Genomic DNA, 230,592 nt, shown 5'->3' with positions numbered 1-230,592 from the left:
TCACAACCGGGCGCCACTTGTGATTTAGTCCCTGAAATTAGCATCAGACACCCAGTCTGTAATAATACTATATACTGCAAATGCAAAAGCTTTCATCAGTGGGCCATAGGCTCATCACCATTGTGTTACCTCATTCAGCGATCCAAAGTGACTAAAGAGACATTTGTTTAAATGAAAATCTTCAAGATTATTACTTTTAATTAATTCATATGTGATTTTTTTTCAAACTTTGAATTGATTGATTTCATTTCCATTTATAATTTAAAGCATTAATTAATTCCATGTTGTCATTATGGACACATTACTTACTTCTGTTTACTATTGAAATAAAGAGACAGAATTGGCGGACTGGCTATGAATGTCTTTAATGTTTCCCAGATCAGAATCACAGCATACAGTGTATAATAACTTCTAAAGTAAACAGAAATATCATCACCTCATTTATTTATATAGTTTTACTATACTTTTTTTTAATAATCATCTTTTTTAAAATTCCATTATTTAACATTTTTCTTCATCTCAAGTATTGGGTTTCTGAGTTCAACAAAGAATGTAAAAACAAGACAACAGGTGCAGCTTTTCAATCGAGACCAAGCTGAGGGTTATCAAGAGTGAGAGCGTGTGTTTGCTATTGTGGGGTGTTGCAGCCATTCTGTGCACTGACCCAACACAGGATCTCTGAATAACTGCAGTGATAAGGGTTCATCTTGTTTTACTTTGCAGATTTTGGAAATGTTAAAATAATAATAAACTGAAATTCAGCCACGTCTGTGTGAACCACAGGGCCGCAGTGAGTCACCTTGTAGCAAAGACAAGGCTAAGTGTGTGCTCACATACGTCCAGTCTGATGCTCAGAGACTTTTCAGATTGACTTCACATCTCATCCATCTCGCCACTGTTTAGAACATGAAACAGTTCATTGCTACATCGCATCACTGTAAGGTCAACACAACCTCCATTACCACAATGCAACACAGTGTGTGGAAGGAAAAAAGGTCAAGACCACCAGTGTGATCTCTACAAGGAGTTGAGGCATCTTATGGTATCAAAGCCCTCATGTCTGTCTCACATGTGATCAAGCAGCTACATGTAAACACTGCTACATGTGAGGGGAGCTATTAACATGACTGCACTTAGTCTCTCAGTAAAGACATTCTGACCATTAATCACTCGCCAGGTACCTACATCCATTCAGAGCTGGCTTTTATCAGTGCTCTTACACTCTCCGATGTTTCCATATACACTCTGAAGTCACACAGATCATGCAGCACAGATTTACCAGGAGAATAGTTTGATCAGGATATATTTAAAATTAAAAGTTTGGTTAAAACAACCCCAGAACAAAGAGCAGAGACGCAGAGACGGAAGCTATTGTTTTTTTCAGTTTTGAAACTAGCAAATGCTAACCACAGCATTCCAGACCCTCTGCAGTGAAGATGAATTTCTGCTACAGTCTCTTTCCTGGTTAGAAATAATGATGCTACAGAACGCCCACATATAAATGGGCAACGCCAGAAAAAGATAATAATCATAATAATTTGATATTGGCATGAGAAGTGAGAAGTGACGAGCAGTTTTAACCCACCAATGACTTTAAAAATCTCAAGCTAATGGCCATATTTTTGCCAAGCTGCACCTGTTGTCTTATGTTGTCACAAAAAAAGCATTTCATTCATTCACTCAAAAAAAAAAAAAAAGAAAAAGATAAACAAACAAGAAACATAATATTTACAAATATTTTGTCTGTTTGATTCTTACACTTAAAAATGTACAGTTTTGATCCTCCTCCAGATGTTGTGTGTCTCTTTCCAGCCACCCCGTTTGGTATTTTTCTTCTCATATCCAGTTTCCTCAGTGGCCAGACTGCAGTGAATCTGTCACAATGGCGCCCTCCAGTGTTAGCTTATAAAATAGACAAGGAAAAAGAACAGACCAAACTAAATACCTTGTTTCTGTCTTACCTCCAGTGGTGTCTTTGTAGCTATGTTGTTGTGAAGTTTCTTCACAATCCCTTTCTGCGTCCTAAAGAGTACAAAAGGGTTCACATGGATCCGATCAGATCCTCCGAACAGATTAGCAAGGTATCCTCCTGGCAAACATTGTGGGTAGAAAGATGGCCACGCCTTTCAATGTCCTAAGTTGTCTTCTGTTTTGATTTCAACATTTAAGGCTGTGAGTCTTTTTCCAATCTCCTCCCAGAGTCTGTTTTCCACAGCGTGCCCCTTCCCCTGCGCTACTGTCCATCTCCTGCTCCATCCACCTGCAGCACACCCAAGTCAGTTTTGTGTTTTACATTGTGCACATTTCCCTTTCACTGGGCGTACAAAATCTCTGACAGGAGCAGCCAGGTATATATTTCCCCTTCCAGCCCTCCCCCACCACCCCATTAGGCAGTAATAAAATAGAAAACAAACAAACAGGCTAAAGCTAGAGCACAAGCAAAGACAGCACCGGTGACTAACTTCTCCCATACTGGATTTCGGCTACTATGTGTTCCTGTGGGCTCAAACAACAGCACATCAGTTCAGTTAGCATAAGTATTAAGTTACCCATGATCCACTTTTTTAGCTGAGAATCGGAGGGAGGAACCGCTGAGCTGTAGGCCTGCACATTCCTTACCAAAAGAAAAGAGCTGAATCAGAAAGAGCAGTTGTCAACTGCGTTGCTTTTACCCTGTTTAGGAGATCAGAGCCCCCTTTGCATCTTGCTGCTCTGTGCTGCAGGCCCTGAAGGCCCGCAGGTTACCCTCAGTGTGCTTAGAGTTTAATTTACAACTGATGAGCTCACAAAAAGCCACTAGCTTAGTGAACACTTAAATGTGAGGATAATAGCAGAGCTGAACTGAGGTCAGAAATTGTGTAGAACGGCGCTGACACAGTGAAGTCAGGTGTTTTTGAGTTTTGTAGGGGAGCAGGGGCATTATGGGTGATTCCCAGAATAACGGCGACAGCTTCTAATACAAGGCAAGTGTACTCATGGAGAGAGGAGAAGGTAAGTAAGTGATGTTTCAGTGCAGGGTGTCGGTATGCAGCAGGAATGAGCTTATTTTGGAGTCAAAGTTTTTACCATGAAGGCGATCTTGTCTGTCTGCCTCCGTATCTATTTGCTCTCTAATTAGGGCTCACCTATGCCAATGTGAAGCACAAGCACACACACGAACACACACGCACATTCTCTCGCAGGCACACATCAAACAGAATATGCATGTGCTGGAAATAGGGGTGCAGACAGGAGAAGGAAGGTGTATGTAAAAGAGCAGAGGCTGCCTGTCTCTGCTTTGTACCTCAGCCTCACTGAAATACAAAAATAATTCTGAACAAGCAAGCTACAACAACAGATTCGGTACCGCATGTACCCTAAAAAAAAACATAATCTCCATATAGATAGAAACTTAAGTAGCTACTGTAGGATGATGGGATTCCTGTTGGCGTGCTGCATCACCTGTTGGGAGAAACACACCTAACTAACATGATGAAGGAGAGGATGAATGGAAGAGCTTGTTCACAGTTGTTGCTTTAACCCCAACATCTTTTGAGATTTGTGGCAATGACTTTTTTTTTAATAAGTGAGTATTGAGAAGAGGATTTGTTTCGTTATTACAAGACTTTCTGTGATGTTCTTGTTCTGTGTGACATAAAACAAAAACCAAAATATCCAGACTGGGCCGCTATGATTTGATTAGATTTGGGAAACGTGCATTGACAGATACAGTGTCCTTTCCCCCATCATCACCTTTAAAAATAATTCATGCATAGATCCCCACTGAGAAAACCCATTTATATACTTTCTTCTTTGTACACATTTATATATAACTATATATAATATCATTTCTCTATATCTATATTTTCAGCAAAAAATCTTTCCACAAAAACAACTATTAAACAAATGCCTGAAAAAACAAACAAACGGAAAAGATGGAAGAATGAAAAAAAACAAAACACAATCGAGGGCCAGTTTGGCACTTTGTCATGAGAACACACAGCATCTGTTAATTGAGAGTAAATAGGGATACTCTAGAATTTTCTTTAGTTTTTTTCTCCCTTGATGAGAAAGCCAACACAGAAGTACATACTTGGCACCAAGAATGCTGGTAGAATGAAATGTGATTGATATCTGATGTGTGTTCATCAGATATCAATGTTTTCATAGCTATGTGATCACTGTATGTACCCTATGCCCCCTTCCACAGCTCAGTAGTTTATAAATCCTTAGAGCAAAGGGAGAGAATCGCATGTCGAATGAGAGCAACAAAGCAGAGTTAAGACACAGATGTAGAAAAGAGAACGATATATGCACATAACACACAAGGGAGAGAAAAAATAAGACGCCAAAGTAAAAAGGGGGAAGTGGCGAAAAGCATTCGTCCCTTTGACAAAAGTCGGGGGGGGGGGGGGGGGCTCTAGTCTGGAAACAGCAGACCTTTGAGAAAAGTATCTCTGAAAGATCTAAATAACCCCCGAACTGATCGTCTGCTGTCGTGCAGTTCAGTTCACTTCTCCACATGCTACCAGTGGAGCTCCTAAGTTTGACAGCACATGATGAAGGAAGTGGAGTTCTTTTTGGAGAAACAAGAGAATAAGAGAACAGAGCAAAGGCCCACATCCAGAAGCCTCCATTCTAGATCAGAGCCAGTCTTCCTGGTCCTCTAGTGACGCTGTGTCGGGCCTGTCCCTACTATACCCTGGTGGTGGAGTGGGGATGGGGCAAGGTGTTGTTGTGGCCGGTGGAGGGGAATGTGTTGAAGGCATGAAGAGGTTGCATGCTGGTGATGGTACTGGGAATCATGGTGATGGTGTTAGGTGTCATCAGTGGCACGTCGTCTGGGGCACGGCGCAGCGCCAGTGTGTAGTCAGGTGGGCAGGCGGGTCGAAGAATGTCGTGAGGTCGGAGTGGCTCCATGTCGTGGTGGGCATCGTGCTCCGAATGCTTCATCTGCAGGGACATGATCTCCTCCTCCTGGCTGTGAGCCAGGTCGTTGGCAGGGCCGCCCCGCTGGGGAGACAGCCTGTGACGTCGCATCTCGTGCCTTTTGTCGCGCTTGTAGTAAAGGGCAGCAAAGGCCAGAATGTTGAGGAAGAGGAGCGACGCCCCCACGGCGACCGTCACACTCAGCTCAGTGGAGTAGTCCCGGGTGTCTCCAGGGAACAGGTCCTGGTGTGGACGCTCTGAACCTTCAGGCTCTGGATCAGAGGGGAAGGTAGGGTAAGGGTGACGGGTGGTGCGAGGGCCAGGAGGCCTGGGCCAGGGTCTGTTGGTTCCTGGGCCAGGACCTGATGGCGAGCGGGTAGTGGTGGGGAAAAGCTCCTCATGTAGACTATGGAGGTGGGGAACTAATTCCAGCCAGAAGGCCACCTTGTTGGCCCTGTAGTTGTCTCTAACACGAGGTTTTAAGCCAATGTGGAGGTACTGCTTGTCCTTCGAGTTGAACTTGGTCCAGATGACCTCTTCAAAGCGGTTGGGCTTTGTGTGGATGAACTTGGTGTCCTGAGGGACTGGCAGGTTTGGGTCCCTAGTGGAGGACAGAGGGGGCATCTTAGTTATAGGTCAAGAGTTTGATCAGTGTGATTCAACATTTTTTCAGTTAACATCCAGACAAGAAAAACACCCTTGTGTTAAAAGCTTTACATTTTGAAGTTATGGCAAAGAGAGACAGGGCTCTACTTATTTAACAAGTCTGCCAACATCTGGTTATCCTGCACACACAGCACAGAGAAGAAAGAGTGCTAAAAATCAGAGCCTGTCAGATATATCTGTCGACTGATATTAGGGCTGATATAGGTCTATAGATGGTCTAGATATGCACGATTATGTAAACTACTTTAAAGAACATATATTGCAAATAGAACAGAAGTTGGGGTGATTTAAAAATGTATTATCACCAGCAAAAAGGCTCTCTGACTCCATAGTTTGCACTGTCTGCAGCACATGTAGCAGCATTACAGAGGAGCAGATGGTGCTCAACACTAGACTTGTTTGACAATGTATAATAATGTAAGTTATTTTGTTCAGAAAGGAGCCTTTTGTGAAGCTTTACATAGCTATGTCAATGAAATTGGTGCACAAGAAATTCACCATATTGGCCTCCACATCGTTTATTAAATCTGTATTGTTTCCATTATCGGCCAGGCTCTACCTAAAAGACATTGATATGAAAACAAATCCTTAACAAGGCCTACCCAGTCTTGGCGAAGTTGGTCCAGTAAGTCATGACCACGGCGCTCAACATCACATCGTTCTTGGAGAAGTTGCATGGGAACAGGTCTGTGGCTCCGATCATAGGCACTCCAAACACGTACGGTATCTCATCTCCATGGGCGGCATCGGCCCACTCAGGTCGTGTCTCCGTCTGGCAGTGGTGGTAGAAGGTGTAAAAGTAAACCGGGGACTGAAACTCGGCGTGAAGTTTGGCTGTGGCCACTGCTGGCGCCACCCACTGGTGGTCTGTAAACAGAGCTAAGAGGGTCTTCCTTCGCATGTCTCCATTGTCCCTGTCTGCCCAGTCTGTGTACATGAATTTAATGGTCTCTCTCAGGATGTCTTTGCCTGGAGGATAAGGCAAGAAAGAGAAATTGAGATACATTCCAGATAAGTTAAGTTGTAGAGAATGACAGGAATGCAAAATCAAAGAGGTTCTGTGTAAGTGAGGTATAGAGAAAAAGTAGAAGGATGGACTGAGCAACATGTAGGGCAAAAGAGACAATAAGCAGAGAGAGTGACACGCACTTAGAGGAAGCGTGACTGTGTTATTCAAATGTGTCTGTATTGTGACTTTTGCCTGCTGTGAGGGCTTTGCAGGCTGATCTGATGGGAACAACAGCACTGTGATAGGAAGCTGCCTTCATCTGGGTTGATGAGAGACAGCATTAGTGCCCACAGAGCCTAAAAGGCCAAAGCACAGACCCACCATGGTGAAAGATAATCTCTTTAGTATGTATGTGTTTGATTGATACTTATTGCTGGGATCACATTATGTTCCTTTCTTCATTCTTTGCCCACAAAATGTTTAAAGACTCAGGTACCAGGGAACATATTAATGCATTATATTGTATGTTTAAGTCATTATAATATTTTCAAAATGACTTATGCTGTTTACTTTTAGATTGTTACATTATGTTCTTTTTACTTTGACAATTTTCCTTTAATTTCAGTCTTGTGCATGTTAAAAAAAACGGAAAGATTTCATCTAATGAGTCTTCTAAAAAGCATAAACAACAACGACACTGCAAAGTTCTGTGATTTGAGAGATGGTTGAGGACAAATCAGAGAATATGTCTCCATTCCTCACCCTCAGGGTATCCATACAGGTTGTCCACAAAGTTAGAGATGGTGTAGTCGAATGCTGCAGCCGAGATGCCGTCATTGTCCTCGCTGTCGTCCACAAACTTCAGCCCCTCTCCTTGGTTCACTCCTATTAGGATGTCATAGTTGAGGAACTCCCCCTGGTGGGACAATTGTGGAAGGACATGTTGAGTGGTGAAATTTAATTCAAAGGGCAGGCTTTAAGTCTCTCTACATGTGTTTGTAAACGATCATTAACCATTGTGAAGAAGTAGCTCAGAGATAAGAAAATCTTTCCTCCATTATGAGCTAATAAATCGATCAAAAGTTCTACATAAACAGTGCTGAAAAACATGTTAGCGCTGACCTTGATTTTAAAGTCTACAGTGTCAATTAATGCGCAAAATGAGCTCATTAAAAGCAATGTGACGTGGCAAATTTCTCAGAAACCTTTAGATGCTCACGATTATTGCTGACACCTTTTTTTTCTTACAGAATTGTTTAGAGCAGTGGTTCTCATCTGGTCTTGCCTCAGGACCCACCATCACCTCCTCATAGACAAATTGCGACCCAAATTGCTGAAAACAGCTTAAATGTATTTAATGAAAAAATGGTGCAGACCGTGCGGCGTAACAGAAAATCACAGTATGTCAATTTCACAGAACACAACAGTATAATAGCCAAGCAAAATGAGTAGCAGGTGGCAGTGCATTAGAGGAAAAAAATAACTAAAAAGGTGCAACATAAATAAGTGCAACATAAATGCAAGGACTGTAGCGCTCATCAAGTTTCAAGAATGTAAATGTAACTGTAGCTGGGATTACCCAATCAGTGGAAACATGGGGTGTGAATAAACTACACTACTACTGCTCACATGTAAAAGGAAACCCCTGTCCTTCAAAATAAAAGAGCAGCAAAGACTTTTTACCACAACTTTTTTTTTTCAAGCACACATCCATGACCCACTGAAAACAGCTCCACGACCCAAAAGTTGAGAACCACGGGTTCAGAGGAACTGAAAGAATGGGCTGAACAAAAAAGCTGTAAAAGTCTTACAACAAATTTCCATCTGATACATTGCAGTTCTTATTTTGTTTTATGCAAAATCTGTTTTATCTACAGTTTCCCTTTATTAGTCTTATTAAATTCTAGTCTTTCCAACCACTCAAAGCTACTTTTATACTACATGTCACATTCACACACACATTCATACACTGATGGCAGAGGCTGCTACGTAAAGTGTCAATCAGTTATTACTTGCCCAAGGACACTTTGACATTAAGCCTGAGGGAGCTGGGGATCGAACCTCCGACCTTCCGATTGAAAGACAACCGACTCTACCACTGAGCCACATTACCTTCCTGTTATGAGAGATTTTCATTTTGTCTCAAATTAAACATACAAACTTCAGCTTTCAGCCACAACAGCGGATTGACAGACCCAATATGTGGAAGCAGTATTAAAGGGCCAGTTCACAGATTTTCAACCTCAGTCCTATCATGCTATTACGGGGAGCTAATGCCATTATGGTAGGAAAAAAAATGCAATTCCGCTCTGTGCCTTTGGAGGACGCTATCCGTTTCTCCACTGGGCCCTGGAAAACCTCCGCCAGACTACGCAAAACGCGTCATCTGCTGGGGGCCAGGGAGCTTGCTAAACTACACTTCCTCAATCTAGGACACCCGCCCCTGATGTCATGTCTCATTCAAAAACGTCAGATTTTAAATGTAGACTGCAGACCTGAAGATGTTTTCGATCCACGATTTATACCGCTCTGAGCCCTTGGCTATAGCGATCAATGTCTTTGACTGGAAAACGGTAGTATTTTACTCCAGCGTCTCTCACTGGGCTGTTCCTTTCAGAGGGTGGGACGCAATGCATGCTGGGCGTTGTAGGAATGTAGAATGGGCACACAAGCTGTTTGTACAACTTTCTCCACAGCTATGGCGCACATTTCAAATACTATTGCTTCTATCGATTACAGAGAACACCAGCTCTGACTGGCTTTTTCCAGGGGTGAATTGCTCCTTTAAACCACCTGTTTTCTGAAAAGTAAATACAAATTCTTATTTAAAGGAAACGCATTAATTTAAAGATTAATTTAATATTTTAAGGAAGAGGGCTGAAAAGACTCCCTTGTCTTTGTTAGTAGAGTCAAAAGCAGAGGTAAAAAAGGTAGCCAGCTAAAGCAGCTAAAGCTAAGACAGACTAATTAACACTTGGTCTGAGGGGCAATTATATGCTGTACCTCTGCTCTGGGAAGTCACTGCAAATAGCTGTTGTTCACCAAAAATGTATGTGTTTAAGGATGAATCAAACAAGATATGCATCAATTAGCAAACAACCGTATGCTAAGCTAAGCTAATTATCTAGCAGCTGCAGTTCTATATTTACTGACATAATAGTGGAATGAATCTTGTAATTTTACTCTAAAAAAGTGAAGTGTATTCTCTGAAATGTTACACTTTCAATATGAGTAATTGTAGTTCTTCCAGATGACAACTAGAACTTATGACAGTCATTGTAGTTTAAGGTTATAATCTCTTTTCTCTTTGGTGGCACCTACAGCGATAAACTGTTATTGCGGGAGCACACTTCCCAGATATCCAAACAGTGTTGCATGTGTGTGTTAGCTCCGGTTGTAACTCTTGATTTTTCCAGGGGCAAATTGCTCCTACAAGAAAGTCAGGATAATGTGATTGATGTTCATATAAAATGGAATTTGACTTCTGCCTGCCCTCTTCATGCATATTAAGTTTGCATGTTAACAATGTGTTGTATGCCTGGCATCACAAATTTAAAAAAATTGAGAACAATTGGTTTTAAAGGGCAATGTACACCACCAACTATGCAGCTCTCTTCACTTGGAGTGTGTGAGGGTGTGAGTTCACGCAGGTTGGTAAACGCCACAGCCATTCGCTAACAATAGAGAAAGGTCACACTCACACTTGCAATGCAATAAGTTCTTCATGTTCTCCTCTTTCTGGTGAGTAAACACATCTTAAGCCACTTTACTTGCACCAAATAAATCCAGTATGAACATGTCAGACCCTCACCTGTTGCATGAGGATCTCAGGATCGTCCGGCACCACGTCTCCATCCACCACGGGGCCAAACGCGATGTGATAGCGAGCTGGCTGGATGTCCTGGTCAACAAGCTCCCTGAAGTTCTTGCGCCTCAGGCAGTCAACCAGGTCAGCCGTCTCTGTGTAGGTGCAGCCCACCTTCCGGGCCAGGATCTTGGTGTATTTGAGTGGCTGGTAGTTGACAGACCAGCTGGAGATTGCAGTTCCACTCTGGGCTATAGCCCTGTGGAACAGACCTGAAAGGTAAGATGGAAAGGATTTTTATTTTACTGTACTAGAAGCCAATGTTGCCTTTTAAAAACCTAAAAAATCTGCTCAATTGGTTTAGATTTTTGCATTTTTGGTGGCAGGATGGAGCTCTGTAAAGTAATCTGACTGAAGTTTACGTATCACTTTCTCTTTTTCAACTTTTAGATTTTCCCTTTTTCAGAAAAACAACAAATTCTGCCCTGTTTTCTTTAACCATTCTCACTTTAGCAAAGCTAGTACACAACTCATGTGTCTGAAACTAAAAGCATCTCAAAATGAGCATGTTTTGGTTCTGTAGCCCCAAAAATATACAAAGGCAGAAGAGGGGACTGAGCTTATCTGAGACGTCAAGAGAGCCATTTCCCTCTGTCTTCTGGCAGCTGTTTCTTCTCTCAGACTTTCTCTTGCTGTGTTTCTGCCTTTCTCTCCTCCTCTTTGTCTCTCTCTGTCTCCTTAGCTCCTTAGCTCTGCCTGTCCTGTGCTGTTTGAACCACTCAAGTGGCTCGTTAAGGGGCCGCCTGCCTTACTCGTTTCCTCTCGCGCTCCTTTTTTCTTTCTCTTCCCTCTCCTGGGCTGAAGATTGGTCAGTTAATTATTAAGCAGAGCCGCAGAGCCCCCTTTCCCTGGGAAATCAATTATGGGAAGAAGTAGCTTGGAAACAGCTATACCTACATATCTGCAGCAAGAGAAGCAGAAGGGGGGGAGACAGACAGGGAGAGAGAGAGGTGTTGGAGGTAGGTCGTATTTCATTCGTCTTCAAAATCAGTTTCTTTGTCACTCCCTAAGTGCCTCTTGCCTTCTCCGCTTAGTTCCTTCCTCTTTCTGGCTACTTCTCTCTTCTTATTTGCTACATCAGAGCATCTTCTGGCTAATTTTTCCTCCTCATTTTCCACTCTCAACAATGTTTCTGCCGCTCATCCCTTCTCCAAAAAACTGTTACAAGTATTCCATGGATACTGTCTCCCCACCCTTCATCATATCAGTATCACTTACAACCCCTCCCTCCATCCTGTCTGCCACTTCCATCCCACCATCCATCCTGCAAGTCTCTGCTGTCAGGCTTGATTTGTGACGCTGTGTTGTTGACATGATTGGTGTCCCTGAAGGGTGGGGATGACAGACTCCTTACCTAGCATCCCTGGCGGGGAAGAGGGGGGAGCATGACAGACAGGCGGCGTCTAGAGGGCTGATGTTACACCGTTAGATGCTGATGAAGATGAGGACGATGATGGGGTGATGACAAAGCAGAGGCATGAAAATAGACAGGTGGCAGTGTGAGGGGGTTGGTTTTCAGCAACAGTAAACATGGGGTTAATACAGGCATTCCCAAATGTTAGGGTCCCTCTGCTGCTAAAGTGGGGCTCCCTTGAAAAAGTCCTGATTAAATCATGTCTGTTAAGTCTGTATCTAATGCCGAATGAGGTAACTCAATGGTGGCGACTTTTGAGGAAAAAAACCACAAGCAGCGCCCAGTAAGTGACGCGTTTTCCATCAGCCAGCAGTGGTTGGTCTGCCAGAGAGGGTAGGCGGAGCTAAGCGGAAGCTTTTCTGGTCTCTGCAAGTGTTGCGAGTAAACAGTAATCTACTATGGCTGAACAAACAAAGAAAAGATGGATGACTACAGATACAACTTCAAAAATAAGTTAAAATCCAAAGAAAAAGAAACAAATTCTATTCCACAGATGCTAATAAATTTGATAGATTTGGTTAGCAGTGCTTACTGGGTTGCAGGGCCAATCCTCAGTAAGTTTACTTATGATATTTCCCCCGTTTAATTCCTATTTACAAAACACATAAACAAACAAAAAAAAAACTTTTTTTCAATTTTCCTTTTATACAAGCCCTAAGAAGAAGAATCACTCTGTGAGCATTATCATAATATAAATATATAACATCTGTAAGGTTTGAAATCTAAGTGGGTCGGTACCATAAAGGGAGAAAGGTTGGATGTGCCTGTGTTACATGAAGGGTTAACAGACATCAGTGACAACTGCAGTGGTTGTTTAAAATGGATGCAGTGACATGGCAACAGCACACAGATGCTCACTCGAGCTCGGAAGAAATACATTTGTTCTCAAGGCACATCTACACAGACAGAATGAGTCAAAGTTAGAGACGTGTTAGAGATGTCTGCTTGATTCTTCAGACACACACACAAACACACAAACACAGACACAGAGTGCTGATTGAAACAGATGTGTGGTTGTGTGAACGCGCTCTCTCTCTAATCTCTCTCTTTCTTTTCACCCACTGTTTCTTCCCTGTGTCTGTCCTTTGCAGTTTGTGTGTGTGAGACGGAAAATGAACAGAGGAGAGAGATATTAAGGGAGAGTCCTCGAGCAGCGTCGAGAACAGACGAGTTACGATCGGAGGAGGACAGCTTCAAGAACAGCATGATCAAAGGCAAGTGAGTGTGTGGCCATTTGGCTGCGGGTCGCCAGCCTGACTGATCTCGCTTCAGATCAAAGTCGATTGGTCCGTAGGCCTCTCTCTTTTAGTGGTGCAATGTTAACACTTAGCCCTGAGGGTGCGTTGTTGGTAATGGGGAGCGTGAGGTCACATGGATCTATGTTTCCGACAGAGGGAGAACCTCTCTGCTGCGGAGCGGTGAAGTGTTAAGAGAGCCAGGAGCGCTCGCCAAGTCAGGTAATGTGGGGTAATGTTGGAGCTCTAGAGTCATTTATCCTCCATAGACATGAGCAACATAACCCGGATCAAACGTGGACTCGCTCATTAGCCACACCACTGCTGAAATGTTTCAGTTCAAAGGACAAGAAGTGTTTTCCTTTGAGGATAGAGGTGTCAAATGAACATAACAGGACTTAATGACTCCTGGGCTGAATGCTGCTAGCTTCTTTTACGTCTGAAGTGGGCATAGCAGAACCGGCCGCTATGATTACATTTTAAATATAAAATAAAAGGAGGATCATTTTATAGCCATGGGATGATCAAAAAACTGAAAATACCTTCGGAGTGGTGCGAGAGGATGAGGAGGTTCACACATGACGCCCCAGCTCCCGAGCCGAAGATGGTGATCCTCTCTGGGTCTCCGCCGAAGTGACCGATGTTCTCGTTGAGCCAACGCAGAGCCTGAATCTGGTCCAAGAGGCCGTAGTTCCCCTTAGCGGACTGATCACCGGTGCTGAGGAAGCCTACAAACAAAGATGGATTCAGGAAGAAGGCGGGGAAGAGGGATAAGGAGGGGAGGAGAGTGAAGAGAGAAGAGAGGGACATGGTAATGTTAGTATTAGTACCCCCAGTATTTACAGGCGTCTGACAAATGTTCCCTACTTTAGCCTGTAATGTGTCTGAGTGTGTGTGTGTGTGTGTGTGTGTGTGTGCAACATTATCGCTCATGAAAAGGAGTGACAGACGGTACACAGAGAAAGCAAAGGGAGTGAGACGCAAAATTGCTCTTTCAGCTCCTCTCTTAATGACGTTTACTCTGTCTAATGGCATCGAGCAGGGACTCCACAAAGCCACTTACAGTACAGCAGGCTGCACTCCGAGAAATATAGGTGACCCTAATCTGAATCACACCCATAACTGGATTACATAGATGACACAAAGTGCTTGGAATTCAGGATTGTACAATTTTTCGTCCTTTTTTTTTTTTTTTTTGAACAAAATTTTTTTTGAGAAGAAACGGTAAAAACTTTCACTTTTAGCACAAGATTTTGCCGCCAGGCTTTTACACAGCAGACATTCTGACTTAAAATTGTAGAAGTAACCTGGGTGTTAGTATTAATATTAAGGTTTGCTCTGTTCCATTCAGGAATCCAAGTAAGCCAAGACAGTGTGACAGTGAGTCAGCATGCTGAAAAGCAGGAACCAACGGAATTCAGACATCAATCATTGTTTTATTTACAGGTGTGCTCCTCTTTGCAGTCTTAATTAAAGCTCCTGTGAGGAGATTTTCACTGGTTATGAAACAGACTGAAATGAATTGTGACGACTCTATATGACCTACAAAAGCAAACCAGACTATCAGCGACAAGATTGATTATTTCTACATAGTTATTTTTAATGCCTAAAACTGCTGGCGGGGGGTTGGTGTCAAACGAAGCGATTAACTGCATGCTGCCTTTGTTTACGTTTTCCAGTGCAAAAATTGTAAAACATACGACTGTTAAAGAAAGCAGGATGAGATTTGTTGTTAAAAACCACCAATTAAGCACGTACAGGACAAAATCAGCAAAGAGATAAGAGGTACGGCTTTGTCCACAGGGGGCGCCAAAATCAACACAAACCGGAAGTTCCTCACAGGAGCTTTAAAGATGACTATGCAATCAATTTTCTATTACTCTAATGTGTTTTTGAATCACGTTCATTCAAAGGTCAGACCTCAGCCACGATGGGCTGACAGTATTTGGAGTGACCGCATAGCCCACACTGCACTGTCACTCCATAGTTGTAGAAAACATGGCGGCTCAAGGATCAGTTATTCGGCCTTAGATGTACGAGCCGGAATGGCCAGGAGGTATCGGAATGGTAAGTTAAAATCTTGACAGCGACTTGACTACAAGCTAGCTAGTAAGTGAATGACGATTGTTCGATTTCAGCGAGAGCAAGGTTCTACGTAGAAACCTGCAGCTGTTCTGAACGGCCAATTTCAGAGGCAACCTTTTTAAACGTTTTCACTTTTTCACTGTGAACAATAAACACCCAAAAATGTGAAACACATGCACGATATGTGAATATCCATTCAGAAGATATGGCCCGTTGAAAGAAACCAATATTGTGGGATATACTGTATCTCTTGCCTTAATGTCTCTTTTCTACATAATAAAGGAAAAGAATGAAATATGTTAAGAAACATGATCTGATTGGATGGATGGCCTATTCCCAATTTCTAAATACACTTAATTTGCATATGCAATAAGGACTACCACTACTCTTCACTTATAGTGCCTTCATTTCTTCATTGCTTTGTCACATCTTATCGCCTCTTAATTCCAATAATTTTTTTTGATCACAAGTAACACCAAATGCTGTTTGCAATCAAAACTCCACTGTGACATAACAAAGTACATTCATTAAAGTGTCTCTGTGAGACAATTGTTCATTGTAATAAATGCTCACCCTTTCTGTTGCTTGCTGACATTTTGCCTCTCATGATTACCGCTCAGTATCTTCGATTGTTCCACCAAAGACCTAAATCTTTTCCATTTAAGTACCCATTAAGTGGAAGCCTCTCAGATCCTAATGGGACTCCTAATTAGAGCTTTATTAAAGGCAGGTGCACTGGAAAGGTCATCCATTAAGCCTGATACAGTAGAGGTTAAACACTTGTACACAGCTAGATACTCAGGTCTGTTGTTACACAAACCAACAGCATGTTGTCTGCTTTGGGCTCCAAATTACTGTTCAAGATCTTTTATCAAGAATTCCAATTAGAGCCAAATTACAGTCAGGCACTTAACAGTTGGCTATACATCTATTGCTTTGTCCAGAGCTAATTAAACAGTAAAGTAGGTTTAGGTAGGGAGCTGGGGAAGAAGATGGGTCTGTCTCTGAGGGGTTTCATCAGGACATGATGAGAGGCAGATATTACCTTTAGGAAAGCTATTTAGCATCCAGGCTAGTTGTACAGTCTGGTAACTTGGGTTGTAGGTAATGGATACAAGCCGTGAGTCCATATTTAGTGAGTATGGTTTATAAATTGAGAAAAGATTTTATTTTTTCACACAAAAATCTAAAATATGGCACTTTATGGGCTTGGTGATGTTAACAAGAAGATTTACAGACATCGATACTTGGGCTGTGCACTCTGACAAACGACCCCTGGATGCTACCTGGCGGAAATGAACAACCTCAGGAGACTACGGTAGTCAACGGTGATGAGTGCTGGGTTTGCAAGTGTCATGAGCTCGAGTCCAACTTCACCCATGTATACAAGAATTTTTCGTTGGTGACTGTGATGCACTGCTCACGTATTCAATCGTTTTAGCCACAATGAGACTTGAAAACAGCCGTAAATATGTCTGTGAATGTTTTATGAATCTTGTGACACAAGCAGGTACAATCTGTTCCAAACGTTTTCATTTACATAAATGTCTGTTTAGTCACTATCTATCACCGAATGAGGTAACACAATGGTGATTGAGTTTGTGGCTCACTGATGAAAGCCTTTGCATTTGCAGTAAATAATATTATTATGGACTGGGTGTCTGTGGCGACATTTGTGGACTTAATCACAAGCGGCACCCAGTTAGTGACGCGTTTTCCATCACCCAGCAGTGTTTGGTCTGCCAGAGAGGGTAGGCGGAGCTAAGTGGCCGCAATTCCGGTTTCTGTGAGCATTGCGAGTAAACAGTAATCTACTATGGCTGAACAAAAAAAGAAAAGATCGATGACTACATATACAACTACAAAAATAAGTGAAAATCAGAACTGTAACAAAGGGAGCCAACCGCAGAAGTCTGGTTAAATTGGGAAGTGTGCTTCCATAATTACTGATTATCACCAGTGGTTGGCGCTCAAGAGCACTAAATTAAAATCTTTGAGATTGTATCTTTAAATCATCATCATCATCGTCAGATAGTCGGTAAAAAAACGTTCACTTTTGAACCAGTTTTAAACGTCTTTATAGATAAAAAATACTTTACAGTAAATCTGCAATAACTTGTTAACTACAGCGGGACTACTATAAAAATACTATTAAAATAACAGCAAGCTTATTCACAAAGCAATATCCAACTAAATAACTTATAACACAGCAGGAACTGCACACGTGATAGATGGATAGGGTGCCACCTTGTGGCAACCATACATGGACAATATGTCCCATCTGCTTCAAAACCTTGTGCATTATAATGCATACACATATGACATGTAGGCAGCCTGTAACTGTGGCTGAACATGAATTGTTGCGATAATGCTGCAAAAACATGAATGTTTAAACATGATCCTGTTTTAAGTAGCGATTAAGCTAGCTGCTAGTGAACATGAGAACAGCATAGGAAACGACGCAGATAATGATATTTGCTCACTTAACTGTATGAACCAAGCACAGAAGAAAAAAGAGGAGGTACACCCACACCTTGAAACTGATGTATACAACTATAAAATGTCCTTACATTAACAATGCAGTATGTGTCTGCCAACTGACAGTAAAGGATGATATTTTTAGCCAACTGCCAGATCACCCTTTACTGAAATAAAAACTGTATTTCACCAAAAAAACATATACCTATAATATGCCGCACTCATAATAAGTTCTTATACCTATCAAGCTCACAAAATGACCCTGTTTCGTCTCTCTTCATCCTGCAAGTACAGCTGACATCAATCAATATTTATCTTCTCAGATGATCCGTTAAAACAAAGCGGATCAAAGCAAATATCAGTAAACACAACATGCATTTACTGGCTTTTTGTGGTGCTCTTTAAACACCACTCACACATAAACAGGATGCATGGTTGGGTACATTAATTAAGCCATGCACAAACACAAGGCGAATAAGCTGCCTAATGCCCCGCTGTAATCACCGTGATATATTAAACATAACCAATTATGCTTATGAGGTCATTAATAAAGCTAATTAAAGCCATATACAGCAATACTTCTAAGTCAGCGTAGTTTGTTGCACGTTATAAAAGATCTCTTTGTCGTTATTATTGTGCAAATGTATGAAGGAGGATCAGGGATTGCTGTGCTTCAAAAGATCCAAGCGTCATCTATTACAGTCAGAGCTGTTGTTTTTTCTGCACCTCCACGCTGCGTCCATCTGAGTGTGAGTCGATGCACAACAGCGGGCCACTTCACCCGTCCTCCTCTTCCTCTATAATCTGATAAAAGGCTCGAAAAAACAAAGGAGCTGGTTAAAAACACAGCAATGCAAGATGAAAGCGCGGCTCTGCATGAATAGCCTTTAAAATGGCTGTGGTAAGGAATGGTGGGGAGAGGGGGGAGACGGAGAGAGAGAGAGAGAGTAAAGGAGAAGGAGAGAAGGATAGTGGGTGTTCTGTGAGTCCCGGATAGAGGCACAGTGTTTCATCCTGCCTCCAAGACACCAGGGGCTGGCTCGCACACACATCCACACAGCTATATATACACACACACAGGGACACTGATCAAAGGCTGACACCACAGAAAAGACTCCCTCCTTTTCTCTCTATCGCCCTTCTCTCTCTTCCACATACACAGAAACAGACGCACACAACATGTGAGCACAAAAAGAGAGAGGATAGATGCAAAAACACACTTTCATCCCTTCGCTCGCCCGCCGCACATGTAAACACAGACGCATGCGCGCACACAAACCCTGCACGATCATTCAAACATGCCAGCGCCCACACCAGACCAGGTTCACGCCCTTCTACTGTTTTGTGTATTAGGCCCAAATGACGCAGCAATAAGCCTTTTATGTGCCAACAGAGAGCTGTGACATTATGCTTATGGAACCTTGCACAGGTTTGTTGTGTGTATGCAGCCATACGTGTCATAGTGATTTGTGTGTGTACGCAGAGGTGCATGGATCTGTGACTTTGGGTGCAGCCATACATGTGATTATGATTTGTGTGCGAACAGAGGGGCTGCTGGATGACAAACAGTGCTTCTAACACACAATATCCCATGTGAATTCATTGTTAGAGGTTGATATAGGTGCCAGAGCTCTCCGTGTGAGTGTGTGTGTTCTTGGCAGCATAGTAATTATTGTCTATCAGAGAGTGTGTGCGTCGTCCAGAGAAATGAACAGATGTGGGCGGCTTGAAGTGTGTGAATAATGTATAGGACACACACATTTTCAGCACAACACACACACACCCCAGACTGTGCCCAGTTCTTTTGGAGGTGAGCGAAGCCCCCTGGCTGTTCGATAGGCTGCACATTCTCGAATGGTGTCTAAGTGTGTCATTATAAATACAGCAGCTACCTCACTGTTTATGCCACCGCCGCCAAAGTCGGGCCACGCTATCATCCTGCTGCCACGCTTAACGCGTTGTCATTTCTAAAGGGTCACGCCGAATGACGCACGGGAAGGGGAAGGAGGATTTGGAAGTGAGGAAAAGAGAAATAAGAAACCTTCTCTTTTTTTCCCATCGAGCTTAAGAAGAGGCTTTTTTCCACAAACACCACTCCGGCTTAGACACAGCAATTGGCCTTGGGTGATTCGCTCTGCTCTTCTTCCTCCTTCTTATTGTCCTTTTTCTCTCTCTTAAGTTGTTATTACTATTGCCTGGCTGTGACAACTAAATTATCTGTGAAATTATTCAGATTTTATGCCCTCATATTGGGCAGGACCCTTCTCGTGTGTTTGTGTGGGGATATGTAAACCCTTTCCTGTGCAGAAAAACAATGACATTTTAAGATGTGAACAAGAAACTCTCCCTGATGTCTCTCTCTCTTGCTAGTTCCCTTTTTTCTTTCATTTAAAATCATTGTATTTTTTTAATCATTGGCCTTTAACTTCCCTTATTGTCTTAATCTTACTTTAACCTTCAGCTTTGAGTTACTGCTTTCTCTTTGTCTGTGTTTCAATGTATAATCTTTGAGATGTTTGTGAAGTCAAACTCTAACAATTTATGATCATTGTTTAAGCCACTTCTATTATTTTTTAACATTCTGCAGTAACCTCTTTGTATAGCATTCTTCATTTTTATTGCAAAGCCCGAAATTAACTTAACAGATATATTCAAGAAATATTGCATGCAAGTTATCCCACTTTCTTGTTTGTAAATATTTTCTTATTTGCCTGCTGTCCACTCTCCTAATGCTATATTAGATGTTTAATAAGTTAAAGTGATAAACTTGAAGATCTCAGTTTCGTTCTCCATGGCGGCACCTGCGGCGATAAACGGTAATTGCGAGAGCACACTTCCCAGATATCCAGACAGTGTTGCATGTGTGTCGTACAGAGTTGGCTCCGGTGACTTTCCTCGCTGACGGTCGCTTTCCTTTTCACACTGTTTGCCTTCATCTGAGCGTCAAATTTGTTTCTTTGTCTTTGGATTTTCACTTATTTTTGAAGTTGTATCTGTAGTCATCCATCTTTTCTTTGTTTGTTCTGCTGTAGTAGATTACTGTTTACTCGAAACACTTGCAGAGACTGGAAAAGCAGCCGCTTAGCTCCGCCTACCCTCTCTGGCAGACCAACCACTGCTGGCTGATGGAAAACGCGTCACTAACTGGGCGCCGCTTGTGATAGTCGACACCAGATACCCAGTAATTCTGCAAATGAAAAGGCTTTCATCAGTGGGCTACAGGCTCAATCACCATTGTGTTACCTCATTCAGTGATAGATAGAGACTAAATGAAAATCTTTGCGATTATTACTTTAATGCTAATCCAACATTTCTTACTCCTGCTGCATCACATTAAAAACGTTAAACTGACAAACACAGAGGGGCTTTTATTGTGAAATCACAGAAAATTTAATGTTTTTTCACCTTCACAACTTTAAGTATTAAATACTGTTAGAGTTTTTCTTCACTCATTTTTTTCCTTTTATGGGTGCATCTTCATTCGCCCTTGATTCTTTTATTTCCCTTGCACTTTGCGTTTCAATCCCTCCATCTTTCAGAGGTTAGTCTGGGCGTTAGGCTGCGAGCTTCTGATTTCCTGTCCACTGTGACTGTGGACTCTCTTTCAAGCCTTGTCACTTTCTCGCTCGCCCTTTAATGAAGTCGCAAGGCTATTTGTGCATGTGAGAGCGAGTGTGTGTTTTGGTCATACTGTATGGTTTGGGTTTGGGTGGCACAACAACACGGAGATGCCACAACAGAAAAAGTGTGTGCGCGCGTGCGAACGCTAGTGGAAGAAAAACCGGGACAGCTCCCAGCGGAGTATCACCGTATGCACACAAGTGTTTCTCAGAGTACATGCATGTTTATATATGTGCGTGTGATAGCTCTTATTTAGTCACGGGCCAATCCAATTGTGTCAGAGGGAGGCGGAGGAACACACACACACACACACACACACACACACACACACACACACACACACACACACACACACACACACACACACACACGCACATATACACAGAGGGAGTGTGTCAGAAAGGAAAAAGGATGAGGCGGCTGACAGAGACAGAATGAGTCACAAAGGGACAAACACGGTGAGAGGAAGTGATGGTACATTGTCAGGTGTGTGTGTGTGTGTGTTTGTGTGAAGGACTGGTGTCTATTTCACTCTCAATTCTTTAACCGGAGTCTTTATAGAGTGCCGTTGTGTTTCTATCGATCAGGTTTTGTTGCCCTGTGAACACTTTTACAGCCCCAAGGAACAATAGCTCACTGGCCTCATCAAAAACCCTTATCATGATCCTTTTATGTGTATGTGTGTGTGTGTGTGTGTGTGTGTGTTGAACTGCAAACCATCACCTTTCCTGTCTCCTTTTTTGTATTTCCCTCATCCCTCCCGTAGCCTCCTTCCTCCCGTCCAACCCCGTTGATCCATCATGTGGCTCCCCTGGGTGTTGCTGTCCCTGGGGGCTTCTTTCCAGTCAGAGGGTAATGGCGGGTGAAATAGGGGTGCCATGGGCCAGATCGGACACGATGTATGGCATAATGTGAGTGGGTGTGCCACATGTGCAAAGCCACCGTAATTGTTTTTAGTCATTGCTGGGTTTGACAGCGACTGAGCAGACTGCCGTGATGCTTTCATAAGAGTCATTATGGCTGTATGTGTGTCGCATCATAAGACACTTATAGTGTCACAGGTGAGAGATGTTGACCCATGTAATAGGCTTCCTGTGATTTAGGCCACAAGGTTGTCGCACAGGTGCCATTAAATGTGAGTGCCAGTGAAAATGCAGGAGAACATGACTCATTGTCAAGGTTGTTTGTAATGTTTTTTCGTTCGGCGTTTTACTGTTCCAAGTGGGAGCGGTTGGTTAAAGGTGAGTCACACGCTTTGATTCATCACTCATCGTTCGGCAAAATTTCAATCACACACTGAAGGCTTTTTACAGCGCTGTCAAACAGAACAGTTCATTCTTTAAATACATCCTAAGGATGCTTGTTGATTGTTGCTTATTTTAGTCACTACTATCCAAGACTGTATCTCACTCAAATTCACACTGCATCATTCTCTTAGCCTTAATGAGTCTCCCTGATCGCCAGACAGTAAAACATATCAAGCAAACTATTAGAGTCTTAAGTCCCGCCAGTGTTGCCTGGAAAAAGCCAGTCAGTCAAAGCTGGTGTTCTCTGTAATCGATAGAAGCAAAATATTTGAAATTGGCGCCATAGCTGTGGAGAAAGTTGTACAAACAGCTTGTGGTTTCCCATTCTACAGTCCTGAAACACCCAGCGTGCATTGCGCCCCTCTCTCTGAAAGGAACGGCCCAGCGAGAGACGGTGGAGTGAAATACTACTGTTTTCGCTGCAGGCAATGGCTCACTGCGGGACAGAATCCGAAACATGACAAGAATATACCGGTGGATCGTCTAAAAAATCATCCGGTCTGCAGTCTACACTTCAAACCTGACGATTTTGACATGATATCAGAGGTGGGCGTCCTAGATTGAGGGAGTGTAGTTTAGCAAGCCCCCCAGCCTCCGCCAGATGACACGTTTTACGTAGTCTGGTGGAGGTTTTCCAGGGCCCATTGGAGAAGGCATGGAGCGAAAATGCATTTTTTTCCTATCATAATGGCATTAGCTCCCAATGATAGCATGATAGGACTGAGGTTAAAAATCGGTGAACTGGCCCTTTAATAACTATATCATTTAAACTGATGAAGGATTTAAGTCAGCTGGTGACCTTACGTTAGTGGCAGCACGCCTTTCAGCTCCAAAGCCCTGCTGAAGAGCATCAGAGAGAGAAATTCAACAGACAAAGTGCGAGTTTACTTGGGGTCTTCTTCGATGATTACTTAACTAGTTGACCTTTAGGGGGTCGTCCTATTACTATTAAATCTTATAGAGAACTAAGTCTTTAGGGGTTTTGAGGGTCATTTGCACACCCATACTGTTTGTGTGTGAGACTGATCAATCAAAATTGGGAGGCAGAAGCAGAAACATAAATACTGGATCCTGCATTTATCAGATTTCAACCAAGTGAAATGCCTAGATTTGAAACTCGTCATCAGTTTAAAATAAACAAAAACGTAGTATCAGAACCCGAGCTGGAATCTCCCTTTCAATCAAAATGTGTCAAAGTCAGTTTCACTAAACCAGTCGTTTTGTCCAACTCTACTGTAACCCATTTCTAAAATGTTTCTGAGCAAGGATGGAGTGATGGAGGGAAAAAAAGAGATGGAGGGGGGAAACAGAAGAAAAACAGGAGCTAATGAATCCCAAACTCCCGTCTGTGCCTATTCTGGCAGCAGCAGCAGCAGCTGTGCTGTGGTTAGGATTTACCGAGCAAAACAAACAAACAGCAAAAATAAATGGATAAACACCCATAGTGGGTCTGCAGGGGTGTGTGAATGTGTGTCTCCAAATGAGCATGTCTGCATATGGGTCCTTTATTTGTATATTTATGTGCATATGTTGATGTGTGCCCCGTCATATTCCCCTTTACAGGCGCGAGTGGAATGAACGGCTGTTGTGTCTGTGCAGCTCTGGAGCTGAAAGTAGACCTCTGCTATTCTACTACGCGCTGGCAAAATGCTGCAATACTTCAAACAGAGCCCATGCTGGGGATGGCCTAGATACTGTAACTCCTCCTCGTGCAGCAGTTTGCATGGCACGGTTTACGGCAAGCGAGGTGCAGTTTAGCTGAGCATGAGTTTTAATCAGCTGGAAGTGTTTGAAATGTCTTTAAAACATATGATGGCTTTATTTTGGTTAACTATACTCTGTCATTAATCAATATTTTACAAATGATTGCGAAAAAAGTTTAATCTCAAAATATGTTTAATTAAAGTGATTCGGTTCATTATTCTGCGGGTAACCTCCCTCTCAACTCACAGGGTCGGCCTCAAGCTGGGGGAGCGTTGGCATTGAGATGCTCCTCCCTCTGCTGCAGGACTGATGCACACCTCAGCACCGCTAACACACACCCACACACAGCCGTACACGCATATTTACAAAGGAATCCCGTCCATCAAAAGTAAAATAACAACATAACAGACGTTCATAAAGACGTCTGATGTTTTCCCCTTCCATGGCAGTGTAATTAAAATATGCAAATGATATGATAAAATGCATCTCACTCTGATGGTGACAGCGTCGGTTATGCTGGATGCCTTCAGTATTGGAAGCTTATTGTCAGATAACGACGCTTCACATCAGAAGTGTTTATGACATGGGCCTGTTTGTGTGTGTATGTGTGTGTGTGCGCTTTATCTGCAGTGCACAAAGAAACCAATCTGACTCCTGCTCACTCATATGTGTGTGGAGGACAACTTTTCAATCCCCCTCGATTGCTTATCCTGCACACGAACATCAATACACACAGGCACACACAAACATGCACTTCAGCTACGCTTTGATTATTTTGACCTTCCACTTGCATGTATATTGAGTAAACAATTTAGATAAACAATGCTCTGGAAAATCGTACACCATCTTGTCGGGTGTAGTGTCGCTCAGGATTTCAGTGCAAACTAGTTGTTCATACTGTAGCTGACTAAAATAAAAGACATGGATACATTTGTACAGCACACTAAACTTTTGTATAGATGACACTGTTCAGAGAAAATCACGCACCTCTGCTTGGAACATTTTCTCTACAAATGAGGTGAAGTGTCAATTTTTGGTCTGAGAATTTCTGAGAAATAAACCATTTAAAGTCGTATTGTACAATCTGAATATGTGTTGTTAAAAACAGGTTGGATTCTCTGAGCAAATGAAAAGTTGAGATTTTAAAGATACATTTTTTGTCATAACGCAGCAACACTTTCCACATTTCAATTTCACACCCATCTGGTACATGAACATGGTCTCCACATCTGGACAGTTTAAATAATAGTTTAATCAAAATATGAACTAAATGCCTACACCCAGGCTGCGATTTCTTTCCCACCTCCCACAGCCATACCTACTAATGACTGGTGAAAGCAGCGTTCACATTGTTAACTGCTATTAGCAGTACCAGGATGTTAAATATTTGGCGTATGGTGCATTCACACCTGACAGCTTTTGGCTGGACTTTCAGACTTTACTCAAAAAGTCTGGTTTGTTTGGACAGGTGAGAACACAAATTTCAACTTCAGTACTTGAGTCAAAGTGTACATCAAATATTACTCCAATACAAGTGAAAGTTGCTCAGTCGAATTATTACTTGAGTACTTGCTTTTAAAAATAAGTCAGCATTCAATCCCAATGCATGAGTTCAGTTAAGAATACATGGGTGAACATTCTGCTCCGTTATGTTTATTTAAAAAACATTATTGACATTTTTAAACTTACATGCTGCAGATTTCCAGATTAATAAGAACAACCAAAAATACCTGATAACCCGGGAAAATGTCAGCCATAGCCATCATTACCACCACTAAATTAACTGCCTGACCTGAGCGCGATTGCTCTGAGTTTGCTCTACGTTATACCATGGACACAAACTAGTTACACAACGTAGACAAACCACATGCAGAACTACACAAACACAGATTATCGTCTTTCAGATTTTAGAAAAGAAAAGAAAATTCATCAGCTGACTTCCGAGCAAAAGTAGCGAGTAACGAGAACAATCATAGAAATGTTGAGGAGTCAAAAGCATGATATTTGTCTTTCAAATGTAGTGGAGTAAAAGTAACAAGTTTACCCAAAAAATAATACTCAAGTAAAGTACAGATACTAAAAAAATGTACTTAAGTACAGTACTCAAGTTAATTTATTTCGTTACTGTTCACCCCTGGCAGAGGACAAACGTGGGTGAGCGTCGAGGTAAGAAATATGGGCTGACCAAACAATTTCACAAATGTTTGTCAAAACGCACAAGAAAACGGAGGTAATCAAACTGTTCAGTGAAAAACTAAAGGAGAATGGAATTGATCAAACTGTGGAAACAGTAAAGAAAACTCCAAGAACAAAGTCTGCAATTTTCTGTGGACAAGTGGTAGATCTGCGGAGGAAAAGGATACATTTCTCAGGGTTCCCATTCCTTTTAAGAAATACTTTTCCAGGACATTTTCCAGGAGTTTTTCTTGACAATACAGGACAGCACTTGCTCGCGAACGGTCATATAATTTACCAGTAGGCCAAGTACTGACACATTTAACCCCAGAACTTTTGGTCTGCTGGTAAAAGCTGCCGTGCCGTGTGAACACAAACCAAAGTCGATGTAAAATTGCAACAATTTGGTCTTTGATTCGGATCAGACGACGAACTTGTACCAAAAATTTAAATAGACTGACTACACGTCTCAGTACAAAACTAATAATGCGCAAAGTAACACACAGCTGTAATAAAAATATCCAGAGAAAGTACAAACACAGAAAATATGAACCTATCTAAAGTACTTGATAACATACTGTTACCGACCACCAGTATAAACTAAGAGCGGACTTGGAATATGAAAGGCTCTGTCACTGTGACAGGAGGACACATGGTACGTGACATAGAGTGCTGTAGTGGCCAAAGGCTGCTGGGCTATCTGCTGTTTCAGAATGCAATAAACGACAAACAAACAACCGTGCTGAAGGCTTTTTTAGAGGCGCTGTTTTCTCTCTCCACACCATCACGCACAAATGGAGAACACTGCTCCTGTGTGCGAAGCCAGATAACACTGTTTGTCAACCTTATGATATGTGCCCGGGCCTTTGTCATATCACTCATTGTTCTGAATATATGGAGGTAATGCCCTCAATGAAATCGCTCTGAGAGACAGGAAGGCTACAATATGATCAACTCACAAGACTGGTCCGTCTAGGGAGGTAAAGCCAGTCTGTGAAATCTGTTACATTTGCTGCTTCAAACAGCAGGGCGATGATTTATCAGCAGTCTGTATAAGAAGAAGAACCAAGGTCACTCACAGCAAGACCATTTACAATTTACAGACAGAACAAACTGAGACTTTCCTGTCTGGACAGGCAGTATAATGATGAGGTGTCTGTGCAGCTTTATAAATGTGCTTTCTGTATAATGACTCATCTGCTATGACCTCAAACAGCATCTTGTACCTTCTAATGTTTCAACCAAAACAGGATATAAGAAGTGACCAGCAGGCGGTGACTCTACTAGTTGTAAAAAGAGGTCCTATCTTATAAGAAAAGAAAATGAACGACTCTACCTCTCACTTGATTTAATCCTGTTAATATTTTTGATGATAAGTGTCTGTAGGCAAGACTCCAAACCCCAAATTGCTCCTAAAGTCATGGCCATCGACGCGTGAATGTGACTGAATGAGATTAGCGTAGTTACTGATTAGCAGCCTGGCATTTTGCATAGAAGCTTCTGCCATCCTTGTGTCAATGTGTGGGTGAAAGTGTTCCGTGTGCGCCGCGACCTCCGGAGTCGATAGCGCCCATTCAAGTCAATGATAGTGATTCCACAGCAAGCGCTGCGGTCCGTCTCTGGTGCGTCCCAGAAGCGTGTCTCCGCTCTGCTCCGCTAAAGATACGCGGCGGGTCTATTTTTGACGGAGGTCGCTTCAAACACGCGTCATGCTCAACAGAGCACATCATTCCAAACAGGAAGTCACACACGAAAGCAGCATACAGCATCCGGTCATTTCAAAATAAAACACCATGTTCAGACCGGTACAGACTCCCGTTTTTTCTCATTTATTTTAAGATCAACACTGAAATCTCGCAAAAAAAAGAACACTTTTAATTAAGTAGTGTTCTTCTCCATGGTAGAAGCACAAAAATCACGGAATGATTTCCAAATGAGCAGATCATCAACCTCGGATGTGCAAACTGAACTGTAGTTTGTGTGTTGCTCTGCTAACATTGATGTTATTGCGTAATTTCTAAATTCTCGCGTGATAATGTACTTCTCCCGCGATCTTGTGATCTTGCAAATCCAGCTGCTTGGGCCAGCGCTCCGCTGCGCTGCGGACCAGACACGCTTCCTGTGGGCGAGGGCTCACGCCGTTGACAAATCAGAAATGCGGCAACATTTACATGATTTGACTGCTGACCTGCAAGTTTAATTTAGCTGTAATTGAGCTAAGCGTCACATCGTTAATGTTTAAAATGTGTTTAAGTAAAAACTATGATGAGCCAAAGATTCTGTGGTACAAATGAGTAATAAATAGGCGTAAAATTATAAATCAATCCTTAATTATCCTTACACTTTCAAAGTTTACTTATTTGGTCAATTATTGTTGTGCTAGCATCCTCAGGTCTAAGTGCACAGCGACAAAGACCAAACTTAGCTTTGAAATGATCTTACACAGTGTGTCTGTATATCTTTCCTATAAAGCATGATCCACATGATCATACGTCTTCATGTTCTCACTGGCGGTAGAAGACATTATAAAGATGTGAACAATGAGCAGGGTGAACAGGTACAAGGAGAAAGCACCCGTCAGGCAGCAGCGCATAATGTACCATGATAGGCTGGTGTGCCTATTCCTGCAATTTTCCACCACTCTCTCTATGTTATCTTCTGAATCTCACCCTTGTTGCCTTTCTTCTCTCCAATTCAGCCAGCTGTGCCCGGACAAGCCCATGCAGTAATGGAAGTCAGTGTGCTTGTCCAGTACTGTATACGGCATAGTGGGATTGCAGAGACTGTCTGTGAGTTGCTGACATCACAACTCTGGTAACAAGACTTGATTTCACCCTTTCTTCTCTTTCTTCATCTGACTCACCATCGTCTGCCTCTGGTCTCTGAGCCAGACTTCACTGTCAGACTGTCTGTACATGATAAGCATCTGAGCTGCAACAAGTACGACACCCTGTAAATGTTATGTATAGTGTAAAAAAAATTCAGTTCCTGACACATATTTGACTTGGATGTAGAAGGAGAACTAGATATTGCTTGTCTTACTCAAGGCCAACATAACAGAAAAAAAATGCTGTTTGGACTTTCTTTTTGTTGTTTTGTTTGATATATCGAAACCATGAATTCATTCCCATTAGCTGTGATGGCTTAAAGTGAAGTCAACAAGTCCATTTTCCTGATGGTTTAACAGCTGTTGCTTTAGCAGGAGTGCCTTGAACAGCTTTCTTTTGAATGGCCAGCCAATAAGTTTATGGTCTCAGTCGCTAGCTTCAGAGTTCAGTTTTAAGGTTCAGGTGGCCTCAATTGTTTGGCCCTGTACAACATCAGGAAGATCAGACCCTATCACACATTGGCTACGGCAGCTCCCTCCTGGCAGGCCTTAGTGCATGCACATTCAAACTTCTGCAGATGATCCAGAATGCAGCAGCGTGACTAGTCTTCAATCAACCCAAAGCGGCACATGTCACTCCACTGCTCATATCCCTCCAGTGGCTCCCAGTCGCGCTCACATCAAATTCAAACCCTGTTGCTTGCTTACAAAACAGCAACAAAAAAGGCTCCCGCCTACCTGAACGCCCTCATCCAGCTCGCCCACTACGCTCTGCCAATGAAAGGCGCCTGGTACTCCCATCACAACAGGGCCCTAAGTCGCTAACTAGACTCTTCTCCTCAGTAGTCCCCAGGTGGTGGAACGAGCTACCAAACTCCATTCGGTCCGCAGAGTCCCTTTCACCCTTAAGAAGAGGCTACAGACCTAGCTCTTTATGAACACCTCTGACCTTAATGATACTGAAGCTGTTGATGATGATGACATTGAGGATGTTGATTAGGATATTCATGATGATAATGATGACTATATTGACCATGTTGATGAAGATACATAAATTAATAAATAAAAAATAAAGCACACTATAAATAGCAACCTATAGAATCTACTCAAAAAAATTGAGGTAACAATTTGCACTTTATTTGATTTACCCTAACTTTGGAGCGTAGAATACCTGAATATAACAACTACGACCGACTAAAATAGATTAGGTAAATTCTACTTAACATTCCTCATTAGATGACAAAACAAATTACTTAATATAAACGAGTAATAATATCTCTTGACACATAGAGACAGACAACTTTTTAGAGTCACCACTGAACCTAACAAGCATGTCTTTGGACTGTGGGAGGAAGCTGGAGTACCGGGAGAGAACCCACGCATGCACAGAGAGAACATGCAAACTCCCCACAGAAAGGCCCACTTTGTCCAAACCGGGATTTGAACTAGAACCCTTCTAGCTGTAAGGTGAAAGACCTAACCACTGCACAGCCTTCTGAGAATTCAAGATGCTCAAATAAAAATAAATTATAATCAACAACATTAGCCTGCTCCTGTTGATTTACTTCCTAATATTCAGCCAGTGTAACCGCCAAGAGAGGCTACAAATTAAAATTTCTTGTCATAATCAGACACGACGACTACAAATCGTCTGGAATATCTAAGTAATACATTTATAAACACTTTCTTTTATTCTATGTTACACAGCAAAATGTTAAACAGGAATCTTAACTTCAACCCCAGTGGCACCGACACAGGCGATACTCGCACCAACTAATCCACCTCTGGCCTGCAGCAGCAAACAGGCTCAGACTTTGAAGTCTGCAGGGACAGAGTGGCAAAACCTAAATGGTGGGAATGGGTTAGTTAGTTTATAGACATGTCAGATATAAGATTTAAAGAAGTGTACAAATAGAATGTGTTGTAAAGTATTGTAGTGAAATAAATGTACAGAGAATAGAGTGGGAGAGAAGTCAATGTGTGTATGTGTGCATCAGGCATCTACAGACAGACTGATATGAAAGCTGTCCAAGGCCTTGATGAATAATTCATCCAACAACAAGGCAACCTGGGAACCGTTCGCTGTGTTACATTTTCTTTACAACACATTTTATGGTTCTGTACACCAGAAACGCCCATTATTCAGATGTTAATGCACCACAAAACGTTCATCTAAAACCAAGCTATGAAGTCTTTAAGTGTAGCAGACCATAAAAGAACCAAATTAACAAAACTGCACTTACAGATTCCACTCTGCCGCACTCGAGGTTTTGACAATTATTTACACTTCAGCACCGAGCGCGGGGATTTAATCTTCGGACCCGTCCAAAGCCACAGTTTGGCCAATCAATTTGCTTTTTCGGGCCTGGTGGGAGTTTAGCCAAGAAAGATTGGCAATGACATTACTTCTGCATGAATAAGAATTGTAAATAAGCATCACTTTGTTTTTTGCTGGCAGAGAAACTGCTCCACTTTGAATGTACACTGACAACCAGGCAACGTGCTATTTCTTCCAGGGTGGATACTTCCTGCAAATCCAAATTGTGCCTGAAACACAGCAGGTTGAAGTCTCACCGGATGAACTAGAAAAAGAACCTCACAGTTCTGCTGTGTTCCTCCACTCCCTTCCTCTCAACCTTTGCTTTCTTCTTCTTAACCCACACCCCAAAGCTCCAAAACCATCAGTCTACAAGGCGTGCTGCAGTCTATCACCCTCCCACAGCATGCGACTATTAGACTTATCTTAGCCAGAGTTGCTCCTAATTTGGCAGCCTCAGAGCTGTGGGTGTTGTGTGTTGAAAGTTATCAGAGTGGGGCCAGCTCCCTATTTGGCAGGCAGAGGGGCAGTGCCACCAATGTCTGTCTGCCACGTTGATTAATAAGCAGTGGCAGAGCGGCTACGCTAACAGACTGGCCTGCCTGGGTGCTTCAAGTGCTCTGTTAAATTAATGCCACACAAACACACACACACACACACACACACACACACACACACACACACACACACACACACACACACACACACACACACACACACACACACTCTCTCATCCACACATGTACTTCACAAATGCACACACACTCAAAACCAAATGCAATAATGCAGCACAATACAGGTTTGCTGATAACACAGAACAGACCTACTGAGTTGTAAATTAGCATAAACATGAGCAAACACACACACACACACACACACACACCTGTTTTATCCGTCTTTCACACCTACCAGAGTATATTTATCCACACGCGCACACACACACACACACACAGATGATAAAACTGCCTCTTCCCTGTCGCCTCTTTCTGCAGCGCTTTATTTGAGTGGCAGCTAATCAGAGCAGTTTTATCACATTATTTTAAACGCACCATTTCTCTTAAGCAAAGCGGGCAGCAAAGCATAACAGAGTACTTCCCGCTTCACTTGCCATTAGTTAGCACCGACATGTCAGAGGAGGAGCAGAGCAAGCGCATGTAAAGTGTATAATACAACAGCAGACATGACACAGAGGTATATCACTGAAGGTAAGCCGATGCAAACTGTTTAGGATTTTGTTTGCTCTTTGTGTCCCTTTGAGGAGGATTTAGCTGGACATGTATCTTTATGTTTATCCTTTCATCTCTCACATGAAGCAGCGCAGACTGCATTGCATGAATGACACTTTGGGGGGAAATGAAGCACTTTCTTCCAGCTTCCAAAAAATTCCAGGTGGTAAAAAAGTGACGACTGGAGAGGAGCAGAGGATTCATTTTCCCTCATGCTTTTACCACACTTCTATTTGTATACATATACATGTAGTGTAAGGATACATCGCTTAGGAGTGACGAAGTATCGGGAAAGGAAAATGTCTTCAGTTTGTTTTGACCTTCACTGTTCAGAGAGTTGTATTCAGAGTTTGATGTAACCACTGAAGAAGGAAAGTTGCTCTGTGCTCACAGTTTAGCCAGTGCCAAGCAATTTTTACATTTTCAATGATGCAGAAGAAATAGATGTAAACTTATTTTTGGCTTTTGCCTCTATCTATAGGTCAGCTGAAGAGAGAGCCAGGTAAGCTCTAATTGATGATGTATCTGGGATGCCTTTACATTTTATTTTACATGTATCCATGGATGTACAAGAAGAACTAGGTATTGTGTTTCACACTCAAGGCCAACACAATAAAAAAAATGCTGCTTGGATTTTCTTTTTGTTGTTTAGTAATATATATCGTAACCATAAATTAATTCCCATTGGCTGTGATGGCTTAAAGTGAAGTCAACGAAATCCATTTTCCTGATGGTGTAACAGATGTCGCTTAAGCAGGAGTGCCTTGAACAGCTTTCTTCTGAATGGCCCGTTAATAAGTTTATGCCTCAGTCTCTAGTGTTAAGTGTTCTTCAATACAGCATGACGTTCATTTTGTAAATTATAGTACCATTTAGAGTAAAATGGACAATAAGGCTGGGTATGCTTTCAGGCGTGGCTACCTGTGATTGACCTTTAGACCATGTGAATATATTAAAAATAATCGTGTATAAAAGATATATTCTCCTGGGTCCAAAAAAAGGCTTTAATCTTTTAGTAGTCAACAAACTAGTGGGTGATTTATTTTCTTAACAGAGTTGAGTTTGTAACGGAAAAATGGCAAATGGTAAAATCATAGTTAAACTTTTTAAATAGCAAAACAGTACATAGGCAGAGAATGTCATGTGACATAAAATTTTGACCATGGCTATAATGGCAAAATCACATTTCAGTCTGAATATTGAGGCTTGATTATATGTCAGGAAATTCCTTCATGTTAATGCTTCTTGGTTTGCTGAAATCGTATTGGATATGGCCGAAAGTTCAGGTTCTTTTTTTTTTTTTTTAGATATGTTTTTTGGCTTTTGCCTCCATCTGTAGGTCAGCTGAAGAGAGACAGGAAACGCTGGGAGGAAAAAGTGGGGGACGACATGCACCAAATGATCGGCAGGCCGGGAGTCGAACCCGCGATCAGCGCGCCGACGACTGCAGCTTCTGCAACAGACCGGAATAGATGTAGAATTGTAATCATACAACTGATTTTTCTTTTGTTTAAAAGCCATGTCACACATATCTTACATCTAAGCAAAGTATCTTAAAACATGTCTGCACAAGATATTTAGGAATACTCTATTCATGCTATATATCTGACAGGAAATGTTACAAAATAAGACAAAATTAGGCTTTTATTTTAATGTCAAGAGATCATCTTGAAAGACCAGCACCACTAATTTGAGATTTTCAATTATTCCAGTGTATTCAACCTGCCTGTTGCTCATTTGTTTGTGTGCTGGTAGTCTTAAAAAAACAATTAAAAAACATGATTATCTGTTTAATTTTAAATGGTTAGAAGTTTATCCAAAACAGATGGACACTAGTTTTAGCAAACATTTGTGGAATAGGAGCAGAGAATGCATTTGCTGGGGACTATTTTCTGCTGTGGAATAATACCACTGGTGAGAATGTCCCATAAACAAGACATTTTCATGGCAAAATTAATTAAAATTAATGCATTAATTAACTGTTGTTATAAAAATGAACTAAATTAAAGTTCCTCTGCACTCATGAACTGTCTTTTGGTCTTAAAACAAAACACATTTTATGGGCCGTCGGATGTTTCGTTCTCCTTCTACTCTGTGAACCTGGAGTTCTTTTTTTGTCCACTCCCGCTCTGGGCGTTCACCATGTATGCGTGGGGTCTATGTGTGTGTGTGTATTCATGTGTGTATATCAGTGGTAGTATTACCATAAGCTACAGGTGTAAACAGTGGTGGGTCTCCATCAAGGTGTTTGCTTGGGGACTAAGAGAGAGCAAAACACGGGCAGGTGGGCTCACACACAGTGGGATGCGAAGACACTCACTTATTCATGGACGCAGCATGAGACAGTGAAGAGGAGTACAAACACACATTACTTCAAAAAACCTCACATTCACCAATGCCCACATTTTTTCTTTTTCTTGTGTGTGTGTGCTTGTGTGTGTTGTAGTATTCCAATAGGGTGTGAAGTGTGTAACACTCAGGTGGAGCCCTCGGGACGACTGTAATTCATGACACACACACACCAAAGAACACGCAGCTGTTTTCTCAGTTCTCCCGTTGGTAAAAGATGAGTGTCCTCTTATTGACCTTGTGTGTGTGTTGAGGGGAAGGTTGTTTGACATTGGCTACCTACGATTCCTCACAGTGACAGGAGAGCCACATCAACTTATCCTCGACTGTTGTCAAGCCCACCGTTGCCTGGCAACTGGCCAAAGGTAGCTCATCGCTAGTGATGTGCAAGAGGGACGTCGACCTGTGTGTCCTCTCATTTTTTCTCGTTTGTCTTATTTGTTTCTGTTCCCTATTCTTTCTATTTGTTATTATTTACTCTTCCACCTGTTGAAAATCACCCACGTTAGATGAAAACTGGTCCAATGCTCTTTGTTCCTTTCTCTACCTCTGTCTATTTTCTTTTTACGGGCTTGTAAAGTGTCAGTACATTGCCTTCAACATTTTGTACACTAATTAAATATAATTTAACCTGAATGAAGTATGAATAACTTGTTTTTTTTAAGAGGAGGATTACAGTGATAATCTTGAAGATCTCAGTTTCCTTCTCTTTGGCGACACCTGTGGCGATAAACGGTAATTGCGGGAGCACACTTCCCAGATATCCAGACAGCGTTACATGTGTGACATTGGCTCCGGTGATTTTCCTCGCTGACAGTCGCTTTCCTTTTTAGACTGTTTGCCTTCATCTAAGCGTCAAATTTGTTTCTTGTTCTTTGGATTTTCACTTATTTTTGAAGTTGTATCTGTAGTCATCCATCTTTTCTTTGTTTGTTCAGCCATAGTAGATTACTGTTAACTCGCAACACTTGCAGAGACCGGAAAAGCAGCCGCTTAGCTCCGCCTACCCTCTCTGGCAGACCAACCACTGCTGGGTGATGGAAAACGCGTCAATGACTGGGCGGAACAGGTGATTTTTTTCCCGCGAAAGTGGCACCAGACAAATAGTCCGTAATAGTCCGCCATAGGCTCAATCAACATTGTGCGATCTCATTCGGCGATAGATAGTGACTAAACAGACATTTATTTAAATGAAAATCATCCGTGATGATTACTGTAAGGGCCAAGTGTAAGGGGGAAAAAAATCATTTTCACAATAAAGATGTATTTTCAAGATTTACATTGAAAAGTCAAAAATGAGGCGTGCCAGTTTAGCTAAGCTAATTAGCAGAGGCTATATCCTCAATGAGGCAGCCCGGGTTCAACTTCCACTCTCCTGGCATGTTTCCGACACTATCCACTGTCCTCTCTCTAAATAAAGGCACAAAAGGCCAAAAAAAAAACCTTTAAAAAGAAAGACAAATAAAAATTGCTTCGGACTCTGTTTGGAGTCTGTCTTGAAAACTGTATATTGTCTTTATTGTTGACATTTATTAAAAAAATATTGTTCAGCTTTAATGTTTTTTTTCTCAAATCTTTGCCAATACTCAAATCAAAAGTCAACATAAACTTGCGCCTGAGCCCGAGGAGGGAGAAAGACATCCTGTCTGTGAATTCATACTGCCTGCTGTCATATATATTCACTGCTCTGTTATTATCCCTCCTCCTTTTTGTCATTCATATTTTTTTTTCTCCTTCTCTTTGAAACACAAACACAACCCTCTCCAACCTGCTTCATGCTCTACTTCCTTTCATCTCTCCTTCCAAACACCCTGATACTCATGTGACAGGTCTGCCATGTAGAAAACAGCAGACAGAGAGTGGCTCTACTTTCAACTACTGAGCGTCAGGATGTGAGAAATTAGACATGGTGAATGGAAATGACCTACATTTTGATTATATTACTTTATTGTAAAAATATTTTTCATGCTGCATTTAGCCAGAACTGTCCAACATGAGTTACTCACCAGAGAGATCTTGCCTATAATTATCCCTTGGTAAATATCAAAGAGTAATTGAAAACCTTCCAAAGTTTATTATTTGCTTCATTAGGAAAGCAATGAGTGATTTGTACAATGTTTAAATAAGCTTTAAACTTTTACAAATTTCAACCATCCTCATCAAACCCTTCCCTGTTTCCTCGCCTCCTCCCCACCAGTCCTCTCTCCTTGTTCCTTCATCGTTTCATTTTTCTTCACCGCCCTCTCTCCTCTCCCCGTCTTTCTCGCCACATCACACTGGCTTCACTCTGGATGCCTGGCTGTGTTTGCGCTGAGGGCAGCACTTTGTCACGTTCCTCATACATATGCAACACACACTCCAGGTAAGACAGAGAGAGTAAGAGAGAGAATGGGAAAGAGGACGAAAGCTGAAGTGAAGTAATGAGGAGATGGAAAAGGTAATGGAAGAAACAAATGAAGAAATAGAAAGGAGGGGCAGGGAAGGATGGGGGGATGTATGGATGCGAAGAAGACAGAGAGATTAAGACGGAGAGAGCAAACATTTGACTAGGACAAAGAAATGACAGGGAGAGAGAGGGAGCAGGAGACCGAGAGAGATGGAGTGGACAGGAGTCAAAGCCATTAACCTGCAGGCTTGGTGGTGCTGCCGCTGCGTGTGTTTGGGTGTGTGTGTGTGTGGTTGGTAGGTGGATGGAGACATAGTTGTATCCTGGGGCCAGGCTGTTGTCAACCTAACCCCTCCCGTCGTCTCTACCTAAGATGGATGGCCGGCAGTGCTTGCTAATCATGCGCTCCGCTGGCTGGGACACATGCACCCGAGGCCAGTGGACACATGCAACTGTAACAGGTACTATACCTCCCTGAGGACCATGTGCAACATTGTGTACCATTATAAACCTAACCTATAGCGCTTGTTGGTGCTGTGCAGTAATGTGTTGAGACAGTAATGAATTCATATATGCAGGCCACTGGTAATCATGCAAATACTTGCACTTGAAGCTGTTTGCATGCATGTTTGCAGAAAAAAAATATTTAAGGATTTCAAGTTGTGGAGACGACATTAGAAAGGGGCAGTGGATTATAGCTGTGATTTGGGCGACACATCTGATTGCTTCTCACGGGGGTTCATTACACTTGAGTGAAACAGCAGCTCGGTCAGTGACCCAATGCTTCAGAATGTGATGCAGGTTGCCCTCTCGCGTCAGCTTTGCATGTGCAGAGCTCCCCGGTAAAGTTGCAACACCTGATTACGCTTTCAGAATAAAGTGTTAAAGTTAGAGAAAATAAAAACGTCCAGCTGAGAAAGAGGTCATATTTTATTCACAGTTCAGTTTGGTTTTGTTAAGGCACCAAAACAAGTTGATTAAGTTAATGAAAAAGATAAGTTCGGGTAAGTGTTAAACACTTACTTAGGGGGGATATTCACTAAAGGATTGTAGGGCTTTTGTGCCCGCTAAACCTGTGCAAATTAATTCAAAAGACTCCGCACCCCAAAGTGCACTGCAGAGCAAACAGCGTCTCCGGTACCTTTTGCGCATATTTAAATAAGTCATTATGCAGACACTCGAACAAATTTTGCGGACCTCTTTCTATACAAATTTGCCTTGTGGCAAAAAGCACCTAATTCACAAACACCAGCGCTAACAGCACTGCGCAGTCTGCAGAGAGCCAGTGGTACGCTGGCTGAGTTTACACTGATCATGACAACAATTCCACCTTTTGTGTGAACAAAAATGTCTGTAAATACAGTCTGTAAATAATATTTAACATTATGATTATAATCGGGAGATGTGTGTGGAGACGTTACGCAGGACGGAGATTATTATATGGACGAGCTGCTGTTGCACACTCGTTTAAAAAATAAAGCTGCCTTACAAACTAGCAAACACTTGTCGAGTCTGGACTTTACAATAAACTGTTTAAAGAGCCGCCCCCTCCTCTTCCTGCTCAACATCGATCTAGACATGGAGCTGAGATCCGTCAGTGTGCGCTTAACTGCTGCCTGAGCGCGGAGCACCGTGCAGCATAGAGTGGAGTTGCAGACAGCTTCTTTTCACAATCAGAAAGTTTATGGCCGCGTTTGCGCTTCAATATCATCAGTGCGATTTGCTTTGTGAATCGGACCTTGAGACGGAGCAGATAGCGGGTGCAAATGATGCGCAATTTATGGAGCTATCAGCGGCCGCAACCCCCTTAATTTCACTTAAAGAATATGTCACATAACTAATGCATGCTTCACAACCAAAAAGGAAGTTAACTTCTCAAAAAAGTCACAATGACCATTGGTTTTACAAGACAATCCATCTCCCTTTATTGCCAACTGAGAGGATAATCCTTATACGAAGTCACCTGACTTTAACACCACAGCAAAACAATACGATGTAGAACGTAAATGAAGCTAATAGTGCACCTAAAGCTTCCCTCATTGAAGCTTTGGACCACTGTCAAAGCTGCAGAATTAGACGAGTTGGGAATGAGAATGGGCTTGCTCTGGCCAAACTACTCCATTCAACTCTTGCAAGACAAAGTGTTTATAGCTGTTCCAAACGACAATGGGTCAATGGCTCGTCAAGTATGGATGAGGGCGTACACTTTTAGACGGTCTCTTATCAAGCCATTTATAATGTAGCATTGGGGAGTCCAAATGGAAAGTGATGGAAGTGGCTGCCTTTCTTTCCCACCTCCACATAACTGGCAAAGTGCTTTGTAAAATGGGCATCCTTTTTGGATGATCTATTTTGGAATGCAGTCAGGCAGAACAATGACAAAGCACTTGCGAAATTGCAACAGATGATCTATTAAGTACTACATTTATTGCAATGGCACATCACATTACACGTATATAATTTAGAGTCCATCGTTTCTGATCTTTGTATGTTACACTAGCATGTGTTCCCGGTTGCAGCTGATCTCCACGAGAAGACGGATTGATGCAACTATTCAGACAAAACATGCCTGCTGTTCTACAAATGTAACCACTCACACTTACACATTTGTCCCTTCCTCCTACTACCACAGAATAATATTGAGTTTGCTTCTGATGTATCTGTGCCAAGAGCTTTCAGAAGAGGCTGATTTCTCCCTCTCCTCCTCCTCCTCTCTCATTCGCACGGATGAGAGATTCAAAGTCCCTCCATCCGTCTCTTATTTCAACATGTCAGAACTTGGAGTTATTAGTCTGCTAATTACCTCTCAGAATCCCTCATTTACCCCCAGAATCCAATCACTCTCTGATTATAATGAGAAAATTATGATAGACCGCATTAAAGATAGAATATGGGATTGATTGGTCTGCAACGAGACCGCGGGCGAGAAAAGAGCGGGAAGAAGTGGAGGGGATGGAAACAGAGGATTGGAAAAAGGAAGAGTGACAAAAAGTGCTGAGTGACAAAAGTGGTTGAAATTAGACTGACCAGAGAGGAAGAATTGGGAAAAACAATGGACATGGAGAGCATTAATGAAGCACCTTTTGAAAAATCGCTCCACAATCATCATTATACTTGTTAATAACAAGCCAATGGAGGTGGTGCTAAACGAAGAGACAATACGGAGTATACGTTTATGTGTGAGAGTGTCTGTTCAAGCCTTGGGACTGAATGGGAGCAGATTGGTTGAGGTGATCTAATCGCAGCTTGTAATTATAGAAAGTTTATTCACACACGGCCCTTTATCCTGGCCATTGGCAGGGCTTACACATTTACCATATTCATGAGGGGGGGGGGGGGTACATGTACGCATGCACACACAAAACCTGTCTTTATCTGATGGTCTCGGGCTAATATTTCAGCAGCTGAATAACACTCAGAACCACACACACACACACACCTTTATCCCTAAAGATATAGGTATTTCATATATAATGAGAGTTTGTTATCTCTAAATTCTATAATTCATGCTTTAAATGTGCCATTTATGCGAGGGACGATATTAGCACGTTGTCCCTCTACAATGGGTGCGGGGAGGAAGATTAAGGTTTGTAATAGCCGCTCGGAGGAAATTAATCACGTTTTAATGACAGGGAAGGTGGAAATTGACGAAGGTGATGCTGGTGGTGATGGCGGCGTTAATGGAAAAGGAGGCTTATGAGATGCGTGTGTATGCGTGTTGGGAATCGTATGTTTTCAGTCCTGAATCGGGCGTAATAAGTGTGTCATCAGCGCGAGACAATTCGTACAATCTGCACACTGATCTCCCCCTCGCCGTCCTGCTGATGTCACCAAGTTAACAGCAGCTGATAACGACAGCAGATTGAGCGTCACCCCCCCTCCTTACTTTCTCCCGCACCATACCTCCTTTCCTCCCTCTCACGGCCTCTATCACTCTCCCGCTGCCTCGCCATCGCATGATAAGCGAATCTTGAGCACATCTTGACCAAGATGAGAAAAAAGCAAAAAAAATAAAAAACCTGCTGCCGAGATAACATTTGGGAGGTGTAAATGCGGTGTGGGCTGTTTTTTAGGGGATGGGTGGGCGGCAGAGGTGGAAATGCAGGGTACTCGTCCTAACAAAAGGCTTTGTGCTCTCATTGTTTTCCTGGCAGGGCAAACAGGGTGTCTGTGGAAAGGGCGATAAGAGCAAAAAAAAGCATGATTCCATTAAATAATATCCCTCTCCGACCGGAACCGGAGGTGGTGTGTGTGTGTGTGTGTGTGAGAGAGAGAGAGAGATGAGAGCATTAAGCCATCTTAATACTGTTGTTTTCTTCGGGGAGTTTGCACCGATACAGTGTACATGCACATTTCCATTAGCACATAAGCAGGATTAGGTGTTGTGTGGATGGTATGTCAGTGCTGATAAAATGACTTGACTGGCATGTTTCATAGGATTACACTGGGTGCTAGCCTCAACCTTGTTTGGATAACCACCGCTGCTGTCTTGCATTACAGTGTGCGCAGTTTGTCGTAAATACAAAGAACCAGTGCTCCAAAGCACCAAAAAACATGCCAAATGCAAGACGTGCGACCCAGTATATGTTGTTTATTTCCTGCATGCTAATAATTGACGGTTTTGGAACTGTTGTGCTCAGCCTGACCCTGTTGGAGAAAGGATCAGATGGCTATTCAACTGTTGAAATTGGCCCACATTGTGATAGCTATCAGCGGCAGATAGCCACAACGCTTAAGATGCTAACGGTAGCACAGCCGTCTGTCGGCCTGTGGCAACGCGCGTTAATCTTGGGAACCACCAGATGACCGTCCTTAATCCGCAACAGGTTTGGATGAAACACTTCCTGTGTTGTGTCCCGACACTGTAGCAAAGAGTGATGACCTCACTGTATGGATTGTTTCACCAGGGTGTCTTGTGATGTTGGATGGAGCATGCTAAAAGGAGGGAGAGGGTGCTGAGCCAACGAAAGGAGGCGAGGGCAGTCGATGCGTCATTAGACTTGCTAATTGTTATTGTATCCAGGCTTAGAGTTATACCACCAGAAGAAGAGCATACAGGGTCACACTTTAAAGAATGTCTCTTTGAGTATGTGTGTGTGGTTGTTGTGTTTCAAGTTTGGAGAGTGAAAAAGCATCTGGAAACCAGGGGTGGAAAGTATACTTCCTGTAGAGATGTATTTCCCCCTTTGAAAATTTTCATGATTCGTTCTCTGACAACGCTGAATCGAAGTAGATCTAATGTCAGTAGATCATCCATCCATCCACTATCTATACCGCTTATCCTGTTCAGGGTCACAGGCGGGGGCTGGAGCCTATTCCAGCTGTCATTGGGCAAGAGGCAAGTAAACCCAAGACACATAAGCCCCTTTCCCACTGGTCAAAAAATCTACTAACACCCGCTAATACCCAGCTTTTTTGCTTTGTTGCTTACAATTGGCATTCAAATGACTCTGTAGTAGAGCGGGGTAATTATCGCCTCGGCTCCGATCGGCATTGATGAGAACACAAAACCGTGTCGACACGCTAATCTCCGCCCCCTTTCCGGCACGATGTTATGCTCCGTCGGTAAGCTACACGCCCGCATAATGTTCGCTTACCTGCTTATGGCCCTGAATCAGTCCCCTGATTGTCTTTTTCCAAAATGTCTCCTCAATAAAACACATAATTGATTCAAGGCTAGTCTAACACGGCTTAAACTTTATGTTAGCTTTCTAGCTCACGCTTGACCAGCTGATTAATTTGCTAAACAGACACAATTACGAACCTTTCTTTGTTTGTTTTAAAGTGACGGATGAAGTCCGATGTGGTGGTCGTCGTGTCAATTATTTTTCGAAGCGAGTCAAGTCATGTGACTCAAGTCCCCCACCTCTGACAAAAAGTGACCTTCCAGATCCAGGTGTAAATTTACTACAGTCAAGCGAAACACCTTGATTAAAACCATGTGATATATAACTGCTTAACCAATCATGTGCACCCCTGGTGATTTAGGTATGTTGCTTTAAAGGTGCTAAAAACTGCTGCAACTTTTCATGATTAAAAGTTAATGAGGAACACTCTGTAGACATCCATTCCTAAAAAGCACTGTAACTTACTTAATTTATCTGACCAATAAGAAAGACTTCTTTTCATTCACACTTGGAGGGTAACACACGCACGCTCTTGTGCACACATTTATCCCTCTAAAAAATGAACAACCCCTCGGTCCTGGCAAGACAGACTAGATAATGATAGCGACATGCAACACAGAGCACCTGAATTTGCTAAATGCTTAGCATCATTCTTAGCATCTCATCCGTCAGCTGAGGCCACTGGGGACTACAAGAATTAAGTGTCGTTTTATAAATGACAACAACAGGTAACAGCATTATCGGCCTCAGGAGGAAAAGTGAGAGGGAGAGGGAGAGGGATAAAAGACACACAAAGCGGGGTAATTATCGCCTCGGCTCCGATCGGCATTGATGAGAACACAAAACCTGTGTCGACACGCTAATCTCCGCCCCCTTTCCGGCACGATGTTATGCTCCATCGGTAAGCTACACGCCCGCATAATGTTCGCTTACCTGCTTATGGCCCTGAATCAGTCCCCTGATTGTCTTTTTCCAAAATGTCTCCTCAATAAAACACATAATTGATTCAAGGCTAGTCTAACACGGCTTAAACTTTATGTTAGCTTTCTAGCTCACGCTTGACCAGCTGATTAATTTGCTAAACAGACACAATTACAAACCTTTCTTTGTTGATTTTAAAGTGACGGATGAAGTCCGATGTGGTGGTCGTCGTGTCATTTATTTTTCGAAGCGAGTCAAGTCATGTGACTCAAGTCCCCCACCTCTGACAAAAAGTGACCTTCCAGATCCAGGTGTAAATGTACTACAGTCAAGCGAAACACCTTGATTATAACCATGTGATATATAACTGCTTAACCAATCGTGTTGCTTTAAAGGTGCTAAAAACTGCTGCAACTTTTCATGATTAAAAGTTAATGAGGAACACTCTGTAGACATCCATTCCTAAAAAGCACTGTAACTAACTTAATTTATCTGACCAATAAGAAAGACTTCTTTTCATTCACACTTGGAGGGTAACACACGCACGCTCTTGTGCACACATTTATCCCTCTAAAAAATGAACAACCCCTCGGTCCTGGCAAGACAGACTAGATAATGATAGCGACATGCAACACAGAGCACCTGAATTTGCTAAATGCTTAGCATCATTCTTAGCATCTCATCCGTCAGCTGAGGCCACTGGGGACTACAAGAATTAAGTGTCGTTTTATAAATGACAACAACAGGTAACAGCATTATCGGCCTCAGGAGGAAAAGTGAGAGAGAGAGGGAGAGGGATAAAAGACACACAAAGAAGCAAAGTGAAATAAAGAGAACATGTCGGTTGAGAAGCCATGACGAGGAGAAAAGCTTTCAAAATTAAACAGTTAAGAGGACGACACATAGTTGTGTCTCATTAAGAGAAGCTTCATCGGGTTCACAAAGAAGAGAACGAGACGGGCCCGTGCTGCACACTGTCATCTCCACGCTCACTTGGGAGAACAGAGTTTGGTCGGCAAAACAGAGTGTTTCACACCCGCTACATCAGAGGGAAAAAATCGCAGCTCATTTTCAAGTCGCCTTTTCTGAATCTAACAGGGCATTCTGCTGGATTGGGACTTAATTAGGAAAACATTTTGACCTGAAAAGGCTCTTTTCCAGCCTCAACTTGGGGAAGCATTAACGCTGAAGTTTTTGCAGTTAGTTGTAGAACATTTTCTTTTCAGTGCTCTTAAATTTCCGTCATCTGTAACCTGAGAGGGCAACTTATCTCTCGGCTCAACTTCTCTGTAATAAACATCTCTAAAAGACTCTCTCTATTTGTCAAGTCACGCAGAACTGCTTAGGGTGATTTTGGGTGATCTAGTGTCTGGTCGCGGCGTATAGTGATGAAATTTTGACGGATAGTGCGAGGCGTTTCCTGGCCCGACCTGTCGGCACTCTCTGCCCTGATTATCAGGCAGTCACCTTGTCGAAGAACACACACACACGCACGCACATTCATGGGCGAAATGTCACAACGCACGCTGCTCGTCATTGGTGAATTCAAGTGGACAAAGTGCAGCGCTTTGCCTCAATTTTGTTGATTACACCTCTTTCCTACATTCACTCCCCTGAAAGTGGGTCTCTGTGATGCTGTTTTGTCAGTGAACGGGTGAGCCAGTCACCTGTAGAAAGATCGAGAGAGAGAGAGAGAGAGAGAGAGAGAGCGGGTGCATGAGAGGAAGTTTATGTCACATGCCACTCAACCAGCCCGTCACTGGAAAGTTTTTTATTAATTCATCACTCTACATTCCGAGATGAAGCAGCGGGTGAGGCTGAGGGGCAAACAAATTCCAGTCTCTCAGCAATATTATCATTACTAATAATGTGGGATAATTATAGCTATATACCACTCTCCGTCCCTCCAGCGCCTCCCTCCACCCCTCCATCCCCGCTCATACCAAGCGACCTGAATTAATAAATGGAAAATTAAAATGCGGAGCTTCCGTAGGCGACGACGTCAACAGCTCAGGAGTTTGCCAGGTTTCTCTGCCGCCTAGCTGGCTGGCTGGCTGGATCGACAGTGGCAGCGGCTTCGCCCCGTTCATCCGGGCCCTGATTCATAATTAATGGAGGTTATAATTGCAAAGCAGGAGCGTGTGAGACAGACAGCGAGAGAGGGAGAAAGAGACGGGAGCAATAATGAAAATTAAAAAGCACACACACACATACATGTGCACATTTGACATTTTACACGGCTCTCATTTAGCCAGCCTTCCATTTCTTATATCATTAACATTTACACACACACACACACACACATATAAACATTCTCACACACCATCCACCGAATGGCTAATGAAATCGCTGTCCTCTGCTCCTCTGTTTGAAGGTCTCTTAAGCAGTGGGCGAGGAGGTCAGCCGCCCGGCGTTGAGTTTAAACTTTGAAGTTAAACACAAAATCCACATTTTGAAAGACTTTCATTATGAAAGGAAAATATTTCTCCCCCACAAATTATAATAGTTATGATTATCTAGAAAAAATACTACACGCAATGGTTCCATGAGGAGCTACAGGATGTGATATAAGCCCACTGAGCTGAACCGCATGAACCTTCCCATGACAACAGCTTTCTTTTTCAAGCCATAAGTGGACACAATCCATACAGAGTGAATAAGACTGAAAGGGTTAATTGAGTTTATTACGATCCATTAGTTGTTACCGTGGTAACAGCTATTCTTCTTTGCGTCCACAGGCAGCAAAACAAATCAAATAAACATTCCTAATATACACTCGCTTGCGTGGGACCCGTTCCTGTGAAAACATGTGTTAGCATCACATGCTGAAAGGCCAAAGCAGACGTCACACATTTCACATTCTTTTGTTTACTTTGATATATTAAGCTACACTAGGTTATGTACATTCTTGACGTAAGTCCAATTAGCGTATGACTTTATTGTCTCTTTACAGAAATGAGACTTCTCCAGTGTAGGTGCGCTCATCGTTAATGAGAAGCAGTGATCACAGTTAGCGGACTTTGCTTGATGTGTGTTTTTAAAAGTAGCAGATTGCCGAGCCTTTATTTGCCTTCATTAACTGTTCAAAGTGCCCGCATTTGTGGTGTGCTTATGGTGATGTCATCTCGGGCGGCTGTGGCTCAGAGGTAGAGTCGGTCGTCTCTCGATCAGAAGGTTGGGGGTTCGATCTCTGACTGCTACAGTCACATGTCGAAGTGTCCTTGGGCAAGACACTGAACCCTGAAATGCTCCCGAAGGCATAGCCATCAGGTAGGAATGTGTATAGATATGATTGGGGATTGGCACTTCGGCCTTCAGTGTGAAGGGGTGTGAATGTGACATGTAGTGTAAAAGCCCTTTGAGTAGTTGGAAGACTAGAAAAGCGCTATATATGTACAGTCCATTTAAGTGTTTTGGAAAAAATGCTTCATACCCATAGAATCTGAACAACCTGACATAAAAGGTTATGCCAGTAAATAAACCAAAATAATTATTGAAAGTATTCAGAATAATACTAAATGCAGATGCAAACAAAATAGTTTTTCACAAATCATTTGGTCCATGTACGTCTTTTAAGGAGCTCATTTTCATCTTCCACAGACCCTAAATAACCCGCTGAACGCATTATCATCTTCCTTGCCACCACACGCCAAGTATAGTGAGGACTTCATCACAAACATACAATGTGATTAGCATGGAAATGTGGAAACGTTTGAGTGCGACAAAAATAACCATCAAGCTTATGGTTTTCACTTTCGATCAGTTTTCACAACGATTATGCACACAACCATTTCCCACAGGCAGCCTGCGACCGCCTACTTGTCATCGTGTTTTGCACCCCACTTAATGCTGCTTTTGGTTTGTGTTGATGTTGGCGCCCCCTGTGGACAAAGACGTACCTCTTCTCTCTTTGAAGAGTGGTGGTTTAAAAAAAAAAAAAAGTCTCATCCTGCTTTCTTTCACAGTCATACGTATCACTCACTATATTTTTACCTTGGAAAATGTAAATAAAGGCATCTTGCATTGTCTGACACCTACGCACCACCAGCAGTTTCAGCCATTAAAAATAACTATAAAGAAATAATCAATCTTGTCGCTGATGGTCTGGTTTGCTTTTGTAGCTCATATAGAGTCATCAGAATAATTTCAGTCAACATCAACATCAACAAACTTTTACTACGATCAATCTCTGGCACCATCAGAAACACTTCGGAGAAAACACATGCAACCAATCACTTAAGCTACAACCTAGGCATGCCTTAGAAACCGCATAACCTTGGAAGAGAAGTAAAAATCCAGCATTACACCATCAGGGAAGCATTGGTTGAACATGTTATCAAAGGTCTGTCATGACCAGACATTAAAACCCACACAAACATCATTATCTCAAAAGCAAAAAGTCACTGCCATGAAAACATGTTAGGCCAAGCACAGCGGAGGATTGGTTAATTATCACCACTTGAGGAGGTGTGGAGAAACTGTGAACCACTTGTGAAATTTAACAATGCTCATAAATGTGAGCAACTGCATACTGAGAACCTTGAGTCTTTTCTGAAAGTCAACAAACACAGCTCTTCAACCCTCAGTCACTCTCCTTTTACAAGGCAGACACGGTCCGTTCAGATTCCTCAGAGTCTCACTCTATTATCTGAATCTGTATTTACTAAATGCCAGCAGAGAGAAAACACAACAATAAAGTAACCTTCGTTTTCCTTGACTTCGCCGCCTTCTCGCTCAATGAAAGGGAGCTACTGTGAGCTATTGAAGCTGGAGAGATGTAGGACTTTGCAGAGGATATGAATTAGAGGGATTCATAATTCATTAGCAACCTTGAGAAGGGGAGTTAGAGGTGGTGGGAGGATCGAGAGAAAGGAAGAGGGTGGAGGAGTGGAGGGGGGCTAGAGGACATTGATTTCCGTCATGTTAGGGTCAGCTGAATATGAACGTGACTTAGCCATGGCTGGTTTACTTCACATCACAGCCTTACCTCTGTGATTAGACGCCACAGCAGAACCAGAGCAGGAGCAGGGATGTAGACAGGATGCGTGTGGGAGATACAGTTTGAGTGCTTGACTCGCAACGTAGGATGATTGCCTGTCTGTGATTCCAAGACAAGGTAATCAGCAGGTACACATAATTGGGTCAATCTTCCCTCTTTATTACATCCAGTCTTCGTATGGATGACTGAACTTTGATTAAGAAGCAGTTGGAGGCTCCCTCGTTTGAATGAAATAGGCATAGTCAAACAATTCGATCCTTTTAGATTCCACAGCCAAAAGCTGTATTTCTGCTTGTTTGGAGTTTGCTCTACATGTCAGCAAGTACCGTTATTGATCAGCTTGTTCCTGGTGCTGGTGGACATTGGAGGTTGATAGTGAAGGCCATAAGCCCTGAGAATGTTGAATTTAAAAAGTTTATTCTTGACCCAGGGAATCGAAGTTGAGGAACAATCTGAGCATAGTTTGTACTCAGTGGGTGTGCTGGAGCTTTCGATCATATCTTCCTCATTGGTGTTGCCAAAGGATTCAAAAGTTGTCTGGGCAATTTAATAACTTTTCATCCATGTTGACTTCAAAGTATATTCTCCAACTTGGATAAACTCGTTGTAAAACTCTGTCACACAATTTAGATTCTTTTAGGGAATGGCAAGTAGCCCATCGACAAGTCAATGACAACTGGGCAACTAAAGCCTGTTTCCCACTGGTCAAAAAACCTGCTAACACCCGCTAACTACCTTTTTTTTTTTTGCTTAGTGGGAAAGGTTACAATCGGCATTCAGACCCGGGTCAAATGACTCCGCAGTAGACCCAGGTAATTATCTCCTCGGCTCCAGTTGTCATTGATGGGAACACAAAACCTGTGTCGACACGCTAATCTCCGCGCCCTTTCTGGCGCGATGCTATGCTCCGTCGGTAACTTCTGCGACTCCATGTCATCTCAGCTACAATTTCCACCCACCTCCGTCCAAGCAGCGCTCAAACATCGTGCCAACTTTGTCAGCGCCAAGTTTGATAAACAAACTGAATGAGTAATAGATACAATAAAGACCTAACCACCGTAACATCTTCACTGGTTACTAACCCTATCTCCGGCGCATATGTGACGCCAGACGGTGACGCTGCAGAAAAGAGACTGAAAGGAGTATACTCCACTGGGAATGGAAAAAGAGACAATCAGCATTTATTAGTGGGTCTTCCCACGTCTGAAAAACCCACATCAACATGCTAATTTTGGTGGGAAAGAGGTATAAAAGTGCTATCTGCCTCTGAGGAAGACTGTGTTAAGTCTTGTACTCTTGACCTTGTGGAGGGATTGTTTTATCAACCACATCAAGCAAGTAGGGGAAAGGAACATTTCTGCTGACGGTGAGAATGAAAGCAGTTAAATATAAATGCTTCTGTTATTCTAAATTGCAAGACATGTTTTCAGCTGCTGGATAGACCAGACTCCCCATTGTTCATGTATATCACAAAGTTGAAGAAAGAAAGTACAAATTGAGGATACATAGTTCAAGAATAACTCACCCATCTTCAGATAATGCATGAGGCCTCTGTTTAATGTAATAGCGATGCCAACAACAGCTGAAATACACTGAACTACAGAGATATAAAGCACCCAGAGAGGGAGCTTGAAAACCATCTCTACAAGAAAAACTATGACATCAGTTGTTCCAGAAAATAGTACCGAGTACAAAATAGGCACTCTTGTCTTTCCGGAGTAAAGGAATACATTAGATTTGTCATAGTTTCTTTAACCATGACTAAAAAGATAGTCTTTTTTTATCCCAAAGTCCAATTTCTCAAGTCCTTATCATGCTGGCAGTCTGTGATCATTCTCTTATCCTTCCACTTCACTGCTATTTGGTTTAAATAATGTGTTACATACACAGAGGTTGAGTGATTGATGGATGGACAGATTGGCTGGTACATGCATTTGGGAAAGGAGTGTCTGAGCATTAATTTGCTGTCAACAACAACTGAACCAAGCCGAACACGGAACCCCTGCGCCCATCTCGACTCATTCCCCCGAGTGGCCTGCAGAGAGACAGAGCGACGACGGAAGATATGACACTCCTTTGTACTCTTTGACAAGTGTCTGGAGCGGTTATCGTTCTGTCCTCCTGCCCCTCTTTCCTCCCCTTCCTCACAGATCGATCCCTCCCCTGGGGCACCTGAGGCAATCAAGAGGTGTTGATTGGTGTCCCTTTCGCTTGCCTGATCTGTCCTTTCCATTTCGTCAACTCTGATACTTCGCATACACTCTTGGTCTCCAACACTTCTACCCTCATTGCCATCCCTCATCAACCCTCTTCCCTTCTTTCTTTACAATCATTCACACTGATAACTCACTCCAATGCTCTCTGCTCTCTCTCTTTCGCTCCACAATGGATCTCTACGTTATCCCTGTACTGCTTGGTCTCTCACGTCTTGCTGTCTCGCAATGCTCAAGGACCACTGAGCAACATTGACTCATGACACGAAGAAGAGAGCTCCTTAGAGGTGCTGCTGGTCCTTCACATCTTCGGTCGATGCATTTATAGTTAGTGGAAAATCCAGGGATTACAAGAAACCTGCTTAACAAGGCTGGATTTCTCTTGGGGAACCATGACTTTTTGGCAAGGTATATCTGGGTCTCTGGTAATGGTTAGTGATAAATAAATTGGTGTCCACAGCTCAACAGGGGTCATTTGTAAAATGAAGGAAATTCTGCCTTTCAATGGATACTTAAGCCCTTGAAACACATTTATATTCAGAGCTTCAATGTCCATAGTCACAGGTCCACACAAGAGTGTTTGTCCTTTTTATAATGAGGAAGAAAAAAGTCCCTAATTGCATTTCTTTTGGCAGAATAAATAAAGAATAAATCTGGAATACTAAGCCAGATTTCACATTGGTCTTTGTTCAGTGTCTTACTGTTCAATATTAGCTACAGTGGGAAAGTAGAATCAATACAGTATTGGTTTTCTCTCAAAGCGCTTTAAACACATTTATCATACATTAAATAACAAGAGTTTTCAAGGGTAACAGCAAAGACGTGCTGTGGTAATTAGCGCAAGTCAGGTGTCAGTTCTGTTTTCGCAGCAGTGAAACAGAAATACGAAAACAAACCCGTCAAGAAAATAACAATCAAAATACTTTGAACAAGATGGCAATGAAGTGTAGTCACACTGGCACTGCATCAGCTCATGGAGACCAGAGACATGACCTAGAAACACTTGATAAAAGATACACTCTGCCTCCTGTGGGCTCACACCCAAGCTCCATTGGTGGTTATTGATCCTGCTTGTGCGTCAGTGTGTGCGCTCGTACGTGTCTGCCTGCTTGTAGTAGCTTTCAAGAACACCATGGGACTTACTGGGCAACTGATTTAGTGTGTACTTTATATATCATTAGCCAGATATTTTGGCTATTTCGTCCCCAGTACAGCAAGGCCAGACCTTTCAGTTGCTCATTAAGACTAAGTTTAATTCTCTATAATGATCAGAAAGTCAGTGAATATAGAGAAAATGAATCTAGTATTGGTCTAGTATAAGTGATGCAAGTGTTGCGGGCTTGAATATCACATGATATATCACTACAGTAGCGGCTCATGTGTACTACATCTCCAAGTGTGGCCATTCTGCTTGCTGGGTGTTTGTGTGCGTTGCAGAATGAAATGAGCGCTGGTCTGTTGTCCTCTGAATTCTTGGCTCTCGTCTGCCCGGCTGCACTGTCAGTCACAGTAATGGGAAGGGAAAGCTGGGGCTAAACAGCTGCTAATGGGAGATGACTAGGGAAACCTTAACACTGTCCTCGCTAACCACTAATGCAAACCAATGAAGAGAGAAAACCTAGCGCTGTCAGGGCTGATGCTAACTGCTAATTCAAATTAATGAAGAGGCAAAACTTGGGTGATGCTCACACAAACTAGTAAAGATAGAAAAATTAACACTGTCAGAGCAGATGTAGACTATTAATTTTAACCAGGGGAAATGTCAAACTTGCTAATGCTGGTGTGCCAACTAATGAGGACGGAAAGACAACAGTAGCACTGTCCTTACTAATGGCTGCTGATGACACCAATTAGTATGATAACACTCATAATGTGATGTGTTATTGATTCTTTCAGGAATCTGACTTTGCTATTGGCTTCTCCAACAAGAGGTGAGAGGTCAAGGTCAGGTACAAATGAGTACAATGTCTTCATTTTTATCACTTTACAGGGTGGTTACAGGGAAAGGGTAGACGTGAATTTTGCACATCAAGGTTTCAGGAAATAGAGGTTGTCTTAGTATTCCTAATATAAAAGCACTTCTACAGAAGGGAATAACAAAATCGACCTTCATCTTTTTTGGTCACTTTTGCCTTTATTGATAGGACAGCTGAAGAGAGACAGGAAATATTGGGAGAGGAGAGTGGGGGATGACATGCAGCAAAGGGCCTAGGTCGAACCTACTGCCACTGCGTTGAGGGCAATTAGCCCCTGTTTCCTCCTGCTCTACCCACTGAGCTAAACCAGTACGCCAATAAACCTAATTCTTTGGTAAAAGATTCATGCTGGTGTAGATAAAAATCAAATAAGAAATGTAAACTATGACTTCTGAGGTGTCAGTGAAGGTTCTCAGTCGCCCAGGTCATGGTAATTCTAAGCTTAATCCAAAAGGCAACTGGACTTGGTTGAAGTTCTTGAAGGCTTGTACAGAGGCTTATCTTTCTAGCTCCGTCCACCAGTCTGAACTGAACTGAAGAAGCCTCTCGGATGAGAGGTGAAACGTCTTCAAGAACTTCAACCAAGTCCGGTTGCCTTTTGGATTAAGTTTAGAACGACTTCCAAGGTGTATTTCAGTACAAGAGTACAAACTAGTCTTGGGTTTTGTTGCCAAGGCAACGGTCACCAAAGGAGTTGAGCATGATAAAACACGAACCAGCTCACTTTCATATTCTGGGTCAATTTTGGACTAGGGTACTTGAGTAGCTTCTCATGAATAGAGTCGTATTTAATTTAATCCTCAGTATCAATATCCAAATCTTCAAAACGTGTGTTTTCTCTGTGCAATTTGCTGGCCTGGAGGTTGTAGCCTTTGATGCAGAAACAAGGAACATGCAGATAGTTGAAGGGAAGAGACTTCTGTCTGAAATAGGCAGCCAATGGCAGGCTTATACACACAGTTTACATCCTGAAGATTAGGAGACGGTTAACTTAGCTTAGCATAAATACTGGAGCGGAGGGATAACAGCTGGACCAGATATCCTTCATTAAAACATACGCCTATAAGCACTTGTATAGTTAACATAATTTTGTATTTAGTTTCTTTTAATCCACGCAAAACATACTTAAAAGAACGTCTTCCTGTTCCCCATCTTTAGCCAAAGCTAGCAACTTTCATATTTAACAGACAGACAGGAGACTGATATTGATCTTTTAAGAACAAAAAAGGAAAGTACATTAACCATTCTGTTAAATCATTGACATACAGGTGATGGTCAATACGTAATGTTTCTATGTGGAGGTTTATTGACAATACCATGAAGCTACTGCTGCTGTACAAGTCAATTAAAGACATTGTTCACTAGCGGGGATAATAAAGAATGACTCCATGTGATTGTTAAGGTTAATGATAATCAGTAAGAACTAAAGGAGGACGTTACTACATCGTGTTATCTGTTGATGGTTGCATTAGATGCTCAATGAGAGAGACTGAACATCTCCATAGGGAATATGGTGTAAGGCTATATTGCACAGTGAATTGAATGAGGCTCAACAGTGATTCCATTCCATGTTAAAGCATCCTCTTTATTGGATGTAATTATAAGTGGAGTGCTGCACACCAAAGCAAGGTTTTATCCTTTATTTCATTAATTTGCTTAGGTCGTTCAATAAAAGGAACGCACTTGTAGAAAGAAGTAGTGCTTGGTACCTTCAAACAAACATGAAGTGGATCGATTGGCAATATATTTCCAATGGGAATGGGTTTGATCTGAGACAGTGGTTTGAAGTTTGGAGGAGTTTGATATCGAGACAGATAGATGATAGATAAGAGAGAGAGGGACAGGGCTTGTGCTAAAGATTAATGAACAGACAGACTGCTTGTAACGCAAAAAAAATGAAGATGAACGATTCCTAGCTTCGGAACGACTGGTCTTTTCATTAGGAAAAGTACAAAAACAGGAGAGAAGTGGAGGAAAAAAGATGAAGCCAGTGACGGATGAGGGACATCGGAAGGGTGATGGTGGTGGTGTGTGTGGTGCGGCGCAAAACGAAAGAGGAGGAGACAGATGAACGGATAGAGACGGAGACAGAGGGACAGCTATTAAGGTTTGAGACATATGCATGAGAACGAGAGTGGACAGGGAGAGCCGGTGATGGATGGGAGGGCCAACACGGGGTTACAGGGGAGGAAGAGAAGATGACAACGGCTGGACGGAAGCACGGGATAGAAGAGGAAGAGGATGGCGAAGAGGGCATGAGTGTGATCACGGCTAGGGAGTAAGGGTGGATCAGGAAGGACTAAGAGTTGAGAAGAGCTGCCTCTTAGAGAGACAGGGAGAAGGAAGGGTTGAAGGAGAAGGAGCAGGAGAGGAGAGGAAGGTGTATTCACTTGGACAGGCTGTCATAACGGAGGCTGACTGCTCATCATGACGCCCTGAACTGGCCTGAACCGCAGCGCTGAAGACGCAGGATGTGGTGGAGTGAAAGCAGGGCATGGAGAGTGGGGAGTGGAGATAAAGACGGAGATGAAGGAAAGGTGGGAATGGAGGAGCGAATGCAAACTGTGAGAGAACGGAGGAGGCTTCACTTTGAGCAACTCTGACCCGCTTGGCTCCGGATACCACAGAGAAAGAAGGAAGTATAGTAGGGTGGATGGTTGATGGAGCGGCCTTGTCTGAACTTATCTGCCTACTTTGTTGCAGGGAGGGAGATGAAGTGATATAATGGAGGGATGGATATTGTCCTTCCTTTCTTACTTATTTGCAATGCTGCAACAGTTTTTAAATATTTAATGGGTTTGTATTCTGTACAGACTTGAAAGCTGAAGGTGTATGAGGTGAGAAACATTCATTGGAAGGTAAACATGTGACTTGTTGCACACTTTGGGGATAAAAAAATCCAAACTGACACTAAAGTAGAGACCCAACTGGCCCTAATATGATGAGACATACCAGATATACGTGAGAAAGTATAGGTTGGTAATATATGTGGGAAAATTGCTAATCCCTTACAAGACTGTGAGATCCATTTAAAAGCTATAAAAAGCCAGTAAGTGGAACGTAAAAGTAATAATCTAAAGGATTTTCATTTAAATAAATGTCTGTGTAACACAATGGTGATTGAGCCTATGGCCCATTGATGAAAGCCTTTGCATTTTCAGAATTAGACTGGGTGTCTGGTGCCCAGTTAGTGATGCGTTTTCCATCAGCAGGCAGTGGTTGTTCTGCCAGAGAGGGTAGGCGGAGCTAAGCGGCTGCTTTTCCGGTCTCTGCAAGTGTTGCGAGTAAACAGTAATCTACTATGGCTGAACAAACAAGTAAAAGATGGATGACTACAGATACAACTTGAAAAAGAAGTGAAAATCCAAAGAAAAAGAAACAAATTGGACACTCAGATGAAGGCAAACAGTCTAAAAAGGAAAGCGACTGTCAGTGAGGAAAATCAAGAGTTACAACCGGAACCAACCGTGGACGTCACACATGCAGCACTGTCTGGATATCTGGGAAGTGTGCTCTCGCAATTACCGTTAATCAACATAGGTGCCGCCTATCTCAATCAATTCTGTGTGTTGCAGTGTGTGCTTTTCAACACAGACATCCACCATGTTTTAATGAGAAAAATACAAGTCAGGCTCTGCTCTATCAGTGGACAAAAAGCTGAAACGATTTTCCTTACTTACCACTTATAATGAGACGGGGGTGTAAGTATTTCTGCTCACACAAACTCTGGAGATATAACTGATTACAACTTTTATAGTTTTAGAATGAGTGCTTTGGTCGATCCGAGACCATTTTCTTGCTTTAAAGAATATTTTACACGAATTAGCTTCATTCAGTGTTTAATTCTCAAACCCAATACAGTCTCATTCTTCAGATGATCAAGAACAAGTGAGCCCCATTGTTGTCATATTTTTATTAACTATTTCTATGCCCATTATCAGCCTTGGCAGTGTATCAGTTGGGCTCTACCAAGTGACATCGCTAATTGCCCTTAATTATGTCTAAGAGCTGATAATCACTATGTGTTATATAATATCAGTAATGTTCAAATTTGCTGACAGTGCATTTACTCTGAGGACACAGTCGTGCTGTAAAAGCAGCTGCTTCAGGAGTTTGTACATTGTGCTGGTGGTCTTAGGACATTTTTAAAATCTTCAATTAAATCAAATGAAAAAAAAAAAGGTAACCCAAACTCCTAATAAGTAAAAACCTTTAACAAGACTTGGTCAAACACTAGCTTGTGGCTTTTGTGGGCAATATGTTACAAGGACTGTCCTTATGAGGCCAGTGACAACGTGTTTGAAAGAAGTTGCGTGCTGCGGACGTAGGTGAGGACAGCGGACGAGCAGTGGAGGATCAGCCCCGCCTACTATCAAACAAAGTATCCGGAGCCGTATAGATAGAGAGTCGCGTCAGTGGGGGTCCAATATGCTCCATGATCCGCCATTGCGATGTCGCTGAAAGTCGCCTCAGTCAGTCACTACAGACCCAAGCTACTGAATCAACTGCGGGAATAATTAGTAATTTTAAGGAAAATAAAATTAGAGTTAGATATATGTTAGATATTTTAACTTTTGTCTGGTATTAATGGGCTGAGAACAACAGTAACAGCTTCTAACATCATAACTAAAGACAGGCCGAGCATTAGAAACGCATGTAAGGGAGGTTCCTGTGATCAGCTTGACTTTTCATCGTTGACCATGTGTTTGTCAGTATGACCGGGCCTTTGCTGAGAATTGATTCATAACCATTGAAGAAATATGTCTCATGTGTTCACCACTGTACCCTTGTTTATGTTGTGAGTGAATGATAAATAAGGCCGCTCATTGTAAAGAAGTTTAGCATTGGATGGGGGATTGAAACCCCTTCCAGTGTGTGTGTGTGTGCTACATTATATTCTGTAACAAAAAGATTGAGGGTGATAGGCATGTGGTACACACAGGATGATAGAAGAACAATGTGTGATAAAACAAGTTAAAGCACCGACTAATCACTTCTGCTCAAATGACATCTTGAGAGCGATGATGTGCGTCCTGTTGTTTGGTCAAAAACCTAAAGTCCACTGTCTCAAAGCGCTATAAGAAGGGGAAGAGCTGTTACTCTTCAGTCATTACAGATGGCGCTAGCTTGCAAGCAATAAAAGTCGACTTAGAAAGTGGAATATTGTGCTGGCTGGTATTTGGATACCCGTTCTTCCTGATCCTAGATAAAAACACACATGTCAAAAAGAACAGTTAGTAACAGCGAAGACAGAAGCAGATAGAGTGAGAGTTGGTGAAAAGTAAAAGGTGTATGCACATTGAGGGATAAGAAACAGACGGAGGATGGCCGGGCAAAGACTTGCTGCAGGATGAAAAGGTGGGGTGGTGCTGACTGAAGGTCGGAACTGAAGGAATCCCTGGTGGAGCTCTCTGCAGTCCTGCTTCCCCTCACAGCAGAGGAGAAAAAAAGATGGAGTCTTGTCTATACTTCCTCACACACACACACACACACACACACACACACGTACATCACTTCTGCTAGGAGTCTGTCAAAAGGCAGTATTGTGTTAAGTGTGTGAATATAGAGCAGCACATAATCATAGTCTTAGCAGCACCCCCCACAGCTGTATCCATCGTTTCTGGGAGGTGTCGAGCAAAGAGCTAACAGGGACGATCGAGGACCCCCTGCTTGGAAATCAGTCTGGGAGTCAAGATGTTCTTAAAGCGTGAATAAGAAGGCACACACACACACACACACACACACACACACACACACACACACACACACACACACACACACAGAGTATATGAATACAATTGGGGCTGTAGGGGAATCCTAGGAGTATTTCACATCAGCTATATTCATTTCATGCATTATCCATGGCAAATCTAATGCATAATTGAACAGTGTGTAGTAAGTGTAAGAAGGCACAATGTACTGCGCATGACACCTAACTGGTTTATGTCATGTTAGTTAGTTTAAGTGTGTGACTGTGTTTGTTTGCTTGCTGGTACAGGCCTCCGTGCTAACCTAAAAAAAATTAAGGCAAAAAGAAAATGTCAGCTGTCTCCGATTATCTGTCAGAACTACGTTTCCCAAACTCCAAACGTAGCAGTATTTTGAGGATCTGCTGAAATCTGCAAAGCTGCAAGTAAGCCAAAAAGAAGAAAGAAATAAACAAATCCCCTCATCTTATTCCCATATTGAGCTGCACTCAATTTACCACACTCATATCGAGGTAAGAACACTGCCAAGTTGTCAGATCAGGTGCCAATTGCAATTTGCTTTTTTCCCCACCACTCACATCTGCTCAAAGGCAAACGTAGCCAGCTCATTCTTAGCAAAGTCACCCAGATCTCTCAAGTTTACATGTGTAAGGGAACGCCCACCGTTTGAGCCTATTCTGTTTCCTTAGAAATACAAGTCTCAACACTTCATATACACGGCTCTCTCCTCGTTTCTCCTTGCATGTGCAGAACACAAAATCTTTTATGCATCCACTTTAAGTCATCAGCACAAGTTTTTTTTGCCCTTCCTGTATTCTTTTACTTTACAATCTCCCATTTAATGAGCACATTTGTTTCTTTCTAATTAAAATACAGCACAAGCGAGCAGGGTAGCGCGAGGGAGGTCAGACAGAAGAAGTATCTAAAAGCTTCGAGGAGACGATGCGAGGAGGAATAGTAAGAAGGAGACACGCTTTGTGAGCAAGAACAACAATTAAGAGTTTTTTGGGGGCCAATATGTATTCTGCAAACATAATTATACTCTCACCCCAAACTACAAATCATAGCAATTTATTCTTGTGACTTCTAATAAGACAGAATAAGCTTCTGAGAAAGGGCACAAGACAGCCAGGGACAGATCAAAGAGTGAACATGGTTAAGATCATGTATTAAAACATTCATGGTCATAATATTGCACCATACTGATGTTCTTTCAAACACACTTGACATTATAAAACACCACAGAGCAATTTTATCTCTGCCTTCTTTTGAGAAACTAGTCTTTTAATCAGCGAAATTCCCACAGACAGGAAATCTTGTGCCGTTTCTCTGTCGGATAGCGTGGGAGTCACTGGATCATACATCACACAGTCTTCTTGTGAGTTAGACCCCAGGGTGCCGTAGCACTAATGCTTCAGACAGCGATGTATATGGATGGTCACATAGCCACAGGCTAGAATTCATTACAGACAACTTTCCACTGAGTCTCAGTGGATGGCTGCGAACCGCAAGACGTGCAGAAGTGGTGAAAAACACACATATCCGCTCAAACGTGGCTTTACTTTTTTTTTTACACACACACATGCGGCACAGACAATTCACACCTTCGTGTACACTTCATCAGTGTATTGCCTTGAGAGTCCGTTCACGAGCTCCCTTTAGAAACTACGACTGTCACTGGCAGATTTTCCATGAAAATTCACAGTAGTTGTTTTTGTAACAATGGGTCTTTGATTTCAAATGGAAGGCCGGCTTGCCTTTTCGAGCCATCTGTTTCATATTTAGTATTATTATCAGCCACAGCTAGCAACTGTAAGCTAATACTAACAATTAAACTCAAGTAAGATGAAAAATCAGTCTCTAATGTTTCCACCTGACTCATCTTAAAATTCAGTAAAAGAGGTCATACACATTTGAGCTGTCACTGACGCCTGGAATTCAGTACTGATACCAAATAGTACCTTGTTTGTACTTTACTATCCCTGCAATCTCCCTGCGATCCCATCAGCTATAGTCTGAGACGATACAGCCTCTGGGCACACCGGTCGGTCCGCCGGGCGGTAAGCGATAAACAACGTCCTGTCAACATTTCCTTTTCAGCATGCTGCATTGTTACAGAAAGATAAACCGTTCTCTTGTGATTTACTTGTTATTAATGGGTCGTACCTTTGCCCAAACTTCAAAATCATGATGCAGATTTGTAAGAAGTAAAAATTCAAGCTTTGTCAGGTCCTCAAGAGGAGAAGGACTTTCAAAATGCTCGTTTGTTGAACGGAGGTCGCATTGATCTGACGCATTCGAGGAAGTCGGGAAATCTGAACGCTGAACGGCTTTTGTGACACAGCGTCAGGGGAATTATTCTCAAGTTAAATTTTAGATCTAGAACAGATTGTGAGCGGTTAGCATGCAGATGTCGGTTTATAGAGATTAATAAGAAGCTAAATTGTTGCTGATGGGAGCTGGGATGGCATTACGGCTTTTGCGCTCCTCACAGACTGTTTTTCCTGCATACACCGCAGCCTTCCGTGACGTGATTGGTCAATATTACTCGGACTACAAGCGTAGTTCAAATGGAAACCAGAACAATTGCCTTCCCGGAAATCCATGTCCCTGCCTACAGATTCTACTATGTAGACTATTGTACTATGTAGAATCTGTAAACAGAGATTACTCTCCCTGTAGCAACATAAATGTAATATTAGTAGTAAAAGTAAAATTTTGCTTATGAAATATTTTACAAGAGATTCTTCTTTTTCAGAGTTACTGCTATTTAAAACACATTTGGCTGCAGTTGCTCTAGTGCAAACCTCCCCAAAGCAATTAAAGGCGCTTTTCGACTGCAGGAACTTTCCCCAGGAACTAGGAACCTTTTGAGGAACTCTGTGCATTTTGTTGTCAGGAACCAGGGTCTAAATTTAGTTCGGGGTAATTGATTTACCCACTGAAAAGTCCCTGCTCGGGGGTAGTACTTTTCCACTTTCAGGACGAGTAGTTCTGATTTAGAGAAGCTTAAAAGTCCAACGTACACCCTTTTGGTATATAAAGACAACTAAAGCTTGACCTTGTTGTGCCTTGTTGCTAAGCTAGAGTTTTATTTTAAAGGTATTGGTTGCTTCAGTGTTTTGTATAGTACCGTACCTTACTGTGTGCGACTTCAAGTCAAGCTTTGTGCACAAACACACACTCACTCAACACCCAACAAGGACAGAGGGGCTTCATAACTGTGCCCATTATTAATTCAACAGTCAACTGCAATAGGCAGACCTCTGTATTGACAAAGGCTAGCAGAGGGCAGAAGAGAGGCCATAAGATGCTTTAGATATGAAGGCAACATGTGCAAATGCTACCCACGCATCTAAACACACACTTTATTTCTTTCTTCGTATGTTCAGGCTTACGCAGTCATTCATTCAGTTATTGTTCAGGAAATAGCTCCACGCATTTTGAGCTGAAGCTTGCTGTGGCAATACTTCAGAGGTACCATCTGCCTCATTCAAAGCTCAACAGATTACAGGGCTTTCCATATGAAAACATGAACTACTTTCAACCTGTGTGCGCCCACGCACATCCTTCCAAAAGACGGCACTGTCAGACGCACAAATATATGTTCATTATCATCAGGCTGTCTTTGTTTCAAACCGCCACAGTGCGAGCAGAAAGCAACATGAGGAATGATACGCATCTGGGTGCAGCGTTCCCTTTAGCTTGTTTATGTCTGCTGACTGGCAAAGAGTTGGTTCCCTGGGATAGGCTGGTTAATTAGTTCATTAGCTTAAGCAGCTTACTAATGAGATGCCTACACTGCTTCATACTTGATCAGCAGAGAAGAGCTGGAGGAGCACAGGTGGATACACTCCATCCCACCTACACCCACCTTGTGAATATTCATATCCAATTCCTGCTAACACATATACACAACTTCAACCTAATAGGTTGAGCTTGGGAATATGTGCCGCAGTTTTATACACACCATAGTGAACATATTAAGGTTTTCAATTAATAGACCAGGTGTTCTGCCAGGTCCAAAGTGAAACTGTGTCTATGTGTTCAAGCAGCTCATCAATATTTTTATAAGTTGTTAGATTGAGAATTCAGCTTTGAGTTAATCAGCAGCACTTTATTTGCACATGCATCCTCATGAAGAAAAAGAACCAAAGTACGCATTTACCATCCATCTGCAATGGATGGTCTTTCACTGTGTGCTTGTCTCTCTGTGTGCGTTTGGGGCTAATGACTCTGAAGCTTGGCCTGTGTGTGGAGGAACCCAGGTGGAGAGAAAGAAGGGGGTCATGGCTTCGGAAAAGTGGCCAAGCCGAGAGGTGGCCTGGCTGAGGAAAGGGGGGAGAGGCAGGAACTGAAGGGTCTGGATGCGGGCCTTTGGACAAGAGAAGAGGTGGAGCAGCAGAGGAGAGCAGGTGTAGCCCGGCTCTCACACTGCTCCCGGCATCTGTTATTTGGGCCACTGAGTTACTACGGCCAGCCTGTGTTTGGCATATGTGTGTCTGTGCATGTGTGTGAGTGGAGGAGGGTGAACCTGCACGCATGGCTGAACTCTCTCACTTTTCTCTCCCATGGTCCTCTGCTGTCTCATTTTATTCTGTGTGTGTGCATGCAACTGTGTGTGTGTGCGCGCTCATGCCAAGTGTCCATCGCCTCTGACATTGTCATGCTTTCTCCTCCTGTCAATCACAGGTGCCCTCGCCGACCATGCGGTCGACACATGCAGTCCTGTCCTTGACCTCTCCCTCCCTATCATGCAAATTACTATTATTATCATTCAAACAGCATGAGTGTGTTTTATGTGTGTTAAGGTACGAAAAAGGTGAACATCATAAGCAATGAAGCGCACACACCCCCCCACACACATATTCTCCTGGCCGCAGGTGCTGCGTTAGCCAGGCTTGATGGGTTAATGCTGTGGTGATGGCAGGGTGGAGATGTGGAAGAGTGAGGGTTAGTGAAGATCCAGGGGAAAGGACGGTGGATGAGCCAAGGTGACCAGCTGTGCCCCAGGAGGATCCCATATTTCTGGAAGCAGAGGGATGAGGAGAGCAGCCTAGCATGGAGAGGCACAGGACGGAGTAATGGGCTGTGGACGTAGCAGGCAGTGAGGGGAACCGTGAGGAAATGATGCAAATAGGAGCAGGGATGCTTTGTGTGTTTGTTTAAAGCACGCTGTACGAAACGCTCATGCAAGAAGACGTCCACGCAGTAAATGACAAATATTGCGTGACACTGTCCATGGTGCTGAATTCAGCTTATCCTTTGACATTCACAGCACTGGTATGAAATCCCACTGATGACCAATGGTTTGCTTTGACTGAAAATATTTGCCACAACTGCCAAGACCACTATATACACCTTATTTTGTTCTTGTTAAAGCCAAGCCTCCACCAAAACACCACTGTTAAATCTGTGATAATTCTTTCTCTTGTCTTCGTGGCTCAGGGGCAGTGGTACATGAACAATTAACATCATAACGGCATAATCAAATACGAGAGGAATTATTTTCTGCTTTAGACACCCCAACATTAAGTCAAAAAAAATGCACTGCATTAGCTATAGCCAACATATAAGTAACAACAATTAGTATGACAACTTACAGAATGTTTTTGCAGTACATTTTTGTGATAAAACCTGTAATGTCCAGCTCGTTGTAATCAACAGTAGTCAAATGCAAATGCTTTGCTTGACCATATGCACCCACTCCAAGCAGACTTTATATCCACTACGTCACCTGACTACCCAAAATCTGGACAGCCCAAGCAGTTGCTCTGAGCATCAAAAATGACTGGGAATTGTCTCCCATTTTCTGGGTTTTATTTGAAATAAAGTGCATAACTTTCGGTAGGTATACGGTAAAATCTGGAATATAAGTCACACCGGAATATAAGATTCAGTCTGTTTTTGGAAGTATCCCAGAGGGAAAAAGATTTTCTATAGCAATTTATTAATAAAAACATGTTATTTTAACACTATTTAAATTTAGTTTCATTTAAAACACATTCAAAAACAGCCTACCGTCTGTTTTGCCATGTCGAGTTTGCAATCCTGCTAGCTACCGGCGCTGCAGCTAGAGGTAGCTGGCAGCCTTCAGTAACGTTGATTGTTGTGAGGGTGGCGGCTGCAAGGGCGATCATGACGGTGCATGTCCGTGACGAAGCGTCAGCAACAATCAAGTCTAGTTTTCCTCGCTTAAAACTGTGAGGAAAACACAAAACAGCACTGCGGCATATTGTAAATAGGAGAAGTTGTAGCGGCTTGGACCAACAGGTTAATGCAGAGGTTCGACGTCACTACAAAACAACCGACAACTTTAGCTAGATTATAGCGCCATCGTCTGGGTAAAATACACAAAAACATAACTCTTGCTGCATTTTATACTGGTATATTGGTCACACCGGTAGGCCTATAAAGAAAGCAGCAAACTTTTTAGATTTTATGGTAAGTTCGAGCAGTAAATGAGAACAGCCTGCTGTAGATGCTCCGTAGAGATTTGTATGTCACACAACCTTAACTTATCGGACACACCAGCAGTTTATCTTCCAAATGACTGACATATCAGGCATCAGTGAAAGAAAAGAAAATCACAAGCATCAAACTGGATACACAAAAATATCCATTAGATGCAGCATAACCCAAACAAATCCAAAAAGGGGAGATGATAACAGGCAGTACTTTAGGGTTCCCTCCTCACAGTTCTTCACCAAAAGCTGCGTTTAGGGCTCAGAAACTGTTTGCAACTTTTACCTTCACCAGAGCTTAATCTTAAGTAAAGTAAAAAGTAAATTCTGTCATCACAGTAGGAATATCTGTATAGTTTCACCACTCAGACCAGCTCAAGAACGCTTAATGAACATGGTCCAATGTTCTCGTGTTTCCTATTTATACAGTGTTTAACAGCCGCACAGGTAAAACTGCAGCAGTGGCACAGACGCTGACAGCAGCCTCTGTAGACTTAGATATAATGAGGTAATTTTTGAGGGAGAGGTATGAAAAACCTTTCAATTTACTCAAGTGACAAAACTCTTTTTTTGTCGCCTCTTTCTCCCTCACACATAACCAATTGCTGACAGCATTAACTTCACACTCAGTCTCTCAGGACTGTTAAGGATTGTTTGGGGAAAAGCTGGAAATCACTCAAGAAAGCTGACGTTAAAGAATAACAAGGATGGCTAAGGCCTGAATTGAGAACAAAAAATTAAGTTGAAATGCTTCCATATAATATATGCAGCAAATATTGCCGACATTTCTATGTGAGTGAACATCAAGAGAACCAAACACACAAACAGACTTCAGTGGAGTGCTATTTTCAACACACAGCACTGTAGCACCCTGTTACCATATGTTGTTCATTACGTATGTGTGTAGGCTGCATGCAAAGGGAGCTCAAAGGCTGTGCGAGTTTAAGTCCACACAGACACAAACATCCAACCCATCACAGCAGATTCCTCACAAATGCTGACTGTTTCTCTTCGCTGCACATGTATTTACACTCACTAACAGCCTGTCTTTACGGGTGTCAAACTGAATGTAAAGATGCATGGGATGCAATTTTGGCTCCCCAAACATCTCTGCCATCCCCCGGGGAGAAGTGAGTCTCCCCCGTTAGCCTCGCAACCCGGCGCGATGATTCAAACGGCTGTCAACCCTCAGTAATGATGATCCATCCCCAGCTATTACCAGCCCATGGTTCCTCACTTACAAAGCTGATTGTTTGACATGTGAAACATACATCAGCATAATCTGCCCCATAACTCAGTTTTTAAAGAGTGCCCAAAGCAAAACGTACTTGGAAGTGAAGATCAAATGAAAGAGAGGATGAGCAGGGGGAAGAGACAGCTAGGTACGTGTAAAACAAGGAGAAATCATGAGAGATCGGATAGACAGAGATATGGAAGTGTACTCCTGCAATTACCATTTATCGCCAAATGTGCCGCCATAGAGAACGCAAAGGGAAGTGTCGGGGACCGGAGGAGTGGAAGAAGAGCAGAGCGATCGGTAGCTGTAAACAACAGAACTATTGTTCAGAACCCTGTGCTTTCTGACTACGGTCGGGATGCTAAAGTAGTTAGTTTTCTCCATTGGTGTGTAGCATGCAGTGCATTATCGCCATCTGTTGGAATACAAAGCACAGTGCTTTAAACGTGAGAGCATTCTGGGACTCTGGAAAGTACATTACTTATTACTGTTTGTTGTGCTGTGCTTCAATTTTGAATTTGATCACATCATTAGAGTTCGAACTATTAATATTTCACCAGGTTCGAATGATATATGGAATATCGATTGAAAAGTGACAGCCCTACTAAATATACAGATGGAATATATCTCAGACAATCTGGTGTCACACAAATCAGTCACTTGGTTCGACTTGGATCCTACATTTCCTATCTTGGACTTGGAGCAGTTTACTATTTATTACTGCACTGTAACTATTTAGACTTATTTTATATCACTCATCATTTTATGGTGTGTGTAAATGTACAATGCTTCTCCGTGGCTTGTCTTTGCCTGTAAATAACTCTGCCTCTGTGTTTGATATTTGCTATTGAAATAAAGCTGCCTTGTCTTTGTGGACCATGCTTACTCTGCCCATGCTTTACCTCTGTTACAGAAAATGTAAGACGCAGACAAAACAGGCATACCAAGGAAAGTAGTGTAGAGCAAGCTAACTAAAGCTCCCTGAACTGTTTGGTTGTCTGCCAAGCTGCCTCTGAAGTAGATCCCTATGCAGCAGTTAGCTACAGTAGCTAATCCAGCGGACTCAAAAGACGAGCATTTGCAATGATTTATGTAAAATTGAAAATTCTGTGGAAAGCCTCAGGAGGCTCGTACGGCTTGTCCTAATACACTTGTTCTCGTGTTTCCCATATCTGTACATAAACCCTGGTAGACAATAGCTGAGTTTTACTTTAATATTGTAGAGGGAATATAACCAGGCTGACAACCAGGCAGACAACTAATGCAATAACTGTGTTATACGACTTAGAAAAAACATTAAGGTGATTTCTGGTGATGTGAAGTTTTGAGGATTTATTGCATTTTTGGACTATAAGACTTTTGGGCATTTTACCTGTAGACAGGGTGCGATTCAGAACGGGTTATGTTTCAGAAACATCTTTATATTTTTTAAAATAACAGATATTGGAACTCTGTTCTTTCCTCATGCACAGTTGCGGACACGCAGGGGCTGCGAAACCCTCAAGAATTAAATCCCCCTTTCAGCACCATGGAAAGCAACACTTGATCAGGCGTGACAAAACACTTATTTACAAATTTTTAGGTATCTCCTGGCAGGGTAGGAAGACACCCCTGCTCCATTTACTGACATAAACAGCAGGTCATTCGGCGTGGAGACGTTCATGCTAGTTCTATTGTCTGTGAGGATATGATTCTCTGTCTGTGGCTGAATCCTCTTTTACACTCGGCTGTCGACACTGGGAGCGTGGCGATTCGCAGATTCTCTCCTGATGACGCCATGACACAAGCAAGCATGTTGTCTCCATATAGGATGCGCTCGTCTTCATCAGACGGCCAATTGGACGGACTGGGAGCAGCAGAAATAACACCGTTGTCATCCAGCCTGCTCTCAATGTTGTTGGGCCGTTGCAGCTCTATTTATGTTTAAAATATTTTTCCTGTTATTTTATATGCCCGAATGACGAAGTACCATTTATCACTAAAAGAGGGGCAAATCTTTTTGTTCAAATCCATCCGCAACTACTGGGAATAATTTCCTCATAGGAATGAGGCAACTGTACACTGCATGTTTCTGAAAGTGTGACTCTATAGGAGGAGATAGGAGTGAAAAGAGAGAGAGGTGAGGGAATAAAGAGAGGAATATCATAAAGGCATAAAAGTAGGAGGGAAGTCAGGGGAGAGAGTATCAAGGCCACGGGCAAACAGAGGAGAAGCAATGTCTGGGGAGCGATGAAAGAGAAGCTTGTAGAGCTGTCTGAGTACATGCCTGTGACTGTGTTAATGTGGGTGTCAGTGCAGGAGGGCGTCAGTGTGCATCTCACCTGCCAATGGGAACGTATATCAGTGTGTGTGTGTGTGTGTGTGTGTGTGATGTGGGCCGACTGGGGTGCTAATCCCCGCGCAGAAAATAGTGGACCAGCCTGTCCTCTTTCTCAAAGTCACACTTTATACCGCCCAACACACACACACTTAAGACACCACAGTCCCCCTTTCTCTCCCCTCACAAAGAGTCAAGAGGACTTTGCTCATCAATTCTGCTGCAGGTTGCTATGGAGACTGAGAGTATTGTGTGTGTGTGTGTGTGTTTGGGAGAGGTGTTTTAATATCTTCTCTTGTCGTGTTGGGTCGCCTTTCACACCAGTGTCTGGTCATGGGACAGCAAACACGCGCAAGAAACAAACAAACACACACACACACACACACTTAAGGACCACCTGCAGCAGTGTTGAGCAGGCATTTTTCACGCCGCACTCCCCGAACAACCAATAAGGAGTTTTACAAAGTAACAGTGAGTGATTGTCTGTGTGAGGCCAGGCATTTTAAGGAGGATTCATCTGGAGCGTAAAACATTCAAGTGTGTTTGTGCGCATGTGCATGCACTGAAGATTGCCATACTTTGCAGAAGATGGTATATCTGCTGCAAGCATGTGCACAGACAGCAGTAGTGAGTGCATATAGTTGTGCTCTGGATGAATGTCTGCTCGAGTGCACACTCAAAAAGCCGCTCTGCAGGTTTTATTTTTAGCATCACAGGCAAATGCAGCCTCCACCCCCCCGCCCCCTCCTGCTCTCTGCCATCTCTCTCCCACTGTCACTTCTCTCATCCCTCAAAATCCCTCACCCAATTCTGTGTGTATCTTGGCCACTGAGCATGCACACACACACACACACACACAAATCACGCAGCGTACAGTATGTCGGCGTAAGTGTTACAGCACCAAAAAAATGTTTGAAGCTTTGTAGCGCGCTGTTCCACCTCTCCGCTCTCATCATCGTTGTTAATGTCTGAATGAACGCATTGTCTCTCTTTCAGTTCTCTCTGCTGCTCTTGTCCTCAGTTCCCGACTCTTGCGTTGTCGGCGGGGGGATATAAAAAGCTCATCGGGGTGGAGGTGACGTATGAACTGTAAGCATGTCTGTCGCCAAGGCAGCCAAGGCAAGGTCAAGCACTCAGCGTCCCGGTGAGGCTTTTTATTACATACTGAACTCCGCAGAATTCCCTGTAGAGACCCTTGCTGGAGACTGCTCGCCGCCTCTTTCTCCCCCTCCACTGTCACTCTGCCATGTCTGCTGCTGGAAACACTCTTCTGTCTGCAGACAGGTGAATTTCCATATTAACATATGCATAGAGTGTTCTGCGGTGTGCATGATTCCACAGTGGTTAGCATTTGCGAAGCGCTGGCAGGGCTGAAGAGGCGGCCGTTAAATGAGGGTGTCAGAGGAGACGGAGGGAGAAAAGATCACGTCTCTCAATCAGCTGGACGGGAAGGAAAAAAGACTGAGAAGGTTGCTTTCTCTTCCCTGACCTCTATTAATGCCACTCCTGTCTTTCCTAGCTTGATTCCATCCTGTTTTTCTTGAATGCTGTCATATAAGGACAAGGCAGTGAAACAAATATAGAGATAAAGCCTAGCAGTTTATTTGACTAACATGTGAAAAAAGGCAGAGAGGAATAAGTCGGCCTTCACTCAGCCATGATTCTTTGAGCTGTTCATACCACGGGATACAAAGTAACTGTCTTGGCTGGGGTTGTAACTCACCAAATGGGATGCTGTGAAGGGTTTAGAATGGATGGACTGATGGCCAAGTTACCACAGGGGATAAGGCGATCTAAAGAAGCAGCAGAAGTAGCAAAGCACCGAGCATAAAAAAAGCCGGAGTCTGGGATGAGGGAATGGAGGAGCAGCTGACTTAGTTGTCCTAAAGCCAAAAACAAGGATAGGCTGTGGAGAGTCAGAGCGGTTTGCATACTTGTTTCAAATGTTTGTATAACAGGGTTTTATTTAATCGTCAGCAGCTGTATTTGTTAAGAAAAAATGTTTTCTGCACTCTGGCATCCATCAATGTTGTTTTTGTATCATATATAAATTCCTTTAATACACTCTGCAGTGTGCACATGCTCTTAGCCACTCTGCTTTGTACACGAAGGTCATATCAAATTGAAAATGTCTTCATACAGAAAAAGTGTGCCTTTATTTGCATCAACCTTTTATCCATTATAGAAGTGAGAGTGCATCAAGGATGTTCTGTCTTCTGAAAGAGATTTTCTCTAACCTCAGAAGTCATTGTCGCTTAGACGAGTTCTGTGTCGTGAAAAAAAGCTCAAGCACACTATAGGGTAAAACATGGTCCTCGACCTGCAACCTATGTAACCCTGCTAACAAATATATATAACGTAGAGTGCAGTACATTCTGCAAGTCAAAGGATTCTGAATTTCTACACTAGATTAAAGATGTGTTTTCTACCTTAATTTATTTAACCAATTCCATTATCATCATTATAACACAATTCACGATGTACACAAGATTTAATGTGTAGTGAAATAAAGTCACATTTCTGTTATTCTTGGCGAACTCCTCATGTTTTGGTTTTCATTTTGATTTGTTTGTGAACCAGGCAAACGTTATTGTGAGATTACTTATGGACATGGAATGCTAAATGGACTCTACTTATTTAGCGCTTTAAGTCTTCTGACCACTCAAAGTGCTTTTACTCAACATGTCACATTCACCCTCACATTCACACACTGATGGCAAAGGCCTAAGTGACTATCAGGATCTATTAAAGGAGCAATTTGCCGCTGGAAAAAGTCAAAGCTGGTGTTCTCTGTAATCGATAGAAGCAATAATATATGGAATCGGCGCCATAGCTATGGAGAAAGTTGTACAAACAGCTTGTGGTTTCACCCATTCTACATTCCTACAACACCCAGCGTGCGTTGCACCCCTCTCTCTGGAAGGAACGGCCCAGTGAGAGATGCTGGAGTGAAATACTACTGTTTTGCTGTAGGCAATGGCTCAGAGCGGGACAGAATCCGAAATATGATGAGTCTATAAAATCTTAAGGTCTGCGGTCTACATTTCAAACCTGACGATTTTGAACGAGACATCGGAGGCGGGCGTTCTAGATTAAAAAAGTGTAGTTTAGCGAGCTCCCTGGGCTCTGTCAGATGATGCGTTTTACGTAGTCTGACGGAGGTTTTCCAGGGCCCATTGGAGAAGCAGATAGCGTCCTCCAAAGCCACAGATACATATTGCATTTTCTTTTCTACCATAATGGCATTAGCTCCCATGAAAGGACTGAGGTTGAAAATCAGCATAACCATAGACCACTGGGTATCCCTTGGGGAGCAATCGTGGGGTTCAGTGTGTTGCCCAAGGACGCTTCGACATGTGAATGTAGCAGTCAAGGATTAAACCCTAACCTTCCGATTGAGAGACTACCGACTCTACCACCGGTTGTTTCTGGTTGAGTGCCATTTTTTTCTATGTGTAAATTGAGTTTTGCTGTGATAATGCAGTTGGATGCAGGGGACAAATTTGTGAGTGGTTGTAACTGAATTAACAGGATTATTTTTACTCTGATGCATCGCTTTGATATGTAAAAACAAATTGCTATACTGATTTGTATGGCTTCTGTTACAATGAGGTATTTCTTTAAAAACTTTTCACATCATATTCTTGTTGTACACAGTTCTAACTGTTCTATGTCTGAGAAATTAACCCGCCATGTAAAAATAGTGGAACGTCTGCATCATTGCGCTCAGCTTCTGTGTTCAGTGAAGCAGCCTCTGTTGGTTATAACTGACACGCTCGGCAGGGGCATCTTAGAGCAGACATGCTATGCCACAGCCGTGCCCTATGTTTTTTGGCCTCTACAGAAAAGCAGGTTGACCAGAAAGGGAGCAGTCGAGCAACATGTAGTGCCCCCTGGGTAATGAAGTTTATTTAGTTATGGTATAAATTGCTGAGAAAACTTATGGATGAGGGCGGTAGGTAAGTCATAGGTACCATCCCACATCAAGCACTCACTATATACATGGAGATAACCGTGTGATGTTTAAATTGTGGTTCCTTTTAAAATGAAGAAATTCAGTTCAATTAAAATCAGATATTCTATATGTTTACATCATTATTTATAATACACTGAGCTATTGTGTTTTTTATTTTTGCAGCGAGCTGATTTAAGACTTCTTTCCCTTTCTAGTTTAACAAGTGTTTCCACATGAACAGCGGTTCTTCTTGTGTGGAAAGATTGTGATTGCACTTCTGAAAGACGTTTATTAGTTTTGACAACCAGATTTAGAATCCAGTAGCAGAGAACCAACACTTTCTTTTGCATCTGCTGCTTTCCAGATACAGTATGGGCGAGACGTGTTTAAAAAGACCAGCTTTAAGTCTTAATTAGCAGCAGTGGATTCAAATTAACTCAACTCCAGCTGTAATCATTTATATGATCAGGGTTATTAAATACTCTGCTAAATTGAAAACATACGGCACTGTAGAACTTTGTAAACCTCACAGTAATTTGTTGCAGGCTTAGTAAATCAAGACCACAGAATTTAACTTTAACAGCGCTGGCTGAGGCTGAAAACACAGCTGTAGCATCTGATATGTGCAGGAGGGCTCTGACACTGGAGAGGTTAAATATAATCTCATGCAAAGATAACCACTTCTGCCTGGCACACACGTTATATTGAGTTTGCATTTCCCATGACCACATCTAGCTCCTGTATCAATAATTCCTGCATCGTCCTTCCAAATCAGCATGTCAGATTGCTGAAGCAAGAACACAAACACAGCAGGAACCTTCGCGGTGTTTCCACAGAGCGGTCATTGATATGCATGAATGCATGCAGCTACACGTGCTTGATGCACACCACCTCATCGCAAACAAACGTGCATCTCTAGCCCTCACACTGCCGCTCTGTGTGCCTCTCTCTGTCAGAGGGAGATGCCATCCATCATACAGGATGCAAGGGGTGAAAGATTACTCACATTTCTTCCAATCTGGGCCAAATTGCACTGGATGGCTCTCATATTTAGGAGAGAGCTGCAGTTTTCTCTTTGCATACAAATGACAAAGTCTCCCCCTTAATCTGATTTCTCCTTGACTCAAAGAATGTGATGAGTATCACAGATAGGACGCTGAAAGAAGAAAGTGCAAAAGATACCACCAGACTAGTAAACAGAGGGAAATATCAAGAAACTGGAAAGCTATTTACAAGTTACAAGATGAGATTCAGTCGATACCAATGACTGTATATATAGATGGACAACACGTCTCCATCTGCTCCCATTGTACGTAATTGATGCCCAAATAGCCCCTGCGATAGGCGCTGCCATCTTGCGATGGTGACGTCATACGGAGCCAGAGACTGTGCAGTAGAGATCGGCGAGTGAAGCGGCCGTAGCCACTTCCGCTAACCCAAACACACACTTAACTTACCGAAAAAACAGCAAGGATCCCGCACGCCAGCGTGTTTAACAGCAGAACAGCTTCTCTGTGTTGGTGTGAGGTTAACGTTCACAGGTATGGAAACTTCAATGACTTTAGTGATTGTTTTAGTTACGTTTCTACTCGTGGATCGTCCTCTGCTCTGCTCACCCGGAACTGATTGGCTGCAGGAGCCGAATTTGTCAACAGAGCTGTCAATCATCATTTTGACAGCATCAAATAACTAATTAAAAATAAACTTGTCAGAAAAATTAACACTTGGATGTAAATGAGCATGATAATAACTAGCTATAATGACAGAAACCATGTTTGAGAAAAATGTATCGGGTGTGTTTTTTGATTTTATAGTTTGACCAATGTCCCATCTGTTAACATGGAGGAGGCGGGCTTTATGACCTATACTGCAGCCAATCAGCAGGGGGCAATGTTTTGGCTTCACTTTGAGGGAGCTGTCATGTCGTCCATCTTTTTATACAGTCTATGGTCGATACGAAAACGATATGAAAATGTCTATTGTATGTGTTTTTCTATATCGTCTCTATCGTCATGTTGCAAAAACAGCTGCTTTATGGCAATTTTACGTCATTTTGTCAACGCTTTACGTTCTAAGCCTTTACCGGCAACACAGCCAACTAGTCACTTAATTACAGCCGGCTGCTTTTTTCTATAATTGAAGAAGTTTTGACTAACAAGTTGTTCATTTTAGAAGTACTCGCCTCCGCTTTAAATCAAAAAGTTTGTCCGTGTCAGCCCCGCCCCTGCATGCTCAGAGTGTGTGAGTGTGGAGAGCAGAGAGTGCATTTGGCGGAGAGCAGACTTCAGTGTTTGATAGATATTAGCAAAACATTTGAAGACAAGGAGAACAGTTGCATTTCACTGCACAGAGAGCGGTCATCGTCATTACGTGCTGCTTCAGAAAACACCGGAAAACAACGGTGGCAGCGACGTGATACCTGCACAGTAAGCATTAAAAAGTTTTCCCAATATGCCACGCAGTAATTTATGTCTCTTGCAGATTACCATCTAATTAACATTTGTAGCATTAAGAGTAGAGTATGGAGAAATATGTTATATATAATTTCAGATAGACTAAAATTACCAGAAACAAGACTAGGTCAAAACCTAGTATGTGGCTGACCGCATCAGTTCAATGTGCAATTTTGTGGGCAAAACTGTAAGCGTGGCGTGTGTGTGACGGCTGCGGGAAGTGCTTTTATTTTGAAGTGTTTCCCTGGCCGTTGTTGTTATTTTTTTTTAACTTTATTTGGCTCTGAAAGTACCGTCAGACCCATGTGTAAGGCTGACCCTGGCTGTCAGCTATATCGTGATGTATATCATTAAGGCAATATAAAAATATCTATATCGTGATATAGGATTTTAGCAATATCGCCCAGTCCTACGTCCTATCTAACACACATCTAGTAACAAAGTGAGAATCTTAAAAAAAAAAAGATACTTTCTCTTGTTTCTTAGAAGAAGAATTCAATTCAGTCGAAATGTGGAGTAGCTGCTGATAGTTCTGACTCATTTCATCCTCTTTGAAAACTAACTTCTGTTGGTAATCCACTTATTTGGATTCCTTCTGAACAGGATTATTTTCATCCATCTAAAACTCTACATATAAGGCTCAAGCTGGGATAAAAGACTCCGCTGCAGAGACAAACAGTCCACATTGTAGCCGAGTTGTGCCAAAACAATCTGTCTTGTTATAAATTCCATCTTGTGTCAATTAGCAACTGTTGCGGAAGGATTATACTATCGACAGATCTGATAATAAACACAACAACTTTCTCTATGTGACGTTAACCAGGGACCTGTTTTAATAATGGTTCTTTTCAGAAATGTTGCTGTAATCTGAGCAATCAACTAGGTGAGAACGATGTTATTTTAACTCCTGACTGTTATCCAAGAAGGATAAAGCAACAAACACACTGGTTTCCTGGAAGCTTCATGGATCTCTCGTGTCACATTTTCTTTACTGACTCGCAGAAAAAATGCTGATGAACTCGATAAAGATGCACTGAAAAGCAAACACTTAAGGTAATTACATGCAAATGAAAATCTGTCATCATTGTAAAGGCTGTGTAAGTGCTCAGGAAAACAACACAATAAAGTCCTTAAAAAAAACAAATCAAAGCAAGGCAGCCAGTTCTGAAACAGCTTCCAGCAGCCCACTCTCTCCGAGGGTAATGAAATATCTAATGCACTAAGTTTCCTTTAGTTAGCACCTGCCTCCTTAGAGGCATGTTCCTCCTCTCCGAGCTAAATTACCTGGTCTCGATGGAGCGAGACACGGCGCGCTGAGTAACAAGGAGGAGAAGTCGAGTGTGTTTTCAGAAGAAGGATGACGAGCTCGAGCTGGAGAGCTGAGGTGACAGACGAGACTATTTTTTACTCCTTTTCTCAACCTGGCCGTGATGGGATGTCACAGTGACCTCAGAAGGCAGGTTACATACAGTACAGTCTCTTCTCTCGTGTAAAGCCTCCTTAACTACTTTCCAAATCTCTCACTTTCTCCGTGTTGTGTCTGTTGGTTGCAGCACTACCAACAAAACCCTCTATAAAGGCTTTTTCCCTTTAACAATCCGTGCTCTTTGTGGAATGAATTACACAGCTCAGACATACGCAGCGAGAGGTTTGAGGCACGGTGGGAGGGCATGCAGTTAAAATGAAGGAGTGTGAGGCGCATTTCTGTGTCAGTAAAAATGCCAGATCTGTGTCTGATTTGCGTGCTTGTTGCTGTCTCTGCAGTCTCTCCCATAAATGACTTTCTATGAAAGCTGCTGGTAAAGTAAAACGTGAGATTGAATGCAGGACACAGTAGCTGAAGAAATTAAAGAGGGGTTGTCACATGGTGAGAAGTTCAAAGGTGACCATGAGTCAATTTAATGTAAAAGATGGTGAATGTTTGCCTGCTGACCTGGGATGACTTTTGTGACCATGTCATTAAATGTAATGTATGTGATTATGCATGCAGTTAAAGCGAGGTGAAAGGACATGAGTAAATATTATCAATGCAAACTTGTAAAGCGAATCATTGCAATGAAAAATAAAACTAAAAGCACATCTCTTACCACTGTGTCTTTTCATCGCTCAAGGTCCTATTCACAACACGTATTGCAATAATGACATGTCAGTGCGAACATGGTTATGAAGTGTGTAGCTCGGTGCAACTTGCATCGGATTCTGTAGAGGAGCTGTCAGCACCTTCAGGATCCGCCGCAAGAGCCGCACTATCATGCATTCATTGAGCTGCACACATCGAGCCTGTAAGGGAGTTCAATTCTGTCCACAGATAGATGATGAGCCGGGAGGGGAGCGGGGAAGCTCTTTTAACCGTCTATTGTGAAGCCCAGACTCGACAGATGTGATACCAGTTTCATCATGTGTAAAGCAGTTTCCTTTCTTGCCCACAATAGCCGCTCATCCCAAAAGCCTGCTGTGTATAAATCAGACCTAACGAGCCTCTACCACGAAATGCAGTGTAATGGTCATTTCACTTATTTCTGTGATATCCTGTTAAAAAGTTTCGGGTTTTTGGGCTCAGGAAAGTTGTCTTAATGTCTGTAAGCATTTTTAAATCTCAAGTTACTTGGCCCAAGTCTTTTTTTCTCAGGCAAGTCACTTTTTTTCCCACCCAAGATCCAGCACTCCTACCTGTAGTATCTGGTCTTTATAAAGAGAAAAGACAAGGTGTTAGTAGCCCGTCTGATATTGGCCAATTTATATAACCTGTTTATAAAGTATGACAAGGAATTGTATCTGTATTATCTTGGCACAGACGCAGCCATGATGAGGGTCTGGTCTGAGACAGTAATGAGTAGTAACAAGTACGACTGACGAGGCTTCTCTCAGCGGAAAAACATCAGGTAGCTGGGGGCTTTTATGTTGCCTGTTGCCATAGCGAGGAGTTTGACTGACATCCGATCGTGACAATCACATACCAGGGAGCTTTTTGAGTCGTCCAATCATGATTCCCAGTTTTACGCTGCATACACTGAATTATAACATTTTATATTTAACAGCTAACATTCAAACTTATGGACACACTCTCACATCAAGTCTCAAGTCATTAACTTGCAAGTCCAAGTCGAGTCTCAAGTCACCATGACTCATGAGCCCACATCTCTGACAATGATGCAGTAACAGAAAGAAAAAGAAGCTTCCTATGAACTAAATTCAACATTTGCCATTGTTTTGTTTGTGCAAAGTACTTGTGACAGTGCAAGGCTTCCTTTTATGAAACGCACAAAGAAGGAGAAACAATTACACAATCAGAGTGTTTGAACTGGAATAATCAACAAAGGAAATCCATGAGAAAGTGAGCTCTCATGATGAACGCCTGCACTGCTTGTCATTAGATTGATGAGTTCTATTGATGTCATCCATCACCGACTTAATCAATTCAGATGAGGGAAGAAGAGTCGACTGAGTGAAATCGACTTGCATGTGTGCGCAGGGGACTATTTCTGTATTTGGTGGAAAAATTAGATAATCTTCGGTTGAATATATTAACGTGACGCATTATATCGGCAGTGTGACATCTCAGTGGGAGCATATAAGCCGTTTTGTTAACATAAAAAAAGACATCCGGATTACTTACCGAGCACACCAAGCCGGTAGTTCATGGTCACAACAATTACGTTGCCGTAGGCGGCCAGGACGCTGGCATCAAACATGTTTCCGGTGCCTTCCATGTAGGAGCCTCCGTGTATAAACAGCATCACCGGCTTCTTCCTGCGGTCACGAATATCTACACACAAAGAGGAGGAAAGCAGGGAAAAGAGAACAAAAAGAAAAAGTCAATAACTGTATTTAGGCCCCTCATATTCTCTTTGATCACATATTGTGTTAGACCATAATACACTGAGCAAACAGCAAATTGCTCTGCTGCATGAAAAATACAGTTTCTGTATCAAAGCATGAGAACTAAACTGTTCCCTGCAGCTGGATGTCAGCTCTTAAAAACATGCTTGAGGTAATTTAGATTTCAGGCAATGATTCCGGCAACAGGCAGTAAGAAGAGACACCACTACAAGAACCTAATCAAATGTTTCCTGGTGATTAAAGCAATAATGCTGGAGGAAAATCACCGGGTAGTGTAGGGTATTAGAGCCAACCTGTATGTCACTGCGTGTGACAGCCTTTATGTCACACTGAGGCCCAGATTTAGCAATTCTGATGCAATCTGAAGCACGGCGCATGAGAAACTGCATGTGCAACTGGTCCCACCTGCGCTGAGTTGGTTACTTAATTAAAGCACGCAAATGAGGTCGGACACTCGCAATTAGTTCGAACTGATAATGTACAAATGTGAGGACAAAAAAAAAGAAGCAGAACAGCTCTTCTGCTGCGAGAGCTCGAGGTATCAAAGCTCACCCTGAAGAGCTCTCTGCTGCTAAGAAGAGATGCTTTAACGGCGTGTGAAAAGGCACTCTGGGACTGCACAACAAACACACTGAAAGCGCAATTTGCAGGTAAAACAGCCCCGGTGTGATATGTGGCGCCATATTAAAGCAATGTGTGCAAGGACTAAGGCCACTGTCGAGAAAACATTCTGTATGCAATCAGCAGATAATAAAAGGCCACTGGCTCTTAATACATCATGTCTGCTCGGAATTTCCATAATCCCCTTATTTTATTTTGAACCTTGGAACTCGGAACTCCCATAAATGCAAATTGAAACTGAGCCCGGGCTGTAGCACCGGCTATATCAACCTATTTCTGGGTCAATTCCCGCAGGGGAAATCTCTAGAAAACACTGTTTTCTTGGATGCTATCATTTTTTCACTGGCACAAGTTGTTATAGGATCCTGCCTTGTGGTAAAAAATGGAAAAATGGCTGAAAGGTTCAATGTGAAAAATCGCTGGAAAACAAGACCAAGGAAGGCTGACTATTAATCGCTCTAGCAAATACTTGAATCAAACGAGTAAGTCTTGAATTAGATTAAAAAAATACAAGTAATATAATTCTTCTTTTGGGTAATTTGTTTTTCATTTTCAACTTTAAACTAAAATGTTATTGAATTGAAAGTAAAAACTGATCAAGTATTTGGACAAAATGTAGTACTAGTAGCAATACCACAACATTTAAAGTATCCAAGCCTTTTTAAAGTAATACTTATTTCATTGAATGTTGGAAGTTTTAGGAGGAGTACAGAACTGGTTGTGGTCACTGAGCTTGTACTCAGTCAGCATTTATCTCTGGCTTCTATCTCTGACAGCAGAGAGAGACATTATGCTAATACATAATCTCTTTTTAGAACCCCTGATAATATTCTAATCTACTTTGGCTTCCCAGTTCTTCCAGCTAAAATTAAAATAATTTTATTTAGAAACATACACACAACAAAAGAAGGAAAGAAACAGCAATGTACTAAAAAGGTATAAAGAATTACAGCACAGAAACACAAGTAACCTTCCACCCAATCATTCCAGTATTTTAAATAAGTTTCTTAAAAATGTGTAAGAATGTGGTTTAAAGGGGGGTATTATGCTAATTTCAAGCTTCATATTTCTGTGATACCTGTGGAGTCCTTAGCATAATTTACAGTAAAAAAAACCTAATTTTTCTCACACTGCTGCTCTGTGCAGGTCCTCGTACAGCCTTAGTCAGCTCTGTCTCTTTAAGAAAACCCACCCCTACAAGCCCGCTTTCTTCTGATTGGCCAGCTCTCCGCAGCCTGCCGAGGGGCAGAACTCAGTGTTTGAGGCACGCCTCCTGCCCTGTGGCCGTCTTACAGAGTTGTCAGCAAAGAGTAAACTGCACGTCTTCGGTGTGAAATGAATGTCTGCTGCGCTCGTCCTTTGGAAAAGTAAACACTGATGTCTTCCTTCACAGCCAAAGAAACTTTCTCCAAGACATTCTTAACCAACTTCCCGAGCAGAGCCGTTTGGCAGAGCGGTGGAGTGACAAAAAATTCGGAGGCAGACTGAGCTGCCGGGTGGGCGTGTCCTTGAACTGCGTCAGGGGCAGGAAGTTCTGCTGTGTGAGGGCAGATGCCCAAATATAGTTCCTCCACTTTGTGACATCACAAAGTGAAGCAGCTGGAGAGGTATGTCTGAAAGCAAGCGTTCACAGCAACCTCACAGAGACTTTTGTAGCAGTGGATTGCTCCAACATACTTCAACCACGTTGAGGATTGTAACATTATATATATACAGTATATAGTATATGTGTGTCTTAAAATGTTAAACAGCATAATACCCCCCTCTTTAATCTGATTTGTTTTGGTGTCTTCTTAATGCATTATTTTTCATTCATTATGACTATAATAACATGATGATCAACACTGGCACCATGCTTCCTGAAAATGTATTATAGAGTGCACTTCAGAGAGTCAGTGTCAGTCATGAGACGCTCCAGCATACGCCTGCTCCTATAGCGCTGTGTGTGTGCAGTCGGAATGGTCCCTGATGGATCCTCGTTGGCCTTTGAACCAGTCTCCCTCCTGACTGAGAGCACAGATCCTCCTGCCTGCCAGGAGCCTACGGTAACATATGGCACACAAGACTTAGAACTGTGGCACCCTGACAGCCCCTGTTGGCTTCTCTGTGTGTGTGTGTGTTTGTGTGTATGTGTGCTTGGGGATATGAGAGAGCAGTAGTGCAGAACAGCCACATAAATAACCACCACAGCATCTGTTGGAAGGAGAAGAGAGATGGAGGGTATTTGGCTCCCTTTGAAACCTGCTTATATACATAAATAAATATATGTGAAATACCTGCTGAAACATGCAATAAGTGCTTCACATCGAACACACACTCTGAAACATCAGGGGATCACACACACACACACACACACACACACACACACACACACACACACACACATACACACATACACCCTGTATACTTACTACACAGCTATGACGCTAAAACCGGTGCATCAGTCAAGCAGACACACTCACACAGGGGAGAGATAAATTTACAGGCAGCTGCAATGGCGGGTCGCTATGGCAACTGCATCCCTTCGCCTTGTTTCTCTGAGTCTCTCACGTGGACGAAGTCTCATTGACTGTTGCAGTGGCCAAATATCGCTCTTGTGCATCTCTAACCCTGTGGTGCCCTTCGCCACGTCTTTACCTGCATTTCATTAGCAGCGACCACGTACACACTTCCTTTACACACACAACCTCTGCATCCTGCATCAGGAGATGAAGAGTGACAGCCAGTGGCATCATGGGAGACAGAATGCAGATGCACCCACCCACACCCACATAGGAGACAAACACACAGAGAGCAGGCTGTCACAGTTGACCTGCAGACTCTGTGTCCATGGATCAGTTACAGGGCGAATCGTTCTGGCACAGTGACAGACGGGACGAAGGCCCTCGGGGGCTACAAGCTCTCCCTCTCTCTCTCTTCCTGTCTCAGGCGTTCTGTTTCTCTCTGCCTCAGGCTTTGTTGTGTTTCTACCACCGCAAAAGTTTAGCATGCAGTGCCCACTTACAGGCTGGTGGCTAGGTGACCAGCCTCAGGATTCAGATGTGATCCCCATGTGGGAGCTTGCAAAAACAACAAGTGACCTGCAGGGTTCCATCATTTATCTTTTAAAAGCAATAGAATGTAATGCAGAAAACTAATGAGATCATCATCTCTACTGGGAAAACCAGTGGCATATCATATTGTAGCGACCCTGCGGGGCTAACATGGAAGAGACTCAATGGGAGTGTATTAGGGGAGGATGTTGCCCTAGTTCAGCCGGATAGGCCAGGTTCAGAGAAGGGGATGGAATGGAAGTGTGGGAGGAAAAAGGGAGAGCGGGAGGGAGACAGTGGAACACCAGGTCTGGAGTTAGTTAGCTAGTTCGGCTACCAGCCTTTTGTTGTTTTGGGCACTCTTCCAACCAATTATTAGCCTGTATTTCAGGGCGATAAAACCCAGTCCTCTGGTTAAGCTTCAGCCACCATGTCCTCACCATTCTGTTAGCTAGCTAGCCGTGCAGCGGAGCTGCGAGCGCTACAATATCATACATAACAAAAAGTTGGCACTGCATGACACCATAATGGCATGAATAGCATGCACCATGCAGACAGTTTGGGAAATAGGACAGTGTCCAGAAGACACAGCTTCAACAAATCCTGGACATCCCATGCTAGATTATCAGCAGATGGTGAACACTTCCACACAGAGTTGACATGATGCTGTACAGGGATGGGTTTACTCATAGCAACATAAAAGGATGGGCAACTTTTTTAGTCATTCTACTGTTGAGAGGTCTAATGAAAGCAACAGGTGAACTACAGGAGCAGGTCAACGTCACATGAAGACATAACTGGTACTTTATTCTGTACAGTTCATGGTAGGGATCTTATATTAGGATAAGAATGTGGATACAAATTGTTGAGTAATTTTACTGATGGAGTAGTTTCATTTTATGCCACTAATTTACTTTTTAATTAACTAGAGCATGTAACACCCACTGTTCCACCTACTTTATCTTAGAGATTCCAGGACTGCTGGTGCTTTCTGCAACATGTAGGAAATGTGTTAATTAATGAGACTTCTTCTAGTCATTGTGGTAACTTCCAAAGCAGTGTGTACAGCCAGAATCTTATTTATAGTGTCTCAATATCTCACATGCAGCTTTGACAGTCAAAATGTGCAACAAATTGTTTAAACAGAAAGTCGAAATGCAATATCCACACATACTAGGAAAGGCGACAATACAACAATCACTAAAGAGGATAGTTTGCTTCATAATGACTAGTTTTAATATGACACTTTAAGTATATGCTGCTCAATATACTGGGTATTTTTCAGCAATAATCAAGATAAACAGCAAACGCTGCAAATTCTGTAATTGGGATCCATTAAACTCGGAGAGCCTGATAATATCAGTATGTCATCTGTGTCAGTTAAAGGCTTTAAGTACAATATGGCATCGGTCCAAATTGAACAAGTCTGCTGATACAACAGACCAGTAAGATGAAGGATTACTTTTGCTCATATGATGCAAGAAGTAGTTTTCCAGCCTAGTGAATGTGTTCATTTTGAAAGCATTGTATTTTGCGATGCCAACACTCACAAGACATGCACACATTATAATATGCCACTTCCAAGGTCTATCACTATGTCTGCGCTCACAAGGCCGATTACACAAAATCTGTCTGCATACACAGGCAGCCTCGTCTGTGTGGCTGATTCTGCTGCAGGTACTTTCTCTACACAGTCTGCACTCACTTCCCATAACAAACCTGCCGGACGTCACATGCATACGTCACACATAAGGCTACTGTTCTTAAAGGGGAAGGCTCCCCCGTTAAACCCCTAACTCAATAACAATAACTACAATAATAGTTTTTATGTAAGTTTAAGTGCACTAAAACTTTATTTTTCATTCACATATATTAATTTTACAAAGTTTTGTTTTTTGATTACTAGTGGACATTAATTAAGTAGATTTTTTAATCTAAAATAAGTGCAAAAATAAGCAACAACATGATATCGGCCTCATATATCGGCCATCAGCCACCCTGCTCTCTAACTATCGGCATCAGCCATTGAAAAATCGGTCGGCCATTAATTTCCACTACAGAGACTTGATAATATCTGCAGTTAGGTTGATAAGAAATGTGTCCATATATTGGAATCAGCTTCAGCAATCAGCCAAAAGGAGTTGGGAAATATCCACGTCAGATATTGGCAAAATTCCAATTTTGTGCATCTCTACTTGGAGGACAAAATAGCACAGGAAAAAAGGTTGTGCCAGACAAACAGCACACAGTGGAACAAATAGTGAAGATGGGAGTATGCCATTTCTTATAAATGAATGTTATAATTTTCTTATCAATCCACACAGAACTGGTGCTGTTTGGTGTAAAAGTTATCAGACAGCTGCACTGATGATCCATGATGGCACAGGAGAGTTCTATTTACAGTGTTGTAGTAATAAGTGACGGCTACTGGCCACTGCTGATGCTTCACATTAAAAGCTCCACACATGTGATGGAGCCTTTGTGACAATTTATTTAATTACAGCATCAGAACAATCCTCCCACCAATGCTACTAAACTGTAAACAGTTCAAGACATAAATTACCTCTGACAATAAATACTTCATAATAGACAGGCTGGCAGTCTGCTCTTTTCTTTTCCAGCGCAGAATGAGAACAGCACCTTGACTCCCACAGACACTTGTCTACAAAATTAAAATTGAAAAGGTGAAGAAAATCAAAAAACCCAACAATGCTTATTGAAAACATCGGCTCTGCTCTGCGCACACAGACGACAACAAAGACAAAGCAGGATGGCAGGGAGCAGCTGAGGGCTGGTACCCTGAGGAGCTTAGCATGGCTGTTGATCCTTTCATGCAGAACGGAAACAATGAGACGATTAGGCGTAAACTTGTGTTGAGTGTTCCAGTTTGGCACGCCGCCCACCGGGTGCCCTCAGAGACGCCACCCTCTGGTTTTCTGATGATAGACTGACTGATTAGTCATGAGGATGGAGCGTTTGCTGTTGCTCTGTGTACGTCACTGTCGGCTGTTGATTTTATTGGAAGTGATGTCAGTAAACACTGACGGAGAGGGAGAGGAAGGATTGGCATGCACTTAAATGGTACAGCTGAATATCAGCATACAATTGGAAGATTAACAAAAGTTGAAAGTTTGAAAAGTCTACATTATCAATCAATCAATCATATCAATCAACCATACCGAACACTTATATTATTTCGAGCTGTGGTTCTCAACTGGTCCGCCTCAGGACCCAACACCACCTCCTCATTGACAAATCGCGACCCAAATTTCTGATTCTTTTTCGACCACTCAAATTTATTTTATGAAAAATTAGTGCAGTTTGACCTGAGACCGGATGAAACAACACAGTATGTCAACATCACAAAAGACAACAGCATAATCGGCGACCGCACTTGCTGCTGAGCTACAGGCGCACACAGTGGCACATGCCACGGCATGCCATCGGCCACTTTTCGATCTAGGCGCTGCTGCAAAATTGTGGCAGTGCATAAGGGGAAAATATTCCCTTTACTTAACATAAATGCAACTACTGTAGGGCTCATCAAGTTTCAACAATACAACTGTACCTGAAAACCAATGTCCTTCAAAATAAAAGCGCTGCATCGACTTTTTGCCTCAACTTTTTTTTTTTTTCAAGTACAGCTCCACGACCCACTTTTGGGCTCCGACCCACCAGTTGAAGAACCATGGATTTAGAGCATATGGAACAAGTACAAACTTCCCTTTTACAGGCAGAAACCTCAAACAGAACCAGACTCATTGGTGTACAGCCATCTGCCAGGACCGGATGGGCCGAGAAAGTGGGATAGAGGGAGAGGCAGGAAAAGACAGATGGATGGAGTCAGACAGACAGACAGACAGGAAGACGTACACAAAGCAACAAAAAAAAACAACGGATATTAATATTCTAGTAGATTTTTTCACTCACAGCTGAGAGTGAGCCGATGATTAACCTCACGCACATCTTGTCTAACTTGGCTTTCCTGGGAGTTACAACAGAGGAGAGATCCATGGAGTCTTTGTGTGGAGGACGCGTTAAAAAAGCATATATTACTTCTTAACAGAAGCAGGGGCCTGCTGAGATATCATCTTCCCATACATTTAACTGAGCATAGAGATAAGGAAGCGCAGGGTCCACTTCTTACAGAGAGCCATAATTAAAAAGATATTGAATCATGTCAGGGTGAAGCGACAACTCAAAGGGGAATAACTGCAGCATACAGCGCTTTAAACCATCTCCAAATTAGCATTTTCATTTCTCCCATAAAGCCTCAACTTCTCTTTCCCCTATTTCTATTTTTCATTAGTATGGACAGACAAGAGTCGTGTGTGTGCACAAGCACGTGTGGGTGTGAGGTGCGGGTAAATATTGACCTTTTTACGCGGAGGTTCCAAGCTGTAATAACAGGGAAATTGCTCACAGCAAATGATGAACTGTCATCAGTGTGCAAATACACACAGGCTCTTTGTACTAGTGGTGCAATTAACAGAAAGGTTACAAAGTGGTGAACATATTGTAGCAGTGTAATGGAAGGGAAGCTTTTGTGCATATTCTTTTGTATTTTGGAGACTTGCGATTTAATTCATGATGGATTAAAATTAAAAGCAGCTTATCTTGTAATTGCAAGTCAAGCTGTTAAAGAAATACATGGATATAAATCCCTAATATATACTGTATGTCTAAATATAAACCCAGAATGACGCTTTATTCTAAATATAGAACACATCCTCATTATTGAAAACTGATTCCTAAGACCAAAAACAAGCTGCAGCCGCCTATGTAAATCTGATATGCTGCATATTCAGAAGCAAACACTCATTTGTAAATAAAATAACATTTTGATGTTTGAAGTTTGAAGATATTTTTGACTAAATTTAATCAACATTAAAGCCAGTAGTTTACAAGAATCTCATTGCAAACGGGGACTTGTGCATGGCTGTTTGTCTGAATGAGTGTGTGTATGTGGGTCAGTCGGAGGTCAGTGGCAGGGCTGATGTGATAGAGCGTTGGAGGTGGATACAGACACGGCGTGATGAATGGGATGTGATGAGATGCACAGCAGCAGAGCTGGCCTATAGGCCACCGAGCAGGGCGAAGGCTTAATCGTTAGAGCACAATGGATCAAGGCAAAGGCCATGCTGATTGCATCTGGGACAAGTGTGTGTGTGCGTGTGTGTCTGTGTGTTCGTGTGTCAATGCACTCACTGGTATCATAACATTTGTGAGAACCAGTTGTGGTTAAAGTAATGAGCTTTTGAGGGCTTTTACTTTAAATGTACCGTAAATTCTCAAATAAATAAAACAGGGGAAAAAAGTCAAATCATTTTCAAATATGAGCCAATGATCAGACAATCTTGTTACTTTTAACAATTCAACACTGGATTACTCATTGTAAGTGTTAGTGTACTGTTTGAGTCACTGCAGGTGCAATCTAACCAGAGCGGCAATGAACGATGTCAAGACTTTCTGTTCCGCATGCTGCATTGTTAAAGAAAAAGAAACCTTATTTTTTTGTGATTTACTTTAATTAACGGGTCTTAGCTTTGCTGAAATGTCATTATGATGCAGATTAGTAAAAAGTAGGGCTGTCGATCGATTGAAAAAAATTAACTAATTAATCGCACAATTTGCTGTGAAGTATCGCGATTAATCGCCTTTTTTTCATCTTTCGTCATTTTCGGCGAATGGATATTTAGATGTAAAATTAGGACATTAATGTACAATCAACACAAAAGAAATATATTTGAGTTAAAATACTATTGTTTAATAGCATCTTTTTAACTTTAAACACAATTTCTCTCCGTTGAACCACAGATTTCCAATGAAAAACCTCAAGGCCATCAAAATTGACTGTCAGCATGAAAGGCATATTTCTTATATGTTCTAAAAGAAATAATAACAAAACCCAGGCCTATAAGTGCCTGATGAATTTCAGCATACATGGGAATGAATTACAACATCCACAGGAATTGCCACAGGAAGTAAACACAGCTGTGTTAATTGTGTTATTTTTTTGTAAAGCGTTAAATATTTCAAATTAATCACAAAAATTAACGCGTTAATTTTGACAGAACTTGTAACAAGTACAAATGAAGCTTTGTCAGGTGTGTCCCCAAGAGGAGAAGAAACGGGGTTCATTTGCTGAACGGGGGTCAGATCTATCTGATGCATTCAAGGCAGTCGGGAAATCTGAAACAACGTCAAGGGAATTTATCTCAAGTTGAATTTTAGATCTAGCTTAGAGCTTTAACATTGATCTGAAAAGAATCAGGTACTGGAAAAAAAACACTAACAGAGCAAATCATAGAACAATGAGGGTTCATACTAAAATATCAGCACATGTACAGCGGGAATTGGAAATAACACCCTGTCTCGAACATAAGCCTGCTTCATATAAATGCCTGGTACCCTCTGCAGCTGACTATAGCCTAAACCTAATATTAAGTAGTAGAAGTAAAGAAATGGCTAACACATTTTTTTGTTTGAAACACTAACTGAAGCCGGCCACCAACTAGACACTCTGTCAGAGATTCCCACACACGTAACCTACTGAATTTACCGGCTCCCACTGCTCTGCTGACTGTTGGCTGAGAGCAATGACTGTATATATAGATGGACAACGCGTCTCCATCTGCTCCCATTGTATGAAAGTGTGCCAAAATGGCCCCCGTGATAGGCGTCATTTTGGAGTCTGCGAAGTAGAGATCAGCGGGTGAAGCCGTAGCCACGACCGCTAACCAAAAAACACACTTAACTTTCCTAAAAAACAGTAAGGATCCCACGAACTGGCGTGTTTAACAGCAGAACAGCTTCTCTGTTTTGGTCTGAGGTTAACGTTCACAGGTATGGAAACTTCAGTGACTGTAGTGATTTGTTCTAGTTACGTTTCCTCTCCCGAATCGTCCTCCACTCTGCTAATCCGGAACTGATTGGCTGCAGGAGCCGTATTGGTGTCAGAGCTGTCATCATCATTTTCACAGCATCAAATAACTAATTAAAAATAAACTTGTCAGAAAAATGAACACTTGGATGTAAATCAGCATGATAAGAACTCAAACCATGTTTGAGAGAAATGTATCTTGCGTGTATTTTAATTTTATAGTTTGACTTATGTCCCATCTGTTAACATGGATGAGGTGGGCTTTAGGACCTATACTGCAGCCAGTCAGCAGGGGGCGCTCGAAATGTTTTGGCTTCATTTTTAGGGAGTTGTCATGTCGTCCATCTTTTTATGCAGTCTGTGGCTGTGTCCGAAACCACATACTAAGGTACTGCCTACTACATACTGCCTACTACATACTCAAACCAGTATGTACTGCATACTGCCTACTAACCTACTATTAGGATGCCCTTCGCATCATACTCAGAGCCTTCTTCTCCGTATCACGTGACTTAATTGTTTAGGTATGTCCGGTCTGATCTCCGGTCCATCTCCGCCATAGTAGAAGCTGAATAGCCGCAATGCATTTTGGGGTGGTTGAGTACAACCAGTGAGCTCCCGTCTCATACTCAAACATCCGAGCCGTTCTAGTATACATCCTGGCATTTCTCGCATACACAAAATTGCATACTATGAGATGGGAACGCATGACATACTCAATTTTACGTCACGGTTAGTATGAAAAGTATGATAGTATGCGGTTTTGGACACACCCTATGGCTGAGGGTGGTGGGAGGGAGTGGATCGAACCATTGTGAGGTAAAGGGTGGGGTGTCCAAATGATTTGAAACTTGAAAACGTGCTAGTAAGTGTCTATAATCAACACAAGACCTTTCATTGTGTATCATTAATATTATTGAAATTACATAGTCGACAGTGATATTGGGGGGGACAAATCATGTTTTTCCCCAGGTTGGGGGTCGTGCCCCCTCTCCTGGATTTCCGCCCCTACCTACATCAATACAATGTAAATCAACTAGCAGATATGTGAACTTTTCTTTACATTACAATAGACACCATGCCCCTTCTATGTATTCCTCTCACTTCTTGTTAAACTAAAATCATTGTGGTGTAGAAATCTACAATGTACTGCTATAGAATCTCTTCCCTGATGCTTTCAAGTGCTCACAAAAAGCTCTGGCGTTCAAGACTTAAGTACCAGCCTCTAGTATAGTACGCTTTCATGTTTATGAATTACATTAAAATAAAATTAAAAGCGACAAAATATCTAGACATGAAAGCAGTCCTGAAGAGTGTGAACTTCTTGTATTCAAAGGTTGCTGGTTAGCAGTGGCTCTCAAGTGCCAGTCCCTGTACTGTACACCTCTTAACACCCTGATTAAAGTGTGCATAATCATATGAAGATAATTAACATTTATATAGCCTTGTTAAAGATTATTACATTTTTAAGCTTTTTCGCATCAAAAAGGTGTATTGTAACATTATGAAAACCCATTTTAACACATTATTTGACACTTTGGAGCTTTTGTACGACTGAATGCATTTTAAATGCCTCAATTTAGAGCATGGACATATGGTATGTGCCTGTCGAGGGATAATAGGAAGTTGTAGTCTTATTAAGTGGAGGAGATCAACAAGTCCTCCAATAACCACAATACAACCCACAGGAGCCTTTTAGAAATTAGCAGCCCAGTCAGTGGAAGGCAGCATGTTCCATAGGCTGAGCGACAGGGCTACCTGATAAACACATGAAACACATGGATAACAGTGCTCTGGACTGATGAGTCAAAATGTGAAATATTTGGCTGTAGCAGAAGGCAGTTTGTTCGCAGAAGGGCTGGAGAGCGGTACAATAATGAGTGTCTGCAGGCAACAGTGAAGCATGGTGGAGGGTCCTTGCAAGTTTGGGGCTGCATTTCTGCAAATGGAGTTGGAGATTTGGTCAGGATTAATGGTGTCCTCAATGCTGAGAAATACAGGCAGATACTTATCCATCATGCAATACAATCAGGGAGGCGTATGATTGGCCCCAAGTTTATTCTGCAGCAGGACAACGGCCCCAAACATACAGCCAATGTCATTAAGAACTATCTTCAGCGTAAAGAAGAACAAGAAGTCCTGGAAGTGATAGGATGGCCCCCACAGAGCCCTGATCTCATCATCGAGTCTGTCTGGGATTACATGAAGAGACAGAAGGACTTGAGGAAGCCTACATCCACAGAAGATCTGTGGTTAGTTCTCCAAGATGTTTGGAACAACCTAACATAAACTGTGTGCAAGTGTAACTAGAAGAATTGATGGTGTTTTGAAGGCAAAGGGTGGACACACCAAATATTGATTTGATTTAGATTTTTCTTCTGTTCATTCACTGCTTATTGTTAATTGCTGAAAATAAACTATTAACATTTTTTAAAGCATTCTTAGTTTACAGCATTTTTTCACACCTGCCTAAAACTTTTGCACAGTACTGTACATGGTGTAACTATACCTCAATCTCCCCACAGCATGTACTTTTTCACTCTTTATACTACATCAAATGACTACCCTCTTTGTTAACACCGATGACCTACGTAACACCCAAAGCAGTGTTTCCCACTTACAGGAAAACAGGATAAGTTACTGTCACCGGGCTGATCACGCTAATTAAACATACATCTGAACACCGTCAGGAGTGGTAGATTTTGTAGCCATTAAGCAACACAACTGCAGCTACCACTACATTTTCATTTGGGTGTCAGAGTCGCTCGAGGGAGGTTTTGTTTTGTGGAAGAAAATGGACTTAAAAGTCCCCAAAAATAACAAGTATATTGTTAATTGTTATAAAAACACTGCATTTATCTGGTATAATTTCCTGCCAGTCCTCCGTCTACTAAATTCAGATATCTCGAAGCCAGAAGAGGACAAAACAGGGCCGAGTGAGGATATTAAGAAGTCTTAGATTACTTCCCCATATATTCTTTATTGCTGAGACCCAGGTTGCTCACCAATATTATTCAGTCACAGCTTGAAACAGGGCAGGCTACTCCTCCCAAAACACACTAATACCAGGCATTTACCTTATTTTCCTTCCTACTTTGCACCATTGACCACATGACCACCATCATTTTTCTCTGCTCAAATGTGTTCCCTTACATCAGTGGTTCTCAAACTCTTTCTGTCAGGCCCAACAAAACTGTCACAAATGTGACAAGTTTAACTTTTATTGAAAGAAAGTCAAGATCGTGACCTTTCTTTTCACTTTTCTCTGAGTAATCTGCTGTGCAAAAAAACCACCAACTATTTCAATTGCTCCATCAGACAATCAAATAGAAATACAATAAAATGTGCAATAACTTTTTCAGAACAATAACAATAAAGTTCAATCTGTGCTAAGAAAACCAGTGTTTCCGCTACATACATTTTGCCGTGGCGGCCCTGAAACAGTGACAGGAGTCACAGGACGTCAATCACACGTGAAGTCGTGGCAACCAAATAAACAACAGCGGGACCAGTTTACTCGTCACAGTGGTCTAATGGTAAAAGAGGGTCCGACATCGGACACTATCTGTCCGCACACAATCATATGCAGTTCTGTTAATCTAAACAATCATATTGTGTATCTCCGTACGTTCCTACTGTAAATGCATTGATCATCGCTGTTTATAAAGCTCATAAAAAGGTGCAGATGTCAATGGTAGCGATCAATCGTTTTGATCGCTACGTCATTAATAACGTCCCTCGTGCACACGCGGCTCACGTGCTGTGAGAACTGAATTGCGAGAGAAAATATTCAACTTTTGTAACTTAATTAAACAGACTGCTGATGAAGACAGTCATCACAGCAGACAGAGAGACAGACAGATAGAGGGGGGTGGGGCCAGCAGCTGTGCAGAGGGCAGAGGTGCAGGTGTGTTGGGGGAGTGAAACAAAGCAAAGTGATCAGATTGAAGTAGATTGTGAATTAAAGTTAATACAGTGAAGAAAAGAGGACAGTTAGAGTGTCTACATGTGATGTGCTTCTCACAGAAATCATTGACATATGCGAGAGCATAATACCGGGATATAATACCGTTACTGCAAAAAGCCAAACAAATAATATACATTTTAGGTCATATCACCCACACCTAAAATATGGGTTTTAATAAGCTGCTTGCAAAGACAAGCTTTACAGCCAGATTTGTTGGGGCTAATGCCAGAATGCCAAAAGCTATGTTTATGTGGCGCAATTGTGTTAAAATGCTAAATACTTAATTCGCTATGTATTGCATGAGTCACAAGAAGAAAATCATACCTCCGCAAAAGCAATAAAAGTAAAATTTTATGATCCACGCAGAGAAATAAATAAAAAATCACAGGAAAGGCAAAAGTTCCACCACTTCCACACTGGTCGGTGCACAGACTGAGGAAACACACACATTCAGTGCTCACCAAGTGTTGCCTCTCTCCTCTCTGTCTGCCAAAGCTTATAACACTGGGGCTGTGGGGACCAGTAAGGGGTTCAGACGATTCGAGCTGCTGTTTGTACTCTGTCTACACCAACTTCACCGTCTGTAACTGCAAGCAAACACCCAGCTCACAGCTCAATATGCTTCCAAAGATCGGACCTGCGACCTCTCCAGCCCCAAATATAAGCAAACACATGCTGCATGAAGGTATCAGATGTGTCTACAGTATCCATATTGCACTTTATAACAATTATTTCGGCACATTAATATTGCATTAAGTTAGGGATGCCCCGATCAGGGATTTTAGGGCCGTTGGTTGAGAGTGTGAATATTTAATTAATGTGTTAAACGGACTGCCGTCTTTGGAGCACGTCTGTGTCTGTGATCACCGCGGGTCAGAGAGCGGTGACGCTGCGCCGCTGGAGCAGGAGGAGCACATGTTGCGGGATTTCTTCCTGGTAAAGCGAGGGGGATGGCCGTACCGAACTGTTGAGTGAATCTTGCTAACTTCTACTGATCTACTTTGATGTAGCAAGCTAGTTAATGTCGTGGTTGTTGTGAAATTCCGAGCATCTGCATCTTTATTCGTTTCACATTTGGATCAGAGAACATTGCTTCATGTTTCCCTCAGCAGATTACGCGTGGGCGAGGTGAAAAAGAAGCAAAGCAAGGGAGAGAGAAAAAGAAGAGTAGGACCACTGGGAATAAGAACATAGCCACCTTGGCCTGTGTTACAAAAACACGCTCCTCTTCGCCTCAATTTTCAAAAACACAAGTACTCATCTGTAATTTTTTCTCTCGGTCCATCTATCGCTCCGTCCTTTCTTTCCACCTCTTTGCCTTTCACTTCTTCCAACAAGTGTTTGCTCCTCTCCATATCTCGCTTTTTTGTTCTCACACATTCTTTATCTTTCACTCTTCTCTGACCTCTCTCATCCTCTGCTCTTGTTTGTCCTCTGATCTCCATTTTCTCTGTGATACCCCCCCTCCTTTTCATCTCTCGCTCTGTCTCCCTCTTGTTAATCTACAACTGGCTGGTCTCTTACTGTGAGAGTCTATTTGTAACCTCTCGCACAGAAGCCCAGATTGTTCAGGCCACTTTCTTTATTCCTATGGCACTCACGATCTTCCTTTTTGTGTCATTTGTCTTCCTCTATCTTTTCATCTCTCTGTCAGATGATTTTGTAGCACTTCTACTGTTAAATTATGCCCCTCACCCCCGTCCCTCTCCCATCTGTGTTATAAATAATGGTTGGATTAGGCTGACTTTTTGTTTTGCTCACTATTAGGGAGCGGATCAATTCCACAAATTGAGTGGACGGGGAAGCGAATACACACAGACACATACACATGCAGGCACACAGTCCCTCTGTCCTCCAAAATGCCACAGTGACAAAAACGGCACAATCGCAGGCTTTGTCCTTGTTTTCCCACTGCTGCTTCTCTCTATGCCCCTCATAGCTGTCTTCTTCTCTTCCATTTTCCACATCCCTTTCTTTCAGCCTTAAGCCTTTTGGACTTCAGTTGACCCCTTCCTTTCCTTTTTGCTTTGCTTTATCTCCATATTCTTTATGCTTGACTGCTAACAAGACACCCTGATTTGATGCGGGCGTCTGTGTTTGTTTTACTGGAGTCCTGACAATTACAGAGTCTTGTTTGAAGTACGCCGCAAACACAACAACACTCAACCGTGCGCTTGCTCATAAGAATATCGACACAACAATAAAAACGACACTTTGGTCCACTTCACGTCACATTTCAAAAATATGTATTACAACTGGGGCATTTGTGACTCAGTGTTTGCCTTACAGTTATGCTAACTCCTAGCTTAAAACTTTCCCAAATCCACATTGCGTAAAAAGTTTTATGCCTTCTACATAATCTAAGATAATTCTAGCTATCCTGATACTTTATTGCTTAATACTACTGTAACCAGCCAATTGTCACCCCAAACCAGTCAAATATGGCAGTTTGGTCAGTGGCCCAATGCTTCAAAATATGCAGCTCCGGGTATGCGTCTAGCATCATGGTTGGACACTGTCCTCTACCAAGTTGTTTTGGTGCCTTAACCCATTTTGCTATCATTCTATAATTATTATTGTACATCCAAAACTCATACAATTTGAAACCATTTCACAGACTACATAATAATCAGGCCGATTTTGGGCCCCATTCCCCCTTCCGACAAAAGTAAGCAAGGTCCCAATTTTTTTTATGGTTCTAAAGATTATCTTGCAAGATTTCCCCGTGCTGTGATTTTGCTTCCCCCGATCTACTTTCTGAAGAAAGTCATGGCCGCACTGTTTTTAAATCGTAAATATTAAACATGTTCAATATTTACAATCCGATTCCTGTGTTGTGGGGGGGAACCCCGAGGACACCAGAGCATGCACTCTGTGGACTGTCACATGGAACCAGGCGATAGCCTATTGGTAAGAAAGCCAACTGAAGGATAACTTGTGCTGTAACATGTACAGCCCATGTTCACGCTGTCTCCATGACTTTAACCGTAGTTTTTTCTTTTTCTTCATGAATTTTTCTGTAAAAATAGTCAGAAAAACATTGGCAATCTTCCTGTCAATTTCTGCCATGTTTGTTTACTAAAGTCGTGTTGGGCCATGAGAGATTTAGGGAGATTTCCAGTTTTGGGAGTTGGGAATTAATCTGTTAGTGTGTGGCGTGCTGTTCTGGTCATATCATTGCTCTCCACACACTATAGGAACAAAACTGTTCAATCTATCATTATCTGTCACTTTTCGGCCCATCCAGTGGAGGCAGATGGCTGTTCAACATGAGTCTGGTTCTGCTTGAGGTTTCTGCCTGTTAAAAGGAAGTTTTTCCTCACCAATGTGCCGAATGTTACAAGTGCTACTCACGGTGATTCATTTTGGGTCTCTCTCTAAATAACAAAGGGTACGGTCTCGCCAGGCTTAACCTGATACTGCTTATTCATTATCCCTACATCGTCATATTTTTAAGCGTAAGACATCTGACGGAGATGCTGTGTTTGAGTTGGGAGTGAGTATTTTTGGTAACACTGTATTGACTGATTTCTTTAGGACATTTAAACATTACACCACTTACATCCACAAGACCCCAATAAGGTTAGAGTTTATGTGAAGTTTTACATCTAAAATGAGCGTTAGATTTGAGTAAGACATGTCGTGGTGGGAGTTATATATATTGGCTTAAATAGGTAGAACTAATCATGGACTGGCTCTTGGTTTAACCTTGTAGTGTTGAATTGCTTGTATCACCAATAGAGAGTAGAAAAAATGATTTTTATATAGTGCATATGCTGCAGGTTATTACAAAAGTGTAAGGACTGAATGTCAATGAAAGGCTCCCAGGCAGTCCTGCATGTATATAAATGCATTTCTCTCCTTTGTATCTGCACATTATGTATGTCTATGAATAAAATGTAATCATCCACATTCCAATGCTCCTCCCCATCTCCCTGCTCGTCTGTCCTCACGCAACCTCTCATTATCCCCAATCCACCTCCCCCTCCCTCTGCCCTCGCCACTTCCCTCCCTCCTTTAACGATCTGGCCATTACTGGGGGACTGCCGTTCCAGTCCTGGTTTCACAGAGTGTCTGGGGTCTAATTGGGACTGAATGAGTGAGTGTGTGTTTGTTTGTGGCCTCATTGACACAGGGTGGCTTCCGGAGGCATCCCCACCCCGTAGGGATGTGCTCTGAGCGAGTCTTTACATACAAACTTACATACTCAAGCAGATTGTAGCCACACTGTAACACATTTTGACATGCACACAGCGCTTTCACGAAAGTGCAATATTTATACTGAAACTGTGCTTTAGTGGTTTTCTAAATTAGTTTTAAATTACCCTTCTGTTATTACGTGTTTAGACCAAGAGTAAGGCAAAATTTTTTAAAAGACATTAATAATAACTTTGTAGAAATAATCAATCTTGTCGTTGATGGTCTGGTTTGCTTTTGTAGGTCATATAGAGTCATCAGAATTAATTTCAGTCTGTTCCATAAGCAGTAAAAAACTCCTCACAGGAGCTTTAGTTTCACTTCCTTCTCCATGGACTAGATTAACTTTACTGCCACTTCCTGCTACTTAAGTCTAATCAGTGCCCAGTTTGGTGACCATTATAGGCAATGCTTGCCACCAATTGTCCTAGATTTTACAGACATTCTGATCAGCGGTAGAGCACATGTCAATGTGTCGCCATTACGGTTTGAACCCAAATTAAAGACGTTTTGCTGTGATTAAATTGCAATAATCTGGTCCAAAGCGCCGAAAGACCTCCATCATGATACATAGTTTAATAAAGTAAAACATTGTACCTGGTCAGGTCCAGTGGTGGACAAAGTACACAACTTCATTACTTGAATCAAATTACTCTAGGGTGCTGGTTTAGCTCAGTTGGTTAGAGCAGTCGCCCAATATATAGAGTCCTTGTTGCAGTGATCGCAGGTTTGATTCCCAGTCTGCCGATCATTTGGCGCATTTCATCCCACTCTCTACTCCCCACATTCCATGTCTTCAGCCGTCCTATCTAATAAATCCAAAGCCAAAAAAATATTTGATACTCCTGGTCAAATATTACTCCAATACAGTTGCTCAGTAAAATTGTTACTTGAAGCACTGGAGTCCTTGCTTTTAAAATACTTAAGTATTCAAACAACTTTTTTCGTAGGCTGTGATGAAGCGTGTGTGCGTCAAACAGAGGAAACATTTAAAACGATACGAATCATTCTTCATTTCAAAAACTTCAAACATGGGCTGAAGATACGGCCACGTGTGCTCAGGTGGAGAATCGACATCCTTTTCTGCCGTAGCCATCATAACCACCACTAAATGTACGGCCTGATCTGAGCGACGTTTGCTCTGCGTTTGCTCTGCGTTCAACCATGGAGACGTGTGAACTGGACGGACACAGTTTATTGTCTTTAGGATTTTAGAAAAGAAAAGAAAATTAATCAGCCGACTTCAGCGCAAGTAACGAGAACATTCATAGAAATGTAGTTGAGTCAAAAGTACGATATTTGTCTTCAAATGTAAGGGAATGAAAGTAATAAGTTCCCCCAAAAAATAATACTCAAGTACAGACACACTACCTAAGTACTTAAGTACAGTACGCAAGAAAATCTACTTCGTAACTGTCTTCCTGTGGTCAAGTCTGTCCGACCAAGTTCCATTTTTTCCTGTCAACCTGCAACCATCTTTTAGAATGACATCAGGAAGTCTAAATGCTGAAACGCTTTTGTGACACAGATTTGCATTTTTTACATTGCGTCAGTCGTGTAATCTGTGTCGCCCGGCTTGAATTTGCATCTATGAGCATCTTTGCATTCAATTTTATTGTCATGGTGCCATCTGAAAAATCCACTTTATACTTTGTCTGAACCGACCTCTTCTGCACATTTTGGTGTGTGTCTGTTTTGTCATGACACTTTGATTATGTCACAAAACTGTGTTTACCTGCAATTCATAATTATTTGATTCTGCACCTGGAGGTAGTGCACACTTTGGTATAGAGGACTTAAGATAAAAATACGGCAGTCTTGGTCATTTCTAAACATAAATGTGTAGTACGCATGATAAACAGATGAATACAAACTATATTCAGTGTTCTGCACATATGGAAAGAACCTATTCATGTTAAGTTATTCCTAAAGGCTTTCATAAAACAGTTTGTTTACTTCAATAACATAAGAAGTATGAGAGACAGGTGAGTCAAAGACACTCCATATGCGTTCTGGTAATACAGAGCTGTAGAATATATTACCTTATAGAGGTAATATATTGTTTTTCTATTTGTGAGTGTACAAGTTCCAGAAGTAGGAGCAGAGAAACAATAAATTGGATGTAGAGAGTCTTCGCTGTCGTCTCTATTCAGACACCAGCGTTCCCATTAAGCAGTGCTGGCAGCTCTGCCACTACCCACCGCTCTCCATCTCATATACAACAATAGCACCTTAATTGGAATGCTGCTCCGACGGTTACAATACAATCCAGGTGAAAACAAACACAGCGAGTACAAAGCGAGAAAGAGACAATGCGCCCCGGAAATAAGTAGCACCAGAGCCTGGTGAGAGTGAGTTGAACTTCTGTAACTCAAAAAAAGCAACTTCGCTCAACATGTAACAGCAAAGCGGCGCGCGTGTGTGTGTGCGCACAATCGGAGACAGGATTCATCTTTCCTGCTGCGTGTGTCAGTGCAGCGTGTGAGCGTCGTTTCCGCAGCGGGCCTGCAGTTTGAGCTGTGATCTTCGGGATCTGCCATACAGCGGCACTGCCAAGAGCCTGGCTCTGCTTCACCACAGGGCGTGTGTGTGTGTGTGTGTGTGTGTGTGTGTGTGCGTGATGATGTGAATGTGCAGTCGTTCATCTGTAATCAAACATTTTCACATGCGTGGAGATCTTCCTGTTTGCGCTCCATGTCACACCGGAGGGGGTTATGGATTATCAGCAGCCATTTATCTCGTCTTGTCTGTCCTGACAGTTAATCTGACGCTGGAGCAGCAAATTCTACTTCTGCTATAGAGCTGTCAGACCTTCAACTATGATTGGGTTTTCAAACTCAGATTCACCATTCATTCTGTATCCATGCTACAGAACTAAAATAACTGCTGGAAAACAGCAACATTAAATCCTCCCTGTTGTGATTCAGAGGCCAAATTTAACTTTAGGCTTCTGCAAAGTAGTAAATAAATTAATCTGCCAAGAATATTTCACCAGCTTCTATTTTTACTGTTGATATATGTGAATCACAAAATAAGATCAAACTACCTACATCCTGTTTTTAATGTTTTATGTGTACTTGATTTTTAATACCTGTATGAACTTTTAGATGCTACTGCTCTTTTTGTAGTAGTAGTAGCATAGTAGTTTCATTGCCATACTTTGATAACGCCACATAACATTATTTTACTCTATTTATTTTTTTCATTTCAGCCACCAGATCCTAAAGACAAAATTATTCACACAATTAAGACATCTTCTCGCAGAGTCTTCCAAGTTATATTCACATTCTACTAATTACACTTGCCAAATATGTTTTGAAGAAAATTTAATTGCTGAAAGGATTATATTCACTGTCAATGCCTTTTTGAGTTGATGAAGAGCAAATTTCTCGTGCCACACAGAAATTACAGCAGATGTCTGTGTGGTCTTGTGAAGAATCACAACACTATAGGCTAGGGGTGGGACAAAATATCGATATCGATATATATATTTTTTTAATTAAAAAAAAAATTAATTAAAAAAACAAAAAAACAATTCAGTGCTCGAACCAGATCTGACACCCAGTTGCAGTGGATAATACATTCATTCTGCACTTCACCTTATACAGGCATTTTGTATTCTTCAGTTGGTCAGATATCAGGATGTATCATTATATGATTGTCTTGCATTATAAAAATTATCGCAGAATCGCGATATTGTGATATTATCGTTATCGCGGGCCACGTATTGCGTTACGTATCGTGAGTTACCCTGGGATTGTAAATGTAAGTGCTTAGTTTTTCAATATTAAACCAAGACCATTATCTTTCCCCAACCTTAACCAAGTGCTTTGAGTGCCATGAGGTAACACAATGGTGGTTGAGCCTATGGCCCACTGATGGAAGCCTTTGCATTTGCCGTATATAGCATTATTATGGACTGGGTGTCTGGTGTCGACTTTTGTGGAAAAAATCACAAGCGGCGCCCAGTTAGTGACGCGTTTTCCATCACCCAGCAGCGGTTGGTCTGCCAGAGAGGGTAGGCGGAGCTAAGCGGCTGCTTTTCCGGGCTCTGCAAGTGTTGCGAGTAAACAGTAATCTACTATGGCTGAACAAACACAGAAAAGATGGATGACTACAGATTCAAAAATAAGTGAAAATCCAAAGAAAAAGAAACAAATTTGACGCTCAGATGAAGGCAAACAGCGAGGAAAATCAAGAGTTATAACCGGAGCCAAACGTGGACATCACACGTAACACTGTCTGGATATCTGGGAAGTGTGCTCCCGCAATTAACGTTTATCACCATAGGAGATTTTCGAGATTACCACTTAAAACCAACACCAAGTGCTGTGAGTGCCTAAACCTAACCATTAAAACATGCTTTAGCTTCTATGAACTGATTTTGGTGGAAAACATAAGTCTGATTGTGTGACCAGTGTCCTGATTCGTTAAGTTCTAGCAGTTGAAAACTTACTCTGCAGTAAATCAGAAGTACAGAACCATACTTACTGCAGTTCATACATCACAACCACTAAACACACATCAGACTTTGTGCAGAGCTGAAACAAACATATCTACATGTTGAAGTGACGTGCTTTTATTCACACTGTAATTTGTTTTTTATCTGGAGTAAAATAAAGAATTACGGTAGTCTACTTTCAAATGGAACCTTCAATATCTCCAAACTTTATTATCAACCCTCCACAGAAGTAAGTAAAACAACTCTTATCACCTTAAGTTTTGCTATTGCAGGAGGCGGTGATAATTTAGAAGTGACTGGAGAAGCTGGGCGTGCGTCCATAGCTGCTTCCGCTCTAAAGCCTCCTCCATATAACACCGTACCACCTTTTCATCCATCAGCCAATAAAATGGAGAATATTCTCACAATATTTCAAACAATATCTCCAACACAGGATTATGGGAATTGGAAAAGGTACATATAAACAACCTATTCTCCATTGGTAGTGCAGCAGACCTGGGAAGGACTACATTTGGCAGCGTTCCCAATTCACAATGTGCACAACTCAACGACAGCTACATATTTAAATGCTCCCCTGCTGCTATCATATGCAGCACGCTTGAATGTACATTTTACATTTCAGAGATGTGCCTCACCCAAGCATCAACATGTCACTTACTGATCTCACTGCTCACTGGGAGGTCTCCTCTGTTATACAATTTGACAATTCCAAACTTCATTTGTTTCAGTGAGCACTTTAAAGTCTATTGATTTGGATTAAATAGACCCATAATAGCTTTGGCTAGCTCAAAGCCGGCGTTGGGGGTATTCACTGAGTTCCAGGGAGTGCAAGAGGAGCCGAGCCAGCCTTCACTGTAGCTTTCCCTCAGTCCCTTATAGCCACTACACATGGCAATAAACCCAGCCAAGTGCAAACATTAAAAAAAAAACTGTGTTGAGCTTTTTCCCAAGCGCAAAGCTAGCTGACAGGCGACACAGCGCCAAGCGGCTCTCTTCCTCTTTCTTTCTCCCCGCTGTCCCACTACCTTCCGATTCTTTTCATCTCCATCTTTCCCTCAGCCTCCCTCCTTCCACTCCTCTTCACTTTCTTTGTCTTGTCAAAGGGTTTCAAGCTCAATAAAATACTATCTGTCAGCGTGCGATGGAGTAGGTGTATTCGACACGATATTGACACAACCTTGACACGACGTGGGCCGAGCTTTGAGGTAACGGGGAGGCAGAGAGCTCCAGCAGCAAATAACCGACAGGCCCGCCGAGAGACGGAGTGATAGAAAGAGACAAGAGATTGAGTCTCTGTAGTAATGTTAAAATAAAGTTGGTTTGACAGTACCGTTGATCCTTTCCTGCTGAAGATTCTTTTCTATTCTGTGCTGGGGGCTTTTGTACTGTGCCGAGCCATACTGTGCTTTTTCTTTGTCACTTTGGTGTGGTTTTCTTTACCAGGCTGTCCTGTTTGGTGTTTTATTTAGCACTTTCACAATGTGAGCTGTCCCTTCTTTCTCCGCTCTTCTTCTTCTTCTCCTTACAGTTTGTTCTTTCCATCCCTTTCATTCCTTGATCACCACTTTTCCTGCTCCCATTTGTCATTTTTCGATACACTCCTCAATCTTGTCCTTGTGCCACCTTCTCCCATTAAAATCCCTCTTATACAGTCATTTGTACTCAGCGCAGATGAATGTAAAAATGGTGAAATAAATAATAGAATGGATGCTGGCCTCCATTTTTCTCATTGCTGATTGCTCCTGGCCTCCTTGTCCTTTTGTATTCCAAAATGTAGAGTTGTGGTTGTTAGAATGTGTATTGTAAAGTGCATTGAATATTACGCTGCGTCTATGGTGAAAAGCCTGCAGGAAATGGGGAGATTTAGCAGGAGAGCGCCTCCCTCGATGCTCCTAATTATATGAAAAAGATGAAATGTGCCAAGTCTGCGTCCTCGCATGGCACTCTTTTCCAAAAAATGAGGGATTGTGAGCGAGTACTGTAATCGGGGGAAGTGTTTTTAGAGCGAATGTGAGCGTCTGAGATCAGGGACAGAGAAGCCGATATGGAGAGATGCTGCATTGCCCACAGGCCAGCATCTGTTAGCAGAGTTATAAGCACAGTGGAAACAGCACATAATACAGAGAGACAGAGAGAAGGAGGAGGAGGGGAGAGAGTAACCGGCCAGAAAAGAGGAGCAAATTGAGAGAAATACTTTGAAGCAGACAAAAACTGTGGAGAGGAGTGGAGACAAATATCTCACACAGACAAACTCGTCCCATCTACCATCTTGCCATCTAGGAGAGAGCCTCGTGAATGTTTTACATTGTTTCTTCCTCAAGCCACTCCAGCACTCTGACGTCTTTCATCTAACTCGCCATCGACAAACATAAAGCATCGAGGCTTCCTCTAGTGCTCCCATCACTCTGCCTAATGCCCCTTTACGTCTGTTTGTCTTCCACTCTGTAAAATAATCCCTGGCAGCCAAGAACATACATTATTCTTGGGAATACTGTACACAGTCCAGGCCATTTTCGGCCGCTGTGCGACACATTCAATTAAAAGGCATTAATTAAAAGCTGATTCAGTAAACCGTGCTCACTCATTCAGCCGGTGGAGAACCACTTTTTGCAGCGCCAGTGTCACAGGCAGTTAATCAAAAGCCTGTTTGATACAGAGCCATTGTTTTGCTGTGAGAATACAGTGGTCAGCAGGGACGGCAACTTTTACAGATAAAATTTAACAAGCGTTTGGTGCCTGGTTTATTAATTTTAGAGCCTGCATGCTGTATAGTTAAGCATTCTGTTTCTGAATATGCTGTTTACAATATCCTAGTAGAGATAAGTAATTCCCTTATTAGGAGAAACACAAGTAGGAATGCTGACAGTGCTTTACTGCGCTGTAAACACTGAGCCAGGGTCATTGTTGTATTATTTATCTATACAATTATTAAATGTTTATTTATGAAATATTACCTAAAAAATGTAATATTAATGTTTAGGACAGACAATAATTCCAAAGGCTCTTTCTTCATTATTTTCTGTCACATTTATTATTGCAGCGCTGTGTAACATTAATGCTCCACACATATTCTTAATAGACTAATACTTTATTCTATTTGACAAGACCTTAGATCTTAATAATCTATTCGTAGCAATTCATTTTGGGAGCAAGTTATCTTTGAAATCTAATTTGAGTTTCAATACAGATCGAAGACAAACTCAAAACCCATCAGCTGTCGTCTAACGATGATGCAGCCTCTGGAAGCAGCCGGATTTTTTTTTCTGGATTTCATTTTTTTCCGTGCACCTGAAATGATACTTTGTAACTTATTTTTGGAGTTGTGCGCGCTGCCACTGCTGTATCCGTACTGAGGTATCTGGCACAGCAGATCCTGTAAGTTGTGAGCTGGGGGCCTCCATGGATCGGACCTCTTTATCCAGCACATCCCAAAGATGCTCGAGATCGGGGGAATTTGGAGGCCAAGTCAACACCTTGAACTTGTCGTGTTACTCAAACCATTCCTGAAGCAATTTTGCATTGTGGCAGGGCGCATTATCCTGCTGAAAGAGGCCACTGCCATTAGGGAACACTGTTTCCATGAAGGAGTGTGCTTGGGCTGCAGCAATGTTTAGGTAGGTGGTATGTGTCAAAGTAACATCCACATGAAAGGCAGGTCCCAAGGTTTCCCAGCAGAACATTGCACAAAGCATCACAACGCATCCACCGGCTTGCCTTCTTCCCATAGTGCATCCTGGTGCCACACACCCGGCCATCCACATGATGTAAATGAGAACGTGATCCATCAGACCAGGCCACCTTCTTCCATTGCTCCGTGGTCCAGCTCTGATTGCCCATTGAAGGCACTTTTGGTGGTGTACAGGGGTCAGAATGGGCAACTGACCAGTCTGCTGCTACGCCGCCCAATGTGCAACAAACTGCGATGCACTGTATGTCCTGATGCCTTGCTAGAGCTACAGTAGAATCTTCTGTTGAATGGGACCACACAGTCCAGCCTTCGCTCCCCACACCCATCAATGAGCTCTGGCACCATGACTGTTCGCTGGTTTTCCCTCCTTGGACCGCTTTTGGTGACAACTGCAGATCGGATACAGCCCACAGGAGCTGCAGCTTTGGACATGACGCAGTCGTCTAGCCATCACAATATGGCTCTTGTCAAAGTCGCTCACATCCTTCACTTGCCCATTTTTCCTGCTTTTAACACATCAACACAAGAACAAATCTTTACTTGCTGCCTAACACATCCCACCCACCGACTGGTGCCTTTGTACCTAGATAATCAGTGTGTTCCTCTTCACCTGTCAGTGGTCATAATGTTATGGCTGATTTTAAACAACATTTTAAGCTGCACACATTGATATTTTTTATATAAGCAATAGGTCATCAATATGAAGGTGATATTTAGGTTCCAGTGTATGTTTTGATTTTTGATGGTTTGGGACGTGTTAGCATTAAGGACTGCTCATTTACCAGCATCCTGATAGAAGACTTACATTTTTACAATCCCAGAAATTCCACTATTTTCCTTGTAAATACTTTGTAGTTAATAAGGGTGGAAATCGCAGGTAGACAAAAGATACTATACGTGGTCCGCGATAATATCATGATACAGCGATTCTGCGATAATTTATATACTGCGAGATAATAATATAATGATACATCATGATAAAATGCCCCTAAAAAGGTGAAGTGCAGAATGAATGTATTATTCACTGCCATTGGGTGTCACCTTCCCAGATTTTAACACAAATTGAGATAAACAACAATGCGGTGACTCAAACTGGCAGAGAGATCTGTTCAGAGTGCTGAATTTTTAAAACATTTAAACATAGATATTTGGATCCAGCGATACGATAATTGTATCACACCAGTCGGGACGACGATATATTGCGATATCGATATTTTGTCCCACCCCGAGTAGTTTATATGGAGTTTATCTTGTCATTTTATCTACTTGTGCAAAGGAAATAACAAGACAGCTTTAAATTAATTACAGGTATTAAATACCAATCAATCAAATTGTATTTGTATGGTGCCAAATCATAACCAAAAATATATTTCTGTTTAAAGAAAGTGCAATAATGCACTTGTCCCGCATTAAAAAAGTCACTGTTCTGTTGCCTTCATAGCCTTTCTCATATATTTTTTAGCAACAAAAACAGCCTCCATGTGATTCCTAAACTATACTTATTCATTTCTTATGTAAGCATCAAGCATCAAGAAGTGTGTAATAAAAATATTAACTCCAATGCTTCTATAACCCTTCACTTCAATCTGAGGATGTAACAGCATTAGTAGCTTATTATTAGAACTCCAGTGTTAGCTCCCTGGTTCACTGAAGGTGAATCTAAACCTCTCACTGCTTTGTTTGATTAATGACAGCCAATATTGTACTCTAATTAAATAACCAGTTGGATGGTTCATATTCCTATCGTCACCAGTCATGAAGAAAATTGAGTGCATTATTGGAAAAAGCCTCCTTCGACCCATCACATCATTTATTTCTTGTTTGACACATTTTGACTTGAAAGGCTGATAACCATTATCAGGCATTGAGTGGGGTAATGAAAGAAATTGTTTTGCAATATTAAAAGAAGTTCCTTTAAATCTTTTTTCTTTTATTTGAAATTTTTTATCAAAGTACTTCATCTAGAGGGTCTACCGTAATTCGCTGGTGCCTGATCTCAATGGCATAAAAAAGAGTTCTTAATATTAGGGACCGAGCACATGAAGAGTCTTAAGTAACCCAGTGCAGATTGCAGATCACCAGAATCTAATGAAGTACTGCATAATATTTGCCTCTCAAATACTGCCCTCCTGTCGCTCTCTTCAATATCCTCTTTAGGACAAACATAATAAAGAAGTGTAGAGCAGGAGCAGAAGATCGTCCACTGAAATTGAATCCCCTACCTGGGCTGCTTTTCTGAAATGTATTTGGTGGTCTTAGACATAATGAAAGGTTTTAAGTAGTGTACGGGATTACAATTTGGAATTCAATAATTACATTACAGCAACACATCTCGGGAACTCTGTTAATTTAACACTTAGGTTGGCTTGTTCGTTGTCTTAGTGGGATTGTGGGAGGTATCTTATCTTTGAAGCATTTTTTGATATATTTATCAAAACTTTTATCCACATCCTGAATATAGTCAAAAGTTAAAATGCACTGACGCATTCAGGAAAAAATCTAATATCTGAGGCTGTAGCAGTCCTATAATAAGCCTGTCCAATCGGGCCACGGGATGCTAACTTGGAAGAGACGCTTAAGGTTAGCTTCTAGCAAAAGAGTAGCAATGTGACACAGTATTTCTGATGATGTCTTTTGCTAATTTTCAGATCAGATTGTTCAGAGACAGAGCATGTAAACCGTGAGGCTAAGGTTTTGGACTAAGGCTAAGGCTAAGGCTAAGCAAGCTGCTGTGTGATTGGTAAATCCCCCAAAACTGATTGGCTGCCGGCTTCCAATGTCTTGTTTTCTAAAGTGACTTCAGTAAAGTCACAAGTAATGTAATGCACTACTTTGTATTTTTAATGAGTAGTGTGTTAGTTGATTACAGTTTTCACTGGTAACTGTTGCGCAATGCCCTTGGCACATGCATCTACAAACTGTTACATAACAGCAGCAACAAAAGTATTATTAAGCAAAGAAACACAATCCTGATTGTGCGAGAGAAGAGGTATCTGAGTACCCAGTGTTTTAAAAAGTAGGTTGAATATTTACTTTGTGACTCAGACATAGGGTATCGCTCACAGGGGGGGCATTCACTAAGAATAAATTGCAAGCGCGGATTGCACCATAAATTTGCACCCGCTGTCTGCTCCGTCTCAGGGTCCGATTCATAAAGCAAAGTGGACTAATGATATTCAAGGGCAAACACGCCCATTAAGTTTCACAAATCTGTGCAGTTTGCACCTGTTTTGTGTCTGCAAGTGTTAACTGAACCCCACACTGACGGAGCTCAACTCCGTCCACGTATTGATGATGAGCAGGGAGAGGAGGGGATAGCTCTTTTATTTTATTGTGAAGCCCAGACTCGACAGGTGTTTTACTAGTTTCACTGCCTGCAACGCAGCTGCATTTCTTGAGCGAGCCGGCAACAGCAGCTTGTCCAGATATAGTAACCTCCGTCCTGCGTAGTGGTTCCTTTCTGAAACATCTCTACCGTAAAATTGAGTACTTTCTTTTTACTATATTATGTGTAACTGCATGTTTTACATAGTACGTACTTTGCATGCAGTACACATACAATAAGAACATGACTAACTTTTCACCCTGCAGTGATACGTCTTTTTCATCGTTTTGTCGCAGCCACGGCACAAAATTAAATATTATTGAGAAATTGTTGCCTTTGCCCTACAAAACACCATTCATCAATCTAAATTATTAATTAACAATTAATATTTTATTGTATTTTCTTAAACTTTACATAAATGTCCATGATATTTTTATTTCAAATAATCATTGACATCATTGAATATAATGCTAACCACTGTAATCCATCTGTGTCTGTCACTTTGGTTTAGATGGAACATTTCCTTTTGAGGTTATGTCCATGTTTGTGTTGTGTCGCCCTGCTTATATTACTGTGTGTGTGTGTGTTTGTGTGTGTGTCAGAGAGAGGTGACATTGTTCTTGGCAGAAATATGTTCCAGGTTTGGGGCTCAGGTGGCTCTGGTTTGTCTCTGATCAGAGCTGACACACACGATGGCAGTGGAACACACTCTCGCCGTCTCTTTCTTGATTTAGCTCAATCTCGCTCTGGTTTGTAATCCCCTCCTCCCTCTACACACACACACACACACACATATGCACAGAGCCCTGCTGTAAGCTCTATCAATCTTTCTGAGCGTCGACACTGAGCAGCGCTGCGGCCCAATAGCCTTTGCTCTCTCACACCTGATGCAGAGCGGAGAGCAAGCAGCTGCAGCTGAATGAAGTCATCCAGCCGGGTGGAGGATGCTGCCGTAATTCTTTGTTGCTCTTCTTGAGTGTACAGCATGTACTTTTAAACTTGAATAGAAGAGCTTATGAATAGGTTTCTGCATGGCCTAGAATCCGCTCCTTCAAAGCATGCACAATTTGAAAAGGCTGTTGATACTCAGCCGAAAGAATGAGGACAAAATGGTGGACAAAATGGATGGACTGATTGTGCCGGCCGCCGCTGTTATCAGATAAAAGCCGGCCATGTAATTTCTAGGTTAGTTTATTAAAATTGTCCATCATTCTAAGGATGTTATTTCCTTTAATAGTGAACGAACCAGGGAGCCAGCTGAGGAGAGTTTATGCAAGGATAATGTATCAGTTTCTGCTCTCTGAAAACACATTTCTCACGCTATAACCTTTATTTGTGACAATGCAGGTCTGTGACAGGTAACTGTGCAGTGCCTGAGGTATGAAGATTGCACATGTCGGGCCTAGGGACAGAATTGAATCGGAGTGCCTGCTTTGCAGCCTGGAGTATGTACAGTGTGACTCATTTCCATAAAGCAGGTTGCAACCAAAAGATCATATAACTAACAAATGTCCGATGTGCTGTATAACTGTATACACAATGCAGCTATTATACAGTTGCAGTGTGCTCTATATATATTTGCAGGTGTTGCAAGTAATGTTATGTTGACTATTAGTTGAAACTAGTTGAAATTAGTTGTTTTAATATACCTATCTGCTCTTGCAACACTAAAGTTAAAACACTTACCATTGTATGCATGGCAGGTTTGAAGGCTGGTTCAGATAATCTATCGACTAAATATACTTAATGATCAACTCTAAACATGTTTTAGACACCAAACTAAAAGGTATAATTATGTAATTTAATATTCTTGCTTATTTTCAATCACTTAAAAAATCCATAATCCATTACATAGCTAGTATTAGCTATGCTTGGCATAAGGTGTCTCTGGCTTTACACCTCGACCTTGAACATCACACTTGAGTAAGTTACATACTGGAACATATGATGACATTGTGAAGCTGGAACGTCCAAGTAAAGTAACAACATTTAATACCAACATGAGTGGAGAAAGTTTAAATATACTTCGATTCTCCTCTTGAATTATATTGTGAGAGTGTGGAACAGGCATTGACACAGCATTCAGACCGTATTGTAGGGAGATACATTCAACATTGTTATTGAGCACATTAATTTGTAGAGAAAATAGCAGACAACATTTTACAGAATTCTACCCCCTTTTTTTTTTATTGCTCATCTTATTGTTTCATGAACGAGGCTGTGCTTGGGTATGTGAAGTAATGACATCAGTAATTCTAAAAATCTCTCCACTTCCTTGATACCAATGCTACTAACGGACTCTAAAGAAAGTAATGTCCAGTGGGAACAGGTTAGCTGGATATTTCCAAGTTATGTTCATCTAAACAAAGGGAATTCTACTTCATTTAAAATGCATGTGTTTACCTACTCTCCCAAGCAGGCTATCTGCTTGTGTATTCTGCAGGAATAAGAATGTTTTATTGTTTTTTTTGTATCTCTATTCATAGCGGACTAATTTTTTCCCCTTATATCTTGGAGAATATTCAGTTGAGTTTGTGTTGCTGGGGTTGTAAAATGGAATTCCCAATTAAATAAAGTTAATTGGACATCATGATGATGGATGAAAGACATATTAAGACTTGGGGATGTAGTGTCTTGACCCGGCTTGACTCCTTTCTGACTGTGGCAGCCCAAAAAGTTGCGTCTGTGCTGGTGCGTTTGATCCCCGAGAAAATCCTCTTGTGTCAAACTTCCTCCGACTCCCAACTTCAAAAAAAGTACCCCAAATCAAAGAGCATCTTGGAGTAAGAAAAAGATTCACCCGCACAACCCCCTCAAAATAGCATAAAGAGAAATATGTATCAAAATATCACCAGTCATCTTTCCCTCCAAGAAAAGAACAAGGAGAGAAGGGGGGATGGAAGTGCACATAAAGTCCCCTTCATAGTGTCTGTGCTGCAGGTAAGAGATAAATTAACAGCAGGCTGGGAGTTCTACGTCCCTACTGTTAAACCCAGATCTTCCAAAGCGGGGCACAAGTGTCCTTGGGTGTCCCCAATTTTTTCTGTCCTTGCTTGATTTGATGTTATCATCATTGACTTGGAATAAGACTAGCTTAATATTCTTGTAGGTCCTTACTCAATAGCAATTTCATCCTTGAGCTGGGGATTGAGGCGCAATAATAATGTACCTCATTGTCTGCGCTGTACTCAATAGGTGCTTTGTTGTGCGGTGACAATGCTGTTAGTTGGCCAATGAATTTTCAAGGGCACAGTGTTGATGATGATGTCCAACTCTCTCCTGTATAAGAGCCAGATAAGGACCTTTGGAAAACACACAACCGCCTGTAGATGACTTTATAATGAAGGGTATCTGGGTTCCATTAGCCAGGCGTGATCATCCAAGGTTACATAAGGCTAATGATTAGCATATGAAGACAGCTTTTTAATTGCACTGGTCAGCACATACACTTACACCAACACATCGGTATGCATCTCATATTCAAAAGTCCCACCTAAGAGATGTTTGACCTGTGTGTGCGTGTGTGTTTTTTTTCCACTCTACTGTATGTGTACACATCCCCCAAAAAGACTTCAAAACAAGAAAAAAGGAAAAACATGCAACAAAAATACCTTCGTCTCGAGGCTTGTTCATTGAAGATTCATCATGTTTTTTTGTGAGCGGACCTAGGGTTAAGAAAAAAAGGGGGGAAAAAGAGAAAAGAGAAAATTCAAAAAAGATTACTGGCAAAAACGGAAAAAAAAGAATATCAAAAAAAGAAAAGAAGAAAGAGCAAAAAGGACAAATCAGCAAGAGTTCATGGTTGCTTATTTTGCTTTGTTTTTTCCTTTAAAAAGAGTACAAAAGCAAAAACAAAAGGCATCACAGACACAGATTTATCACAAGAAAAGACACAAGATCAAAGAAAACTGGTTTTTGGATTTCCTTCTTTCCCCCTGCAGAAGAAAATGGCTGCTTTTTGTTTATGGTCCCTCTTTCTCTCTCTCCTTTAAACCCTGTTTGTTGCCTGAGCCTCATTTCTTTGGGAGCTGGACGGGCGGGGTTGGTGATGCGAGGGGGAGGGGGGGGGGAGAAGGGGGGTATGTGGTGTAATAAGGCCTCTGTGGTTTGAAGAACAGGACCCAGCCCTTTTCTCCAAGCATATGACCATAAAAAAGACTGATTTCTTAAAAAAGAACAGGCAAAGAAGAGGGCACCTATAGAGGAAGAATGGCTGGTTTGGGTCCTGATGCTCAAACCCCAAAATTTTGAGCAGTGAAAGCACATAGAACACTTTAAAGGGCTGTTGCACAACATTAGTTAATTAGACCTTTTTAGATAGACACACTGGACACAATGACACCTTTAATTAGACAGCCACTGGTAAACACACAATGACCCTGCAATGGTAAAAGACATGTTAAATATGTTGCAGATAAAAAAAGGGCACAGGTGCTGTTGTGTTGTGGAGTGTGTGTGTGTGTGTGTTTGTCATTATTTATTGGTTAAACCAGAGAGCTTTTCCCCAGGCGGGTAAATAATTACATAGCACAACAGCAGTGTGTCAATTTGAAATGACAAGTAAGCGTGACGCTAATTGCGCAGAGGAGTGCAGGTAAAAGGTGAATGTAATTTGATCCCCATCTGCCCACTGGCTGTTTTTGGTGAATTAAAAGAGTGACGGGAAGAAAAGAGAGGAAGACAGACAGAGAGAGAGAGCGAGAGCAGAAGGGTGCACGCAGACAGAAACAAAGAGAAAAACCTCTTCTTCGCTTCCTCCCATTATCAACACTTAATCAAAAATTTTCATAAATAAATGAGCTGACACTAATCAGGAAGTGAGGCGTTAAAGAAACGAAAGAAATACGATTTGCTTTGATTTTGGCTTTTTATACAATCCCAACACCTGCCATTTTTCCTGTACGCCTTCTTTATGTACAGAAACCACAGAAAAAGAGACACATCACCTTTTTGTGTGCAAAAACTCTACATGTCTGCTGTTAGGGTCATCCCTCAGAGGATGATCGTTAGTAGAAAGAACTCTTCAGCCAAGTATTCAGAAAGTGAGTACAAAAACACTCTCCACCTTTCATCGCTTCCGCTTTCATCTGATAAATCCACTTTGGGAGGTTGAGCTTTGGCAAGGATGCTGGATTTTATTCAGCTGAATTTGTGGAGAAAAAAATGACTTATATAACACCAACGGACTTGAAGAGTCGTCTCCTCATCGGTTTGTTGTACAGAAAAGCACAGAGTTCAAGATGGCGGAACATTTGTCAATTAGACACATGAATGGTTACCCCTGAAAGGTTGCAACGAATCCAGCACACAGTAAAAGTTCACAGAAAAACTCACAGAGGACACACTGTTGACCCATGTGAAAGGGAAGCTAATCGGTGGACTTATTTGGAGTTCTCAGGATGGAATCATAAAGAGCAGGTATCCTCTGTTTCTTGAGCACCTAGTGGATTGGTGTTGGCCCCGTCCCCTTACAATCAATATGTAAGCTACTACATGGCTTTCCCAGATATTTTACGGAAAACATATTGACTAAGTATTTTTAATCCTTACTAGCTAGCTTTTCCAATCCAGGATGTGTTAGATTCTTTTAACACAGAACTCCTAGAGATGAGGTTGGGGTAAATTGTAGTTGCATGAAGTAAAGTAGAGAAATACTATTTCATAGGATAGGTGCGTAGGAGAGGAAAAACTCCATCACACTGTCTAACTTGCAAAAAATGCAGACAACAGACTGTTTGCTTGGTGAAGGTCGAGCACTAAAACGTTGCAAGCAAATAAATGTATTTTAGTGTGCAGGAGTTTACTTGCAAGTTAGAAAGGATTTATTGGAAACAATGGATGTATGTGCCAAATGCTGTGACAATTCGTCAAACACATTAGGATTAAACGCACTGGGTAAGTGATACATATGACCTGGAGACCACTGGGAGAAAAGTCAAAGTCATTACATTTACTGGAAACAATGAACGTCTGAAGTCAGGGGCAAACGATCCAAAAGTAGTTGAGATATTTCACTCTGGACAGAAATGGTGGACCCATGGAGATCGACTTTGCCATCCATACAGCCTGACTCAACGTGACTTGAAATATCAGACAGTCAAAAAATACAAACAGGATAACATTTAAGGCCTATTGAAAACATTTAATAGCAGACTGATGAAGTAGAGTAGATGTCATTTTCAGATATGGACACGTTTGGGACTTTACATCAAACAACCGCTGCATTCAGCTATTGGAAAATTTAACTTAGTTACACAACTAATGGCTAAATAACTCATGATGACTAATAGAGTGAAAACCCTTACAAGTAATGTGTTTTGTCCGAATGGAAGTTCTTGATGTTATCTGCCCACATTCAACGCTACTGTTAAGAAGCATTTACCACCTGACAAATGTGTTACATCGCTGAGCATGTGAGCTCACTCGCGACCTTAAAAAACACTGCTTACCTGAATAATAAGAACATGTTAGCTCAAGGTTCATTTTACTAGGTTTTATTTTGGAGCGTTATGTGAGAAGATGTTGCCATGACGAAGCCACTTGGTGGACCTTGGGTAGAGATTCTTTTCTCAAACAGTTTAACAGAAGAAGGAGTTACATTCACTGTATTTGCTCTATAAATATATAAAGGAATAATATTGTTCTTTGGCTAAAACTTATCAGAGAAATAGTTTATAGTTAGCAGCACCTCGTTAGCTGATTGATTTGAAGGTGTTTTTAATATGAGCAACAAACAGCAAAACAAGCACATTTGGAGATTTGGTATTGACTGGTGCCTCTCGAAACCATTTACGAAGAAGTTTGTAAAGTGATGAAAAAGTTCAAACAGTTGCCTGCCCATCAAAGAAACCAAACCAACTTTTTTGGAGGGGGGAAGGGGGGAAGATGGTGGAGAGGAGAAATCAAGCAACCATTAACAGTCCCGCGACATGCTGAGAAACAGCGTAAAAAAACTGAGCTTGATTGACATCTTTTTGCAATGAGCGGGCGAGGAGCCCGGCAGTGTGAATCAAGTCCCCGAGAGGGGAAAAAAATAGCTGGTTTTTCTTGACATTTTAAGACTCTTTTCCCAATCACAGGAGCTGAGGCGACAGGGGCATGGGCAATTTGATGGAGAACCATTCCCCAACTCCCATCAACCCCCTCCAAACACTCTCTCTAGACATAAACCTTGCTATATCTGCAGATGACAAACAGCAAATGCAATCATAAAACACTCAGAAAAGACGGTAGAAGTGCATTTGCATTAAAAAAAAAGACATCTTAAGACCTTATTAGCTGTATGACGCATGTGCTTTTTCTCATGTTGTAGGCCATTAACCTTGCTACATTTGCCATACGTAAAGAAGCAGCTAAATGATGTTTGGCCCTGACGTTGTTAACCCCCTCTCTCCTCTTTAAAGTCTTTTATCCTCCTCTTAAACTGTTTTCTTCTTTCTCTCCTTGCATTTCGCCTCGTCTGTGTTGCCCGCCGACTGCAGCTCACTTTGAAGCTGGGTTACGTAAGGCTTCACTTCGCCTCCACTTCTCCCAACGGCCAGACACACACACACACACACACAGGCATGAACATCACACTTACAAATCCTCGTACAGCTCATATGCATGCCAAACAGACATAGAACACAGACTGGGAAGCCAGAGGTGTGGAGATGAACATTTTGTACAATAGAATAAAGATACAACAGAGATATGATATCAATACTTATTGTATTTTGTGTTAATGCTTCTATTGAGCTGCATTTGTGCAGCTGTGTTTAAAATCCAGGGAAGACAGAACGAGCTGTCCTGTTTTGCATCTTCTATATGCGTCTTTTTCCTGCACAAAAAAGTGACAACCAACATGACGATCCACTAAAATAGCTTCAGTTCTCCTTGTCATAGATTTTTAACGCATGAGGAACTGTACTGCAGGGATGAACGGCATGTATTAAAAAGTGGAACTGTGAAAACTAGACCCACGATTCCAATCGAGCCTTTCAGTGAGCGCTTGTGTCCTGGCTGGAACACCTTCTTTGATGTTTCTTCACTTATAACTCCAATAGTTCCTATATTTTTGAGCTCTTTTTATACAATATATTCCACATTTTCCAAACTTTTATAACCACATATTTAACTATACCAATATTGTCAAATACGGCAGCTTGGACAGTAGCCTAATGCTTCAAATTATGAAGCTCTGTCATCGTAGTCTACTGGGTGGTGTTCAGGGGGGGTGATCGCTGGGTCAAACAACATTGGATCTTCATCAAGGAGCCCAGAGTTTAAAGTTTAATACAAAAAGTCAGTGTTGACTTAGACATCGGTTGGTTTCCAACACCCACTGGTTTCTGAAGAAGGGTTTTGAAGCCCGAATTAGGCCGGCGATGGCGGTCGGCATGTTGAAAATGTCAGAGGCGGCTAGTCTAAAGGCAGACAAAGAGTGAACGAGCTGAAGCCTATCCCCTTGATCCCACAGGATCCGTCTCCGGCGCGTTCCGTCTGCACCGCGTTTCTGGTCCGTCAACGGCGCAAGCCCTCACCCACAGGAAGCGTGTCTGGTCCGCAGCGCATCAGAGCGCTGGCCCAAGCAGCTGGATTCGCAAGATCACAAGATCGCGGGAGAACTACATTACATGGTTATTGTGCTTCTACCATGGAGGAGTACACTACTTAATTTAAAGTGTTCTTTGTCCGAGATTTCAGTGTGTTGATCTTAAAATAAACGGAAAAAAATGGGAGTCTGTACCGGTCTGAACATGGTGTTTTATTTTGAAATGACCGGATGCTGTATGCTGCTTGCGTGTGTGAGTTCCTGTTTGGAATGATCTGCTCTGTTCAGCTTGACGTGTGTTTGAAGCGGCCTCCGTCAGAAATAGACCCTGGCGCATATCTTTAGCGGAGCAGAGCGGAGACACGCTTTTGGGACGCGCCAGAGACGGGCCGCGGCGCGTGCTGTGGAATCCCTATCATTGACTTGAATAGGCGCGATCGACTCCGGAGGTCGCGGTGTACACAGAACGCGCCAGAGACGGATGGTTATTAGCCATAAACTGTATAAATAATGAATGAGCTTGTTTAACTTCGTGTATCCGCGGGGTGGCTGTGGCTGTGGGAAATCGGAAGGTCGGGGGTTCGATCCCCAGCTCCCTCAGTCAACATGTTGAAATGTCCTGAACTCCAAATTGCTCATGGTGGCATCGCCAACGGGTATGAATGTGAGATGCAACTTGAGAATCAACATTAATATGTGTGTAAGTGCATGATGAATCTTGTGACAGGTGCAGATATCCTGGTTAAATCTGGTCTAAACATAAACGTTTAATCGTCTTCAAATTGTCGGTGAAAAAACTTTCACTTGTGAACTAGTAGAACGTCCTTCAATGGAAAAATGTGCTCTGGAATTCGATGAGTCATATTATAATACATACAAGCCCTTTGTAATTTAATAGGCTCAGATATAGCAGTGCACAATCTGCTGTATGCATATATATATTTTTTACATCCATATCAGTATTTTGATTCATTCCATCGTTTATGTGATTTGAGGCAGATTTGAGAGACGCCCATACACAAAAAGAAGCTTATTTCTCTGTGTTTATGTGTGTGTGTGTGTGTGTGTGTGTGTGTGTGTGTGTGTGTGTGTGTGTGTGTTTGTGTGCAGGCCCAAGAGTAAGTAGGTGTTGAGTAGCTCATTTGGGCAACGTGTGCCAGTCTGGCGTGATCTACAAGGAAATGGAACTGCGTCCGACAGCTTGTGAGTGAGCGTCGAACATGACTGATGGACACTTGTTAGAGGATGCACGAAACACTGTGTATGCATGTGTGTGTGTGTGTGTGTGTGTGTGTGTGTGTGTGTGTGTGTGTGTGTGTGTGAGAGAGCGGTAAGAGACGGGGACATCGTTGTTGTCCAAGAGTAAAAATACTGCAGCAGAAATGCAACAAATAACTCTGTAAGATTTGTGCACAAGTGAGTCTGTGAGAGCAGGTTGTAGATGAGAAGCTAAAGTCATTCATCTACACACACACTCTCTATTTCATGCATTTGTAAGTAGAAGTGTGAGGGGGACACAGTCGTCAGATGTACAGACAATCAGACAGGCAGACAAGTAGGAGGACATACTACAACACCAATCTTCTGCTTCATTATCGCACACCACTGCTCTCTTCGCCGCTAAACTCTGCGAGCGGAGCTGCGTGTGGGCAGGTCACAGATGACTAGCTGCGATGACTAAGCTGTGACTACACTACAAACAAACTGTGAAGTTCTCTTTCAGATGAATGGCAGTTAAAATAGGATCCCGTGTGAGGCAGCGCAGCTCCTGTCCTTTCAGGTGACGTGCAACATTCACCCTTCAGAGACATTCTAAATGGATTTATATAGCCGTCATTAGTCACCCTGTCACAATCAGTTTTCTGCTCCTCTCGTATCATTAAGTCTCAATTCAGTTCCCTCAATTAAATGATGTGATTTGCATGACTGTTTATTAGACAGTATTGTCAAGGCGGAATACAAAATGTGAAGACCATGAGCCACCGAACAAGAGGCGCTCTGAATGGCACGATTACCTTCATCTTTAATTTTAGAGAACTGCAAAAACTAATTAATTTAAAGCTGGAAAATATTTGCCCATGTGCATGGACTTTAAGCGCATGTGCCATAATGACACTGCAGGGTGTGTGATGTCAAATAAGGCGAATGTCTTTTTTTCAGTGGCTACACCTGCAGTGGATGTAACAGCAGTGCAGAACTTTATCTTAATGTGAGACGCTTAAAAACAGTATTCAAATCTATCTATATCGATATATACCAATGTTAATTTTGGCAGCTATTTTAAATTTAGTCTTCGTCTTCAGATGAAAATGCTTTTTGGTTATAGGGCGCATTCACACCTAAAGCTCATTTGTTTGATCCAAATCAAAGACAATGTTGCATTTTGCCTTGTTCACATGGCGGCTTTTACCAACGGACTACAAGTTTTGATGCGCAAGAAAACTGTTCTGTGATTGGTCAGAATTTCCACGTGGGTTAACTCCCTGAAGTAAACAGAGAGGGAGCACACTCCTCAATCACTCTTAACACGATCACTTTTTTTTTAACTTTTAACCGACTTTGTTCCACAGTTCGATCAGTTCCATTCTCCTTTAGTTTTTCACTGAACAGTTTGAACACCTCCGTGAAATTGTTTGGTCAGCCCATATTTCTATTTCCTCGTCGCTCCTCCACGTCTGTCCTCTACTCATCCTGCTGCCTGGCTGCGTGTCTGTCTCTGACAGTGTCAGCCCCTGTTAACGACCCACAATGCACAGTGTTTTTGGGCCTCCTGTATTTGGTCCTACTTTAAGTCCGTTTATGTTCACACCAGAATCGAACCGGTTGTTGGTCCGAACCGGAGTTCGATTCCGACATTCACACCTACCTAAACAAACTGCACCAAGGGATAAACGCTCCACGGTTCAATCGGACTAAACAAGGCTGGTGTGAACCCGCCCTTAACATTCTAGTCATTTTTACCCTTTGTAATTTGAGTCTAGTTTTTAGTGAGTTTTTAGTCATGTAAATAGCACAGCTGCGAAACACACCTTTTTTTAATATTTTAATAAAGGTGTTGTTTTAACCAAATCTCTCTGTTGTCTCTCCACTTGTCCAAGCATGTGTCAGAGTTGCTGGCAGAGATCTGAACAAAGTGTAGTCGAATTACGAGAGGGTTTTGTTCTGTTAGAAGAGGACACACAAGTGCCAAATTAAAACAGAATCATGATTGTTCATTGCGTAACTCCACATGACTAACCATTGCATTTACTCGCTCACATTTCCTGTATTTTGTTACATGCAGCCTTTTCCAATATCATGCAGCCCTTAAGGACTGTATTATATGAGTCCTGTTTTTAATCAAGTGAATCAATGTTCTAGCTTACTTGGTGTCCTGCTGAGTCACAAGACTTTATATGAAGACTGAAGAGGCTTTTCACCCCCTCGTCGGTCCCTCTCAATACACTTGGTTGCCTGTATAAGGTGATCATCAGAATTTTTGGGGAAGACTGTCAGGATGCTGTCACAGACTGTAAAATTACCACAGCTTAGGTTTAGTAGCCTGGCAGGTCTCGCAGAGGGCAACAAAGGCACAATAAGTGCTACATAGCAATGCTGAACCTGCCAGTTTTGCTTTATCACTTTCTCTAGGCTTTTGTCTGGCGTTGCATTAGTGGAGCTTTGGCTCTAATCTGTCAGTCACTTTGCTCAAACATTTATACGTTTTAAAGAAGATTTAAAGAGGAAAAATATCAACAAGAAGTGCAACAGTGGTGAAGAAGAACATATCAAAGAGCTGGTTACATGTGCGTGTTGTAAAAGTAATGATATCTTTGGGGATATGCTGCCAAACATGCACACTCAGTTCTTCTTTCTTTCCATCTCTGTTTTGGCCCCTAGGAACTCCATGTGTGCGTGTTTCAGGGTTTCTTATTCTACATTCAACTCCAAAATATGCACATAAAAAATAGATTATTAAATATGTTTAGAAGGTTCAGCACATGTATCAGATTCATTAATATATGTATATCGCAAGGGTTCTTTTTAAAACAGCATGAACTGAATAAATAACGGCATCAAAAAGAGTTGCCAGCTGCACTGAATGTAATGGATCATTTAAACAGACATATATACATGTTTAAAGTTTTTATAAATCTACAGCAGTATTTGAATAGGTCTTGGTTTGGTCAGGCAATGGTTAAATGCTGCCATTCACACCGATAGTGTTAGTGGAATAACTCTCCTGTCTCACATGTCGCTCTTCCTCTGCTCTGCCTCAGGAACCGTGCTCATATATCTTCTCCCTTTGGAGTTATTTGGATATAAAAGCTTTTTGTTTGTTGTTGTCTGATCTTAAAGCATATTGTTAGTCTGATTTCTTTATATTGGACAGTTTGAAGACGCTTTGCCTGTGAGAGGCTCGGCGACAGAGTTGGAACAGAAATGAGATGCAGCCTTATCCAGTGGACAGCAGAGGACAGTAAGTGTTAGTGTTCTCCAAAAAATTTGTTTTGAATATATATAAAGAATGGGAATGCAAAGTAATTAAAGGTGCCCTGTGGATTTTTTGTGTAAAATATCAAGTTTTTTCCATTCAGTGCTTCTCCCAAAATATATGTGCATCGTTGAAATCTCACTAAAGTGCTGTAACCTTTTTCCTTCCGTAGCCTCCTGAGACCCGAGCTTTTGTTCGGTATGCATTTTTAATTTCTCCTACCTTTTGGGGACTAATAGGACCTAATAAGGATGAAACCTAAGAATTGTCTTTGTGTGACATTGAAAAAGTCCCAATGTCCTCATGTGAATATCTTGTCGTAACGGTGTTGTAGCTTGTTGCTATTGATAAAATTAGTAAAATCTGTCTGCCTTATCCAGCTACAACTGTTAATATGCGTTAAAAAACAAGTTTCAATCATAAAATCTGCAGAGGTTTTGTACCTGGTTGAGTTATCTGTAGAGACCGACTGTAACACATTTTGGTCGGGATCACGGCCATCTTGAATGTACACCGATCAGTGTAATTTGCTTTTGTGACCACAGGTTGGTGGACAAAGTGTCCATGAATGAGACCAATGGGACTAAGTTTCGCAGGTTTAAATATTATGGTGCTGTGAAGCCAAAATGTAATGTCCCCGTATGAGGACGCAGGGTCTCAGGAGGTTAAAAAAATACTCCCTAAACTAATGTCTAAAAATATGTATGTTATTTACATTCTTACATTCTGCTTCCTCCTTGCTTCTGTAGGCTAACTGCCATCTTTGTTGGTATGTCATTGTCAACACTGTAGTTGGAATTACTTGAACTAAAAGCACATGAAAACATATTTAATTTGCCAATGCAATTGCATCCTTGTCTCGGTTGTGCATGGGATCCAACAAAAACACAACTTTACTTACAGTATAAGAAAACGCAAAAGGGACGCTAAAGCTAATTAACTTTTGCTTTGTGTTTTCCTCCTGGTACAAACTTCAATAAATCATGACATACAGATTTTCTTCAACTTCCAGACTGTGTAGTTTCCCTTTTCCCTGACTGAAATGGAGCATCATAAAGACTTTGTACTTAACACAGCTGACAGTAGCTGATGTTTGCACAGACTGAAGGTTCTGACATCAAGTATTTGACAGCTGGTTGCTTCAGACGCATATTAAATCCAGTTTATTTCATTAAAATTCAATCTGAAGCTGGTTTGAGGAACTTCCAAAGCTTCAAACACCACAGATGTGACCAAATTATGTTACAAACCCAGAATGAAAAACTGTTTAACCTACTGACCCTGTGTCCTTTGTTCGGTTGTTTAATAAGGCAAAGTAACGAGACAGTATGTTTTATATATTTTTATCTATCATCTCTACTGGTTGTAAGATTCAGTTGACGTTGGTTGAGATCAAGACCAATCTGTGTCGCGTTAACCCATTTCTCACCATTACTCTGGTTCTTTCTCTCACCCTCTCTCCTCCCTCTCTCTTTTCTGTCTCGCTTCTTTCTACAATCTAGCTTCTCATTTCCCTGCCATTTTTCTTTTTCTCTGCCGACTCTCGCTCTCCCCTTTCATTCTCCTGGTACCTTATTCTCAAGCCTCTGACTGAGAGGCCTGAGAAATATCTCTCCAGCCTGGCTGCTGGAGGATAATTAAGTAGACAGAAAGAGAAGGAAAAAATAAAAGAGAAAGAAAGATGTAGAGGATGCTGACATAGGGCTTTAAAAGAAAGATGTGTGCTTGAGAGAGACGGAGGAAGAGCAAATCAGTGTGTGCTTTAGAAAGGCAAAGTAAGGTGAAGCCAAAAAGAAAATGAGAAAGAGACTGTTATTTGTACAGGTATCAGGATGGAAGAGGAGCAAAGTGAGAGAAGTTTCAAGGGGAAAAGGATGTTTTCAAAAAGAAAGGAGGAGGACAAAAGTTTGGCCAGGGGGTATTCTTGGGATGGGAGGTGAAAAGATGGGCCGGAAGCCGGGAAAGTTAGGAAGCAGGGATGGGAAATAGGAGGTTAGAGGTGTCGCAGTGGAGGATGATTGTGGATAAGAATGGTAGAGAAGAAAAAGGCCTAAAGATGAAGAGATGATTTTGAGGTACAGAGAGAGATAAAGAGATTATGTGGAACAGAGAGAAAGACAAAGAGGTAAACAGAGATGTGGAGGGTTGTGGGGAGGCAGATTTAGTGACATTTACGGAGCGGTGATGGTCGAGTAGGCATGAAGGTCAAAGTCATTTTCTCCCCATGAAGCCAGACACACAGAAACACACACACATGCAGGCTTATCTGAGCATTCATGCTTACACAACGTCAACAAATGTGTGCTTTCGACTTTATATTCCAGTCTGAGTCTGGATAACCATGTTACTTAGACTTATTGTAAGGTTATTATAAACACTGCCATGTTTGAATTCTGCTCTTCTCAACCAAGAATATTGAACTTTATTGGAGCTGCTGCATTAACTTTTCATAAGGTGACCAAATCAAGAAATCCAATCGTTACACAACTTCATAGGTCACACTGAATCCCAAGTGTAACAACTGCATATGGATTGTAATGAAAACCCCCATAACACATTAGTTTACACATGATCTGTAAATCTGTTGTTTCCACTAAACCTGGTAGGAAGTCTGAAAGTTTTTGACCTTTGACCTTTGAGTTGAAATAGTGTATTTTTAAAAGTTTCTTCAAGATGATTTAAAAAATATAAATAGTTTTAATGTGCTGCTCAAATAAAGAAGAATCTAAGGGATGACCTCATGTCAGTTTCAGACAGCAGCTACAGCAGGCAATTGTCAAGTGTAATTAGCAGGCAAACAACAGGCCAGCTTGTACGAATCTCTAAAGCACGATGGATCATCATTTATACACTAACAACTGTAAAAGTTCAGATTTAAGACCTCCAGGATTCAGAGATGAAGCAGCTTTCTGTAAAGCATCAGCTTCACAGCAGAGCTGCCTTTAAGCGTACCGCATGTTCTTATACATATGCATGCGCTTGCAATAGCCTTGACATGCTGATTAACACACATGCGGATATATCAGTGTTGTTGCTTTGAATTTGAATTGTGTGTAAACCTGGCGGTATTTAATGTTGAGACAGTTTAGTGTTTCACAGGTTTTTGTCTGTCCTGAACAAACTGGAACTTTTCGTCGTCGTGAGTCAATGCTGACGTTATCGTTACAAAACATGAAACAGGGTTCTCCGCACATCTTTCAGCAGAACCAAAGCTGAAGAAGATGCTTCTTAGTTGGAAGACAGCAAATTTCTAATGGAAAAAAATGATTGATTTGCAACTTCAGCCAATAAGTGGACAATTACTCAGCTGCGATCAATAATTATCACGTCAAATTTGAATGTCATGATTATATTTGAATGTTGCTGTTTGACGTCAGTCCTGTGATTGACTGATCTGGCCAGGGTGTACGCCGCCTCCCGGCCGATGACAGCTGGGATCGACTCCAGGGATGGATGGATGATTGATGTCAAGTGTAACACAGATGTAGCTGTCCTAATACACGGGAGCTAAATTGGTCTACAATTGGTTTAGACCCTGAGACCTCAACAACAAGCAGTCCTTGATCCAAAGTGTGTTCATGCATGTGAGGCATAGCTTCATCTCAGTTAAACACAATGTCTTTAACACAGTCAGGGTATTGAGTCTCACTTTGACAGCCCCCCCAGCAACATCTATTTAAAGGGGAGAGTTGATCGACTATCATCGTGGTAGAGTGTACGGGGCAGGACTTAGGAATGTTCGATTTAACTGATTCTATTCATGTAATATATGATATATGCTGGATAATTCTTGAGACAACACTTAGTTGTTGCTGTACGGATAGCAAAAACCTCTTTAATACATAGAAAATCTCAAATTCAAAACGCAAAAGCATTAAGCTATTCCCGTTGACTTTCTCTGCCCTAGTGTCAGGATGTGTGTGTCCATGGTGAGCCAGTCAATTGCCAGTCTCAAAAGCCTCATTTCTTCTTCTCCAGAAGTGATAGATAACTGGAGAGGCTCTCACTCCATTTCCCATGATACCCCGCCTCTGTCAGAAAAGTGCCTGCTGTTTGTCTCCCCATTAAAAAGATAAGCGGTAAGTTCAGAAAATCCCACTTTTTAACCATTTTGACATTTGCAGATCCGTCAGCTGAGCGGTGTGTGCTCTTTATTGGCCTAACCTTTGAAGAGCAAAGAGTCTTTATGTTGTCTGACATACGGTGAAGGTGGAGAAGGTAAAGGGAAACAAGAAAAATATGGTGGGAGGTTGTTATGTTGAGCTATCAAAATGCCGACAGGCTCAGCTGCTCTGTTGCCATTTCATGTAGTATTTCATCTCTGGGGTAATCTCTGCGGTATATTGTCTTCCTCGCCTTCGTCCATGAAAAACAGAGAGGAACCAATCTGTGTTTGTGTGTTTGAACAGTCATTGAACCCCTGGGCTATTTCTGCCCTAAACAAAGGCTTGTAGGTGATCTGTGCAATAACCCTCCAGAATGATCCAAGATCACTGTCATGGTTCATCTGTCCGCGCCGGCTTTCAACTCTTACAGCTGCTTTCACACCAAAGCAGTTTCTATCACATGTAAGACTCAGGTCCTCTCCCCGTCCCACCCCTCTCCTCTCTTTTTATAATGTCTCGATATGAAAGCAAAAAAATCTATATAGGCCTACTATTTATATGTATTTGTTCCCCTATTTTTCACATTGCAGGATCACAGAAGCACTAAATATATATATGTGTATATATATATAGATATATATATATATATATAGAGAGTTGAACAGATAATCAAATGACAACCATTGTGATGATTTAATACTTTTATTTACCAAAAATACCAACAATTTTTCCTGATTCTATATCTAGGTATTAAATCCCTACACATTAAAATATATTCATATTATTATATTTATATATTTATATATTTATATTATATATATTTTCTGACATTTCATAGACCAGGGGTCTCCAACAGGTAGCTCGCGAGCCTGGATTTTAGTAACTTGCCAAGAGGTTCACAGGCTTTGTATAAAAAATCTGACGACTATAAATGCACCTTGAAAGCCTCTTCCCATTTCAAATTCAATCAAATACACAGATGTCCCACCCCCTCCAATGCAAAACAACAGGATAGGCCTATCAGCTGTCAATAAAAACAGTGATGCTTCTGGCAAGTTTGTTGACGTCTGAAACCAATCACAGCAGTGTTGCAGCAACCTCCATCGACAGGTCGGGTCAGTTATGCGGTCAGTTAAGTGAGGAGTTCGGTTATTAGCCTGTTTAGCCAGATTGATGATGGATAGTGAAGGTTCCCACGGCAAGGAAAAGCAGAAAAACACACTATTTCCACTGCGAGTGGGAAAGCAAGTTTTTATTCACGAGTGCGTGCGCCTCATCTGCAGTACCAACGTTTCAGTCGGCAAAAGAATCAACATGGTGCCATCAGCAGTTACAGCAATGTAATGCAAGCAGCTCTTGGCCACTTTCATTTTTTTCAAAGTAGCTCTCAGATGAAAAAAGGTTTGAGACCCCTGTCATAGAAAACACCGTTATTCATATATACAGCTCCCGAAAAAATGAAGAGACCACTCCAAATGTTTCTTAAATAAGATACTCTCTCTTCATGTCATGGCCAACGCATGGCCCAGATCTGTACCTCATTGAGAACCTCCTGAATGTGATCAAGAGGAAGATAAATGAACAAAGCCAGACTGCTTGACTTTTTGCACAAAGATTGGCCTAACGTCACCAAACAGCAATGCGAAGGTCTTCCAAGACGCATGGAAGCTGTATTTAAAAACCAGGTTATTCCACCAAATATTGATTTGTGAATTCTTCCTGAGTTAAAACATTCATATTGTATTGTTTAAAAATAAATATGAACTTCTGTTCTTTGCATTATTTGAGGTCTGACAAACATCTTTTTTGCATTTTTTTTACCAGTCGCCATTTTCCTTTTATTAAAGACCTTGATGAGAATACTTTATTTGGAAGTAGGAAAATGAAATGTTGTATAGAATAAAACAAGTGTTTATTTTACAACACAAATCTATAAATAGCATAGGGATAAAGAACCAGAGAAAAACATATTTTTTGCAGTGGTCTCTTAATTTTTTCCGGAGCTGTATATATATTTAAAAAAAATCTAATTACAAAGTAATTGATAATGAAAATAATCATTAGTTGCAGCCCCGTATACAAATGAGAACAAAACAGACTATCATGTGTGTATGGCTTTAAACGCATCATCATTAAGTGACTGGATAAAGTCATATGAGATGGGACTCCATAAAGTAAATAATCAAACTTCAATTAACATAGTTCAGTCAGACGACTCATGTTTGAAATATTTACTGCAGCAGCACAACATTGTTTCAGTTTAGCATCTAAGGCTCCAACCTCATCACACCCCTCAGATTTGTGCAGCTATGTCAGGAGTGATGAGATAATATGTTAAACCCCCCCTAGCCAGAGCCTGCAGGTGGATGCTGGCGGGGGCTGAGAGACTTGAGCGTAGCACTGGTGCACAGTAGCGGTGGCACTGACAGAGCAGAAGGAGAGATGGGAAAAGTTTGCAGCTTAAATAGACCGCCAAATTGGGAGGGTGTGTTTGTCATCATGTGATTGTAGGTAATGAGATATGTCGGGCATAGCTTGAGATCCATTTATATGTTTCACAATTGCCAAGTAAAGAGGCAGAAAATTAGCTTAAAAAAGGCCAGCATTAGCAACTATATCTAGTTATACTATATATATATCAGATACTATAAAATTAACTTAATAAAAAATACAATACTAATATTAATAATAAATGTACACTATGTACACCTTTCACTTATTGTGAAGTTTAAAAACCATCTGAATCAGAAACATCTGAGTGTACTACATTAAAGATGAAGGACTCATCTCTTCCAAAAAATCCCTCTGAAAAAGTGCTTCAACATTTTTACTGTTGCCTTTATTGTAACCTGCAGGCTTCTATCCTGCACCGCTAATACCCTCTAAAAACATCTTTAAACTAATATCGGTCATGGTCCGTAAAAACAGCAGTTCTATAAAAGAACCTGAATGTGTTTTAAGAGCTGCACTGGCAGCGTGGACACAAGAAATGAAGCACAAAGCTTGTTTGGAGCCCTTTGCCATCCTTCCTCCCTGCCTCCGTCTAAATCCTTCCTGCTCTCAGGCCAGCCTTGTAAGAGCTTATTCCTCCGCGGGCTGCAGCACTGGGACATTACTAACCAGTGAGCGGATGAGGCAGAGCTCCTAATGCTGACAGAGTGGAACACTGTGGGAGTTCCAAGACGGAGGACGGGGGTAATTTAGGTCAAAGGCCCAGGAGGGACACCAAGTTGCAGACACATTTTTTTTAAACTTTCTTTGTGTCTTCCTTTGGCTCTTCATCTGTGCTATATCCTTGTGTGTCCCAGCTGTGCGTATTCCATTAAAGGAAAAGCCTAGTCTAAAATATATACCTGCTTACGATGAGTTATGAAACTAGAGAGGAAGACGAGATTCTCAATTTTTACTAAATTGTCCCGCTATGGTCGTCTAAAATAGGATCGAAATCCTGTCAAACTTGAACGCTGAAATAAAAGAGGCTTCTGGGAAATAAGGCAGAGCTGACAACAGTGATATAACAGGATACATGTTATTTTAATGCTTTCAGACAGTTCAATTGCCATCCCTCTCTCAAGCCACCTCATCGCCCCCAAGCAACATCACAGCAAAACACCAACAGAGTAATCTGCTGTGTCACCTAGAGACCAAACCTGCTGCATTTACTGTACAATCGAGACGGAAGCCGCTCTTTTTCCAGTGGATTTTTCTATAAAAATAGCCTTGAATTAGAAGAAACATTTAATCTAGAAATAAATGTGCTCATAGCCTTGGAGAACTGAGTTTGTGTTTAAGTGCACTCAAAATAAAGCTCAGCACACTTTTAACCTTGACAGCTACCTGGACTGGCGGTTGCTAACCTGTGTTAAGTGAATATTCACCATGAGTTTGACTGCTTTCATACACTGGAGTTTTTTGTTTTGTGCGTACATAGAGCACGGGAGGTTGAGGCTGACGTATAGCGATCAGTTGGTCAGGGTTTGTAAGGTAACAGAGTTGACTGTATTTCTAGTTAGAATTATTTGACTACGAGTGTAGCAGTGGTTCCTGTAGCATTGCTTTTTTTCCCTTCTGAACCCTTAAAATGTAATGTCCACTTGCAACCCCTCATCAAAGGATGCAAACTCAACCAGAAATTGCTGTATGTGACTCATGAGAAGGGAAAACCTGTCCAGTTATTCACAAGAAAGATGCAAAAATATATTGGAAAGTAAAAAAAACTAATTTTCGTTTTCTACTTTCCTATTAACAACGACAATCTGCCCAGCTCTTGTGGTGTCACAACCCGCAGATTGGAAATATCTTCCTTATAAACAGTACTACAGACGGAAGAAATATCCATGGAGTAATTTCAACAACAGTGGCCTTTTGGATTAAGCTTTAAAACAAGCTTAGCCATAAACCTACAAACAGAGTGAGGAGTAAATAAAAGATGAGTAAAGCATCTCACACTCAGCCAATGATGGCAGAAACACAGACTACAGCTTTAAATGTAATTTAGTTGTGTGAGCATGTCAGGTCTGGCTCCTCTGACGCTGTCCGTGGTGCTGAAATGTAAGCTGACAAGAGTGTGCAGTGCAGGCTGCCGAACACAAATTCAAAGAAACATTTCAGAAAAAGCAGTGCGTCTGTGGTACTCTCTTGTGGATTATTGAAAAGTTAATGCTTTAATTCACAAAAAAAAAGTCTATTCCTTTTTTTTATAAATGTTAAAAAAATGTGTTGCAGGAAGGGTGGGCGTAATAAGCTGCACCTACTTTCTCTCTTTCTACAATCGCTTTTTGACATTGATTCATTTATTCTGCAGCTGGGTTCATTCTGTTTTTATAGTTGCTTTTATTTTTATCTTTTTAAACTTAAAGACCTAAATAAAGTCCAATTCATCCTCAGCTAACACTATGTAATTTAAAAACAGCACGTTGCTTGTATAGATAATGTGATGTCTTTAGCGTCGTAAGAAGCTTTCACAGGGGACAAAAAAATGAATCTCCATTTGCCTTTGTTTATGCCTCTGTTTGAGAGCTCACTTAACTTTAGAGAACATAGAGAAGTGCCTGACATCATAAGCCCTAACCATTGTATAATCATACGCAATAAAAGGTGGGTCTGATGTGGTGGTGGCAAAAAAGCTTACAGTTGCTTGGATATATCCATCCTGGAGCACAAACTGCTAATGGCTGTAGCTTGGTACCATGAGTGCTTTGACTTTTCCAGCCAGCGTTGCCCTTATTTGAATTGAAAAAAGCACACAGTACCACACTGAGTTGTTGGTCGTAATAGAGAGAGGGCGTTCCTTTTAGGTGTGTTCGACGAAAGATGATGACCTACAAGAAGTTAAAGTGACAGCCTGATTCAGTGGTGGAGATCCTGCTGAAAAAACACTGCAAATAATCTGCGTTTCAGAGGTTTAGATCTGTTTCTCGATCTGTAAGACTGCATACCCAATCCATAACTTGCACTGTACATATAGTCAACGTGTAGTACAGTTGTGTAAAGCTAATGTCAACGTCTTCCTAAGCTGCAAGACATAACTTAACAGATACTTTTTGGGAGGAGAATATGATCTGAGGAAATTATATGGGCTTCCATTTAACATTATAATATGTAACTCTCATATCTACACCTTTCAGATTATTAGTCTGTTGGAACTGTGTATATTTTGCAGTGGCCGAGATGTGCAGATGATGAAACCACGACTCGATTGATTGCTTTGAAGTTCAAGTCATTAATACTAGACGTCAGCTACTGCACCGCGACAACGCATTGACTTCTCTTTGGCGCGAACATATCAGCAGACTTGTTCCACCAGAGGAGGAGGTCTTACCTCTGGATAACCTTCTGCTTCCCCTCTACTCCTTCATCCCTCCTTTCTTTTAATCTCTCCTTTTTCTCTTTCATTCTCTCCTCCCTAACCATTCAGTGCTGTGGGAGGCTCTGTGAGCAGCGGGACCTGGCAGAGGGGCTGTGTGTGTGTGTGTGTTTGCGTGTGTGTTTGCAGGAGGGGTAATTTGCATTCAGTGCCATTGGCCACCTCAGCTTCAGAAGCCTTGAAGAGATGGGCCTTTGAGCTGTATTGAAAGAGATGGAGTGTGTATGTGTGTGGGTTTGTGTGTGTGTGTGTGTGTGCGCCAAAGAGAGAGAGAGGCGGATGGAAGGTGGGTAAAAGGCAACATATCTCATAACGCAGAATGAGCTGTGCATGTGTATGAGCATGTGTCCATGTGCAACTGTGTGTGCATGCATCTGTTTATGCGAGTGACTAAGTGTGCAACAACAAGTGCTTGTGTGTGTGTGTCTTCAGTAACTTAGCCCTAGGGCGAATCAGAGCCATTATTAATCCCCAGACAGCTGAATTCTGTTTCCGCCGCGCGCCTCACAGGTTGCTGGGCTCTTTGATCTTCTTATATCTTCTTTTCTCAAGGTTACTTTAATAACAAGAACACTTCCTGTCTGACAACCTGATCAGGTTCCCTTTTCCATGGACAGGGAGGGACAGAGGTAGACGTGATGCGGCTAAAAAGGTCCAGTCTGTGCTGTAATCCCTTCTAAACAGGCTTAATTTTCTTCCCTCTTTTTCACAGTGGTTCTTCTATTAAAATGGAAACAGTTTATATGCAGTATAAAATAGGAAAAAAATAAAAGATTCCTATTTAATTGTAAAATGTCTTATATCATTTTCACTCCGTTCGATTCTACAATTCAATAAATTCTTGCAACACTGCACTACCCTGTTATATACTCCAGCTTATCTCCATTTCCCAGCACAACAACACGGTAACAGGATAGCTGACCACGCTCGGCTGGAACGGCTGACTCAGCAGTTCAGAATGTGAACTGTATCAATAAACTGGAGGATTAATTATAAAAGGCAAATACACTGAGAGCGGGAGGGAAATTTATGACTGCTATACATTATATGACAAACCGGAATCCTGTTTAGCCTAATTGTTTAAGTGCAGTGTTAAAGTGAGCCGAGGCTGTTCTTAAGAAGCATCACTAGACATATACAACAAAACCAATACATCAATAGAAATACAGTGCTTAGAAGAGAGAGTTAGTAATAACATTTTACAATAAACAACAACAGCTATTTTAAAGGTGCAATGCGTGACTTTCTTCACGATCAAACCATTAAAAAGATAATGAAGATTTTAGCTTGTGTCTCACTAGTAAAATATTTAAAGCCGCTTGTTGGTATGAAGTGAGAGTTGCAGAACAAATAATGTACTGTAAATGAAAATGTGATGTTTCCTAAATTAATTGTCAACCTGAGCAAAGCGAGCGCCTCCACTCTCTACAAACTGCAGTTCTTTTCCACATCCAGATCCGAGTATAGTTAAGTATCATTTGGAAATGTGCTTCTGGTGAATGTTTCTGGTTTAGTTTCAGCCAACTCATACCTGAATTCTGGCCAACAAATCCTCCAACCTACACGACCATGTAGGTTGTTTCTTACTAGCAGTACAACTCACAGAAGCGTTTCCTGAATTAGAACTCCCAACCGATGGCAAGCAACAAATCGTCCTGACACAAGTTTATGCAGCGAACGTGGAACATTTGGTTAGTGTTGTGAAATTTGGCTTAGGCACCACAACTATTTCCTTAAGTTACAGTAGTTGTTTGGGTTAAATACAGCTCTGGAATAATACCAATTCAACTCCACATTTTCCTTAAATCAGCATCTCTCTCTTCATGTCATTGCCAGCCCAATCCAGATCTGAACCCCCTCCTGAATGTGATCAAGAGGATGATGGATGGTCGCAAGCCATCAAACAAACCCAGGCTGCTCGAATTTTGGGCCTAACATCAACGATGTGACTGGTGGAGAGAAAGCACATGAAAGCTGTGATCGAAAACCAGGTTATTCCACCAAATATTGATTTCTGAACTCTTCCTAACTTAAAACATTTGTTTTCTGTTGTTTAAAATGTTTTCTTTGCATTATTCAAGGTCTGAAAAACATCTTTTAGTTCTCGAAACTAGTTGTCCTTTTCTGCAAATCAAAGACCTTAAATGAGAATATTTAGTTTTGAAGTGAAGAAAAGTTGTATACTGCTACTGTTACTTGCATGATGCAAGATAAGATAATCCTTTATTGATCCCCAGTAGGGATATTCGGGAATGTACATAGTGCTGCCGAGCGGTGCACAGGGCCACCAATAGCTGATCTATGTATTAATCATACTTTATTTACTTGTCATGACGAGAAAAAAAAACTTGAGGACAGCACCGCTGAGCTTTGAGGTGCTGTCCAAGGTGCTGAAGCTGTAAACAGGTATATGAAACAGTCGCGAACATTCACATTCTTTCAAATGTATTCAAACTAAATGTTGATGACTGTCAATGACTGACTAGTAGGCAGAACATTATGATGCATTGTGACTGACCGGGCCCACTTTTTGCCTTGCATTTGGGCTGACACATTACGCTACTGGTCACACACATATTTCATGCAAGTAAGATCACTAACATACAGTATGCTACATCATGTAAGCAACTTTACATAGCATACCTCACTGGAATTAATGTAAGTAGAGTACTTATTTCACCCAAACAACACAACTTATGGAAGTACCTAAACAAAGTGCGACCACTTCATAACATTCCACGTTTGTCTCAAATAACTGTGGAGTTCAAGAAGTGACAGAAACCTGCAGAAGGTGCATGTTCCCTAGCACGACTCTGAACCGCTGCCCCACCTGTGAGGAGGGGCTTCTTTTTAATGGAATGTTTAATTGAAAGGACAGGGTACCTCAGACTTAATCAAATCCCATTAGATGTACTTCATCAATCCCCGAGTTAAATCAGATGATATCCCAGATTGTGCTGGAGCGTCGCTACAGAAGCCAAGCCAAAAGAACATGGATAGTCAAAGCCTGAGAGCTTATTATTTAAGTACTGTTGTAAAGTCAATTCATTCTCCTGAGGCTAAAGCGATCATTTAAATGGACTGTCTACAGCTAAATCCTATTTCTGCCTTCATTGCTCATCCACAGCATACGGTGATGACTGGGAAGCTGTGAGAATTTTCAGGCGGGAGGTGGGGGGATGCGCTTAAGAGAAACGGAAGGGAGAAACGCAGAGAGGCAAAATGGTGGGAATATAAAAGGAGGAGAGGTTGGAGGAAGAGGATGGCAATGAATGAAGAAGAGAGATAAAATGGGCTGAATGAGAGGAATAGAGAGAAAGATGAGTCTATGTCCCATATGAATGCAACAAAACGTATAAAAAAATGCAGCAGGGATTATTAGGATCATGTGATGTGCATGCACATGCATACACATTTGCACAGACACCCACTGAATACTAAAACCAACCCACGCATGCATCTGCACACACACTCCCCTCCTTGAATTCCCTCTCTTTCTCTCCATCTCTCTGGCTTACAGGCTATAAATAGCTGGAACTGAGCCCTTGCTAATTCCTTCATTCAGAGTCTAGTGGAAAGGCAAAATGCACGCGGCCTTTGATGCGCGCCCTGACAGGAAGATACAGGAAGTGCTGGATGGTTGCCAAGACAACCCCTCCGCCCCACTTCCCCCCTTTCTTGTGTCTTCAATCTAAATTCTGCAGTCCTTCAACATCCCTCCCTCCTTCCCTCCCTGGTTCTCATCCTCTCTTCATTTCAATGTACCTCACTAAGTATAATGTAGCTTCTCAGCCTCCTTCGTCAGAGGATGAGTGAAGACTTCAAAATGTGATCAATATCATAATCTGGCAGTGTACTCCGTCTCCGTCATGTAATCGCATCATGAAACCGCTGCATTTACTTGGATCCACAACGAGTGAAATATGCAAAATGGTTACAGTCGTTCTCGACATAAGTGGAGACAATTTAAGGAACATTTTGTTTCAAATGTCACCAAAATTTCTGAGACATTTAAGACATTAATGCTGTAAAATCAAAATCTCGGACCAAAAGAGGCGCAAGTATGAATCTCAAACAAAGATCTGCACGAAATTCTCACCCAAAAAAAACTGGAACAAGATGTAATTAACAAATATTCAAGTTTTTCATTGATTGTTATACTTCAGTACACTGGATCAAAGAACTGGCTTATAACGTCACATTATAATGTCAGCCTTGTTAACAAGCTAGAATTGCTGCTGACTTATAATTATTAAGACAAAACAGAGCTAGGGATAGTTAAGTATTTTAAAGATTTTTTATTTTTTTTTAACCTTTGGCTTTATTTATAGGACAGCTGAAGATAGACAGGAAATGTTGGGAGTAGAGAGTGTGGGATGACATGTAACAAATGATCGGCAGACCGGGAATCGAACCTGCGATCAGTGCGACAAGGACTGCAACCTCTGTACATGGGACGCCTGCTCTACCGACTGAGCTAAACAGTGACCCAGTTAAGTATTTCAGATGTCACAAAAAAATGTGTTGAAGGATGACCTTCATTTAAACTCAAACGTTGATTGGTCCACTGTACTCTTCATTTAAATCATAGACTGTATAAAAAGATGGACGACATGGCAGCTCTCAAAAAGTGAAGCCAAAACATCCCAAACGCCCCCCTGCTGATTGGCTGCAGTATAGGTCATAAAGCCCGCCTCCTCCATGTTAACAGATAGGACATGAGTCAAACTATGAAATCAAAATACATGTGAAATTTTTCTCAAACATTGTAGTTTGGGAATTAAAATGTGTATTAGGGTGAAGAAGAGAGTACAATTAAACTGTGGAAGTAAGAATCTAGAAAGAGGATAATCCAGACTGAGTAAGTCTACATGTGATGTGCTTTTCACAGAAATCACTGATATATGCGATGATTGCCATGTTGTGCTTTCAGCAAATTTTTTGAGCATGCAGTACCTTTGAGGTTATTCTGTAGAATATTCCGGACAGTATTTGTCATTGTTTTGGAATGTTGCAATAATACTAAACATACGTTTGCATAAAGGAAGCATATCTGTCCATTCCCATGTTGATAAGAGGATTAAAAACTTTAAAAAATATCTCTTTAAGGTACATGTACAACAGGTAAAAAATGTGTGATTATTTTGCGATTATTCCTGAGTTAACTATGGACAACAATAAAGATTTAAATGTGTAGGATTAAACAAAAGATTAGCATGCTTGGCGCAAAGTAAGCCTAGTAAGATGTGTTGGCACCTCCCTGGTGGTCACCAATTGTCGACCACCTCAAACGAAACACGCTTTGATGAAATTACATTTTAATCATAAAATTGGACTACATCCAAAAAAGGAAGGAGGAGGAAATTAACAGATAATCTGCCCTAGAAACCAAACACACCCTGGAAGATGTGAGAATGAATCCATCACGCACTGCAAAAAATTAAGACGATCTATCCCTGACAGAGCTCCTCCACACCCACAGACACACACACACACACACACACACGCTCCTACTCCCACACCTGGTGCAGGTTTACCTCAGCTCTTTTCTTTTGTCCGTTATGATTTGTCTTGTAAGACACGTCGGCCTCGGTACTTCTGGACACACTTCTAATAACCTCTGCTTCATTTCAACAGTCCGTCAAACCCACAGGCTACACCAGCTTAGCAGTCAGCAATTTGAAAATCCTCTTTCTCGCCCTCTCAGCTCATGGCTCAAAGTGGATATTGTAGGTGTGTGTTGAAAGGAGAGATGTTACAGTCCATATTTTAGAAAATATCAAACAGAGATTTAAAGTTTGTTCTCACTGCAAAACTGTTTTGTGCCGAAGCCCTATGCAGACATGCATCCATACACTTAATTTTCCTTTGACAACGAGTCCTTTCTGGTTGTTTTCTTGAGATCTCAGAACGTATATCTCTTTATCTTGAGGTAACCCCGCTGTGATCATAACTCATATCCCTTAGACTTAGAAATAGGCTTAACTGACCTCATTAGTGTAGGCAATGACAGCAAGATATGTCATGTTCTGTAATATTACAGTGACCAGTCTGTTGTTTTGTTTTCTAAATCGCCAGAAAATTAAGCCGTTATCACAAGAAAAGAAAAGCTTTGTTATCTTGAAATAATGAGATAAAATGAATTGGTGGTATTGGAAAAAAAAAACTTTGTTAGCCCAAAATAATGAAAAAAATTAGCCGAGCTCTTGAGAAAACACCTTAATTAACTCGTTAACCAGCAGTTATCTCGAGTAATTACGAGAAAACTTTGGGCTTCCATAGTTTTAGAAGCTTTATCCTATCTTTATTCCCTGACACAACTAAATAAGATTTGATCTCATTGTACTGGACACACATTTTAATCATGTAAATATCATCCCTCATCTGACATGAATCTATGTACATTGTTTTTTTTACTGTAAATACTATAAGGAACTATCCCTCATGTATATCCCCATGATGTATAACCCATCTTTTACATAATTACTTTTTTTTTTTAGTATATTATTTCAGCATCCTTTGCACTCCTCACCATTGCACTATTGTCTCATGTAGGCTTGTGCTTAGTAGTTTAATATTTCATGTTTATTGTAGGCTTGTACATACAGAGCGAAAACCTAAGGCTAATAACGCTGATTCTGATTCTAATTCTTTGCCTTTAAGTATAAGACCCCAACAAAGGTTTGTTTTTTCAAGGGTCTAAAGCAGGGGTTCCAAACCCCAGGTCTGTGGACCAGTACCGGGCCTTAGGTTGTTCAGTACCAGGCCGCGTAACCCAATAGGTGTCTGTGACATTCCAAACATACGTGGAGTCCGAACCGTCGCATGGGCTGTGTGTAAGTGTGTAACTGCACAGGCCCTTGCGTCTCTAAAGACACTTCAAATGTCACCCAATTCAGCTGGAAAAAGCGCGGACCTGGCAACCCTGGCTTCGCATCCCATGAAATTTTGGTCATGAAGCCTGATGCCCCTCTAAAGCTCTGTGTTTATCAGTGAAATATATGAACTACACAGCATATGAGCAGATGACAGCCTGTGGAGACGAGGTTTAAACTTTAACTGTGTGCAGAAATACGGACGAATCCTCGCGCATGATGAACTACGCGTGGATCACCTCGTCGGCTCGTCCCGTATTAAAAACTTAGATGCAGTCTCCTCACAGAAACAATTTGTCTTTATTTCCATGCGTGTCACCCCGGTGCGTCAAAAATATTATTGCTACTGTCTGGTCTGTGTAGTCAGAAAGGTTGGGAACCCCTTGTCTAAACAGGATATGTGTACATTATATTATATAGTATGTATTTCTGGCTGCCTTCGCTGTTTTAGCCTTGAAGATGTTTTTGCCACTGATCCAAGAAGATGCTTCATCAGTTCCCAGGGGTATGTGTAATATAACTTAATTATGCTGGCTTAAGATCAAGTCAGTCATGTCTTACATTACTGTTCATAACATCCTCTCACTAATCTAACGCACCGATTTAAGTTTCAAATATTGTTAGACTATTTCTTTGTTGCTTATGTGGCATCTTTGTTAGCTGCTGGCAAACAGAATTTAACATCCTGACACAGATCTAAAAAAAAACTTTTATACAAGCTGTCAAATAACCACACACAAGCACTTTCATCCCTGTACAGGGAGCGTTCAATACAAACACTCACAAAAGCTACACTGCTACTTCAAAGAGGGCTGTCTCCAGGTTTCTGAGAGGGGAATGTAATGGCATCTGATGCTAACTGGAACTGGATTCCAGGTTAATTTAATTGTAATTCTCTAGTTCAAGTTTTTTGTTATTAAAGCCTCAATTTAGAACAGAAGACTCACTATGACCTACAAAAGCAATGCAGAACATCAGCAAGAAGACTGACGTTAGTTATTCTTTACACCTGTCACCACTGTCACCAGGTTTGATCTCCAAGTTAAATTCACGGCACGCTGATCAAAGAGCCTTTCTGTACATTTTCCCCGGCAAGCTTGTGCAGCGAGTAGCACGTTAGTCAGTCAAAAACAAGCAGGAGGAGATTTTTCTTTTAGAGGATTCTAAGCATGCATGTTCAGGAAGGGATCAGCGAAGAGATAAAAGAAGAGAAATGACTGAAGGAGCAGAAAGGATAAAAGCTACAGGGAGAGGAGGGATAAAACACGAAACCACGACGTGGCCTTGCTACCGAGCTGTGAATTTGGCTTGTTGTTATGAAGACAGATTGTTAATACATGTAGATTCCATTCTTAACCCCCGCTACAAAAAGAGCCAAACTGTTCCACTCTCATTTAAATGCTTAAGCTAATTCCTATCTTATAATTTGCACTTTAATTAAGAGTCCAGTTCAATGCCTAAAAGAATGGGAAAACAAATTTCGAAGCCCCGAAACTTTCTTAATTTTAGTCCAAGTTTTCAACACCTAGCAGAGACCCAGTGAACTGTGGCTGCCATTGGCCTTTAGGTATGAATAAGAGAATCCTAGATGAATAGAAAAGTTCAAAGTGAGTGACTAGGAGGTGGTGAGAGTGCAGAGAGAATTAAATCAGCCGGGGTCAGAGTAAGACAAAGCCTTAGACCGAGCCAGGCCAGTTGCTGTCTGCTCCACGGTGCCTCAGGATACAGAAGAGAGCAGAGAGGAGCTGACTGAGCAGAGGAGAGGAAGAAGGAGAAGGTGAAAGATAAGAGGAGGCATAAAAGCAAAGATGGACTCTGTCAGATTTGGTTTGTAAGGGTTGGACCGCAGCCTGGATGAGGCCCTCTGTTCTGACCTTCATCTTCTATAAAATGACAAATACCCGGAGAGGCCGAACTTCACACCTGACAATGCTTCTCACTCTTTCCTTGTCTTTTATAATAGGGGCTCTGCTTTTTCTTCTTCAGCTGTGGCGAGCACGCTAAGATCAAAGAAAACTCCTGGGTAAGTGTGTAAGGAAGGAAAAAGGCAGACTTTTCCCTGTCCCTTTGGATCTGCCGGGACTGATGCCGTATGTAACAGCGATTCTTCAATCTGCCTGCAGAAAGATGCTGATCTATTTTCCCCCAATTTGAGTTCTAAAGAGGATATAAACAGAGTTTGGCAGGAAGACGAGACGACATAAAGAAGGAGATGGAGCAAAATAATCAAGGCTTTTTCTGGCATCAGAAGCATATATATCATATTTCCTCTGCAATGTGCTGGCACCTCTCTCTTTTCATTATTTATCTGTTTGTTCTTACCTCCTTTATTTATTTATTCATCTCTTACCCCACAACGATGTCGCAGTACATCGCTCGCCCGGCGCGTGTAATATTGTGTTAGTATTGAACCCTTCTTGATGAATCTCCTCAGAAAATTGAAATATTGCAGAATGGGGAGATGTGGGAGTTTGAGTTTGATGCATGGAGATAGATGAAGTATCGCTTGGAATAATTTATAAGCCCCCCCCCTCCTTGCTCGCACCCCGCAGCTCAGCCAAAAGAAGCATGGCTCTGACAACGCTGAGGTTAGCGGTTCAAATCTCGGAGGATTATCTGGCACAACCGATGTGTGCCCTCCTCCTACAGGACTAATTGAATAGAACTGGAAGCTTAAAAAGCACTTTGTAACAGCTTATGAGGCTAAAATCGAGCCTACCGCCAACAAAGTTCTTCCAAGTGTGGTGAAGTATGACTTAGTTTGTTTTAAGATCAATGCTAGTCTGTTTATGTGCAAGAATTTAACTGTTATTTAACAATTATTGATGTTAAAATGCTGTCTCCACAAGTCACAGGCAGGATTTCAGCGTTTCAAACTCAAGTGAATCAAGTCCCATATTCAGATTTCCCCCCTTGGTTACTGTTGCTACGCCTGTCAGGCTTTCGCATCGGCATGAAAATATTATGTAGTTTTCAACAGTTAGATATGTTCCAAGGGCAATAATAGCAAATTTCTGGAAAAATAGTTCCTAAATATCAGAGAGAAGTAGACAGAAAGGATGACAATAATTTGCAGTTGAAAGCTACATCCAGAATATCATTTGTCAGCGGAGCGTTGAGAACAAAGAGGACATAAAAATCAAGGCAAAAGCTCACCGGCCCCAATGCAAGCGTCAGGCACCACTACAACTCATGACAGGCACAGCAATGTTCTTGCAGGGTAAGTCAATATATTGTTTTATTTTAAGCTAATGTTTAGTTATGATTCCCTATAACTTTCATTATCTAATATGTTTTAGCCCATTGCTAAAAAAACTAAGTTATCACACTTTTTCATTTAGTTTAAAGCATGTCAGGATACTGCTCGCATATTGTGGGCTTGATCCAAACACTGGATTTGGATTAACTTAAAATTCAACAGTCTTTGTTTGCTAACATGCTAACCTAGCCAAGTTAGTTAGCGTATTAACTTGGAGCATAAACAAAGGAGTTTTTGTTGATCTTCGATGGATTAAGCTGCGAGTGCGGTCTTCCACAATTTCTAATCCATATCCGACGTCTCTCCTCTCGAGTTTTTGGCTAAAGAAAGCTAAAAATATGACACCCCCCCTCTTAACTTTGAGGAAGTCTGCTGTCACACCCGTTATGGCATCTGAAAGCTCGACAGGCCTCCCGCGCCTAGTTGTGGTCGCTAACATAGGATTGGACATTGGCCGCTCAAGGGAGGGGCTTAGCGAAGGGTCAATTGTTCATTATAGTGGTTTCTTATGAGGTTCACATATGGAAAAATGTCGTGAAATTTTCTTGGGTTGTGATAGATGCATACAAATACTACATATGGGTTTGGGTTGAGGTTAAGTGAAGGGAAAACGCACTAAGTGAATCAGAATTTGTTGCACAAATTGGAGGGAAGTGCTTTAAAGGGGGAAAAACTAATATTCCCGAAAGGAAACGAGGAATGAGCTGCACTGCTTATCATTCAGGTAAAACTATTAACTATTAAAATGCTCTTGGCATTGAGAAGCTAGAGAGCTGAAGCTTCAGTGTTGCATACTGGAGAGGAAGAAGGATAATAAGCTGTTCAGGGCAGAAAAGAGGTTCTGTTCTGAAAGGGGGACAGATATACATATTATACTAACATACACACCTAATACACTCTTCCTCTTCTGTGTCTGCTGAGTCCTGCTACTCCGACTTATTTACCATGAAAGTCTTGTTGCTTTATGTTAATGGCTGTCGACTGCTTGGAGAAGCATGTGGTTTGTCTAAGAGCCTGAGGCAGTAGCAGCAGCAGCAGCAGCCCCAGCTACCGGTCCTTTCCCTCCCTTTCCCTCCCTTTCCCTCTTCCATCGATCCACCGTGACTCTGCAGGAGCCAGATGAAAACCTCTTGCTATGATTTATGGGATGTCATCTCCAGGGGAACCGGTGGTGGCCCTCCCTCCTTGCATTTGGTGAGGGAGCAGCCTGCCCGAGGGCAAAACCTTCTCCCCTGGGTCCTAAGGCCTGATATTCAATACAGGGACAAGGTAACAAGCTATGTTTATAGCACACACTTTACATTATAGTGGAATTCCAATGACGATGATTTTATTTTTATAGAGTTACTTGTAAAAGAAAGCCAGGACCATCTTTTTTTTTTTTTTTAATTAGGGTGTTAACACAGAAAGCTGTGTAATATTTTCAGAACTTGTTAGATGAAAGGGTCACAATATGTTGTGTATTTGCATGTTAAGGTGCCAAAACGTGTTGCATTTATCAGAACGTATAAATAATGATTCATAAAGTGTGTTGAAAACCATGTTCAGAAAAATAATAAGGATAAAAAAGGATGGAGAAATATCACACCAGACTCTAAAATATTCATAAACCAAGAGTAGTAACATTTAAAAGCACTAAAATCTTAATTTGCATATTAAATTAAGCATCTGTTCATCACACAGTAACAAGTGTAATTTTGTATCATTACTGTACAATGATTATTTTAGTTTAATTCCTGTTTTTTTCCCTGAATTACTCCAAACTCAGAAACATCTATTCATTGAGCTAATGGGAAAATGACAACAAATGGCTAGCTTAGCAATTTACCAAGTAATTGTGTATTATTAAGGAGCCATGTGTAACCACCAAATGTTACCGCATTTGTTTGTCTCCGAACGAACACACACACATCCGATGCCAGTGTCCCACTTTCCTCCATTTTGCACTGATGACAGCATTAAGAAGTAATTCGGAGGCTTAATCCACTTAAAATTAGAGGAGGTTTTTAAGGATTCGGTCTTAAGGGTGCCCTATAAAAAGGATGCAAGTGAAAGGCCTCGGGAGACTCGGGAGAGATGTCGCAGTCGTGTTTTAAAAGTGAGAAGAATAGAATCAACATCACGGCATGAGGATATGGGAGAGGAGGAGTGTGTAAGTTTGTTACTGTGCGAGCGTATTTAACAACACTATGTTGTGTTGTGTGACGGTGAGCTGAGCTGACAGTCCCCACGGACACAGAGTTGTGGCTGATTTTTGATCTAGTGCCCAAAAGCTCTTTCCTCTCCACTCCTCTTCTTACCTCCTGTGTAATCTCCTCGCTTCCCCCCTCCCTTTCTTGTCTCCTCTCCTTCTTTATCCTCATTTCCTCCCATCTTTATTCCCTTTCCTCTCCACGATTTCTCCCTCCACTCCTCTTTCCTCCCAGTTCCTTCTCTTCCTTGATTCTGCTTTTCTTGTTTCCTGTACTCTCCTCGCCCTACTGCCCTTCCCCGGCAGCAAAAGAAATCCCTGAAAATCAATGATGGAGGAGATGCGGGGAAAAGGAGGAGCAAAGAGAAAGATAGCCCTGGGGCTATTCCAGGAGTGCTGAGGCTAGCAATGTCATGCCTGACTTGACCAGCATAAATACACCAGCGATGATGATGATAAGGGAGAAAAAAGTTCATATTTTTGACTACATGTTTCGAACAAAAACTGAAGACATATCCTAATTATACATGTTTGGAATGTTTGCACCACATTATTAATTCATTGAACATCTCACACCCTAACAGATTCAGTGAAGTACTGCGCTGACGTTGTTGGGTGTTACGCTCATGTTTCATGTTGACGAACGAAGGTCAGTGTTAGGAGGTATTTCACACCTGTGTGACATTTCCAAAGAGAGCACTTTACACCACCAGGCCAGTGTGTAAGAGAGAAGGTGGAAGTGTGCGTATATCTCTCTGTGTTATTATGGCCCTGCATTTCCACAAAGTCATACATCTCAGAAAACAGGAGAAGAAAAAAAAAAAAAGGGCTGTGTGACAGTGTGAAATGACTCAAGACCTGATGTATAGTGTTCTATATGTGCCCGAGGAGCTATAAGTGGCAATGACGGGTTGTTGAGGGCTGAGGCTGCAGTGTTGGAGAGGAAGGCGGAAGGAAGGGTGTTGAGCTGTGAAGGGGCTAAAAAAAAAAATCCAAGTGATGGAAGTGCTGAAAAGGAAACCAAAATGTGTTAGAGAAAAAATGGGAATCAGTGCCTCTACACTATACCCACACCAATGTGCACATGTAGACAGTAAGAGAGACATGAATAAAAACATAAAGGCACACACGCATCGATGCTGATATTCCCAAAGCAAACAGGTTGTTCTTTTGTGTGTCTTTCATGTTGCATTTGTGCTCCTTAAAAAACAGATCTTGAGTGTGTTAGTAAGATTCCTCTAAAAGTCACTCTCTGCAGACCTCCGGTTCTTTTAGGTCAAACAAAGTTTTCAAAAAGAAGTATGAACTCGGCGTGTGAAGCGTGATCTCTGCAGTCTTGTCTCAGTGAAAAGTGCCGGCTTTGTGCAGCTTATATTAGAGATATAAAAATGAAAAGACAAATGGGAAACACGTCTTACAGAACCCTAGGCAAGGAGAGAGAGAGAGAGAGGGGGGTGATGGAAGTCTCTACTCTTCATATCAAACCTGCCGACAAAATGGGAAAATTTCTCTTTTATTGCTCGCAGACCTAATAGTGCCCAGGCAGACAAAAACATCTGCGGTAAGATCTGAGTTGAGAGAAGAGGGTTCTTGACAGTAAAAAAAGGAAGAAAAGTCAAATGTCACCTAATCCGTTCTCATAAAGCACCTGGAAACCGCTTCTTTTCTGCCCTTTGTTCTTTTTTTTTTTATAACACCTTGAATGGGATGCACTGTCAAACTAGTGCAGGGTAATTGAAAAAGTTCTTTGACCCACCAGAGTATAATTTGCACATATTTTCCTTTTTATAAAAGCCCCTCCACATTGACACACCCAGTCCTGAAACTGATAAATCTCTATCTACAAGAAGCATGTGCAATATTTGGTGTTTGCATGAACCTGGAGAAAAAATAAAGACATTCACAAGAGTTTACCTCCCTAATGCGTGGTCCTCATTGACTGTTTGCTAAACCCCTCCTATAAACAGTGATTGTCCAGACATAACTTAGCAAGGCAGGCTTTGTATTATACTGTAGGTTGAAGTTGTGAACATAGGGGTGGTAAGAGCGACATACTTACTGTTTGTTTGCTTTAACTTAAAGATATAATCTTGAAGATTTTCAATTTAAATAAATGTCTGTTAAGTCTATCGCCGAACGAGGTAACACAATGGTGACTGAGCCTATGGCCCACTGATGAAAGCCTTTGCATTTGCAGTATACAGTATTATTGCAGACTGGATGTCTGTGGCGACATTCACGGAAAAAATCACAAGCGGCGCCCAGTTAGTGACTCGTTTTCCATCACCCAGCAGTGGTTGGTCTGCCAGAGCGGGTAGGCGGAGCTAAGTGGCTGCACTCCCGGTTTCTGTGAGCATTGCGAGTAAAAAGTAATCTACTATGGCTGAACAAACAAAGAAAAGATTAATGACTACAGATACAACTTCAAAAATAAGTGGAAATCCGAAGAAAAATAAAGAAATTCGACGCTCAGATGAAGGAAAACAGTCTAAAAAGGAAAGCGACCGTCAGCGAGGAAAATCAAGAGTTACAAACGTCACTGAGAACTTCGAGAGTAAAACTTTAAACTGCAATCTTTTGAAAAATTTGGCAGCAAGACTGCTTTACACTACACTCCAACTGATATATCTCATTGGCAATATTAAAGGGCCGATAAAGGCCCATCGCAGTTTTGGTGTTCCAATATGAGCCCATGTCAAACTATTTTTCACAGGAACGAAGGACTTCAGAGCACATTTTTATATATGTGAGAAAAGGTCTGCTTTCAGGAGAGAAAATATCAGTTGCCATATTGGTTATCTTAACTTTTCCCCTCGAAAAATCCATATTTGTATCAGCCTCAGAAATCCCATGTTGCTCGGCATCATCTTAAGGTCATATTTTAAAAGATTCAGTTGGAAACATTTTGTACCTCTGTCTGAATTAGAGCATCCATTGTAAGAGAAATATCTGCCAATTTCCAGAGGTAAATTTCCCCGTTATCATTTACTGCATTTGTAAAATGTGACTACAGGAGGGGGAGCTTAGCAAACAGTCAAGTATTGTTACCCTCTAAATCCTCCATCTGTCGCCCTCCACCAACCCTTGTAATAACGTCCACTCACCATCCTCTGTGGGCACGTAGACATTGAGGTAGAGGCAGTCTTCGCTCTGGTTCTGGATGTAACCCGCCGCCACGTCCAGGTTGTCTGTGAACCACACGGGGAGCATAATCTCCGGTAGCACCCCGTGGACGTTCTGAGGGCACACAGGGGCGAACTGGGTGGCGTTACGAATCTCCTGCCAGGATCCAGGGGCTTCGGGCGGCTGAAAGCGCCGGTCGCCGATGGGTGCTGTGGCGTAGGGAACACCAAGGTACTGCTCTACAGGGCCCAGGATCTCATTGTTCAAGTCCTTCTTGATGCCTCTGAGCTTGCCGTAGTTGGTGGTGACTATGGGGTGTTTGGAAGGGTCCATCTTCTGGCTTGAGGCCAGGCTGAAGAGCAAAATGAGGCCTAGTACGCCCATTAGGCACCAGTCCGTCATGAGGCTAAGGGGGCGTGTCCTGGGCAACAAGCCCCGCCGACTTTGTTTACTTAGAGCAAGTGGATGTGGGTACATGACTGTATTCATACTGTTCAGCCACCTGCTTCCAGTCTGTTTTTAGTGTACTGTCTTTTTATGAGTGTTTGGATTTTAACAGTCTGGAAGGTAAATCATAAAAGGGGTAGTAAAAGAAAAAAAACAGGAGGTTTAATAAAAACAGGAGTGCTGAATAAAGGTGAGGTGGAGGACAAAGCTGTTGCTCAGGGAAGGAGGGGTACTAGGGGTGCTGGACAAGGAGGGCGGACCTCGGCGTGGGTGCCAGGTCAGTGTTGATTCTCAGGTCCGGCGATCCGAAGCGCTTTCCGAGCCATGGTTCTGTTTCGTTCCATCCCTATCGGTCCTCTATAATCCAGATCATTTGATTTGATCAACCACTGAATTCTGCAGAATGAGACAGAGGAGGAGGAGGACAGCGAGAAACACGGAGAGAGAGAGGAGGAGGCAAAGGGGGATGAGAGGGAGAGACAAAGATAAGAGAGATTATATTTTATCTGTAACAGAAATATATTCCATTAAATGCTGTCAGTGCTGCGTTTTCCCTTCAACTGTTGCCAAGTGCTAAATATTTCCTGAAATGAAAGCGGTGGAAATGAAACAAGCCTCAACAGACAGTATTGTAGGGATCAAGTTGCCTCATTTGGAAACATTTCATGTGATAATCAATGTGTTTTGCTTCATGTGATTCCAGGCTGAAAAAGCTGCAGTTCTCCAGCATGTAGAGGAAGTCAAAAATCCCTGTGATCCCGTTTTACTTCCTCTGGAGTTGGAAACATAATCTCACCCGCGGAAATCTCATGTATAGTCCATGTTGAGCGCACATTTCTACATGCCTCTCCTCATCTATAATGGATGAAAAGCTTAAATTGGACATGTTCAGCATGTCCTGCTCTGACCTGAGTGTGAACATGCACCAATTCCCTCCTGGTGAACCGTGCTTATCCTGCTCACTCGCCGCTAACACGCTAACTTCTCTGCAGAAAGCTAATGTTGTGCATCTGATTTAATCACATCTTACTTTAACGTGTCCTAATTATGTCTCAATATTTATGCTTATTAATATCTTAAAGGTTTCAGTGCTGCTTCAGGAGAGTACAGTAGTCTGTGTAGACAAAGAGAAGAGGCTAGAGATTAGGGTGAGCCTTTCACTGCCCAGTTAGGTCAAAAGTCAGTAATGTGCGCCTGTAAGCAGCTTATAACAGCCCAGAACACTTTCGCGCTACATGCAGGGCACAAAGAACCGCACACATGCGCACAGTAAGCTCCAAATGACCCACACATGAATCAGTGCCCACACACTGTACAGTCATTCATGTAATCTACTGCGCAAATGTGCAAATCCTCATGAAACAGACCCAGTCAGAAATGCATGAGGCATGCAGGAGATTAAACCGTCATACCATTGTTGGGTGGTGTTATGTAATGTTAGAGGAAACAAACCCTAGAAGTAATAAAGACTATAGAGGGGAAAACAGAAATCTCTTTTATGTTCACTCAATTTCAGTCTTATCTGATTTTTTAAAATTCACCATTACCTCTTCCTCTCGTTCACGCTCTTCCTTTCTTTATCGCCAAGCTGTAATTGTCCCATTTAAAGTCATCATTAAGCGTATTATTGCGTTGCCTGCACCCACTGAAGCGCCTCTGTGTTTTTGTTGTCTGTCTTCCCTCTCCCGCTTCCAAAAAAAGACGTTTGAATTTAAAAGTATGTGAGTTAAGTATCCCGAGGCAAGACGGCGGATAATTAGAGTCTATAGGCTGATGAGCAGGCGAGCAGTCTTACTCGCACTGATGTAAGACGTACAAATAGAGAGGCTCATTCATGTAATAATAAAGTTTTTTACGTACAACAAGCTCTTTGATATACGCCGACTTCTAGTGGAAGAAGTGTGGTGGAAAAAAGGGTTGTGTTCTTTCATAGAGCGCTAATTGCAACTGAGTATGTAGCGTCTGTAATCGCTCATTATCTTCTTTTGCTATAGTGCGTTCAGCCTAAATATATTGGTGTCTGCCTTTGTTCCTCACAGTGTGGACTTTGTTGTTCTGCCCACGCGCCCATGTGTGCATCTGGGAGTGTACCCTCGCACAGAGAAGCGGACAGCACGATGTGTGCTCTAATTAAACCATGGAGAGTCTGGAGGCCGGCCTGCTTTTCCACTGCAGGCAGGGACGAACCCTCCACCCACACACCCACACACACACACACACACACGCACGCACTGATGCACACGCACCAACATCTCCCATTAAACTTTCATCGTACAAAACACATAAAAGAGACTGGGAGATAGAGAGGCAGGGATGAAATAGAGTGAGGGAGAAGGAGGGAGAGACAAATGCAGATGAAGAGGAAACAGGTCCTGGTGTTAATGAAATGCTTCTCTCTGGTCAGCAAAGATCCTTAAGGGTACTTGAGTTAAAGCAACATGACACGCTGCTTCATTGACCCTGGAGTCTCTCGGAAAAGTGCACATCTAATAGACCAACATTTCAAGGCCCAGGGGGGGGCCAAATGCCTTAAACTTGCACCTCAAGCCGGAGCAGGCGCAGAGGGCAGCAGAGGCCCACTAAAGCCCGCATCCCTGGTAAAAATCCAAGGCCCTGGCAGGCGCTAGTTTGCCTGCAGGGACCTCCAGAATTTCGGGGTGCATCTGAGTGTTTAATTGCTAATTGGCTCAATTAGAGCGTCTAATAGGTCCGGCTTTGCTGTGACCAGTGGGAGAGCTTAAGTGATTGATGAAGCAGAGAGGGAGAGGAGAAGGGGAGGACTGGTGGGAGGAGAGCTGGGCATGGCAACAGAGCTATATCGGCAATATCAAAAAGTAGAAAATCAGGTAGCACACACGATTACACAGATTTAAAGGAACAGGCTCTCGCTGTATCCGCAGCGCTATCACACACATGCACACTCATCCATGATTCATTCCATCAGGAGGATGTTTTCCCAGGAGGAAAAGGAGGAGGACCACACAGGCTGCTCAGTGGCAGACCATCAGAATAGACCTCCCTTTGTTATCTGAATGTGCACCGACAAAAACCTCTAGAGGACAATGCAATCCAAAAAAAATTCCATTTTCCAATCCTTCACCAACATGTTTACTGCAGGCTGTACTGCTGGAGGGCTGCAAGAATCTGTAATACTCAGAACCAGCACAAAAAACGCAAAATTATGTAAAAAGTTATGAGCAAATTTTACTTGAATTTGGCAACGCCTTGAGGTGCTTTTCATTGCACAGCAATCTACAAACTAAAGTGGTGAGGTGCTTCAGGACCCTGACACTGTCACTGCTCTCATAGACTGCTGTGTCCTTCATCAGGCGTGGTTAAACTAGGACCCCAGGCTGTGGGCCAGATGCAGCCTGTCAAACACTTTAATCTGACCCACAAATCTGTAAGTGATACAATTTTGTTGCTTAATCTGTTGACCTGAAACGTCTCTTGCCTGTGAACAAATTCCAATAGACGGCGCCGTAATGCTCTTATTATTAGGCCCACAGCAAGGCTATAACAATGTCACCATTGCTCAGTACAGTCGATATCCCTTCTACTGTGAAAAAAGGGAGTGGTGAAAAGGGGAAAGTCGACAGTGAATGCTGAGCATATAACACAGAACGGACAGCTAAATACTTCTCACTAAGCTGGAGAGGAACGCAGAATGACTGATCTGTCAGGAGTCTGCTGAAGAGAACATCACGCACCATTTTTCCAGCATCTACACCAAAAGGACCGCCTTAAAAGGAAAAGGGAAGAAAAGGCAGCTTAATGTCTCATCAGTTTGCAAGCTCAGGAAGACAACACCGTTTTACAAAGCAATGAAGAATTCATGAGCAGGTAAAGCAAGTCATATTTTTAGTCACAAGAAGGCGAATCACAGTTCTTTATACGGATGTTTGGAAATGATGTTCAGTTGGAGAAACAGCTTTGGGGCCCACTGAGAGTTTCACTTATCATACTGTAAAGACAATTTGTGCAGGGATGACAAACAATGAAGTGACTTCTAAGCTTTTTTAAGGAGTAGTTCAGTCTGGGTTCACTCACTTGCAGAGCTAGAAAAGAAATTGGATGTTGCTGTTTTATCTTTATGCTAAATATGTGCGCGGCCGAGACAGTGTCCAGGACATAACCACTTGAAAAACTACAACTTGTCTTTTTTTCTGCAGTTTAAACACGCAACAAAATGTTATTTAGGCAGCTTAAAGGGGTGCTGATCTGGACAGATCCTGCTTTTACCTCTTTATGGTAAAAATGGTAAATGGACTAGCTTCTTCTGACCACATTCACCCTTTCACACACACATTCACACACTGATGGCAAATGCTACTATGCAAGATGCCAGTCTCCAATCAGGAACTAATTTCATTAATATACCAAAGGTTGAGTGTCTTGCCCATGGACACTCCGACATGTAGACTGTAGCAGCCAGGGATCGAACCGCCAACCCTCAAATTGAGAGACGACCAACTCTACCACTGAGCCACAGCCACTGACATGAAGCGTAGATAATGTCTACTACTTGGAGCTGCATATTTGAATCTGATTATTCGATTTCTCGGCCACTGGGGGCAGCAGAAACAACCAGTTGAAACTGCAAAGTCGTTAACAAATAGTTACTTTAAAACACATCCAGCAGAACACTCACTTTAGGCATCAAGTTTCGGTGGCCACAGCTGAAAATATGGTTACCATTTTGACTTTCAATAATTAAGAAACTATGCCGATATATTGCATGCCAGCTCAAGCTTCAAAATCTGACATTAAATTAACATTTATAAGCTTTATTACAGAAGATACTTTACAAAACTTCATATGTGCAAGCAGTTAACATCCACCCTTAATTCTACCAGCAGTGAGGCTGTTCCTGTTTTTCACATGCTCATCCAAATTTGCATGAATTAATTTAACCCTGACGACAAATACAACTATATTTTTAAAAATATCATTTTGTACTTTTGCTGTTTTCCTTCCCTGTTAATATGTTCAAAAGTGGTTGCTGCTGAAGGCAGCCCAAGACCAAGAATTGGTTGCCAATTTCTCAAAATGTTTGCCAATGGAAACCTAGCAACTGCTAATGTCCATCTGATGAATGTTACTCCAACAAGCAGTCTTTATTTAGCTCTGTTTTCAGTCCACTAACTCCTAAGGGAAAAATCTGGCTCTTAACCTGCTAAATGCTCCACTGTGTTCAGCAGCGAGTTGCTAACTTGTTCTCCTGCTAGGTAAGGGGCAGGTAGGATGCAGCCATTTATCAGAGGCTTTTCAATGATTTCATAGACACAAATCATCGTTAAGAAAGCGAATACGCCTTCTCTTCCTATTCTGTTATCTAACCGTTAGATAATTGGTCCATTAGATTCTAACGGACCGATGCTGAATGTAATATTCTGCTGATTAGAAATGCCAGAGGAACCTGTTGCAGTGAGAAAATGTATGCAAGCAAGGTTAGATTTTTTGGCTTTTGGGAATAAGCGAATCCTCAGGGGATCAACTCACATCAAACGGGGCACCAAACGTACACCATGTAGCAGTAATAAATTCCAACACAGGATAACAAACTCTGACCTCAAACATCTAAATGACAACAGACATTAAGTGTTATAAGCTCTGCAATTAACTGCATGGATAAATAAATTACATTACACTTTGCAGGTGTTATTTTTATTGAGGTTTCTCTTGTACGTGTGTGAACAATTTTCTCCCTCATTAATTACAACAAGTCTCACCAGAGATCATCAACCCGCAAATTATGACTTGTCCTTTTTTGTGGATCTCTACTTCAAAAGTGACACCAGACTTTGATGTTGTTGCCATGAGGGAGTGGAGCCGCTTCGCTGCTCACATTAGGACAAGAATTACACCAAGTGCTTCTGATTTCATGTTTTCAACAGCAGGACTACTTTGTTATCTTTAATTGCTGTGAGGGGTTGTTTCAGTACCACTTTTATGTGCTGTAACAGAGGCTTCCTCCAATTAACCTGCTGTTAATCTTCCATATGAAGGTCATGTCTCTGCTGCTGGTGTCTGAAGTGTGATCAGTGAGCGTGATGGAACGTGCACTTCATTTGGGAGGGAATAAGCATTATTACATTATTACTAAAGGCTGGTTGAGGATTTGGATTCGATGAGGTTGTGTAATTGACTCATGTACGCATCAAAAAGGACATGGTGGTTTGAAGAAAATGGTGTGATGCTTCAACCTTTAATATTGTGCTATACTTCTGTTTGTTTTATATGTAGCCCCTCTGCTTGATTTAACAAGTTGGTCATTAAATCTGAATAATGAGTTCTAATATCTATATTAATCCTGATTTTTTTATGCTGTTATTTTACAAAACAAGCCACATTTTTTTTAAAGTAAAAGCTCCCATTCATACCATTTTAGTAGTAGTATGTGAACATATTTTGCAATGATCAATATGTTGTTTAACATGGATTCCCACTACAATTAATACAACGGTGGGGTTGCTTAAGATATTCTTGAAACTCAAATTCTATGGAAGTGCACAGACATCGCCCACGCAAGTTGAGGAATGTAAAAACACCTCCCTACTGTTAAAAAGTTGCACTTCATAGCTTCAGCTATACAAGTACAATAAAGAGCGAAATAAAATAGTCTAAATGTGGCATTTCTTGTATTTAAATGTGAAGCTGTCTTGTCAAATTCTCTGTCTGGATTAACTTCATTGATAAAGCAGGCTCGCATCAAAAACAATTGTTACAATCCATCCATATTGGCTGTATTGCAAGAGAGATAATGAACATTTTTGGATTAGAAGTTGATTGTTCTTTTGTCACATTACACCTAAAACCCCAGACAAACTCACAGCCCAGGATGAATATCTTTATTAAGCACTTTTGATTGCAAGCAAGAAAGCCATCACACGGAAGTGGCTTCAGACAAAGCCACCATATTAGGACGATTGGATTGCGATTGTCAGTGAAATGCACTGTATGGAGAGGCTGAGCGTTTCCTTAAGATTATGTTTTGAACAATGTACAAAATACTGGAAAAAATTGATTCTAAGAGATGTAACCCACTGTCTGTTTTTGAGTCAGAAACACTATTAATTAGACACTGGTGCTATAAATTCCTCAATATTATTTCTTGATAAGTTGCTTCATTATGAGGAGGACCTGGATTCCACTCCAAAATGTAATGGCTTTTTCCTTGGCCCATTCCTGAGCCAGCTTCCACCAAAACTGAGGCCGCAGTTTTTCCGCCCATCCTACTTTATTCCTGCTGACAAACATACAAACGGACAAATAGACCAAAGGCAAAGAAAACAGAACCTGTTGTCAGAGATCATAGAGACAAATGTGAATCTGACATCAGGGTTGTAACAGTTACATAATTTTGGATCTGTAGAAAGCTTACCAAAACATGACCAGTCGACTTATTCGATCAATTAGGTCATTCTTAATGCAAAGCTGACATTGTTTGAGATCAATTTTAGATCAACTTTGCATTACAGGTGACATAATTGACCGAATGACAACAGTCATGAACATTCATAAGGACTTATTCATGTTCATGAGAGGTGTCATGTCGTGGTTATGAAGGTGTCATGTCAGTCTTATGCACAGCCCTTCAAAGAAAGTGTTCCCACTAATTCTTGATCCGAAGTGGAGCAGAGGACCAGTGAGACCAAATACGATATGCGGTGGTAGACCTAAATAGGGACTGGTGGCAGCCCAATCTGAGCAAAGAGAATACCAATACTACTTCCTATATCATGACGCACCAATTGATAAGAGTTGTTACCAATCCAATCAGCTATGGCCCATGGCAGTAATGGAACCCCACCTGACTGGACCCAATTACATTAAAAAAGATGACTCAACTAATCTTCTTATTTCTGTTGCTGGGAACCAATAGGACCCATGAAGACCAGTGCAGACATCCAGTGACAACATGATGTACAGTATTGGACAATACTCAAAACATAGTTTGGTAAGTTTGGTAAACATAGCAAGTTGTAATCTTCCTTACTCAAACCCTGATGTGTACAAATTGACAAGACATTTTGTTTCAAAAGTTAAAAATGTCTCCTTTTCCCAAATGTTTTCTCCAATGGACAAATAAGACAGGAAATCAGAGTCTCAGAATCGAATCATCACCATTCTGCCAGATAGTTTTCCAACTGCAATCTAAATCCCACTAAAACCAATTCCACCCAATTCTCCTCCAATACAGTCCTACAACCACCTGATACGACCTCCCCAGTAATTGCTTGCCACCTCTCCCTCCGTGTTGTGTTGCCAGTCAGTCTGTCAGTACACTGGGTTCAACCTAATGATAGATAATAACCTGACTCTGCCAGGCCGGCGGTGCAGGCTAATAGCTGGAATTCAGAGTGCTGGATGGACAGGGTCAACAGAAGCAACGGCCTTAATATAAATATTTTGAGGTCAGGAGGAAGAATGGCAGAGGGCGGAGGGATGAAGACCAAGAAACTGCGTGTATTTAAGCTGTGTTAGTCTACACAGGGGACATACACTCACATGCAACCCACACAAATACATTAAGATCATTATCATTTCAAGGCTTTCAAAGTCTGACAGTATTTAAATCAGCGTAGCTCATTCGTTTCTACGTTTGCTAATTAATACATCAAAGCTCAAACATGAAAATAGGACATTGAACGTCAATGTCATTGTGGCTGCCTGTGCATATTTGAGTCCACACATCCACATTTTCATCCAAAACTGCGATGTTGTTTGGAATATCTCTGCACTGCCGGTGTGTGTGCTTTTATCTGTGTGACAGCAGCTTGATGTGTTGATCGCAAAGTAATTTCCAAGGCATTGCAGAGTGGACGGTGAGCATCTGAACAAAGAAAGGGGCCATTACATCTCTGCAGATGCCACATTAATGCCTGTAGATAAGGTGGTTGAAAAGTGTGTAAAATGTGTGTTTGTGTTTGTATGTTTGCCGCCCTGCTGACAGCCTCTGTGTAGGCTCTGAATAGAAAAGAGCCGGCGGGGAGGTCAGCGCTCACTCCGTCTACTGCCAATCCTTTGTTTTTTTTGTTTTATTTCATCCCTCCATCTATCTCGGTGTGGAAAAATAAAAGAAGACGACCCGGGCCAGAGTTCAACAGATATAGCTAAAGGGGGGTGTATGTTAAGATGATGCAGAGAACAATCAACCAACATTTAGTTCTGCAGGAAATACACCAAAAAAGGCGGAAAAGAATTGTAAGGTCAAGTCTTGGAGAAGCACTGGAGTTAAATAGCACGCTCTGTTTTCTGCCAAAGGGTGTGAATATTACTTATCACGACCCCTTCAGATGGGAAATTAGTATTCTTTTAAACTTACATCACTCTTATCATCACAGTCCTCTAACTTTTTAACTCCCTGTAATTTTATTCTGAAAAGTTTTTCAAAATTGATACACGAGTCTGAGATATTCTTTTACTCTTCACATTCTTCTTCTTCGTCAAATTTGCACCTACATTACCCACAATGCCATTCGACTGTCGACAGTTCCCTTTAATATGTGTTGCGCTCATAGAGGCTCATGTAGCCCCGAGCTACTAGCCTCGAGCACAGACCAGGATTGAGTCGCAGATGTCTTGTATGCTCACTTTTTCTAACTACACACCCCCTGATTTTTTTTTTCTAAACCTGTAGTCTTCAGCCTTAAACGACACCGACTCAGATGAAATTACTTGAGGCAATTTATCAGATTTCATGCAGCTCCCTCTGCAGCCACAAAAGGCTTTAAATGCAACTTTTCTTCCCATACGCAGTGGTACTCAGCAAGACTTTTAAACAGACGTTGATGCATAAAATTGACTCCCCCTTAAAAAATAGCCAAGTTATGTTTTAAGCATTGTTTTAATGCTTTTTATGACTATATTTTAACTTGAAGCAGGTACTTTGTGGCAGCAGGACATATATCTTGGGAAAAGTGGTGGTAAAAAGTTAAAATATTTGCATACATGACAGATAGCTTTTCTGCCACACAGAAACATCAAACTTTTCAGCCATATTGAAGAAATCATATCAGAATGTATTGTTTATATTGAGGCTCCGTATCTGTAAACTTTTTACATTGTGTTCCCTCCCTCCCCAGACACTATTCACCCATTATAGAGACGAGACTGGGCTGACAGAGGAAGAGAATAGGCTGATAGACTGCCAGCTACAATACAGACACAATGGGAGGATGCAGAGACAGAGCGAGGACTAGACGGAGGAGGAGGAGAGTCTGGGGCCTGTCAGCAAACTTGTTGACAACACAGAGATACGCACATACACATTAGTGGTGGGTAGCGGCAGCGTGAGCGCGAAGTGAGCATGTGTGTGTGGAGAAGGGGGTGTTGGGGTTGCGGACCAGCAGAGCGCAAAATTGGAAACAATGTGTCGGCAAGAGTTAAAAAGCAAATATTTACAGGGCTTTAATTTGCATTGGGAGCACTGAGTTTCCGGTGTGGGTCAGCGCGTCTACGGCAGAGCGGAGGAACATGGAGGGGCACGGGTGGTAATTAGGCAGACAGTGGTGGATTAATCACAGGCTGACAGCGACGCCTCGCAGCCACATGCATTCAAAAGCTATACGAAGGCCCGTCACTTAGTCTGGCGAAGTACTTTAGATGCTTCCCTCTCACCTATAGAAGATGAGTGCATCCAGCGTATCTTATTGTCCCTTATATTTCTGAGAAAACACACATACACATACGGACTCACTGCCCCGCCGTCGTGCTCTGATTACCTGCTTCTTCACTTCCTCTGTCTCCTCTATAAATCACCAGCTCTAAATCCCCCCCCTCCCTTCCTTTAAGGACATCTCCTGAGCCGCTCAGCCCCCCCCCAAAAGATCCTCCAGTGAAAGCGTCCAAGAGAGGCAGAGGACAGCGTGGTCCAGCCCCGGGGGGGGGAGAGCTCAGCGGCTGGAGGTACGGCTCGATGAAATGTGAGAAGGAAGGAGGGAGATATAGTAGTTGGCTGAAAGCACTGGAATTAAACACCATATATCATAAATATTTTACCGTCTTCTAAGTGGTTTTGACCTTGGATCAGAGAACTGTAGGTTACACCACAGTATGGGGGAGTTTTTAAAATTAAAGACTTTCTTTGAGGTGTACTTACAACTTTCTTTTTTCATCAAATGCCATCCAACAATGGGGTTTAAAGGTTTACAAGCCATCATCTCTAACCTCAGGGTGGGGTGGTCAGTAAAGTCCTGGTGACATTAGGATTGAAAGCAGCCATCCCTGCAAGCATTCACTTGTGGAAAGAACTAAATTGCCTGAATCTTTTTCATAAAGTTTGATTTAAATAAACTTTGACACATGAAATTGGCGCTGATGACCAATCATTAGCTATATTGAAAGTGCTGACCTTTGGGGGAAAGGAGAGCCAAACAGTCCAGAATAGAGGAAACTATTGTAGCTTATTGGCTCAGTTGCCCAGTCCACTTTTATTTATATATGTTCAGTCAGGAACACTCTCGTCAGAGATTCAACCATTTATTGCAAAATGGAAATACAATAATGCTTGGCGCTGATGGCTCCAGTCTTAAGTTGCTCCCTGGGTTAGCTAAGCAACATGATTCAGCTTTCCAGGGAGCGCAATGCAAAACCCCCCTTGGGTATACAGAGTGGGCAAAAGGCTTACAATGTGTTTAGCGGAATCTTTTGTCCAAAGCGATATATATCTGAGAGATAATACAAAAGATGATTGTTTTACGGACAAGTCAGTAACACCAATATGTCTGTGAGTTTTTTGTCTCATTAGTGACCAAGCTAATGGCTTACTTAGCAAGTTCGCTAGCTTCCCCTCTTGGGTAGCTCTTCACTGAATGTACAACACTGAGAACAAGATGAAGAAGGAGAGAAGGAGAAAAAAGAAAGAAGCTAAGTAGACCTATTGTCACTGACTAGCTCTAGGCTAGGTTAGATATGCTAGTTGACCACCATCAGCAATAGTTCAACAAATAGTGGTCACGTTGGATCTATGAAGGAAAATTGGACGCAGCTTCGGACTCTCTTTATTCTATGAAGGCTGTCCATTGGCCCGTTACGCCAAAAAAGCTCTGCTAAACTACCAAGATCTCCCAAATATCTTCTGCATTGTGAGGTCCGTAGTAGCGTTTTCTTTGACCCTGCCTCCTAACCCTTGTGGCTCTGGGTATGCCAAGGAAAATTATTTCTGATTTGTCTATTGCCCTCAAATTTCCTTCAAAGCCTTGAACCTCATAGGGGCCTGGTAGTCATAAGGTTTAAGAACCAAATGTTGCACAAGGACGAGCAGATTCTTTTTTGCCATGCCATTTTCTGTTGTGGCCTTGCTTTAACTCTGAAAGAGTACCTTCTAACTGTCATTACCGTAATGTCATGCAAATTTAAAGCAAGACGTCAGCTTGGGGACCATGGAGGATCACTTTTAAAACTGTGTGATTGGGAGACACTAATGTACCAATATGGAGGGTTTGGCCCAAGGCAACGACTACACAGCGTTTGTGAGGAAGGGTGAATGGGGTCTAATTGAGAAAATGAACGCAGCTGGAAGGAAACTTACACATAGAGAGTGATAGTGGAGAATAGAGGGTACCTAAGGACAAATGAGGGGGTGTGTAAAAAATGCCATTCCCCAAGCCAGGCTAAAGTAAAGCTGATGAATGTCAGTCGTAGCTTACAGCCGCTCACTTGACAAGCAGGAAAGCACTTGGACTTTGTTTACAGTCAGACAGGGACTCACGACCTGGGACAGATAAAAGCTTTCCATTAAAATATTGACTTAGAGGATTAGGAAGGTAGGAGGACTTGTGTAAAGTGACAGAACTCTGTAATTTTCCAACTGAGATGCCATCGAGGCTCCCGAGAGGAGAGATATTAAGACATCAACCGATTAATTGGAAGTTTAATCTGAATTTGTACAACATTAAGTACAACACGGCAAATATGGAGAACATAGTTGTACTTGCACGTGTTTCTGCTGCTAACGCCCCATTACAAGTTATTTCTGTTGCCGAACGAGATTCAAGAAATGGCGACAAGTGATTGCTAAAGTGTTTCTGATACCTTTATTAGTGTGTTAGAGCAATTACTTCACAAGACTGGGGAGAGATGCTGCTATTTATGGAATTCCATTTCTCTTCACGCTCACACCACTTAACAATCATCAATGGGCCAGTTGGAACAAACTCATACTGAGCCTGAAAAATTACTCGAAATCCAGATAACTTATTTCAAAATTGTAATGGAATGGAAATATTTCCAAAGATACCAAATCATTTAGGAGGAATTTCACACATAAAGTAGCAGTATATGCAGCCATTAAGTCTTGGGAGTCTTTGATATTTTATTCAGTGCAGCTACCATAGCATCAGTGAATACAGATATATCTGATACAGTCAGACAGTGCTGAATAGAAGGGTTTTTACCAACCTTAAATCTAGTCATTATAGGAGTTCAAATTCATTTTCTTGCAGGTCAGACCCAAGGTAAGAGGATGTAGCTTTAGATATAATTGCGGCTGTACATGGAGCTCCAGATGTACATCTATTAATAGTTTCTGCTCTTTCTACAACAACAGTTACAGTAAGGAAAGATGGTGGGGCCAACTGAGGACTTGACACTGAGAAATGCAGTCAGTGTCATTTGACTGGTAATGACCAGCTATGAACCTTGAGCGAGAGTGATATACATAAAGATGAATGCCACAGAGAGAGTGATGGATAGAGGAAGTGGGAGGGTTTGGAGGGCTGCCATGCTGATGTAGTTGTCCCTGACAGATGGCCAGTGAGACGTGAGCAGCTGATGTGTATGATTGTCTGCTTCCCAAAAGAGAGGGCACATCAACAGTTTCTGCTTGCTTCACTCTGTTGTCATCCTCCTCTCTCCACCCTGTCTATTTTGGTCTTCAATTAATTTAATTCAATGCAGTGAGGGAGTTTGTGCTGCATCCTGCTAAAGCCAAGGAGAGGGTGAGGGATAAATATCAAAAGAAAGGGCACAGTGAGAATAATCTCCAGATTATAATCAGCATTAGCAATAACAAGTTGCAGCAGCCTAACAGTATTCCTCTCTCCCACACATATTCCTCCCTCTTTATCTCTCTCTTTATTCTCCTACCCTCTATTGGCTATTAACATGAGCGATGAATATTTATCCAGTGCTTTAATCTATAGCTGAGCTCATCTAGATGAGCCGTGTTTGTTTTACAACTGGGGGAGAGCTGGTGGAGGAAGATGTGCTCATAAATATATTGTACATGATCTGCTTGATAATATGGGTTCTAGTGGGTTTTTTTTTTTTTCACAGGATACGATGTGTACGTTGATGTTGGGATGCTGCATCTACAGTACAGGATGTTCTATATGGTTCAAGTTTTTACTGGTAGGAGCAGCAAGTAACTGTATTTTTCTGTCAGAGTGAATTAAAAACATAACAAAGCTACAATTGTACAGAAGAAAGAGAAATAAACAACGCTCCCATTTGAGGAATTGGAATAAAATAGTTTTAAATACATTTTAAAATAGCAGTTTAATATAATGGAGATGGATTTGCTTATTCCTATTTTTTTCTTCTTCTTTCGTTCTTTGGTCTCAGGGTCCTAAGTTCCCAAGGTCCAAGGTTATAAAGGTCCTATGTTCCCCTGGTCAAATACTTCCAGAGACTTAGGTTCAAGGGTGAAGTTGAAGTTTCAAGGTCTTTAGGGTCCTAAGTTCCTGATGTACTTTGTTCTCAGGGTGCCACGTTCCCAGGTTCCAAGTTCCTAATGTCCTTTGGTCTCAGGGTCCTACGTTCCCAAGGTCCAATGTTATAAAGGTCCTATGTTCCCAGGGTCATATGTTCCCTTGGTCAAATGCTTCCAGAGACTTAGGTTCAAAGTTGAAGTTGAAGTTTCAAGGTCTTTAGGGTTCAAAGTTCCTGATGCACTTTGTTCTCAGGGTGCCACGTTCCCAGGTTCCCAAAGTCCTTTGGTCTCAGGGTCCTTAGTTCCCAAGGTCCAAGGTAATAAAGGTCCTATGTTCCCAGGGTCATATGTTCCCTTGCTCAAATGATTCCAGTGACTTGGGTTCAAGGTTGAAGTTTCAAGGTCTTTAGGGTCCTAAATTCCTGATGTACTTTGTTCTCAGGGTCCCAAGTTCCCAAGGTCCAAGGTTATAAGGGTCTGATGTTCCCAATGTCAAATGTCCCAATAGGATCATTGGTTCCCAGGTTTCAAAGTTCCCTGGGTCAAATGTTTCCAAAGACTTAAGTTCCAAGGGACCTATGTCGCAAAGTTCCTAGGTCTTTGGGTTCTTAGTTCCCAAGGTCTTATGTTCCCAGGTCCAATGTTTCCCAGTTCAATATTCTATAAGATCAGACTATTTCTTTCTTTCTAACATGCTCCAACTTGAGGTGCTGGTTTTGCTCAGTTGGTAGAGCTGGCACCCCATGTATAGAGGCTACAGTCCTTGACGCACATTTGGTGCATGTAATCAACCACTCTTTATTCTCCACATTTCCTGTCTCTCTTTAGCTGCCCTATAAATAAAGGCAAAAGCCAAAAAAAAGAACTAATACCCCATCTTAAGAAAGATTTATAGCTAATTGTTCATATTCTAAGAGTTCATTTCAGCAGTAATGTACCTTTATGATGTGGACTACCTGATGTGTTTGGCAAACATAATTCTTTTGGAGATACATATATCCAAATCAAATTAAGAACATCACAGAGCAGCGAATGTAACCTAAAATTTGAAAGTTGAAAAGTTGCATCTGATATCGAAAACAGGGCTTTTTTTCTTATTTATTTTACATAACCACACAAAAATTGAGTAATAATAAGATCATTATAAGCTAACTCTCTGCCTTGTACGGCTTAAGATAGAACAGATATGAAATGGGCGTCAAGCCATGATGAAAACAACATATGTTAGGGGAGGTTTAGTGAATGGTCAGTTGATTAATCTGTTATTAAGTTGAACACTGAGTTGTGTTCATGCATATGAGCCATCATGGAAGAACTGAATACCAACAAGTCTGAATGACTGAATGAGGTCTGCTGGTTTGCACTGGCAGCAAACAGACAGTCTCTTGTTTCTCTTCAACTATTGCAGGGTTTTCTGGCAAAATGTGCACCTCCAAAAAGTTTCACTTGGTTGCTGCTTATTTTTCATTCTTCCACACTTTACTCTGCTCTTGCTCACTTGACAGCCGATGCCTTCTCCCTCTTCGATTCCATCTCAGACAGTTTGTCTTTTCTCTTCTCGCCATCTCTGCCTTTGCCTCCTCCTTGCCTGTGGTTGCCTCCTTTTCTCCCACCTCTACTCTTTATCCCTCCTCCTCTGCTGCTACTGTACTTCAATGTGTGCATGTGCGAGTCTGAGGCATGTTTGAGGTGTCAAGGCAGTGTGGTGCAGCACAGTGGGATATCGAACGCCGCCTCCTCTCTCTCTCTATTTGTCACTCTTTTCTCTCCCTATCTCTGCATCTAAGGAATCGGGAGTCTTTGCCCCTCGGCTCCCGGGGAAATAATGAGGTGCCAGCGGAGAGTGGCAGCTCCACCACTGAGCAGCGACTGAAGATCGACTGAAGAGTGAGGCGCAAGGAGGAGGAGGCCTAAGAGACTTGTTCCACTTGGTATTGGGGGGGTGCAGGTCACACTCAATCCTTGTTGGCATGTTGCCGCAGGACACCAAGGGTTAGGGGTTGTACATGTTGCCGTATTGACACACATTTCTTTGTCTTCGTTTCTCAGCCTGCGTGTTGCTTCTACCTCTGGGATCCACGATGCACTGTTCCTGTGCACCAACTGGAGCAATTACAAGAAAAGTGTTTTCATGTGTGTGCCACTCGTTAAGCTTCTACATACGCACCCAGAGACAAAAAAGTAGGTTACTCCTTTTTTTTTGCTTTCATTCCCACAGCCTCTTAATTTTGTTGCCTCTCACTCCTTCTTTCCCTTGCTTCCCCAGTAAAGCCGCATGAAAAATGAATAAGACAGTGCAGCTTGTTTGATCCTCTCTCACAGCTCATGCTGTAATTTGAGAAGGGAGGGTGAGGGGGTACCACCATAAACCCACTTTTAAAAGATGATGCAAATCTAGACGCAGCAACTGCAGCCAGCAAGCCCTCTTTGTCTCCCTTCACTTTCCTCTTCTAACTGCCTTTTTTTACCTTCATTTTCACCAGCTTCCTTTGTTTTGCCTTCCCTCTAGTCCTCACTCGTTCTTTTCTTTCTCCCTTGGGTGCAATTTCCACTGAGATATATTTAACGCTCAATACTCATCTACTTTTCTCCCAAATCTTGGCGCCTGTGTGTGCACAAAGTCCATTTCAGTGTGTGGGCAGGCAGCAACAGCCCTCCGACCACAAGGACAGGACAAATCCCCTGCTCATCAACCCATAATCTTTATAGCTCCCAACAGGAGTAATTGCCCTTTCAGGACAACAGTAGGCCACTGACTGAGTGTGTTCCCATATTTTATTGCACAGATTCGACTGACAGCTTTATTCAGCGGTAAATAATTCTATGTAAAATCTTAATTAGTCACTCTAACCTTGGTCCATATGTTAGTTTACAGACTTGTGCCAAATCAAAATAAGTTGCAAGTGCTACCCTGCAAAATGTCGTCTTGGAACCAAATTGCGGCGTGTCCTTTATTGAGATGCCGCTTAGAGTGGGAAAACAGCCACGCCAGTGCAGTCCAAATGCACCACTGAAGTCATGAAGTGATCCTGGATTATGTCTGTCGGCTTCTCTGAGGCTCTGTAATTAATTACAGTGGCCAATAATAATTAGGGCTGGGCACCAGCGAGCAGAATGAGGAAAACTGGCGGTTGATCTGGTGTCCGTCTACGGCCTCTGAGCCCTGTGGGCGCTGCCATGCCACGCTAGCACCTGCTCTCAAACTGCTGCGGCTAACAGCTTTCAGTGTGTGTGTGCGTGTGGGTGTTGGCAAGGGAGCTGGGTGACACGGGCTGTTAGGAAAGGGAGGGAAGAGGGGGCACAGTGTGCTCTGACAGGGTGGTTGATTCACAACAATACGCTAGCGTCAGCCACTAGCCTCTTGGGCTTACTGAACTGTGGAGCTGTGATTCATCTGCTTTATTTCACTGGAGCTGGGTTGCTTTGTGACTGGAAAACAGGCATTCTTTCATACACACATGATGAGTAAACAGGTGTGTGAACAAACGGTGCATACACAAGGGCAATAGCATAACAAACCAGTGCACAATAGCACAGCGTGTTCAGATTAGGGATGCTTCTGTGTGGGAATTCTTTTACTTAATAAACCCATGACAACAATGGCTTACAGATTACACCAGACATTTTACAGGGAGATAGATACACAGATCTGCCTCTTCACTTGGCTTTAGGTCAGCTCTCCACTCTTACCACGTGCTAAGTGAAATCTGAGTCCTTCTGCTGTGCGCCCCGAGTCTGCTGCTGCTGACACTTTCAGCTATAATTGTAGAGCCCGTTGTCCGATTGAGTCGGAGAGAGTTGCTTTGAATGTATTACACTTATACACTTGCAACTTAAATGCCATTGTGATCTCATCACATTTGCATGTGGCCGATGTAGTACCAAATGTGAAATATCAACAAGATTTGTGGCTGGAAGTTGGCAGTCAGGCACAAATTAGGATTGAATTAATACCCGAATGTATCTCGAATAAAATCAAATATAACTGTTTAATAGTGCAATAAATGAGGGGTATCAAATCAGTAAGAGTGAAAAATGTAAATACATTACAACTGCAGTAATCTTAAAGATACAAAGCGTTGGTGGGGGTTGTGAGCAGGTATGTAATCGTGTGCAATAGTTGCATGCCTGAACATCGACTTACAGGGCTCTTTGCTTGTTCTTACACAGATGTGGACCTTTAGAATGTGTGACTTCTTCACTAAATACACACACGTACCCACTGAGCACAATCTATGCATTAAACATAAGCATTCGGGCTGCTCATGCAGGCATGATGGGTACATACAGAGAAGTGAATGCAATATAGTAGGAGAGTTTTCTCTCAACAGTATGCTGACTAGAAAACTGTTGATTAACATTATCTTAAAGACGTGCTGTAAATATTTTGTTGTTTTATGAGCCAATATATGCAAAATTTCTGTTTTATAAGACGATGGAATGTACTTATTTTAGTGCTTATATCCTCCTTACTTTGCAAATTGCACATCTGCACACACTTTTTGCCTAATATTCCATCTGTACAGCTTATTATGTGAAGAGCGAGTAATGCACACTGACATATGTGCTTGTAACCTGTAAACATGTCACATCAAGGCTGGATTTATTTATTTTTTTAATGGATTCTTTTATTTTCTGCATTTCTTTCAGAAAGCCCGGTTGTCATCAGAGCTCTGCCAATTGTTTTCTCGGGAGGCTGATTATAATTGGGATTTTTTTACAACTCTGTAGCCTGGCAATCATCAATCAGAATACTGATTAGAATAATGCTTTATACTTTTTCGACTGATATCATTTTAATAATGCAACAGAGAAAAGTACAAAGCAAGAGTAAATAGCCTAAAATATTTCACTAAAATTAGTTAATATTCATCCAATATATAATTACATAACTCTCACCACTCGTAATTACACGTCGGATATACAGCAACATTTTTCATTATAGAATTAACGATGTATGATTATATACTGATAATCAATGACAAGCAATGAATAGCTCATTGACTGCAAATATGGGTTCATTAGCTAATGTTAGCTCTGTGCTACTGACTACTTATGTTATGCTCCCTATAATCGAGCTGTGTCCTCGCTTGCAGCAGTTCCCTTGCAGGGATAATCAGGCAGTTATTTGTAGGCGCTTACATCAACACAGTCCAACAGAACTTTTTGCATCACATGTGCTACATTATGAATAACTGCCTGGCTTAGCGCTCTCTTATAAATGTACCTTTCACACCTCATGCCAAGCCGAGGGAAATGCCAAAATATTCAGCGCTAATCGCGCCGCATTTAAACGCCCCCACCCCTTTCCTGCCTCTCTCTGTGAGATCTACCTCCCGACCCACCCGCCGGGCCGCGCTCGCCAGCATCTGGCAAGCTTGCTCGAAGGCACACGGAGCGCTCGTTTGCATATCACTCGCCTGATGTGTTCACAGGCGCGAGGGTGCTCATTTGTTTTGCCAAATTAGTAGCTTTTTTTTTTGCTGTTTGGATTCTGTTTTTAGCTGTGGGATTTGCTCCCCCTTTTAGCTGTGATCGTGCTGTGGAACACCAAGCGAGAGGGAGAGAGAGGCAGACCCAGACACATTTGGAACAGTTGGTTCGCTCTGTGAAAGCTATTGCACAATGAAGTAATTCAGATAGTTCCTGAACAGCATGGCCCCGCTAACAAACAGTGTGTGTGTATGTATCTATGTTAGCATTTTGCCATCAGCCTGCCCACTCACACATGGCTACCTTCTGTTCAAAATATTACAGCCAGGACTCTCCTCAATGTTAACATACAGCCATAAATACCTCTCATACCGTAAACAACCCAGCTCCATTCAGCAGCATTTGTTTCAATGCTCCTCTATGGAGTTCCTATAGTTAAACACAGATTTAATTAATACACATAAACAAAGCCAGAGGGTAAAAACAGTGAGATTTAAAGCTGCTACACTGAAACATTAATGGCGGGTAAGGAAAACAAGGTTTCATTAACCGCTCAAAGACTGTGTTGTGTTTTGTCTTGTGTAACATTGACACTCCTGAGCCTTTGGCGTATGGCCTTGGGAGATACAGCAGCTATTACCATTACAGTCACATACTGCATTGTGAATACACCATCCATAGGTTACTATAAATGAAGACCCATTACAAGCATGCAAATGTCAAGGATGCTGTGTCATTCTTCTCTGGTAAGGTTTCCTTTTAGATGCTTTTAAAAGGAACAGTTTGTACATCTGTAATGTACATAAGGTAGATATTTGATTAGGATTAAAGTGATAATCTCGAAGATCTCAGTTTCGTTCTCTTTGGTGACACCTGTGGCGATAAACGGTAATTGCCGGAGCACACTTATTTTTGAAGTTGTATCTGTAGTCATTGATCTTTTCTTTGTTTGTTCAGCCATGTAGATTACTGTTTACTCGCAACACTTGCAGAGACCGGTCTACCCTCTCTGGCAGACCAACCACTGCTGGCTGATGGAAAACGTGTCACTAACTGGGCGCCGCTTGGGATTTTTTTGCGAAAGTCGTCACAGACACCCAGTCTATAATACTGCAAATGTAAAGGCTTTCATCAGTGGGGCATAGACTCAGTCACCATTGTGTTACCTCCTTCGGCGATAACAGTGACTTAACAGACATTTATTTACTTGAAAATCATCGAGATTATCACTTTAACATCGAATCGTCACGGGTTGACAACCAACTAAACAAAAATTCTTGATATGTATTAGCTTATTAATGTGCAGTATGAACAAAAAGACAGAGCGAAAGGCTTAATGTGTAATGTCTAGATATCAAATGTCCAACAAAAGGTTCGACTTGAATCCAACCAAAAATCAGGCAAGAACACAAGACGAAAAAATACATGAAAAGCCTCGAGGAAAAACAAGGAGCACCAGGAGCGAGGTTGACAGGGTTGACGGGGTTTCACAAAGGTTTCACAGAGATAGACAATGACGAACGGGCACCAAGACAAGGGAAGACGAAGACTAAATAAACTGGGAAGGTAATCAGGGACAGGTGAGACTATCAAGGAGCAGGCGAGGGCACATAATCAAACAAGCAAGAAACACACAAGCGGGAAGTAGAACATCACGGGAGACAAGGAGACAAAGTAAAACAGGAAGAGATCTCAACAACAAAATACAAATAAAATACATAACTTAACAACTCATGAGACTGACACATTGAGTATTTTACTTGGAAATGTTTGGCATCATCCCTAGAGTACAAACTGTTTCCTGAACAGAGTCAAAACAAGAAAGCTCTGTGTGTAAAACTTGTGATTCGCTGCACCTGTTTTATCTCTTCTCGGAGCGTCTCGGTAATTTCTAGGCAACTGTCATTATGTGCATTTGAAACGTGAAACCAACACAGTCTTTCCTTTTCTCCTGGGAAACAATAAGTCTTTGACACAATTGAACGAGCCTGCGAGTGTAACAGTTACCAAGATTACAGAGATTAGCATGTTAGTCAGAGAAACCATTAAAGATGCTGAGCTTTAAAGTGCAGCTGAACACCAAGCAGAACTGCACTTTTCAAAGTGATTTCATTCAGAGTAAGATGCTGCATGTAGGGCAGGGTGATTTGGTAAAACTCCTATATCACGATATAGGAGTTTTCATTTGTGGATAACGATATAGATCATTTTCTGGTAATTGAACAAACAATTATATGAAATACGCACATGGTAAGTCTATTTTTGGATAATCCTGTGTGAGATAAAAAGTACTTTCTTATTTTATTGTGAACTTTAGTGCAAACTGAACAATTTCAAGCAAATTTAAGTATGAAAAATAAGTAGAATATTGCCCTAGCCTTCAGAAAATGTAGTCAAATCTGACAGCAATATTAACATCTCTTTCTGTGGACAATGTCAAAGGTAAAGGTAAAGTACATGAACACTTCTGGTGTGCGTTTTCAAAGTAAAAGCCCGATCTAGCATTCTGACGTTTGTTCACAATGCTTTTATTTTGAAGTGTTTCCAAGGCAGCTGTTTGTTGTTGTTTTTTTACTTTATTATTTACATTTCTAGGAAGTTGCTTGGCAGTTAAAGTCACTCACAAGGCTCCTTCCTGCTTAAGTTTCTTTGAAATAAAACGTAGTCATAAGTCTCACGTAGGCCTATTATTAAAGATTGTTGTTGTTAAGAATGAATTCATAACAACAGGTTACGGACGTAACTCTGGCGCTGATCTCTCTCTCTCATTCCATCTTGGCGCATACAGTTGTTTTTGCTGTGTTTCCTGTTGGTAATTTAAATAAGATAATTTTCTGTGAAGACCAACCCACGGAAGCCTTTAAAGCAAAGACCCGAAACTACCTCTGGATATGGCAAACAGCCAGGTAAAGTGAAGAGTGATGAATGTATATATTTTATTTACATGTATTAATTATTATTTACAGTTGAGCAGACGCCTCTTTATTCTTCCTGCATATATTAAATCTAAATGACATTTATAAAGCGAACATATTCAATGTAGAAAGACAGGGCTGTCAGCATCAGCCCAGCTGAAGTAAATGGTAAATGGACTGTACTTATATAGCGCTTTTCTAGTCTTTGCGACCACTCAAAGCTGCTTTTACACTACATATCACATTCACCCATTCACACACACATTCATAAACTGATGGCAGAGGCTGCTACGTAAAGTGCCCAACTGTCAATCAGATATCACATTCATACCCATTAGCTATGCCACCGGGAGCAATTTGGGGTTCAGTGTCTTGCCCAAGGACACTTTGACATGTAGCCTGAGGGAGCTGGGGATCGAACCTCCGACCTTCCGATTCAAAGACGACCGACTCTACCACTGAGCCACAGCCGCCCCATAGTCGAAGTCGCAGCCGACATGCAGTCCACATGCACCCAGCCGCCACGCTCGGTTTCTGTAAAGCTGATAAGCCCTGGTTTTGCAACATCATGATAGATAGGAAATAGAAAAACACATACGATTGACATTTTCATATCGTTTTGACGAGATATATCATGTATGTATGTCATATACACTAAAATAAAGCTGTGTGTCAATGGTAAAATAAAACAGCACTACAGTCAACTTTTGTCAAGACAAAGTAATCCAAAAGAAAATCCAGGTTTAGAAAAGGTTAAAGGGAAAATCACCCTGCTCTCAATTAAGACCTTAAATACAGCAGCCCATGGTAATTAATGTATGACTAGACTTTAATTAGCAGGAAGACTGCCTAACATTACTCAATGTCATTTCTACTTAACTGTCTGCATAGGTGGATGTGTGGGTGTCACTACAAAGTGTGCGCTTTGGACCACCGGGTCACCAGAACGCTCCTGTGTGTGTTTTTAGAATCCTTAGTTAAAAGTCATAATGCTTAAGCAGGTCAAAGCAGCAAGAACGTGTGTTTCTATTGCACATGTCTAGCTGTGATGGCGTATGTGTGTGTGTGTGTGTGTTTGTGTGCGTGTCCGCGGCATGGGGCATGATGGACCAGCGCTGAGAATAATTAACTCCGATGACCCAGTCACTGCAGTGACGGACCAACTGCTGTGACTGGAACGCCTGTCAAATAGACTGGTCATCACACTCCTCAGGCGGCACCGGATCGAGAGGAGACTTCACACACTCACTGAGAAGAAACACACGCACACACACATAGAAAAATGACACATATGCACATACACACAGGCAGGCAGAGGCACATGCAGAAGACAGTACTGCCGTGTGTTAATTAACACATTTACCACCTCTATAGGCTGAATAAACGCACACACCCCACATGTCGCACGTGTAAATTTGTCTCCATATCCCTCCGCGCAGCAGATCTATATATACACATGTAGTTGTCTACTTAGTACACTTGGCACACGCTCATTCACACCATGCTGCAGCAGCAGACCCGACGTGCTCGCACGCACATACACACACATAAGCAGGCATATGGCAATACGCTGGCTGTTCGTTAGCACCCCTGACATCTCTGACAAATTGACTCCTTTATGTGAGTGGAAGTGTGCGGCAGAGTGAAGGAGGGTGAAGCAGGGGGAAGGGGGGGGGTGAGGGTGGACGCAGGGAGGCCGCGAAAAGGTGGATCATCTCCTTCACACGGTCCAGAGGAGAGAGATATCATTCTGAGAAAAAAAAATAAAAATCCACCTGTGACATCACCAGCGGGCAAAAAAAAACCTGCTTCCGCAGAGACGAGCTAAGATGGAGGGGGGCAGGAGAGGGAAGGAGGGGAAGAATGAACAGCAGAGAGGAGGTGGGATGATGGAGGGAGAGAAGGACGGAGGGTAGGGGCAAATGAAGGACATGAGGTAAAGCAGAGGAGGAACGATGTCAGAGAGACTGATAGAGTTTGGGGGATGAAAAGAGGCGAGGAAGCAAAAGAGTGAACAGCAGAAGTGCTGGAAAAGAGTACAGAAGCTATTGAGAGGAAATTTAAAGGCCGAGAGCAGCAATGATGTACTGAAGTGTGACTTCATCTCAACTCTGTTTACCACGCTGTTTACTTATGAAAAACAGTTTGCCTTTAGTGCACTGATATAAAACCTCATGATAGGATAGTATGAGGTACATTAAACTCTCAACTCCTCCAGAGAACAAAATATCCTTTAGGCTATGATGTTAAGTGAATAATTCACTACAGCAAAGTTTACAGGAAATAGTACTTCAGAAGATTTCTAATTTTCTTTTCATTTTTTGTTCATTTTCTGATAACTCTTCTTTCTTCCTACAAATATCTGCACTTGGAAACTACTAAGAAGGTAAGATGGCTAATGTTATGTAGTGGTAATAGCAAAAAAAAGGTACATATAATTTAGGAGACTATTATCCTTTTTTTCTTTAACATTATTTTTGGCCATTTTGCCTTCATGGGGAGAAGAGTGCGGGGAATGACGTGCAGCAAAGGGACGAGGGCATGAGTGGAACCTGCGGCTGCTGCGTCGAGGACTGTGGCCTCTCTAGCGCCTGCGCTACCCACTGAGCTTAGCCAGCGCCCCGAGTGTAATAATTGTGATTTACTTAAAAAAAAACATTATTTGTGAGTCAGCGCTGGTATACACACTCTGGCTTCTGCAGGATTGTTGGAATAATAACAAGACAATTACAAGACAAATAATTGAATCCCAGGTCTTCCTCCCACAGTCCAAAGGCATGCTCGTTAGGTTTACTGGTGACTCTAACTTGCCCGTAAGTGTGAATGTGAGCATGAATGGTTGTCTGTCTCTATAGCCCTTTTCACACTGCGGTTCCACCTCAGCGCCATAATGAAGCTCCGCCGTCATGCAGCCTTTGCCATTTTACACTGGACCAAGCAACGCCAGAGTGAAGTTGCCCCAGTGAGTGTTTTTACATAGCGCTCTAGCATTGTGCGCGACATGTATACACAAATACACACACACATACACGCAACGCTGTTCCACCCTGCCAGCTCTGTGGTTTACATAGACGCCGTTTCACTTCTGTTACGCCTCTGTTTCTACCTCCGATGCCGGCTCAGAGGCGGAACAACTTTTTTTTTTTTACATAGAAGACGGAACATAACAGTGGCGTAATAATCCCGCCTTGAACTGGCAGTGTATAAGGGGCTGTGTCAGCCCTGCTCCTGGAGAGCTACCTTCCTGCATGTTTTAGCTTTCTCCGCACCCAAACACCTGATTCGAATGTTTTGCTCATTATCAATCCCCTGAGAAGCTTCAGTTGGTTGATAACGAGCAGATCATTCAAATCAGGTGTGTTAGAATACGGAGAAACCTAAGACATGCAGGAAGGTAGCTCTCCAGGAGCAGGGTTGGCCACCCCTGGTCAAGGGTGTACCTTGCCTCTAGGCTAATGACAGCTGGGATAGGCTGCAGCCCCTCCCCACAACCTGTAAGAGCATAAGCGGTATAGATAATGAATGGCGAAGACATCTTATAATATCAAATGCATGCAGCAGTATTCATGTGTAGAGCTTTCAGATGAGCTGCAAAATGTATGATATGTACCAGAGGAGGAAAAACTCAATTTCCACTTGTCATCCTCTACAATTCCGCTGCAGCTGAGGGTGTAGCTTGTGGCTGATACAGATAGTTCATCAGGTACATGAAACATGTGAAGCCACTACATGCTTTTGGTTGCCATGCAACAGTAATCTCCACTGAAGTAAAAACTCCAGGAAGCTAAATCCATCCCTCAAGGTACAACTCAATTTCTCTGTGTCACACTGATGTGGCGCGCAGCATAATTTAAGGTGAGGTCTGTTACGCTTGGAGCATGTTCAAAAAGCCACCCTGTAAGTGTGAACACATCTGAGATATCTCATTTCTGAATCAAAGTGGGATGTCTGTGTTTTCTCTGATTATCTCATTATTGGCTCAGCTGTCTGCGTCTTCTCAGTGTTTTAATCTGTGTCTCTTTCTAAACCAAGATATGTGTTTCACCTCTGTGATGATGACAATAAATTTGAGCGTTAAAAAAACAACCTGGGGACGACAGAGATAAATGAGACAGAGGAAATGGATGAGGAATGGGACAGCCTCACAACTCTTAACTAATTCCTTTAGCGGGGGACAACACAGAGAGCATGATTCATATCCGCCATTATGAGGAGAATGATGAATCTACCGCCGTCAGCTGTGTTTTGTCCTCAGCTCGCAATAAAAAGAGTAAGAGTATTCCCTACAACAAAAACAAGCTGTAAGGTGTATCACACAAGTGATAACACACTGTTGATACAACACTGTTGAGTACATTTGTGCTAAAAGGGGCCAAATTCAAAATGGAAGCCACTTACAGAGCAAGCTGTCTTTGTATAAGTGAAATGGCAAACAAAAACCGATGGATTTCAACCCATTCAGCAGGAGCGGAAGTTATTTTAGTCAAATGATTTAATATCTAATTTCATCAAATTCAACTTATTTAGTAAGATAATTTAAATCATCAAATAATGACGTGCAAGTTAACAGACACGCTAAAATTAGGCCACATCTTTTAACATATCTGTGCATTAAAAGTCTGCAAAATGATGCAGGAGGTGTGCTTTTAACAGTTGTGTTGTATACATGCTAACAATTGAAAGAGGATACAGTATTCTTCCTCATACAAGTGAAAAGCCAAACTACTAAAAATAGAATGTCCTTATGACCTGTCGGTCTCTTTTCTGTCTGACGTCACAAACATGCCTGAGACAGAATTAGCAAACAGTGAAGATGTTACTGTAGTTAGGTCTTTATTGTATCTATTACTAATTCAGTCTCTTTATCAAACTCGGCGGCAACAAATTTGGAATGATGTTCAAGCACTGCTCGGAGAGAGACGGGCAGAATTTGTAGCTGAGGTGACAAGGAGTCGCAGAAGTTACCGACGGACCATAGCATCGCGTCGGAAAGGGGGTAGGAGATTAGCGTGTCGACACAGGTTTTGTGTTTCCATCATTGCCGATCGGAGCCGAGGCGATAATTACCCGGGGCTACTGCAGAGTCATTTGACCCGGGTCTGAATGCCGATTGTAACCTTTCCCACAAAGCAAAACAGCTGGGTGTTAGTAGGTGTTAGTGGGTTTTTTGACCAGTGGGAAAGGGCTATAGATATTAGCATGTAGCAGTGTTCCAGAATTTCTAATTGTGGCATCAGTGGCTGCTCTTGTGTGGCTTTAGGAATTAGCATTGTCATCCATTATGCTTACAGAAAAAAGTGCATAGTTTTACCCAATGATACATAGCCGGACGACCCGTCTCCATCTGCTCTCACTGTATGAAATTGACGCCAAAATAGCCCCTGTGATAGGCGCTGCCATCTTGCAATGGTGACGTCATTTGGAGGCAGAGTGCGCAGGAGCGATAGGCAGGTGGAGCCGCCGTAGCCATTTCCGCTAACCAAAACCCTGGCGTATTCAGCAGCAGAACAGCTACTTGTGTTGGTCTGAGGTTCACAGGTATGGAAACTTCAATGACTGTAGTGATTGTTTTAGCTACATCTCCTATCGCCGATCCTCCTCTATTCTGCTAATCCAGAACAGATCGGCTGCAGGAGCCGGATTCGTCAACAAAGCTGTCAGTCATCATTTTTACAGCAACAAATAACTAATTCAAACTAAACGTGTCATAAAAAAGAAAACTTGGCATAAATCAGCATGATAAGAACTAACTATAATGACAGAAACCATGTTTGAGAAAAATTTAATTGGCGAGTATTATGATTTTATAGCTTGGCTCATGTCCCATCTGTTAACATGGAGGAGACGGGCTTTAGGACCTATACTGCAGCCAGTCAGCAGGGGGCGATAGAGATGTTTTGGCTTCAGCTGTCATGTCGTCCATGTTTAATACAATTATGTGGTTTTACCAAAGTTGTGGAGAAATTTTACAACCATAAACAAGGACAAAAATATGAATTATTATCATAACTGAACGTCCAATGGGACTTCTTTTAAACAATATTGATACTAGAAATATTTTAGTCAGTATTGCAGTAAGTCACTTAAAATTAAGATTTATTTAGAATACATTTTTTTCCTCTTTCAAGCTGTCTCATTGCATACGCTGACTTTTACAAACCCCTCCAGGTTGTCACCTCTAAACGCCCTCATATTATATTTAAAAGCAGTAAAATAATGATGCAATAACGAGTAACGCTTTCATTTAACATCTCTCCCCTCTCTGTGCCTTCATCACACCTTTGTACTGTACTACACCCCACTCGAACAACACATCAAGCATATTAAAGCAAACTCTGTGCTCTCCAAGAACTCCGTTTCTTTATTAAGTTTTTGATGAAGAAGCAGAGCAAAGTCAACTGGGGTACCGTTTGACATTTCCAATTTGTCTGGGCTGTTCCTCCCCCCTCCTCACCTCCCGAGTTGGCCCAGGGGCTGCTTGGCAGTGGTTGGTGAGGAGCTGGTGGCTGGCTGGAGAAGTGTTTGTTTGTGGCGGTTGCTTATTGCTGATGCTGTTTGATATCTTGGCTGGAGTCTTATCTGTTTTGTTGCCGAGGTGCTGCAGTTGCTCTGATATCTCGAAAGGCGGTTTGGGCAGCTGTCAATGTGTGCTCTTTCCTCTCTCTCTCTCCGCATATCTCTCTCTATTTCTAACGCTCAATCGCTCTCACCCTGTTTAATCATTCAGATCAAAACAAGGAGGGCAGGGATCTCAATTCACAGTTTTTACTATTCAGTTAAATGTGTCATCACAATATTGGAGAAGACTCAGCAAACACGAAAACATCTTAATTTGGAGATTAATCTAATTAATTTCCCTGTCTATAAAATGTGTGTTTCACTCTGCACATACACCAAAAGGCTGTGTTTAGATACAGCCATATCAGGATTTATCTGTTTGAGGCGGTTGTTTATGTTGCATCAGGGCTTTGTGACAGCTACTGGCAAGCAGGAACACCCAACTGTTACAGGCTCTCATAAAATGCCGTATCTATACGGAGCTTTTGATTGTTTTCTTTATGGAAAGGTTTCTTCTGTAGAGTGCGAGGACGGTTGCTGCAGTTGTTGTTGTGCTCAGGCTGCACCAAAGCCTACCTCAGGGAGCACGGTTTACTTCATAGCATGCTGACGCTAACACATAGATCTTAAACAGCAGGGAGCTAATGTAGCATATGGCGGACATGGGGGGAAATTAACAAAGCATGTGGCAAACCTGACACTGAATGTCAAAAGAACGCGATCAGATGATTTTTATCGCCTTCTTCTTTGGTTGATAAATCTGGAGGGAGCCCACTTAGAGGCATTTAATTTAGGTGATTTGTACCAAAAGGTTGTGGGAAAATATTGATTGGCTACATGCACATTTTAGTCAGTGAGGTAACAAGAAAAAAGGGTCTAAATGTAGAGCCTTGCTAGTGGCTCTGTGAGGCTGTTTAGGTACAGTGTGCTTCCGGCTAAATGACATGCTAATGCTAATTTGCTGAAAACTACCAAAACTGACCCTTAAACTGAAAGTAAACAGATTTTAGCTTCAGACTGTAATATCATTTTTCAACAGTATAAACTCCCATTTATGATAAGCAGCAGGGTTTTAGGCTTTAGGCTGTGCTGTCAAAATCCACGAGGGCATCCCTGTAATATGTAAGATCAACATAGGCTTCCTGTTCGGTTACGGTAGAACAGACATTCAGTGCATATTTTTTTAAACATAAACATGCCTTTTTAAAAAATCAACACACCTACACCTGTGCTGGGGGTGAGAATCTCTCGCTCCGGCCGGGCTGGGATTTGAATTCTCCGCCTTCATTACCACCCACAGCTACCACACGGTTGTTTTAGCTTGTTTCAGTTAGACTTAAGTTAATCATTAACGTAATAAAAGTATAAAGATATTGGACACGGACATACGAGAACACGCGAGACAGCTGCGAGAACACGCGAGAGCTGATTTTTTTTAACATCGAATATTACTTTTAATATCCGAATATCCGTTTTTTATTACAATGCGGTTATATATTCGAATTTAGAAAATTTGTTGACAGCCTTATTCAACATATTAACTCATGTGTAGCCTCATCAAACAACCACACATTTCCCACTGTCTATGGGAAATATAATTGGGACTAATCAAACCATCTTACTTCAGTGTGTAACAAGACACAAGATTTGCTAAATAGCACTGACTTCAATTACACAAGGCTAAGTTTGATTGGCATGTCATTACTTTAGAAGGTATTTAAACATAAATCATTTCAGGGGAAGAATTAAAACAGTGACCTGATGATGGAGATACAAGGAAAGTGTAATCAAAGTTATAACAAGTTGGCCCAAGGGCCAAAAAAACATCTGTTTTGAGCTTTTGTGGAGACCTTTGAAGGCAAACTGATGGTTGCCCAGGAGGACACATTGAGGTATCAACAGAGCTGTAAGGATTTGGATCTAAGTGCAAGGAAAGTCTGTACAAAATGTAATGCCAATGTATCTAACAGTTCAGTTTCAGTTTGGACTAATGGCCTAAACGCCTCAACATCTGTGGCCAAGCTGCTTTAGACTAAGACTGAAAGAAGAGCACATTATCAGAAAATCTTCAAATACCAGCTTATTAATTCCATAAATCCATACTTAATTTATACTGTAACGCTGGTTATGAGCTCCTGTTTTGTTTGCTGTTGTTTGCAGTCGTTTATTGAGGGAGGTGTCCACCGTGCTGGGTAGTTGGCTGAGAAGTAGTCCCGGGGGCGGGAGGAGGGTGTTGCCAGATGTATGATAACTATCATATTTGTACGATATTTGTGCCCTCTGTACGATCAATAAAGCAGCTTCCCCAAATGTGCAAGGATTTATTAGATATGGTGCTTTTGTTTTGAAGGGTAATAACGGAATGAATTATTGTGTAACGGGCTGCAATTGACTTTGTTGTGCGACGCATACAGTTGCTGTCTTGTTCAAAGGACGGGACCTCCATGTTGTTACATTAATATGCTGCACAGGGCATAATTTTCAAATTCAGTGTGGTATTTTGACTCTCTCGTTTTTAACATATGTACAATAGTTTTTGGTAAAATACTATAATTTTAAAGCTGCAGTACGATCCTGCTGTATTTTCAGTCTGGCAGCAGTGTAGAAGGCGCATGTTGAGCGAGCAAGAGCTAAGCGAGAAAAGCAAATCTCGGGTTAGCTGTTGCTGCAGCAAGGAAATAAATCTGGGCTCTGTAACAACGCACATCGCCTCTTCCTTGTCCTCTCTCCACCCGTCTAACTACCCCGCAACACTACAATATATATGGCCACTGTAGAACATAGCTGTGTTCATGTATTTACAGTTTAAAAAAAGATATTAAACAGTAAAATTCAGCTGAAATGATCTGGTGGGCAGAGCCTGGATTGGTTTTACATTTCCAGGCTGCAGTGTCATGCAGGGCTCTAAACAAAGCAATCGGCTGTTTAAACGTTATCAGAGCACCCCTGGAAAATGAGTGGTAATGCCCCTAACATTTCTCCCCTTATTCCTCTCTCCAGCTGATCAAAAAGCGGTCACGCCACATTGCGCCCTGTAATGGTTTTTTGTCTGGACTCCTTGGTATTTAAATGAACAAAAGGACCAGACTGCGGATGTGTCTATGTGTGTGTGTGTGTGTGTGTGTGTGTGTGTGTGTGTGTGTGTCAGAGCGCACACTCACTCTCAGGTATGTGTGCCGCTAAAGCAGCAGCCAAAACTCAAAGATTGACTCATCCAGATGAAGAGAGACAGGCAGACGCAGACAGGGAGGAAGTGGAGAGGAGACGCCATGGACAGGGTGACTGATCAGGACACATCAATAATTATCTGTTTACTTGCTGGAGCCTTTGAATTTAATATAGCCGCTTCTTCTTCTTCCCTCCACTTATTATTGTTTGTGTGCACCGGTGTGTGTGAGAGACAGAGGAAGAATATGAATAAAAAGCTACTTTAAGTCTTTGCTTGTGCGGCTTACAAATGAGTTAGCACAAACACACCCAGGTTGGTGTTTTTGTGTCTGTGTGTCACAGAGTTTGTTCCATCAAAGCGTTTCCAAAAATAGCAGCAACACCGCGCGCCAGCTACGCAGCATGATGTGTTATATAACCTCGTCGAAATGCATACTGCGACCACATCAGCATTAACAACTAGGCTGCTACCTGTTCTCATGCTGCAAGGTTCTCTCTCTCTCTCTCTCTCTCCCTCTCTCTTATGCATCACCTCACAGATTACATGCTCTTCTTCATTATTCATGTGGCATTTCTGCCTTTACTAGAAAGTATACAGGAAAAGAGGCTCTTGTGGAATCACAAAGGTTTTCTACAATCATTCTGTCTTTGGAAATACTTTTAGATGGTTATTTAGAACGGTAAAATGGTTCATTTTGTTAGTACTGACCTGACCTTTGACATTAGAATTAGTACACTGTCAAAGCTGTAATCGACAGAAGCAATAATATTTTAAATTGGCGCCATAGCTGTGGAGAAAGTTGGACAAGCAGCTCGTGGTTTCGCCCTTTCTACATTCCTACAACACCCAGCATGCGTTGCGTCCCTCCTTCTGAAAGGTACGGCCCAGTGAGAGACGCTGGAGTGAAATACTACCGTTTCGCTGCAGGCAATGGCTCAGAGCGGTACAGAATCTGAAATACAACGAGAATATACCGGTGGATTGTCTAAAAAACCTTCAGGATTTTTAATGAGACAAAACTCAGTTATAAATGTGGAATGTCTGGGAAGGAAAACAGGAGAGCAGTCAGCGTTACAGGCACCTCACAGAACAAATGATTACATTTAACGGTATGTGTTTTTTTCTACTAAACACTGCAGACATCGGAGGCGGGCGTCCTAGATTGAGGAAGTGTAGTTTAGCAAGCTCCCTGGCCTCCACCAGATGATGCGTTTTACGTAGTCCGGCGGAAGTTTTCCAGGGCCCATTGGAGAAGCGGATAGCGTCCTCCAAAGGCACAGAGCCAATTTTTACCATAATGGCATTAGCTCTCCATAATAGCATGATAGGACTGAGGTTGAAAAACGGCGAACTGGCCCTTTAAGGTTCCTTCATGGTTCGTCTTTCACAAGCTTTCTACCCAGAGCTGAATTTTCTGCAGACATCTCCTCCTCTCCAAGACAAACAGACCAGGTAATAAAAACGGGTTAAAAATACTGAACAAAGAAGTTTTTTGTTAAAAATCAATGTCTGCTCTTGGCAGACTCTGTGGGCTTTGGGCCGAGCTGCCTAACTTTAGCTGAGTAGCTGATTTAAGTCCTTTATCAAGGTTAAATGATATAGTAAACAACAGTGATGTGACTTGAAAAACTTGGAAAGGAATTTGCTGGAAATGTTTTAATGCCCGGCTGTCGCCCTGCGTTGATGGAAAAAAACTGATACATGTGCGGCTTACAGGTAAAATGTTTTTGGTTTGTTTTTCCATTTTCTCAACACATTAGAGAAGCTTAATCCTGCCAAATTTGTAAGATAATATCACATGCTTTCTAAAAATTTTCCAGCATCTTCTCATGTTTTGAATAATCCACTAGCAACAAGATGCTGCATGATTTTAAATTGCACAAGAAAAATGTTTTGATCATTTTTATTCCTCTAAAAGAAAAACATTTTGAGAAACATTTAAGGATTCAGTGACTTTCATTTCATGTTCTTAGCGAGCCAGCACACAGTATGTGGATTAACTATGTGCATCCATGCGACACTGAGGCAGCCAGCTCCTCGCAGACATGTGGTGACATACACATACATGCTCATACACATCCCGTCCCCGTCTTTTATCACTCCATTGGTCGCAGCATGATTCCCTGCTTACGTTTAATCCAACGAGGTGTGTAATGGCTGCAGTGACTGAGGCTGTTTAAAATGACTGCTGCGGTCACGGCTCGAGAGAATATGGCTCATCTGCAGGAGACGCAGGCTTCGGCGACAGCACCATTCCTCTTATCTCTAACCACTTAGCACTGATCTAAAAGAGTGTGATAGGGGGGCATCTAATTGGAGTAAATGTCAGCGCTGGGTCATTTAGGAGCCAGAGGGAGCTAAGATTGTATTTACTGTTACCAACCTTTCTGAGATAACGCATGTAGAGTGTACAATGTATGTTCCAACATGCGGTCTTTCCATACACGTGCTAAAAATGAATGTGTTTTCTCAGTGTGTGATGAGGTATGAAAATATATGTCTGAAATGTTTAAGTGTGAAAAAGTGTGTGGGTACATTATGTGGCCTTGGTCAGTGTAGTGTAGACAGATGCTGCCATCAAACAACCCCGCCCCCACACTGTCTGACTGGATGACAGGGCGTGCTGACTTAGCAATTTACACACACACACACATAAACACGCGCACACAATCAGAGGAGGGCAAACAGAAGGGAACCGCCTCACAGCAAGTGTGTGAAGTGGATGCATTATTGAGAGTTTGTGAAGTCGTGTGGGAGAGATGTGCGTGGGTAAATGCAAGGGCACGTGTGTGTGTTTGTGTCATTATCTTAACCGTGATTTCCTTATCAATATCTGAACTAAAAACTTAAAAAGCTAGAACCTTCAATCTTTTTCCTTCTTGCATTGTGCAGTCATTGATGATGTCATAAGGGTTGTTATGTGCGGTATAAAACAGTTGACAACAAGAGCAAACTGGCCATATGAACTTGTTTCTTGCATAATCTTGCATCATTTATATAATTATCTAAATTTAAAGAGGGGGTATTATGCTGTGTCACATTTTAAAACATATATACAACATTCCGATGTTGGATGTCCATACTAAACGTGGGTCAAGTTTCAAATCTGTAGGTAGAAGTATGTTGGAGTAATTCCCAGGCTTATCATCTCAGGTTTCAGACAGCTTTTTGTACACGCTGCACTTTATGATGTCACAAAGTGCAGCTGGCTATGCTCGAGCATCACATAAACCATATACATAATCTTAAAGATGTTATCTCGTAGATATCAGTTTCGTTCTCTTTGGCGCCTCTAATGGCGATAAATGGTAATTGAGTACACTTCCTAATTTAACCAAACGTCCACAGTTGGCTTCCTTTGCAACGGTTGAAACTCTTGATTTTCCTCACTGACAGTCGCTTTCCTTTTTAGACTGCCTTCATCTGAGTGTCAAATTTGTTTCTTTTTCTTTGGATTGTCACTCTTTTTTTGAGCTGTATCTGTAGTCATTGATATATTTCTTTGTTTGTTCAGCCATAGTAGATTACTGTTTACTCACCACCTTCTCTGGCAGACCAACCACTGCTGGCTGATGGAAAATGCATCACTAACTGGGCGCCGCTTATGATTTTGTCGCCACAAACACCCAGTGAGTTTTATATTTTTTTATTTCTAGGACAATAAATTTTGATCAATTAATTCAGTAGATTGACTGAAATAACCTTTGAGCTTATGTTGTACAGATTTGAGGGATGTGATGCATTTGGAAATACTCCAAGTGATGACGTCATCATAAGCAAAAGATGAATGGGCATTGGCGGTTCTCTTGCAGAGCTCTAAGGGCTAAGAAGTCATAAGTTTCCATATGTTTTTATTTAATGCATATTGCATGTACTGCAAATATAGGAAATAAAAAAAGTAAGAAACGTGAAAACCTCTCAAGACTGGAGTTACCAGTTTTTCACATGTTACTATATCCATCCCCTCTCAGTGTCTCATCCCCTGTAATTCCTTCCTGCCTGGTGCCCTACTACCCTCTCTGCAGTCCACCTTGTAGTGTATTGTCGCCTTAAATCTCTCTGTGACCACTTTCATCATCCTCTACTCCGCTGTCAGCCCCCATGACTGGCACCTCCACCTTTCCCAATCTCTCCCTCTCCCTCCGTTTCTTCCTCTTCTATTTCCCAGTCGCTGTGGTTCAGGACACACACGGAGCCCAAACCGCTGGTCGCAATCACTTCACTGCACCTGGTCATGGCACTCTACACACACATGTCGGAGAAAACACACGCCTTAACGCCAACCTCCACCTAAAAAAGACAAAACTTGTGCTGCCGTTATAATGATCCACAATCCATCATCCATTAAGGGACTATAAAATACCAAATTCATCTTTTTCCTAGGATTAAGCTTTATCATATTTCCAAAGCACAACCCAAGAGAATTACTGTAGGTATTATACTGCACTGTAGGAATCATTAATTAAACAGCCATAAGTAAATTATTTTAATCATAAATTAAACATTTTTGCTTAGAATTGCCGCCTCTGCTCCCCCTCTGCTATTATTTAACAAGTAGCTACACAGATGCAACAAGCATAATAATCCCGCTCAGTTTACAGGCCTATTTTTTAATAATATCAGTTTGACTAGACTCAGCATACAGTCATTAAAACAAAGCCTTACTCATTCTTACATCACTTAAAAGGCTGTAGCCTGTAGCATACATACATATACATACATATGCATACATACATATCAAATGACCAACCCATGTTTTATCTCAGTCTTCTTTAAATATCATTAAGATCAAAACAGTGCCAAGAGAATGCTGCGTTCACAGACAACGGGAGAAAAGGGAAGTGCAAAGGATGAAAAAAAAAGCACAGAGGAGTGCGGACCAGATCAATAAAGACATGTGTTTATTAGATTGAGGCGAGCTGTGACAGAGCATGGCCCAGGAGTGGAACACTAGCGTGTAATCTTGTACTGTTTTCTCTTTCCCTGCGGAGCGGCAAACTCACTCACTCCGCCTTGGGCCATAAAGAAGCATGCAATAAACAGCCATCAATCCAGTTTGGGACTATTGACTGGGGAAAGGGAGATGGAGGAGACTGATGGGAAGAAATCGAGCACCTCAGAGTTTGTAACGTTCTGCAGGTGGTCGGCAGTGATGCTGTGCTGCTGTTATTTGAAATTTGAATCGACTTTAAAGGAGAAGTTAGGTATTTTAAAACCTGGGCCCTATTTTTACAAATTTGTTGTTGAAATGACTCATAGGGACAAAAACATTTGGGATCTGTCCAGTAGATAGCCTCCGCCGTAGCCGCACTGGCTGTAACATAATTCTTTGGGGCAATTGCGACATACTTTGATCGGGAGCAATTGCCCCAGGGGATTATGTTGCATCCATTGCGCACGTATTGCGTATATGCTAAACCTGACTTCAATGGCTCATCAAAATGATAAGCTGCGCAAGCAAGAAATAACGCTAGAGGGGTACCTAAAGTATATTTTGAAGCGTTGGGCCACTGCCTGAGCTGCAATATTTGATAAGTTGGGAGTAAGAACTGGCTGGTACTGTGCTTCTCTAAGCTTACATTTTGACCTATGTACTCCAAGAGTATCAGACAGTTTTCAAAAGCTGCCCAATTACTGCACTGGTACACTTGTTTGTCCATGTCCTTTGGCCATTAGTCTTGATGCCAGTGTATATAATTGTGATTATTCCTCAGCCTTAATGCACCATTGGTCTCTTTAAACACAGCCAAAGGGGCCATTTGTAAAAAGAGTATTTTGGCATGCGCAGGTCTCACATTTTATTTGTGTAATGAATATGTGCAGTATAATTCATTTGTTATGCTTGGTAACAGTCCCAAAAGTAACTGAGCTGGAATGATAATAGAGGAATCTGTTGATTGAGACAAATGGAGCCCCAATGCACAACGTACAGTAACGATACATCAGCCACAAGCAGCAGGCATGTTGTTCCGAGGAGGATTGATGGAGAAAGTAGTGGGGAATTTGTTCTCTTCTTCATTACGATGCTCATTCTACACAGCAATGTGCCAACATGTCTGAGTCAGAGTGAATGAGGGTTCTGAAGAGCCTGGAATCGGTCCCACTGTATATACAGACCTATAAGATATATTGTGCCTTGTAACATCTGCTGGTGCTCACAATCAAGTCTTAAATAAAGGGTGGATATACGAGTAAAATGTAATTAAATTAAACAGAAAATTGATTCTAATTGGTTAATTACTTATTTGATAACAAATGTGCTATGAAGAACAGACCGTTGCTCGGGATGCGGCTCTAATCCCACAATCCGGAGGACTAACTGAAATCGTTTCAATCCGCTGTAAGAAAGTAAATGTGACGTTGGTCTGTTTACAGAGGGAAAAAGGAAAGACACAAAACAGCAGGGAGAAAGCTACAGAGGTTAAAGGATGCAAAACTGTAAACATTAAACGGAACACGGTACAGGATACGGCGGTGTTTAAAGGCAGTGAATGGAAAAGAAAACGTCAACAGACTCTGACAGTAATGAGACAGAAAACTTCAATCAGGTGCTGCACTCATTCCACCTTCATTTCACCTCGTCTTACTTCACCATCAGTGGAAATGTTTTCATTTAACGTAAAAACAGCTAGCTAAGCTCATTTAAAGAAGGCTACAGAGTCAACCATTGCTATGGACGCAGCTCTGACTTTGAGTGTAACTGACTATTTTTAAACAGAAAATAGAAATATAATCATTTTTTAATTATCAATTATTAAAAAAACAATATATTGTGTGAAATTATTGATTTCATAATTGCCGTTTAATAGCCGTTTTTTCAAATCATGCACAACTAAAATGTGTTCCAGAAATGATTAGAAATAAGATTTATAGCTTCATGCAGCAAATGTTTCAAACAAATTCTAGGTCTTCTTTTAAGCAAACCAGAAACGTATTACATTTAAACATAGCTTTTAGTGTCTCAGCTGGAGTCTTGAATGTTAGAATGATAGAGAGGTGTGACCTTCAAAATCGGCCACAGAAAACCTACGTGCAAAAGTAATCATAATTAGGTGATAAACTGTAAACAGCTTTATACTTGCACTGCTAAAAGCCATCTTTTAGGTGTAATTTTCTATTCTTTTCATACAACACAGCTAACAAGGGACAGCTGAATTTAAATGCAAATAAGGGGAAAGAAAAAAGTACCCTCTATTACTCTCAAGAAAAAAATCTAACCTCCCTCCAGGCCTCTTAACATTTTTCATACAGCCCCTACCATCACCAGCACACTGGTGAATCCCACAGGCGCGGGCACGCAGGGTTCTCGGAAAATTACCTTAAAACAATTACCCATCTTAAGCAATTGCTCTTTTTATCCTTTATATAAGCAACACATATAGAGACAGTTTGATTAGTTATAGAAAAAATTCAAACTGTTTCAAGAGATTTGAATAAGAAGGGACGCTAAATGTTAGAATATATTGTCTTATAAGTGAACATGTTACAAAGTTTTTTTTTCTCAATAGGATTAAAAAAAAGTTTTTACAGTGTAAATTTTTTGCAGTCATACAAATATATAAAAATACAGTGTATATCAGGCTTGGTACTGAGGCGGCTCAGCTCCACCAGTATTTCAGGCCCATACAGCATCTGGACTGTCTCTATGGGTCTGTCTGTCTGTGAGAAAACCTGACATGACCCAGGAGCACAACCATATTGCTGTTTATGTAGGTTAATGGGCTTTTGTTCTAAATAGTGCACCTGGGCAGGTGCCTGAGCAACCCCATCTGCCTTCTCTGTACCTGCATCTGTCTGAGTGTAAGTGTGTGTGTGTGTTCTATTATTTTTCAGCATTGTGAACACGGCCCCACGCAGGTAGCCCTGCAAACAGTGGCCTAAATAAACACAAGCACATGCAGCCGGTAACAACCAAAAATACAGAATGATGCGGCCTATTCTTGCTTCTTTGAAGTCTTTACAAAGGTGTTGATGGATGAAAAGTTACATTTATTTTGGAGATGTGCTATGAAACTCAAGCAATGCTTTTTGTAGTTGAAGTTGATATATAGATGTTTGGAAAATAGGCTCTCATTTCAAACCGTACTGGTTGGTATGTTAGCTTCATCTAGTGGTAAGCAAAAGCTGGGCAAACAGTTGTGCTGCAAGGGGCCAGATACTTAGCTTCAAACCAAAAAAATTGTCATTTAATTATTTTGTTGGCCTTTATTTAGAGAGAACACAGTGGATAGTGTCGGAAACAGGGGAAGAGAGAACGGGGCACACGGCAAAGGGCCATGGGTGGGAGTTTAACCCGGGACAGATGCATCAAAGACTGAGCCTCTGCATATGTTTGCACAATTAAGCTGCTGAGCTAACACAGTGTGTTTATCTTATTTTATCACAAACAAGACTTGTTAAATATCGTTTTTATTACACTATAATTATGTTAAAATGTGTTGTCTATCATTTAAATACATTAAGAAAACATAGCTGGACCTCGTAGCGTTACGTTTAGCTTAAAATGGCTACAAGGTCCAAAAAGTAATTAGGTCAGGTGGCTCATTCAATGTTAACTTGTCAGCGACTGCACTTGGTAGTGGTACTTTGGAAATGTGGTTTTGGACATTGTGGTACATGGTCAGAAAGATTCCCATTCCTGGGCTTTCAGCTGTTTGGGGGCCTGTAGCATGGTGCTTCATTAGCTGTGCTTTTCATTTAAACCAGGTGTGATTCTCCCCGTGTCAATTTACCTGCTATGCTCTTTACTTTTGTTTATGTCTAATTAATTTTTGAGCAAACAGTTTGATATTCCGGAGTCATTTGAACATTTTATCCAAACAAATATAATAAATGCTCCAAGTGCAATTAAAAGTTTTCAGGGCTGCTGTCTTTATGATACACAGACTTCACAGCCTCTGTTAGTGTTCTGATGTCCTTGACAACCAGGGTCAAACTTAAATTAGTAGCACTATTAGCATAAGCCAGTCAAGAGCCAACCTTTTATGTAGGTGCATGTACACATTCACAATATACACAAATCAGCCCTTCTGGAAGCGCACACATGCAAATGTTCATGTATCTTTGGCGTCTGCTCGTGGTAAGTACTCCAGCAAAGTTGCCCTTTTGCCTGCTTCCATACACGTCGGCCCAAAATGTCTCATTGAATATGTAATATGTGCACCAATCTAATGATGGCAGAGACCCAGAGCATGGCTCTAATTATACAGGCTTCCACGGCTGAGTCATCAAGGCCACCACAGGGGCTGTGGCTGCTTCCCACAGAACCTCCTCACTTCTATCTCCCTCTGCTCCTCCCTCCTCATCCCTCCATCTCTGTCCCCAAGGTAGTTGCCACTTTAGACCTCTCATTCCGGCAGGATACTCCAATCTTCCTTTACACTTCTCTCTTCCTGTCTTTTTTAAGTCTGTCTGCTTCCCAATGGCATTAAACACTCATTGCGTGTCTATATATAGTAAATTGGTGTAGGCAGAAAGCGGTATGGGCGAGCAGTATTTAAATGACTGTCACCCTGCTGTTAGATGTGGAAGGCTGCCATGGTTTGGCACAAAACACCTTCATGAATATTCAAAGCAACTACACATAATGTGTAATTTAAACATAATGTTTGTATGTGTGTGTGTGTGCAGTTTGTGTGTGTTTGTTTATGAGAATGAAAGGGGCAGTGAAGGAGAACATTTTTCTGGAACGATCCCATTCTCCTAAATCCCGTCGGTAGAGAGCAGCTCATCTATACAGAGTGATGCCGAGCTGAAAATAGACATATAGAGCCGCCCTGAATAAAAGATGACAGGACAGCACAGCCTTACTCCCACAAAAGCCATTCTGAGTGCATGAGTGTAAAGTGAGGATATGTGCACGTGCTAGCATGCTAGCACTTAGCATTTCTAAGTGCGTGTTCAACATGTCCTTAGTCGTATGCCCTTGAGCTTGGGGTTCCTATCTGCTTTCCGGCATATATGCAGACATATATATAGTGTTTAAAAATAGAGAGGTGGATAAAAAAGCCTCCACTATCTGTATTAGCATGCATGAGTAGTTCCCTTTCATCTTAGGCTGACCAATCAAGTGCAGTGAACTGGGAGAGGATAATGACAATAAAAAGGGAGTTCATTATATTTTCCCTTTATGCTTGTTTGAATTAAAAGCTACAGACGTGACAGCAAATTATTCAGAAAAATCTTCCTAATTCTACTTCACCTAGACTCTATTTGTCTTCTTCTAAGAAGTGGTTGGAATTATTTGCACACAGGGTTGAAACGTTTTTCTCTCTGTTGAACAGGAGCCATGGAGAATGCTATCAAATGTTTATCCATTCCCCTCCACACATGGCCAGATACAAACTTGAAAAGCGACGAGCGGCAGCGGCTGCTTCCCCTTTGGTTAATCTGTATGCTTTCCAATGGGGAGGCCTAAATCCCCCAGTCAGCCTGCGTGCCAGGGAAAACAAAGCCTTCACCTAATAACGAATCCAAGCCATATTTCACACACCACTTTGATTTTACTTTTGTTACCCAAGCACGAACCGCTTGGCTGCGTTGGGGATTGAGGGGGGATTGGAGTCAAGGGGCTGAAAGAGCGTGCGTGTGTGTTTGTTTACCAAGCGCGAGTTAAGCAGGTAATCATGCCAATGTTTGTATCCAGCAGTTTGAGCACTTCTCTTTTTTTACTGCTCCTGTTTAAACCATTTTTTTTAAAGATACTTTATGCTGCATTTAGACCTGATGACCACAATTTCAATTTAATTAAGAGATAAAAGTTTGATTGTTTATGAATTAAGGTTAAGTTAATGTTACAAAAAGGGTTCATCAATATTAGAACAATAACCTCAAGCATCTTTTAAACAACCTAGTGTGTTTGTGTGTGTCCATGCTGTATCAAGCCGTGGTGACCTTTGGCTGAGTCTGAGCATCTATGCAGACATGGCCGTGCCTCTGTGCTCCCAAAAGGTTTCCCTGCTTCCTGACAGAATGCCAAATCAGATTATTTAGCCAGGCGTAACATGCTCTTCCAGTCAGGGACAAGAGTTTTAGATATTAAGTGGCCAAGCAACACAAATTGTAATGGATTCATACATCTTTCCACGGCTGGGTAAGTACCACACACTTCTTTCTTAACATTCAATGTGTATCTTTTGCATTTATATTGTGTTTGTTGGCTTTTGTCAACAGTAATTTAACTGTCTACAGCCAGTCTAGCAGATGTGTGAGGATGTCCTTAAGCCAGTGCTTTGAGCTAAATGGTAAAGCCTGCATGCTAAGATGTTTACAGTGACACGGCTTACATACTGTTCTGAGTATAATTTTTACTCTTTGTCAACATCTTAGCTTAGCATGCTAGCGTGCAAGAAGTAGCGCTAATCTAATACACAGTTTGGTCTGATGGGAATGCAATTAGTTTTGCAGCTATTTAATCATAATCCAAAGATTTTGGACATATTTTTGACCTGTGTGATTGCACACAAGTTATAAAAACATATCCCTTGGAGAACAATATTATATATCTATATATCACCCAGTAGTTGTTGAGGTATTAAACTCAAAACTACAAATGTCATCAGGGTTGTGCTACTGGGAAAGTCTCCAAATTAACAAAGCAATTTCATTCATTCAAGTCCTTCAGAGTGGGGGACCCACCAGTTGATGATTATTATCCCTTGATGGCAATGTGGCAAACTAATGTATTGATTACAAGCTAGGGGTGGGTATACCAGTCTCACACCGTCACGTTCTGCCACGACGTGGATTTTGCAATACCGTCAATACGGTGATAAACACAAACACTTTGCTTATCGTACACGTTTTCCATACCCTACCTACAGGAAAAGTCCGGTTGCAGCCCACACGTCTATTTGTAGTCGCTGAACCAAGTGTGGTAAAAGTAGGAGGGGATTTTTGTTTTGTAAAGAAAGAAAATAGATATTAAAGTCTCAAATAATATGTAGTATAATTGATAATTGTTTACATGAAAACACAGTCATGTGTTCCCTTACAATGACAATAGAGCAAAAAGATCTAGAATCATGTTTTAAGAAGAGTACCTTTTCATTTTGTAACAACGCAATATAATACCGAAACCACCAAAAGGAAAGTAATATTAATAGATACCGCCCAGCACTATTACAACCCCTTGATTACAAGAGAAATCCTATTGTATATTGGCAATTCCTTATTTCTCCATAGTAATCATTGATAAAATCGTGCAATAACTCAAATGCAATCAATCCATCCAATATCTGCTACCTAAAAAGCAAGATCTTTCTTGAACTACCACATTTCTTTTTATTTAGATGGAGGGTCCACGCAGAGAGGATGTGACTGCAGCAGATGGAGAACTTAAATAACCTCCTCTGCTTTCAACTTCTCATTTTAAAATTCTGCTATCAATTATTTAGCCAGCAGGATGTTCCTTAACCTTTCAAGACCCGTATCAGCAAGCGGCTGCCGGATTGTCCTTGAGCAATACGCTGTATTCCTGCTAGCTCCAGGGTGCTTTTTCTACTGAGTGCTGAGTGTGACCTCTGTCCGCACTGTGGACAGAGTGTGCCAGCGAGACAATTTCCCTACAGGGATCGATACAGCATGAGTGTTATCTTTAAAGATTTTTCTAAACTCAACACTTACATGGCTGATATTTAATTTAGGTAAATGACTGAGCTTATGTGTGACATAGTGAATGCCACTTTAGTCGTTAATATTGCCGATAGCTATCCAGAGGGGATGTCACCTTGCAAAAACCCACCTCACTTGCACTTGATTTGTTTTTAGCTCTCTGAATTTCTCTTCTTCAGGACAATTCTAAAACCCGAATGTCAGTGTGTAGGACTGTTTCTCAGTATGAAAAGAAAAGTTATGTGTGTTTTGCAGTGTTATCCAATATTGATTTAAAAAAAGAACTGCTACAAAGTGTTCCTAGCTAGCTGCACTGTGCTAATCAGTCTAAATCCATAGTGGAACTGTAGCAAGCAAGTAACAGTCATCTAAAAATACTCTGTGGCTGTACAGCCCATGGCGTATTGGAAAACCGATACTTCAACATCTTTCTGAAATGCTTACAGACCGTTTTATTCATTACCGTCAAAATTATGCCATCAATGTGACAAAACGTTGTCTCAGATCTTGAGATTTCATTTAAACTTAGAAGAGAAGTGTTTGTGTGTGAACGGACAAAACATTTTGTTTCTTCTCCTCCCTCTTCTGCAGCCCTTTGTAGTGAAGGAGAAAGCCATGTTGAAAAGAAAAGAGCGCATGGTGAATCAATTATTCCAGGAGACTTCAAATCTTTTGCCTGGGGCAAATGTGACTTCGCAAAAGCCTGTTTTGAGAGAGGCTGGCCATTCTGTGCTATTTTTAGTTTATATACCCCCGCATCCTTCTTCTACCTCCTCCTCTTCCTGCCCTTCTCTTCCTCTCCTCTTCTCCCTTGTCCATCCCTTTATTATTCTGAGGAGGACTCCTCTCACCGCTGAAACACCCCTGTGCACACAGGTATTACTGAGGCCTCACAGTTCACCTCAACACCCCCCTGTGTATGAGTGAGTTTGTGTGTGAGTGTCAGAGTCTCTCAGAAAGAGAGCGAGAGAGAGATGGAGTGATTCAGCTTGACAGACAAGTTTTGTAATACAGAACTTCAAATTATATTCCCTCTACACCAAAGTGGCCGAGCCACATATTCACAGGTGCTATTGGTCTAATGGAGGCTATATCCTGGGTTCATGACTTTGAATACATACAGCAGCATCTCACAATATAAGCTAACAAGAGACTATACAACCAAGAAGATTTTTTAGACGATCCGACGGTATATTCTCGTCGTATTTCGGATTCTGTACCGCTCTGAGCTATTGCTGAAACGGTAGAATTTCACTCCAGTGTCTCTCGCTTGGCCGTTCCTTTCAGAGGGAGGGGCGCAATGCACACTGGGAGTTGTAGGAATGTAGATCGGGCAAACACAGCCGCAGCTGTGGAGCCAATTTAAAATATTATTGCTTCTATCGATTACAGAGAACACCAGCTCTGACTGACAGTGGCTTTTTACAGGGGAGAGCTGCTCCTTTAAGCACAGCGGGGCTTTAATCCGAAAGCTAATATCGACATGCCCACAATGACACGGCTAACATGAATATGTTAAGCAGGTGTAATGTTAACCATGTTCATCAACTTAGTTAAACATGTGAGTGACCGAAGTATTATTAAAGCTGATGGGAATGTCAATATTTGATAGTAACAGTAAATAACCAATCAGAATCAAGTATTTAACACAACCGTGTAATAATGATGATAATCTACCCCCTGTTTAATTGTCATAATGGTACAGTCCAAGATCCTGAAAGGCACATTTTGTGTTCAGTGAAGTACAGTTGGCTTGCACTGTGAAACAGGACACCAGTCGTTACTAATTTAGTACAAATGTCTTTCATATTGGAGATTTATGATTTAATCATCAAACATATTAAACCTCACTTTGCCCAGCTGGGGAACAAGTGCATGACATCACCAGTGGGGTGGTGGATTAATTCAAGTTTAATATTCATAAACTGAATTTATTATCATATGGTTTATTTGCTTACTAGCAAAATGGAAACTATAAATAAAGAAAATTCAATATTTTCTGGACTGTTTTATTCCTTTGTAGAGGTGATAACAGGATGGAGGGGGTCTGAGAGAGAGGAAGAGGTGAGAGGTTAGGAGGTGGCTAATGGTATGGAGGACGAAACAAGGGAAGGGAGGGCGAAGGCAGAGAGTAATTGTTATTGAGGAGCTGTGTGGGGGAGTTGGAGTACTGGTTTGGGAGTTGTTTAGAGGAGCGTGGAGGCTGAACGTGGGAGGCAGGGTGCATGTGTTGTGATTTGGTCAGGCTCTGCTGCTTCCTAACCCAGGACCCTCAGCATGCATGCCACCTGAGCCAATCAACACCTCCTCTCTGCAGCAGTACCACGCAAACCCTCTCCCTCTTATTAAACCACTTTATTGGCTCAGAGCTACTTTCAGTTTTCAATGCAGTGAAGAACTGCACTCCTCTATACCTGACTTCAGCCTGGTGATAAACTTTGGAAAGAGGCAGGAATAGATGCCTTTATTGTTAAGAGCCTAGCCCTTACATATAGTGGCCAAAGTATATTTGTGGTGGCCCAATTGTAAAAAATACATTTATAAAAAAAATGTAAGTCAACTTAACACAGCGTCCTGTTATTGTGACAGGTCAACAATAACCTGATGCTGTGTCCAGTTACTGTATAAGTGGGTCCGCAACAAGCTCCTTGCTGCTTGAGCATTTAAATAGCCAGAATATGAATATTGCTAATGCTAGTGTAAGGGGCTAACACATGGCAGGCACAGGAGGCAACCTATAGGTAATGTTTGGTGGCCACAGAGTAAGCTTTTGAGGCTATGCTTAATGTTCAACCCATAGACTGCATAAAAAGATGGACGACATGACAGCTGCCTAAAAGTGAAGCCAACACCTCCTCCTGATTGGCTGCAGTGTAGGTCATAAAGCCGCCTCCTTCATGTCAACAGATGGGACAGATAGGTCAAACTATGACATCAATATATAATTTTTTTCAAACATGGTTTCTGTTGTTAAAGCTTGTTTTTATGATGCTGATTTCTTTCTATTTTGAATTTCTATGAAAAGTTTAGTTTTTATTAGTTTTTTGATACTATAAAAAGAGCTCTAACAAAATGATTGACAGCTCTGTTGACGAATACTTCTCCTGCAGCCGATCTGTTCCGGATTAGCGCATTAAAGCAGAGGTGGAACAGGGAGAGGAAACGTAACTAAAACATTCAACTTCTATATCCATGAATGTCTACTTGTCTAACCAACACAAGAAGCTGCTCTGCTCTTGTATGCACCAACATGAGGGAGCTTTACTGTTTTTCCAGTAAGTTAAATGTGTTTTCGTAAGCGGAAGTATCAATACTACGGCTCACCCAGTGGATCTCTACTGCGCAGACTCTTCTAGGGGTATTCTGGCTTCACTTTTATTCAGTGAGATTTGAGACGTCATTGGTTCAACCCTGGTCATAGCAGAAAGTGAGAGATTATTGTGCAAATGTGTTTAAAACAAGTCTGCATAACTTTTGCTGAAAAGCAGCCATAAGAAATAGAAAAGATGATGGCAAACGAAAGAATGAATCAATTAGAAAATAATTTGAATCGCCTACTTTAAAATGCATGTTGTGTCTGATGACATCACACATCAGACACATTTTTTACTTTAATAGCTAATTTGTATGGATTGATGAGTTGCTGCCTTTGATCAGCTAAGATCTGAAAAAAGTCAACATCTTTTTGTTGGTCTATGAGTCGTGCAGCATCTGTCCTTGTTCAATTCATACATCCATGCCTCCCAAACACTCATTTACTGCCTCTAAGTCGATCTGTCTCCTTCTGTTTGCTGTCCTTGGTCTCTTTCTCTGACTCACTTTCCACTCATCTCTCTCCTCTTCTCTCTCTTTTATCTAATCCCTCTCCACATGCACTGCTGCATTGGCTTCAGCCCTCTTAGCAGCGGAGTAAAAAAAAAAAAAAAAAGGAAGGGAAAACAGAGCGAGTGCAAGAGGGTAGCGAGTGGAAGGGAGATGGGAAAGACTACACATGGAACAGGGAGGAAAAATGACCTGGGAGTAAAACAAAAAGACAAAATGATTGCAGTCTGCCAGAAAGAAGGAGGGAGATAAAGCAGGCTAAGACAGAGGCTGGATGAGAGAGGAAGGTTGCGTCACGGCTCCAATCAGATATGACAGAGAGAGAGGAGAGAGAGGGAGACAGGGAGGAGAGGATTGATGGGTTTAGGAGGCGGAAAGCCATAAAGAGGCAGAGGTCTATTAAAAGTGGAGTGTTGGGACGTACGCGGGTGCAGCGGTGATTTAAATTAAAAGTGTGTGTGTGTCTGGCTCTATATGTCTGTGTGAGAGTGGTCTGTGGATCTTTCTGTGTCTGTAATAACTATGCACTTTCTGATGTGTTCATATGTGTGAGTCAGTCCCTCTTTATGGTGTGTGCCTGATTGTGTGTGTGTTTGAATAATGAATCTTATTAACTTATTGTAACTTTTAAAATTGCCCTGTAGTCCACTGTTGGTAATATAGATATGTATGTGTGTGTGTGATTGTGTGTGTGTTTGAATAATAAATCTTTAAAAATGTAACTTTTAAAATATATTATATAACAAAAAAGCTTGGGTAAACACGTGTTGTTGCTATAACTCATTACAGAGGGAAAGTAGTTACCTTAAATATTCGGTTTTCTAATGTCCTCATTTGGTTGATGTTGCCCTGTAGTCCACTGTTCGTAATATAGATATGTATGTGTGTGTGTGTGTGTGTGTGTGTGTGTGTGTAAAGGTGCTAATGACTCAACTCTCTAATTGGAATAATCATCCACTCATTTAAGAATTTCAAGTTTAAACATACAACTCTCAAAACACAGTGGGGGGAGAGAGCAGTTGGCGAGAGAGAGAGTTGATTGAGGACAGGCGGTGATGGAGGGATAGAGCGATGAAAGAACTACAGACCAACACAGCGCCACTCACAGTGGCTCCCTGCCAACTGACCACAGCTTTAAGTCTATTTCATCCACCAGTGCCGACTTTAGAGAGAGTAATGAGTGTGTTTACATGCAAACCGTACTCTGGCAAGTTGTTCTTATTCTAATGTAGTTCTTATTTTGAATGAATATGTGCCTGAAAATCTCATTTTTAAAAAGCTTATCCATCAATGTCCCATGCACATAAATAAACATGTTTTTGAGATTAAAGCAAGATGGCTACATTTAAATGACCAATTATTTTTCTACCCTGCCACTTTTATTGGTATCAGCAAAATAATGGTCAATAAGTAACAAGAAATAGCAGTAAAAATCTTAGGTAGTTAAATAGGAGCGTATTTTTCAACTTCCTTTCTTCTTTCTTGAGATTTTATATTTTATTTATCACTACCATGTTTGTTCTTTTTTTATCACTGTCTGACTATTTGTTGTGTGTGTAAAAAAGAGAGATCTAGAAGTGTTGTAACATTTAACATTGTATGTAATACATGTATTTCATTCAATAATAATAAAAAAAATGTTCCACAACTCTTTGAGGTTACTTGTATTAGGCAAGGATTATTTTATTTTTCTCATAGATTTCTTATAACCTATCCCGAGAAGATGTACATTTGTATATGAAGTTAGAATTTTTGAACTTTAAGAGTAAACTAATCATAATGGATAAGTATACTTTTCATAATACTTGACTTTAAGTTTAATATTTCATGTCTAGGTCTAGAATAGGCTATTTCATTAATTTTTTTATAATTGCGTACTGTTACTTTAAGAGAGTGCACCCTGGCGCACGTACTTCAGTTAAGCTGTTGAACTGTGGAATGGAGAAGAGGATAGACTAGGTGTGGAGTCACACGGTTTTTATACCGTGTCCTCTCCTGTTTAGTTTTTCTGTTAGCCAGCAAAGAAATTCAGTGGATTAACCGACTTGTGACACCTGTGGAATTAAATCATCGAGTGGATTTGTGAGACTACAGCAGTCGGACACGTGTAAGCAGTGGCTACAAGCTAGGTTGCATTTTCTGCAAAATCTGATAAATATGGAAAACATACAATGTATTTTGTGACAAGGCTCACTTGAAGTGACAATGTTTAAGCTTTTCCTTGCAAGCCGCAATGGAGCATTTTTTCTGTCTTTCAACTTATTCTTTGGTTTTACCGCCAGCAACTTATCTGTTAACCCAATAAACTTGATAAACCCACCACACACTTGAAGGATATCTCCAATGAACTTGACAAAAATGTGACAAGAATCTGTGTAGTTCAACAACTGAGAAACATCTGTAATCATTATGTACGCTACTGAAACTGAGCTAACAAACCATTAAACTTAACTGCCTTGAATGACTTTATGATGATAATGATTATGATTATCAATCATATTATAAGCTTATTAGTCCAACAAACATTTCAAATACTGTGCTTAACAAAACCTGTTCCGTTTTTTAGTTAATATTCTTCTTTCTAGTCTGATTACTTTTGCATATGTGTGATTACAAATATTGATTTTCTGAAATCAGATTACTGCAGCCCCAGTATGACAGGCAATCAATTTCCTCCCAAGCCCTTGTTGGCAGAAGCAGGTCTCGGCTGTCCTCGCCGGTGTCTGCCCTTCAGTGCCCACTGATGCCCAGCCAAGCCTCGCACCAGCCCACCCCAGCTCGGGTCCATTCTGCTGATGGTGAGAACGGCTAATATCTGCTTATCTCGCTTTCCACACTGCGCTCCGACGCGGGGGAACTATTGGTAATATCTGTTCGGGGGATGCCGAGTCAGGAGAAATGGATCCACAGGGTAGAAAGAGAGCTGGCAACATGAAAGAGTCATCCAGAGAGCAGAAGGAAAATGCTGCCTGTCACCAGAAAGGACAGACATGGTGGAGTGGTATGGAATTTTGTGCTGGAGTTCTTACCCAATATTAGTGTTTCAATGAATTTATATCTTTTTGGGAGAAAAAAGTGGCACCAACTCCTACACAAGCCTTAATCGCACAATACGGAATTATTGTATTTTTGCATGAAAAAGGGTAATTAGTCTATATGAAATAACCACATGGTAAAGCCTATTTTTGGATAATCCTGTGTGAATTAAATACTTGACAAATAAAAAGTACTGAGTTTCCATTTTCACTTGGGCTAAGCCTCCGTCTATGGTTCGCTGCAGGTCCACTCCCACATGCAAAGATTAGAACATAAAGCTTTGTCTAAATGATGTTTAAATTGCCGTAAAGCAGCTCAGCCGCTGGTATTGTGACATCACGATAGAGACAATACGGAAAAACACACGATAGACATTTTCATATTGTTTTAACTATAAACGTATATTGTCATATTGCCCAGCCCTAATTTGAATAAGTTTAGTGCATAACACTGTGGATCAGACATTTTTCGCTGGGTTTAAGAAAAATGGTAACAGAAAACAGTTTCCTGGTGAGACTATGGGCCCTATTTAGACAACAGAAGGCGCACAGTCTAAAGCGCATGGCGCTAAGTGATTAAGGCCGTGTCTGACGCACTTTTGCTAGTTAGATGGCGCAGAATCTGGGCGCAACCCGAGGCGCAAAGAGGTTGGTTTAAGTCACTGGATTATTCATCGTCTCTACGATGAATGTCCATAATGTTACCTTTAAATAGCAGAGACAGACTGCGCCATAGACTTTAGACCAGGTTTTTGTTGGTCTAAGGCGCAGTCGCTTTCTGTGTCCTCAAGATAGCAATGCGCCACACTTTTGCCTGATGAAACCCTATTTCAAAACCTACATGCCCATGGGCACTAACAGTGGCCTTTGATCATTTGCTATTTATACAACATGGGCGCTGGGGGTGAAAATGACGACTGTGCCGGGTGTAAGATAGCAATGATACTTGCACTGCTTGCTTTGGCGCTTTGCGTCGGGTGGACGATAGGGCTCTATAACTGCTAAGCAGGTTCTTTTTAGTTGGCTTACAGAAATTGCAATACTGACATTTGTTCAAATGACATGACTTTGTAATGGACTTGGTTTAAAGATATTTGTTACATCTTCTGTATAATCTTTCAGTGACAACAATAGGGAGTCCTGATGGTCAAAAATGCATCTAAAGCAGAAGTATCAGTGTACAGCCACAAATATTTAATCGTCCTCATCAGATTTTCATCAGACTCCACTCGACTCCTTCTCCATCCTTCCCTATTCCCCGGACGGCCCTGTACAACACAGAGCTTGTTAAAAAATAAGTTCACAACTGGTATCACTGAGCGCCCTTCAACCTGAAGAGCCAAACCTCTGCCCACCACCCACTCCAGTTCCTCTTCACTGGTCCTCAAAGCTGGTCTGCTGTGGCCGAGGGGATGCTAGAGATGTCATTATCATCTTTGCACAAGGAGGTAAACGCCTGCTACTTCCTAATCAACCAGGGCCATCTTCACTCCAAGCCTCTCTTACTCCTTTCTCTACCACTTGTGGGCTGACAGGTTTGGTGAAGAGCAAGGTAGGAGTGTTTGTGTTTTGGGAGGTGTAGTGTTTGTGTTGCCTTTGTGCAAGAATGTGTCACCATTTTCTGTTGGTTATTCTCTTAGATACGTGTGTCTTGTATGTGTGTGTATATGCACCCTCCAGGGGCTCCCAGTACCTCTCTAAGAGTGTGTCGGCTGTCAGAGCTGAGCACAACAGAGGTCTGCTTCAGCTAATGAAGACTGGCAGCGCTAGATCCATTTGGGCCACCATGAGGGCACTCCAGTCCCCCTCACCACAGTGCAGGGAGTTTGCATCTGTTTTATGTGGCCATGTTTTTATTCAGACACCAAAAATGTTTCAAAGACAAACATACCTATGCTCAGGGACACTAAAGTAGAACATGAGAACATGGAACAAATGCTTTTTTGCGGCCTCAGTTCAATTTAGTTCTTACATCTGCCTCCTCCAGGCTTCTCTCTGTGATCGATGGTGAGGTTATTGTTGGAGCGACTAGCTTTTGGTCTCCAAGGCGCCGCAGTGATGATGACCCGTAGGAGACGGGTCATCCAAAACTCATAAAGGAACACACTGCCCAATTACTTTAATGCAGCGGAGCCACAAAGAGCCTTGCAACTCATAAAGAAACAGGACAATTAATATCCTTGATAATAAAAGTGTAATAAAGAAGAAGGCCGAACTGATGAAATTAGACCAAAGTGTACCTTTTTATTTTGTGTGAAGCAAATCATCAGACAGTTTAATCTATTTTTAAGATGAGGAATTACAGAAATTCACACCAAGTCACGGTTGCCTCCCTGTCCTATTGAGTTGAGCATAGGCTGTTGAAGTAGCCATTTGCCTCCTGATATTTCATAAGCAATTGTTGATTATAGGGGACACATCTCTTTCACTGCCTCCTCTTATCAGCCTCCAGTTTATCTCAACCTGGCGCACACTGATTGGTTTGTACCCAGCAGTCCCCCTAAAGACAGCCCACTATGTTGTCCCTTAGCTGGCTTAATTGATCCACTAATTGGCACAGGAAAAAGTCTAGTTGTATGAAGCCCAATTGCCGATGGCTTCCCGGCGACATCAGCTTCCTATCGACTGGCCCGGCCCGTGCTGCGTCTGTGGCCAATAACTGACAAATTCTCAACCGGCTGAAATGCCTTGGCTGGGGGGGATAATTTAGAAACAAATTAAGTTAAGACATTTTCCAAAAACTCAAATGGGTGGATAGCAGACAGATGCATCCTTGTTTGTAGTCATGGAACTAACAGGTAGCCCTGATAGTGAACAAAATGTGCAGGTACAGCAGACTTGTGTACTGTTTTTTAACTTTAATTATGTATGCGTTCTTGGTTTTTGCTTTCCATCATGTCTACTTGTGTTACCTTGTGTTTACCCTGTAAGGCTTTCTCGTAAATCTTGTCTAGTTTCTATGAAGAGACTAAACACGTTGTAAGACGTATTTATTATTCCATCATCTGCCATTCTGACAGAGTCTAAAAGCTTTAGTAGCTGGAAGATCAGTGCTCTCTTACTGTTTTGAAGTATTCAACACAATGCTCGCCACGGGCTCTCAATTTAAAATAGCAGAGTTGCCAGAAGAGAAGTTTAAAAACTGGTCAAGTTCAGACTCAACATGGATTAAAAACGTAACAACTGCCGCCAACTAGAGACAGAGGTGAAGTGTTATGTTGCATAATTCTAAAGCTTCAATAACACTCCAGGCCAGATCTGTTATATTCTCACGAGAGAGGAAAAACTTAAACAAAGTTTATCCTTAATTTTCTATAAATCGACTAGAGAAGGTTAAAGTTGTATATCTCAATGACACCAGAGCAAAGAGTCAGTGGCTTTTACAGTTTCAATCCAATTTAGAGTGCTCGTATTCACACGTTTTGGATAAGTTGTCCATAAAAAAGGAACTGATTGTGTAATTCTGTCACTGTGCTTTTCTGGAAAAATGGCCAGTGGCAATTAACACTTTTAGCAATCCAACTATCAGCCAAACAATCGGCGTGTGAAGCTCAAAGTGCTGCAAAGTTAAATCTCGATCAAACTCGCAATGAGAATAATGATAAAATCTATTTGACTGCAAATATATTTAATCACAGCGTCTTTGATGTTAATTGCCTCTTCCTTAAATACAATGAAATCACTTAGTGACATTTAGTGTTTGACTTCTATTTTCTTTGTGCTCTGCCAACTGTGCAGCCCACCTAACTCCCACTTATGCCTGGGTGGCAGCTTTACTACTCTAATTTCTGTAGATATCATCAAAGATATAAATGTTATTCCTTCCAATCTCAGTTTGTGTTACTGCATTCACTTTTACTGCATTCAGTTATAAAAGCATAAAAGATGAGTAGTTTAGCTGCTGGATTTATCTGATAGAGGAACGACCAAGTCAAAACATCAAACCTATCTTCAGCTGGAATTACTAACCTTTAAAGCCATTTACCAAACAGCTTGGACCAACACGTCCTCTGTCATTATTATACATTTATTTTACTACCACAGATTGAGATGTTCTTGCATGGGGTTAGAAAAAAATCCAACATTTTCTTTGATATCCAATTGATACCTCAGGTTCTGGCTTTACCTGCACTTTTGGAATACTATGCTTTACCACAATAAGCCACCTTGTTTTTTTACGAGGATACAATTGCAGCTGCTCTGGTCACAAAACCAAATATTACCTAGCCAGTTTGGGAAAATGTCAGCCTTTCAACAGAATGAAAAGGGAGAGCCAGCAAATTCAAACAAGGAAATACCAGTTTGCAAAATCTTGTTCACAAAGCTCTGTAAAACAGAAAACACATCCAATTTGAAGGCTCATCTAGCCACCTATCATTCAGCTGTCAAAGCACAACTAGCCATCTCAGCACCAAGTCCCAAAGCTGCCTCAACAGACACAACTCCAGCCGGCATTAGGTAGTCGCTGAAGCCTTTGCACTAGTTGCCAAACGCAGCAATGGAAGTATAAGGCAGACATGCCTTAAAGCAGCTGTTATGCAGTATGTTGTTGAGCTAGCTAATTAACATAGCACTGAAATAAGGATAACTTATTCCCATACCATTGTACCACTAAATTACAATAGTGGGGTATTATGCTAATTTCAAGCTTCATATTTCACTCTGTGATACCTGTGGAGTACCTGAGCATTATTTACAGCTAAAAAACTCATTTTTCTCACACTGCTGCTCTGTGCAGGCCCTCAGACAGCCGCTGCCTGAAATGACTCAGTCAGCTCTGTCTCTTTAAGAAACCCCGCCCCTACAAGCCCGCTTTCTTCTGGTTGGCCAGCTCTCTGAAGCCTGCCCAGGGGCAGAGCTCAGTGTTTGAGGCACGCCTCCTACCCTGTGGCCGTGTTACAGAGTTGTCGGCATGAAATGAATGTCTGGCGCTCTCGTCCTTTGGAAAAGTAAACACTGATGTCTTTCCTTTACAGGCAAAGAAACTTTCTCCGAGACATTCCAACTTGACGAGCAGAGCCGTTGAGCAGAGTGGTGGATTGAAATCCCCGAGGCAGACTGAGCTGCTGGGTGGGCGTGTCCTTGAACTGTCAGGGGCAGGAAATTCTGTGTGTCTCGAGCAGAGTTCCTCCACTTTGTGACATCACTAAGTGAAGCGTCCGGAGAAGCAAGCGTCTACAGCAGCCTGCAGACTTTTTTAGCAGGGGATTACTCCAACATACTTTTACCTACAGATCTGACATCCAACGCTGTAACATTCTATATATGTCTTCAAATGTGAAACACGTATAAACCCCCTCTTTAAAGGGAAATTCTTCCACACCCACAGCCCTATTGATACTGCCAAAAGTAGCCCATCATTTCATACTCAATATGACTGGGATACAGGCTCCTCTAAATGGTTATTCTGAGTGAATATTATGGTATTAATGGGACATTACCATTGACTGCTATCTGTCCGTTAACCATAACTACATTTTAACATCCGTAACAATGATTTCATGCCCCATTTCAACAAAACTGCATCTGAATTTATTTAACAAAGAATTGTAGATGCTTTTAAAAGATCCCCATAAAACATCTCAGTAATCTTATGTTTGCTTGACTGTTGATTTACAGTCCTCTTAAAGCCTTCTGTTTGTCAGTTTTACAAAGTACGGGCCTTAAATTTACAGATCCAGGATGCCTGATAGAAGGTTGTGTTTGCAATATGGACACAGTCAAGGGCAAAGCTGAAGTCAGGCTGTTAACCAGAGCTGTATAGATGCAGGTGTGTGTGTGTGAGCACTGATGTGCTGTACACAGAACTCGTAAACAACAAGCCAACACAGGACCAGACAGGATTCCAATCAAATCAATGCAGGTTCAACGTCTATTGCCCTGACGTGTGTGTGGGTGTGTATGTGTGTGAAGGTGAGCTCGATCACTGGATCAATCCACAGGGGAAAGAGGTTGACAGAATAATGACCTGTCCTCTGTTTTCATCAGTCTTTCTCTCTGTGGCCATATTATCTACTTTCTTGCATTCCCCCCTCTTGCTCTCCTTCTGCTCATATACACATCACCTTCTTCATTCATCGTTCCCTTATTCATCTTCCTGTCGCACTGGTCCAGGAATGACTCCTCTCTTCGTCTTCCTGCCATCCACTGTAATCCTCCATTCCTCTTTTGTTGCCAATCGCCTTTATTTTCCCTTTCTATAAAATTCTCTTTTCAAGCCAACCCCTTCTACCCTATTCCCAGCCCCAATAACTCAAACAGCCCTTTCTTTGATGCATCATTCATGGTTTTGTTCCCTAATGCACTCTCTATTTCTTTCACAGCCACACTATCAAATCTTCATCACTGGCTTTTATCTTGTGTTCCAGCTTTCTCTTTCTCCCCTCCTTGTAACGTCTTGTCTTGGTTTCTCTTCATGCTGCTGCTTCTTCTTGGCCCTTTTCTATTTCTATCCATGCAGCAAAGCTCAGTCTCTCACTTCATCTTCTGCTCTTTCAACCCGTTCTTTTATGCTCCCTCCCTCTTAGCTCCCCTCTCGTTCCCTTTTCCATCACTTTCCCCTTTCTCTTCCATTTCTTCCTCATTCAGCCAACTCTTCGCATCAACAACAACCCCCTCCTCCTATCTCACATGTCCCCTGGTTCTTCTTCTCCCTTTCTGTCCGTCTGTCATTCCCTGAGGTGAGTGCTAATGCCCCGGTCTCAGTAATGGCATAGGCCTTTACATGAGAGACGCAGCATCAGTCAGATACACGTCACTCTCTAAAAGCCGACCTTATCATTGAAATAGGACTCTTATCTCAACATCAAACACCATTCACGCGGCAAAATGTGCACCCATGTACGTGAATACTGACCGGATGCCTCTCCGTCATGGCTCAACCGCGTTCCACATCCCATTTTGTTTCTTATCGGCTGAGTGCCTCTATTGTGGAGAATGTTCCTGTGCTGTATTTACCTGCAGATAAACATGTAGCCTACAGGATGTTTATCTTCTCTCCACAGCAGCAAAGTAATATGTATGTTGTGTGGCATGATGGAGCAATATGTATATGTTGCACAAGTCAGATATCCTGCCTTAGGCTATTAAACTACTGTCACAAGAGTCTTTAAAGTGCAAGATAAGGGTATTTGTGACATTGTGTGTGCAGATACAATCATGTTATTTCGCTGCCTGGCGCTTGTAATTTTTCTGCAACGCAATACCTGCTTGTAAACACACACGCACACACCGTCCACACATACAGGTCTATTCCTGTCATAGCTGGAACATCTGGGCTCCCGAATGGCAGGATCGTCTGGGGAGCATTGATGTGTTGCTTTGACTGTCCGTGTCCACCTGTGCCCAGAAATAGCTTGAAAAACACAATCTCTCTGCAACACCTGCTTTGCGCCTTACATAACTGTAAGCTGAAACCACACAGAAACAAGCAGCGAGCACGGAGGAGAAATTGATTGGGAATTAAGAAGGAGCCTGAGTCTGTGTTTGAATGTGTTTTGACGTGTCTGTGTGATTGTCTGCATAAACTGAATGAAAGGAGAAGGCAGCTATGCTGATTAACTCGCTGTTTTACCATCAGACGATTTGTTACATCAGACCAGCGTCGCATCATTAAGAGCCACTCACGTGTCACACCCCCTTTTGAGAAACAATCAATTTTTACTTGGTGAATGCTTAAAAATTTTGTGTTGAAGATAAATTCACGCTGTGTCCCTGTGGTCAACACTTGTTGATTCAATTAAATGTGTATGGATGTGTACCCAATATCAGGTTCCTGAGTGTGTAGTTTAGCTTCATTTAGGTGCACAGCTACAAGCCATTTTCACTGTATTTAATGTAATATTAACAACTGTAGTCACTGGAAATTTGCCTGCCTGGTGACTCAATAAGGTACAAATAGATGACCGGGTAGGACACCTCATGCCAATGAAACTGATCTTTACGATGTACGTTGCACATTCTTTGGCAGGAAGAGTGGCCATTTATTTACTTGATATAGCGTCTTTGGCTCATTTATAGACTTATTTATATACTTATTAACTTCTGGCAGTTTTCTACAGGCTTCGGTTTGTACTGCTAGTTTGCATTAAAGTCTGTTTGCTTTCTTTAAAAAAGGAAGAATGGCATGTTTCCAGATGTGCCAGTATATGGCAAGCTCTTTTGACATATAATCAGAGGCAGTAATAACAATTGTAGATATCAACAATTGCTTTTTGACTTGTTTGAATTCCAAGCTAACATATCTATAATGTAATTTTGACTACTTACAATTCTTATTACAGATATCTACAACTCTCGATATCAACAATTACTTTCTTACTGGTGGAAATGTTCAGTGTAGAAATCTGGAACTTCATTACAACTAGTCAACTTTTACCATTGACTTCATCTACAATTCAGTTTTTACAAGTTATAATTCCAAGTCGACATATCCACAATGTTATTTGGACTACTTGCAATTCTAATTTATTATATCTATAACTCCATCCTCACTAGTCAAAATGTTAATTCCAACAAGTGGAAATATCAATTGTTGATATCAACAATTCAGTTCTTACTAGTAGCAATGTTCGTTGTAGATATCTACAATTGTTCTTACATTACATCATAAATGGAATACTAGATATCTATAATTCAATTCTAACTATTCAAAATTATATTACTGATACTTAAGTCGGACTAGTCGGAATTGAATTTTAGATATCAAAAAAGGAATTTCAATGCATTTCCACTAGTCACAATCCTTTATCCATCCATTATCTATACCACTTATCCTGTTCAGGGTCAGGGGGCTGGAGCCTATCCCAGCTGTCATTGGGCGAAGGGCGGGGTACACCCTGGACTGGTCGCCAGTCAATCACAGGGCTGACATATAGAGACAGACAACCTTTCGCACTCACACCCACACCTATGGGCAATTTAGAGTCACCGATTAACCTTCCAAGCATGTCTTTGTATTGTGGGAGGAAGCCGGAGACCCCGGAGGGAACCCACGCATGCACGAGGAGAACATGCCAATCCTTTATCAACATGTGGAAATTCAATAGAATAGTAGATATCTGTAATATTCTTACTACTAGAAAAGGAATTACTAAGATCTATAATTAAATTGAAAACATCTGTAAATCAGTTTTGACTAGTCAAAATGTAATTTCTACATGTGAGAATACATATTTGTAATATGTCAAAATTGTTACATTTTTTGACAAGTGAAAACTAAATTGCTACTAATAAGCCCTACTGATTAAAAGTTCAAAGGGTTTGCCATAGCCAGTATGATGTATAGCTGTACCATTCTTAGAGTACTCTATTGCTATGGTTAAGATTGGGAAAGATGGTAGATATAGAAGAAGAAGCTATTTTTTTTACTCTTATTGGAAGATGTAAATGTTAAAGATGGTCAAAGGACTGTACTTATAGTGCTATTCTACTCTTCAGACCACTAAAGGCTCTTTTACACTATGTCACATTCACCCTTTCACACACTGAGTACCAAACTGACACTTCGAAATGTAGACTGCAGGAGATGGGGATCGAGCCACCAACCTCCCGATTGAGAGGCGACCCACTCTTATACTGAACCACACCTCAATGTGACAGTGTTTTTTCCAGTGTAGAAGCCAGACTGAAAGCAGAACTTATCTCATGAACTTCCAGGTGAAGCTTTTGTTGGGTTAAGAAAAACTTAAGGGCATGGTTGAACAAAACAGTACTTGGGATAGCTTAGGAAGCAGTTGTGGTCATGGTTAAGAGACTAATATTCTCCTTGAAGACTGAGGTACTGAGGTGTTTTGCATGTGCATACAAACCAGCCGTTGATGTGACATTCATTTTAATAGCTACAACACTTTACTGTATCATTTTACAGCCACTCAGAAGACAGTGGGTATGTGGTGTCTGCGTACACGTGTGTACCACTGTGTGCTCATTGTAATTGCCTTGCATGCCTTACACTGTGTACGGTAATGTGATCATATTTCACTTTTTCACATAGTATCAGTCATGCATGAGTTAGTTTAATGAGTGCAGACTTTGTGTAAGCACGCTTGATGTGTCTGCATGAATTTACCGTGCGTTTGTTTTTCACAAAGTATCAAATGATCTTGCATGATTAAATTCTTTGTGATACGTGTGCGTGACTGTGTGTGTATTAAAGCAAAATTGACCGTGCACGCTCCCAAAAGGCAGCCTAGTGGAAGTGTTCAGACTGCGTAAGTGCTTCGGACATGTTGGAAGAGTGTGTGAGCATGATGTTAAAACAACTGGTTTGTGCTCATTGAATTAACTATCAAGTACATACAGATGAGAAACACAGTTGTCATAATTAAAGCCACACTGGGTATGATTTAGACTTCCCATCATGCCATTAAACCTCAATCTATTCATTCTGCAGTTCTTTTTTTTTCCCCATAAAAAAATACCTTTTTTCTTCTTGTCTCATGCAGTTACAATATTTGACTATGAGAACTTACTGTGCTCGTTTTTTTTGCATCATCTTTTTGTTTTGTGAGGTTCCAATTTTTACTCAAATTCCTGAATATCAGCTTTCTAATTGGTGTGTGTTTCTCAACTCCTTGCAGAGTAGAGTAAACTAGAGTTCAAGGGCATCATGGATTATCCTTTTCTGATAAACATTCCCATTTTAGAACCTTTGTCTTTTTACAATTATAATTCAATATTGATATTGCTTTTTAAAATAAGTTTCCTAAATTGGTTAATATACGATCTGTACAACTTGTACTTTTGAACCAACATTTTTATGCATATTTTTGTTGGTTTAATAATTTGCTGTTGGTTGAATGGTGCAACAAACTATTTCCACATCAGCAAGTCATATGTCACTTTGGTGCCCTAATAGAACCTGGGCCTGATAGACCTGCGCTGACTAACATTTGCAATTGTCGTCGACAAGCCCTTCCTCCATCTCTCCGCACTTCCGACAACAGGAGCGGAGTTCTATCTTTAAAGCATAGAAAGCAAAGTTGAGACTGAAGTCTGCGGAAAGCAGCCCCAATCTCTTCCCTCATTATGGAGCATATCAAAGCACACAACTCCGAGTGGCTCACCTGCGAGGACCGAGCGCTCTTCTCTGCTGCTTGTCTTCTTTTAGTCCCTTTAACTTCCGTAAGACTGCAGCGCGAATTTAATAACTCCCCAGCCTTTGGCTTTGATTGCTTTGAAGGCAATACATTCCCTGTACTTCATCTTTCAATGGTATTTCAGTGAAACATCTAATTATCACATGGAAACTAGACTTTTCCGTATGATTGAGAGTTTCATGAAGTAACTACACCTTCTAAAACTTTACCCTCTACTTCCACGCATGCTCCGTCTTTTACATCTGAGCTCAGATTTCAAATCCATTTGTCCTTTTTCTCTCCCTCTGCATTCATCTCTCCAAGCTGCTTTCATACATTTTTCAATGCAGAAAACCTGTTTATATGCGGATGGCGCCTTGCTTGTCATCTATAATGGGACGCAAAGAGCCCACAATAGTCCTGCACCAGAGCAGCTACTCCATCACAGACACAGGCAGCCAAGTGAATGATGGTTCCTGCTTTGTGCCAGGGTCTATACCCATCATGCATCAGTCCGAGATAACATGATAGACTGGATGTTGGTTCCGATTTAGTGTGTCACTGTTCAACGCAAGCAGCATCGGCAGCAGGGAAATGGTCGAATCTAAATCTACCTAAACTCCTGAAACACCATGTTGGCTGAAATACTGAGAATTTGGGCTTTAAAGGATTTAGTGTAACCTAAAGCAAAACATGAACAAAAATTAATTGAGTATCAAATGAGGGGTGGCTTTCAATGCTGGAAAGTTACTAGAGAGATATGAGCAGTGGTCAGAGGCAGGAGTTTTGAAACTTGATCAGCTGAACAGAGCTTTACGATGAGGATAGACTGCAAGTCAGAATTGAGCACCACCTCTCTGCTTCCAGGTTGAGGACAACGGTGGGGATTAAGGTTAAGTTGGTGGATGGGCAGGGTTTTTGTACAAGCTACTCCATGGCTGACATCTGAAGTAAGGTCTTATTTGAATTATGCCCTTTATTTGTGTCTTCTAGCAGTAACTGTTTACAGCATGAATCTGTTGCCCAGAGGGCGTTCTTTCCAGACAGCTTTCCTTCCCATTAACTTTGATTTTTCAGTGATACATAAACAATGTTATTCTTATCATTCAAAATATTATTAACATCTGTATTCACATCACATCTGATTCCTCTTCCAGTTTTGTTTTATAAACTCTGAAACCATATACTTAAAAAATGGAAGATCTCACTCTTCTATTAGACCTGGACTTGCCAAGAAATACATTGTAATTAAACTGTTAGAGGACAAACACATTTATGCTTTTATGGATGTTGGAACTGCAAGCCGTTTTTTTTGGCGTAGCAATTTAATTTTTAAATTTTACTCTACAAATCCAGTTACATGCACACAAATTTTCCAATGTACAATGAATATTGCAGTAAAACATATTCACTAAAGGTCTTTGTTATTCAGTCCATATATTAGGGACAATGTATATTATGTACATTACTGTAAGTATGTCAAAATTAGCCAGAAGTCTAGGTTTCATCTTTCATGCCCAGCAAGGTGTGACGATGGCAGCCTAAAGTAAATCTGAGGTCAGGAACCAAGTTTAGTAAAGACAGAATGTTAAAGTGATCATCTCGAAGATTTTCATGCAAATAAATGTCTGTTAAGTCACGATCTATCAAAAAATGAGTGATATGAGTCTATGGCCCACTGATGAAAGCATTTGCATTTGCAGTATATAGTATTATTATGGACTGGGTGTCTGTGGCGACATTCGCAGAAAAACTCGCAAGCAGCGCCCAGTTAGTGACGCAATTTTCCATCACCCAGCAGTGGTTGGTCTGCCAGAGAGGGTAGGCGGAGCTAAGCGGCTGTTTTTCTGGTTTCTGTAAATTGTTGCAAGTAAATGAAAAGATTGGAAAAGATCGATGACTACAGATAGCTACAACTTCAAAAATAAGTGAAAATCCAAAGAAAAAGAAACAAATTCGACGCTCAGATGAAAGCAAACAGTCTAAAAAGGAAAGCGATCGCCAGCGAGGAACATCAAGAGTTACAACCGTGAAAAAGGGAGCCAGCTGTAGACATCTGGTTAAATCGGGAAGCGTCCACCTGCAATTGCCATTACCATACGCCATTAGGGGGCGCCCAATAGAACGAAACTGAGATATTCGAGATTGTCAGTTTAAGCAGACAGCACAGACAGGGCCAGGTATAAAGCTGATCCTGTAAACAGCATACACCCTAAAATGTGAAGCCTTTTCTGATCAAGACTTGTGGGATATGTCAGTATTTTTCACGTCTTAGGAGCATTCTTTGGACATGCACACAGCGCATTCGGAATATAAATTGGGATATATTTGGGTGTTTGCCAGACAGCCTCTCTCTCAAAACCAGAAGATTTATGAATGTAAACATAATTGTTAAAACATAACTTTTAGTCTAACAGGGAGGGCAAACTGTTCAGGTAATCAGGAGAATGTCCAGTTCTTTGTACTCTGTTCCTGTTTCCCTCATGCTCGGCAAGCTACAAGCAAAGCACAATGTGTCATCTTTATAGGGTTTTTTTATTCTTCAGATGTGAGCGACAGAAAAAATACTGAGAGCATCGCCAATCCTGCTTTTGATGTTGATAGTCAAAAAATTCATTGAAAACTACTTTTGATGATCGAATAATCAAACTTTTACAATCAAAATTGTGACACTAAAAGGTTCGGTACTCTTTATACAGTATAATATTGTGCATACAAACATGCTGACTGAAGGGCAGACAGGTATGATCATCTCTCTCTCTGTCACTCCAGGGATAAAGCTGGGTCGTATTTAATGTTGCACCCCCTCCTCTAACTGCGTGTGATAGACTTATCACTGTCCTTGACTTGTAGAACCCCTGGGAACCATTTTACTCTGATGTGTAAAACCACAACTTGTTCTCTGCTTAGTTCAGATTCTAAATCCCTGTCTGTCTTCACTGACCTTGAAGTCTGGCTCTGAAGAGAGTAAATGTAATAGCCTTATAACTGTTGTACAGAAAAGACATGAGCTGGAGAGGGCACTTGGCAGATCAGATAATTCCCTAAACATATTTACTCTTATGCTGCAGTGACAGCTATAGTGAAATATGCCCGAGGCTATTAAACCTGCATGTGTGAGTCCTTGCATATGAGCATGTGCGTGACAGGCTGAGCCATGGGAGCATGCAGGAGTCAGCAGTCCTGCAATGTCCAATGTAATGTGCTCAGACAAGAAAGAGGACACTCACCTCCACGGAACTTGGAGCTCTGAAATTCCACCAGATAGTAACAGCAGGTGATCGAAGCCGGTGCTGAGCTTTATTGTGATCATATGCTCAAAAGACACATGTTCACTTTGATGTTTTAACCTGCCTTTATAGTGACAGAGACAGATAACCCCATGGCAGACCATCTGACTCGGATCTCTCAAGTCACGAGAGGCGATAGTATCTTCTGTCGAGTCTAAATGTATTCTCTCAATTCTAGCAACAGCAGGCCACCACATGAGCAGAGAGGAATCCATTCAACCCGTGCACAGCTCTTTTTAGCCCTACAGGCAACCTGCACCTGCATTCTTTTTCATTCAGGCCACAAGAGATGGAGATAACATATGTTGGTATATTAATTGCAATAGGATCCAAATGGTAGTCCGCAAATCAATGGATGACGCCATGGTGGCTAGGTTCCGTCTGTGGTCAAGTCTCTACTGTATTGCAGCAAAGATAGAATCCCTGGCTGGCTCCCTCCCAGCTGGTACCTGCCAAAGGTGTTGATGAAGCACCTTGTGTAGCTGGAAGCACCACAGCAGAGGAGCAAACCCAGCTCACGATTGTGGTGGATAGGTATATTTTCACTGTGCCACCCAATGTGAGCATTATTGTGACAAAGTTCTTGTTGCTACTCTCTTAACAGGAAATATTTCTCTGAAGAATCCCCCATCTGCAGTTTGCCAAAGCATTCTATATTAAGCAAACTCTCACAAGGGCACACAGCTTCTGGCTGAGTTAAAATTCCAATTCCTGGCTGTGGTCCCAACGGGAGACCTGAATGAATCATGTACCGGTGAGCCGAGCCTCTAAATCAAACCATCCACCCACCCTTAACGGACCATATATAACATATTCCGGGTTCAGATCCATTACGTATAAATAAACACTTAGGTAAGGCTGGATACTAAACAGGGGCAAAGGGTGTGGTGCAGCATGGGTCAAGACGAGGATTCAAGTTAAATGAGTGTAAAGCAAGGGCTGGCAAAAGGATGATAGAGAATTAGAAAGAAACAGGAAAAATACGGTATGTTGATAAAAGAAATGACAACAACGGTGTGCTTATAAAGGGGGAACAAGCGATGTAAATGGAAAGAGAAGAGTAAAGAGGCTTACAGAAATGGAAAAAATAGGAAAAGGGGGTTTTAGAGGGGCCTCCCTCCGTAACGATCTCTGAGATTCTCCTAATTGGGCAAATCTCTGAGCAGGCACCCCGCACCCCACTCAGGAGAACAGGTCAGACGCAGAGAGCAAACGAGAGAGACGGAAGGAAGGGGAAAACATTTACAGACACAAGGGGGGTGCCATGAAAAGGTTGAGCTATGTGAGTCTAATGAATTGAAGGGTTGTACAAGGGCAGCATTGACCTCCGGCCAACTCCCTGCTCCCTACTTGCCGTAATCCCCCCTTCCACGCTCTCTGGCTTTCGCTGCCCCGCTGTACATGTATGACCAGCTGAATCGACTGAAATGTTTGAAAAATACATTTGGCTTCGCATGATGACACAACTGAGGCTCAGGGCAGTCAAGGGACCTTGTTTGTAACATTGTGGCCGAGGAATGAATGGGTGAGGGGTGTGAGAGAAGGGGAAGAGTGCTCTATGAGGGCCTCTCCAGAGGGCTAATTTATGAGCATCCTGATCAATGGGTTAATTAAGTGGAGAGAGGAGAAAATGGAGAGGGCAGGGGCTGGTCTGAGTAGCCAGTGGCAAAGAAAAAAGGAGGAGGTATGGAAGGGTAAATGGGTGGAGGTTAGCAGGTTGACAAAGGAGTCAAATTCCCATCTGTACTTAACTAAAATTGGATGGGACCATTCAATAATTCTCTTGATGGAATTTCTTCATGTTCGTGATGATTATGAGCAATCGGCTCACCTACTTGAATCGATGCCTCGCGGCCTCTTCAGATTTGTCAAAGTCTTGCAAAATAAGATGTCAAGAACCCAATCTATGGGGCAGTCTTTCAGAGACCTTTGGAAAATCAATTCACATATTTACTCGTCGACAAAATCTCATGAATGAAAGCACATGTAAGCGCACGCGTACACATCGGCGGAACTTGCACAACAAACGCCTTTGTTCTGGTTCTGTCTTCCAGAATGCAAAGCACGTTGTACAATGAGAGGGATGGAGCGTTTGCTTTGAAATGTGTTTATTCTCCACAAAAGGAGAAAGAGAAAGAGGCAATAAGAAAAAAGAACAGGACCAGGAAATCCTGCTGACTCGCAGCCTTTTAAATCGCCGCCCCCCCCTTCTCCTATTCCCCTTCTTATTTCCAAGTCCCTGGTGTTTGAACCCAAACGGAAAGAGATTGTTTCATGTAAGCACCGGGGGAGCTCTGGTTGCTTTCTTCCCAGCTCTTCTTTGCAGAAACACCCTCACCCCACAATTTTTCCACCACTGAAAAGCAATACACACTAACAGATATCCAGCCTAAGAAATCTCACCATTTATCAGCTGTAGGCGCTGGCATGCGATCAAGGTTACACTCCCTTACTCTGGCTAATGAAGGTGACACAACCCAATATTTCTTTCTGTAATGGTGAGCTTTTCCTCCCTTACATGCCACCTATAGATTTTACCCTTGTGGTCCGTCTCCTATACTTGTAATGCTAATTTTTTACACCCCTGTTGTGATCACTATCGCCTCCTTACCACAAAATCTGCATCTTTACTAATTTTTCCGTCTAACTCTAACTTTTGGAGAATTTCAGTCAGAATGTCAGAAGGGACATATGAAGGGCACCGCACAGCGAAGATGAGTCATTTTCACCAAGATGCTGTAGCCTGAGGGTAAGAGATAAGTGCACTCAATAAAGTTCAGTTAGAGTCAGAACACTGACATTTATGTTCCAGGTGCTGTGAGCCGCTACCTGTATTTTCCCCAAAAATCTTCCTGTGCAGGGTGTTTGGCCCAGAAGTGATCCACACAGATTGGAATTTAGCTCCTTTTTTCCTGCTACCATTTGTCAGCAGAAGAATTGCCTCAGCCTTGAGAGACAGTGTGAAGAGCCACAGATGAATGATTCAAACAACACGCATTGTTTTCTATGAAGGATGGAGGATACACATGCCGCATCCTTAAATATTAAGTGTGAAAGTGCCTTTGGTTAAAACAAATCAAAGGAGAAAGGCGTGCCAACGGTTGCGAGGCGTTCTGCGCTTTACAATGTGCACAAAGGCAGAACCACTGTTGTGTGTGTATATGTGTATTCATGTGCATGTGTGTGTATCCTTTTTCTTCCAGAGGGCCAGTGTTTTCTTTGCTGATTGTGACAATAACAGCAAAGATCATTGCCTGCTTGGCATCATCGAGCGCAGAAGTGTAACGCTGCCATTCTGGTGCTCATTCATCACTGTCGTGCCTCTGCTTCCTTTCCTAACCAGCACACACATACACACAAACACATCCAGAATCTAGCAAGGACCTGTCAAGGAAGAGACATCCTAATTTACTATGTAAGAACAGGCTTATTCTTTTCATTAGCGTCCGCCATAACGACAGCTAAAGCCCAGCAGCCAAACAATGCATCAACTGGAGCTAGACGGCACACGGAAGTACTTGAAATGCTCCATTTGTTTAGGGGTGAGAGGTTGAAGCTTGTGTAGCGAGGTTGAAGAGGTGACGCGCAATGCATGCCCGCTCCCACACACAGCCGCTGCTTAACAATAAATGTCTTAGCAGTACAGGAGGTAGTGAAGATGATTCTGAAAAACAGCTCATCCAGGCAGCAGTAACCCCTGGGAGACCGACAGCAGCGCCTGGTATCTCTGCATCCTCAAGTGTTGCCATTAGCTGGCAGCTCTGGCCATGCCTCAAACTAAACCACCGCGACCCATCGTCACTTATGTCAACAGAAAGATATCAAACAGGTAACGGCCTCGCCTGTACAATGGGACAGCCGCTGGCTATGCCGCCACGGAGGCTCATTATGTTTGAGTGACTGTGGCCGATACTTGTAGTGCGTGTGCCAGCAGGAGGAAATATGTGTGTTTTATAACAACCCTCATCATTATACAGTGCAGCCACAGTGATAACACTTCAACATGTTGGCCAACACAGCCAGAACTGCTGCTGCCTGCTTTGCCAGCATTACCATTCAACTGGTATTTCTCTAGCTAGTTGTTAGGGCTCCAGCTGACAGCTCATACTAATATGTGTGGTGGTGTGTCAGCCCATACTAATGTGTGTACAACAGCAAGGAAGAGGTAGCATATAGCAGATGTTAGGATAGGAAAACAGCGATGGTGGTGTTGTGATGTCTCAGCCTGTTGTGTAGTATGTTTCTTCCCTGCTTGCTTTCTGAAACACCCTCCTGCTTGCTCTTCATCCTTCCTCTGCCATTTACGATTCCTCGTGACACCCGTGGTCACTTCACTTTCAGAGCACATCCTCTCCTCCTCTCTCCGTGTGGGTCCAGGGTAAGAGTGCAGGAACACAGGCCTGCCTACCTGCCTGTCTCCAGACCTGTTGACCTGGAGCTTGTTTGCGATGCTGAGGGTTTACTGGGAGTACTTGCTGAGATGTGGCTACTCCTGACCTTGAGATGCTGTCAATACCATAACTCACTCAGTGTCCCCATCGATGGCAAAATGTTACACACAGTATGCGCTTGTGAGACAAAGATGCACTGCAGTTCTATGTTGGCGAGAAACTGGGGGATTTTTCAAAAACACATTAATCTCCAAAGTTATGTTGCAGTGAGATTTGTGTATGAAATCCCTGGACTATGAAAAGGATTGCAAAGGGGTATTAAGGACTAAAACATAGCATGCAGGTAAAATTCCCATGGATGCACAAGAGCAATACAGGAAAGTCGACCAGTAGCCAGAGGGATGAGCTGCACTACTCGAAACAACATGGATTCCGGCTGTCAGTCAATCTGATTGGCCAGGAAGCAGGATGTATTTAATCCCTGCTGTTGCTGACTCGACTGCTGTTGATTCCATCAAATCTGTATCATGCTTTCCATTCAGGATCCGACTCTGCAACACAGAAGCATGAAATCCTATTCTGGCCTCACACCTCTGTGATGAATGGAATTATTTCTTCAACAATCACTCAACAGTGGTTTTAATCTCTGCAGGTTTTATACCGTCAGAGAGAACGTGAAGCCGTACCTAACCTCCAGCAATGTCAAACTTGAGAGGGGAGCTAGCAGTTTGTAGCTGGCCAATGGGTGTTCTGGGTGGTTTCTCACCGTCTCTGTGACTTCCTTTGGCTTTTATCTATTTGAAGAAGTGTTCATTGATCTTGGCCGGTGGTCAGCCTGGTTCCAGCAGGTGATAGGAGGGGTAGCGATCTGAAGGTTGCTGCTGCTGCAGTTGGCTGGAGGCTCAGGAAACGGACATCAGGTTTTTCCGATCAAAATGTGTTAGAGAGCGTTCGACCTTGATCTAACCTTAATGAGCCAGCCGGGGACACTACACAGCCTGAGGTTGACGGATGACATGGGGTTTGAAGACAAGCAGGGGAGACGGAGGTTAGGAAAGACCTTGTGAGGGAAACACGTGAGAGACAGAATAAGTAGGAAAGTAAAAACAAAATAGTGGGAAATACAAGAAATATAGAGAAAAAGAGGAAGACTGAGGCAGAGAGAAGAAGAGAGAAAGAATGAAGACAAGTAATGGCTAGAACCCCTCGATCATCATGCACCCCAGAGAGCAAAGATCTCATTCAACAAGCTCAGACAAAGGATAAAGATGGGCCACTGTGGAGGGACTGTGGGAGTCCAGCACTCTATAAGAGAATGGCAACAAAACAGACAGACTGAGCCGGGAAGATGGAGGTACTTGTCTCAGAAAATAATCAACAGCAATATAATCCTTTATCTTTATCCTTTGAATAACTTGAAAAGAATATGACAGATCAATAGCACACACTGCATAAGAATACAAAATTGACATCCAACTTCGAGGATTCTTTTCTTCCAGGCCCCAAAAAAAAGAGTAAATAAGATGCTAATGCTTACGTTTGCTCATTTTATATGTAATAAAAAACTGTAATAAAGATTTTTATGACGTGGGAAGGAGGGAACATTGTTTACTTGACTTTATTTAAAGAATAAGTGCAGCTTCGAGCATTTTGCTATCGCAGCAATTGATATAGAGATGTGTTCTGAGGTAAATTTTAAAGCCTTTATGCATGTAAACATGCTGAAGCAAAAATTCAAACCGGTTAAAACAAAAACAAAAAGCTTCAGGTTTAAAATCTTTGGGGGGCTTACTCTTACAAAAAGATGCTGCCATAGCAACGACACACACTCCTTTCAAAACAGCCAGGCTCCCTTTGAACCAAATGAACGACTCTGCCACAAATGGATAAGGGAGAAACAAATTAATACATGAATGAGGAATAAAGGCAATAAAGGTGTCAAGCAGAGTATATAAGGTCTTATAGAAGCAGAGAATGGAAGTTGTCAAACTAATTCAATGGGTAGAGAGCAGTAACCTGCACGTGTACATGTAAAAGAATGAGGGATTACATGTGAAGGCAGGTGCTCAGGGGTAAAGCAGAAGCATATTCCCATTGTGAACAGCTTGTTGTCAATTACCAAACCTGCCTGTATGAAAAAAGAGCATCCACTGTATTGCTACTCCATTTAATCCGCTTTATTTTCTACAAGAGAAGCAAAGAAAACTGTGTTTGTTGGTGGAGTTGAGAGGCAACATAGATGACAAATCGACCGCTATTTGGCATTAAATCTGACAAAACATTGTGCATCCACTCATAACCTAAGGGATGAGTATGGAGACATATTTCCTGGTTTTCTTACAAGTGTTCATTAAAGCCACTGTAAACCCAAATGCCCAATAGCCTTCATACTAGCCTATGTATTTAAGGGCCTTTTGCACATATTAGGGCCTGTGTCCACTAACGGCAGCACTCATCGTCCTCAGCGCAAAAACACCAGCTGATAATAGTTCAACTTCAGGAATACTGCCAAGCTCAACAATTTCACTTCTCCCTCGCCAACCAATCAAAATCAAGAGGTGGCGGGACTTTAGATATCAACAATGGTGGCAGTGAAGCTATTTGTTTCAGGTTTTTTTTTCAAGGGTATAATTTCCAGGTGCAGAACTGCTGCTAATGGACACGGTTCCTTTCCATCGTTTTTATGTTATTTTTGTAAAATTTCCTTAAATAAAATCAAATATTAAGCATAGAAAGCAATTTAAAACAGACTTAACGGTCACTAACAAGGGAAGCCGCAGTGCCACCAGACCACTTTTGTAACCTACCAACAGCATTTGTTTGAGGTCGAGGGTGCTGCCAGTGCAAAAAACACAGTGAGTGGACACAGGCCTGTAGTTAGCACATAATCCAAGTCCAAATGAAACATTATGTAGTTTTTGTAAGCTTTCCTGATATTGGGTTTGAATTGAGCAAGTTTATATTTGGATTTTTATTACAAAAATTACACAATTAATGCATTAGATTAATAATATGCAGTTGGGTTTCTAAACAGATGCTTAAATGGTCCCAAGTTCCAACAAATGTTCAATAGTCTGTCATTTATACGACCACTTACTGCTCTCAAGTTAGCCTTGTAGCACAAGACATATTCTTGCTGTTGGGGAATCAGAACTATGCCAACAGCCCTGCCAAAAAAAATTCCCGCACCTTCAAAGCAATGACTGACAAATTGTTTTCCTTCATCTGCTCCGCATAACAGACGGGAGATATGAGCAACAGCGCCTCCCTGAGGACCTGGTGTTCAGCCAGCCTTGGCTTTACTAATTCATTTCGCCTTTACTAAACAAACATTTAATTTCACTAGCATTCATCAGACGGGTCCCCTGTTCTCCAGTCGACATGTCAGCTGCCATAATGTTCAAGATTTCTTACACAGATGACATCTCTCACCTAAAATTAGCAGCGACTGCTGTCATCTACGTAGTCAGAAAAACATCCCAACGCACTGCTGTCACCGATTTATCCACAGTCAAAATAAATAGTGAGGAATAAATTAGCAGCAGGAAATGGAGTGATGGGGATTTCAAGGACTGGGAAAGTGTGATTGTTATGACTATTTGAATCCACCTTGTCACAACACTAGCCTGCATCTGTTGACTGCTTAGCGACCCGCGCTAGGAGCCATCAATCCACTCGACAACATGCTTTGAACGCTTCTGGACCATCTGCCTCCAGCTAGGCTGCACCTTGCTCGGGATGGAAAACTGTGAGCAATGTTTCCAGGGGCTTTGCATGCATTGGTTGGGACAAACACACACAGAGGTATAAAAAGGTTCTTGCATGCAGGATGTTCACGCGAAGAAAATAGTAAAAACATATCCTTTGTGTTTTTGTAAGCATTTTCTAAATCAGCCACTGACCCGAACAAAATAATCTACTGCTGCAGAATTGCTCTACAGTGTCTGCCCCTCTCCCATTTTGTCTCTTATTCTGTGTATTTCTCAAACACTCATGACTGCAATCGCTCTACACACTGCATTAGCATGCCACCTTTATCCCCCTTAAACATCTCCACAGGTCTTCAAAGTTTTCAGCTAGCCATCATTGAGATAAATAGCAACTCCTCTGAGGCGACAACTACAAACACAGTCGCACAGTTGCACATATTTTCCCCTTGACTACATTTAAATGTTGTTCCCCACAGAGAAGACGTCCCTATCTGCTATATGGGCAGGCTAGATGCCTAAAACCAAGGAGAGAAGCTGAGGCGAGCTGAGCTGAGCGGCGCTGCCTTCCCCTTCTCGTCGCTGCAGATAAGAACAGAGGTCTTCTTGTCCCTGCTGAATTCTATCATCTAGCAGGCCCTGCCGATCCAAATGCCCCCACAACACCAGCCACAGCATATAAATGCACCCCATTCTTTGTGCTTTGTGTGTGCGCATCATTTTGTGTGTGTGGAAGGGGGCATTTAGGGGAATATGTTCCCCTGTTCATGGCATTTCCTGGGTCTGTTGAGTATAAAGACGGCATGAAAACATGCTCATATTAAGTTGAAGGCTGATTTTAATATTGAAGGAGGCTTTTTATGAGTGTGTGTGCATTACAACTGTCTGCAACACAGGCTGGCTGCTTGCACATTTCATAAATATTCTCCTATTGATCTCACTCTTATTCCAAAGAATACTCAATTTAAGCTATGCACAATGACTGCCATACACACAATGATCAATCCAGCATTGACCAAAGCAACAAAATACTTTGATTAATAAGCTACAAATTCTGCATGTTGCGATGAGAGAGAAATGAGCTCGGCCTGACTGAATAGCAGCCTCTGTTTCTCTCATACCATCAGAGGAGCTCTGAGTCCAAGACCTCGTTAATGGAACAGAGGATACATCTTCTCTGTTGTGAAGGAGCAGCTCGCCTGCATGATGCATTTACAACAGGTTGGACATCGCCACACAGCTAATGCATGTGCATACAACATACACACACATGCTGCAGAAACAATCATAACAGAAATGATACAGACAACTCTAAATGCTTTTTTCAGCTTACATATTTCTCAATTAATTTCCCAAAAATATATATATTTTTTATTATATATAGGTAACATATTTTCTGATTCTGGTGCTATTTTTTTCACTATAGGTGTCAAAAACACCCTTCAAGCCCACACACGCACACACACTCACTAAATAATGCAAATTAAATGCAAATTTTGAAAAATATTCAATTGAAACAACACGTTAGTTTTCATCTCGATTTTTTCAGTAAAAATCATCTCCTCAAAAGAAATTAGCAGTGACCATGTAAACCTAGTTTACCTGTTAATTTGTGATCCACGGGTGCTGGTTGGGTGCCAGATTCCCACCAATTTTTTACAGGAGATTTTGTCCTCCTCTTCCTCGTCCTCTTCAATAAACCTTCCTCCGGCAGTGGTAAATGTCAAGCGAGCAAAAACTGCTGGCTTCTAAAAAAAATAAAACAAAAACAAAATAACAAAAAAACAACCCACCGACAACAGTGCCTCGTTCAATCCAACCGGGCCGGCAGGTGGGACTTCATGACTGGAGACAATGACAGCGGAGTGAATACCAAAAATAAAGGCTGCAACTACTGCATTACACACCGAATACAGCAGGATATAGCATGATTCCCTGTCCAAACAGGCAGGCTCGGCTCGGCTCAGTCCCTGTATTCTCCAGCACGGCAATATATTAATTAATTTCACAGCTGACAGTCCGGTTTACCTCAGGAAGAGTGTCTTTTTTTCTCGATGCCTTAACACGACAAAATGACCCCCGATAACCTGGACGTGTCTGCGGGGTCTTGGCGAATTTGACAGCCGGGAAGTGTCATCTGTGTTGACCAATGGTCGCAGCTACTCAGTTTTTGGGCATTTTTCTGGGACGTCGTCGATAAATCCTCAATAAATCCCACCAAGAGACAGCTCCGACACTACTGCGACTGGTTCAAGTCACGATGCAAGCCTCGGCTTGCTTAAACTCGTCACCGAAACGGCGGGCATTGACTTTTCAGTAGTCCGTCTAGTCTTGTGAGAAGATGCTGCCTCTGCTGCCGCTGCCGCTGTGTGGATGCCGTGACCGTCTCACCGAGCTGCCGCACACGCGCGCACGTGCGCAACCTCGCAGGCACGCACGCTCGCTCCCGGCGCGCGCCGCAGTGTCCTCCCTAGCAAGCTGGTCGCCCTGGCAACGCTTTCCTCTGACCTCAATATTGTCGCTTTTCTACTTAAAAATGTGTCGCGTATACCGCAGTTTCTGTCGCGTTGACCGCATACTCACATCCACTCAGTGGTGAAAATACGTATTAATTCGCTCTGTTGAGTAGACGGTGACGCAGAGTTGGTCTCCATCTTCTCCTGGGGAGGGATGTGAGAAATTAGTGCTGAGGAGTTTCATTTTTACGGCATCACTCTCCTCCTCTCCTCTGCTCGCATCAAGCCGGGCAGATCTGCATCAGCATGACGTCAGAAGACGTTAAAGGGATACGAGCCCTTTTATTCACCTCTCTCTCATCCATCCCTCCACCTTTTATCTTCCTTTTTAATCCATCCCTGCCACCATTCACCCAACCACTTCAAGCAGTCCCCCCATCCATCCATACCTCAGTCACTTACCTCCATCTCTCCATCTATCTATAATACTGTATATATTTGTATACCCTTTTAACACAGTGAACAGAGTAATAATCTGTTTCTGTCTTGCTAATCCCTATAGAAGGCTGACCATGTTAATCAGTGAGGGATAAATATCACAGCAGCATTTTTTAAGTGCCAAATAATAATAATTTTATAGTGATACCATGGAAAATAAAAAATGATATAACATAATGGACATTGCGCTAAGGGCTTTGCACTCATGAGTCATCCCTACATGTCCCCTTTGGAATATTACACACAGTTTTTGGGGTAGGTTGCTGACTTTACCAGCTTGCACATTTATTTATTTTATGTTTTACTTTGAGGGGTAATAACCATCTAACATGCAGCATGGCTGTGTCCCTGATCTCATCAATGCAGATGGTAATGGCTGTGTGGTGGCAGCACCTGCTCCTCTGGATGCAGGACAGCCACATGTCTGTCCTATTACCAGGGTCATAACACAGCCAAACATCTGCCTCCGTCACTCTCCCACTGCAGAGCCATGTATCCTCAGTCGGTGGGCTGGGGCCTGCCAGGATTTCCCAGCTAATATGATAAAAGAAAAAAAATGTGAATTTTACTCCAACTTAGCTTGCTATCTGCAGCTATTTAAGCTGAAGTATAATCAGTGCTTCCCTCAGTAATTTCGTAATGACGCCCATGTGTTTTCAGGCAGCATCCAGATCTCATTGAAGAAAAGATTTACTGCTCCACATCCATGTGCCAGTGCTCATTCAGTTCCTCGTATAAACCCCAGGCAGGGAGAGAGGCTGCTTCTCCACTCATGTGGGGAGCCAGCCTGTCGTCAATCAGCCAAAACATCATGTCAGCCAGTCGTGCTTTTTACCTTCGGACACATCCAGCAACCCGAGGGACAGAGATGAGGCAGAGAGCAAGAAAGAGAAAGATCGCTATGGGGTTACGATCTCAGCTATCAAGACAAATTGTCTTTGGTGGTTGATGTACATTCCCCCAGTGATATCCCATCCCAGCCAAGGTGAGGAGGTAGAGGGCCCGAGTGTGTGCCTTCATGTACAGGGGTGATGTTGATGTCCTACACTTGATAGACCCTAGCCAAGCATAGGCGTTAATGGCCCACCAGGGAGACCTGACAGGTGAGCCCAAGACACACACACACACACACTATCATCCCAATGCCTGTCTCCAAAAACGTCTCTGGCTTGTCATTGACATTGATACATGCTCGCTATCACATGTATCTAGACACGCGGTCCCTTTTGCTTTCCCCTCTCACAGAAACAACGCAAACTATCCCACACACACTTACACGCAGACGTTCCCAGCTGTGATATATGTTGTGTTTGAGGTCAGCGGAGCCCCAGGGGGAGCTGCTGGTCTGTAGAGAATTCCCCTGTGGTGTTTTTGTATGTTCTTATGCCTCTAGAACAGCATTATAGTGGGTTGCTTGATTACCGCTGTTCTACGCATAAGTGACCAGGCAAAAGGCCCTCTCATGTGGCCCTTGGGTCCCTTCAGACACAAAGTGGGGTTCTCTGTTTTCAATCCATCTTACTTTTATATAAGCACTTAAAAAAATATATTCACATACATATGTTGATATGGTGATGTTTGCTCAGTAATATCTGCAGTCCAATTTATGTTTTAAATCTTTATAACTGGGCGCTGGTTTAGCTCAGTTGGTAGAGCAGGCGCCTCATATGCAGAGGCTAAAGTCCTCTGCGCACTGATCGCAGAATTGACTCCCATTCTGCAACCGTTTGGTTCATGTAATCCCCCAGTCTCTCCTCCCCACATTTCCTATCAAATAAAGGCAAAAGCCCAAAAAAATTTTGTACAAGACATGTACAGGAAGGTAGAGAGTATAGTTGTTCCGATACAGATGCTAGTATAGTCCTATGATATTGCCTAAAATGCAGCACCAGGTATTGTGAGTACGCTAGTCGACGCACTGATTCGATCCCAGTATTTATTAGTACCCCAAAAATATACTGGTTTCAGGTAAATTATCATATGAAGATAACAAACAACAAAAATGTGGTGCAAACAGAGAGTTAATCAGGGCTACAAAAAAAGCAATTCGTTAAAAACCATGTATTTTTTTTATTACTGCTAGTATCAGAGGGGTTCTCAGTATGGGCTAATACTCAGAACTAGGTATTGGAATAGGGATCGGAAAAGGAAAAAATGGTATCGAAACATTGTAGAAAGTACAAATCCTAATAATACACAGAATTAACCTGAAACGTTTCTCTCATATACTATCAAGCATAAAGCAGCTCAAACTTTCCAAAGTGCATGAATTGTACAATACACATAACAGTGCAAAATATAATAATAATATTACAATACATGCAAATCACTATCAATACAAAATGTGGCTGCACTCGGCACAGCTACAGGTTCACCTCTGCAACCAAACAGGGACTTCACTTGCACACACACAGCATTTATTACCTAAACACTCTCGTTAGCAAGTTATACAAGCCAAGTAACTCTGCTTGAAATGACAACATACCTAAAATTGGTTAGTAATATTCAGAGTTCAGTTTAAGTGTTTCCTGTTTTACTTCCTGTCTTGTTTACTTCCTGCCCTTGCGTGTTTCCCTCAGGTTTGATTGCCCTCATTAGTTTCACCTGCTTACCAGCCCCGACTCTCCTACCCACACACCTGTTGTTCATTTTCAGCTCATCAGCACATAGCGAGGCGGTTGTTTTTGTTATCTGCAAGTTCATTGTATGCGTTTATTTTCCCTGATGGTGAGTCCTAGCCTGTTTTTTGCCTTTTTGTTTATGTCATTAAATATCCCTTATTTCTGCATCTGCCTGCCATGCTGCCTGGTCACTGTCTGCATGGGTCCAGTTTGACTTGTTTCCTGTGACAGAAGATTGATATGGTGATGTTTTATAGGGACATCTGCGGTGGAAAGTTTGCCACACATGGATTAAGACAGAAGGTATCCATCTCAGGTATGCGATTAAAATTTATCAGACCATTAATTGACTTTACTTTCTTAAAGGGCCAGTTCGCAGATTTCCAACCTCAGTCCTATTATTATTATGGGGAGCTAATGGCATCATGATAGGAAAAAACGGTAATTTCGCTCTGTGCCTTTGGAGGACGCTATCCGCTTCTCCAATGGGCCCAGGAAAACCCCCACCAGACGACATAAAACGTCATCTGGCGGAGGCCAGGGAGCTTGCTAAACTACACTTCCTCAATCTAGGACGCCCACCTCCGATGTTATGTCTCGTTAAAAATCGCCAGGTTGGAAATGTAGGCGAAACCGCAAGCTGTTTGTACAACTTTCTCCACAACTATTGCGCCAATTTCAAATATTATTCCCTGTATCGATTACAGAGAACACTAGCTTTGACTGACAGTGGCTTTTTCTGGGGCGAATTGCTTCTTTAAGTTTTAAAAAACTATGAATGAATTATGGTTTAACTTGTCACAAATGTACATTTATTTAGCTGTAAACCACTCTCAAACATATAAACATGCCTGTAGATTTAATATTCCATTAACAACAGACTTTAACAACTGCATTCTGCAATATTTCAATCAAATAATTTGTTTGCCTGGAGGTGTTTGCAGTAATATGTCATTGCAATCTCAAAAAGCCATTAACCTTTCTGTCTAAGGCAGAAAGCCCATTTTCTTTTACGCCTAATTTAGCTTTTCCTGCATCCTGACCTATTGAGCATGCCCACAAACCCTTTCTGTTCGCAGAAAGTGAGAGCCTGCATTTTCAGAGAGATTGAAATGGAATATCAAAAAGAAACAATTATTATTGTTTGTTTATTGCTAATTCAGATTGTTAACACTCACCTGTGCACACGGATAATTACACGGACTGTTATTCTTGATGGGAGAAAAGGCCTGCAAAGATGTCATTCCAAATAGCTGAGAGCAAACTCAAGCTACCAAACGGCAGGATCATTTAATTTTCTACACAGACGCTGGCTTGCCAGGAAAGGCATGGCACAAACACACTTAAATTGAAATGTGCTCTTTCTCATGTATGACACAGGACGTTCAATATCTCATCCTTTTCCTCTTCCCCCTGTGTGCCCTGATCTTGTCCTCCGTGTTCTCACCCTCACACCTTTAAACCTCTTACACATCACACCCTGTCTGCATTCCCCACACTGATTCACCTCTCTTCACTTCATCACTGGTAATCTCTCTTGACTTCCTTGTACCTTTACATTTATTCCCACCTCTCTCTTTTTTCTCATCTCACTTTCTACCTTCCTGCCCACCACGAGGTTGCTGCCCTCTGGGAAGGTAACTGGTGCTCTTCCAATCTTACTCCCACCTCCTTTCGTGCTCTTTTCCTCTTGGCAGTGTGTTCTGTTTCTCACACGCTCACTTATCACTGTTAGCTTGGATTTATGTTTGGGCACAATGTTGTGAGTGGTGCATTGTTTTTTCTTGTGCTTCACAGCATACTGGAAATGTGTTGTATGAGTCAGGCATGCAACGGAATAAAAGTTGAAGCATTATGTAGACCAGTGGAACGCTAATGGAACGAAACATATTATTAGTGGCACCACTTGCTTTCCTTGCAATTTTAATCATTTTGATTGACAAAAAAAGATGAAACATTAGAGAATCTTGTGGAGAGTTTGTGGGGAGCATTCAGAATCGTATTTTCTGTTTAATAGCAAACAGCAGAATAATGCATTACTGCCCTGTAGACAATGACACACCCCACTTGGTCTCAGCAG

The 230,592-nt window shown here is 41.8% G+C and overlaps 1 protein-coding gene across 1 annotated transcript; it reads right to left on the bottom strand.

Moving 5' to 3' along the window:
* Nucleotides 1-349: 349 nt before the first annotated feature.
* On the bottom strand, nt 350-225,177 carry nlgn2a (neuroligin 2a). Its single transcript, XM_069671777.1, has 9 exons — nt 224,540-225,177; nt 147,806-148,667; nt 113,009-113,062; nt 78,999-79,148; nt 13,580-13,765; nt 10,335-10,600; nt 7,286-7,439; nt 6,177-6,543; nt 350-5,509 (listed from the first exon to the last, which is right to left on the bottom strand). The coding sequence occupies exons 2-9, from the start codon at nt 148,311-148,313 to the stop codon at nt 4,675-4,677; spliced, it is 2,520 nt and encodes an 839-aa protein (XP_069527878.1). The 5' UTR covers nt 148,314-148,667; nt 224,540-225,177; the 3' UTR covers nt 350-4,674.
* Nucleotides 225,178-230,592: the final 5,415 nt, after the last annotated feature.

Source organism: Semicossyphus pulcher, unplaced genomic scaffold (assembly GCF_022749685.1).
Source record: "Semicossyphus pulcher isolate SPU_LCO1_2020_fin unplaced genomic scaffold, fSemPul1.0.p SCAF_21, whole genome shotgun sequence".
Lineage (NCBI taxonomy): Eukaryota > Metazoa > Chordata > Actinopteri > Labriformes > Labridae > Semicossyphus > Semicossyphus pulcher.
This window is presented reverse-complemented; position numbering and strand designations above follow the sequence as displayed.

Coding starts and splice junctions, on each gene's coding strand:
- nlgn2a (XM_069671777.1), bottom strand. CDS start 148,313: ATGAATACAGTCATGTACCCACATCCACTTGCTCTAAGTAAACAAAGT. Junction 113,063..147,805: donor CTACGTGCCCACAGAGGATG/GTGAGTGGACGT, acceptor TCTTAACCCTAG/GTCCGCTCACAAAAAAACAT. Junction 5,510..6,176: donor ACCAACTTCGCCAAGACTGG/GTAGGCCTTGTT, acceptor GTCCTCCACTAG/GGACCCAAACCTGCCAGTCC.